This window comes from Bubalus kerabau, chromosome 2 (assembly GCF_029407905.1).
Source record: "Bubalus kerabau isolate K-KA32 ecotype Philippines breed swamp buffalo chromosome 2, PCC_UOA_SB_1v2, whole genome shotgun sequence".
In the NCBI taxonomy this organism is placed as follows: Eukaryota; Metazoa; Chordata; class Mammalia; order Artiodactyla; family Bovidae; genus Bubalus; species Bubalus kerabau.
In genome coordinates this window covers 84,267,421-84,555,778 of record NC_073625.1, presented here as the reverse complement: position 1 = coordinate 84,555,778, position 288,358 = coordinate 84,267,421, and the positions used below count along the sequence as shown (strand labels likewise).

At 37.8% G+C, this 288,358-nt stretch overlaps 2 long non-coding RNA genes across 4 annotated transcripts; both read left to right on the top strand.

Moving 5' to 3' along the window:
* Positions 1 to 61,889: 61,889 nt before the first annotated feature.
* LOC129643419 (uncharacterized) lies at positions 61,890 to 214,100 on the top strand. 2 transcript variants are annotated; one of them, XR_008710300.1, is made up of 6 exons: positions 61,890 to 62,443; positions 63,024 to 63,195; positions 68,257 to 68,359; positions 174,632 to 174,723; positions 194,356 to 194,421; positions 211,569 to 214,100. It is a non-coding gene; the product is annotated as an uncharacterized LOC129643419 (long non-coding RNA). The 2 variants fall into 2 exon arrangements; XR_008710301.1 differs by lacking the exon at positions 174,632 to 174,723 and adding an exon at positions 92,767 to 92,862.
* Positions 214,101 to 214,319: 219 nt separating this feature from the next.
* LOC129643418 (uncharacterized) lies at positions 214,320 to 269,219 on the top strand. 2 transcript variants are annotated; one of them, XR_008710299.1, is made up of 3 exons: positions 214,320 to 215,771; positions 216,581 to 216,700; positions 268,612 to 269,219. It is a non-coding gene; the product is annotated as an uncharacterized LOC129643418 (long non-coding RNA). The 2 variants fall into 2 exon arrangements; XR_008710298.1 differs by lacking the exon at positions 268,612 to 269,219 and adding an exon at positions 231,497 to 232,512.
* The last annotated feature ends 19,139 nt before the right edge of the window (positions 269,220 to 288,358 follow it).

The following is a 288,358-nucleotide window of genomic DNA, read 5'->3' as shown; positions in this document are numbered from 1 at the left end:
GTTTACATGGCCTCTTGGCAAGATCCCCTGGAGGAGGGAAAGACTACCCACTTCAGTATTCTGGCCTAGAGAATTCCATGGACTATACAGTCCATGGGGTCACAAAGAGTCAGACACGACTGAGCGACTTTCACTTTCCATATTTTTGTTATTGATGGTGGTGAGTGCAGTTACCTGAAAACAAGTTAAAATACCTAGTAAGAGTGGTATAATTTTTAAGTTATAAAAAAATCCTGCCTAGTTTTCCTGGGATAACATGTACTAATTGAATCATAACTTGAAGTGAAAGTGTTAGTCGCTCAGTTGTGTCTGACTCTTTGTGACCCCATGGACTGTAACCCACCAGGCTCCTCTGTCCATGGAATTCCCCAGGCAAGAATAGTGGAGTAAGGTAGCCATTTATTTACTCCAGGGGATCTTTCTGGCCCCGGGATTGAACCTGGATCTCCTGCATTGGAGACAGATTCTTTACTGTCAGAGCCACCAGGGAATCATAACTTACTTTGTATCAAATGTCAGTTGATATTAGCATGGCAAGACCATATACCTTTGAAAATTTAACAGTCATAATTGTGAGACTATTTTTAAAGGCTGATCAACAGATCCAACTGTATTCCTGGATTTTCCATCTTATTGATATTTTATAGTAGTTTCAGAAGTGTGGAGGCTAGTGTAAGTAAACTATAACTTATGGTACATGAACCGTGAACTTCCAGATGCTCAAGCTGGATTTAGAAAAGGCAAGAGGAACCAGAGATCAAATTGCCAACATCTGCTGGATCATCGAAAAACCAAGACAGTTCCAGAAAAATATCTACTTCTGCTTTATTGACTACGCCAAAGCTTTTGACTGTGTGTATCACAACATCTGTGGAAAATTCTGAAAGAGATGGGAATACCAGACCACCTGACCTGCCTCTTGAGAAACCTGTATGCAGGTCAGGAAGCAACAGTTAGAACTGGACATGGAACAACAGACTGATTCCAAATGGGGAAAGGAGTACGTCAAGGCTGTATATTGTCACCCTGCTTATTTAATTTATATGCAGAGTACATCATATGAAACGCTGGGCTGGAAGAAGCACAAGCTGGAATCAAGACTGCTGGGAGAAATATCAATAACCTCAGATATGCAGATAACACCACCCTTCTGGCAGAAAGGGAAGAAAAACTAAAGAGCCTGTTGATGAAAGTGAAAGAGTAGAGTGAAAAAACTGGCCTAAAACTCAACTTTCAGAAAACTAAGATGATACAGTGCAGAAATACAAAGGATTATAAGAGACTATTATGAACAACTATATGGGAATAAAATGGATAACCTGGAAGAAATGGACAGATTCTTAGAGAAGTTCAATCTTCCAGGACTGAACCAGGAAGAAATAGAAATTATGAACAACCCAATTACAAGCACTGAAATTGAAGTTGTGATCAAAGATTTCCCACAAAACAAAAGCCCAGGACCAGATGGCTTCACAGGAGAATTCTATCAAACATTTAGAGAAGAGCTAATGCCTATCCTTCTAAAACACTTTCAAAAAAGTGCAGAGGGAAGAACATGTCCAAACTCATTCTACAAGGCCACCATCACTCTGATACCAAAACCAGACAAAGACAACACAAAAAAAGAAAACTACAGGCCAATATCACTGTTGAACACAGGTGCAAAAATCCTCAACAAAATTTTAGCAAACAGAATTCAGCAACACATCAAAAAGCTCATACACCATGATCAAGTTGGGTTATCCCAGGAATTCAAGGATTCCTCAATACATGCAACTCAATAAATGTGATACATCACATTAACAAACTGAAAGATAAAACCCATATGATCATCTCAATAGGTCCAGAAAAAGCCTTTGACAAAATTCAGCACCCATTTATGATTAAGACTTCAAAAAATGGGCATAGAAGGAACCTACCTCAACATGGTAAAGGGCATATATGATAAGCCTACAGCAAACATTATTCTAAATGGTGAAAAACTGAAAGCATTCCCCCTAAGATCAGGAACAAGACAAAGGTGTCCACTTTCACCACTATTATTCAACATAGTTTTGGAAGTCCTAGCTACAGCAATTGGAGAAGAAAGAGAAATAGAAGGCATCCAGATTGGAAAAGAAGTAAAGCTCTCATTGTTTGCAGATGACATGATACTGTACATAGAAAACCCTAAAGATAGTATCAGAAAATTACTATAGCTAATCAGTGAATTTAGCAAAGTTGCAGGATACAAAATCAGTACCCCCCAAAATCACTTGCATTTCTATATACTAACAATGAAAAATCAAAAAGGGAAATTAAGGAATTGATCCCACTCACCATGGCAACAAAAAGAATTAAATATTTAGGAATAAACTTACCTAAGGAGACAAAAGAACTGTACACAGAAAATTATGACACTAATGAAAGAAATCAAAGATGACATAGACAGATGTCATAAAATGATGGAGAGATATTCCATGTTCCTGGGCAGGAAGAATCAATATTGTGAAAATGACTATACTACCAAATGCAATCTACAGATACAATGTGATCCCTATCAAATTACCAATGGCATTTTTCACAGAACTAGAACAAAAAATTTCAAAATTCATATGGAAACACAAAAGACCTCGAATAGCCAAAGCAGTCTTGAGAAAGAAGAATGGAGCTAGAGGAATCAACCTTCTTGACTTCAGATTACACTATAAAACTACAGTCATCAAGACAGTATGGTACTGGCACAAAAACAGAAATATAGAACAATGGAACAAGATAGAAAGCCCAGAAATAAACCCATGCACCCATGGGTACCTTATTTTTGACAACAGAGGCAAGAATATACAATGGGGAAAAGACAGCCTCTTCAATAAATGGTGCTGGGAAAACTGGACAGCCACATGTAAAAGAATGAAATTAGAACACTTCCTAACACCATACACAAAGATAAACTCAAAATGGATTAAAAACCTAAATTTAAGACAGAAACTACAAAACTCTTAGAGGAAAACATAGGCAGAACACTTGATGACATAAATCAAAGCAAGATTCTCTATGGCCCACCTCCTAGAGTAACAGAAATAAAAACAAAAGTAAACAAGTGGGACCTAATTGAACTTACAAGCTTTTGCACAGCAAAGTAAAGTATAAGTAAGGTGAAAAGATAACTCTCAGAATGGGAGAAAATGATAGCAAATAAAACAACTGACAAAAGATTAATTTCCGAAATATATAAGCAGCTCATACAACTCAATGCCAGAAAAGCAAACAACCCAATCAAAAAGTGGGAAAAGACCTAAACAGACATTTCTCCAAAGAAGACCTACAGATGGCTAACAAACACATGAAAAGATGCTCAACATAGCTCATTATTAGAGAAATGCAAATCAAAACTATAATGAGATATCACCTCACACCAGTCAGAATGGCCATCATCAAAAAATCTACAAACAATAAATGCTGGAGAAGGTGTGGAGAAAAGGGAACACTCTTGCACTGTTGGTGGGTATGTAAATTGATACAGCCACTATGGAAGACAGTATGGAGATTCCCTTACAAACTAGGAATAAAACCACCAGCAATCCCAGTCTTAGGTATATAACCTGAGAAAACCAAAATTGAAAAAGGCACATGTATCCCATTGTTCAATGCAACACTATTTACAATAGCTAGAACATGGAAGCAACCTAGATGTCCACTGACAGATGCATGGATAAAGAAGTTGTGATACATATACACAATGGAATATTAGTCAGCCATAAAAAGGAATGCATTTGAGTCAGTTCTAATGAGGTGGATGAACCTAGAACCTATACACAGAGTGAAGTGAATCAGAAAGAGAAAGATAAATATCATATTCTAACACATATATACAGAATCTAGAAAAATGGTACTGAAGAATTTATTTACAGGGCAGCAATGGAGAAATAGACATAGAGAATAGACTTATGGACATGGGGTGTGGGGAAGACAGGGTGAGATGTATGGAAAGAGTAACATGGAAACATATTACCATATGTAAAATAGATAGCCAACAGGAATTTGCTGTTGGGCTCAGGAAACTCAAACAGAGGCTCTGTATCAATCTAGAGGGGTAGGATGGAGCAGGAGATGGGAGGGAGGTTCAAAAGGGGATATATGTATACCTATGGCTGATTCATGTTGAGGTTTGACAGAAAACAACAAAATTCTGTAAAGCAATCATCCTTCAATAAAAAAATAAAAAGAGCAACAACAACAACAAAACACTAAGATCATGGCATCTGATCCCATCACTTCATGGCAAAGAGATGGGGAAATAATGAAAACAATGAGACACTTTACTTTTTTGGGCTCCAAAATCACTGCAGATGGTGACTGCAGCCATGAAAAGATGCTTGCTCCTTGGAAGAAAAGCTATGACCAACCTAGACAGCATATTAAAAAGCAGAGACATTACTTTGTCAACAAAGGTCCATCTAGTAAAAGCTATGGTTTTTCCAGTGGTCGTGTATGGATGTGAGAGTTGGACTATAAAGAAAGCTGAGTGCCGAAGAATTGATGCTTTTGAACTGTGGTGTTGGAGAAGACTCTTGAGAGTCTCTTGAACTGCAAGAAGATCAAATGAGTCAATGCTAAAGGATATCAGTCCTGAATATTCATTGGAAGGGTTGATGCTGAAGCTGAAACTTCAATATTTTGGCCCCCTGATGCAAAGAACTGATTCATTGGAGAAAACCCTGATGCTAGAAAAGATTGAAGGCAGGAGGAGAAGGGGACGACAGACCATGAGATATTTGGATGGCATCACCAACTCGATGGACATTAATTTGAGCAAGCTTCAGGAGTTGGTGATGGACAGGAAAGCTTGGTGTGCTGCAGTCCATGGGGTTGCCAAGAGCTGGACATGACTGAGTGGCTGAACTGAACTGAACTTATTGTTCAAGGTATTGGGATGATTTGAAGAAAAGATTGGCAGCAATCAGAAATCCTGGAGTTCTGAGCCTAGGACTGTGGATTTAATTCTCCTGTTCATCTTCCTTTCTCCCATCTTTGAGCTCTAGGAAGAAGCTCTGGGACCTTGAGATCCAGTTGAAACACTGGTAGCGCATTGCTGGTAGTGCTGGTAGATAGATGAGAAGCCTGCTATGTGATGATGGGGAGCAGAAGGGTTCTTACCTTCAAGCATAGGGCAGGAGCTACATGAACAGAATGGATGGTCTCCAGATTTTGTTTGCCATTTTGTTTGAGTGAACTGATAAATTCTCATTAGGCTTGGCTCACAGTAAATCTTAAACTTATTTTGGTTGAATAGCTTAGGTAAATATTAATCCTGATAAGTGCTGATCTGGAACAAAAATGTAATATTTGAGGTAATGGTGTTAAGGTATCTTCTGCATATTGAATGACTCTATTATCCATGTAAAATGAAAGGGTTAGACTTATAGAAGTCAATTTGCACCCTATTTTAATCCTATTTTTATCTTCCTAGGCAGGGGGAGAGAAAATTCCCAACTGGTTTCTGTATGTGTGTGTGTGTGTGTGTGTGTATACTGGTTTCTGTATGTGTGTGTGTGTGTATATATAAAATATTGAGAGGTCAGCATTATTATTCACAAATCAAAATTATTGTATCTCTACTGATAGACATTAATTTATTGAGATACAAAACAATCAGGAATGGGAGCAAATTTCATAATGGCTACAAAATAGAGAAATTGCTAAACAATTCCCCCCCAAAATCAAGGAAAAACACATTTTTCTTTTTACTGGTGAATAAATACAGTAGATTAAGAAGTTATCTATGTTTCACATAGTCTAGTTAAATATATTAAATTTGTACTTGAAGTTATAAAAATGAGCCTGAAAGTCTTTGGTTTCCTTTTGGTTCTAAATTTCAATGTGGCTTTTGAAGGGATATCTATCTTCCCCATTAAGTTGTAATGCCATTTCCTCTCTGAGAATCTAACATCATCTTCTTCACGTTGCCTAACTGATGTCAGTTGAATTTGATCTAACAAACAGTGACCCACTCTGTAACAGTGTTTCAGCCCTAAAACTTTTACTTCATGAAAAGTTCTCATGCCTCAGTTTGAGCATTTTTTGTCTTAAATTTGTAAGGCAATTAGATCATCTTATAGACCTGTCAGTGTTCTGCTGTTAATGATTTTCCCTTACAGTGACTTCAAGGAGTTTCTGAAGGAATCTTCTTCACTAAGCATTATAGATTCCTTAGGCATGGGGTATAACCTAGTCTTTTTTTTGAGGAGAGCTCCTTACCCATTGCCTTATGGCCCATACTTTATTTTGTATGGATTTTGTTGACCTCTCACATATTTTAAATTTAAGGTAAATTATGAAATGACTAATCCTGTGATTTAGCATGTGAAAGTGAAAGTCGCTCAGTCATGTCTGACTCTTTGCAATCCCATGGACTGTCCATGGAATTCTCCAGGCCAGAATACTGAAGTGGGTAGCCTTTCCCTTCTCCAGGGGATCTTCCCAACCTAGGGATTGAACCCAGCTCTCCTGCATTGTAGGTGGATTCTTTACCAACTGAGCTATCAGGATTTAGCAAAGAGGTAAGAAAAAAAAGATTCAATGGTCACATTTTCTCCAATATATTTTTTAGCCTTAGATTAAATCAAGGATGATGTCTACAGAGGACCCATTGTAGATAATATGCATACAAATAAAGATCTTTGGTGTGACTAGCCAAAAAACTAATTCCTTCTTTGAAATGTTATATTTACGGTATCTTAATCTGAGATACAGCTCTTCCCTGGTGTCTCAGACGGTAAAGCGTCTGCCTACAATGTGGGAGACCCGGGTTCAATCCCTGGGTCAGAAACATCTCCTGGAGAAGGAAATGGCAATCCACTCCAATATTCTTGCCTGGAAAATCCCATGGATGGAGAAACCTGGTAGGCTACAGTCCATGGGGTTGCAAAGAGTCGGACACGACTTCCAACTATGTTCTAGACAATTTTTATACCTGACTCAAAGAATAGACAAAGGGCCTTTTCTGCCTAAGCTACCATTTCTTCTCTGTCATTTTCTTCTGCTTCTCATCCCTTTATTCTCTCCATGCCCACCCATCCTCCTGCTTGTTCTTCCTCAGTCAAGCATACTCCTTATTCAAGGACTTGATGCTTGCTGCTCCATCTCCCTGAGATGCTGCTCCTTCAGATTTTGGTAGAGTTAAGCTCTTTTGTGCTTTCAGGTTTCTTTGGTCAAAATTTACATTCCAGCGAGCCACTTAAGTCAATGTTTAAAAATTCAAACTCCTATCTGTACTTTTCATTTTTTCTCTTCCTACTTTATCTCCTCAGCACTGATTACAATCTGGCACATCACATATACTATTTATTTCCTGTCTTCTATTCCACAATTTAAGCCCCATGAGGGCAAGACATTTTTTTCACTGTCATATCCTCAGTGCATAGCAGAGCTTGGCACCTCTAAGTATTCCAACTATTTGTTGATTTAATGATTGAAAGAAAGAATAACTCTATGATGTCTGGTCATATGGCTAAATTTTTCCTTCTTCAAATGTAATCTGTGCTTAATATAAATCTCTCCTTCTGTGTGTAAATCCAAATTAAGGACTGTGGAATTAGTGTTAGTTTAAAGCTGCTGTGATATTTAAAATCATCACTGTAAATAAAGGGTCAGTGTACATACCTTTTGTAAGACTGCTGGATAAGTAAATTATATTTTTTTGTCATATGACTGTCTTTATTTTTATTTCAAAGGACAAATAAATAAATCAGCAGAAAAAATATTTAGATAGGTGGTATACAGTGACACCATAGGGAAATAGATTTGATGACTTAAACTTATTTCAAGCAAATTATAATTGCTGCCCAGGAGAGAAAAGCAAAAACCAAGAGATTGTTTCTGCTTCTATTTGCTGGAAATAGTGTACACATAATGTACTTGACGTGAAATAATGACAAAAGAGAACTAGAACTATTCACAGCTAAATGACAGGGAGGCCTGGCATGCTGCAGTCCATGGAGTCACAAAGAGTCAGACACAACGGAGCAACTGAACTGAACTGAACAGCTAAATATTTATAATTTCACAACTGGGTACAAATCAAATGAGTCTGCCTAAAATGGAAGAAAGTCATAAAATTCTTCAAAAGCAGTTCCTGGAGAAAAAAACAAGAGCTAACTTGTCTAAAAAGAGCCTGATCTTTGTGCCTGGCACAATGCTTAGGACTTTGCTCACATTGAAATGCTAAGTCCTCCAGCAACATTATAAGTGGGTCCTATTTATTTTCTCCACTTTGTGGATGAGGAAATGGAAGAGAGCTTATGCAGCTTGCCTGGTTGTACAGAGCTGCTAAACGGTAACACAGAGATTCTGCATTGTATGGTCTTAGTTACACAATATAGTGTTGAACATGGAGACCACAACTTGGATGCAAGCCTAACAGCCATTTTTGGCTGTTTAAGTTCAACTCTAAGGGGGCAGACATCTTAAAAGGGTATCCCATAGGATTAAATTACCTACCGATAGCAATAGTGAATGTATTTATAGCAACTTTTTAACATCCATTTTTCCCTAGCTATTCAAAAATAAAAAATGAAAATCAAGTTAAATACAGAGACTGACTTGAGTTTAGTATCAGTTCTTTTGTTTAACTTCTGAAGTCAAAGTTGACTAGATGCAATATTTGAAAGAGTCAGCCTTACAGAGTTGACATCTGAAAAAGAAAGAAGCCAGGAGAGAGAACTAATTAACCTTGTTGATTCGTAGATGGAGAATTCCCTTACCCCCTGGTGATAAGCCTGTTTGTCTCCTTGACAGTGAAATGTTGCATCCTACAGATATAAAGAAAGGGAGACATAAAGCAGTATAGCAAATGCTAAGTTAAAAAAAAGATATGGCGTCTGGTCTAGGTATAGTAAACATTTGAAAGTGGGGCAGAGATGATGGAGATTTGTAAATGTACAGACAGAAGGAAAAGTCAAGAAAAGCTATCCTTTGGCTGTTGTCATTCTTTCTATCATGACTAGCCATTCCTTTTGTTGGAGGAAAAGTCTTCAGGCTGTTTTTCCAGATTCTTCTTTACTTTCATCCTCATTAGCAGTTCCCTGACCCAGGACTGCCTAAGAGATGTTTTCAAACAGATTTGATCATGCTGCCCAGTTCTGCTGACTCAAATGCTATTAAACCACCTATGCTTTCTTTTTTAAACTCTGGAAAACAGAAGATATATATATTATAAACCAATAATATTTTCCTTCTTTTCTCTCTTTTTTTAAGCTTCCCTGGCTACTCTTAAAACTATACCCATTTTTCCCTAGCTGTAAAAGTTTTCCTATATTATTGTGTTGTTAGTCATAGCCTTTGTGGATTTTATATTTTGTGATAGTAATTTAATCTGTTATAGCACAAGCAGGTTCAACTTGTTTACTTCAGTGACCTACTATGCTGGAGTGGTTAAAAAAAAAAACCACCTAAGTTCCCTTATGAGAATTTTAAGCCAAATTCTCTCTGTCCAGATGGTTCCTGCTACTAGGCCAGGAAAATGTAGAGCCTCTCTATTTCCTGCTGATTTGTTTATAGTGGCCCTTGATTGCTATTAACGATCCCCAGCTGTACCAGTCACCTAGCCCTGTCTCCCTTCCATCTCTTCCATCCTCATTAACCCCTTGGGATTGGTTCCTGCTTTTCTGAAGTCTGATTCTTCCTCACTTCTTCACAAAAGAAACAAAACTTTAATTTCAAGAACTTTCTAGGAAACAACTGGAAAAATAAAGAATTAATTCTGTCCATAAAGGCAAACATGGCAATGTTGACATGTGAACAATTCTAGGAAAGAATACTTTGACTTTATCTTTTAACTTTGCACTCTTGCAACTATATACATGCTCATTTTCACTTAGTTTTTAAATAAATAATGAATCCTGAAGCATCTAAAAATACAAAAATTCATGCAGACATCTCTATCTGTGTCAGATTGTTTCTTGGAGATATTTTAGATATAGCTTTGTCAAATCTTTAGAGTTTTTCATTACTCAAAGCTTACTCTTGATATCATTTCCCATTACTTCTTTTTAAAAAAAATTATTTATTTTTTTATTGAAGGAAAATTGCTTCACAGAATTTTGTTCTTTTCTGTCAAACCTCAACATGAATTAACCATAGGTATACATATATTCCCTCCCTTTTGAACCTCCCTCCCATCTTTGTCCCCACTCCACCCCTCTAGGTTGATACAGAGCCCCTGTTTGAGTTTCCTGAGCCATTCAGCAAATTCCCATTGGCTATGTATGGTAATGTAAGTCTATGCCCCGACCAGTTATGCTGAAGAAGCTGAAGTTGAATGGTTCTATGAAGATCTACAAGACCTTTTAGAACTAACACCCCAAAAAGAAGTCCTTTTCATTATAGAGGACTGGAATACAAAAGAGAGAAGTCAAGAAACACCTGGAGTAACAGGCAAATTTGGCCTTGGAGTACAGAATGAAGCAGAGCAAAGGCTAATAGAGTTGTGCCAAGAGAATGCACTGGTCATAGCAAACACCCTCTTCCAACAACACAAGAGAAGATTCTACACATGGACATCACCAGATGGTCAACATCGAAATCAGATTGATTATGTTCTTTGCAGCCATACATAGAGAAGTTCTATACAATTAGCAAAAACAAGACTGGGAGCTGACTGTGGCTCAGATCATGAACTCCTTATTGCCAAATTCAGACTTAAATTGAATAAAGTCAGGAAAACCACTTGACCATTCAGGTATGACCTAAATCAAATCCTTTATGATTATATAGTGGAAGTGAGAAATAGATTTAAGGGACTAGATGTGATAGAGTGCCTGATGAATTATGATGGAGGTTAACGACATTGTACAGGAAACAGGGATCAAGACCATCCCAAAGAAAAACAAATGCAAAAAAGCAAAATGGCTACCTGAGGAGGCCTTACAAATAGCTGTGAAAAGAAGAGAAGCAAAAAGCAAAGGAGAAAAGGAAAAATACACCCATTTGAATGCAGAGTTCCAAAGAATAGCAAGGAGAGATAAGAAAGCCTTCCTCAGCAATCAGTGCAAAGTAATAGAGGAAAGCAGTAGAATGGGAAAGACTAGAGATCTCTTCAAGAAAATGAGAGATACTAAGGGAACATTTCATGCAAAGATGGGTGCAATAAAGGACAGAAATGTATGGACTTAACAGAAGCAGAAGATATTAAGAAGAGATGACAAGAATACACTGAAGAACTGTACAAAAAAGATCTTTCTGACCCAGGTAATCACAATGGTGTGATCATTCACTTAGAGCCAGACATCCTGGAATGTGAAGTCAAGTGGGCCTTAGAAAGCATCACAATGAACAAAGCTAGTGGAGGTGATGGAATTCCAGTTGAGCTATTTCAAATCCTGGAAGATGATGCTGTGAAAGTGCTGCACTCAATATGCCAGCAAATTTGGAAAACTCAGCAGTGGCCACAGGACTGGAAAAGGTCAGTTTTTATTCCAATCCTAAAGAAAGGCAATGCCAAAGAATGCTCAATCTACTGCACAATTGCACTCATCTCACACACTAGTAAAGTAATGCTCAAAATTCTGCAAGCCAGGCTTCATCAATACGTGAACCGTGAACTTCTAGATGTTCAAGCTGGTTTTACAAAAGGCAAAGGAACCAGAGATCAAATTGCCAACATCAGCTGGATCATTGAAAAAGCAAGAGAATTCCAGGAAAAAATGTATTTCTTCTTTATTGACTATGCCAAAGCCTTTGACTGTGTGGATCACAAGAAACTGTGGAAAATTCTGAAAGAGATGGGAATACCAGACCACCTGACCTGCCTCTTGAGAAACCTGTATGCAGGTCAGGAAGCAACTTAGAACTGGACATGGAACAACAGACTGATTCCAAATAGGAAAAGGAGTACGTCAAGGCTGTATATTGTCACCCTGCTTATTTAACTTATATGCAGAGTACATTGTGAGAAACACTGGGCTGGAGGAAGCACAAGTTGGAATCAAGATTGCTGGGAGAAATATCAATAACCTCAGATATGCAGATGACACCACCCTTATGGCAGAAAGAGAAGAAGAACTAAAGAGCCTCTTGATGAAAGTAAAGAGGAGAGTGAAAAAGTTGGCTTAAAGCTCAACGTTCAGAAAACTAAGATCATGGGTCTGGTCCCATCACTTCATGGCAAACAGATGGGAAAACAGTGGCTGACTTTACTTTTTTGGGCTCCAAAATTACTGCAGATAGTGATTGTAGCCATGAAATTAAAAGACGCTTACTCCTTGGAAGGAAAGTTATAACCAACCTAGACAGCATATTAAAAAGCAGAGACATTACTTTGTCAACAAAGGTCCATCTAGTCAAGGCTGTGGTTTTTCCAGTAGTCATGTATGGATGTGACAGTTGGACTGTAAAGAAAGCTGAGTGCTGAAGAATTGGTGCTTTTGAATTGTGGTGTTGGAGAAGACTGTTGAGAGTCTCTGGGACTACAAGGACATCCAACCATTTTATCCTAAGGGAGATCAGTCCTGGGTGTTCATTGGAAGGACTGGTGTTGAAGCTGAAACTCCAATACTTTGGCCACCTAATGCGAAGAGCTGACTCATTTGAAAACACCCTGATGCTGGGAAAGATTGAAGGCAGAAGCAGAAGGGGACGACAGAGCATGAGATGGTTGGATGGTATCACCGACACAATGGACATGGGTTTGGGTGGACTCTGGGAGTTGGCGATGGACAGGGAGGCCTGGTGTGCTGCAGTTATGTGGTTGTAAAGAGTTGGACATGACTGACTGGACTGAACTGAACTGAATGTAAGTTTCCATGCTACTCTGTCCATACATCTCACCCTCTCCTCGCCTCTCCACATGGAGTTACTTCTTTATAGATGATATTTTAGGTTGCACAAGATATAAACAAATAAAAATATCATCACTGTCAGAGTGTTAACTTATCTCCACTATGTTCATGAATGTAATATTTCTGTAGCCCCTCTTTGAAATAGGTAGAATGTTCTGTAAAGGAAAAAAAAAAAAATGGAATGGAGATCAACTCAAGTATCATTCTTTGAGTTTCTAATTAGAGCTTGAAGCAGATATGACTTCATGAATTAAAGTGATTTAAAATGTCTTTTGCCTTTGGTATTACTCTAGCACCACCAACTTAATGGACATGAATTTGTCCAAATTCCAGGAAGTAGTGAAGGACAGGGAATCCTGGTGTGCTGCAGTCCATGGGGTTGAAAAGAATTGGACACGACTTAGCAACTGAACATCATTACTCTATTTCCTCTTTTACTGTCCTTTGCTCTCTTTGTCTTAAATATTAAACTACAAGTTCATTTTAAGAAGTCTTTGTCTCTTTGTCTTCTAGCAGAGCAGTTGATCATAAAAGCTAACATTCATGGTATATAGTCTAACTGCTAGGTGCTCACCATATACTTCACATGAACTGTTCTTTTATTTCTCACAAAACTTTTTGGGATAAATTTTGAAGTCATTCCCATTCACAGAGGGAGAGACGGAGAGTTACAGAGGTTGTGTATAAACGTCATATAGGCAGTTCTTCCTTAAGAAGCAGGTGAACAAACTTAACATCCAAGTATGTTTCTCCTGAAGTGAAAATGACGGTGAAAGAAGAATTTGCTTTAGGGCAAAGAATTTGAGGATTGGGACCAAGGGGCTCACTGTTAAATCACAGAAGCAGAAATGCTCTGAACCTCCCTGTCAGGAGCAGCTATGGGGGGCTGCTAGGATTAAAGTGAAAGTTTCTCAGTCATGTCCGACTCTTGCCACCCCTCCTGGAATTCTCCAGGCCAGAATACTGAAGTGGGTAGCCTTTCCCTTCTCCAGAGGATCTTTCCAACCTAAGAATCGAACCCGGGTCTCCCACCATTGCAGGTGGATTCTGTAGCAGCTGAGGCACAAGGGAAGCTAGGATTAAGTTGATCCAATAATCTTAACCTCCATTGCTTTCTGAGGAAGGAAATGCATTGCTTTTGTTTTCCTCACTGGATGGTAGAAAGAAAGCACCATAAAACAGGAAAAAATAATATACATTTCTTTTAAAAAATAAAAAGATTAAGAGCTCTCTGATATGCATGAAAAGTGAAAGTGAAAGTTGATCAGTGTCCGACTCTTTGCAACCCCATGGACTATATATAAGATGACATAAATTAACATTTATTTGTAACAATTTTCATAATTTATCCTACTCTATTATTTTAGAATCTGTGGGCAATTTTTCTGGTATTTTATAATCAGATTTTTAGTTAGTTTTTAACTACATATAGGAAAATTCAGACAACATTTGATAAATTGCATGTTGGATCATAAATCATCTGGGGACTCATTTTGCCAGCTGAACCTTTCTTTTTTTTTTAGGCTTTTGATTCTTTTGCTAATCTCAATAATGTCTCTATTTAAAAATAACCATCATCAGATAGTGTGTATTTAGGGCTGTGACCAATGAAGCTGGAATGCCTTTCACCATCTGTCTAGGAGGGAGGTTTTGCTTGTGGGAACACAGGTTTGCTGAATGAATTCCCCTGGTACAAATACACTGTTCAAGGCAGCACATTACACTGTGCTTTAAGTGAACAGATACATTCCAAAATCAGATGAGGACTTGGGGAATTGCCCACATTTAACCAAACAACCAGCTGTGCAAATGTTAAAATGCTATTGATCTATTATAGTATTTGAGAATCATGGAGGGTCATTTAGTTCAATACTCTGATGGTTACCCAGCAGGGCTGGAAGCTTTGCTGGTTCAGACATAACTGATAATAGTCATTACTGAAGATGATCAAAAAGGTTGACTAGACCTTTTTTACCCTATTACCACTCCATTTATGCGTCCCTCCCCTCAATTTCCAGATCCTGGAAATTTCTCCCCTAAAATTTGGCTAAAGAGAAGGGTTGTGTTGGTTTTTTTTTCTGATACATTTTCCCTTCTTCGTTTGATTTCTAACTGCTATATGGAAATGACAAAATCAAACAGACATACAGTGGAAAATCAGAATTTGTATCACAAACAAAAAGTAAGAATATTAGTAAAAAAATATTTGTTTTCTGTTGTCTCTTGCTTGTTTCCTGTTAGTCTCTCCCTCCTGCTCTAGTCAAATTTTCTTTGTGTTATGATTTTCAGCTCATGAAGTCTATATTCACTTTTTTTCTGTATGGAAATGAAGCTTTTACATGAATCTTAGATTTCATTTTGTTCTATTTCCTTTGGTTTTCTCATGTGTTGGCTCTATTTTTTCACTCAGCTGTATTTTAATGAATTATTCCTGGTGACTGAAATATTCTTCTGAGATACACACATATATATATATATTATTTTTTGCCATTATATAAATAATCAATTAATTTGTTAAGGAGAGTTATGCATTCCATAAAACTATAACAGCCTATTTTCAGAACAATTAGAATAAGATTATTATAAAATGTGGTTGAATTGAGAGTTGAATCCTTTGCTTTTTAGATAAGGGCTCTTATAACAACAAAAATAGTATTTCCTTTTGGCTACACATAGCATTTTAGTGTTTTGGAACATGCTTAAAAAATGTAATTTTGGTTCAAATAAAAATAAAGTATTTATTATTTGAAAGAATAGCTTAGGGCTGAATTTTCACATTTTCTGCTGAGATGCAAGTCAAAAGGAGTCAATTAAAATTATCCTTTTGCTTAGATAAATAGCAATTACAACAAAAAGCATTGAAAAATAACACTTCAGCAGAGCCCAGAGATATGGAAAGCAGTGTTAGTGTGTAAAAAAGCTCTAGGAACCGAAAGACACTGTCAAGTGGACAGAAATTGTTTTTTTTTTGTATTTGCTTTAGTGGAGTAAGACACTTCTCCAAGAGGCAGAGAAAATGGTTTTCATGCTCTCTCTCTCTCCTAACTACTAAATCATGAGATTCCATTTCCATCATTAAGTCATTTCTTTGCAGGTGATGTCTCTATTCCTTTTCCACTCTAAGGTTCTATGAATTTTAGAAATATTGACTTAGAGATTGTTTCATAAATCATGAATGCAAACCAACTGATCCAATCACAGATATTAATGTTATCAGACCCAGGAGTGACCCTCCAATTTTCATCACCATAACCTGAATTCCTGAACCAAACAAATAATCTCATTTGATGTTATTGAAAAAAGGTTGCGCTTGAGTAATGAAATTCCAATGCAATTTGAACTCTGAATTTCACAGGCAAAACTTTAAGTTTAACCTTATTTTGTTTCATGGATTAGACTTTCAAAAGAGAGCCTCTCTTAGATGATTTGTGTGGAGTACAAGGACTGGTAGCTCAGCTGGTAAAGAATCCACTTGCAATGCAGGAGACCCCAGTTCGAATCCTGGGTTGAGATGATCCACTGGAGAAGGGATAGGCTACCCACTTCAGTATTCTTGGGCTTCCCTGGTGGCTCGGCTGGTAAAAAAATCTGCCTGCAATGCGGGAGACCCAGGTTCAATCCCTGGGTTGGGACAATCCCCTGAAGAAGAGAACAGCTCTGCACTCCAGTATTCGGCCTGGAGAATTCCATGGACTATATAGTCCATGTGGTCACAAAGAGTTGGACACAACTGAGTGACTTTCAAAAGGACTAATAGGTCCATTGCATTTTAAAGACTTTGAAGTATTCTATGTATCTCTCATTACTAAGAAGTATAGGACCTTTCAGGATGCATATTTACAGTAACTTTCATCTCTTAGAAAATTAGATAATCATAAAATACTGAAAACAGAAATATTTCAAAGTAATTGCATTGTCTATAAGATTCTGTTCTGTAATTAAGGGACTTGGAGGGGAGTGGTAGTTACTCTTTTCTCATCCTTTCTGTGTTCCATTTTTATACTACATGGCATAAATTCATTTTTTAAAATGTAATAAAATATAAATAGAGCAGAAAAAAATCCAACCTCTACTCCTTCATAAAGGGATAGTTTAATTTAAAATTGCAGTCCCTAGAATGTTTAGTATCAAAGGTCAAGTTTCAGGCCTTCCTTTGCCTCCTTTTTTGTGTAGGAAGAAATGCTTTTTATATTGAAATTATTGTTCTGTTTTTCACAATATCTGATAGATGACCGTCACTTACACAAAACCAGTAAATGTTTGTATGAGGCTGATTGAATTAAATTGCCCTTGGGTTAGTGCTGGGTAGATGAAGAATAATTATGCTCACAAGCCAAGCTACTTTTGTTCTGCCGTTTTGAGAAAAGATGGGTCAACTTTCCTGAAGTTGTGATCTAATAATGGGCCAGATTCTAAGTAGGGACCTTTGAGTAGTTTAATTTATGTTGTTAACCTCAAGTAAAGCTGATTGTTATTTAAATATGATATTCTTTTTTGGAAATCAAGATTTTTTGTGCTTGCTTTCTAATACCTACCTTGCTTCTAATAACTTCTAATACCTAACTTACTTCTAATAGCTTTGGCTCAATCCTCCAACTAAAAAGTTAACAGACATATATACAAGTTTCTGTATTTTAGAAAGTTATTTAGAGTTAGAACAAGATCAAACAGAAAGGAAGACAAAGCTGGGCAGTGATTGGAGTAGAAAGGAAGTTGGAAAAAAAAAAAAAAAAGAAAGGAAGTTGGCATAAAGAGGGAGAATGAGTCTGGTTTGGAGTCACCATGCAAAAAAAGTGGGAGAAAGAAGTATCAGAAAACATTTCAAGGCCAGGTGTGTATAACGTGGAATATAATGGATGGAGCAGCAAAACACATCCATGTCTTCAAATCACTGGAAAAAAATTAAGGCTGAAATCGGGAAGACAAGACTAAAACATTGGAAAATAGTTTCATTGGAATATATGAAGCCACATGCCTTTAACAGAGAGTAAATGATAAGACTTATTGCTAAAACCAATTATAAGCAGCAAAATATTACTCTTTTCATGACTTAATGTAATTAGATTTGCATTTTAAATAGGATAGCATTTATTACAGAAAAGTACAAGACATCTGTGCAATCTGCATTCAGGGCCTGCTTTATTGAGAAAGCAAAATTATGGGAGAAATAATAATTAGCTATGCTAGAATAAAAAGCCCTCTTTATCTAGTTACTACCCACTTTAGATATTAATATTATCCAAACTCATCTACACTGTGTTCTAAGAGTTTATTTAAGAAGTATGGTGTGCTGCAATTCATGGGGTCGCAAAGAGTCGGACATGACTGAGCGACTGAACTGAACTGAACTGATGGCTGCAACTTAGTGTTTTTCTTTATTTTTGGCTGGGTAGCATTTGTGTTTAGAAGACAATGGCAACCCACTCCAGTACTCTTGCCTGGAATATCCCACAGACGGAGGAGCCTGGTAGGCTGCAGTCCATGGGGTGGCGAAGAGTCGGACACAACTGAGTGACTTCCGTTTCACTTTCATGCACTGGAGAAGACAATGGCAACCCACTCCAGAGTTCTTGCTTGGAGAATCCCAGGGACGGGGGAGCCTAATGGGCTGCCGTCTATGGGGTCGCACAGAGTCGGACACGACTGAAGCGACTTAGCAGCAGCAGCATTTGTGTTTACCTTATTTCCAGTTACCTGCTTTTGTTGATGAAAAGTCAGTAATGACTGGAATTGGTACCCATTCTAAACTGGGGAGAATTTTCATTTTACTCTTGGTATTTGCCAACCTTTTATTTTAAAGCAACCTCTACTTTTTACCCGGAGCCACCCTGAGGAAAATGGGAATTTAGTATAATGAAGTATGCTATTTATTTATTTGCAATTACTATTCTCTCAGTTATACATTTTTCACAGTCAACTGCTTCGCTAAATTAATTCCTTTTGTTCCTAAAAATTGTATTCCCTTTAAACATGTTCCCCGTGGTAAGGAAAGCTGCACGTAAGAAATCTGGTCCATGATGTCAATATGAAGGCTTTATTTTATTTTATTATTCTGTTTTGCATATTAAAACAAATACATTATTCCCAGCACTGGTATTGTTTTGTCAGTCAGATTCTTTAATACCACAAGAAAGAGGCACACAGGAATTGTCTTGGCAAAGGGAGCTTATTAAGTTTATATAGAAATAGTAGGTTGAAAGTTTTTCTGAGATTAACATGTACTACTCCTCTTGGAGAACTGAAACCGTAACTCAGTATTATCTAGGATCTAATAGGAATGTGCAGAGAAGGCAATGGCACCCCACTCCAGTACTCTTGCCTGGAAAATCCCATGGGCGGAGGATCCTGGTGGGCTGCAGTCCATGGGGTCGCTAAGAGTCAGAAACGACTGAGCGACTTCACTTTCACTTTTCACTTTCATGCATTGGAGAAGGAAATGGCAACCCGCTCCAGTGTTCTTGCCTGGAGAATCCCAGGGACGGGGGAGCCTGGTGGGCTGCCGTCTATGGGGTCGCACAGAGTCGGACACGACTGAAACGACTTAGCAGCAGCAATAGGAATGTGAGATACTTTTTCACTTATCATTTATGTTCCTAAATATATAGGGATTTGATTGGCTTAGGTTATCATCTTTCAATTAGGGTATAGTTTCACAATGGAGCCCTTCAGAGGTGGTTGGCCTCACTTTTGACCTGCTCCAGGTGTAGTTTCAGAATGAAACTATAGGGTTTAGTTTCCGAATGAAGTCTATTTGATATCATTTTGGAACGGAGCCTTTCAGAGGTGGTTGGTCTTACTTCTAACCTGCTCCAGCTTGGTTGTCTTGAACTAGCACACTGATTACTGCTGCAGTCAGTGTTGCCAAAGGACTAGATTGGTTTCACCCCATATACCTTTGAAAGCATCATATATAGGAAAAGACTGGTTCTGGCCAATTTTCTTAGGAGGACATTGTGGGCTTGGCAGTCATCTGAGGTTATACAAATCTCCCTCCATCATGTCTGGTAAAAGTACCACTTTGTTAGATAAAGGTCATTTTTCTCATTTAAATTAGTTGATTTTATTAAAGTAGTTATTTCCCTATTTTAATTAGAAAATGTGGTAGGAATGAGAGGATTCAGGAAAAATTATTCCATGTTAAAGTACTAAAATCTAAATATCCTCATATCAAGAAACTAGTTGCCAGCTTCATAGTTTTCTTCCTTGAAATCACACACATTAAATTTGAAAGTATTGCATATATAGAGGAGTTGGTAGATATTGTTTCATGAAAGTCAGAGCCTATTATCTCTGCAATCTGTAGGTTTGATGTGATATGACTGTAGTATGGAAACGAGGGTTTGTTAGACAGAGACTTGTGAATTTCTAGTGACGGCTCATGGGTTGCGAGTCTAGAGTCTAATCCTTTTCTAAGATTAGAGTTCAGATTTATTGCTACAAATAAAACACTGCCTATTTTTTTTAAAGTAAGTTATTCATAGAAAGCAGAATAAATATACACTGCTGGCTCTCCTCCCACCAGTTTTTACTTTTTAAAACGGGATGTCTTACGAGGCAGTTAGCAGGAAACAACTGACACCACATTTTGGGGTGAGGTGGGCAGTAAAGCAGTAAGTGGAAGGGGAGAAGCTCCTTGAATAATTTAGTGGTCTCATAAAACTGAATTCTACCAGGAACTGTTAGATTCAGTTGTCACACCCTGAAAGAGTTTTGGTTTGCTCTGGAGGAAGAGTCCAGTGGGTTTAAAAAGAGGGTTTCTGACACTCAAGTCACAGAAGGTGTGGAGTGTAACACTTCCACTTACCCAGTCACACCAAATTAAAAACAGAGAACTGGGGGAGAAGTAGGTTAGCAACTCTAAATTACTCAGGAACTAGAGGTAAATTAGTGAACCTCTCTGGCCATCTGCACACATTTAAAGGTTGAGAGAAACAACTATTATTTTGATGACTGCACGAGAAATGCGGTCACATAGCTTATAGAATGTGGGAATAAAGCAAACATTTATGGCATGTTTATTACATGTGTCATACAGGGTTTTAGTGCTTTTCTATATCACTTACAATCCTTGACGCCTTTTGTGTTAGGCCTTGTTATCATCATTTACATCAATGAGAAATTGGGCTCAAGGTAAGGTCCCAAGATAGTAAAATGCCCTTTGGGGCCCAAAGCTGGCTGATTTAAAGTCCAAAATGCCTGAGGGACTTGGAGAAATTTATTTACTATTGTTATAGCAGCAATGAGAAGCTTCCTCCTGGAGTTATTGTGGGGGAACTGCTCGCTAATTAAAATGACATTAAACAACTTGTAAATAAAATTTACTGCCTTTTCATTTATTTGTTTCAACAACACCTGCCTTGAGCCAGTGCCAAGGGATGTTCTGTGTGTGGTAGAATAAATTAGGAATAAATGAGTCATAGTATCCACCCCCAATAAAGAGGAGAGGTGGACATATGAATGAAAATTACATTATCATATAAAAAGAGCTAGAACATAGGTGCCTTAGTTAAAAGTGTGAGTTCCACCTGGTGTTATTCTTTTAAATGTGTGTCTTTAGAATTTTTTTGAGACAAACTTTATACACAGTGAAACAGTCAGATATTATATGTAGCATTTAATGAATTTTAATGCAGCATATGCACCTGTGTAACCAACAACTAAAACCAGACATAGGGCACTTTCATCATCGTAGGAAGTCCTCCCATGTCCTTTTTTACTCTTTTCTCATCCCTTAGCAACTGTTCTAATCTCTATCACCATAGAATTTCAACTTGAACATCATACAAATGAAATCACTTGGTATGTTCTTTTTTCTTGTGATATAGCTTCATATTATCAGCAAAATATTTCAGAAATTTGGCTCCAAATGTTGATTGTATCCATAATTCTTTTTTATTGTGGAGTAGTATTCCATTGTGTAAATATACCAAAATTTACTTATCCATTTTTCTGCTGATGGACATTTGGATTGTCTCCAGTTATTGGCCAATTGTTATTTGACATCTGGCTCCTTAACTCAAGCAGTTTTTGGCTATACAAGCTATGTATTTATTCACTCATTTATTATATTTATACCTACCATTATCCACTAACCAATATGTCTATGCAAAATATACATTTAGGGTGAGATTATTTGTTAGTGAATGTGGACATATGTTCATAATTTTTATCATTTTTTGATAACGTTAATGTTTTAATGTTGATATATTAACTTATCTGATCAGCTTTTCATTGATTTTATTTTGCAGTGTGGTCAGTGAGGTTCTTATACTAGGATTAACAATAATGTAATCCTCACCACTTGTCCACTTTGTGTAGGTTTAATTTAGCTGAAACTGAATAGTACAATTTGTAAGTTCACTTATTGGTTAAAATTGAGTATCATAATCCAAAAGTCCAGTATCTGATGCAAATGTAGACTACTACATACATCAATAAAATGAAAACAAAGCATAAATGAAAGAACCTTTGTCCCATTTCTCCTACTTGTAGATGTTGCACTCATTCCTCATCCCCTGAATACTGTAGACGACGTGAGCATCTGACATATATATTGCTTTACTGAGGGGACTAATGTCAAACTTAATATTACTTATTTATTTAATTTTTTTAAGTTTAGAAAGTAATTATAAATGCTAACATGTTCTGCACTCTACAGTGGTTTGGTTTATTCACATCCTGGGGGGCCTGCACTCTACTTTAGAGACACCTGATGTAGAGTGTGGCTTAGCAGAAAAACTGGACCAGTTAGCAGTCAGATTGCTCATTTTGAAATTATATCACACTCACGGACTCACTGTAGAACCCCATACTAGTCACTCCATATCTTTTGTACCTCATTTGAAGACAAGCCATTAAGACTAAATAACTTCTAAGGTCTCCCTGTACCTAACACCACACATGTTTAATTCATTCTGTCTTTGTGTCTTTTTCATCTTCTCAGGAGACCCGTCTCCTAATAATGATCTCCCTCTTATTACAGTGATGCCCTTTAGTAGTATTTGAGACAACACTGTGAGCTCAGTCTCTTGCATATCTTTCCCCCTGCCTATAGTTTAGCTAAATGTCCTGTTCCAAAAAGACTCCCAAGAGATGTTCTGCCAAGAGCAGTATGTAAAAGTCTAAGATAAGCAAACCTGTGCCCTACCACCCAAAGTTGGTAAAATCCTGAGGCAAATGTCCAAAAAATCAAGGACGAGAAGTAGTAGTAGAAGTAGTGAAAGTCACTCAATCATGTCTGACTCTTGCGACCCCATGGACTGTAGCCCACCAGGCTCTTCTGTCCATGGGATTCTCCAGGCAAGAATACTGGAGTGGGTTGCCATTTCCTTCTCCAGGGGATCTTCCTGATGCAGGAGTCGAACCCAAGTCTTCTGCATTGCAGGCAGATTCTTTACTGACTGAGCTATGAGGGAAGCCCTCTGAAGACCAATTGCTACAGTCTATACTCACTCTCCTAGAAAGAGTTGGCAGTATTCAAAATGTGCTTAGAAGCAGGTAAGGTCATAGCAGGAAGGTTTATCTTATTGTTTCCTTGACCACAACTTAGATCTCTTTCTCGTGCTAACTACTAATTACTTTTCTGAATACTCAATGAGAAAGTTGAGCATAGTTTGGAAGATCATTACAATAGCTGGCAAATTAGAGTACTTTGAATTTTGATCATCATCTACCATTGAATGTCTGAATTACTAACTTTAGGAAAAGAAGGATTGCACATAATCCTTGCAAGAACTATAAAAATCAGGATTAGAAGAGTGAAGTAAGATTTGAGAAGAAAGCTAGATTGGACTTTGATCACACTGAATGTCTTGCTGCTGTGTGGGGTTTTATCTTGTAAGCAATGGCAAACCACTGAAACTTTTTGAGTTGGTTGAGACCTAGTTGTAAACCATGTTTTAGGGGAAAAACAAGATTGCTGATGATGTGTAAGGTAGAATGTAGGGCTTAAAAACAAAGTAAGATACCTACAGGATATCATGTAGTGATTGGGAGCGAGTGGAATGGAAAAACTGAAATAGGTCTAGAACGGAAAAAATTAACAAACTGATAAGTGACCAAATATTAGGAGAAGGAAAAGAGAAAGTGTTACTGAGATAGTTTAAAAATTACTTCCTCTGAGAACTTACTTACAAAACAGAAAGAGACCCACAGATCTAGAGAATTAACTTATGATTGCCAGGGGAAGGTTGGAGGGAAGGGATAGTTAGGGAGTTTGGGATGGACATGTACACATTGCTATATTTAAAATGGATAACCAATAAGACCTACTGTATAGCACATGGAACTCTGCTCAAAGTTATGTAGCAGTTTGGATGGGATGGGAGTTAGGGGGAGAATGGATACATGTATATGTATGGCTGAGTCCCTTCAATATTCCCCTGAAACTATCACATTTTTAATTGGCAATACCCTGATTTATAAAAATAAAAAGGTTTGAAAACAGAATAGTACAGAATTACTTCCTCTGAAATTAATACATTTAAATACAGTAATTGTAAATACAGATAAATATATGTAGCATATATATAATATAAATATGTGCACATATGCTTTATCATTTAAATTCTACCAAAACTAAATTTTCGGAAGGAGAGAATTATTATGTTTCAGCAAAAGTAATGCACAGAGTATACTAATGAAAACCAAGAAGCCTGCTCTCGCCATATTCTTTCCATCCCCTCTGGCTATGCTGTAAGGAGGACCTATGAGTATTTTAGTTGTCACCAGCTACTCATGCAAACTACATTAATTTTGTTGAAAATGGTCATTAGCAAAGTTAATTATTTTTAAAGTGTTAACTGATTATTGTGTAAGTATTATGTATTCACTAATTATTATTCCTTTCCATTAATTATATATAATTACCTAATTCCTAAAAGCAGATGATTCCTGTTTTGCCATGCTGTTCACTTCTGTTAATTTGGCTTACCAGATAATCCCTTGTATTAATGCAGAGCCATACGCATGAATGTTCAGAGTCATTTGATAAACATTAACTTGTTAATCCTAATGACTTCTTGATATCAAAATGAAAAGCTCTTATTTTGCAAGCTTGTGTCTTATAGTCACTGTCAAGTTCACAATTGAATAATATCTGAATAAACAAAGATAATGAAATCATATATAATGCTGGGTAATCTATGGGAATTAGTCCATTTTCCCAATCAAGAAGAAAAATAAATTAAACCTGAGATACAGAATTAAATTATTCTTATCTTATAAATACAGAAGATTCAAGGATCATAGTTTCAATGTGAAGATTAAGTAAATAAATATAGACAAACATAAATATAAGTCAAGTAGAAGGAGATTTTATATCTAATGCATAAATTCAAATTTATTTTAGTTATAATTTGAGGTTGTAATAATATTATATAATTTGTTGCACCTTGTAGACATAAATAAATGTTGTATGAAATGATTTAATATTGTACTATTTAGTAGTGTGCCTTTTTTTTTTTCTATTTTCAGCATATCTGTCTTTGGTAGTTCACCCCAAATGTTAAAATGATGGGTTTGAGTGTCAACAAATTCCATCTGTTACTCAAAACAGCATGTTTCCTTCCTTTACTTATGTTCTAATCCCCACTAGAGACACTTATAATTTCAATCCTATTTGCGGTATTTCTTTTTCTCAAGATACAGGCATCCACATTTTATAAAGTAGAAGCTTAGAAGAAAACGTTTAAAAAAGCAGAATAGTGAACAGTTCACCATGGGATGGAATAAAATGGTTTAGCCTGATGTTTTCTGCCACTGCAGTATGTTAGAACACATTTCAAAGGTCATTTCATAGCCTTCTGACAAGCACTTTAGGGAAGTGGGAGGAAGGGTATTTTAACACTCAGCTTCTTGCTGTGTCCTCATGTAGCCTCTCTCTGTGCTCATGCTCTTCTTATAAGAACGCTTTGTAAGGATACTGGATTAGGGGCTCTCATTTTTTTTTTTTTTTGCCTTTTTTTCTTGAGGTATAGTTGATTTACAATGTTATACCAATTTTAGGTATACAACATAATGAATTCTCATTTTGAAGGTTATAGTCCATTTATAGTTCTTATAAAATATTGGCTGTGTTTCCTGTGCTATATAACATATCCTTGTAGCTCGTTTATTTTATGCCCAGTAAATAATTTGTACCTCTCACTCCATTACCCCTGTCTTTTCCCTTCCCCTTCCCACATCCCCACTGGTAACCACTAGTTTGTTCTCTATAATTGTGAGTCTTTTTCTTTTTTGTTGTTGTTATTTCACTAGTTTGTTTTTTTAGATTCCACATATAAGTGATATCATATAATATTTGTCTTTCTCTAACTTATTTCACTGAATACCGTACCTTTCAAGTTCATCCATGTTGATGCAAATGGCAAAATTTCATTCTTTCTAGGATCACATTTGATCTTAATTGTCTCCTTAAAGGCCCTATCTCCAAATGAGGGGTTGGGGCCTCAACATGTGAATTTTGGAGGAACACGATTCAGTTCATGACATTCTGCTTTCTCTTTCCCCAAATTCATGTCTGTCTCGTATGCCATATACTTGACCTATCCCAACAGCCCCCACAAATCTTACCCATTCCAGCATCAATTTCAAGTTGAAAGCCTTGTCTAAATTTCATGTAAGTCAAGTGCAGGTAAGACCTGAGGTACAGTATTTCCTGATTCACTATTCCTCTCCAGCTGTGAACCTGTGAAATTAGACAACTTATATGCTTCCAAAATACGAGCAAGGTGGGACAGGCACAGGACACACAGAGGAAAGACTATGTGAAAACACAGGGAGAAGGTGGTCTTCTGCAAGCCAGGAAAAGAGAGAACTCACCAGAAACCAATCCTGTGGGCACCTTAATCTTGGACTTCTAGCCTTCGGAACTGTGAGAAAATAAATTTCTCCCAGTTTGTAATGGATGGTCCCATTCCAAAAGGGAGGAGTTGGAAATAAAAATGGATGACAGTCTCCAATCAAGTAAAATTCCATCAGGTTGTAAAGCTTCAAAAGAATCCTCTTTGGCTCAGTGCTCTGTGTCTGGACTCAAGAGTCACATTTTTGGGTGGCAATCTCACCTCTGCAGCTCTGCGGGGTGGTCTTGCCCCTGGGCATTAGGAAGCAGCATCCTGACCTACAGACGTTGAGCCAGCCTTAACTTCAGAAATCACTGGGGAAAGAGTCTGGCCCCCAGGGGCTGTGGTAGGAGTGAGATTCCTGATTGTCCCTGAATTGCCCTCTTGATCATCCTTCCCTTTCTTTGAAGAACACTACTTGTTCAAAGATGGATAGTTCTGTTGTCCCATCCTTTAGAATCCCTGAAATCCAACAGTGTTCCTTTATTCTGTCCCACTTTTTCTGTCTTCTTTAATCCCAGCTGGCAATGTTTCTGTCACATTTTTCATTTTTTTTTTAACAGTAATGCCCTACTCAGAATACCAAAATCTGTATTGGTCTGCTCAGGTTGCCATAACACAAAACCCCAGACTAAGTGGTTAAAACCACAGAAATTTATTTTCTCACAGTTCCGAAGGCTAGAAGTCCAAGATTAAGGTGCCCACAGGGTTGGTTTCTGGTGAGTTCTCTCTTTTCCTGGCTTGCAGAAGACCACCTTCTCCCTGTGTTTTCACATAGTCTTTCCTCTGTGTGTTCATGGAGGGCGGTGGGGCAGGGGGAGAGAGAGAGACAGCCAGAGGGAGTGCATGAGTGCACCTCTAGTGTCTCTCTTCTTATAAGGATGCTAGTCCCATTGGATTAAAGCATCATCCATACCACTTCAGTGTTAACAGGGGCAGCTAGAAGGCTAAGGGCTGGAATCTTTTACTCACACATCCAACAACTGATGCTGGATCTGCGATTTTAGAAGGAACTGTTGGATGAACACCTACAAGTTCCATCTGATGGGTAGGTTCCAAGTATGAGTATCCCAAGGGCTCAAGAAAGTCCAGAGGAAGCCATGTAATCACTTACAACTAACTTAACCTCAGAGTCACACAGCATCACTTGTGGGAGAAGTGAGAAAGCATTAGTCTCTCAGTCATGTCCAACTCCTTGCAACCCCATGGACTGCAACCACAAGGTTCCTCTGTCCAAGCACTTTTCCAGGCAAGAATACTGAAGTGGGTAGCCACTCCCTTCTCCAGGGGATTTTCCCGACTCAGGGACTGAACCCAGGTCTCCTGCATTGGAGGTGGATTCTTTACATTTTATTTAAAGTACCACTCTCTTTCAAGTAGGGAAAATAGACTCTACTTCTTGATGGGGGAATGGCAAGGATATGAAAATATTGCTGTGTAACCAGAAATTTTGCTGTGGCCATTAAAAAAAAACAACATTCTGCCACACTGTATATGGTTAACAGACTTTGAGGGGTATAAATTGGAATCTTCTCTCTGGTTTACCACTAATCACATCTTCTCTAGCAGTACTCTATCATAGCAAGTAATCAATCATAGATACTTTTTTTTTTTTTTACTTTAGAATCACCAAAAGGACAAGGACAGAAGCCAGAAGAAATTTATACATAGCTCAGCAATTTACAGATTTATTGGATATCATTTATATTAAATCTAATGTACCTACTTATAAAGGGGCTTCCCTCATAGCTCAGTTGGTAAAGACTCTGCCTGCAATGCAGGAGACCCTGATTTGATTCTTGGGTCGGGAAGATCTGCTGGAGAAGAGATAAGCTACCGACTCCAGTATTCTTGGGCTTCCCTTGTGGCTTAGCTGGTAAAGAATCTGCCTGCAGTGAGAGACCTGGGTTTGATCCCTGGGTTGGGAAGATGCTCTGGAGAAGGGAAAGGCTACCCACTCCAGTATTCTGGCCTGGAGAATTACATGGACTGTATAGTCCATGGGGTCACAAAGAGTTGGACACAACTGAGGGACTTTTACTTTCACTTTACCTACTTATAAAGAAAAGAGCTTTAGCACAAACTTTTAAAAAATGTATTTTTAAGCTGGAAGATGGCTGGATACAAGAAACAGAAGTATAATAAACTGCTTTAGTAAAGATTCTGAAAGCAAATTAAAGCCCCTAAATTATTATAGAGCTAAATGTTGCAAGTCAAGGCAAACATGGAACACACCTTTTCAAGTGAGTGTGTTATAATCACTCAACTTCTGGAAATTACTCTCTCAAATGTGTGTTAAAATTTAATAAAATAATCAATTTAATAGAAAGTGTTATTTTGATTTGATTTGGAGCATTCATTAATTTAATTAATGGTCTCTGTAGAACTACCTATTTTTATCATAGTGTGCTAATTGACACCATATTACAATGATCCTTCATTCCAAAACTTTGTTAGAGAACATTGCAAAGGAAATCTGAAATCCACTGTAAAGCCTTTGTAACGACTGTCTTTTTTTCTCTCAATCACTCTCTTTCCTTACTGCTTCCCCTGATCTCACTGTCTTCCTCACTTTTCTTCTGATTAAGGTGACATAATGTAGGGAAGGCATTCATAAATAGTGAAGTGTTCTAGAGGACTTCCCAGGTTAGACACCAATTAGCCTGTGGTGGTCATAGAGAAACACAAATTGATATTTTGTGCACCAACAGGAACTGGCTGTGGGTTTTTCTTCACTTTGACTGGCGCCAGACAAAAATGAAAAGTGAAGTTGTGTTGAACCACATAATAATTCTGATGGGCATTAATTTTAAGTTTGTCCAGAAAGAAGATGAATTTGTGAGTTTCAGAACACTGGATCTTTTGAGTAATAAGTAAAAACATAAATGCTGAAGTTGACCAGCATTATCTTTCAAAGATATTATTTTCCTATGTGACATGCAATTATTTAGCTTAAACAATTTTAGTCGGCTCTGGCTGCTCTTACAAATGATCATGGATTGAGTGACTTAAGTAAGATACATTTATTTTTCACAGTTCTAGATGCTGGGAAATCTAAAATCAAGGTGCGTGCTGATCCAGTGTCTGGCAAGAATCCATTTCCTAGTGTAGGTGGCTGTCATTTTGTGGTTATCCTCACATGGCAGAATGGAAAAGGAAATGGCAACCATGCCAGTATTCTTGCCTGGAGAATAAAATGGACAGAGGAGGCTGGCAGGCTACAATCCACGGGGTTGCAAAGAGTCGGGCATGACTGAGCAACTATCACTCACATGGCAGAAAATAGAGAAGCAATAACACTTAAAAAAGCACTTATCCTGTTCTGGAGGAGTCTGCCTGTATGACCTCCTCTAATGCTAATTCCTCCAAAGGTCCCACCTCTTAATACCATCACATTTAGGGGTTAGGGTTTTCTTATGATGAATTTTAGAAGAACACATTCAGTCCATAATAGACCAGTAAGTTCTTGGATGAAGATGGGAAAAAGAAAATCTGAAATATCATACAATGAAAAAAATGAGATCTACATTTAAAGAAAGCAAAGTGTTATTTAAAAATTAGATGAAATGAATAAACTTCATTATTGAAACAGAACAATTTGATGTCAGTGTCTGAGATACTTATTTATAATCTACAGAAACCTATCATTTGTCAGTAGGTGCTCATTCTTATTTTATTTCGCATGATAGAATGACATGCAGGCTAAAGTGCTAGAGTACTTTAAGGAGCAGACTGTTGCATGCCATCTGGATTTCAGAGAATAACTTATTCAACACTAAATTTTCCTTGGACTAAAAAGATAAATAAATAGATAACAACCAAGCTTATGAGGACAGATTCTTATTTTAATTTGGAACAGTTCTACCCTTAAAAAATTTGTCAACCAAAGCATACAAATTGAATCCAATTTATTTTATTGCAATTAAGTCATGAGTGGACGTTTTCCACACTATCCCTTAAGAAATAAACAATAAGGTAAGTTACTTGTTACACTATTTATTTTCCCAATATGAAACTAATTAGTGAGTTCATTCTTTTAACAGCTGTCTCTGTTGTTCAGGATTTTCCTAGGAAGATCAGGGCCACTGAATAGAAAATAGACCTTAAAAATCTAATAATAATAGTAGAAAAAGCCCATGAAGTATGTCTGAGGAATTAAGTAAAACAATAAATAAGTCATTTTACAAGAGTTCAGTGATCTTGAACTTCCTATTCCATTTATCCATATTGAGGTGGTGTTGGTTAGTGTCAATAGGAAATCTTACTCTAAAATGGAAAAATATTAGCAACAAGTCAACCTCAAAGGGTTCAATGAGTTTGAATAAGTATTCCGAGTTCAAAAGTCTATTGGGATCTTAATTAAACCTCTACAATCTACCAGAGCAGACCAAAAACTTAAACAGAGCTGGCTTTTTTCCAGTATTGTCTCAGAATCATCTTGCTCCTATCAAAATGTTAATTTCTAAATCCCCATAAACTTTAATATCTTTTCCATTCATTCTTAGTGGGTGTTCCTTCATGACAGGCTTAGTAAAGTTGAAGGTAAGTTTATATATGCAGAAGATATGCAGTGGTAGGTAAAAGGTAAAAATCTAATGTCAAAGAGGTAAAACTCAGAGTTTCAAAACCTTTGACTCAGAGTGAATATGAGAAACAAATGGGAATAAAAAAGTTAAATGTTCTCCAGATCATACAAAAATACATGGCAACAGGTAAAACTGTGTTAATAGGTTATATACAGTAAACATTATTTAATTAGGTCTTTATAAAAATAATTCAATTCTTTGTCAATTACATCTCAATAAAGCTGGGAAAAAGTTACCTGTTAGCTCTTTAGTTTGCACTGCCAAGCATAATTTATCTATTATTGATTCTTGGTTCTATCAGAAAATTTCATGTAATAAGTACAAAATAATTTTCTTACAGTGACATGGAAGTTGGGAATTCTGAACATCAATATTTCTTGCTAATCCTTCAAACTTACCTCATCTTATAAAAACCAGATCTTAAAGAAGATCTTCCATCCAGAGTAATTCTCTTTTTCTTGATTTTATTGATTTCAGCCATGACAATCTGAGTATCCATTCTAGTATGTTCAGAGTTAAACAAATTAGGAAGAGATGGAGAATAGAACTGGCTCTCTAGTTCAGTTCAGTTCAGACGCTCAGTAGTGTCTGACTCTTTGCAACCCCATGGACTGCAGCACGCCAGGCTTTCTGTCCATCATCAACTCCCAAACCTTGCTCAAACTCATGTGCATTGAGCCAATGATGCCATTCAACCATCTCATCCTCTGTCATCCCCTTCTCCTTGTGCCTTCAATCTTTCCCAGCATCAGGGTCTTTTCTAATAAGTCAGTTCTTCCCATCAGATGGCCAGAGTATTGGAGCTTCAGCTTTAGCATCAGTCCTTCCAATGAATATTCAGGACTGATTTCCTTTAGGATGGATTGGGTTGATCTTCTTGCAGTCCAAGGGACTCTCAAGAGTCTTCTCTAACACCACAGTTCAAAAGTGTCAATTCTTTGGCACTCAGCTTTTTTTACGGTCCAACTCTCACATCCATACATGACTACTGGAAAAGCCATAGTTTTGACTTGATGGACCTTTGTCAGCAAAGTAATGTCTCTGCTTTTTAATATGCTGTCTAGGTTGGTCATAGCTTTTCTTCCAAGGAGTAAGCATCTTGTAATTTCATGGCTGCAGTCACCATCTGCAGTGATTTTGGAGCCCAGGAAAATAAAGTCTCTCACTGTTTCCATTGTTTCCCCATTTTTTTTTGCCATGAAGTGATGTGAGTGTATATCATGATCTTAGTTTTTTGAATGTTGAGTTTTAAGCCAGCTTTTTCACTTTCTCTTTCACCTTCATCAAGAGGCTCTTTAGTTCCTCTTTGCATTCTTCCATATAAGGGTGGTGTCATCTGCATATCTGAAGTTATTGATATTCCTCCTGACAATCTTGATTCCAGCTTGTGCTTCATCCAGCCTGGCATTTCACATGATGTACTCTGCATATGGACTTCCCTTGTAGCTCAGCTGGTAAAGAATCCACCTGCAATGCGGAAGACCTGGGTTCAATCTCTGGGCTGGGATGATCCCCTGAAGAAGGGAAAGGCTTCCCACTCCAGTATTCTGGCCTGGAGAATTCCATGGACTGTATAGTCCATGGGGTCACAGAAAGTCAGACACGACTGAGTGACTTTCAGAACTCTGCATATAAGCATATAAGCTTAAAAAGGCAGGTGACAATATACAGCTTTGACATACTCCTTTCCCAGTTTGGAATAAGTCTGTTGTTCCATGTCCAGTTCTAACTGATGCTTCTTGACCTGCATACAGATTTCTCAGGAGGCAGATAAGGTGGCCTGGTATTCCCATATCTTTATGAATTTTCCACAGTCTGTTGTGATTTACAGAGTCAAAGATTTTAGTGTAGTCACTGAAGCAGAAGTAGATGTTTTTCTGGAATTCTCTTGCTCTTTTACTCCTACATAATTTATCATTGGATATTCTGCTAACTTTTTTGGGGGGACTTCTAATAAAATATTTGACTCAGGAAAGGATCATACATGAATGATGAAATTGCTAGATGAGAGAGTGCTACAGATATTTATAGGATGCCAAACTGTCATCACAAAGATTATCTGTTACAAAGGGAAAAAGATGCTACTTTACAGAGGAGGGGCAAGGCCATCAACCCTTAAACAGGGACTTCGATGTTAGCTCACAGATGGTGCAGACATTGTGTGCTTTTCATTGTGATGCATTATGAGGAAAACAACATCAGCTGAGGTATTATGTGTCATCACACTGCAACATAATGGTTGGTTCTTAATTGGCTTCTTATTTGAACAAGACATTTTTGGATCATTGGGAGAATTCTAAGATGAAGTGAGTATTAAATGATATGTAGAATAATCATTTGTTAAGTATAATAATAGTATTTTCTTATGTGGGGAAATATTACTTTCAGGATTATACATAGTAATGTAATGACCTACTTAGGGGTGAAATGTCATGTACCTGTATTTACTTTAAATTATTACACACAAAAATAGATTAAGTAAATATAACAATTGTCAACTGTTAATGGAGATGATATGTGTATTATTCAGGGTTCTTTAGAGAAATAGAACCAATAGGATATATGTGTGTGCATGTGTATTTATTTATTTATTATAAGGAGTTGGCTTACACAATTATAGAGGCTGGCAAGGCCAAAATCTGTAGGATGGGTCAGCAAGTTGAAGATATGATACAATCTGAATGCTGTCCTCTGGCAGAATTTTCTGCTGCTTGAAAGAGGCCAATCTTTTGTGCTGTTCAGGACTTCAGTTGCTTAGACAAAGCCCATCCACTGTAGGGGCTTCCCTCATAGTTCAGTAGGTAAAGAATCTGCTTCCTATGCAGGAGACCTGGGTTCAATCCCTGGGTTGGGAAAATCCCCTGGAGAAGGAAATAGCAACCCACACCAGTATTCTTGCCTGGAGAATCCCAGGGACAGAGGAGCCCGGCGGGCTACAGTCCATGGGGTTGCAAGAGTTGGACATGACTTACTGACTAAACCACCACCACCATTCACACTATACAAGGCAATCTGCTTTACTCAAAGTTTATTGATTCAAATGTTAATCTCATCCCAGACACCTTCATAGAGACATCTAGAATATGGTTGGCCAAATATCTGGGCACTGTGGCCCAAACAAGTTGGTGTATAAAATTAACCATCATAATGAATATATGGGAATTAGTTATATTATTCTTCCTACTTTTATAGAAGATTAAACATCTTCAAAGTAAGAACTTTAAAAGATTAAAAAAATTAACTTGTGAGTATTCATTTCCTATGAAAGGGTAGCAAACTGAAAATATTTTGTTTCACAAGCCTTTTATAGCATTACACAGAGGGGAAAAAAAGAGGAAAAAAATTGAAGACTTTGATGTATAAAGTAGGAAAAACAGATGTGAGTACAGTGGTTTAGTTTTCTGGTGTATTTTATGTTGCATCTGTGAGGAAAATGAAAAAAAAAAAGTTTCTAATCCCATAGAAGCTCTCAAGAGAATGTTTAAAATTAAAAGGCCCAATTAATTACTTCATTCAGTAATATTTTATATGGACACATTTAAACAAGGTTTGAAATAAAATCTTATAGCCTCATGGCTTACAGTATTGAGACAAATTTCATTTTACTTATTTGAATACTCTCTTCAGTAATCACAAAAGGAGATTACCCCTCCCATCTGGAATTTTTGGAGTAGAGATGAGAGATAGGATGACTGCTCTTGAGATTTCTGACAGAGATCAAGTTGGAAAAAAAAGAAAAAACACAAGCTAAATATCTGTCAGTCGTGTTTGTGATAATAATCAAGGCAGTTAGGAAATGATTTTGAAAGAAATAGTGCCTAAAGCAATGATTTAAAGCAAGACAATGGGATGGCTGGAAAAACTGCAAATGGGAGTTAACTGTGCTTACTGAAGAATTGTCACCGGTAGGGAGAAGGTGTATGCTCGGGACCCTGGGACAGGACAGGAAACAATAAGTCTTTTCTTCTTGGTTTTCCAGGTTCCCTCTAGCACCATCTGTTGGCACAGTTCAACAAAGATCCCACCAGGTAAAGCAGAACTGTTTCCAGTCTTCCAGCCCCAGCATCACAAAGAGCAGTAAAAAGTTTGAGTTTAAAGTTTACTATCGAGATGTCTGTCAAATGTGATATAAGAGCGTTTAATATAGTTAAGAATTTTATCTCAAGTAAAATCATGTCTTTTAGAATACAGAATACGTTTCAGAAAGTGTCAAGCTTGTCTTCCTCTGCAGATTGCCTTTCTCATTCTATATTTAATAATCCTTCCTTTAAAATGGAAGAGAAGGAGAAATGGGAAAGAGATGATATAAGAATATATAGAAATTATAGTATGAAGAGAGGATTAGAAACCATGCCAATCTCTAGTCTGTATTCTGGGAAATGTAGATTTCTGGGGGACAGAAACATCTTTGTGATCTTTAACATGGTATTTCATTGCTCATCAAATCTTCCTTCCAAAAGTACCAAGCACAGAAGAAAATATGATCTAAAACAAACTTCTACAAGCAATTTTTTGGCTTTTTATTAAAAAATAAAAGTCTACCTCATTATATATGGTTTATATATAGTTGCTTATTTTAGTACAAAATATTGCTCTGCCCCCATTTTTAAGGTGCTTGAAGTTTTAATCTGTGATTTTGAAAAACAGTAGCACACAGCACACACCCCATGCATACATCGATTAAGAAGCATAACAGTGACGCACATACCACTCAATGTAAATAGAAATATATCTAGAGACCCTCACAATCAATATGATCATAGGTGAAATACTTGTAGTTGTGTAGAAAAATCACAGAATAGTAGCTTTGAAGACTACTATTAAGTCTGTCTCATCAGTCTATGAAGTCTTTGGCAAGTTACTTGATTTTTTTGTGGATTATGTTATCTTATAAATGGTGGTAATGCGCAGTCAACTTAGTGGACTCATGCTCAAGTTCCAACTCTCTTCCAAGCACTACATGTTTAAAATATTTACAACTCTATTTGATAAGCATTGTTATTTTCATATAACAGAAGAGAAAACTAAACTCTAAAAGGAATGGAAAAAGGAAAGATCAAAGGCATTCAGCTAGGAAGTAATGACACTTGAATCAGCTATTCTGTCTCCAGTTGGGATAAAATGAGTAATGTAAGTGATTATACTTGTAAACTATAAAGTGCTACATAAGTCTAATAAATTCAAGAAAATTCCTCACTTAGCTTTCATCATTTTAAATCAAGAAAGAGATTTTTTAAAAATCTCCTGACAAGCTTGTGGGCAGCAAATCTTAACTCCAAAATTCAGTCCTTTAAGAGGAGAAATAGTGCTTTGTCTTTTTTCACTCTCCAACTTAATTTGCTATGATTTGTGTTTTTGGTTTTTTTTTTGAGGTGTATTGAAATTATCCTAATAATCACTCAGTTTTTCACTCCCTAAAAGTTTCATGTGAAGAAAGAAGCAATATTCATTAAGATCACTTCAATGTATATTTCATCCCCCATAGAAATGAGAAAGCTCCACTGTCCCAATATAATTCATGCTTATAATTCATGTGTTTGATGGCATTTTTCAACTGGCAGTGTCCTCCCCCAACCCTACTTTTAAAAACTACTTTTTTTCCCCCCAAATCCTAGTTCACAATTCAAATAACCCATACTTAATTAAATTTATTTTTTGTTTGAATTATTCCATCAATATTTGGAGTCCATGCCACATTATGTAACACTTAATGATGTAATAAAAATGTTCACTCTAAAAGACACTGATTTTTATAAGAACATACAATATTTGATGGTAATACTTAAATTTTGTTTCACATTGTTACCTTTTCTCAGTGTATTATTATTGTTTTTCTGAGGGGACTATAAACACCTTAAAGCAAATTATGTTTTCACTATTAAACCAAAAGCTTCTAGCAACAGCTGTTACATTGTGGTTGCTCCACAAATTTAACTAGCATCATTACTTCAGCAAAATTTTATTATCATAATGTTTCTGCCCTTTCGACCTCTATTCATATAGACCCAGCTTCAATCTCTACTAATAACATTCTATTAAAAAGTACATACAATATTTAAAAAGTTGAAGGAAAGAATGCTTAAGAAATAATAAAATAATATCTTCTATCCTTTTATTGAGTTTCTATAATTATTTCAATAAAAATATTTAAATGCTGTAAGTTAGTTACTTATAGGAATAAATATGTAAAAAACAAATTGCCTCAGAGAAAATCTCATTTAAATAAGTCATTATTATTATCTGGGTAGTAATGACCAGATGAACAGGTATTTTTCTTTCTTTGTCCAAGGATGTCCCTCAGTAACAAAAGAATATCCATTCCTATATGCCACTTCTATATTAACCAAAAAGCAGGGTAAAGTGTTTGTTAAAGTTGAAAGGTAGACTGTGTAAGTGTCAGCTTTCCATGAGGCTTTCCTTTCAGTCTGGCAAAATTCAGGTCAGTAAATCTGAGGCTCATCTGAGATTGGTCTCATAGATCAGTGATAGCTGGGGTCAGGTCCAGATCAAGCTCAGCCTTCAATCAGTGTGCTGACCTGAATAAATTCAATCAGAAGGCTTCATTCAGTTCCAACTGAAAAAAAAAAATCTTTTAAAAAGTAAAAATCTCTTTTAATACATCCACCCTCATCCTCGCAAGGGATATCAAAAGAAAAGGAATTGTCAGAGTAGATCATGATCGTGATACCACATTCTTAGAATCAGCTTATCCAGGTAGGAGTTAGAGCACTTCACTGTGTAAACTGAAGAAGAAATGACAGTCATTGCCAGGCTAAACCTTGGAAGAAATGAAGAATTTCAGTCTTTGATGCTGTCAAACTGACACTATTCATCATCCTTGAATTGGCTTTTGGCTTTAAAATAAATAAAACAAGTCAGAGCACCCCTTCAGATCCCCATAATAAAGGCAACTCTCTACCCTAGCTCATCTTGGTTTTGGAGCTGAGAGCTAAAAAAAGATTCCAAGTTGTTAATACTCCCAAGACTGCAACCAACACTGAAGTCAAACAATCTCGAGGAGTTACTGAACTGGGTATTGATTGTAAACACTGGGTTTGTTTGTTATTTGATTTTTCAGTTTTCTAGGAACAAGGTGAAATTCACATCTCTCCAAAAGAAAGCATGCTATGGTTCCTGGAAGCCAGAGTTTACATGACTTGAGTTCATTTGGAGAGAATAATTTATATTGGCATGAATAAATAATAGCAGGGAGTTCTGTCTAAACAAGATATATTATATTCTTGGAAAATGTTTGGTCCCCATTGTAACATCTCATTTTATACTATGAGTGACTACAAGAACAAAATAATTTCAAAATCATTCAGGTTTTTAAAGGTTGGATTTCTTAAATAGTGTCCTAGCATCACTAAGAGACACAGGGGGAGCTTATGTTATGATCAACTGTCTCCTTGCTAAGCTTACGTGGTAAACTTGAAAGCAGGTGATTTACAAAGGATATCAGAGTGACATTTTGCCCTTTTATCAGATATCTTTTCAAGAGAAAAAAAAATAGATCTATGGCCAGTGAGCTTTTTTAGTACACCACAAACTGACTTGTTTGGTGTGGGAGAGAAAATTTCTGCATCTTCAGTTTGTAGGTGGGACCCTCCCCAGATATTGCAAATTCGGCCCTGCTCACTGCTGCTTCTCGATATATCTGTACTGAGGACACTTGCAGGTTCTGTTTCCTTTTGTGCACATTAAATCTTTAACTGAACTAACTCCTTTAAATTAATCTTATAGCATTTAAGCAATAAGCACTGTCCTCTTGAATTCTCTCTTTTGCAGATTAGACCTTTGCTGTTAAGGGGTTAGTAAGAACATTAATGTTACTAACTCCAGAAATAAAGGCTTAAACACTAATTGTGTGTTGTTGAGTCACTAAATAGTGTCCGACTCTTCTGTGACCTCATGGACTGTAGCCCGCCAGGCTCCTCTGTCCATGGGATTTTCCAGGCAAGAATACTGGAGTGGGTTGCCCATTTTCTTCTCCAAGGGATCTTCTAGATGCAGGGATCGAACCCACGTCCTCTACACATGTCTTCTGTACTGCAGGTGGATTCTTTACCTCTGAACCACCAGGGAAGCCTAAAGACCAATTAATGTGTTTTAATTCTAAGGGTTTAAAAACCTAAACAAGAAGGTGATTAGAACTAGTTTTTATTTCAGTAAATGACCAAACAAAAAAGAGAGTTGCATAGCTCAAAATGAAGAGCATGGAAGAGGAGTGAAGAACTATTAATTTGGATCTCATTTTCTGCCTTGTACTAGCTATGGGATCTGTGAGCAGGTCTCCTGAATCTCACTTTTCTTATCTGAAAAGTTAGGATAAAGGGTTGAGATCCTATCCAGCAATAAAATTCTATGGTGAGCTAAGGTCCCACACTGAGCTATTTCAGATTTTATTATCCTAAAGGGAAAGCAATAAATTTCCTTCCCGTATGCAGTGCTCTTAGTAGAGGTATTTGTGAGTAATAGAATTTTATAATAATCTGGTCCCATGCTTACTTATATAGACCATTCCACCAACATCTTTGGCTTCTAGAAATCTATTTCATTCTGACTACTGAGAATTAAAAATTGTATCTGTAGCTATAATGTAAGAATACATTACATTAAAGAAGATGTTACTGAAATCCAGCAAATTTCTGGATTTCGAGTGCTAGTTTATTACCTAAGGGAATACAGATGGATTAAAAGTCTTATTCTGCATGTTATGTAATGTATCTCTTGCTGTTCATGTGTTGTGGTAGGCTGAAAAGTGATCCCCCAAAAGATAGCCACTGAAACCTGTGAATGTTATGCTATGTTGGTGTTAATCTCAAAAATAAAACAGCCATTGATTTTACAAGCTAAATAGTTTTACTTAGAAATAGCAGAGAACTGTAATTTGGTTTAGGCAAGCGATGGTGAATCATAGGCAAGTCCAGGAAACAAAGGAGAGAGGCTTACTATTATTAGATTTTAGGAGGAAATTGGTGAGGGTTATTTTGAACAAAAGTTCAATGGAGAAGAACAAAAGTTCAAGATTGTGGCTTCTTATTGGCTGCAAGCAATGGCTAGTGTGTTGTTGTTGGGGCAGGGAGGACTCTTCTTTCTTTTTCTTAAAAGCAGGAGATGAAATTCCCGTGTGAAAAATGTTCCTCCCTGTAGCAGAAGAAAGGTAACATTCTTTTCATCATGGGTAAGAAATTGATGAAAACGCTAGCAAAGTAATGCTCAAAATTCTCGAAGCCAGGCTTTAACAGTCCGTGAACCGAGAACTTCCAGATGTTTAAGCTGGATATAGAAAAGGCAGAGGAGCTGGAGATCAAATTGCCAACATCTGTTGGATCATAGAAAAAACAAGAGTTCCAGAAAAACATCTACTTCTGCTTCAGTGACTATTCCAAAGCCTTTGACTGTGTGGATCACAACAAACTGGAAAAGTCTTGAACACCTGAGCTGCCTCCTGAGAAATCTGTATGCAGGTCAAGAAGCAACAGTTAGAAATGGACATGGAACAACAGACTGGTTCCAAATAGGGAAAGGAGTACATTAAGGCTGTATATTGTCACCGTGCTTATTTAACTTATATGCAGAGTACATAATGTGAAATGTCCAGCTGGATGAAGCACAAGCTGGAATCAAGATTGCCAGAACTATCAATAGCCTCAGATACACAGATGACACCATCCTCATAGCAGAAAATGAAGAGGAGCTAAAGAGCCTCTTGAAAGTGAAAGAGGAGTGAAAAAGTTGACTTAAAACTCAACATTCAAAAAACTAAGATCATGGCATCTGCTCCCATCACTTCATGGCCATTAGGTGGGGAAACAATGGAAACAGTGAGAGACTTTATTTTTTGGGCTCACAAATCACTGCAGATGGTGACTGCAGCCATGAAATTAAAAGACACTTGCTCTTTGGAAGAAAAATTATAACCAACCTAGACAGCATATTAAAAAGCAGAGGCATTACTTTGCCAACAAAGGTATGTCTAGTCAGAGCTATGGTTTTTCCAGTAGTCATGTATGGATGTGAAATTTGGACTATAAAGAAAGTGGAGCGCCAAAGAATTGATGCTTTTAAATTGTGGTGTTGGAGAAGACTCTTGAGAATCCCTGGGACTGCAAGGAGATCCAACCAGTCCATCCTAAAGGAAATGGGTCCTGAATATTCATTGGAAGGACTGATGCTGAAGCTGAAACTCCAATACTTTGGTCACCTGATGTGAAGAGCTGACTCATTGGAAAAGACCCCGATGCTAGGAAAGATTGAAGGCGGGAGGAGAAGGGGATGACAGAGGATGAGATGTTTGGATGACATCACTGACTCAATGGACATGAGTTTGAGTAAGCTCTGGGAATTGGTGATGGACAGGGAGGCCTGGCATGCTGCAGTCCATGGGGTTGTGATAGCTTAGGGTGAACGGTGTCAGATTTGTGATCTCCAAAGAAGAAAGTTTAGCTTCGGGACCAGAGACCAGGCTTGACCACTCAGGGATCCTGTGTGGCACAAGTTTTATTACAGTGAAAAGGGACAGAGAAAGCTTCTGACAAAGACAACAGAAGGGGGTGGAGAGTGCCCCACTTGCTAGTCTTTAGCAAGGGAATTATATACTTTTAAATTAGTTATTACAATAAATCAAAAGAATGTCTCAAGTTTGTGAAAATTTTACCAGACCCACTCCCACAATTTACATTTTAGGATAACAGGATTAGAATATAACAATTGAAAAATCCTACTAGACCCACTCCCATAATTTAGATTTTAAGATATCAGGATTAATTAGAAGTTTCTCAGGAAGGAGAAACTGTCCTCAAGCAGGGTACATTGTTGTTATATAATCCCTAGTACAGAGTTTAAACTGAGTTGTTTGTTGTGTAATCAACAGTTCTGGGCTTAAAGAAAAAAAAACGAGTTTTATGTGACTAAGACTAAGGAAAGTAGAGGGGGAAAAAAAAGTTTGTCTTTTTCTCCTCTTTGAGAACAATCCATGGGGTCACAAAGAGTCAGACATGACTGAGCAACTGAACTGACTGATTGACCAAAGACTGTGTACAATGTAAGTTTGGATGCCAGAGAGTTGGTAAGCAGCTGGGCTTTAGACATCTTTGCTTCTATTTCATTTCTGTTTCGCATCTCTTACAGTATACCCACATTTAATGATTATTTTTAGATACTAGTTTTAGAAAAACTTTGTGATGAGGGTATGGTGTGACACTTACTTTTGATAATGAAGATTATACGTTTGAGATTTTCCTTTTTTGGTTTCTAGGAAGCTGAATATGAAAATAAACATTTTGTCTTAATGAATAGAAAATAAAAATGCTACATAATTGGTCTTAAGTCCAGACATCAATCTTTTAAATAAAGTCATCCCGAATACTTTGCCATCTACATCCCAAGAATTTCATGGTACTTTATTCCCCTGTAATCAACTCACTGTCAAGTTAATATATATAACTTAAAAACTTAGTATATCACATGACATAGTTAAGAAGCAACTTTATTTTTGTCTCCTACTGCCCATTCAAATGGAGAAGGCAATGGCACCCCACTCCAGTACTCTTGCCTGGAAAATCCCATGGATGGAGGAGCCTAGTAGGCTGCAGTCCGTGGGGTTGCTAAGAGTCGGACACGGCTGAGCGACTTCACCTTGACTTTTCACTTTATGCATTGGAGAAGGAAATGGCAACCCGCTCCAGTGTTCTTGCCTGGAGAATCCCAGCGACGGGGGAGCCTGGTGGGCTGCCATCTATGGGGTCGCACAGAGTCGGATATGACTGAAGCGACTTAGCAGGAGCAGCAGCCCATTCAAAATGTTTTCAGTGATGCTATTCGTTTGTGTGTGCCTGCTAAGTTGCTTCAATTGTGTCTGACTCTGTGCAACCCAATGGACTGCAGTCTGCAGGCTCCTTTGTCCATGGAATTCTCCAGGTGAGAACACTGGAGTGATTGCCATGCCCTCCCCCAGAGGATCTTTTCGACCCAGGGATTGAACCCATGTCTCTTACATCTACCTGCGTTGGCAGGTGTTAGATGCAGGCACTATTATTTTTCTATCATTCTGTTATAACAGGTCTTCCATTAACTTTGTGTTTAGAACATAGTCTCTGATTAGTAAATAGAATGTCTGGGCTGACATTAGTGAAGACTACAAGCTTGATTTACTGTCAAAGTCTTTTCTCCATCTGCAGATTGCAGCCTCAGTATGGAAGTCTGTATCAGGGAAGGAGACAATGCTCGGTTTCTCCTCCTTTCTTCCACCTGAACCACCACATTAACCACTCTCACCACTTGTTAGCTCCCTCCGTTGTTACCTACTGTTTCTTATCCTGTAGGTTCTGAGGGAGTAGGAGAAAGAAAGTAAAGTGAGGGATTTGGAGAGATCTGACTTGAAGTTGTACCATTATTAGCTGACTCTGTGCCCTTTGGGTCCAGTGTTTTCTTTCATGAGCCTTGAGGGACCCCTGTGTTCCCTTCACACCAGCAGATGAACCACTAATCTCTTTTCTGGGAGATCATGAAGACTTGGATTCCTTCTTCAGGTCTGGGCATCCAGCCTTTTTCGGCTGGGTTCTGTTTGTCCCAGAAAACCTTGGTATAGCACCTCAGATAACCCCCAGGCTGAATCTGTTGTCTTGACTACCTCTGAGACAGCATCTCAGTAGTCATAGCAGAAGTCCCCTGATTCTGACTGAGGGTAGTTATCAGACCTACATTCTATTACTACATTCTCTATATGTAGTAGGAGTTATGCCTAGGCCACTATCTGTTTAACTGATTCAGGTATGATTTGTTGCTCAACTCAGAGAACACATTTCAAAGCTCTCAGAGTGGTCCCCTTGAAACATGTCACCCCTTAAAATGTTTGAAGTAAGGGGAAAGATATTCTTCCTTTAGGGTGAGTGGGATTTTCCCCAGCGATATTTTCCCCATGACATCTTTACTCTTTTTCCACCCTCTGACCCCTTTAACTGGTCCATGATTTGTTGACAAGATTCAAAAGCCATGGAATTGGTCCATAGGGAAGCTGCTTGAGTATCTGCATATGTGTATTTCTCTCATACTTCCTGTGGTGTTTGCTGTCTCTAGTACTGACTCCTCAGTTACTGAAGTAGAATTGCACTAAAAAATCCTAATAACCTGTGGTCTTTCAACCTTGACAGTCATATAAATCATATAAAAAGTATTCTAGAACACATGCCTAGATCCCTTTCACAGCCTCTGTGGTCCAGCGACTAGGAATCTAGTTGTTTTTTTTTTGAAGCTGTTATATTTTTGCTTCATTGACAGGTATATTCCAAGAGGCATAAATGATGTAATACTTATGAGTGTCTGGGTCTCTTTTGGTGGAAAAATCATGGATACTGTGAATGATGCTTTTATTAACTCTTCTAAATACTTTGCAACCTAAAATTGCTTTCTTATTTATAGAGAAATAAAATTGTTTTCTTATTTCTTATATATGACAAATTCTTGAGTATCTTGGTATAGAAATTATTAATCCATGAAGTTTTACACTTTTAGAAAATTTGGATTTTTCTTTTAGTTTCCTTACACAACAGAGTCATTTAGTAGATAAACAAATATGTATTATATGCATCCATAAGTTCTTGTGTGTGTTGTTGCTAAAGAGTTTAGCATCAGTGGAAAAGTCAGTTTCACTCACGTTTTCAATTCAGGTCCCTTTCTGGGGCTTATATTCTCCCAAATAGAGTAAAAGTCTTGCAATATGTTTTGATTTACTTCCAAATAGAAAAATATCCAGCAAAGTCTGCCCTCCAAATGCATAATATAAAAATATATACTTACATTTTAACTAAGAATTATAATTAAACACCTCAGGCAGCCAAATAAAATTTACCAGAAAGAAAAGGATTTACTGATCATTTATGCTATTGTGCCTTGGAATAACATGCAGAAGCCAGTTGATATTACTATAAAGATTTGTGTAATGTCAACATCCCGCAACCAAGTCATTCTGGAAAATGAGAGATACTTTACACAAAAGTTTTACTCATGGTTTCGATTTGATATGAACTTAAACTTTGCTTACCCTTGAGAATCTTAAACCATAATCTTAAACCTGGAATCAAACAGAAGTGTATTTAAATATTTCTATGGGCATATAAAAGTGCATGTTTAAAGTCAGTCCCTGTAGAGTGACATAGGGGCTGTTGTAGATGGGGTAAAATTCTTACCCATAAATATCAGTGTCATATAGCAGCATTAGAGAATTTCTCCTTGTCTTCTCTCCTCAAATACAAATATTTCCTCTGCTTAAATACCACATTATAGAAAAATAACACTTTATTAGGAATAAATTTGCCTAATTTGTTTCCTTTTTTGACAAGGAGACCTAGTGACCAATTAAAGAACTGAAAATCTGCGAACTCAGAAATGGTAATTAAAGAGAAGATAGGAACCCAAGAATGTTCCTTATTTCCTTGAAAGATTGACCTGGGGATAGCTTCATTTAATTTAAATCTCCTTTGCTTCTATAATTTTAACTACCATTGTATTAGTCATATATTAACTGTGAAACAAGTTATCCCAAAACTCAGTGGCTTAAAACAACACATGTATTATTTCATAATTTTTGTAGGTCAGAAATCTGGGTGTAGTTTAACTCGGTCCTCTGCTTCATTGTCTCCTTTAAGACTATAATTAAGGTATTATCTAGGGTTGGGGGGGGTCTCACCTGAAGGCTTGAATGGGTAAGGATCTCTTTTGAAGCTCATATAGATGGTTGCTGGCAGGATTCAGGGATGTTGAATGAAGGCCTCAGTACCTCACTGGCTGTTGGCTGGAGGCTGCCCTCAGTCTGCTCTGTGTGGATTTTCCAACATGGTAACTTGTTTTGTCAAAGCCAGCAAGACAGGGAATCTGCTAGCCAAGAGGAAGTCATAATTTTCTAACAATGGAAATAACATCCTATCACTTTTGTCATATTGGATAGACAGAAATCACTAGCTCCAACTCACTCTTTAGGGGAAGGAATTAAATAAGGATGAGAATTCTACCACATAGCAATCATGGGGGCCATCTTAGAAGTCTGCCTATCATAGCCTTCAACACGCTAAATCTAACCTTCAGCTCTCCCAGGAAAACACATGTGGATTCCATCAAGAACCACAGCCCCGATATGGCTAAACCTGCTTCTCTCCTTGTGTTTTTAAATTCCAGTTAAAGTCATCACCAGCCACTCAGTTTCTTATACTAGGAACTTGATGTCATACTCAGTGTATGTGCTGTGTGCCAAGTTATTTCAGTCGTGTTGGACTCTTTGTGACCCTGTGGGTTCAACCCACCAGGCTCCTCTGTCCATAGGATTCCCCAGGCAAGAAAACTGGGGTGGGTTGCCATGCCCTTCTCCAGGGGATCTTCCCGACCCAGGGCATGAACCCAGGTCTCCTGCGTTGCAGGCAGATTCTTTATTGTCTGAGCCAAGTCCCAGTCTACCCAAATAAATATTTCTCCATGAGCAAAGTAGTTGGAAGGGAATTTGATCCTAAGAATTGTTGTTATTTTAAGTATATTCATAATTTTTGACTGCTACAAAATTGTTAGTCTCAGAACAACTTAGATTTTTTAAACAATTATTATAACTTCAAAACTTAAAAATAGCTACCCCTTTGTTTTTATGTAATACTTTTATTTATCTTTTTTAGCAGCTTTCTGCACTATAAATCAATTTTCTGAAAATGTAATGTTAAAAAATGAAATCATCTTATAGTAATTGCTTCAGTGAAAAGTCTGAGACTAAACTTGGCAAACCATGCTTGTTATTGTACTGCACATAGAATTGGCATATACATTGGTTTATGTTGGGCTAATCACCTAATCTTCCCCTGTGGCTCAGTTGGTAAAGAATCCGCCTGCAATGCGGGAGACCTGGGTTTGATCCCTGGGTTTGGAAAATCCCCTGGAGAAGGGAAAGGGTACCCATTCCAGTATTCTGGCCTGGAGAATTCCATGGACTGTATAGTCCATGGGGTCGCAAAGAGTCGGACAGGAATGAGCGACTTTCACTTCACTTCACCTAATCATCAGAAGATCAGGAATTTTCCTTAACTTGTCACTTACTCATTAGAGTTAGAAAAATATTTTTGTTGTTAGATATGCTATGATTTAGCATTAATATGTTTAGGGGCTTTTGTTTTCTTGTAGTTGTCTACTCTATTCATTGGTAGCGATGGAGGGAAATACAGGGTTGAGGTGTAAAAAAGAAAACACGAAGGTATTATTGAAGAAATAGTTTTGCAGACCTACTTATTTCTTACAGTCGGTTTTACTTTTTCTTTCTTCCTGTCAATATAATATCTTACTTAGTCATTTGGTGATCTAATAAGAAGTTGAAAGAATGAGAAGCTTGGATAATTCTCTATTGAGAGCTTTGCATAAACAACTGAATATGGCACAGGAATTGGAAATTGAATGACTTCTGTGTCTAAAATAACTATGTTGATACATGGAAGCTATATAAGAGATTTTATTTTGCATGTTATAAATGAGATAGAGAACCCCCCATAGAGATGCTATGCTTTTGGCAATCAGGAAAAACTTTTATTTCCATATTAAAATCACATGTTGGTCTGATTTATCACAGGTTTGGGTATTTAATTGCTTTGTGTAATAATTGAAAACCTACTTCTCACATGTACCTTGATTCCTTGATGATAAATATAAGTTTTACAAGAAGAATCAATATTAATTTAACAAGAAAAATCAATAGTCTGGTGAAGTCACTGTAATAGTAATTTGAAACTTCAGGATTACTTTACATTCATTCAAAATATGTTTATTGAAATCTATTCAGTGATAGGTACTAGCAACAAATATGAATGCTGCATAATTGTATTGCTATTTTGAGTGCATCTCATCACGTACGGGGAGAGACACTAAGTGAGAAATGAGCAGCTATTTTATTAGAATTCTCTCCTACCAAGTGACCTCAGACTTTGTAGATAGGCTATGACCAGTAGCTGTGGGGAGAACTCAGGGAAGGCCTCTTTATTCCAGCTTCCTGCTGACATTGTTCTTTGTTAAAGAGCTTTTACTTACTGCCAGAGCTGGAGTTTCAGGCCCTCAAAGAGGTTACAGGCAAAAACAGAAAATGCAACTTGATCTGTGTAAGACATGTGAAAGCATCTATAGTAACACCGCGAAGGAAATAAACTTTTGAATGAGGAAGAACTAAGAAGCACTGGGTTGGGGAACTGCATTAATGCTGTAGACCAGGCCCAGGGAAAAAGTTTCTCAATAGAAACTAACTATTCATCGAATTTGGACTGGCGATTCGTTTCATATAAGGTATTATACATGTTTCAATGCCATTCTCCCAAATCATCCCACCCTCTCCCTCTCCCACAGAGTCCATAAGACTGTTCTATACTTCAGTGTCTCTTTTGCTGTCTCGCATACAGGGTTATGTTGATGTATGGCAAAAGCAATACAATATTGTAAAGTAATTAACCTCCAATTAAAATAAATAAATTTATATTAAAAAAAAAGAAACTATTCACAAAAGTGCTACAAAGTGCTTCGAGGCCTATCTCCTACTTGGCGACAATGATCAGAGCTGTCTGTGATTTATTTGTGGCTCAGAGATTGCGAGTTGCTATCCGATCTACATTTACTCAACTGAATTAAATGAATTGCTCGGCAGAAGCACCAAAGTAAGAATACAATGACTTTGGGGTCGAATTTAACTAGTTTTCAATCCTGGCTCTGATAACAGGCAAATTATTTAAGGACTCTGGGTCTCAGTTTTCTGTTTTTCAAGTGGGATCGTACCTATTCAAAGGAGTAGTTGCTATAATTATATAGCATACAATACTTTTAGTGGCTACAGACTGAGTCAAACGAATAAAATTCCAGGTCTAACCCAAGAACGTGGTCTGTAAATGTGTTTTCTTTTCCTTTACGTCTCCCTACTTGTGCTACAATTTCTACTGATGCCAAGCTTTTTCAGGAAATGATTTTCCAAGGAGTCTCTACTCCTAATCAGGTAACCATGATCTCAGATGAAAGGTTTTGGTACAATAGGGAGTAGTGGTTAAAATCACAGACTCTGAAACTTTGCTGAGGGTGAAAGCTGAGGCCTGATGTTAGCAAGTGGAGTGGTTGTGGGGCCTCAGTCTGTAAAATACAATCTTCCTCATAGAATGGATACAAGAATTATGTAAATTAATATATTTAGAGCACATGCCACACAGCAAGCCCTTTTTAATCTTTAAATTTTAATTAAAAACTTTTTATTGAGATATATTTGACATACAACATTGTATAAATAGCTGTGAAAAGAAGAGAAAGGAAAAGCAAAGGAGAAAAGGAAAGATACAAGCATCTGAATGCAGAGTTCCAAAGAATAGCAAGAAGAGATAAGAAAGCCTTCCTCAGCGATCGATGCAAAGAAATAGAGGAAAACAACAGAATGGGAAAGACTAGAGATCTCTTCAAGAAAATTAGAGATACCAAGGGAACATCTCATGCAAAGATGGGCTCGATAAAGGACACAAATGGTATGGACCTAACAGAAGCAGAAGATATTAAGAAGAGGTGGCAAGAATACACAGAAGAACTATACACAAAAGATCTTCACAACCAAGATAATCACAATGGTATGATCACTCACCTAGAGCCAGACATCCTGGAATGTGAATTCCAAGTGGGCCTTAGAAAGTATCACTATGAACAAAGCTAGTAGAGGTGATGGAATTCCAGTTGAGCTCTTTCAAATCCTGAAAGATGATGCTGTGAAAGTGCTGCACTCAATATGCCAGCAAATTTGGAAAACTCAGCAGTGGCCACAGGACTGGAAAAGGTCAGTTTTCATTCTAAGCCCAAAGAAAGGCAATGCCAAAGAATGCTCAAAGTGAAGTGAAGTCGCTCAGTTGTGTCCAACTCTTTGCGACCCCATGGACTGTAGCCTACCAGACTTCTCCATTCCTGGGATTCTCCAGACAAGAATACTGGAATGGGTTGCCCTTTCCTTCTCCAGGAGATCTTCCCAACCCAGGGATCAACCCTGTGTCTCCCGTATTGCAGGCAGACGCTTTACCATCTGAGCCACCAGGGAAGTCAAGAATGCTCAAACTACCGTGCAATTGCACTCATCTCACACGCTAGTGAAGTAATGCTCAAAATTCTGCAAGCCTCGCTTCAGCAATATGTGAACTGTGAACTTACTGATGTTCAAGCTGGTTTTAGAAAAGGCAGAGGAACCAGAGATCAAATTGCCAACATCTGCTGCATCATGGAAAAAGCAAGAGAGTTCCAGAAAAACATCTATTTCTGCTTTATTGACTATGCCAAAGCCTTTGACTGTGTGGATCACAATAAACCGGGGAAAATTCTGAAAGAGATGGGAATACCAGACCACCTGACTTGCCTCTTGAGAAACCTATATGCAGGTCAGGAAGCAACAGTTATAAATGGACATGGAACAATAGACTGGTTCCAAATAGGAAAAGGAGTACTTCAAGGCTGTATATTGTCACCCTGCTTATTTAACTTATATGCAGAGTACATCATGAGAAATGCTGGGCTGGAAGAAGCACAAGCTGGAATCAAGATTGCCGGGAGAAATATCAATAACCTCAGATATGCAGATGACACCACCCTTATGGCAGAAATTGAAGAGGAACTCAAAAGCCTCTTGATGAAAGTGAAAGAGGAGAGTGAAAAAGTTGGCTTAAAGCTCAACATTCAGAAAACGAAGATCATGGCATCTGGTCCCATCACTTCATGGGAAATGGATGGGCAAACAGTGGAAACAGTGTCAGACTTTATTTTTGGGGGCTCCAAAATCACTGCAGATGGTGACTGCAGCCATGAAATTAGAAAATGCTTACTCCTTGGGAGAAAAGTTATGACCAACCTAGATAGCATATTCAAAAGCAGAGACATTACTTTTCCAACAAAGGTCCGTCTAGTCAAGGCTATGGTTTTTCCTGTGGTCATGTATGGATGTGAGAGTTGGACTGTGAAGAAAGCTGAGCGCCAAAGAATTGATGCTTTTGAACTGTGGTGTTGGAGAAGACTCTTGAGAGGCCCTTGGACTGCAAGGAGATCCAACCAGTCCATCCTAAAGGAGATCAGTCCTGGGTGTTCATTGGAAGGACTGATGCTGAAGCTGAAACTCCAGTACTTTGGCCACCTCATGCGAAGAGTTGACTCATTGGAAAAGACTGATGCTGGGAGGGATTGGGGGCAGGAGGAGAAGGGGACGACAGAGGATGAGATGGCTGGATGACATCACCGACTCGATGGACGTGAGTTTGAGTGAACTCCTGGAGATGATGATGGACAGGGAGGCCTGGCGTGCTGTGATTCATGGGGTTGCAAAGAGTCAGACATGACTGAGTGACTGAACTGAACTGAACTGAAAGTGTGCAACTTAATGATTTGATAGATTTATTTTGCAATATGATGGCATTGTGTAATAGCCAACGTCTCTATCATGTAACATTATTACCATTTCTTCTGGTGATAGGAACAGTTAAGATCTGGTCTCTTAGCAAGTTTAAAGTTTAATATCCAATTTTGTTGTCTATAGGGCTTCCCTGATTGCTCAGTTGGTAAAGAATCTGCCTGTAATACAGGAAACTCTGGTTCGATACCTGGGTTGGGAAGATCCCCTGGAGAAATGATAGGCTACCCACTCTAGTATCTTGGGCTTCCTTTGTGGCTCAGCTCGTAAAGAATCCACCTGCAATGCAGGAGTCCTAGCTTTGATCCTTGGGTTGGGAAGAGCCCCTGGAGAAGGGAAAGGCCACCCACTCCAGTATTCTGGCCTGGAGAATTCCATGGACTGAGGGTCTCAAAGAGTTGAACCCAGCTGAGCGATTTTCACTTTTGTTGTCTATAATCCTTGTACTGTGTATCAGATCTTCAGGGCATATTTGTCTATTAGTTACAAATATGTACCTTTACACATCTCTCTCATTCCTCCACCTTCTAATTTCTGGTAATCCCCTGCTTTTATGATTTGCTTTTTTTAGATTCCACATATACGAGGTATCATATTGAGCATAATGTCTTCAATAATATTAGCTTGATATAAACCAAACCAAAGGCATGTAAAGTACTGCAAGGAAAAATACTCGAGTCAGAAGTTGGAGTCTTAGTCTCACCTTTATACCTGCTAGAATTCTTATCAAGGTTCCCTATTTATAAAATTAGATTAATATTATCTACCTGTCAAGCTTATTTTATAGGGACAAATTAAATGAGACGATGTACATTAGATGATGAACCTATGTTGAGCAATGTTGTTATCTAGGACAGTATTATCTTGATTATTTACAATCTACCAATATCACAAGAAAACCATTTATTAAACAGTTATAAATGCATTATTTTCACCTCTGCAGGGCTGAATTAAGTGTGTGCTCAATACTATAACTACCAGATCAGGAAGACAAACTACAGAGGTCTTCAGCAATGTTTCAACTTAGGCCTGATACCTTATTTTTCTCTTCTGGCTGCAATTTTTCTTTGGATAATTACTAGTTTATAAGGAACTTTTTTTTTTGGTAAACTTTAGATTCTGGCTTTTAAATTTGAAGGGTAAGCTTAAGGCACATTATTATTATTTTTTTTTAGTAAACTTTAATTATATGAACCCCGTAGAAAAGCCACTTCCACAAGAAAAATATTTAAATTATTCCAGAAAAGCTTAAAATTTCAAGTACTTTCTCCCACTTAAAAGAAAAAGTGCTTGCTGGGATTAAGCCAACCCAATTAATTTGTGAAAAATATACTAAAGATGTTTTTCTATATGTGAGAATAAAAGATGATAAAGCTGTGGACAGAATGTGGCTGATCTGTGATGAATTAATCTGAACCTTCCCACCTTTTCACCTTCCAATGCTCCCAGCATGATTTCTTTGCAGCACTAACTTGAAAGTGAATGTCATGTATAAAGGAGATAAACAGGATTAGAGGAAGAACAATGACCAGGGGGAAGAGATTTGCAAGGTAAAAAGACTTGTGTTGCTGTCTTCTATACAAAGAGTTTGTGTCCATTTTGGGAAGTTCTCTGAATTTACATGCTATGTTTAAATTCCTTATTTTTCTACATGTAAGATTTTTAAAATTGTTCCATGCCCTGCAATTAAAAAAAAAAAGAAGTCTATTTCTATTATTGCCTATGAAGTTGAAGTGAAGAGTCAGTCACTCAGTCGTGTCTGACTCTTTGCGACCACATGGACTGTAAGCTGCCAGGCTCCTCTGTCCATAGGATTTTTCAGTCAAGAATACTGGAGTGGTTTGCCATTGCCTTCTCCAGGGGATCTTCCCAACCTAGGGATCGAACCCAGATCTTACCATGTTGCAGGCAGACTCTTCACCATCTGAGCCACCAGGGAAGCCTATGAGGTTAGTATTTCTTTTTAAATAGTGTGAGTCTGGATACACCTCAACTGTCCATGATATTGTATGTCAAATTAACTCTCCTTAGTAATGCTATCCTGGCCCATATTCTCAAATAAAACTGGAGTCATTGTTCATATAGATTTTAATTAAAATCTTCTCATTTCTTTACGTCTGTTTTATCTTTTCTTCCTGTCACCTCTCTTGCCATCTTTTTAGTAATCCTCACCTTCTTCTAGGCTTTCTTTCCTTCTTTCTTAAAATTCCTTCCTCCTTTTTGGTCTTCTATGGTTAGGGGTTAGGGTAGTTAAACCCCAGTCATTATATATGTATTTTAATAGATCCTATCAACAATGAATAAACTTCTGGAATAATTTTGGATATGTTTTACAGTCCTGTATGAATGCATATTTCTATGGTTTTGAAGTAAAACCATTGAAGAATAACTTTCTAAATGGCTATCTTCAAATTTTTATGTACTCTTCTTGAAAATAATTTGTTGAGAATTTAAGTTTTTTTTTTTTTACAAAATACTGAATGTGACAGTTAATTTGGTGTGATGACTAGACTATAGTGGCCAATTGTTTGGTCAAACACTGGTCTATATGTTACTGTGAAGGTATTTTGCAGATATGATTAACATTTATAATCAGCTGATTTTAAGAAAGGAGATTGTCATCAGTAATATGAATGGAGTGAAGTGTAAAGTGCCCAGTTGTGTTAGACTCTTTTGTGACCCCATGGACTGCAGCCCTCCAGGTTCCTCTGTCCATGGCATTCTCCAGGCAAGGATACTGAAGTGGGTTGCCATTTCCTTCTCCAGGGAATCTTCCTAACCTAGGGATCAAGCCATTATCTCTGGGGTCCTGCACTGACAGGCAGGTTCTTTACCACTAGTGCCACCTGGGAAGACCAATGGGACTGGGTCTCATCCAATCAGGTCTTCAGAGCAGAAAATTAGGTTTTCTAGAACAGAATAAATTCTGCCTCAAGACTGAGACATAGAACTCTTGCTTGATTTTCCAGCCTGCTAGCTTACTTAACAGGTTTCATACGAAAAACTACCATGTCAGTTCTTAACTCTTACCTGAGTTTCCAGGATACTTGTCTCCTTATGACTTTTCGCATTAACAGTCCCCACAATTATGAGAGTACATTTCTTAAAACCAGTCTGTCTTTCTCTATATCTCTGTCTCTCTTTGCTTCTCCATCTGTCTCTCTCTCTTTACATATATGTAACATGTATATGTGATATATGTATATTATCTGTATATATATATTTATTTATTTATCTATCTGAATATAAAAAAGGTTGTATTTCTGGAGGACACTGACTAACTGATGCACTGAGGCATGTATAATATTCTACAACTTTTATTAGGATTGGCTATTCGATTGAATTGATTATTTCCAGGCTCTCTTGCTTTTTCAGGCAGGAAGCTCTAGCTGGACTTGTGATTCACAAAAAACCTGTTCTTGAAATGAAACATTCCTTCCCAGGAAGCTGTCAGGAAACCTGGCTCACTGCTGTGATGCATGTTCAGCACCCACAGCTCAGCTCTGGGCCAATATTTTGAAACTGGATTTCAGTACATCTGCTTTTAAAATTGAGGAGGATGCTATTCTAGATGCTTTACCAAGGTACCCGAATACACCAGACTCCTGCTCCTTATGGGCTCCACACAGTTCATTGTACTTAAATTACTGACTTTCTCTTCAATAAACATTTCACTTATGGCTTTGATTTGTATAATGAATAAGTCAGAGGTTTATTATTTTTCTAATCTTGGAAAATCTTGAAATAAGAAAATACACTGTTTTGATAAAATTATGACAAATGAAACATTTCATTTATTCAACATGACACTTATCTTTGTTTTAGTTGCTATAATAAAGTACCATAGACTGAGTGGCTTGTAAATATCAGACATTTATTCCTTACAGTTCTGGAGGCTTGAAGAATGAGATCAGGGTGCCAGCATGTCAAGTTCTGATGAGAACCCTCTTCTGGGGGTGCAGACTGAGACTTACTGTATCCTCACAGGGAAGAAGTAGAGATAGAGGATACATGTTCTCTGGTACATGTATTTTTTTAAAACAAGGGCACTGATCCTGCTTATGAGGGCCCCATCCTTATTGCCTCTCAAAGGCCCCACCTCCTAACATCATTACACCGAGGGCTAGAATTTCAACAGATAGATTTAAGGAGACACAAGCATCCAGTCCATAATAATATTATATTCAAATCTTCAGGGAAACAGTCATATAAATGATACATAACTAATTCTGGTGACTCAATGGTAATGAACCTACCTGCCAATGCATGAGATGCAAGCTTGATCCTTGGATCAGGAAGATCCCCTGGAGAAGAAAATGGCAATCTACACCAGTATTCTTGCCTGGGAAATCCCATGGACAGAGGAACCTGATAGGCTACAGTCCATAGGTCTCAATAGAGTCGGACATGACTTGGTGACTAAACAACAACAAAAAGTCTTGTAAAAGTATTAGATGATTGAAATTCAACTTGCTAGGTTTACATAGTTAGAAGAATGTTAGAATTTGAGCCAGGATCTGGTCAGATTCCAAAACTCATGAACTTTCTGTAAGTTACCAACAAAGCCAGGAGATTGATTTCTGGGGAAAATGCTAGGTTAGGCCAATGGTTCTCAAAGTGAGTTTCCAGAATGAACATCACCTGTTATACTCCATTCCAGCATATTAACTAACCTAACATTCTCCATTTACCTCCTGCACTCTCCTGCTTCATGCAGGCAGATATCAATACTTGACTGTGTGTTTTTATTATGGATGAAAAATAACTCAGGGTTGAAAACAGAAGAGAAAATGTCTCTTCAAAAGTTTGACCCCACTAGAGTTTACTGCAGCTACTTCTGAGAAAAACTTAACATGTAGAATTAGAGTCCATTTTCCATTTTCATCATTCTGTTTTCATTTGTTTTCATTTTACTGTAAGGAAGAGTTGTTTTTTTTTTATTTGTTCATTTGTTTTATTTGTGACCCCATGGATTGTAGGGCATCAAGCTCCTCTGTCTATGGAACTCTCCAGGCAAGAATACTGGAGTGGGTTGTCATTTCCTTTTCCAAGGGATCTTCCCAACCCAGGGATCAAATCAGGGTCTCCTGCATTGCAGGTGGATTCTTTACCATCTAAGCCACCAGAGAAGCCCATATTATATTAACTTTATTATTTTTTAGTTTACTTTATGCTCAGATGTTCAGCCATGTCCGACTGTTTGCAACCCCATGGGCTGTAGCACACCAGCCTCCTCTGTCCATGAGATTTTCCAGGCAAGAACACTGGAGTGGGTTGCCATTTCCTACTCTAGAGGATCTTCCCAATCCAGGGACTGAACCCATATCTCTTACATTTCCTGCTTTGGCAGGTAGGTTCTTTACCACTAGCGCCACCATATGAACTTACAAAGTCATATTTTGTTCAATGAGTTAGTAATCAATCACTCTTACTTACTTTGATACAGATTGTTTTAGATTTGGATTCCTAAGCTGACTCCTATGTTCTTTACATTTTTCTGCTACTTGGCATAAGAAGATGTTCCTGGTTCATTCTGTGTTTGCTTCACCCCAGCCGTGGAATCAACCATTTCCCTAAGAGGCTCTAGTTTCTTCTGATGGTGGATGGTATGCTGAAACCAAGATCTGGGTATTAGACATGTTCATTGCTATTGGGATGGCACCACTTCAAGGACCTATCAGAAAACAGAACCAGGAAATACATGTACAAATATTCATACATCTCTGTATGTTGCTATATGTATTTTAGGATTGGAGAGAGGTCCAAGAGGGAGAGAATATATATGTACATATAGCTGACTCACATTTTTGTACAGCAGAAACTAACACAACATTGTAAAGCAATTATACTTCAGTAAAAAAATAATTCATAATGATATGTCTTACTTGAACTCTCCCAAAGATTTTTTCTATCCTTCTCTCTGTCCGTGTCTACAAATCTCTTCTTTGGCAGTGAGACCCCACACACACACAAATTTGCTCAATCTCCCAACCACATGGGCTACCTCTGCACCTGCCAGCTCTGTGTGTCCCACAACTCACACAGCTTCCTTGACTTCCAGCTACCCTACTGATGAATCTGTGGTGTAGCCTCACCTCTTTGCTGGCCTGTAGCAGTTGACCCTTGTGTCCAAAATGTATTTCTCACACACTTGATTTTTATGGACACTTACATGTTCTTTTCAAGATTACTACTTATCTGAAACTTTAAATTAAGTTGCAGTTAAGATAATACCTTTTCTTGAAGCCCTCTCAGATCCTCCAAATGGCAAGAGCTCCTTCCTACTCTTTATTTTTCCCATTCTCACCTCTGTCCTCAGAGCATTAGGTCTTTGGGAGACTTACACACCACTGGTTGACTGGATACATCTTGTCTACTTGGTTCTGGCAAGATGCGAAACAATGGGAATTGAATGAGTTCTTTTTCTTTCCTCCATGTAATCTCTGACCAGGTATTGTTGATGACCTGGCTTGCAACAAACACGACGTTGTATCTGCCCTTCCATTTTAATATTGCCCTCACTTGCGTCTAGTGTGTTCTCTGTGTGTTTATGTCTAGTCTCTTAAAGCTGGCCCTGTTCTGGAAATGCAGGTTTTGCCTGTTTGCCCCACATTTGGACTAATTTTCTCCTGATTTCCATAACTATTCATGTCAAGATCTCCAAACCTTCTAAAGGGTCAGCCTCTTTGGAGACTGCTGTTTCGTGCCTCTGCCACAGAGTGTATGGTTCTCCTAATAGTTGTTTGCCTCCGTCACATTAAACTGTGAGTTCCTCAGGGTCATACATTTTTCTTTGATTTTTATGTACTCTATAGAATTTAAACTAAAGACTTGCATGTGAAAGGGACTCAAAAGACATTTCCTAAATTTGAGTATGTGATAAACTACTTTTCTCTGACATCTTACACTAAGACAACTCCATGTCTAGTTTATTAATCTGTGACTAGGATTTGATTCAACGATTATTTCCAATGTTATAACCCATCCCAATCTAACCTGATCAGGTGTACTGTAGTCTGAGACAGTGCAATTCAAGAAAATTTCTTCAAAACAATTAAAAATGATGTATTTTTGTTACATTCAATGCATATATTTGCTGTTTATTTGGAACTTCCAAAAGCCTTGGATTAATGTTAATTTTCTAGAGAAAACTATAGTTAAGGAAACAAATTATTGATTCTTTTCAGGATTTTCAGTTTCCATAATTCCAGAGTTTTTCATCCACTTGAAAAATGAGAACATCATATTCTGAATTTTATTGGCCATTCACATGTTTTCCAGGCTCTGGCTTGTTATTCAGAGGATAAATTCATAGTTCAGAGACTTTCATTCTCACTGTAAACACTTTAAAATATAATATGTAAAATGCCAATTATTTAAAAAAATTGCCATGTGTTAAACAACCTTACTGGACAATAAAGAAAATCTTCAAATAAATACAAAACTAAAATACTGTTCTATGTACTTCATCTCTGGAATCTACAGGTCAAACGATGTTCTATTTTGTTTCTTGTGGGCTTTTTCTGACAGCCTAGTAAGAACCTTAGAGGTAAATTTATAATTTGAGCTCAGTGTTCAACTGTTCTAACTCCTGTATTTAAGCCATTCTCCTTAATAAATGGATATGCTATCTGAGCTGCTTGCACAGAGAGAGTTTCAATTAATATTTGGTCATTCAATACATTTCTACATAAAAAAATTTCTCATGTCCAAATTACCACTGAAGCAAGCTCTTTATTAATCCAACGGTCTATCCATTTAAAAACTGGATATACACTGAAAATTTGGCCACCATGCTGCCGTGAATTGTTCTCTGAACATGAGAGACCTTGACTTGAGATGAATAGGTTTTCTTAGGTTTCACTTTCATTCCTCTCTTCTTGTTCATCTCTTTGCATTTGTGAAACTGATTCTTATTTAAAAATCCTTGAGTACACAAGGGAAGCTGCTCAGTAAATCTGCATGCCTTTTCAATGGAAATGGCAAGATTTTCGCTGGCAGCACTAGTTTCAGTGGAGCTTGTCTTAAAAATATAGATGATGACAGAATCTAAGAAAAAAGGAGAACCTTCAGTTTTTACACAGGCACTGTCACCATGGGTGATTTCATATTTCACACATCAGGCCAAATGTCTAGAAGAACACATAAAACTGAAAATTGGAAATAAAAATCTTTTATTTTTGCCAATTAGTGTAACAAATCCTGCATTTAGACAGTCATCCAAATTTGTTCTGTAGGACCCTTGCAAGGCAGAAGAACCTACATTGTTTTTTCTTATTTTGGGGTGAAAACTCATGTTAAGTTACCATGATGGTTTCCTCCTCTGTCTAGGTAGACCAAACATCTTCACATCTGGGCTATTTAAGAGCCTATCAGAACATAAGAACAAGAATTAATAATAACTCAGAATAGAGTTTGCCTTATCATGAAATAAGTTTTCAATAAATACGGGTTGAGTTGAAATTGTTTTGTGAGGCACCGATGAGAAATTATCAGATATTGATGCTGTCTGCTGATCTTTTATCAGAGTCACTTTCAAGTCAGACATCAAGCCTGCTTTCCATTCTCAGTCTGGAGAACCTATTATGCTTAAAGGCTTTGTTTGCAAAATACCTTATCAGGAAAAGGAAACTATGCCACTAGAACAGCCCTGTGTTTACACAGAGCTCAGTAAACTATTTTACACAGCAGTAAAAAATAAAACCAGTCATGTCTCTTCTTCCCCTATAATGTGAGATACTGAAAATTTCTAGGCGTCAAAAACCATAATAAGTGTGCCCCAGGGAAACCATAGTTATCTCTAAAAATTCACATATGTACTCTCACCAGAAAAATTTGCCTTTGCTTCATTGTTTTGGAATAATCGTCCAAATTTTCTTGCAAAATAAACTTTACATGTACCTAGAAGGCTCAATTACTGAATGTAATTTTAAGTTCAATAACAAACCGCAAGGGGAAACACTCACAGCTGGAATTAGAAATTCTATTTTACTTCAAGTTTGTAATACAAGTTGAACTGAAGACATAAATTATGGTATGCTGCTGCTACTGCTGCTAAGTCGCCTCAGTCGTGTCCGACTCTGTGCGACCCCATAGACGGCAGCCCACCAGGCTCTGCCATCCCTGGGATTCTCCAGGCAAGAACACTGGAGTGGGTTGCCATTTCCTTCTCCAATGCATGGAAGTGAAAAGTGAAAGTGAAGTCGCTCAGTCGTGTTGGACTCTTCACGACCCCATGGACTGCAGCCTACCAGGCTCCTCTATCCAGACAAGAGTACTGGAGTGGGTTGCCATTGCCTTTTCCGAAATTATGGTATAAGTCTTATCAAAATTGGGTTCAGTCATAATGCCACAAAAAATTATTGTGCTAAAGTCTTCCGACAATCCAATAAAGAAATAACTGTAAAAGAGAGGCCTTGCTTAGAACCCAACATAGTTTTCCATGGCTAACTGCACTTACTAGTTAAGACCCGTCCATAGTCCTTTTACAGGGACTTCCTGGGTGGCTCAGATGGTAAAGCGTCCGCCTACAATGCGGGTGACCCGGGTTCAATCCCTGGGTCGGGGAGATCTGGAGAAGGAAATGGCAGCCCACTCCAGTATTCTTGCCTGGAAAATCCCATGGATGCAAAAGCCTGGTAGGCTACAGTCCATGGGGTTGCAAATAATCCGGACACGCCTAAGCGACTTTACTTTCTTTTACTTTATAGTCCTTTTATAAGTCATAGTTAATTTCCAATTAAAAACTGAAGAATGAAACGACGCGTTACTTTTAGGACATTATCTCAGCATAATGTGGTGGTTTAGTCGCTAAGTCGTGTCTGACTCTTGCTACCCCATGGGCTGTCGCCCACCACGTTCCTCTGTCCATGGAATTTTCCAGTCAAGAATGCCGGAGTGGGCTGACATTTCCTTCTCTAGGGGATCTTCCCCGCCACGGTTCCGACCAGGGTCTCCTTCACTGCAGGCAGATTCTTTATCGACGGAGCTACCTGGGAAGTCCAGATCCCAACGTAATTGCCATTTAAAACACTTGGCAGCGGGAATGGAGAGCGGATCCCAGGGCCCCAGGCAGCCCTGCGGCTGGCCGAGTCACCATCAGGTCCGGAGGAGCGCAGCTGTCCCGTCACTCACGCCGCCCCGCGAGCGCCCAGGGCAAGAGCCGCGTTCCACGCCCCGCGTCTGCGCCAGGACGCCAAGCCCGGCACCACCCACTTCCGCACGCCGCCGGCCGGAACAGGAAGAGCGCCGCCATGAAGGTTTGGAGAACAAACATTCACTGTAAGAAAGAGAAATGCTTTCCTCCACGGGAGTGGCTCCAAGGAAGACTTATTTGTACTGCCGACTGCTGTGACGAATCTCCCAGTGTGGTGTAGGGGATGGAGAGACTGCAGTGTTTGATGGAGAAAGGGTTGTAGATGCAGTCGGCTTGCGGGGCAGCGGAACCATTCTAGATATTTCCATGACGCAGGTGATGCTGCGCATGGACCAGAATGGCCACAATGGAGAGAGTTGGGGGAAAATGAAGAATGGAAGGTGCTCCCCAAGGCCAGGCTGTATACCGCGCCAGCCCTGCTGCGGCCCACGGCATCTACCCGCGTGCGGACATGCCGTGGGCCTTATGGTGCTCCAGCCCTCATGTGCAGGGAGAAGGAGTGGAGGGTGCTGCCACCAGGGTGCCCTGAACAAGGGAGACCAGTGAGACGGAATGTGTTCCGGGGTTAGAGACGGAGATTCCACAGATGCCACAGAGATGAAGGAAGGAACGTGATACCAGGAGTAAGTAGAGCTGAGTTCTAGTTCCAGTTCTGTCCCGTTTTCCTTGTGTAATCTGGAACAGTTCGTGTCACCAACAAGGTTTCCGTTTCTTTTTTACAATGGGAATGATTGGGCAAAGTGAGCTCTAGTATATCCTTTCTGGCTTTAAAATTGGATACGTTGTGTTCGTCACTAATATTTTTGTGCCCAAGAGTTATCAATGAATGTCCCATTAAATTAAAATGTAAATGTTACATTCTATATTAAATTAAATGTCTATTTAAAAAATCATTTTTGAGTATTAGTGGAGAGGAAATGAAGGATGGAATTAAATTTGTCTTCCTTCATGACCCAGAGCTTCAGATACATTAGAGGTCATCTGAGCAACACACCTACACACTGAGAATGCAGTTTCTCCATTTTCCAGTGGAAAAGGAGGTGCATAATAGCCCATTTCACTTGTCAGGCGTGCTGGCCCTTCTCCTGTTCTCTTTTCCTGTCTACTTAGTATATTATGTTGGTGTATTGTGTTCACCTCAGCATGTTAGGTGGTACTGAATGCACTCCTGCCTCACTCTTCTTTGTTGCTACTTGATTTCAGAGTGCTTTTGCCTAAATTGTTGGGCTTCCCTCGTGGCTTAGAGGGTAAAGAGTCAGCCTGCAATGCGGAAGACTCGGGTTCGATCCCTGGGTCGGGAAGATCCCCTGGAAGAAGGCAATGGCACCCCACTCCAGCACTCTTGCCTGGAAAATCTCATGGATGGAGGAACCTGGTAGGCTACAGTCCACGGGGTCGCTAAGAGTCGGACACGACTGAGCGACTTCACTTTCACTTTCAGTTGCCTAAATTTATAGACTCTTAACTTTGTCCACATCTTACCTGTGACGTGAGTGGTAGAGGGTGAATAAAACATTGAAATCCTTGGAGACAGGTTTTCAATAACTGTGAGGTATTATTATCGCTAGGTCATTAAGCTTAAAAAAGTTGATTGTTCCAGATTTTTGCATATCTTAGCAACCTGTTTGGAATGATTGCAATGACACATTTAACTGAGAATCTGGCCTTAGGGACTGTTTGGAAAAGAATATAGTTTGTTTAATTGAAATTTGTTATGATTTTCCATGTCAAAGCAACTAAGTTTACTCTCAGTGGTAGTTGTTGAACTTAGAAGAAACAAAATGCTTGAGTTCTTATACTATGCGTGTGGCTGTGACCATCAGACTGCCAAAAGAAGGTATAAGTAGCATTATACACAGGGCCTGACTTATGCAGGAAAAACTGCCAGACTGAATTATTTTAAATATCAGGGTTTTCCGCACTAGTTCTTCTTTGCATTAAGGGAAAGAAACGGATGTAAAGACATCTGGAAAGCTTTCATGAAGTGAGATTTTACTTATCTACCTCTGGGTAGATAACTTTAATTTCCAAACTCTGTAACTATGAAGGGAATATGTTTGCTCATCGCTCTGTGGAGTATTGTAGCAGAGAGGGAGGGCAAGACCTATTACAAGTAACAGGCCAATGTGGCTAAATCTTCCACATGTTGAAATTAAAGGTTTTCAAACTGGAAAATGCAAGGATACCTGAGAGACTTATTTATATAGTAGTGGATATTAAACCTAAGCCCTTTTGTCCATTCTGTAGCGTGAATTGCAGCATTTTTCTGTTTTTCCATCTGGATCTGTTTTCTGTAATAGTTCACTGACATGATTTTAATACAAGGGAAAAATACATTAAAAATACAACAGCAGAAAAAGAAAAAAAAAGATTGAAGCAGGACCTGTGATTAGGATATGTAGAGTAATGGTTCTTCTTTTTTAGCTCTTCACTCTTGAACTGAACTTTTGTCACAACTGAAGATTCTACCTTTGTGTTGATTTTGAACTTTGTGCATGCTTTTGTGCATCTCTTCTTTGATTGATGGTCTTAAGCTTCAGAGTTTTTGTATCTGAATTACAGCTTTATTTGTGAACATGTGTGTGCTGAGAGCTATTGGACTAGTCCAGAGATTCTCAAAACACTGGTGTGAGAGGTAAAGAGCAGAAAGTGTGAGAAAAATTTCTTTGAAAAACGGGCATGACTGTCACTAGTAATTTCAAATATAAGGAAGAAGCTTTAGTTGTTGAGTTTTACACCTTGTGTGTTGGCGCCTATTATTCATGGGAGGAGCTGATGACAATACTTTGGGAAAACTTAGAAATTGTATGTATGGAGTTTTAGCAACGTAGATTTTGAAGTGCTTTTGAAGTTAAGAGTTATTTAAGAGCACAGGCTGCATAAAAAATACCTAAGGTGAACTTTGGTGGTCGTGGTTTAGCTGCTAAGTTGTGTCTGACTCTTTGTGATCCCATGGACTGTAGCACACCAGGCTCCTCTGTCCATGGAGTTTTCCAGGTGAGAATACTGGAATGGGTTGCCCTTCCTTCTCCAAGGGATCTTCTCTACTCAGGGATTGAACCTTGTATTCTGCATTACAGGTGGTTTCTTTACCATCTGAGCCACCAGGGAAGCCCAGGAATACTGGAGTGGGTAGCTTATCCCTTCTCCCGGGGACCTTCCTGACTCAGGAATTGAACCAGGGTCTCCTGCACTGCAGGCAGATTCTTTACCAGCTGAAATACTAGGGAAGCCTATTGGTTCTCTATTACATGCAAAAAATAAAATGAAGTGAAAGTTTTATTAGAACCGCTAAACCTTAGAGCTTGAGTTTCTAAAATATTCTGAGCTGTTTTAGTGGAATGCCAGGATATATAGTGCCATGAGATGAGCGTTGGTCTTTCTACTGTTGACCACATTCCTGTTTTTTTCAGCAGAACTTTGTCTCCTCCTTGTTTGTTAGTTTTCTTTAAGTTATTGTGATTTTGGTTGTGGAGGAGGAGGAAAGATAGGTACTCTCCTAGGACACCAATAGCTTAGAAGAAGCCATATAATTTAGGAGCTTCTTAAGTTGACCTCAAGAATTCTTGAATTTGCAGTCATTTCAGGTTAACTCCACTATTCGAGAAATGGGTTGCATATGTATTTATCTCGTTTCTTTTGATTTTCATTTTCAGTGGTATGCATTTTATGTAGTTAACAAGTTATGGTTTCTTTCTTTCTTTGAGCTGTAGTGCATTATAGAATATGTTACTCATGGTGGAACAATTTCTAGATGGCCTGTGTATTGTGTATATATGTATATATATTTTTTCTAAGATGAGGCAAACAGTAACCATTTTTAAAAGATGGTGGGGATATACAAGTTTATCTTCAGGCACTCATTATTTGAGTGACTATCCTATCTTGCCCACTCACCAGTGACTCATGGACTTATCTAGTAGGGATGGGAAAAAAGCAAAAAATAGAAATATTTCTGTCTGAGAAGCAAAAAGAAAAAGAATGCCTCACATTTAGAGCATCTTGCAGTTTCCCTTTGAGAGGTCAGTAGAAAATATCTTGAGGAAAGAGAACATGATCAAGAGACCTCTTACTTGACCCATGTGGGTGACTATTGTTTCTAAACTCCTTAATTATACCAAGAATTGCCTTAGTGACTCTGTGGTGAAGATTGATGGGGGAAGAAAAGGCTGTTAATTTCTAGTTTTGTATGTATAAAATCATTTACTTACTCATTTCTCACTTTCCTTAAACCTAACCATTATTTGACTTTGATATGTAATTTTTGATTATAAAAAGGAGCACATAATATATGAAATAAGTTGCTCTTCCTTTTTACTAACATTGTCAGTTTTATTTGTAATTATTATGTAGTTAACATTAATGACATATGTTTTAGTTTTTTATTACTTAGAAACATACAAATTGATTTTTTAAGATTGTGTTTCATAATTACTAGGCTAGGTTATCTTGTGGTATGTCAAAATTCCCTGAAATAAAATCAGAAAATTGAAAATAATCTTTGTTATAAGTGATTTGCAACCGATCATGAAGACCTTCAAAATGTGGTCTCGTAGAGACACAGATGTGGTGACGGTAGCAGAGGCCACATAGATTAACCTGTGACTTGTGTTTAAGGGAGATAGTCCCATCTAATAGGTCTGTTATGTGTTACATTGCTTGCTCCTTGATTATAAATTTTGTGGGTTGTTTATTCGGTTTTTAGAGAGGACAGTATGGCTACGTATGTCACTTAGAATTTACATGCTTATGAAGCTGTATAGTGCTATATTTTGAAGAGAGTAAACTTGGTCTCTTTTTTAAAGGCAGTTTTCCAAGACTTGTCCCTGCAGCAGTCAGTTCATATCACTAGGGGTCAGCCTACATGAACAGATGTCCATGTCTGTTACTTAGGTGTCCAGTTTTAGGACAGTGTTATCCTTTGATTTCATGTAGTGTCTTTTCATTTGGGGATAGAAGAATCTCCCCGGACATTTACACGGTAATATACAGCTTCTCGCATCCTACGTTTTCTAGCTATACTTTTGACAGGGCATTTCTCAAAGGATTTCAATACGTAGGTTAACGTTCTTTTCCCTCAGCTGTCTCCTTTCACTTCTCTCTGATGTCAGTTCAGAGCCTTCGTCTAATTTAATATACAGGAACAAGAGAATGGCTGACAACATTGGAATCCTAGGTCAGGGTCTTCCCTGAGCATTGTGACTGGAACTGAAGATGGCAGTTGCTCACAAAATGATTGAATTTGGAGAGTGACTAACATGTGGGAGTTATGTATCAGGGTGACTTTGTAACTGTGATGCTCTAATTGCTGGCTTCTGTTATTTATTCCTGTTCTCTGGTATCTGGAGAACAGAGAGGTCTCTCATCCTTACTCCACTGTAAGTTCTTCCTAGGCAGTGGCTGTATCTTGCCCATCCTTGTTCTTCCTGTACCATAATGTTTGACACATATTTGGTACAGATTGTGTTGTTTGAACTGAACTGAACTCCATAAATACCAATATGCCAGAATGACCTACTTTTAATACATAGTCATTTTTATTGATAGAGAAATGTTAAACATCAATGGAAATACTGATGGTATGATGGCCAAAAATATAAAGACCCATTCTTCTTTTTTCTAAAGAAGGAGAAGGTACATAATTTAAAGTAATTGGGACAATTTGGAACTCTTACAAAGCTAATGATTGTTCTGAGGAAAGAAAAATGCCTCTAATTTCTAGGTTCAATTCAGTTCAGTCACTCTGTCATGTCCGACTCTGTGACCCCATGAATAAAGACCCCCATCAGGGTCTTTTCAAATGAGTCAGCTCTTTGCATGGGGTGTCCAAAGTATTGGAGTTTCAGCTTCAACATCAGTCCTTCCAATGAACACCCAGGACTGATCTCCTTTAGGATGGACTGGTTGGATCTCCTTGCAGTCCAAGGAAGTCTCAAGAGTCAGAGCTCAGAAATAGTCCCGTATCTTTCTGCAAGAGCTTTTTCCACTTGTTAGTTGGGAGACAAGGCTTATTTCTCAGAATAAGCTTCATGTGCGGTCTAACATTACACTGGGCATGTTAGAAAATTAGGTATTTTTTGACCATACTGTGCGGTATGTGTGATCTTTGTTCCTGACCATGGATGGAACTCATGCCCCCCGCCCCACCCCCGAATTGGAAGTACAGAGTCTTTACCACTGAACTGCCAAGGAAATCCCAGAAATTTAGTTTGAAATCATAGAATCCAGCTTTCGAGATTGGAAAGGAGCTTTTTGTTTGTTTAGCTCACTGTATTGTGCTTGACAGAAGTATTACTCAATTTTAAGCAGAATGAGCACCAAAATTTGTTAAAAGGGTGATGACTTTAGTAGTTATACTAAATAATATAATACGTATGTGTGTGTGTGTATATATATATATATATAAAATAATATATTTACTTTGTTATGATTACAGATGAGGTTCAACTTGTGACCACTGGGAGTCACTGTGTAGCTGTCAGAGCTAAGGAGGCTCCCACGCCATCCACACCAGCTTGTTGGGCTGCTGGCGAGATAAGGTACTCATCTCTTTTTCCCCAACCACTGGCACTTATCGATTTGCCAACCGGTAGTTATTAAGTGTCCACAGAAAGCTGGGTGCTGTGTTAAATTAGGCAACACAGTGAGAATAAACTGCCTGTGTGGCTAGCCATGTTTCCCTGCCCCCAGCCCCGTCCCCAGCAAAGCTCTTTAAATCTCCCTTATAATTTATGTTTCATTTATTTATTATTGTTTATACATTTATTAGATTATATCTTTCTTACTAGAGATCTTTGAGAGAGAGGTCTACATTTTTAATTTGTAATTGTTAATCCCATTGGCTGATGTGTAGTAGATACTTACTGTATGTTTGTTGAGTGGCTGGATGCTATGCCAGTCATTTCCTCTTGTTCTTTAGATTTTGATGTTATTAATATTTCTTCTTGACTGCACTACGTGTTATTACCTAGTTACTGCCACTCACCTGCATCACTCCCTGCTCACTGTCCTTTAATGCTACTGTGATAATTGAATATTTTCCTTTCATATCAGTTATTCTTCATTCTGCTGTAACAGTTTAGAAGTCTTGTTTATAGCACATCGGAAGTGAATGACATCATCATTATCAATTGCAACATGAATAGTTTCACCTTTGTTAATAGGAATGAGAATTGAATGATGTATATGAAAAGCTGTGTTGTGTTGGAAAACAGCTCTGGAAGAGGACTAAGTTCTCAAGAGGAAAATGTATATTGTAGTATTGAATTTTTCAACAATAGAAAATGTATTAATTCTCACCACCTCCTTTTTTTCATTTATAAAATCCACTCAACTCTTATTAAATATTAAGTGAGGACCAGGCAATGTACTAGGTATTAAGGAGAGTACAGTGATAGGAATTAAGCAGAGTCTAACGTGTTAAACAGCTCACTGTACAGTTGTGGGTGAAAGCTAGAAATAATATAAAAAACAATTAGACTGTAAATGCAGAACTTAACTGCCAAATAAGTGGAATAGACCATAGGAATTTAGAAGTGTGAGTGATTTCATTTAGATTAGATCTGTCATGACTGGCTCCAGAAAGTTGAATTTTTCTTGTGGTTTTGAAGTATTGAGACATTCCATTCCCTGGAATGGAGAGCAGAGAATGTTTGGGGAGAGATGTTCAGGTATGTCCGGGCAATAAAGAGAAAAAATTATGTCTAAAGATGAGAACATGTGTAAGGGAAAACTATCATGGAGGTAGTGAGTCCATCTTGTGAAGTACCTAGGATATATTTGTAATCATGAGTTTTGGGGCCACAGTAGATCATGCTTAAAATTGGGTTGAAGGTCATTTCTCATTTTGTATCCTACTCTTCTTGCTAGAACAACTGAGTGTCTTCTGTACGTACTACATTTAGAATTACCATATCCAATAATTTTTTCTGACACCGGCTATTACTAACAGTGCCAGTCTGAATATTGCCAGAGGGGCTTATGTTTCTTGCAGGAAAGTTGGCATTTCATCCAAGGAAGCTTTGCCTTTGCAGATGACAACTACTCGAACATATGTGGCCTGAAGGTTATCCAGTGTTTGGGCACCTGATTTGTTAGACAGTATAGAGCTCCAAGTCATATCACTAAGTTTTTGTTTCTCCTTTGGCTACCATTATTGAAAAGTATTCTCCCGGAAAACTTTTCTGCCAGGCTAAGAGCCACAGATGCTGAGCTTGTGTGATAAAACATTGAAGCCCTTGAGGATATATTGGTGGCTGGAAATGTTGCTAGTGAAATTAATTAAATTTGCATCTTTAAGTATTGTGGTTATTAGATTAGTAGAAATGTGTGCTTAGGGAAAAATTAGTAGTATAATCCTGTTTGTATTCTTTTCTTAACTTCTCTCCTTCATGTTATATTTAAGGATTGCCAGTCAGGGGAACAACCCTTTTTTTCCCCATAATTGAGAACCAACCTTTATTCCCATAATTGCATAGAGACTTCTGTTCCTGTCAATGCCAATAGATTGTCTAGTCCCATTAAGGAAAATGGATCTTTGTTTTTGTGAAAGTTGTAGAAAGAGGTGACTGGAACCTCACAAGTAATGAAGACCAGATAAACGGATTAAACGAAGAAAACCATAAAGAAAAGAATTGATTTATGGTAGTGATTTTTTTGTTTGTCCAAAAAAGTCTCTAATTAAATTTTCTTTTGTGGGAGTAATAGTGAAGGAACCTCTGGAAATTATTTGTGTGTATGTCTGATTTCAGGATATGAATTTTATTATTTTATGTAATTAGCTCATGTACCCTTAGCTCTCACTCACCTGTAGGGCATGTTGTTCAAACTACAAGAGGAAGTAAACCACAATTTTAAATCAACAACTGAAAGAGATGGTGTACCTGGTATAAAAACATTGTACTTCTCATTCTAAGAACTGTTTAATCGTATATCTGTCTAAGACTTGCGGTATGACTGGGGGTAAAAAATCTCAACAGGCATTTACCATATAACTCTGTAGGTAGGTCTGTAGATTTTAGCTATTTTAAAAAATAGATTAATAATAGATTAACTAATTATTGTAATAAGTGAAGTCACTCAGTCATGTCCGAGTCTGTGCGACCCCATTTACTGTAGCCTGCCAGGCTCCTCCATCCATGGGATTTTCCAGGCAAAAATACTGGAGTGGGTTGCCATTTCCTTCTCCACTTTATTGTAATAAAAGTGTCCATAAATAATTGTGTTCAAAGTGATTTACAAAATGTAATTATATGTGTACAAAAAATAGTTTCCTATTAACAAAATTGCAGAGATTTCTTGGTAATTAACCTTATATTGCACATAACCTTTACATATACAAAATGTAAATTATATTTAGCAAGATAGAATTTTTCATATATACTGAGATCTTTTAAAATTGGTCAAGTATGAAACTTCCTTCTATTTGGAATTAATTAAAAATGTTTCTTCTAAATGACACTAGGAGCATACTCACTATTCAGGTTGACCTAAATACTAAGCTAAGAGGACAGAATGGGTTGGCAGGCCATCGAAGCAATCAAATGAAAATTAAACAGTTTTGTCAGCTATAAGGACAGATATTTTATATTAAGCACATTGAATTATTTACAGAAATTTTTACTTTAAATAAAAATTTGAACAGTGTGAGGTTGAGGCTCTATAAATACAACTATTAAATATAATACAAAAATATCAAATGAATACATTTGATAAATCCATGAAGTTACTAGACCAAATTTTAAAAAATAATGGGAAAAATTCCCAAGATATTTTAATTCCTGTTTCTATAAAATCACTTTTTGAACATGAATTGTGATTTATATTTGTGATTTTAATCTACCTTTTCCATTTCTCACCAGGGCCAAATGGTTAATATTGTGTGAAAGGAAAAACTGAATGAACAAAACAGTGGTAAATGTAAACTGAGCTTATTTATATATGACCATTTGGTTTTGAAGCAGTAGAAAAATTATTTTATATATAAATGGTCATTTGTCTGAAAATATTTCTTAGATAAATTAAGAATGGTAATTCTCAAGGTCATAATTTTTTGACAGCATAAAGGAATTCCTTTTTTTTTTTTTTAATGTCCATGTTTCTATAGAGTAGTGAAAAATCAGAAAGAATACTTTAGGAAGAAAATCTTGGAAACAGAATTAGAAGACACTTTAGAAATGATCTAATGACTAGTACAGTTCCCTCAACATGTAAATGGGAAAACTGAGCTATGGTGAGAGACAGGTGCCAAGTTTGTTGACTTTTTTTTAAAACTTGGCAAAACTAATACAATTATGTAAAGTTTAAAAAAAATAAAATTAATTAAAAAAAAAGAAAACAAAACAAAACTTTTTATTATGAAAACATTCTTTACATGCATAAAAGTGAAGTGAATAACAGAGAACTTGGCTTTTCTTTCTAATAATCGCTGGCAAGGTGGCAATACAGCACTTCAAACATGGCTAGTGACACATGTTGAAATGATAATGTTTTGGATATATTGAGTTAAAATGTGATTTAAAATGAATTTCATCTGTTTCTTTTTACTTTCCCAAACATGGCTTCTAGAAAATTTGAAACTACATAAATGACTTACATTATATTTTTATTGGACAGTGCTGGCATAGAGTCCTCATTTACTTATACCTACTTCAGTGGTCATCAATTCATGACACATCTTGTTTCATTTATACCCCGTGAAACTACATGTGGTCAAACTGGTAACCAGTCTCAGCTCTGGCATGGGATGCCTGCTTGTTGTCTAGTGCCCTTTCCTCCTCTACACTTTTCAATTGAAGTCTTGTGTGTGTGTGCTAGTTTCACTATCTCCTAATTAAGATTACATTTCTGAGATTTACTGATTTTGACAGGTTAATAATGCATTCATTCATTTCCTTTACAGACTATTATTTTAATTTAATTGATAGATTCTTAGATCAAATTTCCTATTTACTAAGTTGGACAGGCTTTTTCATAAATCATTGCTTATTCTTCCAAAATCCAGGTCATGTAAGGATAGCAGTAGAGTTAGTGCTTTCTCCACTATGCTTCTCATTTATATTTTTCATGCAAAGTTTCATTATTCACTGAAAGTAGATGTTAAAAATCATAATTGTTCAATAATCAGTAAATATATCCATTGAATGTATACCATGTAAAAAAGCTCAGGGTGTGTGTATGTACCACCCTGTCCCCTATGATCCATCATTCAGAGAGTAGTCATGGGTGGGAAGAAAGAGAAGGAAACATAAATGTGTCTTTGAGGATGCTGGACCTGAAGTGTCAGGGAAAGATCAAAGCAGACATGTCTAAAGATTAGTAAGAGCTGAACTACTGGGAAGAGTTTTTCTATCTAGACGTTCTCTTTAGTGATGACTTTCTGAATCAAAGAGGAAAACATTTGGATAAAACTATTACAGAAATATGCTCTTTCAGGGCATATTTACAATTTTAGTTTCTTCATATGTTTTTATCCTTGTTACAGTTATTTCGGCAAAGTATACTATCTGTATTTTAAAAAACATATTTGTGTTGTTTGGGTGTATGTAAATCATTAATGGAATCTATGTAATATTATGTTTTTAAGCTTAATTACAAACCTGACTTCCACATTTCCACCTTGGAAAATTGAATGAGCTTTATCAAAGAAAATCTGAGAGTTTTGAATTTTTCCTTTTTATTGACGTCAGCACTTAGAGCAGGTGTCTGCTGTTTACCTTCAGGGTGATTTAGGTGGCAATGGTGATGTCAGTTGGTAGGCTGTCTTCTGCAGGCTCCATAGAGCCACATCCCCCTGGAAAAATGACCTGGAAGGACCATGTCGCCTGACTCCCTGGCCCTCTGTCCCCTGGTTATGTGAGGACATTGGGGAAAATCAGTGGGAAATAAAAAGTAGGGAGGTGAGTCTGGGGACCTCTTCACTTTGTTCTGTTCCTGAGGGGTTGCTGAAGGTGGCTGCTGTCCACCTAGCTCCTCTGTCTATGGGTTTTGGTCATCACCACTCAGTCCTTGGTCATCACCACTCAGTCCTCAGAGAAGGTACTGGCACCCCACTCCAGTATACTCTTGCCTGGAAAATCTCATGGACACAGGAGCCTGGTAGGCTGTAGTCCATGGGTTCGCAAAAAGTCGGACACGACTGAGTGACTTCACTTTCACTTTTCACTTTCATGCATTGGAGAAGGAAATGGCAACCCACTCCAGTGTCCTTGCCTGGAGAATCCCAGGGACGGAGGAGCCTGGTAGGCTGCCATCTATGGGGTTGCACAAAGTTGGACATGACTGAAGTGGCTTAGCAGCACTCAGTCCTCTGCAGACTTAGGGTTGCTAACACCTACCTGATAAAAGGCCAGTGAAAGTGAAAGTGTTAGTTGCTGAGTTGTGTCTGATTCTTTGCAGCCCTGTGGACTGTAGCCCACCAGGCCCCTCTGTCCATGGAATTCTTCAGGCAAGAATACTGGAGTGGGTTGCCATGTCCTTCTCCAGGTGATCTTCATAACCTAGGGATTGAAGTTGGGTCTTCTGCATTGCTGGTGGATTCTTTACCGTCTGAGCCACCAGGGAAACCCATTAAAAGGCCAGAGGTACTGTTTATCCCTTCTAGGCTTTCCACCCTTGCACATACATTTATAAATCCTTTTATTAAATTTCCCTTAAACTATCCTAATTTGAATGTGCCATTTGTCTTCCATGGGATTCAAAGTGTATGAGGATTTCTAGCCCTGGCCCTTCATGTTGGAATTCTGGTTTGACCCAGGATGCTCAGCATTCTCACCTCAGAAGCTGAGTTTCTACTTTGAAAAGAAATTAGTGTGTTACTGGAGGTTCTGGTACTTTGAGCACAGGCTATAGAACAAGGATTTCCTCACATTCCTTTCTGTCTATAAATAATAAAATGCTTGCTTTACCAGAATGAAATACAGGACTGACATTCCAGAATGCACTTGAAAACTAAACAGTTCTTCAAGGTATCCTTCAATGAAACTAAGGATTGTAGCGGCAGCTGCGGTCCTGAAGTCAGTACGCTTGGACTTGACTTTAAATCAACGCCACAGACACATTTGGCCTCAAGTTGCTGGCAGTGGCATTAAGTCCTAGTGCACTTAAGAGCTTCAGGTTTCTAATAAGCATTTTCTTCAAAGCAGTGGCTTGATTTGCTCTGTGATTTTTGTCAAGTGTGTATCATATCAAAGGATAAGTGTTTGCCAAAGCCTTTCTTCAGCCACAAAAAGGGGAGTTTTGTTTGAAGAAAGTCAAGTTGTGCTGGCTGGCCCCCGCTGGGAAGATGAAAGAAATGACTGGATTTCCTGTTACCCTGTTGTTGTTGTTTGTATCCCTCAAGTATTTTAATCAACATGAAAGGACTTGTCGCACTGTGAGAGCCATGCAATCTGAGAAAGCCATTCAAAGGCCGCCAAATAGACTTGCAGCTAATAAAGTTGTATTTGTCTGTGGTGTCAAAGACCAGATTTATGGGAGCTGATTAATAAGGACCAGAATACCAGGCATGGAAAGATGGTCAGGAGATTATTTTCCAACTTCATTTCTCCACTGTAGATTCTTGATATGCATTATATACATCGAAAGAAACAACAAGATAAGTTTTAAAAGGCTGGTTTCGGTCTGGCTATAATGTAGCATTGAGACATGATTATGATATAAACTGTATAGGGCATAAGCCCTCTTGGAGGAGGTAGCCATTAACCCCACCATAGAGCCCCCAGAACTTACCCAGGACTGGGAAACAGACTCTTGGAAGGCACAAACAAAACCTTGTGTGCACCAGGACCCAGGAGAAAGGAGCAGTGACCCCAAAAGTGACTGACCTAGACTTTCCTGTGAGTGTCCAGGAGTTTCTGGCAGAGGCATGGGTTGGTGGTGGGTGCTGCAGGATTGGGGGCACTCAGTGCAGGAGTGCATGCATGGGACCTATTGAAGAACCGTTATCTTCATTAACTCTGCCATATCTTGGCCTCAGGTCAAACAATAGGGAGGGACACAGCCCTGCCCATCAATAGAAAATTGGATTAAAGATTTACTGAGCATGACCCCCCCATCAGAGCAAGACCCAGTTCCCTGTCAGTCTCTCCCATCAGGAAGCTTCCATAAGCTCCTTATCCATCAGAACGCCAACAGAATAAAAACCACAATCACAAAAAACTAAACAGACTGATCACATGGACACAGCCTTGTCTAACTCAGTGATACTAGGAGCCATGCGATATAGGGCCACCCAAGATGAATAGGTCATGCTGGAGAGTTCTGACAAAATGTGGTCTACTGGAGAAGGGAATGGCAAACCACTTCAGTATTCTTGGCTTGAGAACCCCATAAAGCGTATGAAAAGGCAAAAAGATAGGACACTGAAAGATGAACTCCCCAGGTTGGTAGGTGCCCAGTATGCTACTGGAGATCAGTTGAGAAATAACTCCAGAAAGAATCAAGAGATGGAGCCAAAGCAAAAACAGAACCCAGTTGTGGATGTGACTGGTGATGGAAGCAAGGTCCAGTGCTATAAAGAGCAGTACTGCATGGGAACCTGGAATGTTAGGTCCATGAATCAAGGCAAATTGGAAGTGGTCAAACAGGAGATGGCAAGAGGGAACATCGACATTTTAGGAATCTGTGAACTAAAATGGACTGCAATGGGTGAATTTAAATCAGATGACCATTGTATCTACTACTGTGGGCAAGAATCCCTTATAAGAAATGGAGTAGTCATCATAGTCAACAAGAGAGTCCAAAATGAAGTACTTGGATGCAATCTCAAAAACGACAGAATGATCTCTGTTCGTTTCCAAGGCAAACCGTTCAGTATCACAATAATCCAAGTCTGTGTCCTGACCAGTAAAGCAGAAGAAGCTGAAGTTGAATGATTCAGTGAAGACCTACAAGACCTTCAAGAACTAACACCCCCAAAAGATACCCTTTTCTTTATAGGGGACTGAAATGCAAAAGTAGGAAGTCAAGAAATAGCTGCAGTAACAGGCAAATTTGGCCTTGGAGTACAGAATGAAGTAGGGCAAAGGCTAGCAGAGTTTTGCCAAGAGAATGCACTGGTCATAGCAAGCACCCTCTTCAACAGCACAAGAGAAGACTCTACACATGGACATCACCAGATGGTCAATACCAAAATCAGATTGATTACATTCTTTGCAGGCAAAGATGGAGAAGTTGTCTATAGTCAGAAAAAAACAAGAACTGGAGCTGACTGTGGCTGAGATCATGAACTCTGTATTGCCAAATTCAGACTTAAGTCATGAATTCCTTATTGCTAAATTCAGACTTAAAATGAAGAAAGTAGAGAAAACCACTAGACCATTCAGGTATGACCTAAATCAAATCCCTTAAGATTATACAGTGGAAGTGAGAAATACATTCAAGGAATTAGATCTGATAGACAGAGTGCCTGAAGAACTATGGACGGAGGTTCGTGACATTGTACAGGAGACAAGGATCAAGACCATCTCCAAGAAAAAATTGCAAAAAGGCAAAATAGTTGTCTGAGGAGGCCTTTCAAATAGCTGAGAAAAGAAGAGAAGCTAAAGGCAAAGGAGAAAAAGAAAGATGTACCCATTTGAATGCAGAGTTCCAGAGAATAGCAGGGAGAGATAAGAAAGCCTTCCTCAGTGATCAGTGCAAAGAAATAGAGGAAAACAATAGAATGGGAAAGACTAGAGACCTCTTCAAGAAAATTAGAGATATCAAGGGAACATTTCATGCAAAGATGGGCCCAGTAAAGGACAGAAATGGTATGGACCTAACAGAAGCAGAAGATATTAAGAAGAAGTGGCAAGAATACACAGAAGAACTGTACAAAAATCTTTATGACCCAGATAACTGCAATGGTGGGATGACTCACCTAGAGCTAGGCACCCTGGAATGCTAAATAAAGTGAGCCTTAGGAAGCAGCACTAGAAACAAAGCTAGTGGAGGTGATAGAATACCTGTTGAACAATTTCAGATCCTAAAAGATGATGATATGAAAGTGCTGCACTCAATATGCCAGCAAATTTGGAAAACTCAGCAGTGGCCACAGGACTGGAAAAGGTCAGTTTTCATTCCAATCCCAAAGAAAGGCAGTGCCAAAGAATGTTCAGACTATTGCACAATTGCACTCATCTCACATTCTAGCAAAGTAATGCTTAAAATTCTCCAAGCCAGGCTTCAACAGTATATGAACTGTGAACTTCAAGATGTTCAAGCTGGTTTTAGAAAAGGCAGAGGAACTGGAGATCAAATTGCCAACATCCTTTGGATCATCAAAAAAGCATGAGAGTTCCAGAAAAACATCTTAATTCTGCTTTATTGACTATGCCAAAGCCTTTGACTGTGTGGATCACAGCAAATGATGGAAGATTCTTAAAGAGATGCGAATACCAGACCCCCTGACCTGCCTCCTGAGAAATCTGTATGCAGGTCAAGAAGCAACAGTTAGAAATGGACATGGAACAACAGACTGGTTCCAAATCAGGAAAGGAGTACGTCAAGGCTATATATTGTCACCCTGCTTATTTAACTTATATGCAGAGTACATCATGCAAAATGCCAGGATGGATGAAGCACAAGCTGGAATCAAGATTGTGGGGAGAAATATCAATAACCTCAGATACACAGATGATACCACTCTTATGGCAGAATGTGAAGAAGAACTAAAGAGCCTCTGGAAAAAAGTGAAAGAGGAGAGTTAAAGGCTGACTTAAAATTCAGTATTCAGAAAACAAAGATCATGGCAACTGGTCCCATCACTTCATGGCAAATAGATGGAGAAATAATGGAAACAGTTACAGACTTTATTTTCTTAGGCTCCAAAATCACTGCAGATGGTGACTGCTCCATGAAATTAAAAGACTTGCTCCTTGGAAGAGAAGCTATGACCAGCCTAGACAGCATATTAAAAAGCAGAGACATTTCTTTGCCAACAAAAGTCTGTTTAGTCAAAGTTAACAGCTTTTCCAGTAGTCATATACGGATGTGAGAGCTGGACTGTAGGGAGAGCTGAGCAGCGAAGAATTGATGCTTTTGAAGTATGGTGTTAGAGAATACTCTTCAGAGTCTCTTGGACTGCAAAGAGATCCAACCAGTCCATCCTAAAGGAAATTGGTCCTGAATATTCATTGGAAGGACAGATGCTGAAGCTGAAACTCCAATACTTTGGCCACCTGTTGTGAAAAACTGACTCATTTGAAAAGACCCTGATGCTTGTAAAGATTGAAGGTGGGAGGAGAAGGGGATGACTGAGGATGAGATGGTTGGATGGCATCACTGATTCGATAGACATGAGTCTGAGGAAGCTCTGGGAGTTGGTGATGGACAAGGAAGCCTGGCATGTTGTAGTCCATGGAGTCTTAAAGAGTTGGACACAACTGAGCAACTGAACTGAACTGAAATTTTATGCATGTACATGACCTAATGAATTTAGAATAATGATTTCCAATTGAAATTACTTTATTAATGATAATGATATATGCAGTGTCTAAATTTATTTATTTTAATTTATTCTATATTCTTGTTGTCATTCTATATATGTCTGAGAAGTGAAAGTGGAAGTCAGTCAGTTGTGTGATTCTTTGCGACCCCCATGGACTCTACAGTCCATGGAATACTCCAGGCCAAAATACTGGGGTTTGTAGCCTTTCCATTCTCCAGGTGATCTTCCCAATCCAGGAATTGAACCCAGGTCTCCTGCATTGCAGGCAGATTCTTTACTATCAGAGCCACAAGGGAAGCCCATATACATATGTATGTATATACATATATATTGATATATTTTTGTTATTTTTGAGCCTTTAAATATTCTATTACAGTGATCATGTGACAGTGCTTGTGCCCTTAAAAAAAAGAGAGAGAGAGGTAAAGAAAAAAGGAAGAAGTACCACCTTATTTTTTTTAATATAATTTATAATTGCCAGTTAGGAAATTAACTGTATGGTATATTCTTATTCAAATGAAGCAAAACTCAAATTTTTCTCATTGTCAGTTCTTGAGACAAGAGTGAAGTATGGCATTATTATAATTGCTCTCAGAAAGTTGAATCGTGTCACTTGATGAGGGCAAAAATGTAAGAATACCACCCCTACTCTGTATTTCGTTTTGAGTCTCATCTTTTCTTGTTCTTATTTTTTATGTCTTGTCTTATTTTCTTTTCTTCCTATTTAAAAAAAAATTATGCAAGAAGTTAATCATATTCCTTGTCATCGTTTAGTTGCTAAGTCACATCCAGCACTTGTGACCCCATGGGCTGTAGCAGGTTTCCCTGTCCTTCATGGTCTCCCAGAGTTTGCTAAAAACTCGTGTCCCTTGAGTTGGAAATGCCATCCAGTTAACTATCTCATCCTCTGTTACCTCCTTCTCCTCTTGCCCTCATGCTTTCCCAGCATCAGAATATTTTCCAGTGAATCAGCTCTTTGCATTGGGTGGCCTCAGTATTGGAGTTTCAGCTGCAGTGTCAGTCCTTCCAATGAATATTCAAGACTGATTTCTTTTAGAATTGACTCGTTTGACTTCGTTGCTGTTCATGAGACTCTCAAGAGTCTTCTCCAGTACCACATTTCAAAAGCATCAATTCTTTGGCACTCAGCCTTCTTCATGGTCCAACTTTCACACCTGTACATGACTACTGCAGAAACCATAGCTTTGACTATTTGGACCTTTGTTGGCAAAGTGCTGTTTCTGCTTTTTAATAAACCTCCTATGTTTTTCATAGCTTTTCTTCCAAGGAGCAAGTGTTTTTTAATTTCGTGGCTGCAGTCACTGTTCTAAGTGATTTTAGAGCCCAAGAAAGTAAAGTCTGTCACTGCTTCCACTTTTTCCCGATCTGTTTAGCGTGAAGTGATGGGAACGGATGCTATGATTTTAGTTTTTTGAATGTAGTTTTAAGCCAGGTTTTTCACTCTTTTCTTTCAGTTTCATCAAGAGACTCTTTAGTTCCTCTTCACTTTCTGCTATATGGTGGTGTCATTGGCATATCTGAGGTTATTGATGTTTCTTCCGGCAATCTTGATTCCAACTTGTGGTTCATCTAGCCTGGCATTTTGCATGATGTACTCTACATAGAAGTTAAATAAGCAGGGTGACAATATATAGCCTTGACATACTCCTTTCCCAGTTTTGATCCAATCCATTGTTCCATGTCTGGTTCTAGCTGTTGCTTCCTGACCTGCATACCATGACCACTTGTTTCTCATGAGGTAGGTAGTTCAGTTCAGTTCAGTCGCTCAGTCATGTCCGACTCTTTGTGACCCCGTGGACTGTAGCACCCCAGGCCTCCCTGTCCATCACCAACTCCCTGAGTTTACTCAAAACTCATGTCCATCTCACCCTCTGTCGTCCCCTTCTCCTCCTGCCTTCAGTCTTTACCAGCATCAGGGTCTTTCCAGCATCAGGGTCTTTTCAAATGAGTCAGTTCTTCGCATCAGGTGGCCAAAGTATTGGAGTTTCAGCTTCAGCATCAGGCCTTCCAATGAGTATTCAGTACTGATTTCCTTTAGGATGGACTGGTTGGATCTCCTTGCAGTCCAAGGGACTCTCAAGAGTCTTCTCCAACACCACAGTTCAAAAGCATCAGTTCTTTGGTACTCAGCTTTATATTGGATGTCTGGTATCCCCATCTCTTAAAGAATTTTCCACAGTTTGTTGTAATCCACACAGTCAAAGGCTTTAGCATAGTCACTGAAGCAGAAGTAGATGTTTTTCTGTAATTCCTTTGCTTATTCTGTGATCCACTGGATGTTGGCAATTTGATCTCTGGTTCTTCTGCCTTTTCTAAATCCAGCTTGTACAGCTGGAGGTTTTCAGTTTATGTACTGCTGAAGCCTATCTTGAAGGATTTTGAGCATTATTTTGCTAGCATGTGAAATAGGCACAATTGTGCAGTAGTTTGAACTTCCTTTGGCATTGCCTTTCTTTGAGATTGGAATGAAAACTAACATTAGTCATATATTCCTTAGTATTTGGATATTCTCAACACTGTTCTGAAAAAAAGTTCCTCTCCTTTTTTATATATTGATTCATTTCTTTTATTCCCATTGTTCAACCCTCTCCTCCACAAAACACAATTCTATTCATATAGTCTTGTAAAATATATATTACTGTTTACATGCATCTATTTTTAATTTATGTAAATGATATTTACATAATATCATTTCATTTTTTTTTTTGTTCTTACATCTTCACTTATTAGCATGTTTTAAGATTTTTCTTGTGGCTGTGTTTAATATAATGTTTGTGGAGAGCAATTACTAATAGCTCCAGAAAAAATAAAGTGGCTGGGCCAAAGCAAAAATGATGCTCAGTTGTGAATGTGTCTGGTGTTGAAAGTAAAATCTGATACTGTAAAGAACAATATTGCATAGGAACCTGGAATGTTAGATCCATGAATCAAGGTAAATTGGACAGGGTCAATCAGAAATGGCAAGAGTGAACATCGACATTTTAGAAATCAGTGAACAAAAATGGATAGGAATTGGCAAATTTAATTCCGATGACTGTTGTATCTATTACTGTGGGCAAGAATAACTTAGAAGAAATGGAATAGCCCTCATAGCCAACAAAAGAGTCCAAAATGCAGTACCTGGGTGCAGCCTCAAAAATGACAGAATGGTCTCAATTTGTTTCCAAGGCAAATCATTCAACACCACAGTAATCCAAGTCTGTGCCCCAACCACTGATTCCGAAGAAGCTGAAGTTGAACAGTTCTGTGAAGACCTAGAAGACCTCCTAGAACTAAACAAACAAAAAAAAGAGATGTCCTTTTCATCATAGGGGACTGGAATGCAAAAGTAGGAAGTCAAGAGATACCCGGAATAATGAAAAGTTTGGCCTTGAAGTACAAAATGAAGCAGGCAAAGGCTGTCAGAGTTTTATCAAGGGAACATGTTCATAATAGCAAACAGCCTTTCCAACAACCCAAGAGACAACTTTACACATGGACAGTGTCAGTTGGTCAATACTGAAATCAGATTGATGATATTCTTTGCACTTGAAGATGGAGAAGCTCTATATAGTAAGCAAAAGGAAGACCTGGAGCTGACTGTGGCTGAGATTGTGAACTCTTTATTGCAAAATTCAGACTTAAATTGAAGAAAATAGGGAAAAACCATCAGGCCATGCAGGTATGATGTAAATAAAATACCTCATGATTATACAGTGGAGGTGATGGATAGATTCAAGGGATTAGATCTTGTAGACAGAGTATGGGTGGAGGTTTATAACATTGAACCTAAATCTAAAGAAAGAGAAATGCAAGAAGGCAAAATGGTTGCCTGAGGGGGCTTTATGTGAAGTGAAATATAAGGGATAAAGGGAAAGATACTTGCAAATGAATGCAGAGTTCCATGGAATAGCAACTATAGATAAGAAAGCCTTCTTAAATCAACAGTGCAAAGAAATAGAGGAAAACAGTAGAATGGGAAACACTGGAGATCTCTTCTAGAAAATTGGAGTATCAAGGGAATATTTCATGCAAGGATGGACATGATAAAGGACAGAAACATTAAGGAAGGACTTAGTAAAAACAGAAGAGATTAAGAAAAGGTGGCAAGAATACACGATGAACTATAAAAATGAACTGTACAAAAAAGGTCTTAATGACCTGGATAACCATGATGGTGTAATGTGATCACTCACCTAGAGCCAGACATCCTGCAGTGTGAAGTCAAGTGGGCCTTAAGAAGCATTACTATGAACAAAGCTAGTGGAGGTGATGGAATTCCAGCTGAACTATTTAAAATCCTAAAAGATGATGCTGTTAAAGTACCACACTCAATATGTCAGCAAATTTGGAAAATAAGGCAATGAAAAGCAGGAGTGTAAAAGGTCAGTTTTCATTCTAGTCTCAAAGAAGGGCCATGTCAGAGAATGTTCAAACTACATCTGTGCTCATTTTAAATGCTGGCAAGGTGATGCTCAAAATCCTTTAAGCTAGGCTTTAGCAGTATGTGAACCTGTATGGCTCACAGATTTGAAAACAAGCTTACAGTATCCAATGGGGAAACAGACAGGGGGGAGGGAGTGGATAAATTAGGAGGTGGAAATCTTGATTTCAGCTTGTGGTTCATCCAGCCTGGCCTATATCATGGTGTACTCTGCATGTAAGTTAAATCAGGAGGGTGACAATGTACAGCTGTGTTGTACTTCTTTCCCAGTTTTGATCCAGTCGGTTGTTCCATGTCCAGCTGTAACTCTTGCTTCTTGACCTGTGTACAGATTTCTCAGGAGGCAAATAAGGTGGTCTGGTATTCCCATCTCTTCAAGAATTTTCCACAGTTTGTTACGATCCACACAGTCAAAAAAGGCATCAGTATAATCAGTGAAGCAGAAGTAGATGTTTTTCTGGAACTCTCTTGCTTCCTTCATGATCCAACTAATGTTGGAGGTTTGATTTCTGGTTCCTCTGCCTCTTTGAAGCCCAGCTAGAACATTTGGAAGTTCGCGGTTCACATACTGCTGAAGCTTAGCTTGAAGGATTTTGAGCATTACCTTGCCAGCATGTGAAATGAGCACAGCTGTAAGGTAGTTTGAACTTTCTAAATTAGTTCATTTGTAAAATTTTTTTTAGATTCCTCATATAAGTGATATCATATGATACTTATCTTTCTCTGTCTGACTTACTTCATCTAGTGTGATAATATAGGTCCATCCATGTTATTGCAAATGGCTTTATTTCACTCTTTTTTATGACTGAGTAATATTCCATTGTGCTTCCAATGTGGCTCAGTCATAAAGAGAGTCTGCTTGTGGGAGATGCAGGTTTGATCCCTGGATTTGAAAGATTCCCTTGAGAAGGAAATGGTAACCCATTGCAGTATTCTTGCCTGGGACATACCATGGATGGCGGAGCCTGGCAGACTATAGTCCATGGGGTTTCAAAAGAGTTGAACATGACTTAATGAATAAATGATGACAATAGCAATATTTTGTTGTATATATGTACCACATCCTCTTTATTCATTCCTCTGTCAGTGGACATTTAGATTGTTTCCATATCTTGGCTATTGTAAATAGTGCTTCACTGAACATTGGGGTGCGTATATCTTTTCGAATTATGGTTTTCTCTGGACACATGCCCAGGGTTGGGATTGCTTGATCATACGGTAGTTTTATTTTTGTTTTTGTAAGCAGCCTCCATACTATTCGCCATAGGGCTGTTAGAGTTTACATTCCTCAATGTAGGAGGGTTCAGTTCAGTTCAGTCACTCAGTTTGATCTTTGCAACCCTACGGACTGTATCACTCCAGGCTTCCCTGTGCATCACCCATTCCAGGAGCTTGATCAGATTCATATCCATTGAGTCAGTGATGCCATCCAACCATCTCATCCTCTGTCGTCCCCTTCTCCTCCTGCTTTCAGTCTTTCCCAGCATCAGGGTCTTTTCCAGTGAATCAGTTCTTTGCATCAGGTGGCCAGACTATTGGAGTTTCAGCTTCAGTATCCATCCTTCCAATGAATATTCAGGACTGATTTCCTCTAGGATGGACTGGGTGGATCTCCTTGCAGTCCAGGGGACTCGGAAGAGTTTTCTCCAGCACCACAGTTCAAAAGCATCAATTCTTCGGCATTCAGCTTTCTTTATAGTACCAACTCTCACATCCATACATGACTGCTGGAAAAACCGTAGCTTTGACTAGATGGACCTTTGTTGGCAAAGTAATATCTCTGATTTTTAATATACTGTCTAAGTTGGTCATAACTTTTCTTCCAAGGAGCAGGGGTCTTTTAATTTCATGGCTGCAGTCACCATCAGCAGTGATTTTGGAGCCCCCCAAAACAAAGTCTCTCACTGTTTCCATTGTTCACCATCTATTTGCCATGAAGTGATGGGACCAGATGCAATGATCTTCGTTTTTTGAATGTGGAGTTTTAAGCCAGCTTTTTCACTCTCCTCTTTTCACTTTTATCCAGAAGCTCTTTAGTTCTTCTTCACTTTCTGCCATAAGGGTGGTATCATCTGCATATCTGAGGTTATTGACATTTCTCCTGCTAATGTTGATTCCAGCTTGTGCTTCATCCAGCCCAGCATTTCTCATGATGCACTCTGCATATAAGTTAAATAAGCAGGGTGACAGTATGCAGCCTTGACGTACTCCTTTTCCAATTTGGAACCAGTCTTTTGTTCCATGTCCGGTTCTAACTGTTGCTCTTGTAGGAGGGTAGAGACTCACTTTAAAACTCTTGGAAAGAAAGGGAGAAGGTAGTATTTTTAGAGTGTAATCTGCTAGCCCCAGGGATACTAAGGCATTGAAGAATGAGTGATGGGAAGTGGAAGGTCAGTTGGATTTTTTTTGAATCTCACCCATCCAGGGTTTTTGGTAGCTCCTTGAAGTTATTTTGTGGATGTTGATGGTGTAGGCCATTATTAACATATGGCTTCTGCAGCCAAGTGGCAAGTAATGATTTTCCCAAACCATCATAAGAGAAAGGAAAAGGCGAAATATAAATATTTTTGTGACCACAGTGTCCAGTTCAGGACAATCTGTAGTCTCATTCATGTTTTCTTACAGTTTTTGTTGTGGTTATTTTTGTTTTGTTATGATACAGTTATCATATATTGTATTGTCTCCTTTAATTTCTGTAATTTTTCAGGGGGAGTCCAGTGGGAACCTTCTGACAGTTTTTCTGCCTACTGTCCATTTATTCTCAATTTCTCCCTGTTTCTCCCCTTACCTCTCCTTCCTTTGTTTCCCCCCTTCCTCCCTTTTTCCCCCCAAACTCTGGATAAGGGAAGCAGTAAGATGAGACAAAATAAGGATTGGATTTAGCAGCTTTTTTGTTGTCTGCCCATATCCAGTTTTCTAGCCCTGCTAGTTTTCCTAAAATGCTCAGAACCTCAGATCAGGGTTTGAAATGTCCCCAAGAAATTGCTCAGTTTTCTTCTACTGAAGGTGTTAGCCTAGGGAGAAAAGTTGTCATTAACATTGGTGATGTTTAAAAAATTTACTTATTCACTGGTTCTTACCTAAAAGTCTTTGTGAGCTTTTTCTATTCTGCAGTTATTCTGTTGTTATTTTCCTTACCATTTCCTGGGTTTAATTACTTCCATATTCCATATAACTCATATGATCCCAGAATTTTAAGACCCTGGAGTTTTTCATTTGCAGTTGCTTAAAGTACACTTATTTTAAGAGACACCCAAGAATTCCTCAAATGTTCTTGGGAGAAGTTCAGTCTTGTCTTTTTTCTTCATAAAATCCAGAATTCTTAAGAACTGGTTGGCAATTATCATATTTTTAGTGACAGTTTCCTTCCTTCTTAGAAAATTTCAGTTGTCTATGGTTTTCTCTGGATGGGATTAAAGATGAACTTCTTCCCGGTCCTTTTAGATTTTTTGTATTTTTAAATATTCCCTAGTGAGCTAGTTTAATAATAAAACATATAAGAAAAGGCATTCAAAATGAGGAAGGATTAAAAAGTAATAAAATAGTAAGAAATGCCTAAAACTTATGAAACTGTTAGTAAACTCTGTCACTGTTCTACATTTCTCCAAATTCAGAGACTTGATCATGTAGACATCTGGAAGCAAAATTACTTTTCAAGTCATTCTACAAGTAAAATCTATATGAGTTTTTCTATTTATACTTTACATAAACTGTGTTAAAGATGAAAAACAGATAATGTTTTAATATATGATTCCTGAAAAAGATTTAATTGTAGTAAATAATACCAAAGGTTTTCACCTCTTCACTTGAATCAATATATAGAATTGTTTGTTAAATATCAGCTAGTGTAGTGATGTGCCTGGACATCAGGCTTTTTTTTTTTTCTTGCAGGAACAATTGAAAGCAATAAAAATAAAACATCTGTGTACTTTACATAGAGGAAAGGGGAGATAAGATTTTCCCTTGGACCTTCAGAGTAGAAATTGCCATGCAAAGACCTGAGATTTAAAGCATCAAAAATTGTTCTTTTCAGCTATTAAAATTTTGTCTCTTGGGCTTCCAGACTAAATACAGTTGGACCTCTCCATAAAACTGAAATGGTTCTGTAATGAGGATAAGTGGCAACTATTTAACGTATATGTCTCCTTTGGTACAGATATATACAACACTTTCATTTGGACATATATTGCTAATGTTTTACTCTGAAACCTTGTATTTCTTCATACATTTGATTCACCATATGCCTTTGATGACAGTCCAGTCTTAGAGCATTGCTTCTTATAGGGTTTGAGAAGTCTAATTAAGCTAAAATTTTAGATTAAGTCTGTAATGCATTTAGATTTCTCATGAGATTCTAATCCAGTTTACAAAATGTTTCCAGATGTACGGTCCAGTTCCAGATCAGTTTTTATGTATGTGAAGAAATCTTAATGCTTAAATTATAAAAATATATTATTTATATTCTTCATTGTGAAAGTTACATTAAGGACGTCATCTTGAAATTATTAAGAACATCGTTAATTGTACAGAGTAATTTTAAACATTTTGCATTTGTGTTCAAAACTAGGAAGCATAATCTTTGAAAATGTATGCCCCATACATTAACCTTAGAAATTTATGATATTTAAACTTATTCTAGTTTTTTATCGTATCTTCAGAGATGAATTGCACTGTGTTGCACAGAACTGGGGGACAGAGCTTGTACAGCAAATTTGTAATTTTAGGCAATGTATCTTTGCATCTAATTCTTTGATTCTGAATGCTTCCTAAATTCATTGTTCATTTATTTAAGAATGGGTCAGATATGCTGCTGGAAATCAGGAACATAAATATGAATGGGACAAAGAAAATTCTAAGGATTTAACACAAAAACTGTTAGAACTGATAAGCGAATTCAGCAAGGTAGCAGGATACGAGATTAACATACAGAGATGGGTTGTGTTTCTTTACAGTAGCAATGAAATATCAGAAAGGGAATGTAAATAATAACTTTTAAAATCACATACAAAATAAAAAATAAATACTTAGGAATAAACTTCACCAAGGAGGTGAAACACATGCTGAGAACTGCAAAACATTAATAAAGGAAGTTGAAGATGATTCAAAGACGAAGAATGACACCCCATACTCTTAGATTGGAAGAATTAATATTGTTAAAAAGGTCATGCTGCCCAAAGCAATATAGCGATTTAATGCAATACCTATCAAAATATCCATGACATTTTTCACAGAACTAGAACAAATAATCCTAAAATTTATATGGAACCATAAAAACAATCCTGAGGAAAAAGAACAAAGCTGGAGGCATAACTGTCCCAAACAATATTACAGTGTTACAAAGCTACAGTAATAAAAACACTGTGGTATTGGTGCGGAAACAGACATATGGATCATGGGATCCATGGGATCCATGGGAACATAATAGCCCAGAAATAAACCCACACACCTATGACAATTAATCTTCAACAAAGGAGGCAAGAATACACAATGGGGAAAAGACAAAGTCTTCAGCGGGTGGTGTTGGGAAAGTTGGACAGATGCATATAAATCAGTGAAACTAGAATACGCTCTCACACCACCATACACAGAAATAAACTCAAAAGTTATTTAAAGACTTAACAAATATAAGACAAGACACCATGAAACTCTAAGAAGAGAACACAGGAGAAACATTCTCTGACATAAATTGTACCAATGTTTTCTTAGGTCAGTCTCCCAAGGCAGTAGAAATAAAAGCAAAAGTAAACAAATGGGACCTAATCAAACTTACAGGCTTTTGTACAACAAAGGAAATCATAAACCAAACAAAAACACATTCTACAGATTAGGAGAAGATATTTGCAAATGACCAGTGCTTAATATGGAGAAGGCAATGGCACCCCACTCCAGTACTTTCGCCTGGAAAACCCCATGGATGGAGGAGCCTGTTAGGCTACGGTCCATTGGGTCGCTAAGAGTCAGACACGACTGAGCAACTTCACTTTCACTTTTCACTTTCATGCATTGAAGAAGGAAATGGCAACCCACTCCAGTGTTCTTGCCTGGAGAATCCCAGGGACAGGGGAGCCTGGCGGGCTGCCGTGTATGGGGTTGCACAGAGTCAGACACGACTGAAATGACTTAGCAGCAGCAGCAGAGCAGCAGCAGCAGTGCCTAATATAAAAACAGCCCCTACAGTTCAATAACAAAAATCAAAGCAATCGAAAAATGAGCAGAAGACCTAAATAGACATTTCTTCAAGGAAGACATATAGATGGCTAGTAGACATGTGAAAAGATGCTCTTCATCACTGATTATTAGAAAAATGAAAACCAAAATCAAATGAGTTAGTTGTAGTTCTGATACCAGTCAGAATGGGCATCATTTAAAAATTGACAATTAATGCTGGAAGGAGTGTAGAGAAAGAGAACCCTTTACAGCTGTTGGTAGGAATGTAAATTGGTGCAGCCACTGTGGAAAACAGTATGGAGCTCAGTATAATCCAGCAATCCCTCTCCTGGGTGTATAGCATGACAAAACTATAATTTGAAAAGATACATGCCCCCCAATGTGCATAGCAGCGCTATTTACAATAGCCAAGACTTGGAAACAACATATAGTCCAATGATAGATAAATGGATAAAGAAGATGTGGTGTGGATATATGCATATATGTGTATGTATATGAAATATATATATAATATTACCCAGTCATTAAAAAGAATGAAATAATGCCTTTTGCAGCAACATGGATGGAACTAGAGATTATCATACTAAGTGAAGTAAGTCAGAAAGAAAAAGACAAATACTATATAATATCACTTAAATGTGAAATCTAAAATACGACACACACACACAAAAAAAATACGACACAAAACTTATCTATGAAACAAAAATGGACTTACACATATTGAGAGCAGGCTTGTGGTTGCCAAGGTGGAGGTGTTGGGGAAAAGAAGGATGGGGAGTTTGGGCCTAGCAGATGCAAACTATTATATATAGGATGGATAAATAACAATAGCCTACCTTATAGCACAGGGAAGTATATTCCATATGTTTTGATAAACCATAATGGAAAAGAATATAAAAAAGAATATATATATATATATATATGTATGTATGTATAACTGAGTCACTTTGCTGTACAGCAGAAATTAAACACAACATTGTAAGTTAACTACACTTCAATAAAATAAAAATGAATGGAAGAATGATCTGAAAGAGCTCACAGTCTGGTAGAGGATTCAGAAACATAAACACATCTTAAGAGATGAATATGTGTGTGTTTAGTTGCTCAGTTGTGTCTGACTCTACAGTCTACTCCATAGACTGTAGCCCACCAGGCTCCTCCATCCATGGGATTTTCCAGGCAAGAATACTGGAGTGGGTTGCCATTCCCTTCTCCAGGGGATCTTCCCAACCCAGAGATCGAACCCAGGTCTCCCACATTGCAGGCAGACTCTTTGCCATCTGAGCCATCAGGGAAACTTCAGAGATGAATAGGATGTAACAAAGTGAATATTGAGGGGGAAAAAAAAGCTTTGAGAAAAAAAGGAAACCTCTCTAAGCAGAAGGTTCAGTGTTAGCCAGAGTGTGAGTGTGGTAACAGCATGGGCAATTTCAAGAAGTTCTGTGTCTCCAGTGAATAAAATGTAATGTCACTAGTGACAGTAGATCAAGCTGGAAAATCAGGCAGCAAAAAGTGCAGCAAGACCTTTCTTACTTGACTTGAAGTTTTCCTGCAGTGGGAAGCAAGGCACATGCTTTTAAGAGAGTGTAGTAATTTGGGCTGAACAGAGAATTGCTTTTAGGTTATAAAGACATGAGTCTCACATACAGCTAAGCACATCCCTGTATGGGAACATCCCCGTGAAAAATGAGTGCTTATGGTCATCATAATAAATCCAAAAGAATGTTTATTAAATCCCTGTCCATAACAGCTTCAAACTGAAATGACTAGAATCTCTATCATAGATAAATATATTGAGGGCATATTCATGCATAGAGTACATCCATGGAACAAACAAACTAGAATAACTATGTGGATACATTTCTACAGATGCAGCTATATGGATGAATCTCAGGGGTATAAGGTGGAACCAAATGAACCAGACACAAAGGAGAACATATTATATAATCCCATATTTATGAAATTCATGAATAGTGAAAGCATAGCTTTTTTCATAGAAGTTAGGTTAGTTTGGGGAAGGGTATTGACTGTGAGGGAGAATGAGGGAGCATTTTGGATACTAAAGATGTTCAGTATTATATCAGCAACTACATGGATGTAGATGCAAAATTCATAAATTCAGTGTGCTATATATACTGTGAGCTTTTCCCCATGTATTTTGCATCTTAATACAAGTTTTCAAAAACATGTTAGTCAGTGGAAATTGTTGGACTTACTTGAAAAGTAGTCTATTTTTCCTTTGTATTTCGTTAGTGCTTGTGTGCATATGTGTCATAATAGAAGGAACATTGGACTTTGTGTCAAATAATTGCAATTAAACAGTAGCTCAGCTTAGTATTGGTGAGATTTTGTGCAAATAATTTAGCCTCTTGGAGCTTCATTTTTCTCTCTGTAACATGGAGATAGTAATAATATTTCATAGGATTGCTACAATAACTGAATAAGACACAGTTTTAGTTTTTTTTAAAAAACAGAGAAAGCCCAGGGTGAGGAAGGAAAATAAACTTCAAAATTTACCAAGGACAATTTATACTAGTTTGCTTAAAATTTGTTCTTTGTTTACATCTTCCTAGGATGAACACTTTTTCTTTACTTTCTTCTTCTTTCCTTTTTATAATAGAATTCTAATTATAAAAATTTAATGACTAAAGGGTGCAATGGTAGGCTATTAAAGTTACCAGAGAGGCTGACATAAAATAGGAAGTGAAAGTACAGAAAATAGAAAAACAGTGGATGCTTAACAGTAGAGACATTCTTTGAGGGGGTAGGATGCAATGCTAGCTAGCAGCATTGAATCAAATGACATTGTCCAGAAAAGTAAAATTTGTTAAAACAGTTGGACGTAGGGGAAAAGCCGACATCCATCCTGCTACAGCTCACAAACCATGTCATTTTATTTGTTTCAGATTTTTTGTAACATGAGATGTAACCCCATCAAGGAGCTGTGCTACCACTGAAGATTATGTATATTTTCTTAAAGATCTTTTCCTCAGACTTTAAAGGTACAAGTAGGCATGAGTGAGTAGACATCACTATACAGATTGATGTGTATATCGAGGCTGTTTGATTAGACAGGAAAGAAATATATTTTTAACATTTTTCAAAGCAATTTTGTCTTTCAGACAAGTGTTCAGATCTGTGACATTTGGAGAAATGTGTGTGCAGTATGAAAAATAATGATGTGTTGACAGGAAATAATCATTACATCAAAATTACCCTTAAAATTCCCAAACAATAACAATTCCACTTTCATTAGATACAGTTAATGCTTAAAATGACATTAATCTGGAGAATGATTTATAGGGAAAAAATTTACAGTTTCAGATATAAGCAATTAAAAGAAGTTACAATTTCTTTTCTGTATAATTGCTTGGCTTCCCAGGTTGCACTAGTGGTGAAGAGCCTGCCTACCAGTGCAGGAGATGTAAGAGATGTGGGTTCCATCCCTGGGCCCAGAAGATCCCTGGAGAAGGGCATGGCAACCCACTCCAGTATTCTTGTCTGGAGGATCCTATGGACAGAGGAGCCTGGTGGGCTACGGTCCATAGGGTTGCAAAGAGTCAGACACAACTGAAACGACTCCACTTGGATGCACATAACTGCTTTCCAGAACTGAAACTACCTTAAAAATCCAACATGAAGAGTCCCCATTTTAGAATAAATTCTAGGATTTATTGTTTTAAATAATGAGCCAGAGAGAAGTACAGACTTTTCATTCATCAAGTATTTGCAAGATGCTGGGGATATGGTATGGAAGAACGAAACTCCCTGACCTCAAGGAAATTGCATCAAAGAGGTGGTAACAGGCTGTCTTGCTGTCCAATGATGGGCGAGAGATTGTCCACCCTTTCTTATACAGTGACTTACTGCCCCTCCTAGGATGCACAAATAAAGGAAATAAAGTAGCAACAGGAAGGAGCTTATGTTACTAGCTTATTAAATACCATAACACTTTGAGCACTGTATAAATAATATTTGCATGTAAATTATATATGTAATGGACTATTTTCCAGCTTTCCAACACTCTTTTAATATTCAGTATTATTTTTCAATATTGGCAACAAAACAAAACTTAAACTTCCATTGCAGCTAACTATGGAAATTGCAGTGCATTAATGTGATTTCCAAGAGTTTCCATTGTGGAAAGAAGAGACCGTGTTGACTTCCTCTGCCTTCTGTGTTCCTGCCCTTGTCTTTCTGCTTTATCATGTTGAGCAGTCTCTGTATCCTTTCTGTATGTCTTCATTCTTCGGTGCACACCTAACTTTTTTTTTTTTTTTGTATGTAGGAGATTTTAAATAGATACGAATGCTGGGGGTTAATTGCAAATCTGAAAAGAAAATGATGTAAAAGTTGAACATCAGACATTACTTACATAACCATTCATTGCCAGTGCATTGTGACAGAATTTTTTACTTGCAGCTTCACATCTGAGACTCTTTCCATTGCAGGTTGATCTGGTTTCTTTTTCTTTCTCTCTAGAGAACTTGAAACCATCTCTTGTGTCTTGTCTCTTGGGCTATCGGGGAGATAAATGAAAAGTTCTTCTTATTTAAAGTGATTCTGTAATTGTTCTGTACGCAGGGAGAGCAACCTTCCTATGTACATCTATCATGAATAAACAGGAATTTGTCTTTCATAATATAAAGGCTAATTACTGAAATATCTTCAGTCTCTACTAGTGTTTCCAGTTCTTACCAACTGCCATTTTTAAGTAGAAAAGGGAGTTGTAGTGGTTTGCGTTTTGTCCTGTCTGTAACCAGAGTCAACCCTCTTATTTCTGTCCTATAATCTGGCTTACAAAAAGAGTTTACCTCTCATTTCCTAATGTCATTAGGAAATCTCATTTCCTAATGTCAGTTTGATAAAGCTAAAATAACTGTATTGCTGCTGCTGCTGCTAAGTCGCTCAGTTGTGTCCAACTCTTAGCGACCCCATGGACTGCAGCCTACCAGGCACCTCCTTCCATGGCATTTTCCATGCAAGAGTACTGGAGTGGATTGCCATTGCCTTCTCCAACAACTGTATTATGCAAGCTTAATTTTAAGGAACTTGAAGTACTTTCATGTTTATTACTATGAACTTTTGATATGAGTAATCAGTTTTGTTTCTGTAACTGATACATTTATTATTATAATATGTTTTAAATAAAACAATAAAATAAGTATGCTATATCAAGAAAATATAAAATTCTTGGGCTTCCAAATCACTGCAGTTGGTGACCGCAGCCATGAAATTAAAAGATGCTTGCTCCTTGGAAGAAAAGCTATGACCAACCTAGACGGCATATTAAAAAGTAGAGACATTACCTATATTCGAAGCTATGGTTTTTCCAGTAGTCATGTATAGATGTGAGAGTTGGACCCTAAAGAAGGCTGAGCGCAGAAGAATTGGTGCTTTTGAACTGTGGTGTTGGAGAAGACACTTGAGAATCCCCTGGACTGCAAGCAGGAGATCAAACCAGTCCATCCTGAAGGAAATCAGTCCTGAATATTCATTGGAAGGACTGATGCTGAAGCTGCAACTCCAATATTTTGGCCACCTGATGCGAAGGGGTGACTCATTAGAAAAACCCTGATGCTGGGAAAGATTGAAGACAGGAGAAGGGGATGACAGAGCATGAGATGGTTGGATGGCATCACTGACTCAATGGACATGAGTTTGAGCAAGTTCCAGGAGATGATGAAAAACAGGGAAGCCTGGCATGGTGTAGTCCCTGGGGTTGCAAAAAGTCGGAGACAACTGATCAACTGAACAACAACAGATATCAAGGAAATAGTTTTTGATTAGCTAAAACTATAATTTAGCCATGCTATCTTTATTTTATTTTTAAATTTACCTTTATTTTTTGTTTAGCTTTGATTTACTATATTTTTAAAAATTTATTTATTTTTAATTGGAGGATAATTGCTTTACATTATTATGTTCATTTCTGCCATATATCAACATGAATTGCTATAGGTGTATATGTGTCCCCTCCCTCTAGAACCTCCTTCCCACCTCCCACCCTATCCCACCCCTCTAGGTTGTCACAGAGCACCAGATTTGAGCTCCCTGTGTTCAGCAGATTTCCACTTAGCCATGCTATATTTCTGCATTCACCTTTCCATTTTTTATTATTTTATTCTGGTACTGTTTCCTTCATTGTTTCCTAAAGTAGAAGTATGATATAGTTCATGTGAACAATGGTCAGGGTTTCAGAAAAAGAACAGAGATTTTTGGTCCCCACTGATCCATTCAGACTTTGCTTGAGCTAGCAAGTCAAAGTTTTTTTAAAAAAGCATACACTGCATTATTTTTCCCACATTCCCGTTCCCTGCCCCCCCAGATTTCATAGTGTGGTACAAATTTTCTTGGGTCTTATCTATGCAAATTGACCACCTGGTTTCTGTTGAAAATTAGTCATATTTTTAAAAGGGGAAAATAGGAGTGAATGTAACGTTCCTTAGCTTCAATTGACTTTTCCTAGAACATATAAAAATGACTAATTCAGTTCCAGTGATTATTCTTAAATGTTGCCATGATAAAATTCCCAATTCATAAGATAACATTGTTAAACAGCAATAGCAATCCATAGCATGTCAGGCCTAAACTCTAGATAAATATCTTTCTTTACCAAAGGATTTTATGAAGACTGACTGAGACAGGATATTTGAAAGAGCTTTGTTAATGAAAACATTTATAGAACCATGAGCTATTATTATCACTCATTACATGTATGAAATTTAACTTCCATTTAAAATCTGTTTCTTGTTCTACTTGGCATTTGCTTGGATGCATATGGGGTTACTTTCACTTAATAGAATCCCTTCTCCTAATATGAGACTCATTATGGATTCTTATTAAAATGGTATAAATGTCAATATAAGATTCAGAGGGGGGAAATTAGTTCTAACAACTGAAATACAGTTCGGCACTCAATCGATTTACATATCTTGAGCTAATTTCTCTTAAATGTACTGCCATTACAGGTTCAGTGTAAGTCTGGGGTGAGGTATATTAGAATTCTGTAATGTGGTAGCTTTATTTATTTCTTGACTACATCGTGTATCAGTTCTTTTCTTCCTCAAGACTGAACTTTTTCTGGTTTTCCGGTAGATCATGTCAAAAGTGATAATCTGGTCAATTTGCAAGGTGTAGTGTTAGCATGGAGAAGGCAATGGCACCCCACTCCAGTACTCTTGCCTGGAAAATCCCATGGACAGAGGAGCCTGGTAGGCTGCAGTCCATGGGGTCGCTAAGAGTCAGACAGGACTGAGCGACTTCACTTTTACTTTTCACTTGCATGCATTGGAGAAGGAAATAGCAACCCACTCCAGTGTTCTTGCCTGGAGAATCCCAGCGACGGGAGCCTGGTGGGCTGCCATCTATGGGGTCACACAGAGTTGGACGCGACTGAAGTGACTTAGTAAGCAGCAGCAGCATGCATATCTTGGCCATTAGACAATGGTTTTTCTTTCTTTCTTTTTTTTTTTGAGAGGGTGGTATGTTAAAGGTCAAAATATGAGGTTAAGGATAAATATATGTCTGTATTAAGTGGCTTCAGTCGTGTCCAAACTCTCTGCAACCCTGTGGACTGTAGCCCACCAGGCTCCTCTGTCCATGGGATTCTCCAGACGTGAATACTGGAGTGAGTTGTCATTTCCTTTTCCATAAGGCTAAATATCCACATATAAATATCTATCATAATGCTGCTGCCAGGATTGTATTTATCAAGAGGATTTAATTAATCAGATGTCATGAATCATTCTTTTCCAGCTTGCTTCTGGAAAGCATATGTTTGAATTCATGCTGGGAAATGAATGATGAAAGCTATTTTCAAACCTGAAAGTTGCTCTAGTCAGCTTCGTAGCGCTAGATATGTTACAGAAACTTGTGAGAAATCTACTCTTCTCATTAAATGGAGTTACTAATTGAGAAGTCGGAGAAGGCAATGGCACCCCACTCCAGTAGTCTTGCCTGGAAAATCCCATGGACGGAGGAGCCTGGTAGGCTGCAGCCCATGGGGTCATAAGAGTCAGACAGGACTGAGCGACTTCACTTTCACTTTTCACTTTCATGCATTGGAGAAGGAAATGGCAACCCACTCCAGTGTTCTTGCCTGGAGAATCCCAGGGACGGCAGAGCCTGGTGGGCTGCCGTCTATGGGGTCCCACAGAGTTGGACATGACTGAAGCAACTTAGTAGCAGCAGCAGCAGCAATTGAGAAGTATCTGAGAGGCCAGGCTGGAGGAAAAGAATATGAAAAGATTACTGAGGCTGATTTTGGAACTAATATCTGACTGGTCAATTTTAGGAGGCTTAGGCAAAGACATTTCTCTGTTTGAGAAAAGTGAAATAAAACCTCCCTTTTTCTGGGTCCTTCTAGCGCACATGAAGTTGAGTCTGAAGGATCTAGTATAAAGCATAGTAAGTATAGTTGATAACATTGTATTATATAATTGACATTTACTGAGAGAATAAAACTTAAATGCTTTCACACACACAGAAAGATAATATATGAACTGATATGTAAATTAACTAGATGGAATGGATTCTTTCACAGTGTATAAGTACATCAAGTCACCACCATACACTTTAAGTATACTTTAAATATCTTACACAGACACTTTAAATATCTTACAGTTTTGTCAGTTGTACTTCAAAAAAGCTGAAATTAAAAAAAGAAAAAAAGAAATTGAGTTTTTCCTAAGTTCTAGAAAAAGTCTATATACTTTTATGAATAGAGAAAAAGCCTATGGGTACTTTTCAGCTTTGTGTACTTAATAGACCTCTGTTTGGTATAGAAATTACAAAATAATAATAATGATGATGGCTAACATATGTTATATGTTTTTTATATATGTATATATATATGCTCATATATTATCTTTCTGTGTGTGTGAAAGCATTTAAGTTTTATTCTCTCAGTAAATGTCAATTATATAATACAATGTTATCAACTATACTTATGGTTTATACTAGATCTCTCAGACTCAACGTCATGTGAGCTAGAGAGACCCAGAAAAAGGGAGGTTTTATTTCACTTTTCTCAAACAGAGAAATGTCAGGCTTCAACAATACGTGAACTGTGAACTTCGAGATGTTCAAGCTGGTTTTAGGAAAGGCAGAGGAACCAGAGATCAAATTGCCAACATCTGCTGGAACATTGAAAAAGCAAGAGAGTTCCAGAAAAACATCTATTTCTGCTTTATTGACTATGCCAAAGTCTTTGACTGTGTGGATCACAAGAAACTGTGGAAAATTCTGAAAGAGATGGGAATACTAGACCACCTGACCTGCCTCTTGAGAAATCTGTATGCAGGTCAGGAAGCAACAGTTAGAACTGGACATGGAACAACAGACTGGTTCCCAATAGGAAAAGGAGTACGTCAAGGCTGTATATTATCACTGTGCTTATTTAATTTATATGCAGAGTACATCATGAGAAATGCTGGACTGGAAGAAGCACAAGTTGGAATCAAGATTCTCAGGAGAAATACCAATAACCTCAGATTTGCAGATGACACCACCCTTATGGCAGAAAGTGAAGAAGAACTAAAGAGCCTCTCGATGAAAGTGAAAGAGGAGAGTGAAAAAGTTGGCTTAAAGCTCATCCAGTCCCATCACTTCATGGCAGATAGATGGGGAAATAGTGGAAACACCGGCTGACTTTATTTTCTGGGGCTCCAAAATCACTGCAGATGGTGATTTCGTCCATGAAATTAAAAGACGCTTATTCCATGGAAGGAAACTTATGACCAACCTAGACAGCTTTTTAAAAAGCAGAGACATTACTTTGCCAGCAAAGGTCCGTCTAGTCAAGGCTATGGTTTTTCCACTGTGAAGAAGGCTGAGCACCGAAGAATTGATGCTTTTGAACTGTGGTGTTGGAGAAGACTCTTGAGAGTCCCTTGGACTGCAAGGAGATCCAACCAGTCCATCCTAAAGGAGATCACTCCTGGGTGTTCATTGGAAGGACGGATGTTGAAGCTGAAACTCTAGTACTTTGGCCACCTGATGCAAAGTAGTGACTCCCTGGAAAAAATCCTCATGCTGGGAAAGATTGAAGGCGTGAGGAGAAGGGAATGACCGAGGATAAGATGGTTGGATGGCATCACCGACTCAATGGACATGGATTTGGGTGGACTCTGGGAGTGGGTGATGGACAGGGAGGCCTGGCGTGCTGTGGTTCATGGGGTCCCAAAGAATCAGTTATGACTGAGTGACTGAACTGAGCGGAACTGAACATATATGTCAGTACTTTCCATGTTTCAGGCAGTGTTCTAAGTACCTTATTGGATTAGTTTATTTAAAGTTCACAAAAATCAGGTAGTGTGGATACTAAGAGGATTTCAGTAACTTGTAGAAGTTTCCACAGATAGAAAGAGGTTGCAGGGTTCATTCTCTTAACTACCATTCTAAAGCTTCAGTTCCCAGTGGTGACTGATCATGACATTCAGAATTATGACCAGACTTCAGGGAAAATTACATTCTGTATTAGCTGTCCAGATTTGAGAATCCTAGCCCCACCTACAAAGTGTCAGATGTATAAAGAGTCATTCTTTTTTTTTTTTTTTTTTTTTTTTACAATTTTCATATCACAAACATTTCTGTGCAAAGCCTGTGCTAGGCAGTATGGTGATCCACAGGTGAATCAGATGCCTGAGGAGGGTACAGATAGAGGGGAGGTATTTTAGATAACTATAATAACAACAGGAAATGATAAAAACCACAAAAGGGGTGCAGCATTCCTCTGACATTAAAGGTGAGAGGAGAAATGTTTTATTTTGAGGAGTGGGCAGACTCTTTTCTTTCCTACATGTCTGAATGTAAAAATGAGCATCATAGATACTGTAATTTAGTTTTTAATATTAGCAGGGTGTTTGAGTCAAACTCTCAAGTTCCATGGGCAATAATTCTTTGGAGCATATTCAAGTCTTCTCTGTGTTCTCATGTGGGAAATCTTTTTCCCTTTATTATCCACACACCTGAACTTTCATGCCATTTAGAAATGTAGACATGAGTATTTAAACAAAGTTAAACATTTCTGCTTAAATGTATATTGCTTTCTAATAGAAGGTAGGTTATTCTCACAGTCTGAGTCTAATATCATTAAGTGAACTGAAAGGGTAAATGTTAAATAATATGCCCTAATTGGTGAGTGAATGCATATAGCATTTTTGTATTTCTTTTATTTTCTCTGTCTCCCTCTCTCTCCCCAGTCCCTTCCTTCTTCCCTCCATTGCTTCCCTTTTTCCTTCCTTTGTTTTTATCTCCCTCCTTCCCTTGCTTCTGCCTTTCTTTCCCCTCTCCTCTCTCCTCTCTACCTTCCTTCCCTTCCCTTCCTTTTATCCTCTTTTTCCTTTTCTCTTATAGGAAGTTCAGCAGCCCATTAGGCTTAAATATAATCAGGTTAAAAATGATGGAGTCACTGAACCTTTGACTTCGTAAACAGATACCCATTATTCAAATGAATTTGAATTTTGCCTTACAAATCTCTTGCAAACATACATTTCATGACAATAATTTATACTTTAAAGTTCATGAATTTTATTGACAGAACCCTCAATTATGTCATGACAAAATAATCCTTCAGAACTTTATGGCTAATTCCAAGATCAAAAATTCTGACTTTAAATATTACCATTTTTGTGTATGTAAATTTAATAGTTGTATCAGTAGTGAGATAATTTTATAATACTGATTTAATTGAAATAACGAAACATTTTCATAAGAATATATAGTGATATTTCTATGTTTTAAAATGTTCTTTATACATTATTTGTGGAGTATTTCTGGTTCTATTGTGTAACAGTAAGAATCAATTGTAAAACTCATCTGAGACACAAGCAGAAACCAACTGAATTATCTTACTTGGATGTTTGCCAGCTCATAGACATTAAAAGTTTGAATCCTTGTCCTTATGCTGTTCTGACTATAAACTTTAAATGAACCCAAATATATTAACTATATTGATGTTTTTAAATGAGATGCCCCTACTAGTATTACATCCATATGTGCTGTCTGTAATTGGGATAAATTAGATTTAATATTTACAAGAAGTCAGGCCCCCAAAACAGCTGTTCCCAAGGCCTGTGTCCCCTTTGGGCCTTCATACTCAGATGTCCCAGAGTATATATTCCTGCTATCCATTGCAGAAAGGATGAAGTATATTTTTAACTGGCAACAATTAGAGAAAAGATCCAATTTATAAAAGTTTTATAAATAATTTCATGGATGATCTTAAAGCATATCAGTATAATTACTCTTATTATATATTGGTGTATTCATACCCTCAAAGCAGGCATATATATAGAGAGAACAATTTAAATGATCACATGTTTGCATATAATGCAAAAATCTACAGCACTCATGAGGTTCAGTACTGCCATGGGACTGGATACTGCTTATATTATTTCCTTTTCTAGTATTTCTGGAATTGTATGAATGGTTCATTGTAGATACTCAGCTGGCAAAGCAGTAGGCCAAGAATTATAACCCACTTTAATGATAAATTCTAGAAAGTATGTTTCTAAACAGTTTCTATTCTGTTATTTAGTATCTTAATATTTTGATTGAAAAATGCTTAATTTCTCAAGTTGTGTCTATGGAATAAGGCCTCCCTGTCAAAAATTAAGTAAAGAAAATATGTGTATGTATATTTTTTCAGTTGGAGGCTGAATAGTGGTAACTATGTTCTTGTATATGTCTCTCCTTAATTGAGAGGGGAAATTTACCAGTGAGGAAAAAATGCACAAATTAACAATGAACAGCAGTGGAAATGACATGCAATTTTTTTTCATTCTTGACTCAGCCTCTCACCTCATCTCTCATGCTGCCTACACAAATTTGCTTTGAAAATGCTGACTACTATCAAGAATTGTAGAGTCTGAGAGCGGTTTTACTCTACTTGAAAGCTAAAGAGTTAGCCTGTTACAGTTTTATGAATTCTGGCAGAAAGCATGAGACTTCTGTATCAGAGACGGACTTGTTATTGCCATCAGAGCAAGCTGCATGAACTTTATGGGTGATCAGTGCCCTTGTCCCCCAGGTCTCATGGTAGGGAGATACAGAAGGGTGTGAGTGGATGCCGTGTTTGTAGTAGGTTTGCATCATAGCTGAGGAACCCCATGCTTAATGAACCCCAGTATTTTATAACAAGCCGCAGGCAAATCTGTCCAACCATTGCCCTGTAGGAGACGTTATCTTTATTATTCTAGAGGGTTTACTCTAACATGGAGGAAGATACATTATCTCTGACAAGGCTATTTGCAATGCAGACATCCATAAAAAGAATTCAGAAGAAAATGTAGTCACTGGTAGTTAGTGTCCTTGCTCACAAAATGTGCAGACATGAGATATCCATGGGGGATAGTCTCCAAATTATTGCAGTCCTTTGTTTCTGTATCAACTTCGCTATGACATGTATTTCCAAGAGGACACCACTCTGGTTAATATAACTGAGAGAAACTGGGGCCATATCTATCTGATTTGCCTCTCACAGCATTTAATTAAGAATAGTCCCAAGATTCCAGTCAGAAAGATGGGGCTAACATGCACTATTTACCTCAACATGCCATGCCTCCATGAACCATTAGGGTGTCCCTTAGAAAGCCAGATGGTTTCTCCTTAAGTTTCTGTATTGACCTTTCCACTTGGCTTGGGGAATTAATTAAGCCAGGTGCAGAAAGATATATTAGAAATTGCCCAGTCTCTGTTCTGCAAGGGAGAAATCTAGGCCAAGTCTCACATTCATATCAACCCTGGTCAGTGAGTTCAGGTTGACCTGAATAGCTTCCAGGCCTGAGGTAGTGTTTCTTTAAACACTGAAGTCCTTTATGATCTTCACTGAGGTGTCAGTAACCTGTTTTTCAAAGTGAGCCATGTTAATGACTGGCTTCCTCATAAAAATAGCATCCTGAAGGTGCCTCTGGAAAGAAAGTGTTGATCATAGTTAATGGTGCCCCTCAAATAGAACTTACATCAGCCAGGAGGCATATATTGAGACTACTTCTAGGGTAGCTACTTGGCTGATTTTCTAGTCTTGGGGGCACTGAACCTACAGTTGGTGTCAAGTGATGGTAGTCTTGTGGATTGTGCTCCCTAACTTTGCCATTGGTGGTAGAAGTGAAAGCAAGATGTTGACTTCCTTTTTGGTCATGGGGATTACAGAGAAACTATAGTGTTCCTTTGATTTTGACGGCACTATTTTGAGTCTACCTAAGTAGTCCGAAGAAGCTACTTTTCATGCAGCTCCATGTTTTTCTCAGAATTTATTAGCCACTCCTATTGAAAAGGCATGATAATACTACATTAAAGGTCATTGAGACTGGGACTTCTGACTTGTCAACCAATAGGACATCATCAATACAGTAAAAGCTTTGGACATTAGAGAGTAGAGCCATGTATGCTAATTTCTGGCCCATCCACTGGTAAGAAAATTTCAGAGAGGTTTGTCCCACTAACATTTCTTTACATTTGGCTCTTCCCTCATTGAGGGAAGCTCTGTATGGCACATACAGAATGGTGAAGTACAAGCCTTAACACATCAATCCTACTGAGTAGTCACATGTTGAGGTTCAACAGTACATTGAATTGGTCCCCAAAGATCCACCTACAAAGTCACGTTAGATTTCCCCTCTGACTCTGAGTCACATCATGTCATCTAGTCACTCAGTTGTGTCTGACTCTGCAGCCCCATGGTCCTCCAGGCTCCTCTGTCCATGGGATTCTCCAGGCAAGAATACTGGAGTGGGTTGCCAGTTCCTTTCTCCAGGGGATTTTCCTGATCCAGGAATCGAACCTGGGTCTCTCACATTATAGGCAGATTCTTTAACATCTGACCCACCAGGGAAGCCTCTCACTGTAAACCCTGTACAGGTAGGAACAGTTGAATTTGGTGATCTTCTTGTTCTGCAGGACTGAATAGGATGGTAAGTTGGGTGCCTGTATCCAGTAGTCATAACAGTTTGAATCGCTCCTGTCCCTGAAGGTTCCCAGTGTATTTGTATAGGTGCTTATGGTTTTACATGATGAAGAAGGGACAGCCTCAGCCCACCACTAATCATCTTTGCTGAAAACCAACTGAGATTAAGGCAGAAGGAGGAAAAGATAGAAGGATAGAGTGCATGGAGGGAGAGAATGACTCCACACCAGTAAGCATGGCACATCTACTCTTAGTTTCAAGTGGTCCTGGAAATGCACATGGCTTATCTGAAAAGATTTTTACTATTTTTTACCTCCCCAATACTTGTTTCAGGTAGTAAGCTCATCATTACTGACACTATCTGTTTCAGGTTGAGGGACTCCTTGACTCAGAGCTACAGCCATGTTGACTTTTGGCCAGAATTGTGATGCTTTCTGCCCTCTCGTTATGATAAAATCTTTACCTCCTCTTGCCTGGAGGAGAGTGACTGACAGTCATATCACTATTGAAACAGCTTGAATCAATCCTACCTTTCTTCATTTATTTTAAATATTAATTATTAAGTGTGACATTAAGAGACACTTCCTCCCTCTCTCTACCCCTCTTGGCTCTCTGCATTGCAGGGAGTCTTTTCATATCTCTAAACAGGCCTATGAGACTTAGTTCTTTTCTTTGTTTTTTTTAAATGGAGGATAATTGCTTTACAGTGTTTGTTACTAGTTTATGCTGTATAACAATCTGAATCAGATATAAAGTATACATAGGCCCCTCCTTTTTGAGTCTCCCTCCCATTCCCTACACCATCCCACCATCTTGGTTGTCACAGAGCACCAGGTTGAGCTCCCTGTGTTACACAGCAACTTCCCACTAGATACCTGTTTTACATATCGTAATATGTATGTTTAATGCTATTCTCTCAATTTGTCCCACCCTCTCCTTCCCCTGCTGTATCTGTAAGTCTGTTCTCTATGCCTGTGTCTCTGTTCCTGCCCTGCAAATAGGTTCATCAGCACCATTTTTCTAGATTTCATATATATGTGTTAATATGTGATACTTGTTTTTCCCTTTCTGACTTATTAATACTTCTTCTGTGATTAAAAATCATGGCAGATGGTGACTTGCTCCTTGGAAGAAAAGCCATGATACACCTAGACAAAGTATTAAAAAGCAGACATATTACTTCGCTGACAAAGGTCCTTATAGTCAAAGCTATGGTTTTTCCAATAGTCATGTATGGATGTGAGAGTTGGACCTTAAAGAAGGCTGAGCTCCAAAGAATTGATGCTTTTGAACTGTGGTGTTGAAGAAGACTCTTGAGAGTCCCTTGGACAACAAGGAGATCAAACCAGTCAATCCTAAAGGAAATCAATCCTGAATATTCATTGGAGGGACTGGTGCTGAGGCTGAAGCTCCTGTACTTTGGCCACCTGATATGAAGGGCCAACTCCTTAGAAAAGATCCTGACGCTGGGAAAGATTGAAGACAGGAGGAGAAGGGGACGACAGAGGACAAGATGGTTGGATATCATTGCCAATTCAATGGATGTGAGTTTGAGCAAGCTCCAGGAGAGGTGAAGGACAGGGAAGCCTGGTTGCTGCTGCAGTCCCACTTCACTGTGTATAACAGGCTCTAGGTTAATCCACCTTAGTTCAACCAACCTACATTTGTTCCTTTTCATGGCTGAGTAATATTTCATCATATCTATGTACCATAGTTTTTTTATCCATTCATCTGTCAAGGGACATCTGGGTTGCTTCCATGACCTGGCTATTGTAAACAGTGTTGCAGTGAACAGTGGGGCACATGTGTCTTTTTGAGTTACAGTTTTTTCAGGGTATGTGCCCAGTAGTGGGATTGCTGGGACGTATGGCAGTTTTAGTCCTAGTTTTTTTTTTCTTTTTCTTAAAAGAATCTCCATACTGTAGATTCCATATTGGCTATATCAATTTACATTCCCACCGACAGTGTAAGAGCATTCCCTTTTTTCCATATCCTCTCCAGCATTTATTGTCTGTAGATTTTTTGATGATGGCCATTCAGACCTGTGTGAGGTGATACCTCATTTTAGTTTTGATTTGCATTTCACTAATAATGGGTAACATTGTGCATCTTGTCATGCGTTTATTGGCCTTCTGTATGTCTTCTTTGGAGAAGTGTCTGTTTAGGTCTTCTGCCCATTTTTTGGTTGTGTTGTTTTTCTGATACTGAGCTGCTTGACCTGCTTGTATATTTTGGAGATTAATCCATTTCAGTTGCTTCGTTTGAAATTATTTTCTCCCATTCTGAGGGTTATCTTTTCATTGTGTGTATAGTTTCCTTTGCTGTACAGAAGCTTTTAAGTTTAATTAGGCCCCATGTGTTTATTTTTGTTTTTATTTCCATTAGGAAGTGGGTCAAAGAAGATCATGCTGCAGTTTATGTCAAAGAGTGTTCTGCCTATGTTTTCCTCTAAGAGTTTTATAGTTTCTGGCCTTACATTTAGGTCTTTGATCTGTTTGAATTTATTTTTGTTTGTATTGTTATTAAGTGTTCTAATTTCATTATTGTATACGTAGCTGTCCAGTTTTCCCAGTACCACTTATTGAAGAGGCTGTCTCTTCTCCATTATATATTCTTGCCTCCTTTGTCAAGGATAAGGTGCCCATAGGTGCATAGGTTTATCTCTGGGCTTTCTGTCTTGTTCCATTGGTCTATATTTCTGTTTTTGTGCCAGTACCATAATGTCTTGATTAATGTAGCTTTGTAGTATAGTCTGAAGTTAGGAAGGTTGATGTTCCAACTCTGTTTTACTTTTTCTAGATGGCTTTGACTATCCAGGGTCTTTTGTGTTTCCGTACAAATGGTAAAAATTTTTGTTCTGTTTCTGTGAAAAATGCCATTGGTAATTTGACAAGGATTGCACTGAATCTGTAGATTGCTTTGTGTAGTATAGTTATTTTCACAGTATTGATTCTTTCAATCCAAGAACATGATACATCTCTCCATCTGTGTCACCTTCTTTTTCTTCCAGGAAGTCATGGCTCTGTTAGCTTCTCATCCTCCGTGGTGAAATGTACTTGCAAATTAATGCTAAGCTTGCATACTTTCATGGAAGCTGGAGGAGGACATAAGACCCCAAGTCATAAAATAAGGACTTTATCACTTATAGCACAGCAGAAAGCACAAACTTCATGTTTGCAATGATGTCTTTTGCTCCCCACCCCCCAAGGCCCACAGGTTCGATTTATGCCACAGCTGAGGAATGCTGAGCTTAGGAAACCTAAACCGGTTTATATTGAGCTTCAGGCACATCTAAACAATCTTTTCCTTGGAGGAAGTCATTAACTTTTTGTATGGGACAGTTAACAAACCTGCATTCTTCTTTGAAAGGAGGTAGTGTGTCTTCCAAGGCTGTTTTCTATGAAAACATACTTTAAAAGGTGGTTTGGAACAAAAGGGCATTAAGTACCTTTGTTTGCAGGTTGTGCAGAAATACTAATATTCCTAGAGAATTGTTTTCTAATAACTGTTTCTTAGAAGTAACAGTCTTCTCCTTTATATTCTGACCAAAATACTATTCCATTTACTTTTATTCAGTTAAAATATGGGTTGGGCTTCTCCAGTAGCTTAGATGATAAAGAATCTGCCTGCAATGCAGGACATCCAGGTTCGATCCCTGGATTGGGAAGATCTCCTGGAGAAGAAAATGGTACCCATTTCACTATTCTTGCCTGGAATATTCCATGGACAGAGGAGCCTGGCAGGCTGCAGTCCATGGGGTTGCAAAGAGTTGGACACAAAGAGCAACTAACATACATATGGACACAAAATATGGATTAGTACAGAGTTTGTTATGGGAAGAAGAATAAGAAAATGGTGAAGCCTGCTAGAGGTGGGCAGGTGTTTACAAAAGTGAAGGGTCATTGACAGCTTAGCTTACCAGTGATTGGGGCATGCTGATCTACTGATAAGGTAGAATTCATTAATTCATGTTTCATGTGTTCATTGAGTCCCTCAGTTCAGTTCAGTACAGTTCAGTTGCTCAGTCGTGTCCGACTCTTTGCGACTCCATGAATCACAGCACGGCAGGCCTCCCTGTCCATCACCAACACCCGAAGTTCACTCAAACTCATGTCCATTGAGTCGGTGATGCCATCCAGCCATCTCATCCTCTGTCATCCCCTTCTCCTTCGGACCCCAATCCCTCCCAGCATCAGAGTCTTTTCCAATGAGTCAGCACTTCACATGAGGTGGCCAGAGTGTTGGAGTTACAGCTTTAGATCAGTCCTTCCAATGAACACCCAGGACTGATCTTCTTCAGAATGGACTGGTTGGATCTCCTTGCAGTCCAAGGGACTCTCAAGAGTCTTCTCCAACACCACAGTTCAAAAGCATCAATTCTTTGGTGCTCAGCTTTCGTCACAGTCTAACTCTCACATCCATACATGACTACTGGAAAAACCATAGTCTTAACTAGACGGACCTTTGTTGGCAAAGTAATATCTCTGCTTTTTAATATGCTATCTAGATTTCTTTATTTCTTTATTATATTTCTTTATTTTATTTCTTTATTTTTTTCTCTATCTAACTTTCCTTCCAAGGAGTAAGTGTCTTTTAGTTTCATGGCTGCAATCACCATCTGCAGTGATTTTGGAGCCCAGAAAAACAAAGTCGGACAATGTTTGCACTGTTTCCCCATCTATTTCCCATGAAGTGATGGGACCAGATTCTATGATCTTAGTTTTCTGAATGTTGAGCTTTAAGCCAACTTTTTCACTCTCCACTTTCACTTTAGTCAAGAGGCTTTTTAGTTCCTCTTCACTTTCTGCCATAAGGGTGGTGTCATCTGCATATCTGAAGTTATTGGTATTTCTCCCGGCAGTCTTGATTCCAGCTTGTGCTTCTTCCAGCCCAGCGTTTCTCATGATGTACTCTGCATATAAGTTAAATAAGCAGGGTGACAATATACAGCCTTGACATACTCCTTTTCCTATTTGGAACCAGTCTGTTGTTCCATGTCCAGTTCTAACTGTTGCTTCCTGACCTGCATACAGGTTTCTCAAGAGGCAGGTCAGGTGGTCTGGTATTTCCATCTCTTTCAGAATTTCCCACAGTTTATTGTGATCCACACAGTCAAAGGCTTTGGCATAGTCAATAAAGCAGAAATAGATGTTTTTCTGGAACTCTTTTGCTTTTTCGATGATCCAGCGAATATTGGCAATTTGATCTCTGGTTCCTCTGCCGTTTCTAAATCCAGCCTGAACATCAGGAAGTTCACAGTTCACATATTGCTGAAGCCTGGCTTGGAGATTTTTGAGCATTACTTTACTAGTGTGTGAGATGAGTGCAATTGTGCGGTAGTTTGAGCATTCTTTGGCATTTTCATTCTTGGATTGAAATGAAAACTGACCCATTCCAGTCCTGTGGCCACTGCTGAGTTTTCCAAATTTGCTGGCATACTGACTGCAGCACAAAGCATCATCTTTCAGGATTTGGAATAGCTCAACTGGAATTCTATCACCTCCACTAGCTTTGTTCGTAGCGATGCTTCCTCAGGCCCACGTGACTTCCCATTCCAGGATGTCTGGCTCTAGGTGAGTGATCACACCATCGTGATTATCTGGGTCGTGATGATCTTTTTTGTAAAGTTCTTCTGTGTATTCTTGTCATCTCTTCTTAATATCTTCTGCTTCTGTTAGGTCCATACCATTTCTGTCCTTTATCGAGCCCATCTTTGCAAGAAATGTTCCCTTGGTATCTCTAATTTTCTTGAAGAGATCTTTAGTCTTTCCCATTCTGTTGTTTGCCTCTATTTCTTTGCATTGATCGCTGAGGAAGTCTTTCTTATCTCTTCTTGCTATTCTTTGGAACTCTGCATTAAGATGCATATATCTTTCCTTTTCTCCTTTGCTTTTCACTTCTCTTCTTTTCACAGCTATTTGTAAGGCCTCCCCAGACAGGCATTTTTCTTTTTTGCATTTCTTTTAAGGATGGTCTTGATCCCTGTCTCCTGTACAGTGTCAGGAACCTCTGTCCATAGTTCATCAGGCACTCTATCTATCAGATCTAGTCCCTTAAATCTATTTCTCACTTCTACTGTATAATATAAGGGATTTGATTTAGGTCATACCTGAATGGTCTAGTGGTTTTCTCCACTTTCTTCAATTTAAGTCTGAATTTGGCAATAAGGAGTTCATGATCTGAGCCGCAGTCAGCTCCCAGTCTTGTTGTTGCTGACTGTATAGAGCTTTTCCATCTTTGGGTGCAAAGAATATAATCAATCTGATTTTGGTGTTGAGCATCTGGTGATGTCCATGTGTAGAATCTTCTCATGTATTGTTGGAAGAGGGTGTTTGCTATGACTAGTGCATTCTCTTGGCAAAACTCTATTAGCGTTTGCCCTGCTTCATTCCATACTCCAAGGCCAAATTTGCCTGTTACTCCAGGTACCTACAACGTGCTAAACACAGTTTTTGTTTTTGGGTGTATGAAAGTAAGGGAGAAGTCATGTAAAGTGACTGTAATGTAATATCTGTGTTAATAAAGTGGCACTCAGATAAGGGGCTGACTCTGGGTAGGCAGTAGGAATTAGATAAAGAGCAGGTCTTGAAAGACAGTGCAAATTTTCCAAGAGTAATTTCTAAGAGTAATTCAGGTAGCTGGTGGGGAGGAAGGGATTCTGTTAAGAAAGAAGAGTAAAGGGAAATACATGCAGAGTATTTCAAAAAACATTTGGTAGCTTGACTGAAATAAATCAGAGTTGAGAGAATGACATTAGGAGATACAACTGGATTTGTAAGTGGGGCCTGCCCACTGCAAGTTGTGACTGCTATGCTAGGGGGTTTGTGGTTTATCTCTAGGGCAAAATTAAAACGTTGAAGATTTATAGACAAAGAGTATAGCGTGATCAATCTACCTGTGATAAGAAGCTTTTGACTATTCTAAAATAAATATGAGAAGGAGTTGGAGTTAAGAAAACAGTTAAAGGGCAAATGTAATCATACTTGTGAAGTGTACTGGGGACAGAGTCAAGGTAATAGAATGGGGTAGAAGATTTTAGAGACCTTGAACAGTAGATTTTAAGAAAGCAAAGCTTACGTACAGTAATCAGTGGCTTCATGAGGAGAGTAAAAAATACAAAGAATACTTGTAAATAATTAAACATCCTAATTCTGGATAGTCTTTGATTAATACGTTAAAAGGCACAGCACCTCCAGTCTTGGAATGTGGCACTATGATAATACTGCAGCTGAGCTTTCATTGTTCTAGCTGAAGATTAATTATCTCCCTTCCTCCTATAATACCCGTTTAGTGCCTTATAAATTGGATCCAGCTATTAGCACTATTCATTTATTTCCTGTGAAGATGCTTGAAGCTTTGTCTACTTGAGTGTTAGATTTAGTATCACTTCTTATTTCCTTCTTAGCTAAATACATGTTCATGTATATAGCTTTATTCTGATTTTGATGTCTTTCCTCATTTCACCCTGACCCACCGAGACACAAACACAGTGCACACACTCACACCCTAATACAGAAGATCTTTTCTTCCATTTCTTGGTAGCTCTCTAATAAATTTGTTGTAAAGGTTGAAAAAAGTATCGCAAAATGTGGGAAAGCTACATTATCACTTTTTGTGAGCCTGTTTATGACTCTGGACTATGAACTTTACAAGTGTTTCTCAGTTTTTTCTTTTCCATCTTAGGTGAAACAGGATGACTAGATTGGCTTAGAGTTGAGTATTTCCTGAACTCCAGTTCAGTTCAGTTCAGTTCCTTAATTGTGCCCATCTTTGCATGAAGTGTTCCCTTGGTATCTCTAATTTTCTTTAAGAGATCTCTAGTCTTTCCCATTCTGTAGTTTTCCTCTTTTTGATGGCACTGATCACTGAGGAAGTCTTTCTTATCTCTCCTTGCTATTCTTTGAAACTCTGCATTCAAATGTGTATATCTTTCCTTTTCTCCTTTGCCTTTGGCTTCTCTTCTATTGACAGTTATTTGTAAGGCTCCCTCAGACAACCATTTTGCCTACTGCATTTCTTTTCCATGGGGATGGTCTTGATCCCCGCCTCCTATACAGTATCATAAACCTCCATCCATAGTTCTTCAGGTACTCTATCAAATCTAGTCCCTTAAATCTTTTTCTCACTTCCACTGTACAATCGTAAGGGATTTGATTTAGGTAATACCTGAAAGGTCTAGTGGTTTTCCTACTTTCTTCAATTTAAGTCTGAATTTGACAATAAAGAGTTCATGATCTGAGCCACAGTCAGCTCTCGGTCTTGTTTTTGCTGACTGTATAGAGCTTCTCCATCTTTGGCTGCAAAGAACGTAATTGATCTGATTTTGGTTTTGACCATCTGTTGGAAGAGGGTGTTTGCTATGACCAGTGTGTTCTCTTGGCAAAACTCTATCAGCCTTTGCCATGCTTCATTCTGTACCAAGGCCAAATTTTCCTGTTACTACAGTTATCTTTTGACTTGCTACTTTTGCATTCCAGTCCCATACATTGAAAAGGACATCTTTTCTGGGTGTTAGTTCTAGAAGGTCTTGTTAGTTTTCATGGAAGTGTTCAACTTCAACTTCTTCAGCATTACTGGTTGGGGCATAGACCTGGATTACCATGATATTGAATGGTTTGCCTTGGAAACGAACAGGGATCATTCTGTCATTTTTGAGATTGCATCCAAGTACTACATTTCAGACTCTTTTGTTAACTATGATGGCTACGCCATTTCTTCTAAGGGATTCTTGCCCACAGTGGTAGATATAATGGTCATTTGAGTTAAATTCACCCATTCCAGTCCATTTTAGTTCACTGATTCCTAAAATGTTGATGTTCACTCTTGCCATCTCCTATTTGACTGCTTCCAATTTGCCTTGATTCATGGACCTATCATTCATGATTTCTATGCAGTACTCCTCTTTACAGCACTGGACTTTACTTCCATCACCAGTCACATCCACAACTGGGTGTTGTTTTTGCTTTGGTTCTGTGTCTTCATTCTTTCTGGAGTTATTTCTCCATTGATCTCCAGTAGCATATTGGGCACCTACTGACCTGGGGAGTTCATCTTTCAGTGTCTTATCTTTTTGCCTTTTCATACTGTTCATAGGGTTCTCAAGGCAAGGATAGTCACTCAGTCATCTTCAGCTCTTTGCGACCCTATAAACCGCAGCACGCCAGGCTTCCCTGTCCATTACCAACTCCCTGAGCCTACTCAAACTCATGTCCATTGAGTCGGTGATGCCATCCAACCATCTCATCTTCTGTCATCCCCTTTTCTTCCCACATTCTATTCCCAGCATGAGGCTCTTTTCCAGTGAGTCAGCTCTTCGCATCAGGTGGCCAAAGTATTGGAGTTTCAGTTTCAGCATCAGTCCTTCCAATGAATATTCAGGACTGATTTCCTTTAGGATTGACTGGTTGGATCTCCTTGCAGTCCCAGGGACTCTTCAGGAGTCTTCTCCAACACCACAGTTTAAAAGCATCAATTCTTTGGCATCAGGTTTCTTCATAGTCCAACTCTCATATCCATACATTACTACTGGAAAAACAATAGCTTTGGCTAGATGGACCTTTGTTGGTATCTCAGTTAGGCTTTGATAAAACCCCATGAGATTAGGTTCTGGTTAAAATTTTTTCCTGAAGCCAGAGCTTATTGAGAACACAGAGGTCTTGTATATTTCAAAGTGGTGTCTTTTTCCTGAAACATGGGGGATGTTTTTCTCTGTTATTTACTGTGAGAACTTGGTTGAGGTCTTGGAGGCAAAACCCTGAAAAGCGTGGTGGCTACCTGTAAGTGGGTCCCACTGGAGTTTTTAACCCTCAGACTGTCTGCACCGAACCTCCAGCAATTTGTCAATTATGGTTCAAGTTTTCCCACTCTAGCAGTGGTTCCTGAGGTGGCTTTGAATGTACCAGTAAGGTGAGGCTCCCAGTATTTGTCTGTCTCTCCTACTTTGGTGGCAGTAGTTCCTCTGTGTCCTTATCTGTCTTATGAATCCAAGAATCCAGAAGAGTTGTTGATTTTTCAGTCTGTTCATTGTTTTACTTGTTAAATTAGGACAACGTGGCAACTTCTTAGCTACTTAACATGTGGAGCTGGACACCCTTTCATGATTTTCATAATTTGTGTTAATTCTTGTGAAGGGAATGGCAACCCACTCCAGTATTCTTGCCTGGAGAATGCCATGGACAGAAGGGCCTGGTGGGCAACAGTCTATGTGGTTGCAACGAATCAGACACGACTGAAGCAACTTATCAAGCACACGTGCAATTTCTCAGCAGCACATATTGATATAGAAAGAGAAATAAGCTGACCTTCAGTAGCTGCCCATCTTTTGAATTTAGGCAGGTATTGGGCAGTTAGGCAAGGTTTAGTGTTTTATAGAGTTTTACATTTTTTTTTAAAAGTCCTACTTCTGTGTTGAGAAATCAGAAAATTAGATTGGTATGATGAGGTAATGGGAAGTGCAGTCAGTGTAAAAAATTAATAAACACAAATCTAAATGAAATAGAGTGAGGAACCTGGAAGAGGGAATCCTTATGCCCTGCAGTGGTAGTAGAGCCCAATGGGAAGAAGAAAGTCTCCTCTTTTCTGGTAAGTACTCAGCCAGTGAAAAGTTATGGACTCCTTGTGTATTGACTGTAGCCCTCTGAACTTCATTTTCTTCTCTATGCCAAGGGAAGTGTTCTCCTTCCCTTGCTACACAGGGACTTTCATGTGGCTCACCATGGTTTTGGACTCAAAATTGCAATTCCTTGTTGTCCTGAATAAACCCATCTTTTCTGTATTTGGCAGTCTATTTATTTCAAGTTTACATCCGCCAAGTGATTCATATTTCTGAGACATCTTAGCTAATTGGTGTGCACCCCACAAAGAACTGGAGGAATGTGGAGACTGGTATAGTTCTAGACTGGCAAGAATAAGCCAGGGTCTCAGGCTACTGGCCAAATAATTTTAGCAGTCTTCAAGGTAAATCTATACCCAGATGTACCACAGAAAGTACAGACAGAAAATATGATCTGACTAAAAGAAGATGTTGGATTATTTGGTAGTGTCCTTTATGGCCTTGAGTGAAATGAATATTTTCCAGTCTTTGAAAGTGCACCTGTTTTCTGACCCTGAAATATAATAGAATAAAAAGTAGTATACAAGATCATAAAAGAAAAAAGTAGAATTGACAATAAAAGTTTCAGTCAGTCTTATGCTTCTGTTGTTACTATCCAAACTCCTTTGACTTTGTTAAGCTTCCTAAGACATACCGAACTTTAAGTAGTTGGATCTGGGTATCAGACTAAGTGAGTTAGTTATTGGTTTCATTACTGGCTATGTGATTTGTATAAATCATTTACATTCACTGTACCTTTATTAGGGCTTCCAAGATGGCGCTAGAGTAAAGAACCTGCTTGCCAATGCAGGAGACATAAAAGATGCACGTTTGATCCTTGGATTGGGAAGATCCCCTGGAGAGGAGGGCATGGCAACCCAGTCCAGTATTCTTGCTTTGAGAATCCCATGGACAAAGGAGCCTGGTAGGCTACAGTCCATAGGGTTGCAAAGAACTGAACACAACTGAAGTGACTTAGCATGTAGCATGCATATGCCTTTATTATCTGATTTATAAAATAAGTTATTTTATGAGGATTTCTATGAGCTAAAATCTTACTGTTTAGAACAGTATCCACCTAGCCTTTTGTAAGTGTTCAGTGAATGTTAGCTATTGCTGTTATCTAAAGATGAAGCCTTGGTTGACCATTATTGCGAGTATCATCAAGCTCAGTGAAACGGAAAACAGTGTATAACTCAGTGATTGTTTTTTCCCCCTGTGTTGTAGGCCATAAAACTTCCTTTTTAATTTAAAAAATAAATGTGGAGATCTTTAAATATTTGTTATTCTCCTTGTTTTCTTAAAGATCCTGAGCACAGGTCTCCTTCCTTATGAAGATGATGGACTCATTGTCCTGAAAATTACTGCTTATCGTATAACTTGATAGTTCCTCATTGAACCAGTTTTTTGAATTTCTTTTCTCTCTTTTCTTGCTACTCATATGTGGAGAAATACATACTTTAAAATTTATTTCCCACCCTAGTTTTAAGTTTATGTTCTCTTTTTGGGTACTTTCTCTTATTTGGTGGCAAGAAATATTGAGGTCCTACAGGGCAGGGGTATTGTTTATTTTTATAGTGTTATTCTCTTGTGAGATGTTATTCAATTTAAAGAATAAATTGCATTCTGTGTGAATGCTGCAAGGCAAAGTTGACCAGATGACCTAGGTTTTAGACTTCTATTTTTCAAATATATACTTTTGGTACTGTCCTTTTGGAATGGAAATAGGTATTATGTTTTTAGTCTGTAATGGGCCATCTTAATATTTTTAGTTCCAGACTATAGAAATAGAGATATATAGAAAACATATAGTCAGAATTTGTACTATTTTTTCATACCGCTAAAGCCTCTTTTAAATTTTAGAGACAAAACTGAAAGCTGATTTGGTTATGCTGACATATTTTTATTATTTTTGCTTTTTCAGAATAATTTACTCTCTTAAAGAGAAGATTTCCATCCCCCCCAGCCCCTTGCTTTTTAAGGACTAAGAATGTAAATAATTTGGAAGCCCAGTACATGAATTTAGGAGAATTTTATATTAAATGTAGACCTTTTTGCTGCTGATGCTAGGAGAAACTGTGGCTGGGCGAACTTTCAAGCTTTTAAAGCTTTTAGAAAATTCTAGCATCGTTATATGCCTAATTCATATATGATTCAAAGAGATATTTTTCTTTCTTGAGGAGTCATATATTCTTCTGCAGTGTTTTTGCATCTACTCTCTTTTTAGAATGTTACTGTTTATCTATTGAGGCTCCTGGCATAAAGAAGAGACTTGCCAAAAAGGCTGAGAATAAAACCATGTTCAGATTTTTGGCAGTTTGGTGAGTCATCGCATCACTTTCCTTTCATTATTTTAATTTATATTGTGTGAAATATATTTAAATTAAAGTAGTTCCAGGAAGGTCATGAACTAAATAAAAATCTCCAGTTAATAAATTGCTTATCAGTTTTTAAAAAATTAAACTACTTGCATCTCCAATTGAGAATTGTATGTTGAAAGAAAGTATTTCAGAATACTATTTGCATTTAAATAAGGTTTGAAGTACCTGGAGTGGCAGTCAAGTTTTTCAAATAAAAAATGCGTACTGCTGGGAAAATAAGATGCTAGCTTTTAAAATTTAGAAAATAACTGTCATCTTTTTACTTCCAAAGAGATAGCTTAACATGTTCATACAATAACAGGGATAAAGAATAATTCCATTTTAGTTAACCAAACTACATTGAATACATGAGGCAATATATTTTTTTTTGAAAATGAGAATAGTCTGCTACTAGAGTTTGAAAGATTCTTCATGTCTTCGTACTATAACATTTCAAGTTTTAATAAATCAATTTAAAACTAATGTGATTAACTTTCAGTGTGAGAGAGCTTGCACATGATACTCAAATTCTAATTTTATTTTATAGACTTACAGTGGTTTCTGAGTATAAAAATATTTCGTTGTTGTAAAGCAGAGAATTAAAGTGGCTGTCTAGATTCTATTTTTTAAAAACTGTATGAACATTGACCTTAAATGATAAGTTTTATGAACTTTTGTTTCCAATTCATGTAGAAAACCTAATAACTAATTCATTACCAGTGAAATGGGAATTAAATATATGGACATTACTAGCTATAAATGTGTAAAATTTTCACCAGGGATGATTCATTCCCCCTTCATTAGATAGAAATATATCTCAATTAGCCATAACATTAAAGTAGGGGAAAGAATCACAAGACCAAAAGAGCAAAATGCCTGGGAAAGAAAATTATAAACTTTACTACAAAATTATAACTTCTTGGTCTTCAGTTTCAGCAAAATGGGAGTATCACATTACTTTGTTAGGAAAAGCCAGTCATATAAAACACTGACCCAGTTTCTCATTCTATAAAACTCTGTGGGAGAGTTATACTCTACTGGCAAAATTTAGTTTGTAGAAGCATAACCGCAATTCATAAATGCATTTCTCCTAGCTAAATTAATTCCCTGGTTGTTTAAATAGAAAAAAAAGATTCTTTGAAACTATTGACTAGCAAAGTAGACTAAAATACTCCCTTAGAGTGACAACTACTTCCTTCATGTCATTAGTTGATGTCATCTTTCCCTCTGTCAGTAATAGCTTTCACTAAGCTCACGTCAGTTCTGAAAATGAAATTCTCATGGATGGGCAGAGGCCAATAGCCTAGCTCCATAAGATTGTAAATTTAGATTCACTAAGGTATCTCTCTCCTCTCAGTATGTTGGAAATTTCTTCTTTTACCCTTTTATTTGATTGTTACAAATTCTGTTTGAGCAGTGAATCTGTTTAAGCCAGTTTGAGAAAGTACAAAGAATGTAGTGTTGGTAATTAGAAGATTTGATTCTAATCTTAGTTTTTGCCCTTAGGTGACTTTTCAACATTCTTCAATATACCTAACTTCCTTGGGCTTAATTGTCTTCCTTAGAAGAGTAAGGAGGTTGGATAAAATGACCTTTTGTAGCTTCCTCCTCCTCACCTTGCAACCCCCTATGATCGGCTCCGATAATGAGGCTACCTGTTTTGAGAGATTTTGGAGTTTCCAAACAGAACTCATATTTATTATAGTGCATTGCATATGAATTTCCTAGTTGTGTACTTTGTGATGTGTACAAAGCTCATATTTCTTATATTTAAGTTACTGAAGTAGAAATCTGATTACATAATTTATTTAACTAGTATCTTAGGATACATTATTACATAAAATAGGCAAAGATCACAGCTTATATTGGCTTCCCAGGTGGCGCTAGTGGTAAAGAATCTGCCTGCCAAAGCAGGAGATAGAAGAGACGTGGGTTCAGTCCTTAGTTTGGGAAGATCCCCAGGAGGAGAGCATGGCAATCCATTCCAGTACTCTTGGCTGGAGAATCCCATGGCCAGAGGATCCTGGAGGGGCTGCAGTCCAGAGGGTGGCACAGAGTTGGACACGACTTAAGTGACTTAGTGTGCACAGACAGTTTATATTCTACTGAAGAGACAGATAAGGAACAAAAGCAACAGAATGAAATAATACGTAAGAAACAAAATATGTAACATTATGTTAGAAATCCATACACGTTATAGAAAAAGAAAAATAGAATAAGTAGGGAGATTCGGTGGATTCCCTTATTAAATGGGATGGGCAGATTCATCAAGGAGAAGTTAGAACAAGAACTTGGGAGAAGTAAAGGAGTTAGCCAAACCAGTATCTGATAAATGGTTTCATCATAAAACAGCTGGGATGTTAATGGAGGGACATGTCTGTCGTGTTCATAGAACAACAAGAAAGTCAGTATATTTGATGTTTTGTGAATGAAAGGAACAGTTGTAAAAAGGATTCTGAATTGATTCTGGGATTTCTAGAATTGGTTCTCTGATCTTATTAAAATAAAGGTGCTATGATACTGGATGCTTGGGGCTAGTGCACTGGGATGACCCAGAGGGATGGTATGGGGAGGGAGTAGGGAGGAGGGTTCAGGATGGGGAACACATGTATACCTGTGGCGGATTCATTTTGATATTTGGCAAAACTAATACAATTTGTAAAGTTTAAAAATAAAATAAAAAAAATTGAAACCTTAAAAAAATAAAATAAAATAAAGGTGCTAATGACTCTATTTCCAGAAGTAAAGAGAATACTGATAGTTCATAGGGTTCAGTTCAGTTCAGTCGCTCAGTCATGTCCGACTCTTTGCGACCCCATGAATCGCAGCACCCCAGGCCTCCCTGTCCATCACCAACTCCCAGAGTTTACCCAAACTCATGTCCATCAAGTCAGTGATGCCATCCAGCCATCTCATCCTCTGTCGTCCCCTTCTCCTCCTGCCCCCAATCCCTCCCAGCATCAGGGTCTTTTCAAATGAGTCAGCTCTTTGCATCAGGTGGCCAAACTATTGGAGTTTCAGTTTCAGCATCAGTGCTTCCAGTGAATACCCAGGACTGATCTCCTTTAGGATGGACTGGTTGGATCTCCTTGCAGTCCCAAGGACTCTCAAGAATCTTCTCCAGCACCACAGTTCAAAAGCATCAATTCTTTGGCACTCAGCTTTATTTATAGTCCAACTCTCACATCCATACATGACCACAGGAAAAACCATAGCCTTGACTAGATGGAACTTTGTTGGCAAAGTAGTGTCTCTGCTTTTTAATATGCTGTCTAGGTTGGTCATAACTTTCCTTCCAAGGAGTAAGCATCTTCTAATTTCATGGCTGCATTCACCATCTGCAGTGATTTTGGAGCCCCAAAAATCAAAGTCTGACACTGTTTCCACTGTTTCCCCATCCATTTCCCATGAAGTGATGGGACAAGATGCCATGATTTTAGTTTTCTGAATGTTGAGCTTTAAGCCAACTTTTTGACTCTCCACTTTCACTTTCATCAAGAGGCTCTTTAGTTCTTCACTTTCTGCCATAAGGGTGGTGTCATCTGCAAATCTGAGGTTATTGATATTTCTCCCGGCAATCTTGATTCCAGTTTGTGCTTCTCCCAGTCCAGTGTTTCTCATGATGTATTCTGCATATAAGTTAAATAAACAGGGTGACAATATATAGCCTTGACGAACTCCTTTTCCTATTTGGAACCAGTCTGTTGTTCCATGTCCAGTTCTAACTGTTGCTTCCTGACCTGCATACAGATTTCTCAAGAGGCAGATCAGGTGGTCTGCTATTCCCATCTCGTTCAGAATTTGCTACAGTTTGTTGTGATCCACACAGTCAAAGGCTTTGGCATAGTCAATAAAGCAGAAATAGATGTTTTTCTGGAACTCTCTTGCTTTTTCTATGATCCAGTGGATGTTGGCAATTTGATCTCTGATTCCTCTGCCTTTTCTAAAACCAGCTTAAACGTCAGGAAGTTCACGGTTCACATATTGCTGAAGCCTGGCTTGGAGAATTTTGAGCATTACTTTACTAGCGTGTGAGATGAGTGCAATTGTGCGGTAGTTTGAGTATTCTTTGGCATTTTTAGAGGCAACATATTGCTCATTTGGCTGTGTCACTCCAGCCCATTTACCAAGTGGCCAAAAACCTACTACTTTTAACTGAGATCTAGAGCAAAATAAGGCTCTCCAACAAATCAAGTCTGTTAGGCCTAGCTGCTCTGCCACATGGACCATATGATCTAGTAGGTCCAGTGGTGCTTAATGTGGCCTGGTTAGAGAACGATTTTAATTGGCTCCTATCAATGGCACCCCACTCCAGTACTCTTGCCTGGAGAATCCTGTGGACAGAGGAGCCTGGTAGGCTGCAGTCTATGGGGTCGCTAGGAGTCGGACAGGACTGAGCGACTTCACTTTCACTTTTCACTTTCATGCATCGGAGAAGGAAATGGCAACCCACTCCAGTGTTCTTGCCTGGTGGGCTGCCGTCTATGGTGTTGCACAGAGTCGGACACGACTGAAGCGACTTAGCAGTAGCAGTAGCAGCATTGATGAGTAACAGCTTAGAATCTTCAGAGTTTGGGGCAAACCCTGTTGTGTACTGTGGAAACTACTCTCTTTTTGAGAAACAACTTTTGGTTTATTATTGGGCCTTAGTAGAAGCTGAATGTTAGCCATGGGCTACTAAGATACCAGGCAGCTGCAATGTCCATCTTTATAGGGCAGATAAAGTCATAAAGTTGGGGGTACAGAGTCACAGTCCATCATCAAATCCAAGTAGTGCCTATCGGATTAGGCTTGAGCAGGCTCTGAAGCCACAAGTAAGTTGCATGAAGAAGTGGCCCTTTACTTCATTTCTCTCAGCCTGTACCTATGACCTCTTCTCGAGGTAGATATGGTCATAGAGATATGACCAGTTGATAAGGGAAGAGAAAATCTGGGTCTCAGTTACAGTGAGTGGGTCTGTAATAGGATGTACCACCTTCAAGAAAGAGCTCCAGCACTTATAGCCCCTTTCTGGGACATCCCTGAAGGAGAGTGTGACTGGGCAGAACTTTGAGCAGTCTATGTGGTTATTCATTTTTCTTAGGAGGGAAAATGCCAGATGATCAATTGTATATAAATTCATGGGCTGTGACCAGTGGGTTGGCTAGATGATTAGGGACTTGGAAGGAACAGGGTTGGAAAATTAACGGCAAGGAGATTTAGGGAAGGGGTATATTGATGGGCCTTTCTGAATGGGTAAAAATATGAAAGTATCTGTATTCCTTTTGAATTCTCCCTAGAAAGTAATATCAGGAGAGGGGAATTTTAATGATCAAGTGGATAGGATGACTTTTTCTGTGTACATCAATCAGCCTCTTTCCCTAGCCACTCCCATCTGTTCCCAATGGGCTCATGACCAAAGTGGCCATGGTGGCAAGGAAGTAGGGTATGTCTGAGCTCAGCAACATGGCCTTCCACTCACCAGAGCTAACCTGCCTACAGTCACTGTTGAATGTCCAATGTTCCAGCAGCAGAGACCAATACTGAGTTTTTAACATTCCCTGAAGTGATCAGCCAACTATCAGGAGGTAGGTTGATTATATTGAACCACTTTGAAAGCCATTTGCTCTCTTAAAAGAGTTTTGAAATGATTAAGTTTAATTGAGAAATCTTTTAAAATAAAAATCTGTAATTACTATTGTAAAATCTAGTTATGTAATCTTTCCTGTTAGGGCAAGATATTGTCAGGGCATCCTGGATTTAGGATGGATCTGTAGAAAGAATCAGTGAAGAATGATTCCAGGTATGAATTCATGATTCAAAAGACCTAAGAATACCTTCAGATTTTTCTTTAAACATTTCAGAGTTAATGTTTAAAAAGCACTTAGGAAGCATTTCATCTGTAACTTCCCCAAAGACCTCTTTGGAATATGATTGATTGGCATTTGGCAGATTTCTTTTATTGTGTTACAGTTTTGTTATAGTCTTTTTAGCTTCAATAATTGAAAAAAATCAAAAGTATGTGCTTGTGTACTATTCCCAAAGGTAATAGCAAGAGGATTAAATATAGTCAGTTTTCTAGAGTCAGTCACAATCATAAATATGGTATTGAACATATGTTAAAACAGTCTATAAGGTTTTAGAGAATGAGGAACGAGCTAAAGAATTTTTTACTCCAAAATTCCTTCTATTCAAGAGCAAAATGTGTTTGGAGGATGCTAAAACTTGTAGATTCATATTCAGCAGGCACCAATATTATGAATATTTTGGTTGCTGAAATCCAGTTCAGATATCTCACGTGTATGGAATGATATCTTTACTAAACTCAGAATTTCAGTTTTTAAAAATCTTATTTCCAGGACACTATACTTGATTGACTTTCTCCCTAACTTACTGGATGTTTATCTTCAGTTTTCTTTGCCTGTTCCTTCTCTTTTAACTGACCCTTGGACATTGCCATGGCCCAGAGCTTTGATTTTAGACTTCTCTTTTTTAGTTACAGACCCATGGTTAAGCATCCACCCTTTTGACTCTGAAGACTATCTGTATGCTGATGACTCCCAAATTTTTAAACTCTCTTGGCTGACCTGTAGTGTAACTACAAATTCATATGTCCTGTTGCCTACTCAGCATATATACTTCGTCAGCAGCCATCACAAATGCAACATGTATAAAACTTTTGAAATTCCAAATATTCTGTCCCAAGTTTGCTCCCTCACTTCCCACTGTCCCTTGTACATCTGATTCACTTCCTTTCTTCCTTTTTTTGTCCACACCAAAATCCTTGGGGGCGATCCTTTCTTTCACTTTCTATATCAAACCTCATAGGAAAGGATGGTGGCTCTATCTTTAAACCATATCCTCCACTACCACCTTCTTTGCTTGCATGACCATCACCTCTTACCTGGTACTGAATTATCCTTTTAAAATATGTCAGATTTTGTTCCATTTCTGTTTCACTCAAATTAGAAGCTCAAATCCAGAAAACAGCCTATATTGTTCTCATGTTCTGCTGCCCTCCTCTCCTCTCTGACTTCTGTCATTTGCACACATTTCTTTGTTATCATGTGAACATCTCAGACATGTTCTTATTTAAGCTTTTTGTTCTATCTGTTCTAGAATGTCTTCTACCAGATATCCATTTGGCCAAACTCATCATCTTACCTAAATCTGATGTTTCTGTGATTTACCCAATGATCATAATTAATACTGAATTCTGACCTCCCTCCCCCAACATACCTCGCCTACTCCTCTGCACTCCCATTCTGGACTTTCTGTCTTCCTTTATCATGCTTGATTATTTTAATTTTTTCCATAGAATTACTCGCTTTTTGTATCTTTCCACAACTAGAATATAAGCCTTAGGAGTTTTTGATGTTGATCATCAGTGTTTCCAAAACACCTAGAACAGTGTTTGGCATTTAGTAGACATTTGAAGCACTTTTAAATGAATGAATAAATTAATTAATATGAGAAAAATTATACATTCTGGTGAAAATCTAATCTGCGAGCAAGAAAAACTAAGTAGACACCGTGAGTTTGAAGGGTACAGTGGTTTGAAAGGAAAAAGTTTCTCTTTTCAATCTACTAAGTCCAGTTTATGTCATTATCTTATACAAATGTAACCTATTATGCAAAAAGGTTTCACATATTCAGATGACATATTATAGACGAAAAAATATATGCTTCTGTATTAAAGAGAAGAAGAAACAATGACTGATGGTAGGGAAACAATAGGACAACATAGAACTGTTGCGTGCAGCACTTGATCTGAGGAGTGACCAAGAGTCCAAAGCTGAGAGGACTTCAAAGAGGACTTGTAGATTCAAAGCACCTGAATTTTAAAACTGGGTGTAGTGTCTGGCGTGATCTGGCATGTTTTGAAAGGATAACGTTCTGAGTTATGATAAAACTTCATAAAGATTTATATGTTTGTTGAAGCTTATGATTTGTGTATTTCCTTCATCTTTCCCTTTGTTTGTTATTATAAATCCCAGCTGTTATTATATGCATTTTTAAAGGATTGGTGTGCCATATATTTTCCTGCTAGAGACTGTTTGGATGCCTTCAATCCATGAAATGTGTTCAGATTTTGAAAACTTCACAACAGAAAGGGATTTTTTAGAAAATAGAAATCATTAGGTCATAGCATGTATTGGTAGTATCATTAAACATTAGAAAAGCATAGTTTAATGTTAAAAATAGCTGAGTTTTATCCTTCATATAGTATGTTTATCTGAGTGAAGTGGAACTGGGAATTAAAAAGAGATGAGGCAGTTGAATAGACAATGACAGAAACCTCTTGGGACCAGAGGGGGAAAAGCAAAGCAAATGAACCTTGATGAAAACATATTTTACAAAATATTGAAATTGTTTTTATTATTCCTTTGAGAATTAGAGATAATATGTATGTTAAGAGTAAAGTTTTCAAGTAAACCTTTTGAAATAACCTAAAGCAAATTGCTTATTAAATTTCTGTAATGATTAAACATTTTTAGCTTATGTTAAGTATCTATTTTGATGGAAATAAATGGGTCTAATTTATTCTCATTACTTAATGTACTGAAAATCAGTAATAAGTTGTTTTGAGCTGTTTTGAAGCAGTAAGCATTAGGTGTGACTCTTAAGTTTTGAAAGTTGACTTGGAGTGAAACTGTCATTCTAAGAGTGATGCCTAGAGTAGGGAAAGGAGACAGTATTCCATGTGCCATTATTCTGATCTGATTTATTTTATACTCGTGTCACTGTGAGATTATGGGGATAAATAAAGATGTTATGACTGTTTCTTTGAAAAAAATTGGAGTCCTTGGTAAGGTGCTATTGTAAAATATGAAATTATTAGCATTTACATGAAATTGTCCTTTCTTACAAAAACAAAATTAGATGAAAGTTTCTATTTTAACTGGCATTTTAATTTCTTTGTAATTTTAATTATACATCAATTAAATCAACTATAAAATGTGGATATGTATGAAGTTCACTTGAAATCATCATTCTAATATGACCAGGTTTTAATAAAACATTGAAAATATGCCAAGCAGGAAGAATATTTAATTGTTTTACAAACAGTGTGGAATTATATACAATTTTATAAGGAAAGAAAGTTAAGCTTTCATCTTACTATTGTTTAAACTTTGTAATATTTATTAGGAAATAAAATAATGCAAAATTTTCTCATATAAAAAATATTTTCTTCATATTAACAAAATTCAGGGTTTTCATGTTAAAAATACTAAAGTTTTCTCATATTAAAAAGTATTACAACATACTTCCAGTGTGCAAAAACTATGACTGCAGTATACTGTCTAAAGTGATTTATGATCTTGCAATGCTTATAGTAATGTCAAGTTTCAGTTTTGGATCACACTATTATAATGTGTCAAACAGTTTAAAAAATACTCCAACAGTTGACTACACCTGTTTCCACTTTACAGATCCTTTCAAGTTCATGGGACTTTGATCGAAAGGGAAATATTTAACTTGTGTCTTTCTTTTTCAGTCTAAAAATTGAAATTTTTTTCTTACTGTATACTTTTTTGCATGATATTTTAACATTAGTGGATAAAGATTGTTAAGATTAATTATTCTCTTTTATTTGATCATTTTTAAAGGAATTTTTCACAGAATTTCATTTGGGTTTTTTCCAAGGAAGTCTGTACATCAAAACATGATAAAATTCTACTAAATGATATTATTATATCCAAATGAAGAAAACCTTTTAACACTTGATCAAAATATTTTGTGTGTGCATCTCTAAATACAGCATCTCTCTCTCTCTCTCTCTCTCTCTCTCTCTACATGTATACTGTTCTCTATTTAAATATTTAGTAACATCATGTGGTTAGGCCAAAAGTATTAGTAAGACACATTTATTATGTAGTTACTATTTAGCATTTTGGGCAGCCTACTTATTTTTGATGAAGTCCTGATTATCATGTTATGTTTACACTTTTATATAGCTTAATTGCCATTGAAAGTCACCATTTTTCTGTTCAGTCACCGGAAATCATGGAGATAAAATCTAGTCATCTTACTGTTATTTCCCTTATTCTTAGTAGATGCATTTGATTACTAGATCACATTATTGAGGATTCTGGGAAACATATTTAAACTGTAAAAATAAAAAAGCACAAATTTTCATAGGAAGGGATTTCAAAGCATTCTTCAGATTAAAAAAAATTGTAGAGGGCTACAGATAAACTTGATAGTCTTTACTTAGTAGCGTATCAGTTTTTTTTTCTTTTGAATTAGATTTTATGGATTTTGATTCTCTTAGATTTTATACATTCTCTAATTTTGTGAGGAATTTTCTTTTTCAGTTCATTGTAGAATTTCAGTAAAAATAGTGTTTTAATCCTAATAAGTTATAAAATTTATATGAAAGGATTAAGTATAGCCAAGAAATCCCCCTTGACAGAATTTGATAGAAATATTATTATAGAGGGAAAGGTTAGATGAGAAATTTCAAAAAATATTAAAATCTTCAAGGAAGATTTCTAAGGATGTCATTTAGTGTGCTACTTAGGCAAGTTCTTAAAGTTATAAAAAATTTTTTTTTAAATGAAGACACGTTTTCAATAAGCACCATTATAAAATATGATGCTTAAGTGTAAGAATCATAATTTTTACTGAAAAGAGCATAATTTTAAGGGAAACTTTAGTTTTTCCATGATCGATCCCCTCAGATACTTACCATAAATGACTTTTGGCTTTGAGAAGTTTGTGTATTATTCTTGAGAACTGAACTTAAGGCTCTGAATGAATCTGCAGGTACAAGCTGTAGTTATTCATGCTTTATAGAGTCACATACTTAACAAAATGAGGGGTCATAAAATGATATTTTCTTATTTATGAAAAATGAGACAATCTTGAAAAGTCTGGAGTATATTCCAAAGAGAGCCAGACTTGCAGCTTTATAAGGTGGGACCTATAAGAAGTCAACTTTGGTTTCTAGAAAGAAAGATATATACAGTATTTCCAATATTGACAGTCTTTTCTTTAAGCACTAGTTAGTTAGGAAAGGCTACCACTCCAGTATTCTGGCCTGGAGAATTCCATGGACTGTATAGTTCATGGGATCGCACAGAGTCAGACAGGAGTGAGTGACTTTCACTTTCACTAGTTAGTTAACAAAGAGAATAACATTTATATTATGGTGTTGATCTGGGCGTTGAAGATCACATTTGGGAGATAGCTAATATACTGGCAGGCATGTCATAGGTTTCTGAACAGTAGTACTGTTAAAAGAAAAAAGACTGTATCAAGGATCTCAAGATGTTTGTTTGAATTAATAATCATATTATTACAACTATATTAGTTGAATCACCTTCATTTTCCTGGGAAGCATCAGCATCATACTCAGTCATTTTTTTCTGTTTAAGTTCTTAGTCTGAGTCCACTACCTTCCTAAGACATGCGGATGATCTGGAATAAGGCTTATTTAAAGCATTTAGTACTAGTGCTTTTTGTTTTTCTTTCTAATTGTCTTGGATTGGACTCGGCAGCTTGACTTTCAAAAATGACATATTCCTAAAGCATTCCATTGTAATCACCCTCTTTATGGTATAGAAAATATCCATATATACACTCTTAATTGTACAATATTCAACCTGGGATGTATTGAAGATTTAAAGTTGAAAATTATAAAAGTAATCTCAGTATTGAAGTTATAGGCAAGATAGGGAAGATAGAGAAGACCAATTTCTTACTCTGTCAGGATTGGATGGTTACATTTGTAACTCTCTTGGCCAAGAGAACACACTGGTCATAGCAAGCACCCTCTTCCAACAACACAAGAGAAGACTCTACACATGGATATCACTGGCTGGTCAATACTGAAATCAGATTGTTTATATTATCTATAGCCAAAGATGGAGAAGTTCTATACAGTTAGCAAAAACAAGACCAGGAGCTGACTGTGGCACAGAACATGAACTCCTTTTTACCAAATTCAGACTTAAAAGTGAAGAAAGTAGGGAAAACCACTAGACCATTCAGGTATGACCTAAATCAAATCCCTTACAATTGTACAGTGGAAGTGAGAAATAGATTCAAGGCATTAGATCTGATAGAGGGCCTGAAGAACTGTAGATGGAGGTTTGTGACGTTGTACAGGAGGCAGGGATCAAGACCATCCCCCCCAAAAAGAAATGCAAAAAGGCAAAATGGTTGTCTGAGGAGGCCTTACAAGTAGCTGTGAATACAAGAGAAGCGAAAGGCAAAGGAGAAAAGGAAAGATACACCCATTTGAATGCAGAGTTCCAAAGACTAGCAAGGAAAGATAAGAAAGACTTCCTCAGTGATCAATGCAAAGAAATAGAGGAAAACTGTAGAATGGGAAAGACTAGAGATCTCTTAAAGAAAATTAGAAATACCAAGGGAACATTTCTTGCAAAGATGGGCACAATTAAGGACAGAAATGGTATGGACCTAACAGAAGCAGAAGATATTAAGAAGAGGTGGCAAGAATACACAGAAGAACTTAACAAAAATGATCTTCATAACCCAGGTAATCACGATGATGTGATCACTCACCTAGAACCAGACATCCTGGAATGTGAAGTCAAGTGGGCCTTAGAAAGCATCATTACTAACAAAGCTAGTGGAGGTGATGTAATTCCAGCTGAGCTATTTCAAGTCCTGAAAGATGATGCTTTGAAAGTGCTGCAGTCAGTTTGCCAGCAAATTTGGAAAACTTAGCAGTGGCCATAGGACTGGAAAAGGTTAGTTTTCATTCCAATCCCAAAGAAAGGCAATGCCAAAGAATGCTCAAACTACCATACAGTTGCACTTATCTCACATTCTAGTAAAATAATGCTCAAAAAACCCCACAAAAAACTAGAACTGGACATAGAACAACAGACTGGTTCCAAATCGGGAAAGGAGTATGTCAAGGCTGTATATTGTCACCCTGCTTATTTAACTTATATGCAGAGTACATCATGAAAAACGCTGGACTGGAAGAAGCACAAGCTGGAATCATGTTTGGCGGGAGAAATATCAATAACCTCAGATTTGCAGATGACACCACCCTTCTGGCAGAAAGCAAAGAACTAAAGAGTCTGTTGATGAAAGTGAAAGAGAAGAGTGAAAAAGTTGGCTTAAAACTGAACATTCAGAAAACTAAAATCATGGCATCTGGTCCCATCACTTTATGGCAAATAGATGGGGAAACAGTGTCAGACTTTATTTTTTGGGGCTCCAAAATCACTGCAGATCGTGACTTCAGCCATGAAATTAAAAGACGCTTACTTCTTGGAAGAAAAGCTATGACCAACCTAGACAGCATATTAAAAAGCAGAGACGTTACTTTGCCAACAAAGGTCCATCTAGGTAAAGCTATGGCTTTTCCCTTTGTCATGTATGGATGTGAGAGTTGGACTATAAAGAAAGCTGAGTGCTAAAGAATTGATGCTTTTGAACTGTAGTGTTGGAGAAGACTCGAGAGTCCCTTGGACTGCAAGGAGATCCAACCAGTCCATCCTAAAGGAAATCAGTCCGGAATATTCATTGGAAGGACTGATACTGAAGCTGAAGCTCCAATACTTTGGCAACCTGATGCGAAGAACTGACTGATTTGAAAAGACCCTGATGCTGGGAAAGATTGAAGGTGGGAGGAGAAGGGAAAGACAGAGGATGAGGTGGTTGGATGGCATCACTGACTCATTGGACCTGAGTTTGGGCAAACTCCGGGAGTTGGTGATGGACAGGGAGGCCTGGCATGCTGCAGTCCATGGGGTTGCAAAGAGTCAGACACGACTGAGTGAGTGAACTGAACTGGACTAGTCAGGAATACCTAAGAAGAGACTTTTTAAGAAAACTACTTTAGCTCTATTTGTTATCTATCCAGTCTTGTTTCATTTTAAATGAACCCAGAATACTGTATTTACCCCCTCCTCTATATTTTTATTCTGGCTCTCATACTGATTTTCATGTTGTATTTTTATGTCTTATGGAATTATCAGTTCAATACTGGTTTGGTCTTAAGTACCGCAACTTGTGCTTGTGCATGCTAAGTCGCTTCGGTCATATCTGACTCTCTGCAGCCCTATGGACTGTAGCCTGCCGCGACCTCTGTCCATGGGATTCTCCAGGGAAGAATACTGGAGTGGATTGCCATGCCCTCCTTCAGGGGCTCTTCTCAAACTAGGAATCAAATTCACATCTCATATGGCTCCTACATCATAGGCAGATTCTTTACCACTGAGCCACCAGGAAAGCCTCGATAACAGAAAAATTAAGAAAAAAAGCTGTTTTCCGTAAATCATTTAGTAGCATGGCATCTAGCATACAATATAAGGATGTTAGAGGCTTTGCTTACTTTTATATTTAAATTATTTTCTGAGTGGCCCTTTTGTCAGCCTAATTTCATGAACTGTACAGAACAAGTACATAATACAGTTGTATGTTTTTTTAAATATGTTACAATTCAGTTTATTCATTGAAAGGCCAAATGGCCTCTAATAAAGATTTAACTTGACTTAAAATTCTGTTTTAAAAAAGTAAAATAGAGTGCTCACAGCTTTAATTTGGACGCTTTTGTCATGTGTGTCCAAACAGGAAATCAAAGCATCGTATCTTACTTCATTTGGTATTCTTTACTCCATTGGCAATCACAGCTCAATATTACCACTGTAGACTACTTTCTGTTTGTTTCTTAAAATGTTTTTTCCTTTGTCTCATCTTTTTTCTGGTTTTAAACCATGCCATTCACAATTTTTTTACTTGGTCTTTTAGAATCTTTCTTCTTATTTTGTCATTTCTTTCTTTCCTTTGACTTCAGTCTGTGATGCCTTTTGAATATTACTTCTTTGAGCTTGTTGAGCTGCATTGAATAATGTTTGTAATATTTAATTATGTAATTATCTTTAAATAATCTTTAATTATATAATATACCATTATGTAATATACCATTAGGCCTGAGGGTGACTTTCTATCTTGGCCAACATGCTACAAAGAAATGGCTGTCTTAGTTTGTTAGGGCTGCCAAAACAAAGACTGGGTGGCATGAACAACAGACATTTATTTTCTCACAGTTTTGAAGGCTAGAAATATGAGATCAAGATGTCAGCAAGATTTTTTCTGAAGCCTCTCTTTTTGGCTTGTAGATGGCTGTCTTCCTCTGCTGTCTTCACATGATTTTCCCTCTGTGTGTCTATGTTTTACTGGTGAGAGAAATGGCAACCCACTCCAGTATTCTTGCTTGGAAAATCCCATGGACAGAGGAGCCTGGCGGGCTACAGTCCATGGGTCACAAAGAGTCAGACACAGCTGAAGTGACGTAGCACACAGGTCTATGTTTTAACCTCTCCTTTTTGTAAGGACATTCATTTTAGATTGGGACCCACCCGTATAATCTCATTTTATTTTTGTACATCTTTAAGGACTCTATCTCCAAATCCAGTCACCTTCTGAGTTAAGAGGGATTAAGAGTTCAGCATATAAATTTGGAGAAGACACAGTTCAGCCCAATAACAGGGAAAAGCTTGTTTTCGTTCCTTTTCCTTCAGTTACCTTTAATGGAAATACAGTGTCCTCATGAGCTCATCCCTCATGCCCAAGGGACCAGCCTCTGCCCCCCTGAATATGAGTCCCATTTTAGAATACCTGTTGTGTTTAGGATGTTATCAAAACTGTACACCCTCTCTTTAAGGGCTATTGTTATCCTGTTACAGTTCCTAATGTATGGTGGAAAGCTAAAAAAAAAATCTGATTTTGCTAAATGAAATCATGAAGGCTAAAGTGATAAATTCCTACACATTATAGATATTGTATTTCTTTTATACAGACACTCTGAAAATGCATGCCTTTAATAATAGAAACAGGAATAATGACAGATATTTCTGGTGTACAGTAAAACCGATGAAACTTTTTTTGGGGGATAACATGAATCTTAGAAGGGCTTCTCTGATAGCTCAGTTAGTAAAGAATCTGCCTGCAATCTAGGAGACCCTGGTTTGAGTCCTGGGTCAGGCACATCTGCTGGAGAAGGGATAGGCTACCCACTCCAGTATTCTTGGGTTTCCACTGTGGCTCAGCTGCTAAAAAATCTGCCTGCAGTGCGGGAAACCTGGGTTCAATCCTTGGGTTGGAAAGATCCCCAGGAGAAGGGAAAGGCTACCCATTCCAGTATTCTAGCCTGAAGGATTCCATGGACTATGCAGTCCATGGAGTCGCAGAGAGTCGGACATGACTGAGTGACTTTCACTTTCACTTTTCATGAGTCTTAGGAACCTGAAAGTTATGTGGTATGGATGATCTTTTTACTTTTTACTTGTCCTTGTATATAGGATCAGTTAAGGTGAAGTTCATTAGTTGGGGTAAAATGTCCTGTTTGCTTGTTTTGCAGTTTTTTCCTGTGGAAACATGGCTCTTTAAAGTTTGAAAGTGTTAGTTGCTCAGTTGTGTCTGACTCTTTGCCACCCCATGGGCTGTAGCCAACCAGGCTCCTCTGTCCATGGGATTCTTCAGGCAAGAATACTGTTTTTCTGGCAAGAATACTGGAGTGGCATGCTATTTCCTTCTCTAGGTGATGTTCCTGACCCAGGGATAGAAACCTGGGTCTCCTGCGTTGCAGGCAGATTACCTTCTGAGACACCAGGGAAGCCTAAAGTTTAGTGAGTCTATATTCTTGAGGGATGCAGAATGACAATGACTGGGTATCATTATCCATATGACGTTTATCATAGAGCTAAATTAAATAAACTTAGCATTGGTAAGCACACACTGAGTAATATGTTGGTACCATGGAACCATGTGAGTCTAAATGACTGTGCTAATTTGATGAGAAGAGACTTTTTACAGTATGCCCACAGGCTTTCCACTGAACTCCTCTGGACTCTATTTCCAAACAAATGAAGACATGCAATGGAAAACACATGGCTTTCCAGATATGAGGCTCAGTATAAAATAAGCATTTTCAAGGCAAAATGTTGAAATTTCTGGAATATTTTAATGCTTGATGAAAAATACTTGAAATCTGGTACATATGGTAAGCATCATACCTCCCCAAGTATTTTTCCTTTCCACCCTTGCCTTTCATAATTTTCAAAATGTGCGGGGTTAAGGTGAGAATTACATAAGCATTTGGACCATGCTTTTCCTTAAGATGGAACAAAAGGTGTGAAATAGGGAACACTTCTGTATGCTGGTGTGTTTACAGATCACTTTAGGTTTTCCCCATGATTCAGGCACAAAGAGATTGAAGGGTGATGATGTTAACAAATTAATATTTCCTTTTCTGTAAAGTTTTAGGATTGAGGCTGAAGTATCTTCAAGAAGGCAGTCCAACAGCTGCTGCCCTGCTGATGAGCTGTAGGAATCAGAGACAGGCAGATATAAAAGAAAGTAAGGACAGGAGCAGATGGTCAGGGTAGAAGGATGAATGCTGACTCACCCTTCAGGGCAAGTTACCTGGGCTCAGTCAGTGGCAAGTTCATTTAACTCCTTGTTTGCCGCAAAGACATCACATTAGATTTCTTTTTCCAAGAGAAGTTTTTCTAAATAGGATGCTCTGACTTTATCTAATCTGCTGAAAGCTCTGATTGCAGTTTCAAAGTTGGAAAGTAGAGTATGTATTAAAACTAATTTCTTGATGTTCTTTACAGTGAAGTTACTAATAGGTCACCTAGGCAAATTGTTCAAATTCTACTTAGACAAATTAATTATGTCACAGTAAAACAACAAAACAGCTTAGAGCAATGAACATTTCAAAAAAGTCCATCTTTTGGTATCACATACTTTTCTGTTTATCAGTGGTTAATTTCTAAAAAATTCCCAATGTTGACTTTTTAAAAATTTGAAAATCAGTAAATGTTACTGTCATTGGACATTATTTTACTGCTTATATTAATAATTCCCATTTAATTGTATATTACAAGCAGCTGATGAGTTACATTATTGATCTAGTTTTTATTTCAATTTCTAATGCTGCTGACTTCACTTTACAAAAGCAACAATTGCTTAAAATATAATGATGCTGGTGTTTTTATATTGTGGGAACATTTTAAAAAATCTTGTATAATATCTGCTTACACCACTGTCTACACTGCACAAAGCATTATAATAGTTGAATACAGTAATCTGGATATTTTATACAGCATGCTTCTTTAAGATATAACATTAGTAGCTTGTGCATTACACTGATTTATATAATTCCATTTAGATGGGCATATTAATTGTAATGTCAGTCTTTTAATTTGTCCGGAATGTGAGATATATATTATTTTTAAAACCCCCAAATAAAGTTCTCATTGAGAAGCATTGATGTTATCTACTCTCGAAAAAGTTGACAAGAATCTAGCTATCTTTTTTTTTTTTTAATCCCTTCTCCTTTGGGAATGTAAACTAATACACAGTTGTCTCAGCTGCTACTTGGCATTCAAACCAGATCCTCGAGCTGCCAGACATTTCTAAGTCTCTCTCTCCTCTTCTCCCAAGCAGTTTACAGTTAGAGTGCAGCACCCATAAGCTGCGTCTCTCGAGGGAGCATCCGGCTGACAGCCGCAGGAGCAGGCAGTCCTGCTGTTCAGAGTTCTCCATGAAGACCGTGGCACACTCAACAGTTGACATGCATTCAGCCATCTAACTCAGTGGACTTCTCAAAGGCCAATTTATATTCCAAATTTGTTCCTCTGAGGCATTCCTCAAGGACAGAGATACTCGAAATTCACAAACCAGAAATTTCAAAGCTTCATCAAGTTTGTAGCAATATGTGTGGCAGTATATTTATTTTTCTCCCAACATAAATGATGGCATTCCCATTTCAGCAGTTTAAATGCTTTGCGGAGGTTTCAAATGACCAATGTTAACTTTTTGGTATAGTGGCTTCCACATTTAAATAATGGTGACTTGTTCTTTTCCTTCATTTATTTATTTTTTTAAATTTTATTTTATTTTTAAACTTTACAATATTGTATTAGTTTTGCCAGACATCGAAATGAATCCGCCACAGGTATACCCGTGCTCCCCATCCTGAACCCTCCTCCCTCCTCCCTCCCCATACCCTCCCTCTGGGTCCTCCCAGTGCACCAGCCCCAAGCATCCAGTATCGTGCCTCGAACCTGGACTGGCGACTCGTTTCATACATGATATTATACATGTTTCAATGCCATTCTCCCAAATCTCCCCACCCTCTCCCTCTCCCACAGAGTCCATATAGATCAGTCTTATGGACTCCTTCATTTATTGAAACGTGTGTGTATGTGTGTAAACACAAGTGTCTGAGACAGAAAACCAAATTTAAAAACCTGTTATGTTGTGTTGATTGTTAAAGTGACAAGGAACTTGTCTTTGAGATCTATATTAACAGACGTTTTGTAAGACAGAAAGTTAATGTGCCCCTGGAGCTACTATTTAAATGACTTGCGCTTTATGGTCTTTTAATGTGAGACCCTTCGGCCTGGAAATGAGGTAGATTTTCCATCCTCTGACTCAAAATTGCTCAGCAGGGTGGCTTCCCCACTATCCTCTGAGCAGCTGTTAGTAGCAGGAGAAACAGTGTCCTGCCATAAAATTGATTGCTTTAACCTACACTACACTACAACTCTCACAGCTCCACATTTTGTTGGGTCTCTTAGCACCTGCTCCCCAAAGCACCCCATCTTTCCTCCAGTTGGCCTAAATGCAAACTCCAAAAGGAGAATAACTGCCCAGAAAAACCATAAGGTGGTTCTGTGAGAACTGTGAGGATTGAGTGCCTGTTAATGCCGAGGTCTTCATGAAGATAACAGGAAAGGTCTGCCAAGGCAGGGGTTTTATTGTGATTAAGATCTTAGTTCTAAATCAAGACATGGCAGCTGGTATCCCTAAATCATTCCTGCATAGACACTGGGGAGAAGGACAGAATGCATTAAGTGAATTTCCAGCAATATTGAGCCTTACAAATTCCCCTGGTCTTCCTGGAAGCCTCACATGTGGATAAGTAACACCTACTTGATATTTCCTTTCAGATTCCTGAGGATCAGTTGTCAGCTCTTTGAAATGTCCCTTTCAGTATAAGACAGGAGCTGGTATTGTCATGAGTTGGTAACATAAGGGAAGCAGTTCAGCCTTAAGTGTCAAGAGTGATTGGTGTGATGGCAAAATTATTAATCTTAACTATAAAATGCCACAGTACTTCATTTTAGCAATTAATATCTGTCGCAGAATCTTTATTCATGGGATTCTGGTTGTACCTTACTCCAGTTTAATGTCTAAATGATATTCAAATCAACCTTCAGGCAACTTGCCCTGATGAAATGCTCTGAATTATTAATTTTCATCGTAATGTAGTCTATGTGTTCCTGTGTTGAGCTTGAGGATTTGTAAGGTGATTTGCACATACATTTAATGTTTTGTTTGTTTGTTTGGATCACAACTTTAAAATATTGTAAAATTTAGGAAACTAATTAAATATAGTTATCAGATGCAACTTTTAAAGTAGCCTGTGATAACTTGGATTTTTGGAACAACTCATCTTTTCCTAGGCCGTTTCAGTGAAATGTTTTCAATTTTATTTTTTTTAAGAAAAATATTCTCCAAGTTCAGAGTTAAAAAAAACTTAAGTGAGAAAAAGATCATCAGGAAATTTACACTGTAATTAGCCAAGCCAAATTATAGCAATAAAATAATTAGTTGGAGAACTATGTATCCAGTTTAGAATGGAAACATGGAGTTTATTTCTTCTTCAAGGAGAATCACCTACTTGAAATACTACAATAATTTTACCACTTTTGGCCACAATTTTGCCAATCAGAGTCAAGATATTTTCTGGGGCTACTGTCATCTGAAAATGTGACTGGGGCTGTAGCATCCACTTCTTTCTTGGCTCAATTACATGATTGTTAGCAGGTCTCTATTCCTTAATGGTTTTTGACAAGAGGCCTTAGTTCCTGGCCATATAGACCTCTCTGTACAGCTATTTGAATGTCCTCAAGTATGATATATATGTGATGTATGATGTAGAATCTAGCTTCCACTTTAGCAACTGATCAAAAAAGCATAGGAGGGGTTTGATGGAAAAAGTATAGAAACTGGGTTTGACCAGAGTTGCAAGTATTCTTCTTAGGGCATTCTCTTTGGGAGTTCCTTGCACATATCAGTGGGATTTCTGAGAAGATAGTTTGACCACTGACAGAATTATGTCACTCCCAAGACTGTCTCTTTTAGGAAACCATTATTTGCTTTAGAGTTCTTGCTTAACACTAAACCCAGCAGGTTTGTTTGCTGCAAGTAATTTCACATTAACTTTGACTGAAATATTTGTGCTGTGTGCTGTCTTAGTCTCTCAGTCGTGTCTGACTCTTTGTGACCCCATGGACTGCAGCCCACTAGGCTTCTCTGTCCATGGGGATTCTCCAGGCAAGAATACTGAAGTGGGTTGCCATGCCCAACCCAGGGAGCAAACCCAGGTCTCCTGCATTGTGTGTGGGTTCTTTACTGAGTGAGCCACAAGGGAATCCCATTTGTATTAAAAGGTGAAATATGCTGATGTATTCGAACTTAGAATTAAAAACAACAAATCATTCCCTATGTGTTTTTTATAAGATAATAAAATAGTTTAAGTAAAACTACAGGTACATATAAATTTCATGTTAAGGTCAGAATAAGAATATTCACAGGTATGGGCATAAAAAATACCTGTTTGTGAATAAAAAACTAATGATCCAATTTCTACAGAGCAGACATTACCACTGTAGAATTCCCTCATTGAAAACCTTAAAATGCAATATAAGTTGACTGGCTTAAGTTCACCTAAACAAACATGTACTAGATATGTTATTCTAATTTGCTAATTTCAGTGAAAAGAAATCAAAGAGTGAAGTAGGTTAGAGTAAAATATTGATACACTAAAATGGGTAGGGGGAATTGAATTTATTAAAGGTCTTGAAGTGAAATTCGCTCAGTCATGTCCAGCTCTTTGCGACCCCATGGACTATACAGTTCATGGAATTCTCCAGGCCAGAATACTGGAGTGGGTAGCCTTTTACTTCTCCAGGGGATCTTCCCAATCCAGCGATTGAATTCAGGTCTCCCGCATTATAGATGGATTCCTTACCAGCTGAGCCACATAGGAAGCCCAACTAAAGGTCTGTAAGAAAATTTATTTCTATAGTTATTTGTTGCCACATAGCAAATTATCTTGAGATTTTGAGACAGGAAAACAGAAGTATTTATTCACTGATAGTTTCTATGGGTCAAAAATTTGAAGATGGCTTAGCTGGATTGTTCTGAATCAGAGTCAAGATATTTTTTGGGGCTACTGTCATCTGAAAATGTGACTGGGGCTGTAGGATCCACTTCCTTCTTGGCTCAGTTACATGATTGTTAGCAGGTCTCTATTCCTTAATGGTTTTTGACAAGAGGCCTTAGTTTCTGGCCATATAGACCTCTCTATACAGCTACTTGAGTGTCTTCAAGTATGATATATGTGTGATGCATGATATGGCATCTAGCTTCCACCTTAGCAATTGATCAAAGAGAAAATAAAGAGAAATTTGCAAAGTCTTTAATTAGCCTATCTTGAAAATCAAATCCCATCATTTCTACCTTGGTCTATTTGATGAAATTAAGTCATCAAATCCAGCCCACATGCAATGGGAGGGAAATTAAATTTTACTTCTTGAAGTGTTTTAACAATTTGTGAATGTATTTTAAAACTGCCTCTTTTGCTTTTATTTTATTTAAAATTAAAAATATATATACTCTTTTTTATCCCAATGTGTTTTTAAAACTTTTTTTAGTCATTATTCCCAAAGCTATCTTGAAATGAGCCAAAAAAGCATGAATTCATGAGAGCTTTCTTATCTAAAGAAATAAAGTTCCTAATTAAAATATTTAAATGTAAAAAAGTTTAAATTTGAAAACATATCAGGTAGCATGTCTGATTCACTGGATGTATAGAGTGTACAAACCATAGAATATTGAATCTGAGCCCTCAGAAAATTATGACAGTCTCTTGTTAAAAAATCAGTGTGGAACATGTATTTTCTACAGATTATAGAAACAAAATAATATGTTAAACCAAGTACTGTTATTAGATAAACCATATTTTAAGGTTGGAATTGAGTACAACTGCTTCAGAAAGGCATATATGTCTTGTTTTGCTTAGGACTCAGTTCTGTGTAAGATCACTGAATGTAATAATGTCCAAAGGCATTAAAGATGAATAATTCTAGAAGACATTTCCCATCATTTTAAATGCTAGAAATTAATCCTTTCCATCTATGCCCTGTTTATTCCTGTTCTCCTTTAAAGATAGTATATCTTCACATCATTTTTTTTTTCTGCCAGTCAATAGTGAATAAAATTTCTGTGTCCTCCAAAATTTTAGAATCATGCAATGCTATTCAAATGACGCTGTACATTTAAAGATATGATTAATAAGCTTTTTTGCAAGATTATAATTTTGAGTTAATACTAAACCTTTTAAAATAATGTTTTCATAGATAAATGGTTTCTGTATGTGTATGAATAATTTTACCAATCTTTTACAGGCCAGAATTGTATATTTTTAAGTAGCATTTCTAGTTTTTCATATCGACACAAGAATCAAAGTAAGAATCAAAGTTATATTAAAAATTATTGAAAAGAAAATTTTAGCAGTCATGAAGACCATAGACTGTTTTTGATTAAGTTGTTTTGAGAGACAAATTGGAAAGTAAAAAAGGACAAAAAAAATAGAGATAATATGAAAATTAAATGTACCCTAAAAAAATATTCTATTGGATGTTTAGTCCCAGCAAGATAGCATGAACTTGTTTCTCTCTGCTCCTCCACACTAAGTTTAACCTTTGTACATAGTTCAACAGTTATTTCAAGGCGCATTCTAAAATATGATAAGCAAAAGGCCAACTGGTTTGATACTTCAAAACTAGAGGAAACACATAGTGGCAGGGTACTGTCAGCCTCTGTAATAGAACAAGGTCACTCAGACCGGGTGCTTTCTGACCCTAATTTAGCAGTGGGACCCAGTCCTGGTAGGCTTGTTCTTCCTCAGTATCTAACTGGGGTCCCTCTGTCAGCATCAAGTGAGCTATGTACTACCAAAAAAGATGGTTCATGGGAGATTTCCAGTGATGAGTGGTCTGGGTCTCCTGTCTTCCACCAAGAGATACTGGAGTTGTGAGAGGAATTGGCAACATGAGCATATATACAGCCAGTGGTCTAGCCCAGAAAGGCATTTGCACCCCTCTTCTACTACTCAGAAACACTGGGGCATGTGGGCAGAATGGGCAGGAAAGACTCGGTCAAAACAAGTGGCTGGGTCTTGGATCCTCTTTGTCTCTTAGGGCATGAAACTCTCCTTCCCCCACAACAGATATGGCAAGGTGGACCCATTCACAGAAAACATCCTAGCAGCAGAAACCTCTTTGACTCCATTGGCCTGACACTCTCTTCGCTGTCCAGAGATATCAAGGTAGCCAGAGGCAACAGTAAGGAGGAACATTACCATATCTCTCATCCATTAATCAACTTGCTGGAGAGATCCCTTCTGTAGAACCCGAAAAACCAAGCAGACTGAAATAGCATGACAAAGGCTTTAACAATACATTGACATTGGAACTAGAGCCCACAAGAGCAGGCCAAGACCTGTGTACTAAATCTAAACAAGATGACTACCTGCTAAAATAGAATATTTAAATAGAATCTGTAATTTCCTGTCATAATAGGAAAAAAATGTCCCTGATATAATTAGAAATCACACATCATGCTCAGAATTGAGAAAATCACAATTTGAATTGGAAAAAACATTAACTAAAGCCAATATAAAAATGAATCAGATGTCATCAGTATCTGATAAGAATTATAAAGCAGCATTTCTAAAAATGCTTAATCAAATACACATTATCCTTAAACAAAGAAAAAAATAGAATATCTCAGCAAAGAAATAGAAACCATAAAAAAGAACCAAATGGAAAATACAGAGCAGAAAAAAATACTATAATACTTAAAAAAATAAAGTGCTGGATGGATTCAACAGTACATTGGAAGGGCATAGTCTATCTTTTTGCTCTCAACCACCTTTTTTCACTGAATTTGAATTGAATTTTATGTAAATAGAATAGAGTTGAGTAACTTTTTAAATCTACTCAGTCAGTCTCTGTTTTTTGCTTGATGCATTTACATTAATACAAGCATTAATAAAATTAATACAGCAGGAGTGGTTATATTATTAAATAAAATAGTCATCTGAGCAAGGAAATTACTGGAGACAAAGAAGGACAGTACATAATGATAAAAAAGATTAATCACCAGGAAGACATAGTGATCCTAAATGTGAACCAAATAACAGAGCTTCAAAATACATGAAGCAAAAGCTAATAGACTGAAAACTATACAGATTTATTGCTGGGAACTTCAACATCATCTTCTCAACTACTGAGAAATATGAGACAGAAAAATCAGCAAAGATAAAGAAGAACTGAGCACGAGTCAACCGACAGGATTGAACTGAAACGTGGGTCCACCCAAAGCTTGATGAATATTTGTATATTTTTCAAGCACATGGCACATTCATTAAAATAACTTGGGCCACATGATAAGACTCAACAAAATTAAAAGCATTGAAATAGTATAGCATGTTCTCTGACAAGAATGTAATCAAACTGGAAACCAGTAACAGAAAGCAGGAAAATCTATAGACACACAAAAATTTAAAAAAATACTTCAAAAATAATCCATGAGTCAAAAGAAAATTTAGGAAACAGAACTTAATGAAAACAAAAACATAATTTATCAAAATATGTATAGAAGAGATAATAAAAAAAAGATAATAGTCATTTAGTCATGTTCAGCTCTTTGCAGCCCCATGGACTGTAGCCTGCCAGGCACCTCTGTCCATGGGATTCTCCAGGCAAGAGTACTGCAGTGTGTTACTGTTCACTTCTCCTGGGGATCTTCCTGATCCAGGGATTGAACCTGGGTCTCTTGCATTGCAGGTGGATTCTTTACAATCTGAGCCACCAAGGAAGCCCCAAAATACATAAGGTGAGGCTAAAGTAGTGCTGAGAGAATACTGTTAAGTTCCTACTGAAAGGTTGCTGAACCACAGAAAGATGATGGGATTCTTGGCCTCCGGAGGAGAAGAATTCAATCTGGGGCCAGAGACAAGGCTTGATCGCTCAGAACTTTTGTGTAATAAAGTTCTGTTAAAGTATAAAGGAGATAGAGAAAGCTTCTGACATAGGTATCAGAAGGGGACAGAAAGACTACCCGCTTGCTAGTGTTAGCAGTGGAGTTATATACTCTCCAATGAATCAAAAGAATGTCTGGAGGTTGTAAAGACCTCACCAGACCTACTCCCATAATTTACATTTTAAGATAACAGGATTAGCCAGAAGGTTTAATCCAGAGACTGTCCTCAGGCAAGATACATTATTGTTATATAATCTAAGGAATGTAGAGGAAAAAAAGTTTGTCCTTTCTTCCTTCTTGAGAATTCCAGACCCCTCTCTCCTTGGGGAGCCCTAGACTTCTTATCAACCTGTCTAGGAAATGACTCTCTCACTACCTAAAGAAACTAGGCAAAAAAGAGTAAAATAAACCCATAGCAAGCAGAAAGCAAACCACTAAGAACAGAAATCAGTCAAATTGAAAATAGTAAAACAGTAGAGAAAATTAATAAAGCAGAAAGCTGGTTATTAAATCAGTAACATGATAAACCAGCAAAACTAACAAAAAGTAGGAAGGCACAGATCATCATTATCAGGAATAAAATATGGGATATAGATCTTGCAGTCTTTCAGAAATTAACAAGAGAATGCTATGAGAAACTTCATATTAATAAATTAGACAACCAAGAAAATAAAATACTCAGAAATAAAAAGGAACAAAGTATTGTATGTGCAGCAACTTGGATGACTCTCCAGAGAATTATGCTGAGGTGAGAAAAGCTAATCTGAAAAGATTACATACTATATGTAATAGCATTTGTGTAACGTTTTTGAGGACTTCCCCGTTAGCTCAGCATTAAAGAATCAGCCTGCAATGCAAGAGACCCAGGTTCAATCCTTGGGTCAGAAAGGTTCCCTGGAGGAGGGCATGGCAACCCACTCCAGTATCCTTGCCTGGAGAATCCCTGTGGACAAAGGAGCCTGGCCGGCTACAGTCCATAGGGTCTTAAAGAGTCGGACACAACTGAAGTGATTGGGCACTCATTTACACAACATTTTTGAAATTACAAAATTTAGAAATGAAGGACTCATTTCATTTAACAGTGAATAGAATGGCGGGGGATTGGTAGGTGGATGTGAATTCCAGTGGAGTAACAGGAGGAATCCTTTTGGTAGGAACTGTTTCCTGACTGGTGGTAGATACTATACATATGAAATTATACAGAGAGCTAAATATAAACATAGGGCTATAAGTGAGTAAAAGTAAAATCTGAATTTTTTCAGATTTCTGAAAAAAATTTTCTGGGAGAATCTGAATGCATGGATGATATCAATATCAGTAACACAATTGTAATATAAAATTTCAAAATATTACTACTGGGGAAAACAGTATAAAGTGTACATGCATGTGTGCTAAGTCGCTTCAGTTGTGTCCAGTTCTTTGTGACCCCATGGACTGTAGCCCAACAAGCTTTTCTCTCCATGGGATTCTCCAGGCAAGAATACTGGAGTGGGTTGCCATGCCCTTCTCCAGGGGATCTTCCTGACCCTGTGTCTCCTGTAGCTCCTGCCTTGCAGGCATATTCTTTACCACTGAGCCACCAGGGAACCCCCAAAGTGTACATAGGATCTCTCAATATTATTTTTTACAATAGCATTTCAGTGTACAATTTTCTTTAATTTTCAGTTAAAAGTGCATTGTTGCTGGAATTTTAAAACAGCCATTATTTTCTGAGATGCCATTTACCCATTTTTTTATCCTGATGCCATGATTTTCTGCTACTTATTAAACCCGGTTAAATGTTTTCTTCTTCCCAAGCATCCTACTTTGAGTTTTATGTTATTGTTTTCCCTGTATTTCCATACATAGAACTATGTATGAAAATTTTTAAACTGAAAAAATGTACTAGACAAAACTCTTGAATATATTTGCTGCAAAAAATGTAACATTTATATGTGGTCATTATTTCAGCATCAAGTATTCTTATTACTTTTTGATCTGGCATTCCTTTATATTGCCAGGAAAACATTGTATAATAGTCCTGGAAAGTTTATAACAGTGAGTTTCAGTTCTTATTAACCTATATGATTACTTTCTTTGGAAAAAATTATCTTTAATGTCAGTTCACAGCTAAGTTACTATTACTTACTGTTTATTTTAACAGAAAAAAAAGCATTCTTATGCAAGTTAAAACAACCAGTATGGAAACCGCAGCTTGGTAAAATTCCAGTTGTGAGCATTTTATGACCATGTGATCCATAGTAAAACATTTGTGCTTCTACTTAATAGTTTAGTCAGTGAGTGGCTACTGATGGCTTTGGGATAGTATGTAGTATAATTCATATTGTGGGCTCAGCATGAATAGAGACATGGAGAGAATCCATCTAGGAGGCTGTTGCTAAAGTGTAGATGAGGTAGGTTGCTGACATAAGAATAGATTATTCCATATACATATAAACCTTAACATTTTTTTTGGTTAAGTTAAATTCATTTCCAAATTCCTGTTTCAAACATTGTGTTGTTCTTTGTTAAGGTTTTAGGTAGTAGTTTGAGTAGTTGAAAATTAACACAATACTAATATTGATGTATAGGATAAATGATAATAAAGATGCTAACATGCATATTTCTTTGAGATTATGAGTATGGTTTAATCCTGGCTGAATATCAGATGTAGATTTATATTTAAAAGATTTCTGGATATTTCTCAAAAGATCTAGAATTTTGTATCTTGTAACTCTTCTCTTGTAATATTTGCAGTTGCTGTTGTTTATTGTTCAGTCACTAAGTCCTCTTTTAACTCTTTGTGACCTCATGGATAGTAGTACACCAGGCTCCTCTGTCCTCTGCTGTCTCCTGGAGTTTGCTCAAATTCGTGTTCCTTGAGTCAGTGATGCTGTCTAACCATCTCATCCTCTGGCTGCCTGCATCTTCTTTTGCCTTCAATCTTTCCCAGCATCGGTCTTTTCCAGTGAGTTGGCCCTTCACATCAGGTGGCCAAATACTGGAGCTTAAACTTCGGCATCAGTCCTTCCAGTGCGTATTCAGGGTGGATTTCCTTTAATATTGACTGGTTTGATCTCCTTGGAGTCCAAGGGAGTCTTGTCTAGTGCCACAGTTCAAAAGAATCAATTCTTTGGTTCTCTGCCTTATTTATGGACCAACTTTCATGTCCGTATATGACTATTGGAAAAATCATAGCTTTGATTATATGGCCCTTTGTTGGCAAAGTGATGTCTCTGGTTTTTAATACACTGACTACGTTTGTCATAGCTTTACCTCCAAGGAGCAAGCATCTTAATTTCATGGCAGCAGTCGCCGTCCACACTAAGCCCAATAAAATAAAATCTGTGTCTACTTCCACTTTTCCCCTTTCTTTTTGCCATGAGTTGATGAGATTGGATGTCATGATCTTAGTTTTTTGAATGCTGAATTTTAAGCCAGCTTTTTCACTCTCCTTTTTCATCCTCATCAACAGGCTTTTTAGTTCCTCTTCATTTTCTGCCATTAGAGTGGCATCTGCATATCTGAGATTGTTGGTATTTCTCCTGGCAATCTTGATTCCAACTTGTGATTCATCCAACCTGAATTTCACATGATGTACTCTGCATATAAATTAAATAAGCAGGGTGACAATATACAGCGTTGCTGTACTCCTTTCCCAGTTTGAAACCAGTCAGTTGTTCCATGTCCAGCCCTAACTTGCTTCTTGATCTCCATACAGTTTTCTCAGGAGGCAGGTAAAGTGGTATTCTCATCTCTTTAAGAATTTTCCACAGTTTGTTGTGATCCACACAGTCGAAGGCTTTGGTTTAGTCAGTGAGGCAGAAATAGGTGTTTTTCTGGAATTTTGTTGCTTTCCCCATGAGCCAACGGATGTTGGCAATTTGATGTCTTGTTCTCTTGCTTCTTTGAAACCCAGCTTGTACATCTGGAAGTTCTCAGTTCACGTACTGCTGAAGCCTTGCTTGAAGAATTTTAAGCATAGCCTTGCTAGCATGTGAAATGAGTGCTATTGTACAGTAGTTGGATCATTCTTTGGCATTGCCCCTTTTGGGATTGGAATGAAAACTGACCTTTTCCAGGCCTGTGGCCACTGCTGAGATTTTCTGACATATTGAATGTAGCACTTTAACTGCATCATATTTTAGGATTTTTATATAGCTCAACTGGAAGTCACCTCTGCTAGCTTTGTTTATATTGATGCTTCATAAGGCCCACTTGACTTCACACTCCAGGGTGTCTGGCTGTAGGTGAGTGACCACACCACTGTGGTTATTCGAGTCATTAAGAACTCTTTTGTATGGTTCTTCTGTGTATTTTTGCCACCTCTTCTGCTTCCATTAGGTCCTTACTGTTTCTGTCCTTTATTGTTTTATCCTTGCATAAAATATTCCCTTGATAGCTCCAATTTCCTTGAAGAGATATGTAGTCTTTCTCATTCTACTATTTTTCTCTTATCTTTGTTCACTTAAGAATCTTTGTTATCTCTCCTTGCTGTTCTCTGGAACTCTGCATTCACTTAGGTGTATCTTTCCCTTTCTATTGCCTTTCACTTCTCTTCTTTTCTCAGCTATTGTAAAGCCTCCTCAGACAACCACTTGGCCTTCCTCCATTTCTTTTTCTTGGGGATAGTTTTGGTCACTGTGTCCGGTATGGTGTTACGAACTTCAATCCATACATAGGTGTTCAGACAGTCTCTCTACCAGATCTAATACTTTGAATCTATCCATCTCCACCACTGTTTAACGATAAGGGATTTGATTTCCTTATGGCAGAAAGTGAAGAAGAAATAAAGAGCCTCTTGATGAAAGTGAAAGAGGAGAGTGAAAAAGTTGGCTTAAAACTGAACATTTATAAAACTAAGATCATGGCATCTGGTCCCGTCACTTCATGGCAAATAGATGGGGAAACAGTGGAAAAAGTGGCTGACTTTATTTTTTTGGACTCCAAAATCACTGTAGATGGTGTGTGAAGCCATGAAATTAAAAGAAAGCTACTCCTTGGAAGAAAAGCTATGGCCAACTTAGACAGCATATTAAAAAGCAGAGACGTTACTTTGCCAACAAAGGTCCATCCAATCAAGGCTATGGTTTTTCCAATAGTCATATATAGATGTGAGAGTTGGACTATAAAGAAAGCTGAGCGCCAAAGAATTGATGCTTTTGAAGTGTGGTGTTGGAGGAGACTCTTGAGAGTCCCCTGGGCTGCAAGAAGATCCAACTGGTCCATCCTAAAGGAAATCAGTCCTGAATATTCATTGGAAGGACTGATGCTGAAGCTGAAACGCCAATACTTTGGCCACCTGATGCGAAGTACTGACTCATTTGAAAAGACCCTAGTGCTGGGAAAGTTTGAAGGCGAGAGAAGGGGACGACAGAAGATGAGATGGTTGGATGGCATCAGTGACTCAATGGACATGAGTTTGAATAAACTCTGGGAGTTGGTGATGGACTGGGAGGCCTGGTTTGCTGTGGTCCATTGGGTTGCAAAGAGTCAGACGTGACTGAGCGACTGAACTGAACTGAACTGAACTGAACTGATACCTGAATGGCCTGGTGGTTTTCCCTACTTTCTTTAATTTATGACTAAATTTCACAATAAGGAGTTCATGATCCAAGCCACAGTCACCTCCAGGTCTTGTTATTGCTGAATATATAGAGCTTCTCTGTCTTTGGCTGCAAAGGATACTCAGTCTGGTTTTGGTATTAAGAATCTAGTGATGTACATTTATAGAGTCATCTCTTGGGTTGTTGGAAAAGGTTGTAATGTTTAAGGAGTGCAGAAGTGGAAATTTTCACCACTTGTTTATAATGCTTGTTTTTAAGAGGACCATCAAAACTTCAGGGAGGCTGACAAACCTTTGATTTTCATGAGAGAGAAAGCATCAAGGGAGAAAAGAGAAATGTACTTGTATCCTCTTCTAATCCAGATGTCTCCTGTGGCTTCTATTCTCTGAAATCTAGACAAGCTAGATTTAAAGTCTGCCCCCCTAGATGTGGTGGCTTAAAGCCATTTCCAAATTTCCACACCTCATTTCCTTGTGGATCTCCATCTTTTAATTTAATGACCATGGTCATGTTCATGGCAAGGCCTTTTCTGATACATGATTCTTCCTGCTCTGGTCCCCCCTGCAAGTGCAGTCCAGCCATATATTTTGACTTTTTTCATGGGTTGAACCCTCCTTGAAAAGTCCACGTTTTTACACCTTTATCGCATAGAGGTGAAAGCAGGGCTTCTTGGTTATACTCTTGATCTCACGAGGTATAGAAGGCATCCGACATAACAGCCTTGCACACAGTGTTTACTATTTTCCTGATCCTGCTTGTTGTGGAGGCCAAGGATATTTGGGTTTTTCTGTTTTTTTGCAAGTATAATTACTCATATACTTTATCAAGTTTCCAAAGGATGTTCTAAGTGGTATAGATAGCAGTTATTGACTCTAAGTTGATCTAAAACACATATCTCAGACATAAAGACACATATTATGTGGTCTGTTTTTCTGAAAGTTTAAGGCTCTTGGTGTGGCCAGAAGCCTAATGTGGCAGAAACTGGCTTTTGTTACTATGTTACAGTTAGCAATTATTTGCTTAACCTTGGGCCCTCATGGGAGAAGGCAGTGGCACCCCACTCCAGTACTCTTACCTGGAAAATCCCATGCACGGAGGAGCCTGGTAGGCTGCAGTCCATGGGGTTGCTAGGAGTTGGACACGACTGAGCGACTTCACTTTCACTTTTCACTTTCATGCATTGGAGAAGGAAATGGCAACCCACTCCGGTGTTCTTGCCTGGAGAATCCCAGGGACGGGGGAGCCTGGTGGGCTGCCATCTCTGGGTTCGCACAAAGTTGGACATGACTGAAGTGACTTAGCAGTAGCAGCAGGGGCCTCATTGGCTGACCTGCCTAACATTCTTGTTCCCTCAGCCTAAGAAAGGTATTAGCCATCAAGGTTCTAGAGTCTTCTAACATGGCAGATAGTGGAGATCTCCAGCCTTCAGGCTTGTCCTTGCGTCGAACATACCTCCACTGCCTGGTGACAGGTGACTAGAGGGAGAATAACCTTACAGAGATCAAGTCTTGGAATGTGACCAACTTGGTAGTCTGATCAAGAATACAGGATAAAGGATAGAGAAAATAGTATGGCTTAAGAATGGACTTGACCATTTGCTCAAATGCTGGTTCTGCCAGTGTCTGTATCACTTTGCATAAATTATTTACTTTATGCATTATTTTTGTTATTAAATATATAATAGTGCATATTCCACATGATTTATTGTAAGGATTAAATGAGTTCCCATATATAAATCACTCAGGACATTTGCCGGCATGTTTTAAGCCCTATGGAAGTGTTTCCTAGTGTTACTTAATACATGTCCAACATATCTTTTTCACGTCTTCCTCTCTTCTGTTGCAGGACACATCTTTCAAACTTACTGTTTCACAGTAATTAAAGCTATCCATGTATAGATTTATAACAGATTTTTTAAAAGTTAAGGAATGATTTTCTTTTCTTTTCTTTTTTTTTTTTAGGAATGATTTTCTTTACCTCTCAAAGTATTCTTTCATTAAGGAATCATAGTCTGTTGTGAAGTATGTTAACCAAGATGGCACTTCCTATTAGGCACAAATAACTTTTGCAGGTGATAGTGAAGCTGAGAGAAAATGATATGCAGATTGTCTCAATATTGTACATTTTAAATTTAGTCAGTTACCAAATGTCTCTTTCCTCTCTTTTCCCTAGACCCTGGAATCTGTACTGACTGAGCCCATCTGGGAAAGTACACCAGCCAGATGGCCATTGTGAATTGCTAGGGAGGGCCTGCGGCAGTAAGAGTGGATTTCAGAAAAGAAAGCTCTTTGGGACACAATGAATGCAGCCCTAATTTATATTTTAGGGTTTTAGAAGGAGATTAAGGCCAACAGTGGCATGATTTTAAACTGCAGTTGGGAAGGTTTTTTGTCTGTATGCCAGCAAAACTGAATTATAAGTTTGGGAAGCTTTGGGAGTGTGAAAAGATGCCATGAAAAGAAAGGGAGGCTCAATAATTGTATAGCTGTGCAGATTACAAACAGTATGTAAAAGAATTGAGGTTAAAGAGCCTCATCAAAGCCAAGCCCTCTTCAGTCAGTTATTGTTACAGGGATTATGACTTTAGGAGAGGTATAACCAGCAGGGGATAAAGGAATGACATTCTCCATCCTTTTTATGCCAAAGCACTTAAACAATTGATAACAAGGGATTAGAAAAACAAAAATATATTGTGAGATTTGTTATGTTCAGACTAGTGTCAAGGTTGAAGAGACATGGTTCATGAACTTGAGAAGCATTAGTGCACTTGTTGTGTGGCATACGCAGACCTCGTGTGTCTAGATTCCTAGCAAATACCATGATGACAAAAATTAGTTCTGGTCTAAGTTAATCAGTAAATCAGATACAGATACTCATCTGGCATTTCAGAAATGGATCTTAATCCTCCCCTCATCTTTTCTATATTAGCTGGCATATATTAGATTTACTTATTTCACTGAAGATCCTTTTTCCTATGGGAGATGTCTCATAAACATATGAAGAGTTCTGGAACAGTGAACTGAAGCTCAGTCAATGCCAGTGTACATGAAATATGCAATGAATATTTATCATATTTTTCCATGCTTGGTGACTCTAATTACCATTCAGCCACATTTTGCAATTCACAGTTACCTCAGACAGTTAGTTTGTGGCTGACTATATGATGACTGTTAATTAATTATCCAGTTATTAATTAATAACCTGTATGTGTTGAGGGTTTCCCCTGTTGCTCAGTCGGTAGAGAATCTGCCTATAGTGTAGGAGACCTGGGTTTGATTCCTGGGTCAGGAAGATCACCTGGAGAAGGAAATGGCAACCCACTACATTATTCTTGGCTGGAGAATCCCATGGACAGAGAAATCTGGCAGGCTACAGTCCATGGAGTTGTAAGAGTCACACACGACTTAGTGACTAAACCACCGTGTGTTGAGGATCCATATATGCAAGGATGGACACCCTTCCTCCCTTCAGGCATCTTGTTCTCTAGTAGGTTGGAAATATAAAACTTACACAAAGTGCTAAGTGCAGTTACAAAGATAACTTTAGAACTTTAAGATAACTCCCTTCAAGCATAAATTAGGTTATAGAGAAACTGAAAATAGAAGTGGGTGGATGGGACAAATGAAAAATAATATAATATGTGAAAACTGGTCTGATTTCTGAATTAGCGATATAAATTTAGGAACCATACAAGTGGGTGGGTAAAATTCCCTGATGAATGGCTTCCAGTTGGAATGTAGAAGTCTTTGAAGGATTTTCAGTCCTGTTGCATTAATTATCTCTTGCCGTATAACAAATTATTTCCAACCTTAACAGCTTAAAAGACTTATTATCTCACACCCTTTGTGAGGGTGAGAAGTCTAAGTTGTTTTAGCTCAGTTCTGACTAAGAGTATCTCATGAACTTGCAGACAGACCCTTGTCACTAGAGTTTGCAGTCATCTTAGGCTTTACTGGTAGAAAGTCTACTTCCAGGTAGGCTCATTCACATGGCTATTGACTGGACTCCACAGTTTCTCTACGTGTGGGTCTTTCCATAGTCTGCCTGAATGCTCTTAGAATATGGAATCTTGTTACCACAAAATGAGTGATCTGATTAACAGAGTGAGTCTCCTCTCCAATATGGAAACTGTAGTCTTTGGGAACAAACCATGACTTTGGCTATATTTAGTCATCAGAAGTGTGTCCCTAAGTCTTGCCTACACTTAAGTAGATGGGAATGGAGAAGGCAATGGCAACCAACTCCAGTACTCTTGCCTGGAAAATCCCATGGACTGCAGAGCCTGGTAGGCTGCAGTCCATGGGGTCGCTAGGAGTCGGACATGACTGAGTGACTTCACTTTCCCTTGCCACTTTCATGCATTGGAGAAGGAAATGGCAACCCACTCCAGTGTTCTTGCCTGGAGAATCCCAGGGACGGTGGAGCCTGGTGGGCTGCCGTCTATGGGGTCGCACAGAGTCTGACACAGCTGAAGTGACTTAGCAGCTGCAGCAAGTAGATGGGAATAAAGTTTTATTTCTTGAAGGCAAAATAATTTTGAAGGATTTGTGGACGTATTTTAAAAACTCTCAAATTGCTGTAACAACAAGAAATTCTGAAAAATCTAAAAATTATTATTTCCTTTAAAGTCATCTGGAAAGCTGTGGATACATCGAATTATGAAGAAACTTAAGTTCTAGAGGGGGCTTTCCTGGTGACTCAGTGGTAAAGAATCCACCTGCCAATGCATGAGATTCAGGTTTGTTACCTGGGTCAGAAAGATCACTCTACTATTCTTGTCTGGGAAGTCCCATGGACAGAGGAGCCTGGTAGGCAACAGTCCATGGGGTCGCAAAGTGTATGGACACAACTTAGCGTCTAAACAACAAAATCTAGAGGGATAATGTTTTCTAACACAACAAAGTTAAGGGAGTCTTCTGTGCCTGGAGTCAGTTGATGAAGTTTGGATAGGGATGATGCAGATGCTTTTTCGTAAGTACTTTTCTCATTTTTCCTTGATTCGTGACTAATCATAGAGAACCTGTCATTATTTCTCTTCAGTTAATCAAGGTAGTTCAGGAATATTCACCTAATACCCAGTCCTTTATAAAATCATTTCCCTGGTTTCTTTCTGTGTGCTAAGTTGCTTCAGTTGTGTGTGACTCTTTGCGACCCCATGAACTGTAGTCCGCCAGGCTCCTCTATCCATGGGATTCTCCAGGCAAGAATACTGGAGTAGGTTGCCATGCTCTCCTCCAGGGAATCTTCCCAACCCGGGGATTGAACCCACGTCCCTTATGTTTCCTGCATTGACAGGTGGGTTCTTTACTACTAGCACCACTTGATTTCTTTCTAGTATTAGATATATTGTAGCTGCCATTTGGGCCCATTTCTAGCAGTAATGACATCCAAGTTTATCACCAGTGAAAATATTAGCCATTATATTATGCTATCATAGGATATCAGGAACTATCCATGTTCTACAAACTGCTGGTGTTACGATTCTCATTGCTAGAAGAGCCATCATTTGAAAAGCAAGGATGAGACACCCCACCAGAAATGCTACCCAACCAATGCTTCTCAGGTGGTGCTAGTGGTAAAGAATCCATCTGCCAGTGCAGGAGACCTAAGAGACGTGGGTTTGATCCCTTGGTCGGGAAGATCTTCTGGAGGAGGAAATAGCAACCCACTACAGTATTCTTGCCTGGAGAATCCTATGGACAGAGGAACCTGGTTAGCTACAAGTCCATAGGGTCTCAAAGAGTTGGACACGACTGAAGCGACTACACACACATACACAAAACAGAAATTATCTGAAGGAAGGTGACTCTAGAATGGGTGACAGAGAAGAGGGATGATCAAGTATCAGATTTTCCAGCCAGGGACCAATCCTGAGGACTATGCATATGAATGACCAAGGTCGGCTTCCAGGGGTCATGGGAACAGACTTGTGTGCCAAGAATGCTGACATCAGCCAAAGGCTGAGCCAGTCTGTTGATAAGCTAATGACAAGGAGCACAGAAGGAATCTCTAGGTCCATCCAGAGTTCCCTCTCATCATTAACACTGTCAAAATGCTTATTCTTCCAATATTAATCTAAAAAAATCAATATGAATGCCTGAAACGCCAGCAGATTATTTATAAAAATTCAGCTTCTTATAAAGTTTATATGGCACAACTGTGTTTTTTTTTTTTTTTAACTTAAAGAGAGGGAAGTGAATCCTAAAGTACATGAAAGTATACTATACAAATATGTAGTAATAAGAATAATTTGGCACTAGGATAGGCATAGCCTACACATCTACAGAACATACTAGAATAGGGCTCCTCACCCTCAGTATTATTCATATTTTGAGCCTCATAATTTGTTGTGGGGAGTGGGGTTGGTGATGTTCTGGGCAATGAAATATGTTTAGGCATCAACCCAGCTGATTGCAGTAGGATTTGCACCCCAGCCCCCCTCCCAAGCAAACTGTTCTCTGGGTGTCTCCAGATGTCCTTTTGGGGATAAATTGCCCCTAGTTGAGAACCACTGGATTAGAGTGCTCAAAAATAAAGCTGTATGCTGTGAAAGACTCTGAGGAAATTGTCAGTATAAACCAGTGGGGGAAATGGTTAATGGATGACATTAAGAAAACTGGCTCGTGTAGAATGAAATATGGCTGGATACTTTGGTGTCCTGAATAATGACTCACTCACAGAGTTCTGAATTCTAATCCACAGAACCTGTGACTTACTTTACAAAAGGGTTGTAAAAGGGAGACTTTTCACATCTTAAGGATTTTTGAGATAAGATTATCTCAGATTATCCAATAGGTCTCATGAAATCAATAAGGTGCTTATAAGAGAAAAGACGATGTGAAGATGAAAGCAGAGAAATTTGAAGATGCTATGCTACTGGCTTTGAAGGTGGGGAAAGAGGCCATGAGCCAAGGAACATAGGGAATGCAGCTCTAGGAACCAGAAGGGCAAGGAAGTGAATCATTGTCTAAAGCCTGGAGAGGGAGCACGGCTCCTCTGACATCTTGATTTCAGCTCAGTGAAGGCCATTTCAGTTTTCTGTCCTTCAGAACTCTAAGGAAATAAACTCACATTATTTTAAGTCATTAGTTAGAAATGGAGAAGGCAATGGCACCCCACTCCAGTACTCTTGCCTGGCAAATCCCATGGACAGAGGAGCCTGGTAGGCTGCAGTCCATGGGGTTGCTAGGAGTCGGACACGACTGAGCGACTTCACTTTCACTTTTCACTTCCATGCATTGGAGAAGGAAATGGCAACCCACTCCAGTGTTCTTGCCTGGAGAATCCCAGGGACGGGGGAGCCTGGTGGGCTGCTGTCTGTGGGGTCGCACAGAGTCGAACACGACTAAAGCGAGTTAGCAGCAGCAGTTAGAAATTGTTTGTTTTAGCAGTAACAGGAAGAGAGATATCTACCTCTAATCTCTACCTTCATATAATAATGAATGTAAGAGGATTAAGACATGTACATGAATAAATAAATAGAATAAAGCTAGTAGCAGAAAATTTTAGAAAATAACTTTTTGCACTTGGGATGGGAGAGGAGTTTTTAACTAAGATATCTAAAGCATAAATCCTTAGGCGAAAACAATACATTTAATCACATCTAAAATTTTACTCATTGGACAGTGAGTAGAAGAACTATTTTACAGAATCTGGGCAGAGTTAAGGGACAAAGTTTGATGAAGCTCCTGGTATTCGTAACAGTGGGCAGCCTGTGGCACTCATAGGTCCAGAGAGACCAGAGGAAGGCATGGTTATCAGAAAGCATCAAAACTGCACCTGTGGTGGAGGCACGTGGTGAAGGACTGCAGCCATTGCCAGATCATGGTCTAGAAGGGAAGAAGTTGGGGGAGTAAATTTTTCCTGTATCTCTCCTGCTCACCAGTCTCATGCTGGTATCTCCCACTGTCTGAGCATACCTGGAAAGCAGGCAAAATAGTCTGATTGAAGCAGTCCATCAAGGTCTGTTCCTTGGGTCACAAAGCAAGGTGGAGAAAATTCGCAGTTGATCTATAGGAGCGTAAACATAGCACATTTCATAAAAGTATACCTTAGAAAAATGATGATTGGAAGATTAAATATATGTGTATATTCCAAACTGAAAATTTAACAAGTAGTGACATCAGCGAGGATTGTAGAATAAGGAGCTCTGAAAAGCCTTTTGTCTGTTAATGCAGTGAGAGCATTGTTAAAAGTGATCAAAGTCAACTTTCAAGAACTTTGGAAATTAACCAAAGGCTTGCAAACATCTAAGGAGCATTTATTGGGGAAAAAAGGCTACATTGCAGAAGAAACAGTGATCTGGTATTTTGCCTTGCTGTAGTACCATCTCCTCCTATCCAGTTCTGTGGTAGTCCTGAAAACCAACCGTTTCACAGGGATAGTCATTGTGAAAGCCTCCTGTAGCCAAGCATTCATTGCAGGGAGAGGAAATCTGAGACTCTGCAGGAGCTTCATTCTCAGAGAGTTGTCATTGTCACATTGGTCTGGCAGTTCCTTGGAAATCCCCACTTGCAGGCCTCTTTTTACTTAACCTGATTTAGAGCTCAATCATTGTGAATGGCTTTTTCCTTGAAGTATTGATTGAAAACAGTCAGTGGTAATTGTTAAATTTTGAAGCTCCCTGAACAGTGAAAAATGTTGGGATCAACAAGAAGCTGACCAAAAAACTTAAAAGGACACATTGGGTAATGAGATGGCCAGAAAAGGCTTTTGAAAGCCTTGAAGTAATCTTGGGAATCTAGAAGGCTGCACACATGTGCAAGATTGTGTGTATGTCCAAGAAAGACCTGAGAAGTCTCTGACTCTCATCTTTGATGGATCTTGTAGCCCTGCATCACTAGTTACATTGCTGAAAATGTGCCACAACACACAAGCATAGTCCTTTGGTGAAATGCTGTAAGGTATTTAAGGACATCTCTGTTTAATCATTAGACAATTAAACTAATCAAACAGAGACTTAAGTACTAACTGGCTACAAGAAATATGTACTTTACAAAATGAGTTCAAGAAAGTCACTGAACAAACAGCAGCAGCAGTAACAACAAACAACAAATGCACACACTGAGGTTAGAGGGAATCTAAATGGTCACATAATGTGATTTAAAGTGTCTAGATTTCAATTAAAAAAATGAAAAGACTTAAAAGAAGCAAGAAGGTATGGTCCATATGCTGGAGGAAAAAAGAAAAAGCAAGGAATAGAATGAAAGGGTCCCCAAGGAAGTCGAGACATCGGATTTACCAGAAAAAGCTTATCAGCTATTTTTAGTATGTTCAAAGAACTAAAGGGAACCATCTGTAAAGAACTAAAAAAGCATATGAGAATGATGTCTCACTAAAGAGAGAACATCAGTAAAGAAATAGAAATCATTAAAAATGAAAACAAGTAAAAACACTGAGTTGAAATCTGTAATCAGTGAAATGAAAATTTCACCAGAGGGTTCAACAGCAGATTTGAGCTGGCTGAAGAAATACCCAGAAATCCTCAATGTAAGTCAGTGGAGATTATCTAGTCTAAGGAACAGAGAGAAAAAAAGAGTGAAGAAAAATGAATAGAACCTCAGAGACCCAAAAAAGCAGCTTGAACTGCTCTGTTCCTCCACCCTAGATCCCCATTCCTCCTCTCTGGTTGTAGATTCAGCATAGCTCTTCCCTTTTTCAGGTTCAGCAATAACTCCCTGAACTTATTCTTTCAATCTAGGAGTTGTAGAGCTTTCCTGCTTCTACTTGGGCTACTGTAACACCTCTTGTGGTTCCCCTTAATCCCATGTACATCTTTTAAAAATAGTCCATTTATAAATGTCCTCCCTAGAAATGTCTTATTAGAGTAATAATTTTACATGTTTATTACAGTAGACAGATGGAGAATACTAGTTGTTTTTCACTAGCAGAATAAAAAAGTAAAGCATAATTATATATATACCATGGAATACTATTCCACTGTTAGAAGCATTGAATGAGATATATTTATAGCAACATACTTTACAAGTGTAGGATGAAAAAGAAAACAAAACATAAAAGTGTTAGTATTATAAACCTGTAGTTTTGTGCACATTTAAATCCCATAGAATTCTATTATTTTTTCAAACATGCGAAGATATTCAACGACATGTACTGTAGTGGGTATCCAATGGGAATGAAAGGAATGGGAATGATACCAGGAATGGAGGGAAGAATAAAACTATGTACATGAGGGACCTTTCATGGACAAATACACTATGTCACAAGCTAAGGATTTTGACTAATTGAACTCATGCATAGATGTCCATAAAAAGGCAAATACAAAAAAATAAGATTAGTAGTTTTAAGTGATTGCCACAATCTTTTTGATTCTGAAGTTCTTTTGTGCTATAATTATGAGTTTACAATATCTTAAGATGTAACTGGGGCACCCCATTGTAAAAGATGGCATATTAATGATTATTCTGCCTATGATGTGCCCATTCAGCATAAAAGTAGAGATATCAGCCTAATGGAAGTTGCCGTTTTGATCAATTAGGAGAGGATAAGTGATAGAATCACAGGTAGAATAGGGCTGTGAATGTGTTGAGGGTTAGAACTGTGGACGGGTGGAGTAGAAACTTTGGGATTTGACAATAGAAGACTTAGAGTGGCAGAATGAGAATATAGACAGGGCCATGGGAAAGGTGATACTCAAGAAAGGGACATCATACTTTGTTTATTAATTGACTATAAATTTTTAGAAAACTACATCATATTGTTCTTAATGCTGCATGTCAGTATATTGTTATAATGTTATACCAAATTATCCATGAATTAAAATGACATTAAAATAACATTTTTGTCTTTGAATAGTTCAGGTCATCATAAATGATGATTATTAATCATCAATGAGGATCATTGATGGGAAGTTTAAAAAAAAAGGTAGATTTGATAGGTGAAGGAGAGACCTTTGAGAAAGCGGCAAGGGAGGAGAAAGGCTAGATGTCACTTTATTCATAAAAAAAGGATGGTTATTTATTATTTGATTAGCATTTCATGTGCCTGTCAGGCAAACCCATATTATTTAGATGTGGACGAATATGGGTTGTGTAAGCTTTACGTGACTTGATAAGTGTGGGATGATTTGGCAGGAAGATTCTAAAGATAGAGAACAGATACTTTTAAAAAGAAGACTGTTTTGCTTATGACAGTGATTTAACTAATAAAAGCAGAAGTTGTTTAATGCCAGTTGTTTCTTCATTTGGGAATGTTACTGAATTTTTATGTGAATGATGATGATTTAACTTTATTGCACCACTAACTTAGAAATGATTATGTATTCTTAGTGGATTGGTTTGTGTAGCTATATCTCAAGAAAGTGTCAACCCACATATAACATATGAATGTCCTTCTTACTGAATGTCTTTGGAAAGGGAATGTACGTATATCATTGCTTATAGTATATGATCTGAGGTGAAATGAAGTAAGCTGTGTTTATTCTTTGAAACGAAAGGGAGCAGCTGGATTCCTGTGCCAGTCTCTACCCAGAGAGAATCTCCACTGGTTCAGTTAATTTCTCTCCCCACTGAGGAGGGGCTTCCCAGGTGGTGCTAGTAGTAAAGAACCCGCCTTCCATTGCAGGAGATATGAGACTTTGATTTGACCCCTGGGTTGGGAAGATCCCCTGGAGGAGGGCATGGCAACCCACTCCAGTATTCTTGCCTGGAGAATCCCATGGACAGAGGAGCCGGGAGGGCTATGGTCCATAGGATCACAGAGAGTCAGACAACTTAGCATAGCCCTGTTGAGGAGATCATCTCAGAGTTAACTATAATCGTTGAATTACAATTTGGGATTGTGGAAAAGGAAAATCTTCATTCACAGAGAAGGTAAAGGGGAAAAATAAATGTGTTCTCTAATACTGAGAAAACAGTTTGGAGTTCGGTCCTGCCAGACAATTACACAATTGGCAGTCAAAAAACACTCTTAAGATTTTCAAGACCCAGCAGTCACAAGTCTTTGGTATTACATCTGTTTCACAGGCATGTTCCCGCCCTTCTGAGTCACAATAAAGAAGATTTCTGTTCTGTTTTCCCAGCCAGTTGTTATTTGTGCTCAACTGTTCAAGAAGCGTGCCTCCCAAATGACTCAAGTTTCTGGGTGAAACAGAAAAGCAGGTGGGAGCAGTGCAGTGATGCTGTAAGCTCTCAGAGCCTTTGCAGCTTCCCTCCTTATCTCTGAGCAGGCAAGTGCTTTCTGAAGTGATGTGAACATTGACCAGACCTCTGTGTTACTTTGAAGTGCTGGCCTTTCCCAGCAGTTCTGATTAGTCTTTAGGGGGAAGTGGAATTCGCTAAGCTGGGTGCCTCATCAAGGATGGAGAGTGGCTGGCGTACAGCTGGTTTTAAGAGGATAGGAACTGGAGCCAGAGACAATTCTCTCTCCTCGGAAAGTTTAAATGCTCTGCAGCCTTGAAAGCACCACAAGCTGTTGGTTGATTGACTTCTCTGCTTCCCTGATGATTTAGCTCGTGTGAGAAACAAGAGGGACGCTGGCCTGCTGTGGTGCGCCCTGCCGTCAGGCGTCCCACGCTGGAGGATGCCCTCACTGTTCTCTTGAATATTTATAACCTGTCAGCTGGAGGAACAGGGTCATTGAGTTATCACTGAGCTGTAGATGTTACTAATAAAAAAGCCACAAAGGCTGTCCTAGTGTTCTCTACAAGACTTAGAGAATATTTTCTCTGAGTCCTTTCACATTCTCGTTTGGATACTACAGTGTGTACACTTCTCATAATCTAACATTCTGTAAATTGTGTTTCCAGATGGTGATGGATGTAGTACAAGTAGAAATTAGGGTGTCCAAAATGTGTGTGAATGGGAAGTTCTTTTCTAAAGTGTGGATGGTTACAACAATTTAGAACTCTTTAAAATTAGCCCTGAAAGGTTCAGAAGAGAATTAAGTGAAGCAGTTCTTTAACTGGTTTAGAGAGTTGAGCTGGGAATGGTGACTGGAGGACACTGTCGTTTATTATTAGCTACAGGAATCTTGGTAAACTGTAGGTCAGATTGTGCCACATTTCTGCTTAAACTACACCCCCCACACCCCATAGCTTCCCATTTCTAAGTATAAGCTGTTGAATATTACCCTCAATGCCCTATTCCCTGTACTGCCTACTGCTCCCCACTTCTGATCTTACCTGTCTGACTACTTGTGCTACACACCACTTTGCTCAGTCCGTTCTCCACATAGCCTTCACACTTGCAGTTTCCTCTGCTTAGAAGACTCTCTTCCTGGAGAAAACTTTTCATACTTTGCTGTCTCGTTTCCTGTAAGTTCTTTCTCACATATGCCACATTTTCAGCCATATTTCCCTAGCATCCTATCTAAAATTGCTTCTGCCACTCAGGTTTCTTCTCTCTCCTCTATATGATACTTTTCATAAACAGAATATGTATTTTGTACACTATTTATTGTTCATCTTCCCATTAGTATGTAATCGTCTTGAAGGAAGCCATTTTATTTTTTAAATTGGTTTGCCTCTGGAGTATCTTATTTAAACTAATTTTTATTAGAATATAGATGGTTTACAATGTTGCATTAGTTTCTGCTGTACTACAAAGTGAATCAATTATACATATAAGGGAAGTAATTTTAATCTCATGTTCACTACTATGTCTCAGGCAACCAGAACAAGGCCCAGAGCATAGTAACCATTCCATAAAAATTTGTTCAGAAATAAATAGCTGACATTCATTAATGTTTCTGCAATATGGTGTACTCTTCTGGGCTTCCCAGGTAGCTCAGTGGTAAAGAATCCGGTTGCCAATGCAGGAGACATGAGTTCAGTCCCTGAGTCGGGAAGATTCTCTGGAGAAGGAAACGACAACCCACTGCAATATTCTTGCCTGGGAAACGCCATGGACAGAAGAGCCTGGTGGCCTACAGTCCATGGGGTTGCAAAAGAGTCGGACGCGACTTGACAACTAAGCAACAACAACAGCAGTGTATTCTTCCACCTACTTTATACATATATCATTTCCTACTTACAAGAATGCAATTAATAGCTGTGGTTCTGTTTCCTTTCATTTAACTGAAGGGAAAACAGAGTTTGAATAAATTCAAGATTATATTACTAAGAAGAAGCAGTAGAGTAGGCTTTAAACTCTGATAGCCCTGATCTTACACATCAAGCGCTCAGCAATATTTTACTCTATCAATCGTGATAGTATTCTACCTACCTGAAACTATATTTAGGATGATTTTGTGAGGGAGAATTTAAATTTATTTTCCTAAGGTTAATTTTCAAAAGATTCCCATAATCCTGTCTCAAGAAAAATGTATCTTGGATGTGAATAATTGAAAATAGCAGTTACTATTTGCTCCAACAGTAGAATGCATAAACATTTTGAAACCCTTAGGAACACTGCAGAATAAAACCAATGAAATCAATGCCTTCATGGGGACAGGAAACAACATGTCTGAACCACATCACTACATATGTATTTGTTTTATTTTCAGATGTTGATTTCAGAGCTTTATGATTTACGTAGATTATTTATAAATTTATTTATACATTTATTGTTTTCTATTTTTAAAGGAAAAACACTTAATTTTTAGATGTTATAAAAATCAGGATCATTTTAGAATACAGCAAAGAAAATTAAGGCTCACTGACAGTGACCCTCAAGTCCAAATAATTTATTGGCAGTAAAACTCTTGATAATTGCATTTATTGTTTGATAACTGAGGAAGTGTCTGTTATATCTTATAAAGTTAGTTGTTTATATCCATTTATCATTTAAATAGTAAATGCATGAATTACTTGAATTGTAATTTTAAATATATGTTTCATAGGGAAGAGGAAATATATACATTTCTCATTTATATATTTAGCCATCATTTTTTTTTAATTTAAATTTATTTATTTTAATTGGGGGCTAATTACTTTACAATATTGTATTGGTTTTGCCATACGTCAGCATGCATCCGCCACGGGTGTACACGTGTTCCCCATCCTGACCCCCCCTCCCACCTCCCTCCCCGTACCATCCCTCTGGGTCATCCCAGTGCACCAGCCCCAAGCGTCCTGTATCCTGCATCAAACCTGGACTGGAGATGTGTTTCTTATATGATATTATACATGTTTCCATGCCATTCTTCCAAATCATTCCCCGGCCCCCCCGCCCTCCCCCCCCCCCCACACACAGAGTCCAAAACACTGTTCTATACATCTGTGTCTCTTTTGCTGTCTCGCATACAGGGTTATCGTTACCATCTTTCTAAATTCCATATATGCGTTAGTATACTGTATTGGTGTTTTTCTTTCTGGCTTACTTCACTCTGTATAATAGGCTCCAGTTTCATCCACCTCATTAGAACTGATTCAAATGTATTCTTTTTAATGGCTGAGTAGCCATCATTTTAATTCTTCTTCTATACCTTTTATTAATTTTCATTTGTCATTCCACAGCAAATTGAATATTCACCTTCTAACGTTGTACAGAATAAAGTCACAAATATTTCTCATTTTAAAAATCATGAATATAAATTGAATAGGGTAAATTAAAAAAAACAACAATAACACCTTTTCACCTATAACTTCCAGAAACCATACTATGGAACACCAATAATTGCTTTAAACTTTTATATTCAAGATTAAAACCAATAGATTGGTTAGATCCCTCTACCCCACCTCTACCAAGTGATATGACATGGAGTAATGTACATTGTATCCATTATGTTCTTTGTTCAGAATGGATTACTTTAGAGGATATTGAGATGGACATATATTTTCAAATGAGTCCCTCATTATATTGTCATCTATTGATATGACAACATGGGAATTATTCCTATCTGCTCTGTGTGTCTATGCTGCTGCTGCTGCTAAGTCGCTTCAGTCGTGTCCGACTCTGTGCGACCCCATAGATGGCAGCCCACCAGGCTCCCCTGTCCCTGGAATTTTCCAGGCAATACTGGAGTGGGTTGCCATTTCCTTCTCCAATGCATGAAAGTGAAAAGTGCAAGTGAAGTCGCTCAGTCGTGTCTGACTCTCAGTGACCCCATGGACTGCAGCCCACCAGGCTCCTCTGGCCATGGGATTGTCCAGGCAAGAGTACTGGAGTGGGGTGCCATTGCCTTCTCCCTGTGTGTCTATGGTGAGCCCAAAACCAGGAGATGGAATTTAGTGGAAAATAGAGAAAGGAAGGAGTGAGTAAGAGAAAAGAGAAGAAAAAGTGGCTTTCATTTTTTCATCTTCCCAACAGAATTTACCCTTTCAAGAGCTTTTAGTTCACGTATTCGGCAGGTGACTTTGGAGTATGCTGGCCCTCAGAGTAGCCACTAGCCACAGGAAAGCATTTCTGCTCCAGGAACCAAAGGAATGTGGACTGAGGGATACAATTTTCAAAACAGAAAAAAGGAGACTCCAGAAAAAACAAGGTGCTTTTCTTAGCAAAACAGTAAGAATTGTCATCTTAATATTTAAGGCAATAAATACTGTTGACATAATTCATTTCGTCCATTACCCTCGAGCATCTGTCTAATGAGATGCAGTACATTGAGTTTGTTGCTTGGCATATGAACAGTGTTAATAATGCTTTATTATTTTACTCTTCAGTCTCTCCCTTTCTCTTCTTAAATGAGAGAGGCAAAGAACTAATCACGGTCTTACTACTGCACTTCTACTTCTCAAACACCTGCTCCCCTTCCCCGTCTGCTTGTGCATATCGACCTTGTGCTGATTCCTCAGCAGAATGTGCTGCTTGTCCTTCAGACAGACAGCTCCTTGTTGTCTGCTCCTTAATTTGTGATCATACTTCCTTGCTACTTTCTCCTTCTTCCCAGATCCCATCTTGACATAGTTCCTGTCTTATGTAAACTCCATGGGTAAGCGTTGGTGAGTTGTTAATTTGGTAAACAAGGCCTGCAATCTGTGGAGCAACAAGAACAGCTGGTGCTGCTGCTGTTCAGTTTTTCTTGGCAGATGGATGTAGAGGGAATTACGAATGGGGAAATTTGCCTCAGCCTTGGCTGCTATTTTGTATAGCAATATAACATTGCCAGCTCTCTCTCTGTCCTATGCCACCACTCCTGCACCACAGCCTGATACTTTAATGTGTTCCCCTAACTTCATGGTCCAGGTCTTCCTGGGTAGCCTTTGTTATATGCTTCATGCCCAATATACCTTTTTGACCACAACAAGAGGCATTTTCAGTTTTACTTAAGCAGTTTTAAGTGTACATTAAGGAAATGTTATTCCACATCCCCAGTAATTTGAGGTCAAGACCTAACTTTTGTTTGTCCACTTATTTATTAATTTTAAAATAAACTTCAATGAATGTCTTAATTTTCTAGGACTGCTATAACAGAATATCATAGACTGGGTGGCTTAAGCAACAGTTATTTATTTCTTACAGTTTTAGAGACTGAGAAGTCTACAATCAAGGTGCTAGCCTTTTTAGTTCCTGGTGAACAAGTCTTCTTTCTGGCTTGCATATGGCCACATCCTTGGTTTATCCTCACCTGACAGTTCTTCTTATAAGGGGACTAATCCCAACATGGGGCTCCACCGTCATGACCTCATCTAAACCTAATTACTTCCCAAAGGCACCACCTCCTAATACCACCACACAGGAGGTTAGTGCTTCAGCCTAACAGATTTTGGGGGTAGGACACATTCAGTCCGTAACAGTGAGTTATAACCTATGAAATTACGGATTTTAAGTATACAAACAACATGGATTGAATCAGCCGCACAATCAGAACATTTTTTATCACCTCCAGAGTTTTTTTTTTTTTTTGCGTAAGTTAATTCCCCTTCCCTATTCCCAGCTGGCCTCTGGCAACCACTTTCTTTAGCTCTACTTTGCCTTTTTAAAACTGTCATTTAAGTAGAATCATGTAAGTGTGTAGGTGGGCTTCCCAGATGGCAAAGAACCCACCTGCCAGTGCAGGAGATGCAAAAGATGTGGGTTTGATCCCTGGCTTGGGAAGATCCCTTGGAGTATCCACTGCAGTATTCTTGCTTGGAAATGGGCAGAGGAGGCTGGCAGGCTATATCCATGGGGCTGCAAAGAGTCAGACACAACTGAGTGGCAGAGCAGTGTGTAGGTTTATAGTCTTAAAGTTCAGCTCTTTCATCTAACTTGATGATTTAAAACTCACCCATTCTCTTGTATATATCATTAGTTTGTTCCTTGGCACCCACAGAACTTAATAGTTTATGGGACAGAAGTATCACACAGAAGTATATAGATACTATGATTTAAACGGAATTGGTCAGTTACATTTTATGTATTTTTATACAATGGGCTTTGAATCAATGGAGTAGTATTTTGTCATATTACTAGTTCATTCATTTTTATTTTGGAGTTTAATTCATCCTGCAGGTGATGGACACCTAGGTTGTTTTAAGTTTTTACCTATGATAAATAAAGCTGCTATAGCTCTTAATGAATAAAGCTCCTCCTGTAACAAGACTTTGTGGGGATGTAAGTTCTCCTTTTCTGAGATAAATGTCTATGAGTAGAATTAGTGGGTTGTATGAGAGTGGGTTTAATTTGATAAGAAACTGTTACTCTGTTTTTCAGGCAGGTTGCATACAATTTGAATTTCCTCTGCAGTATCTGAATTCCAGTTGCTCTATATTCTCACCAGTACTTATCAGTTAAAAAAAAATATTTTAAACCATTGTAGTGGTTGTGTTGTGGTATGATATTTTGTTATGCATTTTTCTTACTAACTTTTAAAGATTTTTTTCATGTACTTTTTATTTGTATAACATATGTAGTGAATTTTCCATTCAAGTATTTTATCCATGTTTAATTGGGTCACTTGTCTTACTAGTCTGCTGAGTTCTTTGTATTTTCTGTATACCAGTCCTTTATTAGACATGCTTTCAAATATTTTTTCCCAGTGCATGGCTTGCCTTTTCATTATTTTAGCTGTCTTTGAAAAGAAAAAAATACTTTTAATATGTTATCAATATTTTATTTTATAGCTAGTGTCTGTATCCTATCTAATATATCTTTGCTAACCTAAGATCCGGAGAAGGCAATGGCACCCCACTCCAGTACTCTTGCCTGGAAAATCCCATGGATGGAGGAGCCTGGTAGGCTGCAGTCCATGGGGTCGCCAAGAGTCGGACACGACTGAGCGACTTCACTTTCCCTTTTCACTTTCCTGCATTGGAGAAGGAAATGGCAACCCACTCCAGTGTTCTTGCCTGGAGAATCCCAGAGATGGGGGAGCCTGGTGACTGCCATCTATGGGGTCACACGGAGTAGGACACGACTGAAGTGACTTAGCAGCAGCAACCTAAGATCATAGAAATTTTACAGTTTTAGGTATTCATTTAGGTTTGATTAATATTTTATATGATATATATGGTATATATATGATATATATATATATGATATATGGTAAAATGTGTGGTTCATTGTTTGGATTTGGATATTTAATTTTTCCAGCATCATTTGGTGAATGTTAGTCTAAGATGCCTAGAAGCAGAAATCTAAGTATTGATTTGATAGAAAAAGGCATAGAAGAAAATGGTAATAATAGCCAACATTTTATAAATGAAACTGCTTTTGGGGAGGGGTCCTTATATAGTTTTAGTTTAATATGATTACATATCTAAAAAAAGATGAGTTGATGCATTTTACTTGCACAACTTTCCATTTAGGAAAATCACAGATGAGAAGTAAAAGTCCTTTGTTATTGTATATCTCTAAATTATTAGTTCAGAACACATAATCAACATAGTCACTCATTGAGTTTTTCTTATTGATTTCTCCAAATTTTTGAGATAAGAATAATTGTGAATTTAAATGTAGCTTCTATAAACTGTAACTGCATTTTCATTATAGGATTTCACCTAATAATTTTTCACAAGTACTTATCAGAACAAAATTCCTGTTTATTCAAGCAGTGATATAATTGTCAATTCATCTGGAATAGAAATACTTAAAAGTTTTTGTTCAAATAGATCCAATTCTATTATGAAAATTACTTTGGTTGCTCAATTAGGTTGATAGAGAAAATAACGATGAGAGGGTCTGTATTTTCCATAACCATGAATTGGATCCATCTATTTTCATGCTTTGAATTTGTAGCTTGTCATTGGAACAAAAGTCTTTTCACTTTGTTTCAGTTGTAGATTGTTTATATGTTAAGTGGCTCTATTAAGCCTTCTGCCTTTCTGTTGCATGATTTTAACTTGATTTGTCAACATTTTAGAATGGGTAAGCTCTGTGTACACACAACAATAATCAGAAGACCTATTCTTGAACACTGTAGGATGACCTGACCAGATATCATAGCTGAATAGATAAATTTAGTCCTGTTCTTTAAATAAACAAAGGGTGTGACAGACTTGGGGAGTTCATTTAGGTCTTCCTTTATGTGATAGAGATGTAATGCACACTAAATCTATTTTTAATTTTGCCTTATGCAGCCTTAGAGCAAGATTTCACACATGCAAATGAGAGTTTGTAAAAAAGAAAACCTCATGAAAAAATCTGTTTAATTTAAGCAGCATTGGACGTGAGAGCAAATTTTGCATTTTAATGTCATATTAACTAAATAATTACTCTAAACTTATACCAAATTCTTATTTGCATTAAGATCTGTGCTGTAAATGGTTCAAATTTATGCAATACTTAAAACAGTGCCTAGAACACAGTAAATGTTCCACTCATGTTTTCATTGCCATCTTCTGTGAGGGGAGGAGACACACAAATTTATGATTTTGAGTTCCTCAGTGAAAAGATTCCTCAGTGAAAAAAATGCTACATCATACCTGGAATAGTTTGGAGAGTGTCAACATTAATTATTATGGAAATATTAGTCAGTTGCAACTAGTAAAATAAAAATCAAGAGGGCAAACCAAAAATATTTAAATGAAGATACAGAATCTGATCACCGTATAATTTGTACTTAGTAAATGTTTATGCCTAATTCCACAAAGCTCCTCTGTCCATGGGATTTTCAAGGCAAGAGTACTGAAGTGGGTTGCCATTTCCTTCTCCAGGGAACCTTCCCAACCCAGGCATCGAGCCCAGGTCTCTCACATTGTAGACAGATGCTTTACTGTCTGAGCTGCCAGGGAAGTCCATTTAAAAATTAACTGTTTGAAAAAAAATTAACTGCTTGGTTGCTAAAGCAAATTTGTAGACAATACTTATCTCATATCAAATTCTCATTTATGTTTCTTTATTACTTTTTAAGAGACTAGTTGGTATGGTACCCAGAACTGTTTCTATTCTTTTTCCTCCTTTTATGGCATGAGAATTCCTCTTTCCTTCGAGAAACCCATTTTCTGAGGGTTGGGTGGACTGCCTCCATTTGCCCTGTCCTTGTTGGGTACATTAATAAGGAATGGCAAATGGCTCATCAGGGTATCCTATTTTCTCTGGCAACAGTCATATATCCAATATTTGGCATATATATTAAACTTCCTCCACCATACATGCAATTTGAGCCTTTCTCATACTTCATTAGGTGTGCAATGATCACTTGCTATTTCTAGCGAGGTAGAACTTCTGGAATATGATAAGTGGACAGTGTCTTAGATAATAGGGACAGAAATTACTAAAAAAAAATGAAAATGACTGATTACTATGCTTTTCAAGCACAGATAGGGTGAGAATTTTAGACACAGTGGAACATTCTTCCTTGATACATTAACTCTAAGCTTTAATGCTAGGTTTCAGGTCAGTTCAGTCACTCAGTCGTGTCGGACACTTTGCGACCCCATGAACCACAGCATGCCAGGCCTCCCTGTCCACCACTAACTGCTGGAGTTTACCCAAACTCATGTACATTGAGTTGGTGATGCTGTCTATCCATCTTATCTTCTGTTGTCCCCTTCTCCTCCTGCCCTCAATCTTTCCCAGCAACAGGGTGTTTTCCAGTGAGTCAGTTCTTCGCATCAGGTGGCCAAAGTATTGGAGTTTTAGCTTCAACATCAATCCTTCCAATGAATACCCAGGACTGATTGCCTTTAGGGTGGACTGGTTGGATCTCCTTGCAGTCCAAGGGACTCTCAAGAGTCTTCTCCAACACCACAGTTCAAAAGCATCAATTCTTGGGTGCTCAGCTTTCTTCACAGTCCAACTCTCACATCCATACATGACTACTGGAAAAACCATAGCCTTGACTAGACGGACCTTTGTTGGCAAAGTAATGTCTCTGCTTTTTAATATGCTACCTAGGTTGGTCATAACTTTCCTTCCAAGGAATAAGCGTCTTTTAATTTCATGGCTGCAGTCACCATCTGCAGTGATTTTGGAGCCTACAAAAATAAAGTCAGCCGCTATTTCCACTGTTTCCCCATCTATTTGCGATGAAGTGATGGAACCAGATGCCATGATCTTTGTTTTCTGAATGTTGAGCTTTAAGCCAACTTTTTCACTCTCCTCTTTCACTTTCATCAAAGGCTCTTTAGTTCTTCTTCACTTTCTGCCATAAGGGTGGTGTCATCTGCATATCTGAGGTTACTGATATTTCTCCTGGCAATCTTGATTCCGGCTTGTGCTTCCTCCAGCCCCACATTTCTCATGATGTACTCTGCAAAAAAAAAAAAAAAAAAAAAGTTAAAAAAGTTAAATAAGCAGGGTGACAAAAACAGCCTTGATGTACTCCTTTTCCTATTTGGAACCAGTCTATTGTTCCATGTCCAGTTCTCACTGTTGCTTCCTGACCTGCATACAGATTTTTCAAGAGGCAGGTCAGGTGGCCTGGTATTCCCATCTCTTTCAGAATTTTCCACAGTTTCTTGTGATCCACACAGTCGAAGGCTTTGGTATAGTCAAGAAAGCAGAAATAGATGTTTTTCTGGAACTGTCTTTCTTTTTCCATGATCCAGCGGATGTTGGCAATTTGATCTCTGGTTCCTCTGCCTTTTCTAAAACCAGCTTGAACATCTGGAAGTTCATGGTTCATGTATTACTGAAGCCTGACTTGGAGAATTTTGAACATTACTTTACTAGCGTGTGAGATGAGTGCAATTGTGTGGTAGTTTGAGTATTCTTTGGCATTGCCTTTGTTTGGGATTGGAATGAAAACTGACCTTTTCCAGTCCTGTGGCCACTGCTGAGTTTTCCAAATGTGTTGGCATATTGAGTGCAGCGTTTTCACAGCATCATCTTTTAAGGTTTGAAATAGCTCAACTGGAATTCCATCACCTCCACTAGGTTTGTTCATAGTGATGCTTCCTAAGGCCCACTTGACTTCACATTCCAGGATGTCTGGCTCTAGGTGAGTGATCACACCATCGTGATTATCTGGGTCACAAATATCTTTTTTTGTATAGTAGTTCTGTTTATTCTTGCCATCTCCTCTTAATATCTTCTGCTTCTGTTAGGTCCATACCATTTCTGACCTTTATTGAGCCTACCTTTGCATGAAATGTTTCCTTGGTATCTCTAATTTTCTTGAAGAGATCTCTAGTGTTTCCCATTCTATTGTTTTCCTCTATTTCTCTGCATTGATTGCTGAGGAAGGCTTTCTTATCTTTCCTTGCTATTCTTTGGAACTCCGCATTCAGATGCTTATATGTTTCCTTTTCTCCTTTGTTTTTTGCTTGTCTTCTTTTCACAGCTATTGGTAAGGCCTCCTCAGACTGCCATTTTGCTTTTTTGCATTTCTTTTTCTTGGGGGTGGTTTTGATCCCTGTCTCCTGTACAGTGCCCCAAACCTCTGTCCATAGTTCATCCGGCACTCTGTTTGTCAGATCTAGTCCCTTAAATCTATTTCTCACTTCCACTGTATAGGGAAGTGATTTAGGGATTTGATTTAGGTCATACCTGAATGGTCTAGTGGTTTTCCCTACTTTCTTAATTTCAGTCTGAATTTGGCAATAAGGAGTTCATGATCTGAGCCACAGTCAGCTCCCTGTTTTGTTTTTGCTGACTGTATAGAGGTTCTCCATCTTTGGCTGCAAAGAATATAATCGATCTGATTTTGGTATTGGCCTTCTGGTGATGTCCATGTGTAGAGTCTTCTCTTGTTCTGTTGGAAAAGGATGTTTGCTATAACCAATGCGTTCTCTTGACAGAACTCTGTTAGCCTTTGCCCTGCTTCATTCTGTACTCCAAGGCCAGATTTGTCTGTTACTCCAGGTGTTTCTTGACTTCCTAGTTTATGCATTTCCATCCCCTATAATGAAAATGACATCTTTTTTGAGTGTTAGTTCTAAAAGATCTTGTAGTTCTTCATAGTGCCATTCAACTTCTGCTTCTTCAGCATTACTGGTTGGGGCATAGACTTGGATTACTGTGATATTCTGGTCGGGGCATAGACTTGGATTACTGTGATATTGAATGGTTTGCCTTGGAAACGAACAGAGATCTTTCTGTCATTTTTGAGATTGCATCCAGGTACTGCATTTCAAACTCTTTGTTGACTCTGATGGCTACTCTATTTCTTGTAAGGGATTCCTGCCCACAGTAGTAGATATAATGGTCATCTACATTTAATGGTCATTTAAATTCACCCATTCCAGTCCATTTTAGTTTGCTGATTCCTAGAATGTCAGCGTTCACTCTTGTCATCTCCTGTTTGACCATTTCCAGTTTGCCTTGATTCATGGACCTGACATTCCAGGTTCCTGTGCAATATTGTTTTTATAGCATCGGACTTTGCTTCCATCACCAGTCACATCCACAACCGGGTGTTGCTTTTGCTTTGGCTCCATCCCTTCATTCTTTCTGGAGTTGTTTCTCCACTGATCTCTAGTAGCATATTCGGCACCTACCGACCTGGGGAGTTCCTCTTTCAGTATCCTATCTTTTTGCCTTTTCATACTGTTCATGGGATTCTCAAGGCAGGAATACTGAAGTGGTTTGACACTCCCTTCTCCAGTGGACCACATTCTATCAGACCTCTCCACCATGACCCGTCCATCTTAGACAAGGCTGTGGTCCGTGTGATCAGATTGGCTCGTCGTCTGTGATTGTAGTTTCAGTCTGTCTGCCCTTGATCCCTTCTGTCAGTGCCTACCGTCTTACTTGGATTTCTCTTACCTTGGACATGGGGTCTCTCTTCACGGCTGCTCCAGCAAAGCGCAGCCACTGCTCCTTACCTCTGATGTGGGGTAGCTCCTCTCAGCCGCTGCCCCTGCCCTCGGGCCCGGGGTAGCTCCTCTAGGCCGAGCTTGGGCGCTGTCGCAGCCGCCGCGCTTATGCTTTTGGAGGATCGTAAATCTATATGAGACACTGTGCTTATTTATATACTTATTTATATGCCTTTCTTTGAAGGGAGATCCTGGTGATTCTGCAAAGCCTTAGTAATTCAAAAAGAAATCTTTTTCTCTTGTTGTTTCTCTAGAGATTTTGCAGTTGCATCTTCCAACTTGCATATCAGACAACAAGTGATGTTCCTGACAGCAAGTAGAAAACCAAGCTATTAAAAATTTCCTGGTGAGTTTTGTAAATTTTGCTTTACTATACCCCTTATCCTGGTGGCTCAAAAGGTAAAGCGTCTGTCTACAATGTGAGAGACCTGGGTTTGATCCCTGGGTTGGGAAGGTTCCCTGGAGAAGGAAATGGCAACCGACTACAGTACTCTTGCCTTGAAAATCTCATGGACAGAGGAGCTTGGTGCAGGCTACTATCCATGGGTTGCATTGAGTTGGGCATGACTGAGTGACTTCACTTTCACTTTCACCCCTTATCCTGGCTGATCTGCAGTCAGAACGTTTTTCCTTTATTTCATTTGTTGCTGCACTGATTGGTGTGATGTGTTAGTCTTATGATTATAAATCATATTTTTTAATTTTTCAAATTTATAAAAAACAAATTTTCAAATGCTAATGTGGTATTATTGATTTCAGAATTAATAATTGTTAGCATTATATCATCGGAGAAGGCAATGGGACCCCACTCCAGTATTCTTGCCTGGAAAATCCCATGGATGGAGGAGCCTGGTAGGCTGTAGTCCATGGGGTCGCTGAGTCAGACATGACTGAGCGACTTCACTTTCACTTTTCACTTTCATGTATTGGAAAAGGAAATAGCAACCCACTCCAGTATTCTTGCCTGGAGAATCCCAGGGACAGGGGAGCCTGGTGGGCTGCTGTCTATGGGGTCGCACAGAGTCGGACACGACTGAAGCGGCTTAGCAGCAGCAGCAGCAGCATTATATCATAGTTGTTTCATATTCTTTCTATTCTCTTCAAAGAAATTGAGCATTAAATAGTATTTTTCATTTGAATGCTATTATTTTTTTCTCTTTCTAGTGGTTATCACCTTAGCATATTTAAACATGGATAACTATAAGATTGAATGCATTCCCACAAGCCACACAGGTAATTAGTGGCAATGGAGATTCCAGAGCATGGGTCTCTAGAGTATTGATATACTGTTCTATTTATAAGACCATTGATCTAGTTACTGATTGAATTAAAAATGAAATTGTGTTAATAAGTATCATGATTTTATAATCTTTCAGTTAAAATCACATGATACTTTTGTTTTTAGTTCAGATTTAGAAAGTGGCAAGAGATTTTAAAAACCAAAATAAAGTAGATAACCTATAGAATCTGGCTTTAAAACCCATCAGAGATCTGAATACACAAAAAACAGAAAAATAACTAAACTCCAAGAGCAATCTATACTTAGTATGGAGGGAGACTAACATAGCTGCTCTCATCTCTGATGTAATGGCAAGATTAAGAGGAATCTGCAGTATAAAAAAATGTAAATACTAGAATGAAGACAGCATGATAAGAAACTGTTAATTCACCAAACAGATTTAGGAGCTTAGAAACAGCAGGGAAAAGGATAAATGAACTTAAAGACAGGTCAATTGAAAATATTATAAGAATGTTTGTGTCTCTGCCCATCCTCCCTGCAAATTCACATGTTAAAATTCTAATCTCCAGTGTGGTGATAAGGAGATGGGGCTTGTAGTGGGTGATTAAATCATGAAGACAGAGCCTTCATGAATGGGATTAGTGGCCTTGTAAAGGAGCTCTGGAGAGCTCTCTTATCCTTTCTGCCTTTTAAGGCCATAGTGAGATGATGTTTTTCTATGAATTAGGAAGCAGGCTCTCACCAGATACCAAATCTGACTGGTTATTGAGCTTGGACTTTTCAGACTCTAAAACTGTGAAAAATAAATTTCTGTTGTTGATAAGTCATGCTGTATGTGCTGTTCTGTCTTAGCAGCCAGAATATACAGTTGACCCTTGAACAGCATGGGAATTAGGAGTGTTGACCCTCTGTCCAGTCAAAAATCCTAGTATAATTTATAGTTAGCTCCTTGTATGCCCTGTTCCTTCTTATCTGTAGTTCTGCATCACTGGATTCAACCTACCACAGGTCATGTAATACTCTAGTATTTACTGTGGGAAAAAGAAACCCCATGCGTAAGTGCAATCACATATTTCAAATCCATGTTGTTCAGGGGTCAACTGTGCTAAGACATATGTATGTGTTTATGTGTGCATGCTGCTGCTGCTGCTGCTAAGTTGCTTCAGTCATGTCCGACTCTGTGTGACCCCATAGATGGCAGCCCACCAGGCTCTGCCATCCCTGGGATTCTCCAGGCAAGAATACTGGAGTGGGTTGCCATTTCCTTCTCCAATGCACGAAAGTGAAAGTGAAGTCGCCCAGTCGTGTCCAACTCTTAGCGACCCCATGGACTGCAGCCTACCAGGCTCCTCCATCCATGGGATTTTCCAGGCAAGAGTACTGGGTGGGTTGCCATTTCCTTCTCCAATGCATGAAAGTGAAAAGGGAAAGTGAAGTTGCTCAGTCATGTCCGACTCTTCACGACCCCATGGACTGCAGCCTACCAGGCTCCTCCGTCCATGGGATTTTCCAGGCAAGCGTACTGGAGTGGGTTGCCATTGCCTTCTCCTTATGTGTGTATAAACATGTTAATTTATACACACACATGCACACATATATCCCCCTCACCCCAATACGATAGCAAGTATGTTAAGTGCCTAGAAACAACTGGGATGTAGAAAAACTAAGAGGGGCATAACATTCTTTATGTATTAAAAAGACTACATTATAATTAAATGATAGTCCATCAGGGTTCATTTAGACTGTCTTCTGGAAATGGAGGGGCACATTCATAAAAATAGTTCAATGAAATTTTTAAATCCTTGCACATTTTCTAAATCTTTACCAACTCTGTAGTCTTTTGCTTTATTATAATTTTGCATTACTGTTCATTTTGAAAGAAAACAGACTTATTTTAATGACAGAGGATTATTATTACCATTCAGCAGTCAAAAGAAAATAATTGCTGAAAAGATTAAGACTTTGATATGCTCATGTAATAAGTTCAAGGATAGGCAATCCAATGATGATATTTTGTACAGGCTTGTGCTCTTTCTGACTTTGTTCAGCCATCTTTCTTGTGTGTGGATATTTATGGATATCAGTATTTTAGGCAGAAAAAAGAAGAGTCAGGAAAAAGGCAGGTACCCGTTGAAATAATGTCTTTCACTGATGTCCCAACGAAAGGATTTCTATTTCTCTTTAATCAGCACTGTGTCTCATGACCATCTCCATAAAGGACATAGGAAAATGTGAAATATTTGCTTGCAGGGCTTGTTGCCAAATGTAATAAAGTGGAAGATCTTTCAGCAAGGAAAAAAGTTAGGTATCTTGTTAGGCAATTGTTAGTAACTTGAAACTAACAGTCTGTGTCACAGCCAGTTATAGAAATTTTGACTTTTCAGCACAAAAATGGCATTATGAAAATCATAATTCCTTTAATTTTTTTAAATCATAATTTACTACATTAGAAAAATGTAGTGGCACAGTGTGGATTGGTTAAAAAGAAAATAGAAGTGATATCTCTGAATAGATAGCATCACTTCTCAGCATTTTGGCTAAAATCAAGTATGAATAAAGACCGCAGGTATTTTAAATGCAACTAGCAATGGATGGTTTACCTGAAGAGACATAAAAGCAACAAATTATTATCTAGAGAGAAATGGAAAGGATACCATTGAAGTATACAGGATTTGCAGTAAGCTAGTAGTCAGCACTGTAATTTGAATAAAAATGAAGTTCATCTATAAATTTTGAATAATTGTGAAAGAAGCTATCTTGGGAGATGAGTTTTTTGTCACTGAAAGTGATCAAGAGTTGGGTAATGACCAGTTGGGTGGAATTTAAGCCTGGAATATATTGTTAAACTAGATAATTACTGTGATCATTGGGCTCTGTTCCTTGATTACAGAGAAAGAGGACAAATGATGCTAATCAGCCTAGTATGTGATTTGCTTTTTGACCTTTTAAGCAAATTAGTAAAAATATATTTTCTCTTTAAATTACTCAGCAGATAATCTAAGATAATGTAATTAAAATTTAAAAATCATGAGGCAGAATACTTCTAACAACAGAAATATTTGTTAGAACTATCCTTATGAGTTAAGGAGATATACAGTTCTGACTATTTAACTTAGATAAAAATCTATCTCAAGTGACAAGTTAGGGAATTTTTCATATAGTTTAGGAGTTTCAGACAAATAACTTGTTTAGATATGGTTTCATCAGGTCTCTGGTCTACTCTGTGTTTCAGTTGTATCTTCAAATTGGTGTTTCTCAAGGTGGCAGCCTGATGAAACATCCAAAGATCACATCATTAAGAGGGGATTGTTATGTGTCTCCAGAATTCTTTTCATAAATACCTATTTGTGTAATGATTGGTCTAATCTTCCAACTAATCTCAGTGGCCAGAAAATTCATAGAATTTGTCCAAGATGTCCAAAATCATTTGCTGTGTGGATTACTGTGACAAAAGGGGCAGTGAAGAACTTGAGATTATCTCAGTGATTATAGAACACTCAAGATATACTCAGTTCAAACCAACTCTCATAGCTACTTCATGGTGGAGAATTTTGGAATGATTGTTGAGATAACCGCAATGTCCATTCATGCAGTGAAAAACACTCCAAATAGTTTAAAATATATGCAAAAACACATGGTCTCAATTTCAGAGGTTATAAAAGATATTAAAAGTTCATAAATGTACATTGTCAGTTCTAGAAAAGTATAATTTCTAGAACTTATAATTATTGCATTCAAATTTTTAAAATTTTCAGTGATAGAGATCACTAACACATTTATTGTGCATTTGTGAACAAAGGTAGCCAATTTCATTGTATTTTCAAAATAAGTTATGAAACTACCAAAGACTCAGTCTGATTTTTATGCACCTTGGAAAACAGATTCAAATGTCCACTGCTGTCTATGGCCATAGTGGCTTCCAAAGCTACTAGAAAAAAAATGAACTTTTTTTTTTTGACCAAGAATAATCTTTCGATAAGACACTGTTAATCCTTAAAGATTAATTCTTAATCCCTTATTTGGGATTTCTGTCACTGTAGAACATGAGTTTAATTTCAAATGAATGAGTTTAACTGACACACACTTTCAGTACCCTTGGTCTTTTCTGTGTGTCTTGAAGAAATTACCATTGGTTCTTACTCTGTCTTTCTTGAGTCACACACAAATTGCTGCCAAGTGACAAGAAGAGAAATACAGGAACTCAAACATCTTTGTATAGAATATGTTTTGTATATAAATTAGTTTTGGAGAATGAATTATTATACCCTATTCCAGTAACAGCACAGAAAATTTAACTTTCATTATCAGATGGCAGAAAGCCATAAATTGTGTCCTGTGATGATACAGTTATTAGAAGAAATATCAATATTTCATTTCAGTATACATCTGTGTTCGTCTAGTGGTTTGAAGTTTAGAAACATATATAGTTGTATCATTCCATAGTATTATTTTCTCTTTTACCAATAGTTTTAAAAGTTATTCAAATGACTATGTATATATATAATATATATTTCAGATATTACATGTAAAAGTTATGATGGTAGTAGAAAAGACTAGGAAGCTCTAGATTAGATTTTAGCTCTAGCATTTAAGGTGAGGTAAACTTAAATAATCACTTAAGTCATTGTGGAACCTCAGGCTTCTTATGTGGAAAATAGGGCAGTTCTCTGTATGCATAGTGTTGCGGTGGAGAATCAATGAGATTAAATAATAAATCACAGGGTTTATTAGTTTTCAACATCTCAGTTCTACTCTTGACATAACTTAGAGGGTTATTGTAAGAACATAGGAGGAAACTGGGCTTCCCAGGTGACGCTAGAACCTGGTAAAGAGCCTGCCTGCCACTGCAGGAGACATAAGGGATGCATGTTCGATCCCTGGGTCGGGAGGATCCCCTGGACAAGGGCCTGGCAATTCACTCTATTTTTATTAGTAATAATTATTTTTATTAGTAATAATTCTTTACCACTGTTATCTAAATCAGTAGTCTCTATTACAATGAAAGGCGATTTGTTTCTAAAAAGGTAGTTATTTGAACTTCTGTATGGTTTTTGATTTCAGTAGCCTGAAACTGATGAGAAGAAAGTATCCATATTGACTTTTTTTATTTTTAAAATTCCCTCAATTTGGTTTTGAGTACAGATAGCAACATTTGACAAACTCAGAGCAAATATTTATATCATAAACAAAAGAATGAAGAAAAATTAATGAAAAAGATGTACACATCATACACAGAAAGTTAATTTTATTTCTACATAAAAAGGGATAACTATTTCTGAGCTAATGGGGGTGTATTAGGGATGAGTGAGGGAGGAAATGGAATTTAACCACCAGCGTGGTCCTCTATTCCTATCAGCCTTGACCACCACTACCCGGAAGTTACCCAATAGGAAGGATGGAAACTCCTAGATATGAGAATCTGTGGACAGATGTAATATTTACCCTTGACCCTGTCTGGAAGCTCAGGAAAATTCATCATTGTGGAATGTTCTAGCATGGAATCATTGCAGTGGAGAAAAGAAATGTTAGCAGTGTATGGGTAAATAGAAAAAGTCCAGAGATAAGTCCCCCTCACTATTTAAATTTTCCTACTGAATATAGAAGAGATTTGAAAATGTCCACAATAGAGTCAAGTATGAGATAAAAAGCAGTAAAGAGCTGAAGATGCTATGCTTGCCAAGGAGTTGGCATAGAAAGGGATGAAGAACTTTATGGTCAAGTTTGTGGTTCAGGAAGCCTAGCTGGCTTCTGAAGGGAGAATGTGGGACCTGAGGAGAGAGATGAGCTGATAGGGTGAGACTGCTAGGATTCTCTGGGTGTCATACTGCCATCCCTGCTGGGGAGAATGGAAAAATTAATCAGTAATGGATTCCTGAACGTTACAATGGGATTCAGAACATGCTACCCCCAAATGTGGCATCTTGGCATATGAAATACCATAAACTGAAGGAGTTCTTAAAAGGTGGCAGAAGCAGGAACGTCACTCTGACTCCTCACCCTCTCATCCTTCTTCTCTGAAACAAATTACAAAACTCTCATGTGAACGATACCTCACTATACCAGAAGGGGGAAGATATTCTTGTCACAAGGATTGGGAATTTGGGGTCAAGAAGTCTGTACAAACAATGATTGTTAAACCAACTCTTACCTTCCTAGTTACTTCTTCATTTGCTATCCTTGGCCCAAACCCCTTTGTCTTGTCAGTTCTTCACAAATATATTGTTTTTGTTGTAAAGGTATAAAAGCTTCCTGTCCTTGTCATTTCTTCAGATCTTTATTCTTTTGTGAGCACCCGTGTATATGTAAAAATTCAATATTATATGCCTTTCTCCTTCTTCTCTTTCTTTTTCAGTTTAATTTTCAGACTCATCTGGGGACCCTAGGTTGGGAAGATCCCCTGGAGAAGGGCATGGCAACCCACTCCAGTATTCTTGCCTGGAGAACCCCATGGACAGAGAAGCCTGGTGGGCTACAGTCCATTGGGTTGCAAAGAGTTGGACATGACAGAGTGACTAGCACAGGGACCCTAAGAGGGTTGAGAAACTTCTTCCTCCCCTATAATAAGTATATGCACAGTGAACCCTCCTTCCTTAATGTCACAACAGTAAGACTTTTAAAAATGTTTTTACTTATTTGTATCATTTATTTCCAGGTCATAATTTTTTGTTTCTTCAGTTTCTTCTGGTGTATCTTTTTCTTCTGTGCAGCCTCCTCTTACTAAATTGTTCTTTTTCAGTAAGGATCATCTCACTGTGCAGGTAGGGCTCATGTATGGGTTGATTGGACCATGAGTTCTGTAATTCCTGTGCCACATCTTTGGGGGCTTTTTATTCACCTGGATGTGTTCAATGACTAGAGAATCTGCCTGTAAGCCTTTAAGTTCAGTGTTACTCTCTGCACTTTCGAGCATGTGCAGTAAAAATTCAGCACTCTTTTTGAGCCACTGACCCTGTGTCCAGCCCGACTGTTTGGCCTGTGCACATTTACCAGTACTTCACCGTTTTAATGATGGAATGGCACACATTGCTTCTATAAAGGGCCACCCTTCAGATACTTTGGTGGCTTTTCAAATACATACACCCTTAATGACCTGGGCGGTTTCATGAGTGTTCCTAAAATGAAAACGAAGGTTTCAGCTTTGTGGTTTGCATGATTTTGTGGAGTTTTCTGGGTCAGGTGAATAGTGAACCACTAAGAGGTCACGTCAGGCTACTTATCAGAGAAGCAACGGTGAGACTCTTGAAGTTTTGATTACTAAAAGGAGAGTGGAGAGAGAGAGGACTCTGAATTTGATTGGCTATCTCATCAAATTTTATACAAACAGGAAGTGAATATGTTTATTATCTAAATTACTTCCTTCTGCTGTAAGAAATGAGCTTTTGAGAAGTATGTTGAATTTACTAAGAGAAAGATAATTCTATTTTTCAATGTTTAAATTGTTTGAACTACTGATACGGCAAATTTAAAGCTGCTATTATCAAATCGTATTTGTTAAATAATTATCAGTTTTATTAAATAAAAGTATATTTAATTAGCATTTATAACTTTTGGTCACCATGGAATAATCAGTAATTTTTGTGAGCTTATAATGTGTCAACCTTTAAAATCTAAAAAAATAAAGATAACTGATTTGTTTAATTACATTTATTAACCACTCCTATCCACTACTCTAGGCTGAGTAATACGAAATTGCTGATGTTGGATAATTTTGAGCTACTAAAAGAGCAATTTCATTTAGTGGAATTTAATACCTTCCAGGATATATAGAGTGCTTTTTGGTCATTCCAGATTGGAAGCACCCAGAATAAATGATAAACAATGGTTGATAAGGTTTACAGGAGGATGTATTTAGCAAGAAACTTATTTTTATGATAAGCATAAAATTGAAAATAATTTTTTAAAAGTCATTGGATCTGGAAGACATATGTTTATGCTTCTTACAATTTAATCCAGTTTTTTTCCACTGTGGTCCAGAGAACCACAAAGAACTTTTTTCTGGTATTGACATTTGATTAAAGAAGACTATGAAATTATTTTGGAATGTTTTTTCAGATTTTTAATCATGTACTACTTATTATTGATCAAGATTTTCTGTTTATTTTTCTAACTTTTATTTATTATAAATGTTGAAAACATTGTTCAAGTCAACCTTAAACTTGATATGTGCATATATTCTTCAGTTCAGTTCAGTTCAGTTTAATAGCTCAGTCGTGTCCGACTCTTTGCGACCCCATGAATAGCAGCATGCCAGGCCTCCCTGTCCATCACCAACTCCTGGAGTTCACTCAGACTCATGTCCATCGAGTCACTGATGCCATCCAGCCATCTCATCCTCTGTTGTCCCCTTCTCCTCCTGCCCCTAATCCCTCCCAGCATCAGAGTCTTTTCCAATGAGTCAACACTTGGCATGAGGTGGCCAAAGTACTGGAGTTTCAGCTTTAGCATCATTCCTTCCAAAGAAATCCCAGGGCTGATCTCCTTCAGAATGGACTGGTTGGATCTCCTTGCAGTCCAAGGGACTCTCAAGAGTCTTCTCCAACACTGCAGTTCAAAAGCACCAATTCTTCGGCACTCAGCTTTCTTCACAGTCCAACTCTCACATCCATACATGAGCACTGGAAAAACCATAGCCTTGACTAGACGGACCTTTGTTGGCAAAGTAATGTCTCTGCTTTTGAATATGCTATCTAGGTTGGTCATAAGTTTCCTTCCAAGGAGTAAGCATCTTTTCTTAACAGTAACTATTAAAGACTCATATATTGGAAGTTAGTGTTTATTAATATAGACAAGGTGGAGTTTTGGCTTTCCTGGTGGCTCAACTGGTAAAGAATCCTCCTGCAGTGCTGGAGACCTGGGTTCAATCCCTGGGTTGGGAAGATCCCCTGGAGAAAGGAATAGCTACCCACTCCAGTATTCTGGCCTGGATAGGGTCTGCAGAGTTGGACAGGACTGAGTGACTTTTACTTTCAGTGCAAATAAGGTGGAGTTTTAGGATGTACATGAATGGAAGTGACAGTTTAGGTGAAAGGAGAATGTTTTGGGCAGGTGCGCTTAGCCCTGTCTTCTTATGCACTTCTGCTTTTTTGTGTTAACTCCAATTTCAGATGATTACACTTTATATATGGTAAAGTTTGCATTTCTGAGGTATATAGAGAAGTAAATCAGAAATAATTGGGATAATTCATTTCTTACCCTGTGTTTACTCAAAAAGCTTCCATAGTGCACAAGATAAGAAAAGTTAAAATCACAAATGTAAACCTGCTCTTACAGAAAGCAAGTTGGAAAAGCAGTATGTTTTCTAATGGAAATTATTGAAATATATAGACTATTAGCAGCTGAAAACAACTTTTTTCGTTCTCTTTTTCCTGAACACCCTTCTGCAAAGGCCTCTCCTGACCCCCACAGTGCTCTAGGCCAAGACCCCTTTTGGAGCAATCACAGCATTGAATTTAGGGTGACTCTTCTTTGTGAAGAAACTTCAGAAATCCTGAGGACTGGTTGCCTCCCAAATCTGGAAAAGGGAATCAGATTCCATATATTCTTTCCATCTGTGATGTGCAAAGAACATAAATGTGTATGATCAATCTTGAAAACATTCCAAGAAAGTCATTTGGTGATGCAGTATTCATGATCTGTTGACATTCAAGATGAATCTGAGATGCCACAGTGATTCTCAAAGCCAAATTTATTAATATCTGTCAACTGGGATAATTTAGTATTTAAATCTATATCATTCTTGTCTATGTTTCTATACAAGAGATCTTCCATTTCCTTTCCTTACAAAACATTCCTAAACACAGTATCATGCTTCTGTTAACAATCCAAAGAAACAACTGTTTCACGTTTACTCAGAAACAGAATACCTCAGCATTTAATTATTTAGAAATAATGAACAATGACATCAGCATTTCTCAGTCTTCAGGTACATGTTGAGCTTTGAAAATCTGGTTCGTTGAAATTGTGACCAAGACATCCGGTTGTTTAAAACCTTGTGTTATTTTGGTCTTTCTATGAGTTTTTATGGAAATTATGTTTGCCATGGGAAATGAGATTATGTTAAGGTCTTTTCACAGCAAAAGGATCTTCCTTAAATTATTGTGGATTCTAAATTATTAGACTTTCTTCACTATGAATTTTGTCACAGATAAGATTATCACTTCTAAAGGAGTGAATGTTTTAAAGGCTAATGGCAGAAGTGGTGAACTGGAGAAAAACAAAATTAGCTAAGGTAATTTCCTTCCAATTTGTGATAAAGGCCCGAGTCTGAGATGGGAAGAAAGGAAGAAGCATTTGGAAAAATGAAAGGATTTGGAAATGAAATGTAGGGGAAAATGGGTGGTTAGAGAAAGAGTACCAGTTGTTAGAGTTTGCAGGGTTTCAGAGTCTTATCCTGAGGAATGCTGGTCAAGTAAAAATAGAAAAGGTAGTACTCATACGGATAATTGTACGATTCTGCTCTTAAAGGTGTGATCTAATTGAGAAGAAAGTCAGAGAGACATTTGTTGGCATCAAAAAGGTATATTCAGTTTTCTACTTTAAATTTTAAAAAATTTGAAAAACAGAATATAATAAAAAATGCCATTGATGATCTGAGGTAACTGAGAGGAAATTGCTTCTCTTTGGACTGAGAAGAGATTCAGGGAGGAGAAATGAAGAGTGGAAGGAAAATTCCTTGAGTACTGAGCATATGTTGGATACATAAGTGAACTATTTCATTCACGCTTATCTTCTAATGCTCACAACAGTGGTTCTGTTAGTAGGTAATTTTTTTCTCTAAAAAAGTTAAGTGCTCAAAAGGGTGGGGATATATGTACATATATAGCTTCTTCACTTTGTTGTACAACAGAAACTTAACATTGTAAATCAAATATACTCCAATAAAAAATAAAAGAAGTTGACTTCCCTGGTGGCTCAGACAGTAAAGAATCTGCCTACAATATCAGAGACCCAGGTTTGATCCCTGGGTTGGGGAGGATCCCCTGGAGGAGGAAATGGCAACCCACTCCAGTATTCTTGCCTGGAGAATGGACAGATGAGCATGGTGGACTATAGTGCATACAGTCCATGGGGTCTCAAAGAGTCAGACACAACTGAGCGACTTAACACTTTAACTTTCACTTGGACAATATCAGACAGTTAGTAATAGTGCTTGGCTTTCTTGAATAAGATAACAAACAATCTATGAAACAAACAAAACGAGGAAATGAAAAGAAAGAGAAACTGAGTAGAATATTTGTAACTGGATAAATAAAGAAGATAGACATTTCTGCTTAGAGACAGCATGTGAGCAAGAGAAGAAATGATATAAAATAGGGTATAGTGAGTATTAACTTCCCTGGTGGCTCAGACGGTAAAGCATCTGCCTACAATGTGGGAGACCCAGGTTTGATCCCTGGGTTGGGAAGATCCCCTGGAGAAGGAAATGGCAACCCACTCCAGTACCCTTGCCTGGAAAATCCCATGGATGGAGGAGCCTGGTAGGCTATAGTCCATGGGGTCGCAAAGAGTCGGACATGACTTCACTTTCACTTTCTCAACCTAGGAATCCAGCTTTTAGGATAAGTTCCTGGCTCTTCTAACTCACTGGCCACTTCTCAGTATCCTTTGCTGACTCCCCCTTCACATCCCCAAACTCAGTTCTCTGGACATCCCAGGACCAATAATAGGGATTTGTGGCAGAAGACCCTTAAAAAAAGCAATGTTCACTATTTTTTTAGATTCCTTTTCTGTGTTGGGTATACTGAGTTCCCCTTGTTTAATCTTAAGTATTAAGTGTCTATACATGCAATGGCCTTGTATTTGAAAACAGCCTTGAGTGAGAGGAATAGTGACCAATGGGAGGATAACTGTCAGCAGTTGTATTTCAGAGTAAGAGGTGACCAAGAGAATGACCATAATTCCCTAGAGGAATCATAAGAAATCTTGGAATTCTGAATGTCCCTCAATATGGGGGACATGAACCTGATTTATATATATATGTGTGTGTGTGTGTGTGTGTGTGTGTGTGTGTATGTGTATGAAAATTGACCCAGAAGAACAGGATTTAGAGGAGAACAAATTAAATATATTTGACCCTTATAATTCTATTTTAAATGGATTTTATTTTTGAAGGTTAGAAATAGAAGATTATAAAAAGTTATAACTAGGAGGGTAAGATCGCATGAGAGGTCTTGAAACTTGTTAGCCCTTATGTTGTTTATTATTTGGGTTGCTAAGTCATGTCCAACTCTTTTGCAGCCCAATGGACTATAGTGCGCCAGACTCCTCTGTCCATGGAATTCTCCAAGCAAGAGAACTGGAGTGGGTTGCCGTTTCCTTCTCCAGGGGATCTTCCTGATCCAGGGATTAAACGCATGGCTTCTGTCATGTCTCCTGCATTGTAGGCAGATTTTTTACTGCTGAGCCACCAGAGAATCCCCTGTTAGCCATATGTGGATGCATATAATTCAAGTAATAATTAAAATAGATGGTCTCTATTTGTGAGATTCACCTAACCTGTATATAGCTCATGGTAACAGTGAATAGCTCTTTGCCCACTGAAACAGTGTTCCATTCACTAGATGTAATCTGTAACATTATATCTGCTCTGAACAGTGTTTTAAAACTTTAAAAAATAGTTTCCAATATTTAAATGCTGGGAGATTTCATAGAATCATCTGAAATTTTGACCTTTCCTGCAACATGGTGAAACACTGGCAGAAGCAGTTTAAGTTCACAGAAGGCAGTAAGCTGGGGCTTAGGAGCTGGTTGCTGTCTGTTCTAGGTGGAGCCAGTGTGCTCTGGTTCTGAGTGGTCCACACATCTGTGTCCCTCTTTGTCTCCTTTTGGGCTTCCCTGGTGGCTCAGATGGTAAAGAATTTGCCTGCAGTGTGGGAGACCTGGGTTTGATCCCTGGGTTTGTATGATCCCCTGGAGAAGGGAACAACTACAAACTCCAGTATTCTGGCCTGGAGAATTCCATGGACTGTATATATACAGTGCATGGGGTCGCAAAAAGTCGGACATGACTGAGCAGCTTTCCCTTTCACTTTGTCTCCTGTGTAACCCTTGTAGGCATTTGAATTGTTCTTAGGAAAAGAGGTTGCTTTTAGTCTCAATGATGGCAGTGACAGCACATCAGGATTGCAGGGCTCCTGCTGTTCGAGAGCATTAGGATCACTGTTTGCCCCCATCCCCACCCCAGAGTCCTACTGACATCTCTGACTGCTAGGTATCCATTTGGAATCTTGGAACAGTCATCTACTAAACAGCTTAAGAGGATAAATATCCCTCTGTCTACTTCCAGGGAGTCAGTTGGTTTTCAAGATACCTGGGATAGAGGCCAAGGGACAGCAGGCAGACCAGGAAATTACTGGAGGCTAAAGGTGGAAGTGTGGAGAAGGCAATGGCAACCCACTCCAGTACTCTTGCCTGGAAAATCCCATGGACGGAGGAGCCTGGTAGGCTGCAGTCCATGGGGTTGCTAGGAGTCGGACACCACTGAGCAACTTCACTTTCACTTTCACTCAGGAAAAGAGACCTCTCTATATTCAGCCCAATATCTTGAAACAGACTCTGTTGGTTATGGAAATACTGTGCTACCTTCCCTCCTTTCTCAGGCTTCAGTTCAGTTCAGTCCATTCGCTCAGTCGTGTCTGACTCTTTGCAACCCCATGAACCACAGCACGCCAGGCCTCCCTGTCCATCACCAACTGCCAGAGTCTACCCAAACCCATGTCCATTGAGTCAGTGATACCGACATCTCATCCTCTGTCATCCCCTTCTCTTCCTGCCCTCAATCTTTCCCAGCATCAGGGTCTTTTCCAATGAGTCAGCTCTTCGCATCAGGTGGCCAAAGTATTGGAGTTTCAGCTTAAACATCAGTCCTTCCAATGAACACCCAGGACTGATCTCCTTTAGGATGGACTGGTTGGATCTCCTTGCAGTCCAAGGGACTCTCAAGAGTCTTCTCCAACACCACAGTTCAAAAGCATCAATTCTTCAGCACTCAGCTTTCTTCACAGTCCAACTCTCACATCCATACATGACCACTGGAAAAACCATAGCCTTGACTGGACAGACCTTTGTTGGCAAAGCAGTGTTTCTGCTTTTTAATATGCTGTCTAGGTTGGTCATAACTTTCCTTCCAAGGAGTAAGCGTCTTTTAATTTCATGGCTGCAATCACCACCTGCAATGATTTTGGAGCCCCCAAAAATAAAGTTAGCCACTGTTTCCCCATCAATTTGCCATGAAGTGATGAGACTGGATGCCATGATTTTAGTTTTCTGAATGTTGAGCTTTAAGCCAACCTTTTCAGTCTCCTCTTTCACTTTCATCAAGAGGCTCTTTAGTTCTTCTTCACTTTCTGCCATATGGGTGGTGTCATCTGCATATCTGAGATTATTGATATTTCTCCCAGCAATCTTGATTCCAGCTTGTGCTTACTCCAGCCCAGCATTTCTCATGATGTACTCTGCATACAAGTTAAATAAACAGGGTGACAATATATACCCTTGACATACTCCTTTTCCTATTTGGAACCAGTCTGTTGTTCCATGTCTAGTTCTAACTGTTGCTTCCTGACCTGCATGTAGGTTTCTCAAGAGGCAGGTCAGGTGGTCTGGTATTCCCATCTCTTTCAGAATTTTCTACACTTTATTATGATCCATACAATCAAAGGCTTTGGCATAGTCAATGAAGCAGAAATAGATATTTTTCTGAAACTCTCTTGCTTTTTCAGTGATTCAGCGGATGTTGTCAATTTGATCTCTGGTTCTTCTGCCTTTTCTAAAACCAGCTTGAACATCTGGAAGTTCACGGTTCACATATTGCTGAAGCCTGCCTTGTGAGATGAGTGCAATTGTGTGGTAGTTTGAGCATTCTTTGGCATTGCCTTTCTTTGGGATTGGAATGAAACTGACCTTTTCCAGTCCTGTGGTCACTGCTGAGTTTTCCAAATTTCCTGACATATCTTTCACAGCAGCATCTTTTAGGATTTGAAATAACTCAACTGGAATTCCATCACCTCCACTAGCTTTGTTCTTGGGCTTTGTAGGCCCCAAGAAATAGCTGAGTAGCTGTGACACACAGAGACAGAAGGCATTCCTTGTAGAAGAATCAGGAGACATATTTAAAGTTGGAGGAGCAGCTGGAGAGCAGGGGAGAGGAAAATGGGTTTCTAGAGATGAGGTAGATGAAATCACTAGTGAAAGTCCTTTCAGAGGGAACTCATATTCAGGAGTCTGACGAATTAACAATAGTTAAAACAGTCTGTTGAGGAACTTCTTTAACTTGAGACTGTTTAAAGAGTTGTTTTCCAAATTTTAACAGCAAGCGATTTGTCAGAAATAATATCTGAAGAGAAAAAAGAAACACTTTCAGTCAGTTAAGATGGTAAATGTAAGCACCAGAAATTCTATTTGAATACTTTTAGGTAAATACATACTATGGTAGAATCACATCTAATGAGAAAGTTCTGTTCTAAAGTAAGAACATGAGACAAATATCACATATTAGAATTATCCTTGAAAAATTCCAATACTGCCCTTGTATCACTAGAGTGGGGCTTTTGCATTAAGCTGGAGAAATGGGTGACAAGATTGTGACCCCATCGACTGTAGACCGGCAGACTCCTCTCTCTCTGGGATTTTCCAGGCAATAATATTGGGTTGCCATTTCATTCTCCATGGGATCTTCCTGACCCAGGGATCAAATGCGTGTCTCCTGCATTGGCAGGCAGATTGTTTATCACCGAGCCACCTGGGAAAACTGTTGCACACCCTGGGGAAATGTGTAACAAGATAAATTAGGGGATATCTTCCCATTCCCCCCATCCATTCCCACCCCTCAAAGTGAAAGCCCACTGAATAAGAAATTGAATTTGTATAAATGCCACTCCGTGTGTGTGCTCAGGCCCACTCCATTATGTATTAAATAGGTTGACTTTGAGGTTTTATGGTGGGGTGATTTTTGGTACTCTTTTTAAAAGTGCTCTCAAGTTTGATCTGTTTTTCTTTTCATCATGCTGTTTCTAACATAAGTGAAAGAATGTTTTTATAAGACATTTAGTAATTATGGCTTACTTACAATCTCGTTATTTTGGGTAACCATGAACGTTTTTTTTTTGAAGGGACAGGCTGTGTTGCATCTAAATATGGTAAAGCTAATGTTGTGTTTTTTAAAGCATTGGTTACGCCGTGTACGTGGGATGTGTTAATGTGTAAATAACAGCCTGATAAAGCATACTGTATGGCCTCAATTTTCTTTCTGAGCTTGCATGTAAGGGAGTCGCAATCAACCAAAGGAGGATTAATCAACCCAAATGCTGCCTACACATTAGGACACATCACACTTCTCTTCACAGTTTGTTAGACACTAGTAACTCTCCTGCTTTTAAAACCACAACAGACAGCTGTTTTCCCACACTTTTTAACAGTGTTGAACAAAAGAAAGGGGAAAGGCATGGAGCTGGAAAAGTTTTATGACTTAAAAAAATTAACACTGACCTTATTCTAAGACCTGTAACTTCCTTTACATTCTCATCTCACATATATTTACATTTCTCTTCTTATAATTCACATGTACTTCTTATCTATGGCCTTGTTAACATTAAGTGAATCAGAAAAATACTGAGGATTTAACTAAAACATCATTGCTTTCTTTAGGATCCCCAAACAAAACCTTGTAAAGAATTTATAAATGTTTTGAATAAAGCTAAAATCAACACATCTGTTTTTTGATTAGTGACAACTTTTAAGGTGTGGTTGGGGACAGAATTCATCCATCTTTGGCTTTGTTCAAGTTTGCCAAACTGGAAGCTGCATACCAGCATGTCTGTGTCTCTATAAAATTGTTGTATTCTTAGCATGACCCTGGGAAAAGATTTTTTGTTTTTCTTTTCTTCTTCCTAGATTGGTCCAACAAGGATTGAAACAAATTGTGATGTATATATCTGGAGTGCATTTCTCTTGCAAGAAAAGGCTGCTAGGGAGAATGGCATTGAAACATGTATAATATCATATATGAAACGAAAAAAAAAATAAAGTTTGTAAAACCAAAAAAAAAAAAACAAAAACAGAAAAGGCTGCAGTAGAATCAACCCAAATAAAATTAGTTAAAATATTTTCTTCTCAAGGGCATGTCACGTTTAGAATTAGCTTATAGTGTAGCTGAATAGTACTGAATTGAAAAGTACTCTGAATTTGATTCGTATTTGTTGCACTAATATTTGCCAGTATTTTTAAAAGCTATGAAACTTGCACTGTTGAAAATTGCATGTGTGTGATTTGCATGTGTGTCATCCCAAGGAGTATCTCAGTGATTCAACTAGGTTGTTCCTGTTCATTTGGTAGACTCATATACCATGTACAAACTCAGTGAGCTTATCTGCCACCTGTTTGCTGAGGACTAGCGATTCTTTATGCCTGGAAAACTAGCTTTTAAATGATTCTATTTGCATTTTAGACAAGAAACCATCAAATATAGATGTACATTGTAGATTATTTTGGCCGTGTCAGAATAAAGAATATAGAAAAAGTACAGCTTAAACACCATGGTGCAGATGGAGGTACTCGAGCTAAAAAGAAATGGCATTGAAATATATTTACATCTATGTAATTACTGCATCATAAATAGAAGAACTACAGTCTATGCTCTTTATATTTAATCCCTAATGGGCAATTTACCAGGCTCCCTCGAAAGTATAAAATGACAACAATCAGTGTTCTCAGACCCTTAGCCATCTTTACTGCATATATAATTAAAGGAACGAGTTCCTGCTTTGAGCGTTATATTCATGAGGACTTCTTGGACTGTAATTAGATACATTATCTTTATCACAGCTCAGGGTACATATTTTATGCAGCTCTTTTACCATTAATTTTGCTACTATTTCTCTTTAGTCACAGGGAAGAGATGGTGAAATAAAGTCACTAGTGAGTCATTGAGTCAGACAAACCAAAATGCATGGCCCTCCTAGATGATGGGGTTATGTAAGTCAGCACGTGCATTGATTGGGACAGGATTTATGAGCCAGATATTCTAAATGTCTTTTCTAAATATCTTGACTAGTGATATGAGTAATAGAGTGTTACTGGCAGTATGGTATTGTTATTGTTGTTGTTCAGTCACTCAGTTGTGCCCGACTTTTTGCGACCCCATAACCCAGAAGGATGGTATAGAGTTAACAGATCAGCCTGTGAAGGCTCAAAGTTGCCTACTGAGGTGTTCATTTGAAATTTATTTATGGCTAATCTCAGTTGGGTTGCTGGGAAATACTTCTATTCTGCTAAACAGTTTCATTTTGTAGGAAGTTTCCCTTCCCTTTCTTTCCACTGTCTCTTCTCTCTCTCCCCCACCCTTCATACGCACACATACACACACACACACATAATACACGATCCCATAAAATGATGAGCTTCCTCTTATAAAGATATCCTTTGAAATTATTTAACCATTGTTAAAGAGTTTATCTTTCAAATCTGAACTGGTGAATTTATGATGGTGAGGAAATTGTTTATGTTAAAACCATTAAAATGAAAGTTATGAACAGACAGTTCCTTGGGCAACAGGAAATGAACCAGATTGTGATTGGGTTTGAAGTTTATATCATTTCCAGGGATAAAGAGACTCTTTGATGAGTAGAGAAGCTGATTTGACTCTAAGGTTTCCTTGTCAATTCCTCACATCTGTGAGTTATGAAGCTTTATTGTGACAGCACAAAATTAACTCACTCTGTTGTCTTGATTGCTTTCCCACAGTGTTTCCTCCATGGCTCTGTCCCAACAATTGTTGCAGCAGGAGAATGAGAGTGGCTTTGCTTCATGGTAGGTTGGCCCCATCCCCCGTGAGGGTAAGGAATCTGATATGGGGAAAGCTAGCCAGGAGGGAAATAGTTCTCATTACTTCAGTAGTCAATGGCAAAATTTTAGGTAGAGAGTTTTATCCATTTAGAGATGTGATGGTTGCTTTACCCAGCATGGGAGGAAAAGGCTAACCAGTTTTATCACCCTTTTCTTCCTAATTAAAGTTTAGGGTAAAATCATTTCTCCCTTACAGAGGCCAATGGGAACATCTACAGTGGGAAGTTTTTGGCCCAAAGCCCAGTACAAGATGCAGTGCAGAAATACTTTCCAGTATTGGGGCATTTGATGGTCACTGAACAAACACTGGAACACTATCTTGATTTCAAATTGAAATGCTTGGGAAGGTGGAATGTTTTAGCTCTGAATAATGAGCTGTTATTCACATACTCAGGAGGATTAGAAAAGTCTCAGAGCTAGGTATGTCTGTGAAGAAAAAAGGCATTGTTTGTGAGTAATGATTTTCACACCCTTTATGATTTCTGGGAGATTTGATTATTTTGATAAATTTTACATCAGTTAATAGAGGATATGCACAGATGAGTAAATAAGCAAGAATTTAAATTTCCTTTGAAAGCTTTATAATGTAGATTGTCATTTCTTGGGCCCCTTCGATTCATTTCACAGTTGAATAACATAAAGAGTCTTGGTTTGGAGACTAGCAAAAAGGGACTTGACTATTAATAGAAAACTGTGTTGAGTCAGATCATTACTTCATATATATTTATATATATATACTTCATATATATATCATTACTTCATTCATATATATACATTTTTTTTCTATTCAAGTCACTCTAATGAGGGATGAGTGGCTGAAGGAATGGCCATTTGTAGGAACCTGGGTACATAATCTGAAGAAATTAATTCAAAACACAAAAGCTCTTAGAAGTATCATATTATCTTAACATTTTATGACACCTTTTTATTCTTCTTTTTTGTATTTATCAGATAGCTTTTAATTAAACATAGTAACTTATAAGAAATAAAAACAATTTTATTTGTTTTTATTAAAAGTCAACAGTTTTAACTTGTTGACTTATTTAAGTTATTCAGTATCTTACTATGTGTATGTATACATGTCCATATAAACATATATAGTTTATATATCCATAATCTCTGTTCTTTAACAGAAATGCAATTTTTTTTCATGTGAGAAAGTTGAATTTTGTTTAGTGTGCACAGATTTTACTTTAAAGGCAATGTCAAGGCATTAGAGGGTCTCAAGAAGAGTTATGCCATCAGACACAGACTGAATGGAGGATGAGTTGACTGTGGATAAAGGTAGAAGCAAGGGCACCAGTAGGGAGGCTATTGCTAAAATCAAGTTAGAAAAAGAGTGGCCTGCACTGAAGTGATATAGTTTATATGGAGAGAAATGAGCAAGATTATAATCTCAGTACAAAGCCAAATTGACTTAGCTGTTGAACTAGATGTGGGATGTGAAGGAAAGAGAACAGTCATAGATCACTTGCTTGGATTTTGGTCTGAATAACCTCATAGGAAGGGGTGTCATTTACTTGGATGGAGAAGACTAGGGAAAAACGGCTTAGACGTTGATAAAAATAAACCTTGTTTTTGTTGTGTTAAATTTGAGGTGCCTAGTATACATTTTTCATGATATTCATTAAGTAGCAACTGGCTTTACAAGTGTGGACCTCAGGGAAAAGATAGAGACCTACTATATGAATTTACAATTCATCTACATTTACATTTTCTTTAAAGCCATAATAGTAGGTGAAGTATGTGTACATGGAAAAGAAAATGGATATAAGATACAATCTAGGGAGTCTGTGTAAACAGAGAAGAGAAAGAATATGAGGTCAACCTCTTGGCTAGTCTAACATTTAGGTTGGGGAAAAAGTTCAACAAACAAGACTGAGAAAGTGCAGTTAATATATCAGAAAGTAAATCAGAAGAGTATGGTTTCCCAGAAACTTAAGAGACAAGAGGTTTTGAAGAAGAAGTAACCATCAACTATGAAAATACTGTTTGACTAAGAGTGAATCATTTGAGAAATGTGAGGACATAGAAAGCACTTATCTGATCTTGCAAGATAGAAGTCATTGTTAGTCAGCACAGAATATTTGGTGTGGTAGGAATTTCAGCCAGTCTAGGGTAGGTTCAAGAGAGTGTATAAGAGGAAATACATTAAGCACTGGCAGCAGTTTAGAAAAGAAGCAGAAGAGACAAATGGGGCAGAAAAGGAAAAGGAGTAGTGGTCAAAAAAGGGATTCAAATGTGGAAGAGAATTCAGCCTGTTTGCTTGCTGGTGGGCACAATTCAGAAGGGAAGAGGAAATGGTGATGTAGGCGGGCATGGGGATTGATTTCAGGACAGAAGTCACTGGATGTGTCAGTAATTGGTTTTGGGAAATGGGATTATTTTCATTTTCTCAGTTAATTAAAAAGTGAGATTATCAGCTAAAAGGGAGAAAGCAGAGATGTTGGAGTTTTGAAGAGAGAGGTGTGATTAAAAGCAGGGAAATTGAATTAATAAGGAAATGCGTTCATGGTGAGCTGTTAGATATGATAGTAGACTGTGGCACTGAGGATCCAATGGTTAGGACTTTGGAGATTTTAGGATGTGTTAGATAAAAGACGCTTACTTCTTGGAAGAAAAGTTATGACCAACCTAGATAGCATATTGAAAAGCAGAGACATTACTTTGCCAACAAAGGTCCGTCTAGTCAAGGCTATGGTTTTTCCAGTGGTCATGTATGGATGTGAGAGTTGGACTGTGAAGAAAGCTGAGCGCCGAAGAATTGATGCTTTTGAACTGTGGTGTTGGAGAAGACTCTTGAGAGTCCCTTGGACTGCAAGGAGATCCAACCAGTCCATTCTGAAGGAGATCAGTCCTGAATATTCATTGGAAGGACTGATGTTGAAGCTGAAATTCCAATAGTTCAGCCACCTGATGCGAAGAACTGACTTGTTTGAAAAGACCCTGATGCTGAGAATGATTGAAGGCAGGAGGAGAAGGGGCAACAGAGGATGAGATGGTTGGATGGCATCACTTACTGGATGGACATGAGTTTGAGTAAACTCTGGGAGTTGGTGATGGACAAAGATGCCTGGCATGCTGCAGTCCATGGGGTCGCAAAGAGTTGGACATGACTGAATGACTGAACTGAACTACTACTAATAATAGTAATGAAATTTAAAGAGATTTGGTGATACATCTTTGCTTATGCAGCTGGGGAAGAGGCAAAAGAAGAACCAGAAACCAAGTTTTCAGATTCCAAAGATACCCACTGTGTAGCCTTCCAAAATATTAATGATCTTAAATACTTCATCCTTTGTTAAGATTTTTCTGGCCATGAAGTTTCTCAGATAAATTTTGTGCTTAGTTGTGATATTTTTCCTGTTTTAAAATCTTATTTTGTTAGTGACAAAGTAAGAACTTATAATAGAGGGACTCTTCAGAAACAGTAAATAATCCCTGAGTGAGATTCTTACAAGTCATCCAGTACCCACTCCCCCATTGTATGTTAGAAAACTAAGTCCCAGAAAAATTAGAAGACTTTTAAAATGTCATTCAAATAGTTGCTTGGATTACAGCAGGGATTATATTTCTTGACAGCCATCTCAATGTGTTTTCCATCACGTTACACTGTCGATCGAACCTTAACTTCAAAAACCCTAAGTCTGAGAGCTGGAAAGGACTCTAGAGATTGAACTTCACCTTTCTCATTTTATGAAGGAGAAAATACAGATCCAGAAGATTAAATTGTTACTGCAAAGTTATCTAGTGAGTGTAATAAGTTAGTATGGGACCGTGCCTGCTTCAGGTTTCCACTGAGGTACCATAAGGAAAAGTATCAAATAACAGTGTGGACAGCTTATGTCCCTGTCCTCATATCCTGATTTTTAAAAGGAAACAGAACCCAAAAAACCATGACTCTTGCACCCCTCTGCCAAATCAAGGACATAAAAAAGATATCAGAGACCTTGGAAAGAGACTGGTAAGGAGATCTTTTTGGAGAAAGTTTGTGCTTTGGTTTGAGCACTCAAAATTAAATTTTGGAGCATGCTAATTTCTGAGCCCAGGCCTTTGGTGATCTTTGAGAGAACCACTTGATGTGATACCAGTAGATTTGGTGATAAGAGTCGGAAGAACACTGCCTTGGCTTTGCTTAAACTTTCAGAGTTCTCACAGAATATACCACCACTTCTTGTGAATCAGATATGGGTCATTTAAAACAAAAGAGCCAACATGAGACTTTTGGCTCCTGTCCCACAGTGCCATGCAAGGGGCAGGAAGACCTCTGCAGCAGAAGAAAGAAGATGCATTGTGGGATGTCCCACTGCCAGCCAGCATAGAGGTTCATTTCCCCAGGGATTTGGGCTCTTTGGGACTCAGGAGCCCAGGAGGGAAACTCCACAAGGCCCAATAGAAGAAGCTAACTTCTGTCTTCCTTCAAGGCCAGAAAAGACTGTCAACCTGAGATGGCACTAGTCCAAATAAAAACCATCTGATCTCTTCATTCACTGCAGCTAGTGAGTGAAGGAAAATCTCAACTAGGACAGGTGGAGGGCAGAACACCAACTCCGTGAAGCAAATCTGGATTGTGGAAGAGAAGATTTAGTGATCAGAATATTTCAGTAGATATTCAACATGCTGAAATGAAACTGTTTTTTGACTTACCAATATTTTAAGACATTGTGTTATCTAGGAGTGAGTGGGAACAAAAGCCCTGTGACTGTCAGAATTTTCATCAGGGGTAAGAAATTCTTGGACAGAGGAATCTGGCGGGCTACAGTTTCAGATCAGATCAGATCAGATCAGTCGCTCAGTCGTCTACAGTTTACGGGGTTGCAAAGAGTCGGGCACAGCTGAGTGACTAAACCTTACTTACTTGGGGAAGGATACACCCAGGAGAGGACAGAACTGAAGTTGCATTTTGGTCACAGTCTGTGGGTCAGCATGCTGGGACTGCAAGAATCATCACACAGTCTTCATTGCGCTCAGCTGTCTCCAAATGAAAGATGTGAGAACTGAAAGAAGAACAAATTTGTTTGGCTTTTATGATCACTTGTCACAGAAAATTAAGAAAATATTCTTACCTTAGTTTTGTGTGTTTTTTTAAAATTTCACTGCAGAGCAGATTTTCAGGAATGTTTGGTGAAGAATGAATGGATGACATAAAGTGGTGCTATCACCGAGAGGCCTGAGATGGGGAGACGAGCAGAAACAGCTGCAGACGCTAATGCCAATCAGAAATGAAGCTAACGTCTGGGGCACCCAGGGAAGAAAGACACAAACATTGTGCTGTGTGCCAAGACCAGCCCCCGGGCCCATCCTACTTGTGTTTAGGACACCAGCAGTGAAATGTAAATATGGGTCAGCCGAGTTATTTTACTTAGGCCAAGGCTTTCAGTCAGAAAAAGAACACATGGAGCTTGCTGGCCTGTTTTGAAGGCTGTGGAACCTGCCATAAATCTTCTTTCCATCTCAGAAGGATCAACAGGGGCAGCAGGCGCCCTGCCTTTTTCCCACCACTACTGGCTCTGGCATATGCTCAAAATCATCACCCCTGCCTTGCACTCTCAGAACTGGACTGCAGCCACCAGCGAGGCTTCTTTTGGACTTCGTGTCCAATTACAGCACTTCTGCCAGCCTGAATGGCTGGAGGCCTGCAATGAGTGACTCTTAGCGAAGGTCCAAGTGTCTCCAGACTGATCCATCTCACAGACTGGCTGAAGAACTTGGTTTTGGATGCAGGCTTTTATTCTTAGGCAAAACACAGTATCCTTATGACACAGGCAATGTTAATGCCACATCCCCTGTGCTATATCATGGTGTCTCTCAGTAATAAAACTGGAGAGAAATATATAGAAAAGATGTGGCAAGAAATCATAAAGCAACCAACCGGACTTCTTGGTGGTCCAGTGGTTCAGAACCTGCTAATGCAAGGGGACATGCGTTCGATCCCTGGTCTGGGGAGATCTGACATGCCACAGAGAAACTAAGCCCGTACACCACAACTGCTGAAGATTGCACCCTACAACAAGAGAGTAGCCCCCACTAACTGCACAAGGCAAGGAAGACCCAACCCAGCCACAAATAATAAATAAGTAAATAAATAAAATTATTAAAAAAAAAAAAAGCAACCAACCATGTTTTGGAATTGGATTGAAGGATATTATAAAGAGAAACTATTCTTTATACATTTATAAATCAGCCATCAGATCAGATCAGATCAGTTGCTCAGTCGTGTCCGACTCTTTGCGACCCCATGAACACAGCAGAGCCTAAAGAATAGTTAGGTTTCAAATGATTACTTGTAGACTTTCATGGAAGCTCTTCAATCATATGGATTGTTGTGAAAGTTGTATTTCTTTCCTTGATTGACTTAGTCACCCTTTAACTGTATTTCAGGTATATTTTTAGTTAATCTACCCTCAGCCAATGCCTTTCCTTGTCACACTGCCAGCCATTTCAGGTTTTGTTCTATTGAAATATGAGCACTGAACAATCGATGCTTTTGAATTGTGATGTTGGAGAAGACTCTTGAGAGGCCCTTGGACTGCAGGGAGGTCAAACCAGTCAATCCTAGCAGAAATCAACCCTGAATATTCACTGGAAGGATTGTTGCTGAAGCTGAAACTCCAATACTTTGACTATGATGAGGAGACCCAACTCATTAGAAAAGACCCTGATGCTGGGAAAGATTGAGGGCAAGAGGAGCAGGGGCGACAGAGGATGAGGTGGTTGGATGGCACCACCAACTCAATGTACATGAGTTTGAGCAAACTCTTGGAGATAGTGAAGGACATGCTGCAGTCCATGGAGTCGCAAACAGTCAGACACGACTGAATAACAAACAATATATTACCATAAAACATATATGGTGTAAAAAATGTAGAAATGTGCAGTGCTATTTAAAACAATTTTCTCAATCCTCTTATTTGGTAGTCTGCAAATATGGCCACAGTTCACCTCTAATTCCTGTATCCAGAGTCTTCACAATGTGACTTTACAGCATCTGTTTCCCCACTTTTGAAATCTCAGCTGACCGTGTAGCTTGCTTTGGCCAGTAGAATGCATAGTGTGCCTGTTCTAAGTCTAAGGGCCTCAGAGGCTGTTTCTGTCACCCTGGCCAATAATATGTCAGTTGGCACACATGTGAATAAGGCCATCCAAATTTGGTGAGTGGCCGACCCACCCGCCAACTGTAGCAGCATAAGTGAGCCAAATGGAGATTAGCTAACTTGCCACCTTACACAGAACTGGGAGCCAAAAAAAGTGATTGCTCTGAACCACTAAGTGTTGTGTGGTTTATTATGTAGTAATAATTGGTATATCTTGTTATGTCATTTGTGGAGTTCTTTTTTCCCTCATTTTTATAAGCCCACATTCCTGACAGAAAGCTTTGATAGTGTCTAGAGGCTTACTGTTGGAAGAGACCACAGCTAATGGTGGAGATTGTCTCTTTGTACCATTGCTCTGCTTCACTATAACTTTGAGAAACTTCTGCCTCTTAAATATGATTATTTCTGTAATTGCAACAGAGAAAGGAAAGAGTAGAAAAGAATCCCTTGTTCCTCTAGTTTCCAGCTATAATATCACTGGCCATTGGGGGTTAAGCATACGAGTGTACCATCTAACCTAATTTGGGGTCATGACCTTTGAGGGTAGTGACCTGTCCGTTTTCACCCTGGTATTCTACCTAGCCCTTAGCCTCTGTGTTAATACACCGTAGTGGCTCAAACACAGTTACATGAAATTAAACTGAAATCATATGAATCCCTAACTATAATAAGGGAGGACATAGTACCTTATTCATCCAGCAGTTGCGTTCCAGTTTCACACACATTATCCAGCTTTCTGAACAGTCTGAAATATTTAGGATTGTGACGGATTTGGTCAGGACTGAGCAAGATACATCAACTCTTGTGGAGTGTTCAATCTAAATTTAGGAAAAATTCTAAAATCCCAGAGAATGGTATCTGCAGATACTCTCAGTAGACCCAGATAAACCCAGGGGGGGTCCTAGAAAGGTCTGGACTGAAGAAGCTGTCAGCCACTGTGTCATTTCTTAAGCCCTAAATGTGTGAATTAAAATTTTGGGGGGTCCAGGATCTATGATCTGAGAACGTATTATTTCCCAGGCCTTATGAACTCAGTATCCTAGAGAGCAGACAGCTTTTCCAGGCTAGCACAGGAGAGCTCCTCCATAGTATGATAATCAATATCTTTATTCAGGAAGTAGCCTATAAGATTCCCCACTGATGAGAGCCCTCTCCCCTCATTATTCATCACTGCCTCCTCCATATGTTTCAGCTGTCCTGAGCACTTCCTTCTGTTTCCTACTTCTGTGCTTTGTGCTTTATTCCTGCCTAGACTATAAAATTCTCATATAAAGTTCTCATGGTGGTCACCTTTTCAACTTTTAAAACTCAACTCAAGTGCATCCTCTTTTGTAAAACCCTTTCCAACTGCATCCCTTCACATTCTTGTCTTAAATAAGACTTCTCTCTCTCATGATGATTTTTTCTGTGAGTGTGTGTGCAATATTTTGTCATTGCTTATGGACATTTTTGCAGGAGTTTGTTACCAGATTTTCACCTTTTTAAAGGCAGAAACCATTACTTACCTATATTTATATGAAACTTTCACATCAGTGACTGCTTCATACTGATACTCAATGAATATCTATTGAAAAATGTGTAAAGAAATATTATATTGTCTAGCATTCTGCTTTTTTGAAGTGGTTAGTAAATCATTCTAAACATACACCCTTTCAGGTTTGATGGGTTTAAATAAGTATTACTTGATTATTTTTTGTTTGATTATTTTCTTTGTTACTTAACATCTCAAAGTCTTAGGAGCAGCAGTGTTTTATATCTAAGGGAATATATTTTTTTCTTTAGTCAGAGGTTTGTGCTTTAGGCCAATAATGAAACAGAAGATCAGTTACATTGCTGATTCATGCTTTATTCACTTGGAAATTTTATTAATGGAGTGCAATTCTATATGTTAGAAATTGTGAGCAATATGTAAGCAGTGCATATAATTATGCATATATATGAAACTAAGAGTAGGAATAAATAATACTTTAAAAAAATCATATAGTAAAAATAACTTATTTAAAAAGCATACTGAAACAGGAAAAAATATACCATATGGCTTATATCAGTAAATTACTAAATCACTGTGATCAAGTTTAAATTTTCTTCATTTTAGTTTTTTTAATATAAAAAATAAGGGCAATAATAAATAGTTACACTCCTCCAGAGACTGCAAACTGGAGTGAGAAAATACAGAGTGATCATTTTGATCACTTTAGGAAAATAGCAAGCAGCAATCACAGTATAAATAATATATTTTAGCTTAAAAATCAATGTGTGATGAATTGAGCTGACACTATGACATGAATACTTTAGGATATCTCAAAGCCTCTCATGCATACGATCCATGTAATAAAAGCTGATTCATTCTCACTCTTGGCAAATCTGAGAAATGTGTCAGTATCTTAAACAGAGAGTAAAGGAAATGACCAAAATATTTTAGGAATAAAAACCTTCTCAAGAGGAAAAAGAAAAATTCTTGTGTCTGAATTATTTAGTTTGGCTTTTTAACATTGGTCAGATTTCCTGAATAACTTTTCAGCTCCTACTACATTTATATTAATACATGTATCAAGGGATATAGGAGTGGCCAAAAACACTGGGGGTAGAACAGAGAGCAGAAAGAAGGGAGAAGCCATGTTATTCTTTGCTCGCTTTTCCTATCTTCCAGAGGCTTTTCTGCAGTATCTACACTATCTTGTGGCTCCCTTAGGACCAACTCAGCTGCACCCTTGAAAGTTTCACTACCCACCAGATGGGTCGTGGATGTGCAGTCACCAGTGAGAGCTTAAATTAAAAAAAAATCACCGGAATCAGATTAAAAAATGATTTCTCCTTTTGCCAGCCAAACACGTTGCACTGTTGTCTTAACTAGCAATACTTCTACCCACATGTGACTTGCCTGTCACAACTTTCAAGATATAAAACCAGTTTACTGTTTATTTCTTACAAGATAAGGGAAGAAATCTCTCAGACTTTCAATGTCTAGGAAATATTAGTATATCTTTTTATCTCTTCCTAAACTGAGGTGAAGGAGACAAGCACTCTGTCTTTACTGTCACATTGTACACCCTTGTACATGGCAGTACAAAAAGCAGATTATTACCACCCATGGAGAGTTAATATACTTCAAATGTCCTTTTTGGTTATATGCGCCCTGTAAAGAAAGATTGCGATATTAAAAAGCAGAGACATTACTTTGCCAACAAAGGTCCATCTGGTCAAGGCTATGGTTTTTCCAGTAGTCATGTATGGATGTAAGAGTTGGACTATAAAGAAAGCTGAGCACCGAAGAATTGATGCTTTTGAACTGTGGTGTTGGAGAAGACTCTTGAGAGTCCCTTGGACTGCAAGGAGATCCAACCAGTCTATCCTAAAGGAGATCAGTCCTGGGTGTTCATTGGAAGGACTGATGTTGAAACTGAAACTCCAATACTTTGGCCACCTGATGCGAAGAGCTGACTCATTTGAAAACACCCTGATGCTGGGAAAGGTTGAGGGCAGGAGGAAAAGGGGTTGATAGAGGATGAGATGGTTGGATGGCATCACCGGACTCAATGGACATGAGTTTGGGTAGACTCCAGGAGTTGATGATGGACAGGGAGGCCTGGTGTGCTGCAGTTCATGGGGTCGCAAAGAGTCGGACACGACTGAGTGACTGAACTGAACTGATAGAGAAAGATGAAAGATACCATCCTCAAGATTCTGTAGCGCTTCCATAACCATGGCTCCATGAAATAAAGAGATCAGATAAGTATTGAAAAGGGTTAACTTCTGATAGGGTTGATTGTAACAGTATGACAAACTCAGAAAAAAAATTAGATTATTTATCACTTTTATCATGTATATAGTTTTTGCATATTTATCAATATAGTTGCATTTAAGCAAAATTTAATTGTAGTATCTGCTATTTCAAGAGCATTTCTTAATTGCTAAGATTCCACAAGCTCTTGCATGTTATTTTTTAATAATGTATTTTATTGAAGTATAGTTGGTTTACAATACTGTGTTAATTTCTGATATACAGCAAAATGATTTGGTTATATCTATATTTAGTCTTTCTCATATTGTTTTCTATTATGGTTTATTGCAGGATATTAAATAGAGTTCTGTGTGCTATACAGAAGGATCATGTTGTTTATTGATTCTCTGTATAATAGTTTACATCTGCTAATCACAAAATTCCAATCCATTCTCTCTCCCTTTCTCCCTCCCCCTTGGCAGCCACAGTCTCTTCCCTTTATATCTGTGAGTCTGTTTCTATTTCATAGATAAATTAATTTGTGTCATATTTTAGATTCCATATATAAGTGATAACATATGGTATTGGTCTTTCTCTTTCTGACTTCACTTAGTATGATAATCTATAGGTTCATTTGTGTTGCTGCAAATGGCATTATTTTATTCTTTTTTATGGCTGAATAGTATTCTGTTGTATATATATGTACTACATCTTTTTATCCATTCATCTGTTAATGGACATTTTAGGTTGCTTAACTGTTGTAAATAATGCTGCTGTAAACCTTGGAGTGCATGTACCCTTCCAAATTATAGTTTTCTCTGGGTATATGTCCAGGAGTGGGGTTGCTGGATTATGTTGCAACTGCATTTTTAGTTTTATAAGGAACCTCCATAATGTTTTCCATAGAGGCCGCACCAGTTTACTGAGTGTTACCTTTTACAGATACACAAAAGATACTCAACTCCACTTACACATTTTTTCATGTGATGATTTTTCTGTGAAATTAAGAACCATTTCAACAGTGCAGATTTTCATAATTTCTGCCTATTTCCTTTTCTCTGTTTGTGGGAGATCCAGTAGTCCATTTCGGCATCTTTCCCTCTCAGAATGGCACTTTTCAGAGGGTGATAATTTCCAGATCTGTTGACCATTAAATAGTTCCTATAGGCCCTTAGTTTGAAGCACAGAAATAGTAGTAATTATCAAAGAGGATCATTTAAAATTGAGTGGCACTAAATATTTATCAGTTGATCAACAGAAAGAAATAGTATTCATGATGTATTTCCTGATGCCTCTTGTAGGTCTTATCTCTAGATCTTCACTGCCCTTATGGGAACCACTAGCCACATATGGCTATCAAGCACTTGCAGTGTGGCAAGTCAAAATTGAAATGCACTGTAGGTATTACATACTAGGTTTCAAAAATTTAGGATCAAAAAACGTAAAACTGCTCACCAATCATTTTTATGTTGATTACAGTTTGAACTAACAATATTTTGTATATGTTGTGCTAAGTAGACTATATTAAAATTGCTTTCACCTAATTTTTAATGTGGATACTATAAAATTAAAATTGTTAGTCACATTTGTGACTCATTGTATTTATGTTGCTGTCATAATTCTAAAAAAGATTCGTTTTATGTTTCAGACAGCTTCTAAAATCAACAGTATAATACACCTACACAGTGAGTGCACATTCCTGTTAATCCTGTCCATGGTTTACAGGTTAAGAATTTATGGTACAAATAATATTCAATCAAACAAAAACCAAATGCCATTTGGTTCTCTAAACTTAGCATTTTGCTTTGCTAACTCAGCAACTTGCTTCTCTGAATTGCATTTGGATTACAATAGACATGGGTTTTGGAATGATATCAGAAATATTCTAAGTTCTTTATTGTATATACTGAGGCTGTTAGGATGTTGATCACTGCCTTATGAGGTTCCAGAGACATACCTCATTTCATATTACAAATGCATTCCTAAGAGGTTATGGACAAATAATCTTGTAACTTTTAAGTATATTCTCACTTGACAAACTAATATTTAAAGGTAACCTCTAATAAATCATTTGGTCAATTAAATGAGAAAATTAATTACTTTGTTGCCCATTATTTGACCAAAACTTTCATTTAATCTCCAGAAAAAAATTAAGATAATTCCCAAATATCTCAAATACAACATGCCTTTTGAAAAAAGTAAACTTGATTCATGCCTCTTCTAAATTCCTTTCTGATGACTAATAGCTTCTACAACTTGGTTGAATCAAGAATGCTGAAACAAACAAAGTGTTCAGGTTTCATTGATTTCCATTTCTTTGTCATAGTAGTAGCAGCTTGTAGTCAATGATCTTTGAAGTTCCTCTTACCTCTAATTTTCTTTGACATTTTTTTCTGAATCCAGATGTTTAATATGTTGAGTATTCTTAAAGCAGAATACATAATAGTATTGTTTGCGATTCAAGAGTAGACTGTACTCCTAAGTATTGTTTCTCTGCTGCATTGAAATAATTATGTAATCCTCTTCATATTAAGGAGTGTTTGGTTTCATATTTTATTTTGAACACTGACACTTGGCAAAATGAGTACTCAAGTCTTAAAAGTAAAGAATCCGAAGCATATGGTGATAAAAGCTATTAATTTATTCCACTTCTATTTTTTAATATTTATTCCTATCTTTTATCTTTCTCCTCCCATTATCAATTCTGAACCTCTCCAAGGAATCTATTTAAATTTTTAGAACTACAAAACATCTTTTCTAACCTCTGTTGTATTCACTGCTTTCAAAGGAAGAGTGATTAAAAATTTTTTAATAGAGTAATCATTATAAAACATTGTATTTTAAAGCTTTTAAAAATTGTCTTTTAGGAAAAAAAATATAGCCAGCACTGAGTTCTCCACAAAAGAGTGAAGGGAACACACCAATAAGTGCTAGTACATTGTCTCGAATAGTTTGCTCAAATCCTGAAGCCTCATTTGACTTGATTTGTGTAGTGACTTCTTGATTTGCTGGCACAGTGGTCGCAGTGATGGTGCTGACGACAGTGGTAGGGACAGCTCCTCTAGGTTCGCAAGGACCTCAGAGCTTACCTCGCTGTAGAGAGACTGCCCCGAAAGCCTTACAGACTGTGGGTTTCATCATAAATTTGTATGCAGGCTACAGGATTGCTTTTTGATGGGAAGGGTACCTGTGAGGACTTCCCAGAGCCAATGATGAAACATGATAAAACATTCTTTTACATTTGACTTTTTAAGAGATAAATGATTCTTAAAGTCTGACAGATGTTTAATTTTTTTCAGATTTTTTCTTTTTTTGTTAGTTGAGGAGAGTAAAGAGCTTTCAAGAATATTTTAGAGTTTATAGTTGTGGGTGAAAAGAATCTGATTGTTAATACTAAGAGGAGAAGATTTTACAAGTTCGGAATCAAGGAAGCATTGGCCATCATTTGTGATGTGCCACAAGGAGCAATCACTGAACTATACCTGCTTCCTGCCGCGAGAAGTCCCAACCTGTCCTCTAACCTGAAAGGAACTTCTAATTACAGATGAGAATCAGGCAAAATGTTTGGTACTTGTCCATAGTCAACAGATCAGTAAAACTGGATTGTTCCAGTGATTAAAGAGAAACAGTACCATTTCCCTGCTTTGCAACCTGAACAGGCAACACAGAAACATCAGTCTGTGGTCTCACTTGGTGTTCCAGCACACTGAAAGTCGCCTTACTTGCATGTTTGAGAAACCAAGTCATGCTGCGTTTACTGATATTAATTGTCAGAAGATACGGTGAATGGCCAGGGGATTCAATATAGTTTTGCATCAGTTATTGCATAAATCATACAGCTGTTACATATTGCTGTTACATATTTCTACCAGTGAAGAAAGTAAAAATTAGCTGGGGAAAGAAAAAAGAAGAAAACAGTGTTGTGTAACGATGTGTTCCCATCATAACTTCTGAAATGTGTTTGTTTCAAAGAGCTTTTGAAACCACAGCAACATGATTTTTTTCTTAGAAATACCAAAGATAGTGATCTAAACACAGTTTCAAAATGTGGTTCCCTAATTTCTCCCCCCACCCCTGCCCCGCCGCCACAAACATCATAATATCTTTCTTAGGTATAGCCTTCTGGTTTGGGGAAGAGGGACACTGGAATATGTCAGCCATAAAGAACAATTCTTGACTTAACTAATAGGTCGAATTAAGGCAGGATGGAATTATTCCCTTCTGAGTCTGCTCATCCTGAAACTAATCCCTGTGATTCAAGTGGTAAGAAGTACAGTATATGAAAATGGCAAACAGTCCATATATTATGCCTTTAAGGAATGCTCAGGTATTCTTTATTCCAATGCATTCTATCCCAGTACTAAGATTTCAGAATTTATAAGGGGATCTTCTTTTTTTCCCATTTGGGAGAGTTAGAAATATCTTGAGTTCAGAAGATTTTATTGGCGTTGATTCATTGCTGTCTATATTATACCAAAAAATAAATGATGCTTTAAAAAATACTTCTCATTTACAATCAGATTGATAATTGTCAGCCTCAACAGTTGAGTGTTAAAATATTTTAAAATAATGTAGGGAATGTGCAGTGTCACCATAAGGGGTAGTGTCTTCATTGAGGTCAAAGATTTTTGTCTGTCACTTCAGTCATAAGAGAGACTTTGCTGGTAAATATAAGGTGGCATCAATTAGATTTTAAGCATCCATTTCACAATCTTAGGTTTTCAAAGTAAATATACATTGTAAATATATGTTCACTTATTTGGAGTATTTTGTTTAGCATGTGGTCCAAATATTCTGTTACAGAATTTTCTATAATAACTAACTTATAACAATGGTTATGCATGTAAATAATGAAGGAGAACAGATAGTACCATTATGTGATACTATATCAAAGTCTGTGCTAAAATGCTTTAAGGGAAAAAAATGAGACACACATGTATGAAAAATAACTTGTTCTTAGTCTAAAGCCAGTTATCTAGACTACAATAGAAACATATGTTTCACATTTAAAACATTATTGATACAGCTTTTTTAAAAAATTTTATTTTATTTTTAAACTTTACATAATTGTATTAGTTTTGCCAAACATCAAAGTAAGCCAGAAAGAAAAACACCAATACAGTATACTAACGCATATATATGGAATTTAGAAAGATGATACAGCTTTTATAATATTTCTCATTATCTTTTAAACTAGGAGGGGCCCTTGAACTTAAGATGTGTTCATCAAAATCAAAGTAATGCAATCAAATTGAATTTTAAAAATCTAAGAGAACCAAAAAATCATACCAATTAATAATCAAGCTCAAAATTATATTTAGAAGCAAAATATCATTAGACCAGAAATATAATTAGTTTCCCAATTAAAAAAAAAGTTTTTTTTGGAAAGCAAAGACTAAAATTAGTATGAAAATTTTTTCAAAAATTTATTTATTTTTTGTGAGAGAATCATTATTTTGATATACTTCATAGCCACAATTATGTATAAACTCAGTATTTTATTATGAAAATAATGATTCTCTGTATCATTCAGACATTATACTCACCATCTACCTCTGTCACTTTGCTCCATGTTCCCAACTGGTTCTACATTCCCATTTTCTTGTTATATTCTTTTCATTTTGGGGTTTATAGTCATTCCAGAACTTAAACTCACAGTGATAGGCTGGTTGGAAGAAATGTTTCAGACTTTGCCTTATGATAATATTGTATTGTAAAAATAAAATAGATTTGCCTTATTTTAATCATCTAAAATTCCTCTGTCCAATTTGGCAGCCTTTAGCTGTGGTTATTTACATTTAAATTAATGAAAATAAAATCAAGAGTTTGGCTTCCTTGACTACATTTGAAGTGTTCAGTAGCCTCATGTTGTTAGTAGTAACATATTAGAAAGTGTAGAACAGTTTCATCTTGCAAAAAATTTCTGTTGGAGAGGACTGATAGATCTATTGGCAAACTTTTGGACATGCCAAATAGAATGTTACAGCATTTTCATAAGTACAGAAAAGAATAATGACTCTATCTCATCATATAAACTCTAATAACAAACCAGGAAGGCCTAAACGTGAAAGTGCAGCACTAAACTGGAATTCCATTAAACTTGGGACTAATAAATTTCTCATATATTTTGTTGTCTTGACTTTCCAGTATCTTCCTTTCTTCCTCTACCACTATTTTAAACATACCCAAGTTTATGTGGCCATTTACTTTTTTTCTGTACTTTTAAATAAATAAAATGATTACAAGTTCATCTCTACTAAGGATTCTCTGACTTCCTTTTCTGACTCACCATTTAGGCTGACCATGGACAACACTGGTATTGTCAGAGATGGCAGAGTAGAAGGACAAGCACTCATCTTCTCCTCCGAGAACTTCAAAATTGCAACGCACTGCTAAACAACCATCACAAGGAGAAGGTTGAATCCCACCAAAAAAAGATACCCCGCATCCAAGGGCAAAGGAGAAGCCCAGACAAGACTGTAGGAGGTGCGAAATCATGTTTAGAATCAAACCTCATATCCGCCAGAGATGCTTGGAGTGCTCAAACAAAACCTTCTGCACACCAGGACCCAGAGACCCCATAGAGACTGAGCCAGACCTACCTCTGAATAAGTGTCTCCTGTAGAGGCATGGGTCAACAGTGGCCTGCCATGGGGACGGGATGAGGGCTCTGGATGCAGCAGACCTGGGAAGCATGCTGTGTGGCCTAAGTCCTCTTGGAGAAGATCGCCATTAGGCCCACCATTGAGCCACTGAGCAGACAACCCACAAACTGGAGAACTATTATACCAAAGAAGTTCTTGCACTGTTACAGAAGTTCTAGGACCCAATCTGGGATCCAGCAAAAGGACTGAGAACCCCCAGGGAATTTGACTTTGGAGGCCAGTGGGATTTGATTACAAAACTTCCACAAGACTGGGGAAACAGGCTCTTGGAGGGCACAAAAAAACCCTTCTGTGCACGAGGACACAGGAGAAAGGAGCAGTGACCCTACAAGAGACTGACCTAGACTTCCTGTGAGTGTCCAGGAGTCTCCAGCGGAGCTGTGGGTTGACAGTGGCCTGTTGCGGAGTCAGGGGCACTGAATACAAAGGTGGCTGGCATAAGTCCTTTGGAGGGAAGTCACAATTACTGCCATTACCCCTACCATAGTTTAGCCTCAGGCCAAACAACAGGGAGGGAAAACAGCCCCGCCCATTAACAAAAAAATGGGTTAAAGATTTGCTGAGCATGCCCCGCCCACCAGAACAAAACCCCGATTCCTCCACAGCCAGTTCCTTCCATCAGGAAACTTCCAAGCCTCTTACCCTTATCCATCAGAAGGCAGAAAGAAAGAAAACCACAGTAACAGAAAACTAACCAATCTGATCACATGAATCACAGCCTTGTCTAACTCAGTGAAACTGTGAGCCAGCTGTATAGGGCCACCCAAGATGGACAGGTCATGGTGGAGAGTTATGACAAAACGTGGTCCACTGGAGAAGGGAATGGCAAACCACTTCAGTTCTCTTGCCTGGAGAATCCCATGAACAGTATGAAAAGGCAGAAAGATATAATACTGAAAGATAAACTTCTCAGGTCAATAGGTGCCCAGTATGCTACTGGAGAAGAGTAGAGAAATAGCTCCAGAAAGAATGAAGAGATGGAGCCAGGGCAAAAACAATAACCATGGATATGACTGGTGATCAAAGTAAAGTCTGATGCTGTAAAGAACAGTGTTGCATAGGAACTTGGAATATTAGGTTCATGAATCAAGGTAAATTGAAAGTGGTCAACCAGGAGATGGCAAGAGTGAGCATTGACATTTTAGGAATCAGTTAACTAAAATGGATGGCAATGGGTAAATTTAATTCAGATGACTATCTACTACCATGGGCAAGAATCCCTTAGAGGAAATGGAGTAGCCCTCATAGTCAAAAAAAGAGTCCGAATTGCAGTACTTGGGTGCAAATCTCAGAAATAACAGGATGATCTCTGTTCATTTCCAAGGCACACCATTCAGCCCCAACCACTAATGCTGAAAAAGCTGAATGGTTCACTGATGACCTACAAGACTTTCTAAAATTTAACACCAAAAAAAAAAGATGTCCTTTCATCATAGGGGACTAGAATGCAAAAGTAGGAAGTCAAGAAATACCTAGAGTAACAGACAAGGTTGGCCTTGGAGTAGAAAGTGAAACAGGGCAAAGGCTAACAGAATTTTGCCAAGAGAATGCACTAGTCATAGCAGACACCCTTTTCCAACAACACAAGAGATGACTCTACACATGGACATCAAGAGATGGTCAATACTGAAATCAGATTGATTATATTCTTTGCAGCCAAGATAGAGGGGCTCTCTACAGTCAGCAAAAATAAGATCAAGAGATGACTGTGGCTCAGATCATGAACTACTTATTGCCAAATTCAGACTTAAATTGAAGAAAGTGGGGAAAACCACTAGACCATTCAGGTATGATCTAAATCAAATCCCTTATGATTATAGTGGAAGTAACAAATAAATTCAAGGGAATAGATCTGATAGAGTGCCTGAAGAACTATGTACACAGGTTCCTGACATTGTAAAGGAGGTGGTGATTAAAACCATCCCCAAGAAAAAGAAATGCAAAAGGCAGAATGGTTGTCTGAGGAGGCTTTACAAATAGCTGAGAAAAGAAGAGAAGCTAAAGGCAAAGGACAGAAGGAAAGATATACCCATCTGAATGCACAGTTCCAAAGAATAGTAGGGAGAGATAAGAAAGCCTTCCTAAGTGGTCAATACAAAGAAATAGAGGAAGACAATACAATGGGAAAAACTAGAGATCTCATCAAAAAATTAGAGATACCAAAGGAGCATTTCGTGCAAAGGCAGGCACAACAAATTACAGAAACAGTATGGACATAACAGAAGCAGAAGACATTAAGAAGAGGTGGCAAGAATGACCCAGATAACAACCATGGTGTGATCACTCACCTAGACTCAGACATCCTGGAGTGCAAAGTCAAGTGGGCCTTAGGAAGCATCACTACAGACAAAGCTAGTGGAGGTGATGGAATTCCAGCTCAGCTATTTCAGATCCTAAGCAATGATGCTATTAAAGTACTGTGCTCAATATACCAGAAAATTTGGAAAACTCCACAGTGGCCACGGACTGGAAAAGGTCACTTTTCATTCCAGTCCCAAAGAAAGACAATGCCAAAGAATGCTCAAACTACCACACGATTGCACTTTTCTCATATGCTAGCAACGTAATGGTAAAAATTCTCCAAGCTAGGCTTCAGTAGCTTGTGAACTGAGAACTTCCAGATGTTCAAGCTGGTTTTAGAAAAGGCAGAGGGACCAGAGATCAAATTGCCAACATCTGCCGAGTCATGGAAAAAGCATGAGAGTTCCAGAAAAGCATCTGCTTCTGCTTTATTGACTACACCAGAGCCTTAGACTATGTTGATCACAACAAACTGTGGAAAATTCTTAAAGAGATGGGTAAACCAGACCACCTGACCTGCCTCCTGAGAAATCTGTATGCAGGTCAAGAAGCAACAGTTAGAACTAGACATGGAACAACAGACTGGTTCAAAATTGAGAAAGGAATACATAAAGGCTGTATATTGTCACCTTGCTTATTTAACTTTTATGCAGAGTATATCATGCGAAATGCTGGGCTGGATGAAGCACAAGCTGGAATCAAGATTGCTGGGAGAAATATCAATAATCTCGGATATGCAGATGACACCACCCTTATGGCAGAAAGCACAGAGGAACTAAAGAGACTGTTGATGAAAGTGATAGAGGAGAGTGAAAAAACTGGCTTAAAACTCGACATTCAAAAAACGAAGAATACCAGTCCCATCACTTCATGGTAAATAGATGGGGAAACAATGGAAACAATGATGGACTTCATTTTCTTGGGTTTCAAAAATGCTGCATATGGTGACTTCAGCATGAAATTAAAAGGTGCTTACTACTTTGAAGAAAAGTTACGACCAACCTAGACAGCATATTATAAAGCAGAGACATTACTTTGCCAACAAAGGTCCGTCTAGTCAAATCTATGGTTTAGCAGTAGTCATGTATGGATGTGAGAGTTGGACCATAAAGAAAGGTGAGTGCCAAAGAAATGATGCTTTTGAACTGTGGTGTTGGAGAAGACTCTTCAGAGTCTCTTGGACTGCAAGGAGATCCAACCAGTCAATCCTAAATGAAATCTGTTTTGAATATTGATTGGAATGACTGTTGCTGAAACTGAAGCTCCAGTACTTTGACCACCTGATGTGAAGAACTGACTCTTTTGAAAAGACCCTGATGCTGGGAAATAATGAAGGCAGTAGGAGAAAGGGATGACCGAAAATGAGATGGTTGGATGGCATCACCACCTTGCCGGTCATGAGTTTGAGCAAGCCCCAGGAGGTGGTGATGGACCTGGAAACCTGGCGTGCTGCAGTCCATGGGGTCGCAAAGATTCAGACATGACTGAGCAACTGAACTGATGTATAACACTGACTCCCCATCAGAAAACAAGGTTTGTATGCTATCAGATGGTTGGACATCTGATGACATATTATGGTCTATGCTTATTTTTCAGTCTTTTCATATTTTTAAGTTTATTAGTATATCAGCTTCTTATCTACCATTGTGTTTTAAAAATTATTCTGAGTGCTATGGATACTAGATCAAAGAAGAGAAATTCCTTTGTCCATAGAAGTTACATTTTACTGTGTGTATGGAAGGTGGAGCTTACATTGGAGTGGAGAGGACATCAAGTCACAATTGCCTTCTAGACTAGAGCTTTCAACTGTATAACAAATTCTGATGTGTTCATATTTATATTACTCCTGCATTTTACAGAAAAAGGCAATGAAATAATCCATTAAAATGGTAAAAAGGAATATAGGTTCATGCTAAACATTTTTAAAATAAAAATGTACATTTATTTTCATTCATAAGTAATAGTAAATTTAAATTCAAGGCCAATAAGGCATGGGAAAGAAAGCATGTATATATTTATTTATACATAGGAACACTTTAACTTGTCTTTTTCCAAGGATATAAAGCTGTTTCATGTATTTTTAAAAGCTATGGTTCCAATTTCTAAAATCACATTTCAGAGCTTACCACAAAAACATTCTAATAAGCCTTATTAATTTGTCCATCCATTCTCAAGTATATTGGTCATCTTTTATATGCAAATATTGAGGAATAATTTTCTCATTTTATGTTCAATGATAGCATGTACACAGATCTATAATATTATTTAAAATTAAGTAATTTAATTAATTGTCTAATTGTGCTAAGTTGTGCCTGATTCTTTTGCGACCACATGAATTCTAGCCCATCAGACTCCTCTGTCCACGGGATTCTCCAGGCAAGAATACTGAAGTGGGTACCTATTTCCTGCTCCAGGGGATCTTCCTGACCCAGGGATAGAACCTGTGTCTCCTGCATTGGCAGGTAAATTCTTTACCACTGAGCAAATTTCTTAGCTGTTTAGCTCAGCCCACAGTCCTGATTTTATATCTAACTGTGGAAAGCTATCAGGCCCTTTGTATGTGTGAAGGGAAGAAATGAGCTCTCAGTGCTGTTCCCTGATAGCCCATTTTTTTCTCTCAACCAACCCCACCGGGTGAGCAGTACAGAGTAAAAGCTTTTACAATAAGGCCTTTTCATTGCACAAGTCAGATTAGTGTGATGCAGGCAATTCCCAGGTTGGGTGATTTGGAACCTGAAGAAATCCGTTTTGGCTAGCTCATGTAGAGGCAATGTTGTCCATGGCAAATGGAAACCTTTGGAAAATTGCAGCAGATGCTAGCTGAGATTTTTCCAACAGGAGCTATGTCATGTCCACACTGAAACTACCAGGGGTTAGGAAATGAGGATCCCCAGTGGGTTCATATCACTCATGATTCCCTCTAAGAAATAGGAGATAGAGTGTCACTCTGCCTCGCCTGAGTACACTGGGGTAAGAAACACATGGTAAGTGGTCCAGCTGCTGGTAGCAGGGCAACAGTTTCTGCAACAGACATTGGCAATAATACACGTCAGCCAAGAGAAGGTCCTGCAAAGGTTTGAAAATATAAAGTAGCTCCTGAAAGCTTCCCACATATCTGGTACTTGAAGTTATCTCCCCCGTGTGTATACTGGATGTATGAAGTTCAACATCTGTTTGTTGGTTCCATTGCAAAGGCTACTTTCAGAGTTTTTCCTCATGATTTTATGAGTCATACTACCTTAAGCAAGGAGAAAGCACATTCCCTTCTCTTAGGGTTTCTCTCTAGTGTGAAGGTTCTGGTGCTAAATGAACTTAATAAATGCAGGCAGAGGAGCACCAAAACTTCTACCCTATAAGGCCTTTCTTCATGTGAACTCTCATGGGCCAAGGAAGGTGGGAGAGTCTTCTGTCGGCTTTCCTGTATTTTCTGAACACACAAGACCTTGTTCCAGTGTGAAGTCTCTCATGTCAAAGAGCCTGGCATTATCAGTGAATTTCCTGCCTGCACTTCATCCACTGGCTTTCCTGTGGTGTGAACTTCCTTGTGTTGACTAAGGTGGGGGCTACTGATGTACACTTTCCCATATTCACTGCACACATAAGGCTTTGTTCTACTATGAATTCTTTTGTGTATTTTAACATAGGAACTTTGGCTAAAGAATTCCCCACATTCATCACACTCATAAGACTTCTCTCTAGTGTGGCATTTTCTGGTGCTCAACAAGTCTTATCTTTATGGATAAAGGTTCTCTCACAACTGCCTCGCATAGAAACCTTTTCTCCACTGTGAACTCTGATGCTGAGTGCATCTGTCTTTGTAGCTGAAAGCTCTCCCGCAGGCATTGCACTCGTAAGGTTTTGCTCCAGTGTGAACTCTATGGTGCTGAAAAAAGTGTGATTTTCTCCCAAAGGATTTCCCACATTCAGCACCCTTAAAAGGCTTTGAACCTGTGTGAATTCTCTGGTGTATTTTGAGGCTGGAGTTGCTGCTAAAAACTTTTCCCATGATCATTGCACTTGTAAGGCATTGCAAATTGTGAATTTCCTTGTGTGATACAAAGTAGGACCTGTGGCTAAAGAATATCCCACATTGCTGCACTCATAAGGCTTTCCTACCTTGTGGATTTCCTGGTGCTGAACACATTACTTCTGGTGGCTACAAGCTTCCTCACTTTCACCACACTGGTGATCACTTTATCCAGTGCGAAAGGCCTCTTCACAGCACTCCTGCATGGCATCTCCCCATTGTGAGTGGCACAGTGCCGGACAAGTCCAGAGCTGACTAAGAAGTCTTCCTCACCCTTTATGCAGGTACAGGTCTTGCAGGTACACGTGGCATCATCAGCCATTCATAGAGGAGTCCTGGCCCTTTATCCTTATAGTGATCATCCCTCCACTCTGCTACCTCTGCATTTGGTCAAGGTTTACACTGAACCAGAGGGCTCTTCCACATGATCTCCCTGGATATGGTTGCTACCCAAGAGATGTTTCCTACCATGTCGGGGTTCAGCCCTGGTTGGATCCAGGGATTCCCTTGGGAGGACGGTGTTGGCGACTGAGATAAATAGAGAAAGAGATAAGGAAAGAATTTTGCAGTTAAGAAAACAGAAGAGAGGAAAGAGTCTGATATTCCTTGGTTTATGCAGAAAGCCAATAAAGCCCCAGCACGGGATATGCTCTGTTCACATAGGCTGCAGGCACCTTCTCAAATAGCTGAAGGTGCCCCACCTTAGGCACCTTCTTGAGTGGGTCTTAGAAGCCCAGGCAGGAAAGTGAAAGCAGAGGCCCCCTGTGCTCCAGAGAATCAGCCTGAAAAGGAAAAGGAAAGAGAAAGAACAACATGGGGAGACCAAAGCTTCCGTGAACAAGGCCCACACTTTATTTTCCAAAGTAGTTTTTATACCTTAAGTTGTGCGTAGTGGATAATGGAGGGGGCGGGTAGAGTCATGCAAGGTCAGCAGTCCTTGATCCTTATCAAAGCCAGGCTTTCTTTCTGCAAACTTATCATACACAAAAGCTTTAGGTGATTTACATCATCTTCTGGCCAGGAGGCCTGTTAACATTTTATGACCCTTTCTTCAGAAAACTTATTTTCTCTAAAGGTGATTATTTTAAAGTCAGGCGCCACCCTCCGAAAACATTAGATAAAGTTATATTCCTATAGGGCAAAAGTGTGGTGGGCTATAACAAGAAAAGAACTAACTCAAGGGTCCGAGGTTACAAACATTAAAGCTACTACTCACATTTCTATATACCAACTATATTAATCAATACGCTCCCAGGGACACAGTAGGTAAGGGATATGGAAACTTGGCAGCAAGCATTAGCTCAACAAAGAAATCCTCTACTAGTTCTAACAATTTTAACTCTCTGAGACACTCTGCATTGTTAAAATATCTTAAGTTTCCCGTGCCTCTCATGGTTGGGAGGCTGTGAACAATCACATGCGTAGCTGCAGGAATCTGAACAAACCTGTCAGGCAAGCTAAAAAGTCATCAGAGGGGTTTGAATTGAAACACTCCTATTATGCCCAGGAGACTTATTAACTAGAGCTCTAAGTTAATTTTTCTTCAGAAAAAGGTGGTCGGGGATAGCCCCCCGTTCATGTCAGAGGAGTTGGTAAAAGTCATAAAATAGTAAAATAGATTCTGGTTTTGGGGTAGATGCTCAGGCAGATCCAGGGGGGCCCTCAAGCCCTGACTTGCCTTGCCTGTCAGGGCTCTCCCGCATGACCTTGTCATGGGTGGGAACTCCCGTGCTGGCTCCCGGCACAGGCAGCTGCAAAATGTCTTTCAAGATTGGGTCACACATGTCACATGAGATAGATGGATCCTTCTGCAGAGTTTAGACATCTGCTATTATAGAAACATCCTGCTCAGAATATGCATCTCTATCCTACACACCATGGCTATAACAAGGGCCAGGGCATTCTTGGCTTACCTCAGCCTTAGCTGCACTTAGGGCTATCCCTTCAAAAACCCTGGGCTCTCTTTCTGACTGAAATTGAGAAATCAAATGGTATCTGGAAAATTAAATTCAAAATAAGACATTAGAAGAAAAAAATTCCTGTTTTGCTTTCTTCTTTACATTTTTGTTTTTGAAATAACAAAATGTAAAGTTATCTTTCTTTTGAGGAAATAAGTCCAGATGTTCAGTCACTCAGTCGTGTCTGACTCTTTGCGACCCCATGAATCGCAGCATGCCAGGCCCCCCTGTCCATCACCATCTCCCGGAGTTCACTCAAACATGTCCATCGAGTCAGGGATGCCATCCAGCCATCTCATCCTCTGTCATCCCCTTCTCCTCCTGCCCCCAATCTCTCCCAGCATCAGGGCCTTTTCCAGTGAGTCAGCTCTTCGCATCAGGTGGCCAAAGTATTGGAGTTTCAGCTTTAGCATCAGTCCCTCCAGTGAACACCCAGGACTGATCTCCTTTAGGATGGACTGGTTGGATCTCCTTGAAGTCCAAGGGACTCTCAAGAGTCTTCTCCAACACCACAGTTCAAAAGCATCAATTCTTTCGGCGCTCAGCTTTCTTCACAGTCCAACTCTCACATCCATACATGACCACAGGAAAAACCATAGCCTTGACTAGATGGACCTTTGTTGGCAAAGTAATGTCTCTGCTTTTCAATATGCTATCTAGGTTGGTCATAACTTTCCTTCCAAGGAGTAAGCATCTTTTAATTTCATGGCTGCAGTCACCATCTGCAGTGATTTTGGAGCCCAGAAAAATAAAGTCTGACACTGTTTCCACTGTTTCCCCATCTATTTCCCATGAAGTGATGGGACCAGATTAGCTTTCTGTTATCCTGCATACTTAACTTTAACACTTCAAGTTTTTGGAACCCTTACAGCAGTTGAGGCTTATTGTATTAATTGCCATCTCCATCATTACTAGATTTTCTTACTACATTCTATTTGAATCACAAAACACTTCTTGCTTTACCCCTCTCCATTATCACTCCCCCCATAATTTGCCATCATCTTTTAAGTTCAAGTCAGTTTCTGTATTACAGTAGGATTATCTTCCTTGTATACCTACTCCATACATAGTTTCCCAACTTAAAAAACTATTTTGGACTTCCTTGGAGACCTACTGGTAAGACTCCACACTGCCAATGCAGGGGTTATGGGTTTGATACCTTGTCCCATAACTAAGATCCCACATGCCAAGCGGTGTGACCAAAAGATAAACAAAAATCTACTTATTTCATTTAGTGTTTGATACTTCACTGTTGTTCAGTCACTCACTTCTCTCTGACTCTTTGCAACACCATGGACTGCAGCATACCAGGCTTCCCTGTCTGTCTTTCACCTTCTCCTGGAGTTTGGTCAAACTCATGTCCCTTGAGTTAGTGATGCTATCTAACCATCTAATCCTCTTCTGCCCTCTTCTCCTTTTGCCTTCAATCCTTCCCAGCATCATTGTTTTTTCCAGTGAGTTGGTTCTTCTCATCAAGAGGCCAAAGTATTGGAGCTTCAGCATCAGTCTTTCCAGTGAATAATCAGGGTTAATTTCCTTTAGGATTGACTGGTTGGATCTCCTTGCAGTTCAAGGGACTCTCAAGAGTCTTCTCCAGCACTACAATTCAAAAGCTTAAATTCTTCAGTACTCAGCCTTCTTTATGGTCCTACTCTCACATCCGTACATGACTGGAAAAACCATAGCTTTGACTATACTGACTTTTGTTGGCAGAATGATATCTTTGTTTTTTAATATGCTGTCTAGGTTTATCATAGCTTTCCTTCCAAGGAGAAACCATCTTTTAGTTTTATGGCTACAGTCACCATCTGCAGTCATTTTGGAGCCCAAGAAAATAAAGTCTGTCACTGTTTTTGTTTCTTCCCCCATCTATTTGCCATGAAGGACTTCCCTGGTGGCTCAGATGTTAAAGCGTCTTGCTTACAATGCAGGAGACCTGGGTTTGGTCACTGGGTCTGGAAAATCCTCTGGAGAAGGAAAAGGCAACCCACTCCAGTACTCTTGCCTGGAAAATCCCATGGACAGAGGAGCATGGTGGACTACAGTCCACGGGGTCGCAAAGAGTCAGACATGACTGAGCGACGTCATTTTCAAACATTTGCCATGAAGTGATGGGACCAGGTGCTTTGATCTTAGTTTTTTGAATGTTGAGTTTTAAGCCATCTTTTTCACTCTTCTCTTTTACCCTCATCAAGAGACTCTTTAGTTTGTCTTCAATTTCTGCCATTAGATTGGTATCATCTATGTATATGAGGTTACGGATATTTCTCCCAGCAGTCTTGATTCCAGGTTGTGATTTATCCAGCCCAGCATTTCGCATGATATAGTCTCCATTTAAGTTAAATAAACTATAACAATATATAGCTGTTTATGTCCTTTCACACTTTTAAGTCACTCAGTTATTCCATGTAAGGGTTTAGCTGTTGCTTCTTGACCCAAATACAGGTTTCTCAGGAGCCAGATAAGGTTGTCTGGTATTCCCATCTCTTTAAGAATTTTCCACAGTTTGTTGTGATCCACACAGTCAAAAGCTTTAGCATAGTCAATGAAGCAAAAGTAGATATTTCTGGAATTCTCTTGGTTTCTCCATGAGCCAGTGAATGTTGGCAATTGGATCTCTGGTTCCTCTACCTTTTCTAAACCCAGCTTGTACGTCTGGAAGTTTTTGGTTCAGTACTGCTGAAGCCTAGCTTGAAGGAGTTTGACCATAAAGTTACTAGCGTACAAAATGAGCACACTTGTACAGTAGGTTGAACGTTCTTTGGCATTGCCTTCTTTGAAATTGGAATGAAAACTGACCTTTCCCAGTCCTGTGTCTGTTGCTGAGTTTTCCAAATTTGCTGATATATTTAGTGTAGCATTATAACTGCATCTTCTTTTAGTAATTTACGTAGCTCAGCTGAATTCCATCACCTCCACTATCTTTGTTCATAGTAATACTTCATAAGGCCCACTTGACTTCACCTTCCAGGTTATCTGGCTTTAGGTGAGTGACCACACCATCGTGGTTATCTGGGTCATTAAGACAGTTTCTATAGTTGTTCTGTCTATTCTTGCCACTTCTTAATCTTTTCTGCTTCTGCTAGGTCCTTACCATGTCTGTCCTTTATTGTGCCCACCCTTACATGAAATGTTCGCTTGTTATCTCCTGTTTTCTTGAAGAGATCTCTGTTCTATTGTTTTCCTCTATTTTTTTTGCATTGTTCACTTAAGAAGTCTCTTATCTCTCCTTGCTATTCTCTAAAACTCTGCACTCAGTTGGGTATATCTTTCCCAATCTCCCTTGCCTTTTGCTTCTCTTCTAAGCGATTTGTAAAGCCTCCCCAGACAACTACTTAGTCTTCTTGTAATTCCTTTTCTTCTGAGATGGTTTTGGTCACTGTGTCCTGTAGTGTTATGAGCCTTTGTCCATAGATCTTCAGGCACTCTGTCTGCCAGATCTAATCCCTTGAATCTGTTCATCATCTCCACTGTATAATCATAAAGGATTTGACTTAGGTCATACATTAATGGCCTAGTGGTTTTCCCTACTTTCTTCAATTTAAGCCTCATTTTTGTAGTTAGGAGCTCATTATCTGAGCCAATCATTTCCAGGTCTTGCTTTTGCTGACTGTACAGAGCTTCTCCATCTTTGGCTGCATGGAATATAATCAGTCTGATTTTTATATTGACCATTTGGTGGTATCTATCTCTTGTGTTGTTGGAAAAGGTTGTTTGCTATAACCAGGGTGTTTTCTTGACTAACTTTGTTAGCCTTTGCTGTGCTTCATTTTGTCCTCCAAGGCCAAACTTACCTGTTACTCCACTTATCGCTTGACTTCCTACTTTTTTATTCCAGTACTCTGTGATGAAAACAATATCTTTTTTTTAGTGTTAGTTATAGAAGTTTTAATATTAGGATTATCATAAAAGTTTTCTCCTTTAGCTATTAATGTGATTGATTACATTGATCAGTTTTTAAAAATTGAATACATTTTGCTCTCATAATGAACTTCACTTGATTTGGAAGTATTAGCTTTCTCATGAATTGTTGAATTTGTTTTGCTAGTATTTTCTGAAGGATATTTGCCTTTATGTTCCTAATTGGTATCATTAATTGACTTTCTTTAAATGTTTGTCAAGTTTTGTTTGCCTTTTAAAACAAGCTAGTAAATATTACCACTTCTTGGATTTTCAAAAATAATTATCTGAAAGTTTGTGTAAGATTAATATTTCTTCCTTAAATGTTGGCTAGAATACATTAGTGAAGCCATCTTGTGCTAAAGGTTTCTTTCAACAAAGACTTTTTGTTAGTTATGGTAAATTGCTTTCTGAAGGAGTTTTCCTATTTTATCTACATTGTTGAATTTATTGCCATAAATTTTATTTATCATATTCACTTCTCTTTTAATGTCCATAGTATTTTTAATGATGTCACTTCTATCATTTTTGATAGGGACAATTTGTTTATTTCTCTTTTTGATTAGGCTATCTAGATATTTATCAATTAATTAATATCTTCAAAGAACCAATATTTGATTTGTTGATTTTCTCTTGTCTCTTTTAAATTTTATTGTTTTTCTCTTATTACTTTTGTTTTTCTACCTTCTACTTATTTTGAGTTTAGCTTACTCTTTTTTTTAAAAGCTTTCTAAGATAGAAACTTGGTCATGTTTTTAAAATATTTTCTTTCCAAATATGGAATTTTTAAGTTGTAATTTTTCCTACTTTAGTAGACTTTCATCATTTTTGATGTGTTGTCTCTTTATTATCATTCAGTTCAAAATCTTTTGTAATTTCTCTTGTGGTTTTGTCTTTGTTCTTTGGATTACTTAGAATTATGCTGCTTGCTTCCAAACATTTGAAGGTTTTATTCTTGTTAAAAAATACCTATTTAATTGTATATTTCTTAAGTTTATATTCTGAATATATTCCAGACATTGTAAGTGATAGACTGAAGAATTTTTTTTCTATTTTACTTATGGTGTGAAATCCATCTCGGTAATTGTTTGCTAAATCTTGGTGGAGGCAGCCAGCTAGGGGTGCATCCTCCTGTTCACTACAGACACATCACTTTCTAATACTTTTCCTTAAGTTTATTTAACTCTTTTATGCCCTCAGCTTTGTTCCTTATAGGCTTTTTATTCTGGCACCCCTCATTGAACACTTCACATATGGTCATTCTAAAGTCGTACAATTTATTTAGTATTTTGTTAAGTCCTAAGTCTGCAATCTATTCTCAGTAGATCAGACACAGATGCCTCTGAAAATTAGTAATATGATTTTTCCCTTAATATTTCTGTGTATTTCAGACAGAATTTTTATTACCCTAAAACCAAATACAATTTCTCATCCACCAAAGAATCAATCACAGACTTCTCAAGAATCTTGCTAAAAGTTGATCAGAAAGGCAGCTTGGTTCATGTTCAGCACTAAATAGTAGCCAGTCCTAAAGTACTTCTTTCACTTTCCTACTAAATCCAGGACCCTTGACAAGAATTTCATGAGGAAAGGATTGGATGAATTCCTGTGGTTAATGAAACATTCCCAAAAGTTTGGAAAATAATTTTCTTGAGAGCATTAGAGTCACAAAAAAGGAAGCATCACATTTTCTTATCATTAAGTATCATAGACATGTGATCAACTCAGCCATTTTTAGATTGAATGAGGAATGTAGTTTTATATATTCCTTGTTCTACATTACTTTGCTTTCTTTCTAGTGTTTGTCTCCTTGCTTTAAAGTAATTATTATTTTTGTTATAATCTGGGTTTCTTCAGTCATTGTTTTGCCCTTGAAATATTTTCTGGAATAACATAGCTATATAAATAAAATATATATAAATAAATAAATACATTTGCTTGCCTTAAGTCACCTTCCCTATGTAATAGGGAGAATAATTCCTATTTCGTAAGACTTCTATGAAGGTTAAGTGAGAAAACATATGTAAAATGTCTCACAAAGCATTCAGGCCATAATAGCTATTTAATATATATCAACTTTCTCCCCTGTCCCATTTGATTTTTTCCTTTGGTCATATGAGTTCTATGAACATATCTGTCTTCCATATTGGCAGACTAAACGATGCCAGGAAAACTTCTAATACATAATGTCTATGATTTTAAACTAGCTTCATCTGTTTAATTATTTTTCCCTAGACTCTTAAAAATGAAGTGATACTTTTCTTCCTAAGAAGTCCTTTTACTTTACCCAGAAGTTCCTGAAGAAAAACCTTTAGGGAAAGCTGATTTTTAAAAATAAATTTATAAATTCAATGTTTCATTCTTTTGCTTCCATTTTCCAACCTGTCAAACACATCTGTTTTGCTTTTGCCTCAGTGGGTTCTCGGCAGGAGCCCACTTCTTGACATGATTATCCCAGCAATCTCATTTTTAGCTCCTAACCTGGCAGCTACCTCCTGAAATGCTTTAAGATATTTTACAGATTTTTCTGTTAGTGACCCTGGAGAGACTACTTTTTTGTGGGGGTAAGATTCCTGAATTAAATCATCTGCTTGATTGTCTTTCTAATTTCTATGTTCAGTCTTGTTCTTCAATGAATAATTTATGTTCTGTGGCTCAGAAGGAAGGTGCAAACTTGCATCTCCTTTCAAGAGAGAACTCTGCCCGATCCTCTTGGCAGTTTAGCTGATGGTGGTACCCCCAAGCTCTAAAGCATTTTCCAATGTGTTGTGTCCATAGGGTGCCTTTAAGAAAGTGATGAGATGTCAGAGTTCCTTTGGGTCTGAGAATTTCACAAGAGACTACATTCTTTCTCCATGGAGATCTTTTTCTCCAGAAATCAAGAATTTCAGCTTCACAGTTGTTTTACCACCTGCAAACTTCACCTTCTCCATCAATCCATTATCCTAGTGACACCTGACATCTCCCACTTCAGAACAGCTTCATCGCATTCTCTCCTGTACCTCTCTAATATTATCCAGAGTGGCAGTCATTCTCTTTGATAATTCCACTGAATTATAAATTTTCCTGGAGTCGCTGACTTCCCTTTTGAACCCATCCTTTCCCCAGCAACAGAATCAGTGAGCCTGTCTTCTGCATTCTTTATGTATATCACACATACCTGTGGGTTCCCCCCCCCCCCCTCCAGGCTTTTTGATCTACTTCCTGTGTTTGGATTCTGCTACAGTTAAGATTCTCATCATGACATAATTGGATGTATGCAATTGTTGCCTAACACCATTTTCCTGCCTTCTGTCTTTTCCTCTCTCCAATCCATCCTCTCTACACTGTCACCAACATACCTTTTTAAACACATATAGTTGATAACATTTTTTTTCTTTTAAAAATCTTTGACTAGGTCCCTGCTACCCATAGATAAATGATCTAGCTTTACCTACCAGTTCCAAAGATGTACTTATCCATCAAAAATCACAATACTATTTTGTATTTTGTGACTTTGTATAGTGGGAAACTTCTCTCTGGAATACCAGTGTTTATAATCTCCGATTCTACCTTTAAGTTCAGTTCAAATACTAGACCTCCCAACACCCCATTCATGTTCACCTTACCTTTTCTGTGTTTCTTATTTTGCATTGTTTGTCAGTAACTTACGCAACAATTTGTATTTATATTTCTCTTCAAATTAGAGAAAGGTACCTTAGGAAAAAAATCTTCAAAAGATGTCTAAGATTTTTGTTCCCAGTGCACGGCATAGCTTCTGCTCTTAATAACATAGTAAATATTTGCTGACTCAGTGATCAGAGGAAAAAGCATAACAGGAAGCAGATAAAGAATACAATATATTAGTATATGAAGTTACAGTATATTTTAGAAACATTAAAAACAGATCTCTGTGAGAAAACCAGGATCAGAATTGTAAGGAAGGTGGAAAGAAGATCTGGAGGGACTAGTGGGAACCTAGGGAGAATAAGAAGAAGGAAGAAACTTGGGGGAGATTTATAATTTTTCATAGATACGTCTAAGCAAGACAAAGGCCTTTAGAATTTAAGATTGCTCCCTCTCACTGGTGCCTATTTTCTTAGGGAAAATGTAATTTGTGTAATCAGGTAGCTGCTTGCCTGGCATTCTATGGCATTCTTAGTTACTTAACATAAAATGTATTAGGGGCTTTATAAACAACAGTACAGGCTTCAACAATACTTGAACTGTGGACCTAGAACTGTGAACTTCCAGATGTTCAAGCTGGATTTAGAAAAGGCAGAGGAACCAGAAATCAAATTGCCAGCATCCATTGGATCATTGAAAAAGCACGAGAGTTCCAAAAACACATCTACTTCTACTTTATTGACTACACCAAAGCCTTTGACTGTGTAGATCACAGCAAACTGTGGAAAATTCTTAAAGAAATGGGAATACCAGACCACCTGACCTGCCTCCTGAGAAATCTGTATGCAGGTCAAGAAGCAACAGTTAGAACTTGACATGGAACGACAGACAGGTTCCAAATCAGAAAAGGAATATGTCAAGGCTGTAAATTGTCACCCTGCTTATTTAACTTATATGCAGAGTACATCATGTGAAATGCCAGGCTGGATGAAGCACAAGCTGGAATCAAGATTGCTGAGAGAAATATTAATAACCTCAGATATGCAGATGACACCACCCTTATGGCAGAAAGTGAAGAAGAACTAAAGACCCTCTTGATGAAAGTGAAAGAGGAGAGTGAAAAAGCTGGTTTAAAACTCAGCATTCAGAAAACTAAGATCATGGCATCTGGTCCTATCATTTCATGGCAAATAGATAGTGAAACAATGGAAACAGTGAGAGACTTCATTTTCTTGGGCTCCAAAATCACTGCAAATGGTGACTGCAGCCATGAAATTAAAAGACGCTTGCTCCTTGGAAGAAAAGCTATGACTAACCTAGACAGCATATTAAAAAGCAGAGACATTGCTTTGCCAACAAAAGTCCCATCTAGTCAAAGCTATAGTTTTTCCAGTAGTCATGTATGGATGTAAGAGGTGGACTCTAAAGAAAGCTGAGCACCGAAAAATTGATGCTTTTGAACTGTGGTGTTGGAGAAACTTTTGAGAGACCCTTGGAATGCAAGGAGATCCAACCAGTCAATCCTAAAGGAAATCAACCCAGAATATTCATTGGAAGGACTGATGCTGAAGCTGAAACTCCAATACTTTGGCCACCTGATGCAAAGAACTGACTTATTGGAAAAGACCCTGATGCTGGGAACGATTGAAGGCAGGAGGAGAAGGCGACAACATAGGATGAGATGGTGGGATGGCATCACCAACTCAATAGACGTGAGTTTGAGCAAGCTTTTGGAGTTGGTAATGGACAGGGAAGCCTGGCATGCTGCAGTCCATGGAGTCACAAAGAGTCAGACATGACTGAGCAACTGAACTGAACTGAAAGGTACAGGTTTCCTCTAATAGTTTTGTATTTGAATTGGCCACGGGTCAAGATGTTCTAAGTAACAACCTGTTACTTAGATAACTGCAAAGATTGTGGAAAAAACGGAGTTAACAAAATCACTGCTTGCTTTAAAGGGGGTAGGGAAAAGAAGTAAAAAAGAGGACAAGGGTACATATTTGTGGTGGAAGAGGAGTACTGAACATAGAATCATGAGGCCTGAATTGTATCAGAAATTTGCTACTCTCTAATTACCCAAATGGGCAAATCATTTAATCTCGTCTGTTCTCATCAGTAAAAATTAGACATTGATACCAACTTACACAGTGATTATAATGATTAGAACTATATTATGCATATAAAAAGTCAGCAAATTTTAACATACTCTATTGATATAATTATTTTTTCACAATTTTTCCCACAGTAAGTCTATGCTTTATTTTTTTTAAAATAGAAAAGAACCCACATTAAATATATAATGGCAAAAAACCCCACCTCAGATCCCTCTTGCTTTGGATAATTTTGTATTTGTCAATACAGTGAGGCAGTTTTATTCAGAATACTAAGATAAAATGAGTGAAGGCTTAGGCTTTCCCCTAGTTCAGGAATTACTGTAATTTCTCTTTGGTTTTTGCTTCCCCACAGGCAGTTTAGAATGTCACATACACTTAGAGTAGACACGTTCAGTGCAATTGTGCAAAACGTTTATGACAATCCTCATCTGAGACATAAACACTTCTTGTTTCCTGCTCATGTTTTCAATAAAGCCATATTATTTCAAGCAAAATTACTCAGAATATGACTAAACACATGCTCTGCAGAACAACATTTAATAGAGGCATTTCCTTTTCTTGCATGAGAGAGAAAAAATATGTACCAAGTTTCTCTATTTAACTGATGGTCTCTGGGATTGAGATAAGTTACCATTGACTTCATATCTACCAGCTCTTAAGATCTGTTCCAAGCATTCTTTGCTACCAGATTTCCTGCCTTTTTTTCCATTTAAAATGTCTGAGGTGCCTACTCTCTTTCCAATAATGATTTCCTTTCTCACTCTTCTCATTTTTCTTGTCTCCTCCATTGAGGGAGAAGAAGGCTCAAAGCAGGAAGTTATTTTGGCAAGTCATGCTCAGGCCAGGAAAAACAATTGTTTTCAAATCAATTGAAAAATATCCTAACCTTGACTATTTTCCCCACTCTTGGACCCTAGTGTACAAAGATGTCTGAAAAGATTCATTGTTTCTTTGGACAGACTTGTACCTTCTTACAGGGAATCAATTTCCTAATGTATCAACAAGAAAGACACATTCTCTCATATCTGTTTTAATATATAGCATTCAGAAGGCTAATTTTTTAAAGGCTTATTATCATGAAATTCATGAGCAAAATAAGCATTCTTTAAAGGTCAATGGCTTCAGATGTCTTGATTGGTAGATCACACTTATTACCTAATAACATTTTAAGTTCCTTTTGGACAGAGACCAGTTTTGTACTTTTGAGTATCTCAGAGTTCCAAGCATTCATAATGGATGTTTGATAAATACACACTGAATTAAATTTAACATGTCTCTTCAACATATCTTTTTTGTTGAGAGAATGAAATGATCTGAAGGGAAGAAAAATCAAAGTTTTAGCCTGTTTCTGTCCTGTTTGAAGCATAATAGATAGGTGATTCCCTAAATCAGAGGGAAATAAAGTAATATAAGTATAGCAAATAGGTCAATATACATCCTTATTTTCCACCCTGGGGTTTTGACAGAATCAAAGGTAGAGACATGCAATAGCTGCAGCTTTTGATTTGCTAAATTTTGTGACATGTTTCTGTATACCAGAGGTATGGCAAGACAATGAAGTTGCTGTCATCTCTGTTTTCAGTATGATTGAAAGTAATACTTAATTGTAGAATAACTCCTTAACCTGTTATTATTGTTTTCTCTTTATTATAGCTTTAGTTTCGTTGACTGAATTAACATGTACTGTTATCCATGAAGTGATAATCTTTGGGGAAGAGAATATCATTGATCCTTGCATTGATGGCATTGGGGGTTATGCCATCGCTATACATTTCAGCATTATGTAGTTAACATTGTGTCGGTACATAGCCCATACAAATGAGCTAGAGTTATGTAATATTGCTTGAAAGTTTTAAACAGATGGCAAGATACTGTGACAAAACACTTTTTAATTGAATACTAAAAAACCCTCTTTGGGTAAATAATATGTGTTGCACAGTTAGGTTTCAGTGTGATTTTCCCGGAGTCCAGCCAGCAGAAGGGTGTACGATTATGTGAATTATACTCACTGATCATTCCAACCCTTTGTGCATATTTACAAATTCCCACTCCCTTCACACCACAGCTGGTGCTTGTTTCCACCACTGAGTTTTAAATAATTCAGTGAAATTCTTGAGAAACAGGGAATGTTTTGCATAATTTTGAAGCTTGATTACTATTTGCACCAAATGCTGCTGATCAGCAAGATTGCCTCAATGGGAATAGAGAAGATTCCCTTTGAATTGAAATTCAAAACAAATTCATTATACTAAAAACTTGAAAAGGAAGACTCATTGTAATAGCATTTTGAATTTAATACAGGAAAATTACGAAGGTAGATCACAATACAATATGGGAAAGAGATCTATTTGGTGGACTTTGCTTCAGAACCATTAATAGGCAATAACACTCCCTGTGGCAGTTTATTAAAACTTAGCATTTATATATGATGAGGATGTGTCATGAAACAAAGATTGATATTAATAAAAATTCTGTGAAATTATGATCTTGTATATATACAAATCCACAATGAAAATATATGAGACTGTGTTGAATATCCCAGACTGAGCAAATAATTTTATCTGCTGAATTAAAAAAAAATAGGTAGTACAAAAAACACCTTAGCATTTATTTTTCTTATGGCCTTCCTGACTTGTGAGATTTTTCTCTGTCTCCCTATCCCACCCCAAGAATTGTTATTAATTTTAAGTGTTTATTATTATGCAAAAAATAATAAGCACCCCATTTGAATGGCTTTTGTATAAATTTTTATTTATGCAGAGCTCAGTTCTTTAAAGAAATGAAACACAAATAAAGCACAAGACTCATAAGTGGTATAGAGGAGTACTTGGTTTAGAAACAGATGATTTCTTCCTTTTTTTTTCAGTTGAAGTACAATTGATTTACAGTGTTATGTTAATGCTGTACAGAAAAGTGATTCAATTATACATACATACATATATATATTCTTTTTTAATATATTCTGTTCCATGATGGTTTATCATAGGATAGTGAATATGGTTCTCTGTGCCATAAAATGGGACCTTGTTGTTTATTCATTCTGTGTATAGAGGCTGACATATGCTAACCCCAACCTCCCACTCCATTCCTCCTCCAGTCCCTTCCTCCTGGCAACCACAAGGCTCTTCTCTATGTCTGTCAGTCTGTTTCTGGTTTGCAAATAGATTCATTTTTCATATTTTAGGTCCAATATATAAGTAATATCATATGGTATTTGTCTTTCTCTGACTTACTTCACTTAATAGCATAGTGTCTAGTGGATCCCTGCTGTTGCAAATGACATTATCTCATTATTTTTTATGGCTAAGTAGTGCTCCGTTGTATACGTGGACTACATCTTTTTATCATTTATCTGAGGATGGACGTTGAGGTTGTTTCTATGTCTTGGCTATTGTGAATAGTGATGCTGTGAACATACAGGGGAATATATCATTTTTATTTACGGTTTTGTCTGGATAAATGCCCAGGAGTGGGACTGCTCAATCATATAGTAATTCTGGCTTTAGGTTTCTGAGGAGCCCCAACACAGTTTTCTGCAGTGGCTGCAATAACGTACGTTGCAAACAGTGGTTAGGAGGGTTTCTTTTTCTCCACACCTTCTTCAGCATTTGTTATTTGTAGACTTTTTAATGATGGCCATGCTGACTGGTGTGAGGTGGTACCTCGTTGTAGTTTTGAGTTGCATTTCTCTAGTAATTGGTGATGTTGAGCATCTTTTCATGTGCCTGTTCATCTTTATGTCTTCTTTGGAGAAAGATATCTTTAGATATTTTGCCTCTTTTTGGATTGGGTTGTTTGTTTTTTTTGTTGTTGAGTTGTATGAGCTGTTTGTATATATTGGAAATTAAGCTCTTGTCAGTCACATTGTTTGCAAATATTTTCTCCTATTCTGAGGGTTGTCTTTTCATTTTGTCTATTATTTCTTTTGCTGTACAAAAGCCTGTAAGTTTGATTTGGTCCCATTTGTTTATTTTTGTTTTTATTTCTGTTGCCTTATGAGACTCACCTAAGAAAACATCAGTGCAATTTATGTCAGATAGTGTTTTTCCTATGTTCTCTTCTAGGAGTTTTATTGTATCGTGTCTCGTATTTAAGTCTTTAAGCTGTTCTGAGTTTATTTTTGGGTATGGTGAGTGGGTATGTTCTAACTTCCTTGAGTTACATGTGGCATTTCAACTTTCCCAGCACCACTTGCTGAAGAGAGTGTCTTTTCTCCATTGTCATTTTTGCCTCCTTTGTCAAAAAAGAATAAATGACCCAAGGTGTGTGAGTTTATATCTGGACTCTCTATTCTGTTCTTTTAATCCATATGTTTGTTTTTGTGCCAGTACTATGCTGTCTTGATTACTGTAGATTTGTAGAATTGTTTGAAGTCTGGGAGGGTTACGTTTCCTGTTTTGTCCTTCTTCCTAGTATTGTTTTGGCAATTCTAGGTCTTTCATGGTTCCATATGAATTTAAGATTATTTTTTCTAGTTCTCTGAAAAATATAACAAGTAATTGGATAAGGGTCAAATTAAATTTGTAGACTGCTTTGGGTAGCATGGCCATTTTAACAGTATTAATTCTTCCAATCCAAGAGCATGGGATATCTTTCCATTTCTTTGAATCACGTTCAAAGAAATAGATGATTTCTAATATAAAACAAAATGAGAAATTATTTGAAGCATACTGACTAAGAGGCTACTTCAGTTCATTTCAGTTCAGTCGCTCAGTTGTGTCTGACTCTTTGCGACCTCATGAACCACAGCACGCCAGGCCTCCCTGTCCATCACCAACTCCTGGAGTCCACCCAAACTCATGTCCATTGAGTCGGTGATGCCATCCAGCCATCTCATCCTCCGTTGTCCCCTTTTCCTCCTATCCCCAATCCATCCCGGCATCAGGGTCTTTTATTTTATTTTATTTTATTTTTAAACTTTACATAATTGTATTAGTTTTGCCAAATATCAAAATGAATCTGCCACAGGTATACATGTGTTCCCCATCCTGAACCCTCCTCCCTCCTCTCTCCCCATACCATCCCTCTGGGTCTTTTAAAATGAGTCAGTTCTTCACACAAGATGGCCAAAGTATTGGAGTTTCAGCCTCAGCATCAGTCCTTCCAATGAATACCCAGGACTGATCTCCTTTAGGATGGACTGGTTGGATCTCCTTTCAGTCCAAGGGACTCGCAAGAGTCTTCTCCAACACCACAGTTCAAAAGCATCAATTCTTCAGCGCTCAGCTTTCTTTATAGTCCAACTCTCACATCCATACATGACCACTGGAAAAATCATAGCCTTGACTAGACGGGCCTTTGTTGACAAATAATGTCTCTGCTTTTTAATATGCTGTCGAGTTACTTCAGGCTCAGAAATTAAAGGCAATTAGAGCAAAGAAGCAATGGCACCCCACTCCAGTACTCTTGCCTGGAAAATCCCATGGATGGAAGAGTCTGGTAGGCTACAGTCCGTGGGGTCGCTAAGAGTCAGACACAACTGAGCGACTTCATTTTCACTTTTCACTTTCATGCATTGGAGAAGGAAATTGCAACCCACTCTAGTGTTCTTGCCTGGAGAATCCCAGGGATGGGGAAGCCTGATGGGCTGCCGTCTGTGGGGTCACACAGAGTCGGACACGACTGAAGCAACTTAGCAGCAGCAGCAGAGCAAAGAAATAGGAAATTTAAGGAAAGAAATAAGCTAAACATCCTCTTTAAAGTATTATAATTGGAGGATGAACTAATTCTGTGTCTTATGTACATGGTCAAAAAAGACTGGGACTGGATTTGAGGATGGTCGGAAAAAAATTCCAGACTCAGTTCTACTTACAGACTTGTCAGGCATCAAAAAGAATATAGCATTCATGAGGGGGAACAGATTTCTTGGGTCTGCCTTCTGTCTTGCAAATAAGTGTGCCAGTTGTCAGCAAGTCATGCAAAGTAAGTAGACTAACAAGTCTGAGGAACTCGGAACATGTGGCTACCTTCACATCAACTGGAATGGTAAGGTCACCACACATGAAAAAAAAAAATCTAGGCTGTATAAAGTGATAATTCTTCTATTTAGGAAATCTTGTCAAAAAACAAAAACAAAATACCTAGATATCTGAGGAATTTGAGTCATGAAATTCTTGAAGCTCTATGCATAGACAGTCCTTCTTCTGATGCATCTGAAAGGCAGTTTACACCACTTCCTGTTATCTAAGCTTCTCCTTCAATAACTATAAATACCTGATTTAAATCTATGTAGGGCTTTCACCCAATGGCTCAAGTGGTAAGGAATCTACCCGCAATGCAGGAAACACAGGAGATGCGTGTTTGATCGCTGGGTCTGGAAGATCCCCTGGAGGAGGAAATAGCAACCCACTCCAGCATTCTAGCTTGGAAAATCCCGTGGACAGAGGAGCCTAGCGGGCTACAGTCCATGGGGTTGCAAAGAGTTGGAGATGACTAAGCACACATGCACGAAGGGCTTTTATAGCAAAGACAAGGTGATAGTCTGCGTACCACCTTTCTGTCAGCGTATAATTTGTTAGATTTATTCCATATGAATGTGCAAGTCTTCATGAATATCACATGAAGGGAGGAATGATTAATAACATTCAGTGATTAATTCCAAGCAATACCTGAAAGAGGATGTACTCACTAATACTTGTTGAATAAGAAAATAAAGGGATAGAAGTATTACTTGATCTCTGACACATTTAAGTAGATGTAATAAACCATATTATAGCATGATTTTCAAATGGTAATATTATTTTTGCTTTTATAAGAAAATAAAGAAGGTAGTATTCTATTTGAGGTAGCAGTATTTCAGTCATTGCATTGTCATTCAGACAGAAAAACATCTGGGCCTTCCAAAGTCTTACTGAAGCTTGTGCATAAGGAATTAAAGAAGCAGTAACTGGTGAAATTTTAATGCAGATAATATAAGGGTGATGCATTAAGTAGAAGGAATCAGAAGATGGCTCATATTTTTTCCTTCTTTTAAAAAATTTGTTGGTGTACAGTTCTGTTTTCTTGTTTTCAAATATTTATTTGGCTGTACCAGGTCTTTGTTGTGGCATGTGGATCTAGTTCCCTGACCAAGGATTGAACCCCAAGCCCTCTGCATTGGAAGCATGGAGTCTTAGCCAGTGGACCACCAAGAAAGTTCTCTTTTTTTTTCCAAATGAGAAAATCTATGTTTTTTCCTCTTAGCATTTAGACTTTTAAAAATTTTATATTTATTTATTTGACTACGTCAGATCTTAGTTGTGTCATGCGAGAGCTTTCATTTCTGTTCACAGACAGAAGTTATGGCATGAAGGCTTAGTTGCACTGAGACATGTGGGATCTTAGTTCCCAGACCAGGGATCAAACTCATGTCCCCTTCATTGCAAGGCAGACTCTTAACCACTTGACCACCAAGGAAGTCCCTAGAGTTTTAAAGAGGAAAAATACTGTCTATATTTGCAACTTTAATTTGTGGAGTTTACAGAGTCAGAATGATCTCATTCCTCTTCTTCCGTATCCCTGGAAAACACATATTGACAGTCACTAGAGAGAATGCCTAATCTGAGTAATTTCTTTCTGAATTTGGGGCTAAATTGTGCTTATATTTTATTTGAAGCAAACTTCTCATCCCACTTAGAGTATCTGACTACAATACTGAAGTTGGATACTTGAAGTTGGATACTGAAGTTGAATTCAGAGATTTTCTGCTTCTGATTTTTAGGAACATTCTTAGCCTATTTGTTTGCTTCTGGAGAGAACTCAGTGTAGTGGGTGGATGAGTGATCCCCATCATGAGCACCACAAAATGATTTATGTGACTCAGTGGGCCTGTGTTTTAATAAGCTTAGTTCAAGATAGATCAAGTAAAAAGAAAGCAATTAGAACAATACTGGATTTCCCTAGCTCCTTTTGCTTCCTAAGAAGCACATAGAAAATAAGTCATGAACTAATTTTCTGTCTGCCCTGTGCTGTGGGAACATGTGCTGGACCCTAGGATAACAGAGTATATACCAAATCCTCATTTGTTTCTCTACCAGATACTTCAGGTATGGTTGTACTGGGGGAGAAAAGGACAATAAGTGGGGAAATTTATCTTTTAGAGAAGACCTTTCATTTAGGACTCTGTAATGGTAGCGCCTTTCAAAAGAAGTGATGTAAAAACCTTATTACTATCTACTAGTTTCAAATCACAGCTTAAAGGAAATGTTGGGTATGAGAAGTCTGGGCAAATGAATGCACATTAAATGGGTTGGAAAAAACAACTGGGAATAGTAATAAAATGTTTATTTTTAAATGTATCCTATAAATACATTACTTACATTATACAGACCAGCACATTAATAATTTTCTAATCAAGTTGTAGTGCAGTGAAAAGAGCTTGGATCAGACCATGAAGCAATCTTGGGAAGAAAAGAGCTGTAGATTCCAGATCTGCCATCAACTAACTCTTTGACTTAAAGCAGATCCAAATTACCTGAGATACAATACCTTTATTTATAAGATTTGGGACATGATATTTATCTCATATTGGCATATCAAATGACATGAATGCTTCTGAAACTATGCAGTCAGAAGTGTTACATATTTCAAAATACAAAAAAGAGAAACAGAAGACAAAGAATGAAATTCTAAAAAGCTCACTGTCTTGTATACTTGAATATATCTTTTTTTCCAAGTCATCAAGACCTTGGAGTTAACCAATCACAATTTTTAGGAAATTTAGAAATTACTCTTTTTAGGGAAAGGCTAAAACTTTGGCCACATGACTGGAAAAGGTCAGTTTAGAAGAACAGTGCCAAAGAATGTTCAAACTACTGCACAGTTGCACTCATTTCACTTGCTACTAAGGTAATGTTCAAAATCCTTCAAGCTATGCTTCAACAATATGTGAATTGACAAATTCCAGATGTACAAACTGAATTTAGAAAAGGCAGAGGAACCAGAGATTAAATTGCCAACATCCACTGGATCATCAGAAGAGCAAGAGAATTCCAAAAAGACATTTACTTCTGCTTCGTTGACAATGCTAAAGCCTTTGACTGTGTGGATCACAACAAACAGTGGAAAATTGATGAAGAGATGGAAATAGCAGACCACCTTACCTGCCTCCTGCAAAACCTGTATGAAGGTCAAGAAGCAACAGTTAGAACTGGACATGGAACAATGGACTGGTTCAAAACTGGAAAAAAGAGTATGTCAAGGCTGTATATTGTCACCTTGATTATTTAACTTTTATGCCCAGTACATCATGTGAAATCCCAGGCTGGATGAAGCACAAGCTGTAATCAGGATTGCTGGGAGAAATGTCAATAACCTCACATATGCAGATGACACCACCTTTATGGCAGAAAGCGAAGAGGAACTAAGAGGAACTCAAAAAAGAGCCTGTTGATGAAGGGAGAAGAGGAGAGTGAAAAACTGACTTAAAACTTTAACATTAAAAAAACTGATCATGGTGCCTGGTCCCATCACTTCATGGCAAATAGATGGATAAACAATGGAAACAGTGACAGGCTTTATCTTCTTGGGCTCCAAAATCACTGCAGATGGTGAAATTAAAAGAGGTTTGCTCCTTGGAGGAAAAGCTATGACCAACCTAGACAGCATATTAAAAAGCAGATAACGTTACTTTGCCTACAAAAGTGTAAATAGTCAAAGCTATGGTTTTTCCAGTAGTCATGTATGGATGTGAGAGCTAGACAGTAAAAAAGGCTGAGCACTGAAGAATTGATGCTTTTGAATTGTGGTGTTGAAGAAGACTCTTGAGAGTCTTTTGGACAGCACAGAGATCAGACTAGTCAATCCTAAAGGAAATCAACCCTGAATATTCATTGGAAGGATTGATGCTGAAGGTAAAGCTCAGTACTTGCAGAGTTGACTCATTGGAAAAGACACTGTTGTTGGGAAAGATTGAAGGCAAGAAGAAAAGGGGACGACAGAGGATGAGATGGTTGGATGGCATTACTGACCTAATGGACGTGAGTTTGAAGAAACTCTGGGAAATAGTGAAGGACAGGGAACCCAGCATGCTGCAGTCCCTGGGGTTGCAAAGAGTTGGACATGACTGAGCGACTGAACAGCAACAACAAAGCTTTGAATTCAGTGTCATCTAGAGTTTAACTATCTTGACTTTAAAAATAAACCCAAAGCAGTTCAGACCACGCTCTGTAGAAAGTAAAATTTTCAGTATTTAGAAAGAAAGTTTCTTAAGTAAAAGAGTGCAGTAAATTACACAAGCAAATCCCAAGCCATTAAAATGAGTTTCAATAATTCAATTTCATTTTATTATCAAGGAAAGTCAATATTGTATAATCATAATATTTCAATCAGTAGAAGAAGCAAAATTACCCTAAATGATAATTTCATTAGTGCCCATGAGGAAGTCAATAAAAGAGAAGCTCTTCTCATGGAAATATATCCAGCTTCCTGATCCTGATTGTCCAATTAAGAAACTTGCATCGTTAATTCAAGTCAAGTGATCAATACACTTTTCAAATGTGAAGCAGATAATCAACTGTAGCAGATCCTTGCATTTATTAAAACTACAATGTCAAAATATGCCAATATTTGTAGAAGTGATTAGAAGAGCTTGCTAGATCATATTTCTTTGTAAACATTGTCTTTAAAGTATTTCATTCCTATTTGGCTTCTTGATCTGTACAGGGATAAACAGAGCTGGCTTAAGTGCATTTGTTGAAAGAAAAAAAAATGCTATAATGAATAGGTTTTGGTGAACCTTCGCTAAAGAGATTGCTTAGAATGTTCAGATGCTATGACTTTATATAGGGGAACACACATGCCTATAGTAGCAAAGCACTAAAAATTAAATTCTGTAGGCTGCTTCCTGATGTTGTGAACAACAACAAAAGAATACCCAGACTCTGAGTACACATAATTTGAAGTCCAGAGGCAGGCAGGTTCCTGTTGTGGCAGTTTGGTGGCCATTCTGCCACCACGTAGCCTGGGTTTCATGCTGATGCTCATGGTTGACTATTATCTGCTGGTGGTAATTGGGAATATGTGTATTTTTTTGTTCTTGGAAGAAGAGAGGGAGAAACTAAACCCTAATTAAGTACTATTACTCTTTGCTTCCAGTCTCAGACGGTAAAGCATCTGCCAGCAGTGCAGGAGACCCAGGTTCGATCCTTGTTGGGAAGATCCCCTGGAGAAGGAAATGGCAACCCACTCCAGTACTCTTGCCTGGAAAATTCCATGGACTGAGGAGTCTGGTAGGAGTTCATGGGGTCTCAAAGAGTTGGACACAACTGAGCGACTTCACTTTCCAGTCTGATGGCCAGTTGAAAACACACATATACTCCTGCACCGATAGGAGTCACAGAGGAATTTCATACCTTAGCGTAAGCTCTATCCTTAGAGTAGGGTTTGGGTGACTTTGTGAGATATGCAACTTAGATTTCCTTCAGGAGAACTTGCTGCAGGTAGCATGATAGGCTGAAGGCCCAGTTGCCACCTCCCTGAGTCTACTACTGTGTTTGTTCTTAAGTCACATTACCCCGGGCCACTCCAAGACCACCATCAGGGTGCGGGATCATTTCTGCAGCATTCGAATGGCAGGTGTTCTCTTATGGGCAGCATCTAAGACTCCTTGTTTCATAAGATTTAGAGTCTTTTGATGGTGAGATATAGCACATTGGTACTTGGATAGATCAAAGACAGAATTCTCTTTTACTTACAGATCTGATACAGAGTTGGCTGTCAGGCAGGATATACAGGAGCTTGCCCCTTTAGGACAGGATAACAACAAGTTGGAACTGTATGTGGTGGGTTATGTATGGTAGGTGGAGTAGAGTTAGCCAGGTTTCCCAGGATCCCTGTGGAGTGGCTAATTTGAATAATTTTGTGGACTCTGATGTACAGGGGTATCCCCAGCTGTCTAAGTTCCTGGCCCTGAATTGATTAAGGAAGGTGTATAGCCCAGCCTGTGAAAGACCAACATGGGGTATATTCAGCTACTGAAGAAGGGGCACTGGCTGGCTACTAGTCAGAATTATCAAAATAGGGGCAAGACAGCATTTAAAAAAAAAAAAAAAGACTTCTCTCTTTTCACATGCCTTCGAGGAAGTCTGAAGTCTTTCACAACGTTCTACTGTTGTTTCTGTTTTATTTCTTTTAGATTTTTCTATTCCACTATTAAGAATGAGGTGTGTTTCCTATGTATGAAAAAACGAACATAAGCAGTGACCACCTGGTCAGCTAGAAATTTTCCTAGGAAATATGAGCTTTCTTCAGTTTTCAGTTCAGTCACTCAGTTGTGTACAACTCTTTGTAACCCCATGGACTGCAGCATGCCAGGTTTCCCTGTCTGTCACAAACTCCTGGAGCTTACTCAAACTCATGTCCGTTGAGTCAGTGATGCCAACCAATCATCTCATCCTCTGTCATCCCCTTCTCTGCCTGCCTGCAATCTTTCCCAGCATTAGGGTCTTTTCACATGAGTCAGTTCTTTGCATCAGGTGGCCAGAGTATTGGAGTTTCAGCATCAGTCCTTCCAATGAATAGTCAGGACTGATTTCCTTTAGGATGGACTGGTTGGATCTCTTTGCAGTCCAAGGGACTCTCAAGAGTCTTCTCCAACATAACAGTTCAAAAGCATCAATTCTTCGGCACTCAGCTTTCTTCACAGTGCAACTCTCACATCCATACATTCTTTGACATTGCCTTTCTTTGCGATTGGAATGAAAACATCTTTTCCAGTCCTGTGGCCACTGCTGAGTTTTCCAAATTTTCTGTCATATTGAGTGCAGCACTTTCACAGCAGCATCTTTTAGGATTTGAAATAGCTCAATGGGAATTCCATCACCTCCACTAGCTTTGTTCGTAGTGATGCTTCCTAAAGCTTACTTGGCTTGCATTCCAGGATGTCTGGCTCTAGGTGAGTGATCACATCATCATGATTATCAGGGTTGTGATGATCTTTTTGTATCGTTCTTCTGAGTATTCTTGCCATCTCTTCTTAATATCTTCTACTTCTGTTAGGTCCATACCATTTGTGTCCTTTATTGTGTCCATCGTTGCATGAAATGTTCCCTTGGTATCTCTGATTTTCTTGAAGAGATCTCTAGTCTTTCCCATTCTGTTGTTTTCCTCTATTTCTTTGCATTGATGACTGAGGAAGGCTTTCTTATCTCTCCTTGCTATTCTTTGGAACTCTGCATTCAAATGGGTATATCTTTCCTTTTCTCCTTTGCCTTTCACTTCTCTTCTTTGCACACCTATTTGTAAGGCATCCTCAGACAACTATTTTGCCTTTTTGCATTTCTTTTTCTTGGGGATGGTCTTGATACCTGTACAGTGTCATGAACATCCATCCATAGTTCTTCAGGCACTCTGTGTATCAAATCTAATCCCTTAAATCTATTTGTCACTTCTACTGTATAATCATAAGGGATTTGATTTAGGTCATACCTGAATGGTCTAGTGGTTTTCCCTGCTTTCTTCAGTTTAAGTCTGAATTTGGCAATAAGGAGTTCATTGTCTGAGCGACAGTCAGCTCCCAGTCTTGTTTTTCGCTGACTGTATAGAGCTTCTCCATCTTTGGCTGCAAAGAATATAACCAATCTGATTTCAGTATTAACCATCATTAATCATCAATAATCATTATAATTTTGGCCAAAACTATTACTTAAAGTTTCTTTTACTCATACAATATGCTGAATGACAAATTTTATTTTTTGAAAGAATAAAGTTGTTCATATATTAATTATTGATATATTGGTTGTTCATTTGCATTCATAAGGCATGCCATGTTTTTAAAATTTATATGAATTTTTTTTTACAATTCGAATAAATTTAATGAAATATCGCAGCCACAAGAGTTGGGTTAATTAATTGTTCAACTTTCCATTTAATGTTCTCTTCATGTTTAAATTACATTCAATAATTTTTAAAAATGTTTTAAACGTTATTTTTTTTCTTTTTTTTAATTTTTTTTTTTATAAATTTTATTTTATTTTTAAACTTTACATAATTGTATTAGTTTTGCCAAATATCAAAATGAACCTGCCACAGGTATACATGTGTTCCCCATCCTGAATTTTAAAATTCTTTTGGAATTGACTTCCATAGGCATGCCATGTTTTTTTTAATATATATATATATTTAAATTGAAGTATAGTTTATTTACAATTGTGTGTTAGTTTCTGGCGGACAGCAAAGTGATTCAGTTTTATACACACACATACACACACACATATACTTTTTCATATCTTTTCTATTACGGTTTATTGTAGGATTTTAAATATAGTTCCCTGTGCTATGCAGTAGCATCCTGTTGTTTATTTTATGTATAATAGTGTGTTTTTGCTAATTCCAACCTCCTGATTTATCCGCTCCTCCTCCTCTTTTCCCCTTGGGGAACCATAAGTTTGTTTTCTACATCTGTGAGTCTCTATTTTCATAAATAAGTTCATTTGTGTCATATTTTAGATTCCACATATAAGTGATATCATATGCTATGTGATTTGTCTTTCTAACTTCATTTAGTATGATAATATCTAGTACTACCCATGTTCCTGCAAATGGCATTATTTCATTGTTTCATATCCATGGTATATATGTACCACATCCTCTTAATTCAGTCATCTGTGGATGGGTACTTAGGTTGCTTCCATGTCTTGGCTATTGTAAGTGGTGTTGCTGTGAACACTGGGTTGCATGTATCTTTGTGAATTAGTGTTTTCATTTTTTCTCGATACATGCTCAGGAGTGGGCTTGCTGGACATATGGTAATTCTATTTTTAGTTTTTTAAGGAACCTCCATAATATTTTCCACTCTGGCTGCGTCAGTTACATTCCCACCCAGAAAGTAGGAGGGTTTCCTTTTCTGCCCACCGTCTCTGGCAGTTATTGTTTGTAGACTTTTTAATGATGGACATTCTGACTGATGGGAGGTCATATCTCACTGTAGTTTTGATTTGCATTTCTCTAATAATTGGTGATGTTGAGCATCTTTTCATGTGCCTATTGGCCATCTGTGTCTTCTTTGAAGAAAGGTCTGTTTAGTCCTTTTGCTTATTTTTCAATTGAGTTGTTTTATTGTTGTTGTTGTTGAATTGTATGAACTGTTTGTGTGTTTTGGAAATTGAGACCTTGTTGGTCTCATTGTTTGCAAATATTTTTTCCATAGGTTATCTTTTCATTTTGTTTTTCATTTCCTTTGCTGTGTGAAAACCTTAAAGTTTGATTAGATCCCATTTGTTTATTTTTGCTTTTATTTCTGTTGCCTTGGGAGATTGACCTAAGAAAATATTGGTATGATTTATGTCAGACAGTGTTTCTCCTATGTTCTCTTCTGGGAGTTTTATGAAGTACTGTCTTATAGTTAGGTCCTTAAGTCATTTGGAGATTATTTTTGTGTATAGTGAGAGGGTATGTTCTAATTAATTGACTTTCCATCTTTCCCAGCACTACTTACTGAAGAGACTGCCTTTTCTCTTTTGTATATTCTTATCTCCTTTGTCAAAGATTAACTGATTATAGATGTATGGGTTTGTTTGTGGGCTTTCTGCTACGTTCCATTGATCTGTATGTCTGTTTTTGTGCCAACACTACCCTGTTTTGATTACTTTGTAGTGTTTTTTGAAGTTTGGGAAAGTTATGCCTCCAGCTTTGTTCTTTTTACTTGGGATTGCTTTGGCAGTTCTGCATCTTTTACAGTTATATATGAATTTTAGGATTATTTATTCTAGTTCTGTGAAAAATGTCATTACTAATTTGATAGGGATCACATCAAATCTGTAGACTGCTCTGGGTAGTATGGTCATTTAACAATATTCATTCTTCCCCTCCAAGAGCATGGGATATCTTTCCATTTCTTTATCTTCAGTTTTCTTTATCAGTGTTGTATACTTCTCAGTGATTAAGTCTTTTACCTCCTAGGTCAGGTTTATTTCTAAGTATTATTTTATTTTATTTTCATTCATGTAATTTAAAAAATTTTCTTCATGTAATTTTTTTTTAATTTCCTTTTCTGATACTTCATTGTTAATGTGAACTGCAATAAATTTCTGCATGTTAAATCTCGTATCCTTAGGGTTTTTTAGATGTGTTTCTTGATATCTGCATAGAATGACAGTTTCATCTCTTCTTGTCCAGTTTGAATATATTTCATTTCCTTTTCTTGTCTATTTGCTATGGCTAAGATTTCCAATACTTTGTTGAATAGAAATGGTGAGAGTGGACATCCTTGTCTTATTCCAGTTTTAGTGGGAAGGCTTTCAGCTTTTTATCGTTGAGAGAAGGGGACGACAGAGGATGAGATGGCTGGATGGCATCACTGACTCAATGGACATGAGTCTCAGTGAACTCCGGGAGTTGGTGATGGACAGGGAGGCCTGGCGTGCTGCGATTCATGGGGTCGCAAAGAGTTGGACACGACTGAGCGACTGATCTGATCTGATAATGTTTACTGTGGGTTTGTCATAAATAGCCTTTTTATGTTGAGATATTTTACTTAGATACCTAGTTTGATAAGAATTTTTTTTATCATGAATGGATGTTTAATTTTATCATATGCTTTTTCTGCATCTATTGGGATGATCATGTGGTTCTTACCTTTTCTTTTGTTGATGTGGTGTATCACATTGACAGATTTGTGTATGTTGAGCCCTGGAATAAATCCAACTTGATCATGGTATATGATCTTTTTTATGTGTTGTTGAATTTGCTTTGCTAATATTTTGTTGAAAATTTTTGCATCTGTATTACTCAAAGATATTGGCCTGTAATTTTCTTTTTTAGTAGTGTCTTTGTCTGATTTTGGTATCAAGTTGATGGGGACATCATAAAATGACCTTGGTACTGTTTCCTTTTCTTTAAATTTTGGAAGAGTTTTAGAAGGATTGATATAAGTTCTTTATATGTTTGATGGAATTCCCCAGGGAAGCCATCTGGTCCAGAGCTTTTGTTTGCAGAAAGTTTTATTTTTTTTATTACAGATCTATTTCACTTCTAGTGATTGTTCATTTCAAATTATCTGTTTCTCCTTGATTCAGTTTTGATGCACTGAGTTTCTAGAAACTATCCATTTCTTCTAGGTTGTCAAGTTTTTTGGCAAATAATTGTTCATATATTCTCTTTTTTTGTGTGTCTTTCTGCAATATCAGTTGTTATTTCTATCATCTTTAATTTCTTATTTTATGTGGGTCCTTTCTATTTTCTTCTTACTGAGCCTGCCCAGAAGTTTATCAATTTTGTTTATACCTTCAAAGAGCCAGTTTTTGGTTTTAATTATTTTTTCTATTGTTTTTTAAACCTCTTTTATTCTTCCTTTTTGATCATTTTACTTCCTTCCTTCTGCTGACTTTAAGTTTTGTTTGTTTTTTCCCCAATTCTTTTAGATGGTAGGTTACATTGTTTATTTGAACTTTTTTTTTTTTGGTGGAAGGCCTATATCACTATGAATGGCTTTTGCTGCATTTCATAGACTTTTTATGATTGTATTTTCGTTGTCATTTGTCTCAAGATTTTTTTTAATTTTCTCTTTCATTTTATTTCCTTTTTTTTTAAATAACATGTTGTTTAGTATATGTGATCATTTTTGTTGTTGCTTCCCTTTCTGTAGTTTATTTTGTGTTTCATGCTGTTACGGTCAGAAAAGATGCTTGAAATATATTCCACTTTCGTAAATTTGTTGAGGCTTGTTTTATGTACAGCTATGTAGTTAATCCTGGAGAATGTTCTATGTGCACTTGAAAAGAATGTGTATTCTGGTGGGTTTTGGTTTTTTTTTTTTTAATTTTATTTTATTTTTAAACTTTACATAACTGTATTAGATTTGCCAAATATCAAAATGAATCCGCCACAGGTATACATGTGTTCCCCATCCTGAACCCTCCTCCCTCCTCCCTCCCCATTCCATCCCTCTGGGTCGTCCCAGTGCACCAGCCCCAAGCATCCAGTATCGTGCATCGAACCTGGACTGGCAACTCATTTCATACATGATATTTACATGTTTCAATGCCATTCTCCCAAATCTTCCCACCCTCTCCCTCTCCCACAGAGTCCATAAGACTGTTCTATACATCGGTGTCTCTTTTGCTGTCTCGTACACAGGGTTATTGTTACCATCTTTCTAAATTCCATATATATGTGTTAGTATACTGTATTGGTGTTTTTCTTTCTGGCTTACTTCACTCTGTATAATAGGCTCCAGTTTCATCCACCTCATTAGAACTGATTCAAATGTATTCTTTTTAATGGCTGAATAATACTCCATTGTGTATATGTACCACAGCTTTCTTATCCATTCATCTGCTGATGGACATCTAGGTTGCTTCCATGTCCTGGCTATTATAAACAGTGCTGCGATGAACATTGGGGTACTCGTGTCTCTTTCCCTTCTGGTTTTCTCAGTGTGTATGCCCAGCAGTGGGATTGCTGGATCATAAGGCATGTCTATTTCCAGCTTTTTAAGGAATCTCCACACTGTTCTCCATAGTGGCTGCACTAGTTTGCATTCCCACCAACAGTGTAAGAGGGTTCCCTTTTCTCCACACCCTCTCCAGCATTTATTACTTGTAGACTTTTGGATTGCAGCCATTCTGACTGGCGTGAAATGGTACCTCATAGTGGTTTTGATTTGCATTTCTCTGATAATGAGTGATGTTGAGCATCTTTTCATGTGTTTGTTAGCCATCTTTATGTCTTCTTTGGAGAAATGTCTATTTAGTTCTTTGGCCCATTTTTTGATTGGGTCATTTATTTTTCTGGAGTTGAGCTGTAGGAGTTGCTTGTATATTCTCGAGATTAGTTGTTTGTCAGTTGCTTCATTTGCTATTATCTTCTCCCATTCTGAAGGCTGTCTTTTCACCTTGCTAATAGTTTCCTTTGATGTGCAGAAGCTTTTAAGGTTAATTAGGTCCCATTTGTTTATTTTTGCTTTTATTTCCAATATTCTGGGAGGTGGGTCATAGAGGATCCTGCTGTGATGTATGTCAGAGAGTGTTTTGCCTATGTTCTCCTCTAGGAGTTTTATAGTTTCTGGTCTTACGTTTAGATCTTTAATCCATTTTGAGTTTATTTTTGTGTATGGTGTTAGAAAGTGTTCTAGTTTCATTCTTTTACAAGTGGTTGACCAGAGTTCCCAGCACCACTTGTTAAAGAGATTGTCTTTAATCCATTGTATATTCTTGCCTCCTTTGTCGAAGATAAGGTGTCCATATGTGCGTGGATTTATCTCTGGGCTTTCTATTTTGTTCCATTGATCTATATTTCTGTCTTTGTGCCAGTACCATACTGTCTTGATAACTGTGGCTTTGTAGTAGAGCCTGAAGTCAGGTAGGTTGATTCCTCCAGTTCCATTCTTCTTTCTCAAGATCGCTTTGGCTATTCGAGGTTTTTTGTTTTTCCATACAAATTGTGAAATTATTTGTTCTAGCTCTGTGAAGAATGCTGTTGGTAGCTTGATAGGGATTGCATTGAATCTATAGATTGCTTTGGGTAGTATACTCATTTTCACTACATTGATTCTTCCAATCCATGAACATGGTATATTTCTCCATCTGTTAGTGTCCTCTTTGATTTCTTTCACCAGTGTTTTATAGTTTTCTATATATAGGTCTTTAGATTCTTTAGGTAGATATATTCCTAAGTATTTTATTCTTTCCGTTGCAATGGTGAATGGAATTGTTTCCTTAATTTCTCTTTCTGTTTTCTCATTATTAGTGTATAGGAATGCAAGGGATTTCTGTGTGTTGATTTTATATCCTGCAACTTTACTATAGTCATTGATTAGTTCTAGTAATTTTCTGGTGGAGTCTTTAGGGTTTTGGTTTTTTTTTTTTAATACAGTGTCCTGATATAACCATTAAGTCTAGCTATTCTGTTGTATTATTTAGAATCTCTATTGTTTTACTGACTTTATGTCTGACAGTTCTGACCTTTGATGTGTTAGTACTCCTGTAATATACAATATACTATCATTGTATATTCATTAATTTCTCCCTTTGTTTCTGTTAGTATTTGTTTTATGTGTTTAGGCGTTCTTATATTGGGTGTATAAATGTTAGAATGGGATACCTTCTTCTTGTTTTGATCCTTTCATCATTTTATAATGTCCTTCATTATCTTTATGGCCTTTATTTTAGAATGTGTTTTGTCTGATATGAATATTGCTACCCTTTCTCTCTTGTCATTTCCATTTATATGAAATACTGCTTTCCATCCCCTCACTTCCAATCTGTGTGTATCTTTCACCCTAAAGTGGGTCTCTTGTAGACAGCATATTGTAGGGTTTTGTTTCATTATCCAGTCTGCTATTCTATGTTTTTTGATTGGAGCATATAGTCCATTGAGATTTAAAGTAAGTACTGATAGATATGTGCTAAGTGGTATTTTAATCCTGGTTTTCCAGTTGATTTTGTATTTCTTTTTTATTCCTTTCTTTTTCTTTTTGTTTTTCCTGTTGTGATTTGATGGTTTTCTTTATTATGGGTGTGTTCTTTCTTTTTGCTTTCTGTGAATCTTTTGTGAATTTGTGGTTACGTATTTTAATCCATTACTGTATCTACTTGCTTTAAGTCATATAGGCTCAGAAACATTCTAAATACAATTGACATTTTTTTTACTTGCCTGCAATTTATGATTTTGATGTTCTCTTTTACATCTTCATGTTTATCCTTTTGCTGTTCATTGTAGTTCCCACCATTTTTCACAAAAGGAAAAAAAATTTTTTTAATTGTCTATTGGTTTAAGTGATTGCCATTTGTGGCTTTCTCTTTGCTGTAGATCCTTGCTTTTTTCCTATCTAGAGAAGACCTTTCAGTATTTCTTTTAAGATAAGTTTAATATTTCTTTATTCTTTCAGTTTTTGCTTATCTGAGAAGTCCTTAATCACTCCATATTTGCTAAATCATTAATATTTCTGGGTAGAGTATCCTAGGTTGCAGGTTTTTCCCTTTTAGGACTTTGATCTTGCCATGCTCCTCTGACCTGCAAATTTTTGTAGAGAAATCAGCTGATAGCATTATGAAGGTTCCCTTGTAATTAAATCTGTGTTTTTCTCTTGTTGCCTTTAACATCCTCTCTTTAACTTTTACCATTTTAATTGTAATGTGTCTTGGTGTATGCCTATTTGGGTTCACCATGCTTCAGTTCCGTTCAGTTGCTCAGTCGTGTCCAACTCTTTGGGACCACCATGGACTGCAGCGCGCCAGGCCTCCTTGTCCATCACTAACTCCTGGAGTTTACTCGGACTCATGTCTATTGAGTCAGTGATGCCATCCAGCTATCTCTTCCTCTGTCATCCCCTTCTCTTCCCACATTCAGTCTTTCCCAGTGTTAGGGTCTTTTCAGATGAGTCAGTTCTTCTCATCAGGTGGCCAAAGTATGGGAGTTTCAGCTTCAGCATCCATCCTTCCAATGAATATTCAGGACTGATTTCCTTTAGGATAGACTGAGTGGAACTCCTGCAGTCCAAGGGATCTCAAGAGTCATCTCCAATACCACAGTTCAAGAGCATCAGTTCTTTGACACTCAGCTTTCTTTATAGTCCAACTCTCACATCCATACATGTCTACTGGAAAATCCATAGCCTTGACTAGACGGACATTTGTTGGCAAAGTGATGTCTCTGTTTTTCAATATGCTGTCTAGCTTGGTCATAACCTTTCTCCCAAGGAGCAAGCATCTTTTAATTTCATGGCTGCAGTCACCATCTGCAGTGATTTTGGAGCCCAAGAAAATGAAGTCTCTCACTGTTTCCATTGTTTCCCCATCTATTTGTCATGAAGTGATGGGACCAGATTCTATGAACTTAGTTTTCTGAATGTTGAGTTTTAAGCCAACTTTTTCACTCTCCACTTTCACTTTCATCAAGAGGCTCTTTAGTTCCTCTTCATTTTCTTCCATAAGGGTGGTGTCATCTGCATATCTAAGGTTATTGATATTTCTCCCGGCAATCTTGATTCCAGCTTGTGCTTCCTCCAGCCCAGCGTTTCTCATGATGTACTCTGCATAGAAGTTAAATAAGCAGGGTGACAATATACAGCCTTGATGTACTCCTTTTCCTATTTGGAACCAGTCTGTTGTTCGATGTCCAGTTCTAACTGTTGCTTCCTGACCTGCATACAGGTTTCTCAAGAGGCAGGTCAGGTGGTCTGGTATTTCCATCTCTTTCAGAATTTTCCACAGTTTATTGTGATCCACACAGTCAAAGGCCTTGGCATAGTCAATAAAGCAGAAATAGGTGTTTCTCTGGAACTCTCTTGCTTTTTCAATGATCCAGCGGATGTTTGTCAATTTGATCTCTGGTTCATCTGCCTTTTCTAAAACCAGCTTGAACATCTGGAAGTTCACGGTTCACATACTGTCATGCTTGGAATCCTGTGTTTCTTTATTTTCCTTATATTTCTTTGACTCTATTAATTTAGGAGAAACAGTTGTCTACTGTGGTCCTGAAAGGTTGGTTTCATGTGGAAGCATCCCTGTGTAGCAATGAGGCTTCATTGGTGGACTCAGGCTCCTCCTTGCTTATATTCCTGGTTGCACTTTGTATCACTCTCCAGCTCCTCCAGGCTCTCTCCACTCAGCCAACAGCAGCCCTCTCCACAGGCACATCTGCTGAATGCCTGGTTTCAGCACCCAGCCCCGACATGCACCAGCAGATGCATGCCCCAGACTTGGGAGTTCAGGGCGGTTACCAGGACCTCTGTGCTGGTCTTTCTTTCTTCTGCCTTCCACACATCACCTGTGGTGCTGTCCTACAAATCTCTGAAGCCCCACCTTTTGTCCCAGATTATGCCCTCTTAAGTGAAGAGGGTCACAGGGTGAGGGAACATTTCTTCTTTCACAGTTCTCTCCCAAGGGCACAGGTCCCATATCAGTTCTTCAGATACACTAATTCTATTCTGTGATCTTAATTTTATAACTGTCAACCTATAAAGTTCTTAAGTTCATATACATGTACATAGATACAGCATACACAAGAATTCAGCACTTGGGGCTTCCCTGGTGGCTCAGCGGCAGGAGACACCAGTTTGATGCCTGGATTGGGAAAATCCTCTGGAGAAGGAAATGGCAACTCACTCCAGTATTCTTGGATAGAAAATCCCATGGTCAGAGGAACCTGGCAGGCTATAGGCCATGGGACTGCAGGAGTTGGACATGATTTAGTGACAAAAGTACCACCACATTATAAACATACTATGCTCTGAAATGTGTGATTAAATTTCTGCTATTTTACATAAATTTTATATAAGGCTATGTACTCATGTTTGTTTTGTTTACTGATGTAAATGCACATTAGCATTTTTCTTAGCTATTAAATGGCTAGGTGGAGATTGACATATTTGAAATGGGCATAGATGAATTTAAATGATATAACAATGACAGTTTTGAGAATGCATACTACTTATTACTATTATAACTAATTTTCTTAAATACACATGTAGTATGAATCATATTATTTGTTTAAAAATACTTTAATTTTCTTTGTAAGAAATATATAGAAATTGAAGAAATGCTGTGCTTAGGATAATGATTACAAATGTGTTTTTCCTTTCCAAAGCATGTTATGACATTAAAGCCTTTAAATGTTTCTCACAAAAATGTACTGTAAAAAAATAGGCATTGAAATGCAATTTCAGATAGAGAATATTCGTAGCTTCATTTAATCACATAGTTAAAACTAGTTTCAATAAAATGAAAATTGAATAAAATTTCTACAGGAATTACTACAGTAAAAACCTTAAGGAATGTACTACAGGAAAATAAAGAACATTACTCACTAACTATTTGTGAAGTCAATTATTAGAAGTCAGTTATTATAGTCGTTGCAAATGGTGGCTCTTCAGGGGTGCTGAAGCTTTCTTGTTGACCTTTAAACAAGTTCTTTATCTTACACACTGTAGCTACATAAGATAGACAAAGTGAAGGAAGAAGGCACTGAAATAGGTGTTACCAAATAAAAATAGAAAAGACTGTATCCCTAAGTAATTGTTATGCCCCCTACACTTAAATATGCAAGCAAACTAAAAATAACCAACCAGAACCTACTCATACTGAATATCCTGTTGGTAGTCTCCAAACACAAAAATCACAAGCTTTTTGTTTTGTAAACAGTAGAAGTTATTTCCACTAGTGTTATTAAAACAAGATAAATTTTCACTAGGCGTAATGAAAATATACAAAAAGCTAAAATACATTCTCAAATCTATTATAGACTTAAAGAAAATTTATATAGGTAAAATTTAATGGGACGATTCCAAGGCTCACTTTAGAGGTACTTTCAAGTTTTTTCTCAAAAGTGAAAAATTTTAAGCATAGTCCTTTCATCAGTTGCCTGATCTTTTCTGTTAAAATCGTATACTCTCCAATTTATTTAAACTTGTTTCCCCTCTAAATGAAGTCATTTATACCAAGAGGTTAAAAAAATGCTCACAAATCAAGTTAGATCCGGTTTAATATGCTGCTGTGAAATGTTGGGCAATATAAGAACTAGTCGACAATAAATACTCCCTTTACAAACATTAGTCCAAGGCGCTGCTGATGAGTTCACCTCTATTATCTTTCAGACTGCAGCTCCATTAGCAGTGTTGTAATACCAAAGATAATTAGTGCAGGCTTGTCAGCTTGATTTTTGCTAACCTTATAGCCTTTATTTTGTACTATATTTTTAAAGAATCCCTCTGGGAGACTGCGGATCACTTTGTTGGCCAGGCAGAAGGTATTCATCCTGACCTAACAAAAGCACAGTTTAATTAAGAAGCGTTCTGCCGTTTATTGTGTTCTCTAGACTACAATTTTGATGTTGGTCTATAAATGTTACGATTTGTCAAGTTCAATTTCTCTTCTTTAATTTCCTGTCGGATAAAATGTGATACCAGGCATGGATCCAATTTTCCTTTTCTATTACCATTTATATTGACAGAATTAATGATTTTATTATCATCATTGGCTTGTTCCTAAATAGCAGGCATCATACACTTCTTGTGGATGGTTATACGTGTATATCATAAACTCATTGTCCCAGGAGGAATTACAACTCGTTCTATTAGATTTATTTGAAGGTGACCAAGTTAAGTGGTGGGAAAAGAAGTCAGAAGAGCAATGGAGAAGTGACAGTATTTTCAAATAAAAAGAAAGGTTAATATTTTTTCTGTATAAATAACATATCCAGTGGATAGACTGGCAAAGATTCTGTAATGCTCTCCCAGCAGGCTGACTTGTGATCCTTGTGATCTCTGATACTTCTCCAGAAAGGAAATATTTGAGAAAGTGTACATCTTACACATTTTCACAACCCAAGAGATATTCTGTTGGGACTATGAACCCCAACCTCCATTGATTTGGAATAAAATTAATAACATCAAGAGGTGGTTACTTTGCATATATTTCTCACCTTTGGAATTCATAACTAACTACACAGCTAATCTAATCATCCTTGTGATCTAGCTGTAGTTTGCCTATAATTTATTTGCCAGATATTCTGCTTGAAGTGAGTTTTAAGTCCCTTTTCATGAATAACTTACTCATTACTTGAGTGGAGATGAATTAAGTTGCACAGTTTTGTAGAGGAAAAAAAATGCCATGATGAGGCATTCCTGTTTAATGTAGTTGTCTTCTTTCCTGGTACTTTCCTTAACATTTAATAAGGGCATCAGTGGTCTCAAAGTTTACAGTGGTCATATATTAGAAATTTTTACATCAAGATAAAACCACTAAATTTTATCATACATTTTTATTTTACTTTTAATATGATGCTTGGATAAGTATTTTGAAAAATATTTTTCCAACGTTTGTAGTAATGCAAAATAAGAAAAAGAGACTGGTTAGTACTTTGTGTTCAATATGTGCAAGAATAATCATAATCTTGCCACAAGTAAAGTGGATGAATTAAATATAGTTAGTATCCAAACACTGTCTATATGCAAATTCCATGTCAACATTTTCTAAATTATATTCACCCTCTGAGACATGTATGACTAACATTACGATTTTAGTGTAGTGAACCATATCAGTCACTCCAGAGATTTTTAAGTGAATTTCTAGAGGCAATGAAAAACAGAGTTCATTTGTCTACTACTGTTTACATCTGTGCTTACAATTAAAAAATAAAGTAACAGAATGCAGTGAACCCTACCCTAGTCAGTACTTTTCCTGTTAGAAGAAGGCTGGTGAGGTCTGTGCCAATCCCAAATTTTTCTCCAAGAATCATGGCCTTGCCTCCACTCTGTGTCTTGAGACCATGAGACATAATATCCATGAGTCTCTGTCTTGATCACACAAGTGACCACAAGAAGCCCAGACTCCCAGGTCATCCCTTTCTTCTATGCTTGGTTATCACTGGAGACTATACACTTCCAATTGTCTCTTCATCTCTAAGACATCCCCACCTTCTGAGAGCCTTCCATGTGTCTTCTGGAACACACAGTACATAACTGAAAAAAAAAAAATCCCCATTAATTTTCAAGCTTTTTCAGAATGTTTCTTTTATTTCTTGCTCTAACAGAAATTTAAATGTCTCCTGAGAACACTACTTCCCCTACAGGCCTTTCTCATCCCTCTGAGCCTGGAACTGAAATGAGTGTCCTTGCTAATTTGAATTGCCATCTTTGTCTCTTGACCATTCATTCTCTCTTGCTTTTCTCTGCTGCTGCTGCTAAGTCACTTCATTTGTGTCCGACTCTGTGCAACCTCATAGACGGCAGCCCACCAGGCTCCCCCGTCCCTGGGATTCTCCAGGCAAGAACACTGGAGTGGGTTGCTATTTCCTTCTCCAATGCATGAAAGTGAAAAGGGAAAGTGAAGTAGCTCAGTCGTGTCCAACTCTTAGCAACCCCATGGACTGCAGCTTACCAAGCTCCTCCGTCCATGGGATTTTCTAGGCAAGAGTACTGGAGTGGGATGCCATTGCCTTCTCCGCTTTTCTCTAACACCTTTTAACTTTGAATTTTATGTACCAGACAGTGGTATGCATTACCTTCGTTGTTGCAATAATTAGCTACCACCGAGTTAATAATCCCCACTCCCATTGGATCCTTTGTCTTGAAAGCTTTTTTATCTGATTTGTGTCATCTTAACACCACATCTTGGTGGCCTCAGTGTCCATGTCACTGATACTTCTAAAACATTGGCTTCTCAGCTCCTTGAACTCCTTGTTCATCCCATCTAGCTTTTCACCCTGTTGATTATACACAGGATCAATATCTGTAACATCATCAAAAATCTCAATTTCAAGCACCCCTCTGACAACTACTTTTGTTTCTTCATCTCAATTTCTCTGGTTTGGTAAATCCAACAATTCTTTAGCCCCTTTGGCCTGATCTTATCATGCCCTTGTTTTCTTCTACTCTCCTCTTCTTGTTTTACCAGCTCACACTTCTAGCTGATCATTAAATTTACTTTCTTGCTTTCACCTTCAACTTTTTTGCCTCTCACTTCATTTTCCTCCATTTTTCTTCTTCTCTTTGCCAGCACCTGTGTAGGAGGACATGCCTCTTTCACTTTAAATTAATAACCTTAAGTGGACTCTTAGTGATGCCTGACAATCATTATATTTAGTCCATACTCTCTCCCAGTCCATACTATTTCCTAAAATGTAAAAACTCTCTTCTCTTTCTTCTTATTCTTCACTCTCAGGAGACCGACTGACCATCTTTCCTGTTTTTGTGAGAAAACTGAAGAAAAGACCTTTCAGAATCTCTTAACTACCATTTCTACCCATCTACAAACAACAGTGCCCATTTTTAGATTTTAGTCATTCTAACAGATTCGTAGCAGGTGTATTTTTTTTTAAACAGAATTTGAAAGTAGTATTAGGATTTCTTTTTTTTAGGCCTCACCTTACAGCATGAGGGATCTTAGTTCCCCAACCAGGGATTGAGCCTGTCCCCCTTGCATTGGGAGCATGGAGTATTAACTACTAGACTGTCAGGGAAGTCGCTGGGTATATATGTTTTTAACTGAGCGACTGTTTCTATTTCTATAGTCTATCGATTTATTACCTTTTATAGTTATAGACATAGAAATAGATAAGATTAAGAAATATTTTAAAAATTTCTTTTAGTAAAAAAAAATGGAAATATTATGTTGCTTTCAAGTTTGTCTGGACAACTGTTGCACAAACATTCTCATATTTAGCATTCATTTGTAAGTGCCAGGACAATACCATGAACAAGAACATCAGAACAGTTTGATTTTATACGATACAAAATAAGTTACTTTTCCAATATGTTTTACTCTGTCATGGGATTTTTCTTGTGGTTTGTGAAATTCAGGAAATTTTTGATGGCTTTCACTTTGTTATTCTCTTGTGACCTAGGTCTTCAAATAGTTCAGGCACCAAAGGGAAGAATGAAGTGTCCAGGAAGCCTTAGTCAGTCTTTGAACTGCTGAAGTCAAGGTTATTCTTAGATTTTCCTAATCTGAATATAAGTTAGGGTCTATTGTCCTTTAGTTACCTATGAAAAAGTATGCATTATTGCATGCGTTATACTACCTTTGAATACTTTTGGTCATATTCTATAACAGCATGATTTTTTAAAAAGTATTCAAGACTAAATTGAAGATGTCAATAATATTGGATATGACAATAATTTCTAGGAAGTGACCCAGAGCTTTATGGGATTTTGAAACTTCTTAGTCTAAAGGTTAGAATCCTTCTATTTATTGTAGAAAACATTTTCTATTGTGATACCAGTATGATAGTTTCATGTATTGGTAAGGATATATATTTTTTAGCCAAGTACACATCTGAGTTCAATTCCATGTTGAGTCTTCAGTGACTGAGTGACTTTGGATTTGTTACCTAAACTCTGTGATCCTTATTTTCCTTACGTGAAATACAGGTTGTTAATACTTAATTGCTATATAATTTTAAGTAATGGATTCAATGCAAATAAAGCCCTGCTGCTGCTGCTGCTAAGTCGCTTCAGTTGTGTCCGACTCTGTGCGACCCCATAGACGGCAGCCCACCAGGCTCCCCCGTCCCTGGGATTCTCCAGGCAAGAACACTGGAGTGGGTTGCCATTTCCTTCTCCAATGCATGAAAGTGAGAAGTGAAAGTGAAGTCGCTCAGTCCTGTCCAAGTTGTAGCAACCCCATGGACTGCAGCCTACCAGGCTCCTCCGTCCATGGGATTTTCCAGGCAAGAATACTGGAGTGGGGTGCCGTTGCCTTCTCCAAATAAAGCCCTGTAGTATACTTAATACTGTTAAGGATTCAACAAATGATGAGCATTTTTGTTAATTATAAAGCTAAAAGAATTAATATTAGATTGCTTGGGATTAGTAGCTAATGATTGAATAGTCGCATTGATAAAGTCATTGCCTTTTTTAGTGTGCCTTTTACTTGATAGACAAGTTATCTAAAATCATCAGGAATTATAATTCTAAAAAGTGAAACTAAATTGTCATTAAATATAAAAATAATTAAAATATAAAAGCAACAATAAAAGGCATCAGCTAAAACATTTACTAGGTCATAGTAATAATGGAACAATATAATTCTTTTATAGAAAGGAATAAAGAAAAATTCATACAATTAAAAATGAAAATATAATCCTTAAGATATTAAAAGCTTGCTGAAATATTAAAATGGTATTAGCTAGCAACTGGCAACTTAAGCATAAGAAAATGTAATTCTAATATGCTAGACTTGAGATGCAGGTTAAAAGTGGGGATGACTGTATAGTAAAATGATTAAAAGCTGAATTTGATTTGTTGAAAAGATCTGAGATAGTATCTAGATATTTTTACTTTTGAACAGTATATCCTTGATTAAAATATTAATATACTTGTCAAATCAGTTATGTCTGTTTCCTCCTATTTTAAATGAAAATAATACCCATTGCACAGATTCATTATAAAAAATAAATCTAAAGACCTTAGAATAGTATGTGACATATTTTAATCACACATAATCATTTAGTTGGTAGTCTTGTTGTTAATCCTGTTTCATATACTAATCTATACTAATTAATCTACCATGTCTAAGTGTCAAATGCTGCCAAAACAGCTGAAAATACTAATATTGTTGTTGCTCAGTCACACAGTTGTGTGCAGTGCTTTGCGACCCCATGGACTGTAGCAGCCAGGCTTCCCTTGTACTTCACTACCTCCCAGAGTTTGCTCAAATTCATGTCCATCGAGTCAGTGATGCCATCCAACCATCTCATCCTCTGTTGCTGTCTTCTGAGAATGTGAAAATTTTAGGAAAATGGAATTCCAGCCAAGTTTCATGAAAGGCTAAACCATAGGCTAAAGCATATAGCCACAATGTCCTTAGGCTAACTTGATTCTCTAGCATTTATTCCCAAGAGTAAATCAGGGCAAGCAAATTACCACAAATATAATATGCCTACCAGCTATAGGCCAAGCCTTAGTCAATAGCATTCAGTACCCACTCTTTCTCTCAAGTTGGATGGTAAGTAGAAGACAATGGGCATGTTGGGTGGTAATGAGAGATGAGCTTGGAAGAATACAGGAGCTAGTTGATAGAAGGTTGTGGTCTTGATAAATGTGCATAGAAAGATTCCATTTCCTAACCAGATACATGTTGCATATGGAAGTAGTTATGTCTCTCTAAGAGAGGTTCATGTTCACCACTCCATCATGTAACATTAGGGAAGTCTTTTTTCAATATAAATATAGAGATACAAATTGATTGCAGCATTTCTGCAGTCAATACAGAATATATAATCATTTTAGACATTCTTAATAAAGACCCTAAAGTATTAACTCTTTTGGTTCTGCATTTGTTTGCATCATCTCATAAGAAAACAGTAAAGGACTTAATAGCAGTATCAGCAAACCTTTTAGTATTTGTTTTCCTGGGAAATTCCAAAGAGTACCATCTTTCAGGCTACATTACTACTCTTATCAGAATGTTTAATTCTATTACCAAAAATGGATTTGCAAATGGAAAACTAGGAATATAACAATAAATTTAGGGTTTTAAGAACCAGTCAGTGATATTTAAATAACAGAAATTTCAAGAATTAAATCTTTCCAAGATCACATCTACAAATCAGAAATCTATCTTTTTTTTTACCTTATATCTAAGAGCTCTGTATGGTGATAATACATAGTTACATTTGAACAGTTGTCAGATGGCTATTGATTTCTCAAAATTTAGGAGACTTGAATAAATAATACTTGTATGATCATAATTTTAATTTCCAAGCAGATGCTGAGTGAGCCATTATTTTCACAGCATGGTGACTTCAACAGTTAAAGAATAGGTTTGTGGGGTGGAAGAGTTGGCAAACAGCACATCTGGTTGTTCATATTTCCCAGAGACTTTACACTTGTCCTTAGTCTTCATCTGTCAGATTCAGATTTATAGTAAGTAGGAGTCTAGCAGAAAGCAGGTGCTGTTTTTTGTATTCCTGTGTAATATTTTATGTCTTTAGGGAGGAAAATAATATAATATGGCATCTTGTTGAAATGCATGCAAGACATGTTCCTGAGAGCCTTACAGCTCCCTGTACCCGGTGCTTTGTTCATATGGCACCTTAAACTGCCTAATACTTGCTTTAATATTATTTTCCCTAGCTTTATTGGGATGGAATAGACAGAATTCTAATGTTTAAAGTGTACAGTATGATGATTTTATACACTTTCTTTTATTTTTTAAAAATGCCTTGGTTACCAGTTTGGTTTTGGTGAAATTTTAGGCTAATGCAAATCACTTTCTTACCGCTGTAACTCTGAGATTTTGAAGAGTACATTTTAAGTAGATCTTCAGTTTAAATGATTAACTGCTCAATATATTTATTATTTTGCAATGCTGCTGCTGCTGCTAAGTCGCTCCAGTCGTGTCTGACTCTGTGCCACCCCAGAGACGGCAGCCCACCAGGTTCCCCCGTCCCTGGGATTCTCCAGGCAAGAACACTGGAGTGGGTTGCCATTTCATTCTCCAATGCATGAAAGTGAAAAGTGAAAGTGAAGTCGTTCAGTTGTGTCCGACTCCTAGCGACCCCATGGACTGCAGCCTACCAGGCTCCTCCACCCATGGGATTTTCCAGGCAAGAGTACTGGAGTGGGGTGCCACTTTGCAATGCTACTGTTTGTAAATTCCCTAAGGGCATAGATTCAGACCAGCCTTTAGTGCCAATTACGACAAATACGCCTGAGTCAGGAAGATTGCCTGGAGACGAAAATGGCAGACCACTCCAGTGTTTTTGCCTGGAGAATCTCTTGGACAGAGTAGCCTGGTGGGCTATAGTCTATAGGGTCACAAAAAATTGGACATGACTGAAGCAACTTAGCATGCATGCATTTACAAATTGATTAAATAGCTTGATTAACCTGAACAATGAGATTGGCAAATTTTGTGTTAGTTGTTATTACATAATCCATATTCAGGATATATAAAAAATGTAATATATAACATGGATATATGCCTGGAGATGTAACTGTGACATATTTTCACATACTTTAGCTATTTTCCATTGAAAGCAATAATAAAGAAAATTTTTAAATCTCTATAAATTTTAAACAAATTGTTTTTTATATTTGTGATTTGTAATCTTGACTTCAGCAAAGACTGTAAAGAGTTTTATTATAATACTTCTTTTACATTTTATAAGAAAATGGAAAATGACTTCCTGATATTTCTTTTATTGAAAATACGGTATATCAACCTGTGATGTATGATTATCTTTTCTTGCTCACTATTCTAGCCCTCCTTCATCTTGCAGTGAGTAGGACTCTTTCTAGAATTGTGTCCTTTGTTCATTCACAATGATTAGTGATCACATGTTTTACAAAATGACATTTTGTTTAAATCCTGAACTGGTACAATTAAAAATTTTCCTTCACTATCATTAGTAAATACAAAGGTATTCTTAGACCAGGGAAATGCATTCCTTTCAATGCAACTTTATATTATTTTTCAGTTTTCCTTCAATTAATCTTAATTGCATCCATCACATGCTCAATGCAGTCTATAGTAAAATGTCAAAGGACATTTCAAATTCAGTGTAGCTGGTTGATCAGTTAAGTTTGTTAACATTGTCTAGGCTTACATTAAAAAGATCCTGGCTAACAACCCAGAAAGTTGAACTTTTTCTGTGCTGTTTACATGACAACAAATAAATATTTGGGAGGGAAATTAAATTTGATTTTGTCTTGGGTCTCTGTCACCTCTGAAATTTACACAGTTCTCTGTTTTTTGTCATTTTCAATATGCTAGCTATATACAAGTTTAGTAAAAATAATCTTGTAAGACATTTGGTTATGGGTGAAGAATTTTAACTATTAAAAACTGTTACGTTGTGCTAATAAAAAAGACAAGTGAAAACAACAACCTTTTGTTGTCTTCTCATAAATCATTGTAGCAAAAATTGGTATAAACTCCAGGTTACCACAATGAAATACTGGGCCAGTGCTTACCTTGCTGTACCTAACAAATAGTGCTCAAAGCACTGTTACAGTAAAAAAGAGTAAGGGAGTAATAGTTTTATATTTTGCTATAATATTTTTTTCTCTTTTTTCCTTCATATGAAAAAGACTTTCATCCTAGTACACTTGAGGTACTCATCTGCCAAGGTAGAAACAGGGACTTGGTAAAATAAATAGAGAAAAATAACAAGTAAAATGTGATTATCATATTCAAATTTGGATTATAAGGCTGAACATGATATTTTCAAGCTATCATCCAAAGAAATTTCTCCCTCATTTTTCATATCTCTCTATCTGAGTGTAAAGAGACGAGTTGAAAAATTTGTTTCAGGGGCAATAGGCTGACTTGTGGGACTGTGGAAAGGCAAGGCGGGGATGGGTAGAAAAAGGCCAGAAGACAATTTTGCTCCATATAAGACAGAAGAATAGGGTTATTAGACAAGCAGTAGTGATGCAAGAGATAGAGACTTGTGCCTAATTCAGTTTTAGGAACTTTGAAAGGAAATGATCCCAAGACAGATCCCTGTATTAATTTGTGATGTGAGATCACTCACTTAATGGTGCAGTGTTGGGCAGAGGGAGACCTGAGTGTTAGCAGTCCCCTGCCTCCTCTCATTTCTTAGGCCTCAGACAAGAAGAAGTAGACGTTTTGGCTAAGAGGATTCCAAGTGAGGATGTGATGGTGGGAGTATTGGTGGCTCTGTGCCCACAGCCACAGAACTAACCATGTGAGCTGGGACAAAGGAGAGTCACAGCCAGATTCCCAAGGTCTATAGCATTAGCAACAGCTGGGTTCTGAGGAAGGCCACCTGGCTTTGATTGGAAAAGCGCAAAATCAGATCAGAGTTAGAGCAGCTACAGATTCAGTGGCAAGAAGCAAGTCAGGTAGACCAGGGACAGCAGCTGGAGACAGGAGGTAGGAGTCCCCTTCTCTGCCATTGCAACGAGGATGAATCCGCCTCCTTCACAGCCTGCTTCCACCTCCCATTTAGGGGAGACAAGCAAGGTTCACGGAAGGCTGTATGAAAGAGGCAGCACCTGTGCATTTATATTCCCATTACTCACTGAACAATGCCTATCAGGATTTTTTTCAGTTAAACAATTGGGCTAAATTTAAAATATAGACTAAGAGTTATTCCTCCCCTCCAGTAAATTGTGAGCAGAATTTTTTTTTCTTTTTTTTTAAACATTAATTATTGTATTATTTGGTAAATACTGGAGTAAGCACCCAAGTGCTTACAGCCAGTGTCTTAAATGTTTGCAGCACACTGAGTAGTCCCATAGGTAACATTACAGGCATGTTGGGTATTTTTTCAAATTTTCATCTTTATGATAATACAGATTTCTAGGTCAGAGTTGTATGAGCAGAAACAGCCACATAGAAGAAAATTTTAAAATTTTTGTCTCTTAGATTGTTTGAGGTTTGTACCAGTGCTTTACTGCATGAGGTGAAAATGCAAGTATTTATTCAGAGATGTAATTTTGTTGTAGTTTAGACACATTTGGAATAAATATTATCTGTATATAGACTCAGATATGCTTTATTATTTTCAGGAAAATAAATTTCCTTGGCACGTCTAAGCTCTAGAGTCTTAAATAACTCTCGTTCTTTGCAAGGGCTGAATATATGTTTTGGATCTGTAAGTTTTCATAGAAGCCTTATGTCTTGTCTGTTTACATGCACACCACCTCTCTCACTGCTGTCTTTTTAAAATGTACCCGCTTACTTACAGTCATTGTGGTCTCAGAGGTTGACAGGAGATCTTTTTCTTGATGGATATGGCAAGCAAGTTCCCAACTTATATATTCCTCTTTTGAATAGTACTCAGGGGCACACCTTGTGTGACACATATATACACACATGCACACATAGTTTATTCTTAAATTTGTATAAATGTTCATAAAATTTAATTATATTTTAGAGATAAACTATGGGAACATCAGAGGAGAAAAGATGTAATTTTAAATATAAAGATTAATCCAGAAAAATATTTATCCTGAGAAGAAAATTATTTTATTAATGGAAAACAATCCAGGTTTCTGTGTAATAGATACTTTTTCAAAAAATTATGAGAAAAAAAATTCAAGCTTTGTCTCTTGAGTCCATTTGAAATCTAATATTGATAGTTGCCATGTTCTCCACTGTGAAAATATGTTGCAGACCCATTTTTGGCATTTTCTGACTCAGATCTGGCATCACATAATTTTCCAAGGGTCTCAATTCTTACTGTGGGAAATCATATCTAGCTATTCTTTTCAATAGCCTAAGCTGCAAAATAAATATATTTTAACAGAAAATATATCATGTGTGCTTACTATTACTTCCAATTCAAATTAAGGACTAAACATATATATTTAAACTCATCCATCTTACATTCATGTTCTTAATGACATGTTTTCTGTTCTTAATGACATTGCATGCTAAGTTGCTTCAATCATGTCCCACTCTGTGACTCTATGGACTGTAGCTCACCAGGTTCTTCTGTCCATGAATGGATTGATCTTGCTTTCCAAGGGTCTCTCAAGAGTCTTTTCCAGCACCACAATTTGAAAGTAACAATTCTTCAGCACTCAGAGTTCTCTATGGTCTAACTCTCACACTGTTTACAACCATTGCTAACTTGTAAAAAATTTATTTATGGGTCTTCATCGCTTTGCATGGACTTTCTCTAGTTGTGGAAGGCGGAGGCTACTCTTCATTGCAGTGTGGTGTGTGGGCTTCTCATTGTGGAGGCTCGTCTTTTTGCAGAGCATGGGCCTTAGAGTATGCAAGCTTCAGTAGTTGCGGCTTGCAGGCTTGGTAATTGTAGCTCATAGGCTCAATATCACAGGCTCAGTAGGCATATGGGCTTATAGCATATGGGCTTAGTTACTCTGCAGCATATGGGATCTTCCCAGACCAGAGATCAAACCCTTGTCCTCTGCATTGGCAGGTGAATTCTGATCCTTTGTGTCATCAGAGAAGTCTCCCTAGCTAACTTTTTATTTTTATGTTTTTCCATCCGTTTGTTTAAAAAGTCATTAAGAACAATTTCAGTCTATAAAATGTCTGCAGGTATAGCCCAAAGCACTGCATACCACTCACTGAGAGAGCCCCATTCAAGTTTTGTCAGTTGCCCTGTGCATCAGCCCTGGATCATGAAATACTCCCAGTTATGTGTTTCTAGTCTCCTAGTTCCTCATCTTTCGTTGACTGTCATGACCCTGACATTTTTGAAGATATGAGCCATTTAGTGAAATATCCCTCAATTTACTGTTACCTGATATTTCCTGATACCTAGCTTCTGGTTATGCATTTGGAGCAGGGATAATATAGACTTAAATGCTGTGTTCTTCTCATGGCATTCTATCTGGATGTAGAATTTGATTAGAAAGGAACTGCCAAGTTTCTGCAGGATAGAGTAAGTTTTTGTTATTTTTCTTCATTGTTATTAATAATTTGTGGGTGATAGCTTGAGATTATATAAATATTTCATTGAATTATTTTTTAAATTTTATTAAACTGATTAATTTTAATTGAAATATAGTGGATTTGCAGTACTTTGTTGGTTTCAGATGTACAGCATAGAGATTCAGTATTTTTTAATAATCCTCTGTATCAGTTATTACAAGATTTTGAACATAATACCCCCTATCCTCTCCCCTTTGGTAACTACAAGCTTGTTTTCTGTGAGTCTGTTTCTCAGTTGTATATGCCTTCATTTGTATTAAGAGTTTAGATCCCACATATAAGTGATATGATACAGAATTTGTCGTCTCTTTCTGATGTATTTCACTAAGCATAATATTCTCCATGTTGCTGCAAATGGCATGATTTAATTCTTTTTTATGGCTGAATAATATTCTATTAGATACACACACACCCCCACCCACCCACCCACACACCCACACACACACACATATATATATATCACATCTTAATTTAGTCATATGTGGATGGGTACTTGGGTTGCTTCCATGTCTTGGCTATTGTAAATAGTGGTGCTATGAATATAGGGGGTGCGTATATCTTTCTAAATTAGTGTTTTCATTTTTCCAAACATATACTTAGGTATTGCTGGATCATATGGTAATTCTATTTTTAGTTTTTTAAGGAACCTACATACTGTTCTCCATAGTGGCTGCAGTGAATGAGTGTTCCCTTTCTCCACATCCTCGACAACATTTGTTATTTGTAGACATTTTGATGATAGCTATTCTGACTGGTGTGAGGTGATACTACATTGTAGTTTTGATTTGTATTTCTCTAATAATTAGTAATGTTCAATATCTTTTTTTAAGTGCCTGTTAGTCATCTGTATGTCTTCTTTGGAGAAATGTCCATTCAATAGGTACATGTATATGTTTAATTGAATACCTTTGCTCTACACTTGAAACTAACAATATTGTTAATCAACTATACTTGGGTATAAAATAAAAACTAAAAAAAATTTCTGTTCAAGTCTTCTGCCCATTTTTTGATTGATTGTTTTATTTTTTTTCTTTGCAATTGTGTTGTATGAGCTGTTTGTATATGTTGAGTATTAACCTCTTGTCAGTTGCATCATTTGCAAATATTTCCTCCCATTACATAGGTTGTCTTTTCATTCTGTCTATGGCTTCCTTTGCTGTGAAAAGCTTTTAAGCTTAATTAGGTCCCTTTGTTTATTTTTGCTTTTATTTCTTTTGCCTTCAGAAACTGATCCAAGGATAAATTGTTATGATTTTATTGAGGACTCTGAACCAATTTTTACTAGAGTCATTGCCAAATGCTAATTATCTAATTTCACTAGTCTTTTTATTTTTGTTCCACTACACAGATGAGTTTTGTCTTCTCCCTTTCTTCTCTTTCTTACTTACTAGGTGTTTTATCTATATGAACATGTGAAATCATATTGTATTCATTAAGTTGTAATATATCACTATTTATATATCCATTTAAGTATATAATTAGATGAAGTTGTTATATATGTAGATAGTCAACTTTTTTCAGGCTTGCCTGGAGAACCTCTTCAAGCTAACTTCAGCAATTGTGTTAGCAAATGTTCCTTTATCCTTTGAGGGCTTTTAAAATTTTGAGATTTATTATAAGAAATTGGTTCACTGGAGGCTGTGAAGTCCCAAAGTCTACCATCTGTAAGTTGAAGACCCAGGAAAGCTTGTATTATAGTTAGAAGGCCCAGAATCCAGAAACCTAACTCATCAATTAGATTCTGATCTGAGAAGGAGCACCAAGGGCAAGAGAAGACTGATGTACAGATCAGTCAGGCAGAAATAGAATTCAACCTTTCCCCTCCTTTATGTTCTGTTCCTCAATGGATTGGGTGATGTCCATCTACATTGCAGTGGGGATTGGGGGGCGGGGCGGGGGGGGGCCGAGCGGTGGTGGGCATCTACTTTACTCAGTCACCAATTCAAGTGCAAATCTCTTTTGGCAATATCCTCCTAGGCATACCTCCAGGCAACATCCTCAAGGGCTTCCCTGGTGGCTCAGATGGTAATCAATCAGCCTGCAATGCAGGAGACCCATGTTCTATCCCTGGGTCAAGAAGATCTGGAGAAGGGAGTGACTATCCACTCCAGTATTCCTGCCTGGAAAATCCCATAAACAGAGGAGCTACAGTCCATGGGGTCACGAAGAGTCAGACATGACTGAGCGACTAGCACTTTCTTTTCTGGGCCTCAAGTGACACATAAAATTAACCCTCTAAGGCCACTTGTTTAGAATTGTCTCACAGGATGTGATAAAGTTACATTAGTTATTTGAAAAAATAAATGTCATATAAAGATGTGGGTCATTATTACAATGCTGGAAATTCTTATTTTACAGAGACTAGCTGCTGAATGCTCAGTCAGTATATTCTTACAGCATTTTTATCTTTTGTGTTTATTCTCATATAACATTTATACTAATACTTCTTTTTAGACAAGTGGAAAAGAAAGTAATTGATAGAAAGCCCTCAATTATCTTTATTATTTCATGTTTTAGAAAAGAATAAATACACTTCTATTTAAGAACCAGACAGAATGTTTGAATTTATAACAGTATTTTCTACTTTTAACTTAGCAAGTATAAAGTCCTCAGAATTCCTCTTAACATGGTGAAAAAGAAGTCAAAATATGTACACTGTGAGAAATGGATATTTCAGTTTGCAATTAGATATCATGGACTAAAGATCTCATCTTTGATAAGGAAATTTATGAGTAGTAGACTTGATTTTGCAAGCTTAAAGAATTTTTATGTTTTTGTGAAGACATGAATGATTATGTAGTCTTTAGTATGGGTGACGGACACAACGACATAGCCTTTTGAGGTGTGTATTGTTCATTTTCTCATATAAATATGAGGGAATGGAAACTGAGAAAAGTGGAATAATTTGCTCAGGATCACACTGCTGTTAAACAGGAGGGTCAGAATTTTACTTGGCAGTCTGGCCCACCAGGTGTTGTCTTACACTGCTGCAAGCCTCTACACTGTGAGTTAATAAATGATTGTCCACCAATTACCCTTGTATTTTATCATCTCATTATAGTATGACAGTATGACCTTTTTCCTTGAAAGAAATTCTCCCATATGATGACTGAGAAAATACATTTTAAAAGTAAGAACGCTTCAGTGAAATACAGAATTTTTTCTGGTTGATGATTGGATGTTATATTAAGATTTTTATCTTATATCTCTTGAAACTAATATGTATATGTGGCAAGACATTTTGATTCACATTTAAATTATCTTTGTAAAGAGCCTGTGACTTTTTGATGTCTTAATGAGAATATATATATCTGCTTCAACTCAAAGGGAAAGAGGCTATGGACTACTAAAAAGGTGAAGTGATTATTGTAGCCTAGCTCAGATTTATCTCTTCTGTTACAATGCTAGGCATTAATATTTTTTGTTAAAGATTTAGATGGCTAAACACTGACCAAATTATATTCTTTTTTAATTTAAAAATGTTAATCTGAATGAATGAATCTGCCTATACCGAGAAAGACTTTGAATCGCTGCTTAACTATTTTTTCAAATGTAAAACAAAGGAGGATGTGGCTATAATCCTCCAAAGTTACTTTTAAATTACCACCTCTGCTAGAGGTTATGGTATTTAAAAGTGAATTTTTTTTTCAAGCAAAAAATGTAATGTGGTGCAGTGCTTATGTATTATCTTTCTGAATGAGGGCATGTTTGGGGGCCATCAGAGTTTTAGTACAAGCACCAAACATCAAAACATCTTGTAGCTATTTGAATCTTTTTCGGTTCTTGGCAAGCTCAAAACTGAGGAAGAAAGGACAAGGACATTTATAAATATATGCCCTAAAGGTAGGATAGAAGTTAATTAAGTACTTCCAGTTAAAAACAACACTGTAACCTTTAAGGTTCTCAAACTCACTGCCACTACAATTTTTTTTGTGTGTGTGATGTTAAAAAGAAGATATAACCACATTTTAAAACAATCTAAACATTTATTTGGACAAGAAACAAAAGAAAACCTGTGGCAAGAATTGAAAAGTACCTGGCTCTAGGCATAGATGTGCACTGGTTGGTAAGATTCACTTCCCGTGCAGTAGCATGAATGAAGTTCCTCTTTAAACGGTGCCAGACAACAGCCAGACTCCGTACCTGAAACCAGGGTGTGAGAGCTCCGCTTCTCAAACTGGAAGGCTAAAATAAACTGCAACCTTTACTGACTGCTGAGACTGTCACTTATGTACTTCTAAGAACGCTAAGAACATGGCCATGTGATAGAATTTCAGGCATGGCCCCTCCTGAGTGTATCTGCTCTGTTTCTGTGGATGAACAACCTCAAGATACTGGTATTAAATCTGGGTCTGAACTCAACCATATTAGGCCAGATGAAACCACCAAACTGGAAAGTGGGTACAGAAAGAAAAAGAAAACACGGACATGCGCGTACACCTGCACAGATTGAAGTAAAAGCATAGTACCAGAGGAGGTAACCTTTCAAACTCAAGTGTCAGAGCAGGTTGAGGAAAAATGACTTCATAAAATATAGGCAATAAATGCAATAAATGAAAGGACATTCTTCCAGAGAAAGTTCAGATGTTATCATAATACTCCGTAAGGTATATAACAAAGTATATTTAAAATCCTAGAATAAAATAAATGAAGTGATTAGTAAAGAAAAATAGAAGGGACATAAAAGCAGTAGAAAATATAATACAATTAAAAACGTTTGTAGAATAATTGCTTTAGTGGACTTAGTTGAAGAGATAAGTAGTTAATAGGAAGATAATACTGAAGCATTGACATAGAAATCTGTGTTGAAAATGTGGAAATAAAAAAGACTCCTAAAAAATAGTACCGCAACATCAATATTTGATAGAATAGAATTTAAAGTGAAAATTATTTAGGCTAAAAGAAGGTACTGCTGCTAAGTCGCTTCAGGCATGTCCGAGTCTGTGCAACCCCATAAACGGCAGCCCACCGGGCTCCTCTGTCTCTGGGATTCTCCAGGCAAGAATACTGGAGTGGGTCGTCATTTCCTTCTCCAATGCATGCATGCATGCTAAGGCACTTCAGTCGTGTCTGACTCTGTGTGACCACATGGACAGTAGCCTTCCAGGCTCCTCCGTCCACGGGATTCTCTAGGCAAGAATTCTGGACTGGGTTGCCATTTCCTTCTCCAAAAGAAGGTACTATATGATGTAAAAACAATAAGTAATCCAAAATGTAATACTGATGGCTAAAAATCATATATTTGTTAAATACACAGAAAAACAGAAAAACTATTATGGGTAATATCTAGCCAAGTCTAGTATAATCTTGGGAGATGTAATATACTTCTTCACAAATTCATTAAGCAAAAAACTAAAAAAAGAGGTAATGCTCAATAACATAAAGTAGCACAATTGGTAAGTTTAATTTGATAAATATGTAGAGACTTGCCCTCTCCACAGGAATATAGGCTATATGTGTTGTGACTCTTTTGCAAGCTCATGGACTGTAGCCTCTTGGGCTTCTCTGTCTATGGGATTCTCTAGGCAAGAATACTGTAGTGGGTTGCCATTTCCTTCTCCAGGGCATCTTCCTGACCGCAAGATTGAACCCACACCTACTGCATTGGCGGATGGACTCTTTAACACTGAGTCACCTGGGAAGCCCAGGCTATATAAATGTGAACTTTTTTGCTGGAGAGGGTGTGGAGAAAAGGGAACCCTCTTACACTGTTGGTGGTGTACAGCCACTATGGAGAACAGTGTGGAGATTCCTTAAGAAACTGGAAATAGAGCTGCCTTATGATCCAGCAATCCCACTGCTGGGCATACACACTGAGGAAACCAGAAGGGAAAGAGACACGTGTACCCCAATGTTCATCGCAGCACTGTTTATAATAGCCAGGACATGGAAGCAACCTAGATGTCCATCAGCAGATGAATGGATAAGAAAGCTGTGGTACATATACACAATGGAGTATTACTCAGCCATTAAAAAGAATACATTTGAATCAGTTCTAATGAGGTGGATGAAACTGGAGCCTATTATACAGAGTGAAGTAAGCCAGAAAGAAAAACACCAATACAGTATACTAATGCATATATATGGAATTTAGAAAGATGGTAACAATAACCGTGTATATGAGACAGCAAAAGAGACACTGATGTGTAGAACAGTCTCATGGACTCTGTGGGAGAGGGAGAGGGTGGGAAGATTTGGGAGAAGGGCATTGGAATATGTATAATATCATATATGGAATGAGTCGCCAGTCCAGGTTCGATGCACGATACTGGATGCTTGGGGCTGGTGCACTGGGACGACCCAGAGGGATGGTGTGGGGAGGGAGGAGGGAGGAGGGTTCAGGATGGGGAACACATGTATACCTGTGGTGGATTCATTTCTATATTTGGCAAACCAATACAATAGTGTAAAGTTTAAAAATAAAATTAAATTAAAAAAAAGAAAAAGAAATTGACTACATACTAATCCATAGGGAAGCTTTACTGTTTGATAGAATTGAGGCAAAATAGGTTGTATTTTCTGATTAACGTGCAATCAGACAACAAATCAAGCTTATACCAAGTATATTCAGTTCAGTTTAATTCAGTCACTCAGTCGTGTCCGACTCTTCGTGACCCCATGAATCACAGCACGCCAGGCCTCCCTGTCCATCACCAACTCCCGGAGTTCACTCAGACTCACGTCCATTGAGTCAGTGATGCCATCCAGCCATCTCATCCTCTGTTGTCCCCTTCTCCTGCCCCCAATCCCTCCCAGCATCAGAGTCTTTTCTAATGAGTCAGCTCTTTGCATGAGGTGGCCAAAGTACTGGAGTTTCAGCTTTAGCATCAGTCCTTCCAAAGAGCACGCAGGGCTGATCTTCAAATGGACCGGTTGGATCTCCTTGCAGTCCAAGGGACTCTCAAGAGTCTTCTCCAACACCACAGTTCAAAAGCATCAATTCTTCGGCGCTCAGCCTTCTTCACAGTCCAACTCTCACATCCATACATGACCACTGGATATTAGGAAACTTAAAAATAAATTTTTATGTATTGATATAATTAAATAATAGAAAACAGTTTTTCTTAATTGGAGACACGGGTCTGGAGTCTTCAAAGATTTTCCAAACTCAAGGAAAGATTTAGGAAAAAAAAAATTCATGTTATTTTTCAATTCTTAAATTCTAAGTACAAATAGAATATATTAAACAATATAGTGCAGTAAAGAATTAGTTTATCATCAAAATTCTCTTCTATGACTCTGGAAACTGCATGGTGGTAAAATAATATCTGCATATTACTGCATGGAATTAAAACATACTTGCTCCTTGGAAGAAAAGTTATGACAAACCTAGATGGTGTATGAAAAAGCAGACATTAATTTGCCAACAAAGGTCCATCTAGTCAAAGCTATGTTTTTTCCAGTAGTCATGTGTGGATATGAGAGCTGAACTGTAAAGAAAGCTGAGTGCTAAAGAATTTATATGTTTGAACTGTGGTGTTGGAGAAGACTCTTGAGAATCCTTTGGACTGCAAGAAGATTAAACCTGTCAATCCTAAAGGAAATCAGTCTTGAATATTCATTGAAAGGACTGATGCTGAAGCTGAAGCTCCAATACTGTGGCCATCTGATGTGAAGAACTGACTCATTTGAAAAGACCTTGATGCTGGGAAAGATTGAAGGGGGGAGGAGAAGGGGGTGACAGAGGATGAGATGGTTGGATGGCATCACCAACTCCATGGACATGAATTTGAGTAAACTCCGGGAGTTGGTGTTGGACAGGGAGGCCTAGCGTGCTGCAGTTCATGGGGTCACAAAGAGTCGGACACACTGTGACTGAACAACAAAATTACTACTGGAAAATGTTTATCATCAACAATTCTTACCCAGTTAAGATAAACCAACACTTATAATGTTCTCCATATGCTAAGAATCATTTTATGTGTTTTATGTTTTATATATATATGTGTGTGTGTATATATATATTTATATCAATCTTTTGAGATATATTATTTTATTATCCTCAACTTATATATGAAGAAACAGGTACATTCCAAGTGTCTCAGACAGGAAGCTGCAGAATCTGATTCTAGATTCATTCTTAAACTTCTTTATTCGAAAATTGACTTCTTTATTCAAATCACTTTTAGAACAGCGCAAAAGGAATAAGAACACCAATTAATAGAAAACTATGAAAAATAAATTTCTGTTGTTTAAGCCACTCAGTATATGATATTTTGTTATGGAAGCCTGAGCAGACTACTGCATAATCATTTGCAGAAATAAAAATCATAGCAGAAATTTTCAAATTAACAAGGGAAAAAGCAATAAAAATACATTTAATAATAAATAATCTGAATAAAAATGGACAGAATGCACTCATCTCACACGCTAGTAAAGTAATGCTCAAAATTATCCAAGCCAGCCTTCAGCAATACGTGAACCCCGAACTTCCAGTTGTTCAAGCTGGTTTTAGAAAAGGCAGAGGAACCAGAGATCAAATTGCCAACATCCAATGGATCATCAAAGAAGCAAGAGAGTTCCAGAAAACATCTATTTCTGCTTTATTGACTATGCCAAAGCCTTTGACTGTGTGGATCATGAGAAATTGTGGAAAATTCTGAAAGACATGGGAATACCAGACCACCTGACCTGTCTCTTGAGAAACCTATAAGCAGGTCAGGAAGCAACAGATAGAACTGGACATGGAACAACAGACTGGTTCCAAATAGGAAAAGGAGTACATCAAGGCTGTATATTATCACCCTGCTTATTTAACTTATATGCAGAGTTCATCATGAGAAACGCTGGGCTGGAAGAAGCACAAGCTGGAATCAAGATTGCTGGGAGAAATATCAAGAACCTCAGATAAGCAGATGACACCACCCTTATGGCAGAAAGTGAAGAAGAACTAAAAAGCCTCTTGATCAAAGTGAAAGAGGAGAGTGAAAAAATTGGCTTAAATCTCAATATTCAGAAAACTAAGATCCTGGCATCTGGTCCCATCACTTCATGGGAAATAGATGGGGAAACAGTGGAAACAGCGTCAGACTTTTTTGGGCTCCAAAATCACTGCAGTTGGTGATTTCAGCCATGAAATTAAAAGACGCTTACTCCTTGGAAGGAAAGTTATGACCAACCTAAATAGCATATTCAAAAGCAGAGACATTACTTTGCCAACAAAGGTCCGTCTAGTCAAGGCTATGGTTTTTCCAGTGGTCATGTATGGATATGAGAGTTGGACTGTGAAGAAGGCTGAGCACCGAAGAATTGATGCTTTTGAACTGTGGTGTTGGAGAAGACTCTAGAGAGTCCCTTGGACTGTAAGGAGATCCAACTAGTCCATTCTTAAGGGGATCAGTCCTGGGTGTTCTTTGGAAGGACTGATGCTAAAGCTGAAACTCCAATACTTTGGCCACCTGATGAGAAGAGTTGACCCATTGGAAAAGACTCAGATGCTGGGAGGGATTGGGGGCAGGAGGAGAAGGGCACGACAGAGGATGAGATGGCTGGATGGCATCACAACTTGATGGACATGAGTTTGGGTGGACTCCAGGAGTTGGTGATGGACAGGGAGGCCTGGCATGCTGCATTCACGGGGTTGCATAGATACGACTGAGTGACTCAACTGAACTGAACTGAACTAAATCTGAATAAAAATGGACAGAATGTCTGAACAAATATTTTCCCAAAGAAGATACACACTGATGGACAACAGGTACATGAAAAGATGATTAACACAATCATGAGAAAAATGAAAGATCACAATGAGATATTGTTTCAGAACCAAAGTTCGGTCCACTCACGTGTTTTGCAAAAAAGCTAATATACTGACACTGGGTTGTGATGAAGGGAAGTACAGCTTTGACTACAGGGTGCCAAGCAAGGAAGATGGGCATCTTGTGCTGAAAAGACCCAAACCCTCAATCGCTTTCAGGGAAAGGTTTTTAAAGACAGTGTGAGGTAGAGGGTCACAGGAAGGGTGATGATCTACCGCACAATTCTGTAATGGTTAATGGATAGGTAAGAGAATATTGTTTGAGGAATCTCTGTAATCAGCCGTCTGCTTCCAATCAGTCTGGGGTCTAGGTGCTGGCGGTCAGCATGCAGTTATCTTCTTTTATTTTGTGGATGTTGTAGTATCTGCAGAACAACTTACAGATGTGGTTCAGAGTATCATCTACAGCCCTTGAGGAACTAAAGGTCCTTGACTTTGTTTTATAGCTAAACTATTATTTTGTCTTGATTTTCTGCATTTTTTTTCTTTCTGCATTTTCTTACACTTTATTTGGTCTTTGGAAGTTAGGCAAGGTCTAAGGAGCTAAAGCTTTTATACAAATAAGAGTTGGGGGCACCAAGGGTTGTCTATTCTTGGGAAGACCCCACAAAGTCCTCCTCAGTTTCAGTAGCACCTCACAACTATTACAATGGCTATTCTCAGATAAATAAGAAGTATTGGCAAGGAGGTGGAAAAAAGGGACTCCTGGTACACTATTAGTGGGAATGTAAGTTGGCCAGACATCCTGAAATGTGAAGTCAAGTGGGCCCTAGGAAGCATCACTAGGAACAAAGCTAGTGGAGGTGATAGAATTCCCATTGAGCTATTTCAAATCCTAAAAGATGATACTGTGAAAGTCCTGCACTCAGTATGCCAGCAAATTTGGAAAACTCACCAGTGGCCACAGGCCTGGAAAGGTCAGTTTTCATTCCAATCCCAAAGAAAGGCAATGCCAAAGAATGTTCAAACTACCGTGCAATTGCACTCATCTCACACGCTAGCAAAGTAATACTCAAATTCTCCAAGCTGGGATTCAACAGTACATGAACTGTGAACTTCGAGATGTTCAAGCTGGATTTAGAAAAGGCACAGGAACTAGAGATCAAATTGTTAACATCCATTGGATCATCAAAAAAAGCAAGAGAGTTCCAAAAAAAATATCTACTTCTGCTTTTAGATTATGCCAAAGCCTTTGATTGCGTAGATTACAACAAACTGGAAAATTCTTAAAAGAGATGGGAATAGCAACCACCTTACCTGTCTCCTGAGAAATCTGTATGCAGGTCAAGAAGCAATAGTTAGAACTGGACATGGAAGAACAGACTGGTTGCAAATCAGGAAAGAAGTACATCAAGGCTGTACATTGTCACTGTGCTTATTTAACTTATATGCATAGTACATCATGAGAAACACTGGGCTGGATGAAGCACAAGTTAGAATCAAGATTGCCAGGAGAAATATCAATAACCTCAGATAACACCAATGACACCACCCTATGGCAGAAAGTGAAGAAGAACTAAAGAGCCTCTTGATGAAGGTGAAAGGATAGTTAAAAAGCTGGCTTAAAACTCAGCATTCAAAAAATAAAGATCATGGCATCCAGTCCCATCACATTGTGGCAATAGATGGGAAATGATAGAAACAGTGAGAGACTATTTTTTTGGTCTCCAAAATCACTGCAGATGGTGATTACAGCTATGAAATTAAAAGACGCTTCCTCCTTGGAAGAAAAGCTATGACCAGCCTAGACAGCATATTAAAAAGCAGAGACATTACTTAGCCAACAAAGATCCATCTAGTCAAAGCTATGGTTTTTCCAGTAGTCATGTATGGATGTGAGAGTTGGACCATAAAGAGACACTGATGTATAGAACAGTCTTATGGACTCTGTGGGAGAGGGAGAGGGTGGGAAGATTTGGGAGAATGGCATTGAAACATGTAAAATATCATGTATGAAATGAGTTGCCAGTCCAGGTTCGATGCACGATACTGGATGCTTGGGGCTGGTGCACTGGGACGACCCAGAGGGATGGAATGGGGAGGGAGGAGGGAGGAGGGTTCAGGATGGGGAACACATGTATACCTGTGGCGGATTCATTTTGATATTTGGCAAAACTAATACAGTTATGTAAAGTTTAAAAATAAAATAAAATTAAAAAAAAAAAGAAAGAATAATAATAATAAATAAATAATTGAAATGCCAAAAAAAAAAAAAAAAAAAAGCTGAGCACCAAAGAATTGATGCTTTTGAACTGTGGTGGTTGGAGAAGACTCTTTAGAGTCCCTTGGACTGCAAGGAGATCCAACCAGTCCATCCTAAAGGAAATCAGTCCTGAGTATTAATTGGAAGGACTGATGCTGAAGCTGAAACTCCAATACTTTGGCCACCTGATGCGAAGAACTGACTCATTTGAAAAGACCCTGATGCTGGGAAAGATTGAAGGCGGGAATAGAAGGTGATGACAGAGGATGAGATGGTTGGCATCACTGACTCTATGGACATGAGTTTGAGTAGACTCTGGAAGTTGGTGATGGCAGGGAGGCCTGGTGTGCTGCGGTTCATGGGGTTGCAAAGAGTCGGACACAACTGAGTAACTGAACTGAACTGAAATTGGTACAGCTATTATGGATAAAACTATGGAGGTTCCTCAAAAAAATAAAAATAGACCTACTGTATTATCCACCATTTCCACTTTTGAGTAATTTTCCAAAGAAAATGAAGACACAAATTTGAAAAGATATCTGTACCCCATGTTTATGACAGCATTATTTTCAATAGACCAGCCATGGAAGCAGCCTAAGTAGCCATCAATGGATGAATGGGTAAAGAAATCGTGACATATTTATATACAGTAGAATATTCTTTAACCATAAAAAATAATGAAATCTTGCCATTTGTGACAACATAGATTGACCTCGAGGGCTCAATTCTGAGTGTAATGAGTCAGAGAAACACAAATACTATGCAATCTCTCTTTACCGATAGAGGTGGGAGAAATGCGTGAAGGGGGTCAAAAGGAAAAAACACAGTGTCAAAACTAGTAGTCCTCTAGATATCCTTAGGAGCTTCTAGAAGTCTTAAGCACTTCTAGAGAAGTATTCTGCCAGCATCTCAGCCTTTACTGTTGAAGTAGGTAGTTTCCAGGGACTGTCACCCATTCTGTCAGCTGCCTTCTACAGCTTGGAAACTGCTGTGGACCGACATTTATCTGCTTGTGGCTGTCCCCAGGGAATAATGGCTTCCTCCAGCTTCCAGTTCTCATATCAAAGGCTGCACACTGACAGCTCTAACTCAGAACCAGCTGAGGAAGGAGATCTGGAATGCTGTATCTGGCTTTCCTTTTCAAAGGAAAGCTATAGACGGAGGTGCCCTGTCTTCAAAAGTGTAGTATATCGTCTCAGAGATAAAAAGTTTCATATTTGGCAGCAAACTTCAAATGGTATTGGAAAAATCTTTAAAATATTTTATTAGTTTTTATTGGCAAGGTGGACCAGTGCATAATATATAATGGCATGTGTATATTGGAAGGAGAATGGTCTTTGGAGACAGCAATCTGGGATTTAAATCCTACGTCTACCACATGTTAGCTTTGTGATCTCAAGTCATTCCATCGTTTGGAGTCCTTGTTTTCTCTCCCATTAAAATGGGGATAATAATGCCCATTTTGGAGTATTGCTTTGAAAAATAGTCTATGTAAAAACTAAATTTAATTGAGCCATAACATATAAGGAAAGATTAAAAATAACAATGCTGCTGCTGCTGCTAAGTCGCTTCAGTCATGTCCGACTCTGTGCGACCTCACAGACGGCAGCACACCAGGCTCCCCCATCCCTGGGATTCTCCAGGCAAGAACACTGGAGTGGGTTGCCATTTCCTTCTCCAATGCAGGAAAGTGAAAAGTGAACGTGAAAGTTGCTCGGTCATGTCCGACTCTTAGCGACCCCATGGACTGCAGCCTACCAACGCTCCTCTGTCCATGGGATTTTCCAGGCAAGAGTACTGGAGTGGGTTGCCATTGCCTTCTACAATAGACACTGGTAAAAGTAGTAAGTAGATTAGGATAGAATGAATTAAAAATAAAACATAAATAATTTGTTCCCTATGATGGCAATTTGCTGACAAAGGTCTGTCTAGTCAAAGCTATGGTTTTTCCAGTAGTCATGTATGGATGTGAGAGTTGGACTATAAAGAAAGCTGAGTACTGAAGAACTGATGCTTTTGAACTGTGATGTTGAAGAAGACTCTTGAGAGTCTCTTGGACTGCAAGGAGATCAAACCAGTCCATTCTAAAGGAAATAGTCCTGAACATTCATTGGAAGGACTGGTGCTGAATCTGAAACTCCCAATACTTTGGCCACCCGATGCAAAGACCTGACTCATTGGAAAAAACCCTGATGCTGGGAAAGATTGAAGGCAGGAGGAGAAGGGGATGATAGAGAATGAAATGGTTGGATGGCATCACTGACTCGATGGACATGAGTTTGAGCAAGCTCCGGGAGTTGGTGATGGACAGGGAGGCCTTGTGTGCTGCAGTCCGTGGGATTGCAAAAAGGTAGACACAACTGAGCGACTGAACTGATGATGGCAATACATAGGGATTACCAGTTTTCATTTTAAAAATGACAGATGTAATTGTTATGAGACACACCTAGATCAGAGTGAAAACAATAGTTTGAAAATTAAGGAATGGGAAAATTTTAACAGAAAAAGTGCAAACCAAAAAGGAATCTGAAGCTGAGAGAGTAAGGACTAAAAGAAATTTGCCTTCAAGTTTATTAAGAAAATATATGTTATTTCATATTAAAACATGCATTCACAAAAGATGCTGAGTGGATGAAGCAATCCAGGCAACAAATATATATAAAGCAAAAATCAAAGAGAATTTAATTCAGCACAGTTATAAATTTACATTTTTATACTCTCAAAATTAGATCAAGTGATATAATCAAGAACATAACATCTTGAAAATATGCTCACTGAAACTGTATGGTTGTGTATGTGTGTATACATCTATCTAATCTTTACTATTAGGCATGAGATTTTATCCTAGTTACTCTTTTACTATTTAATAGATGCAGAGAGAAGACGTTAGACTCTCAAATGAGAGAAAAGGATTCAATTTTGATGTCACAGCAACGATACGAGCATGTTTGCATCATTTCCCTTTACCTTTCAAGTCTTATGCAGGTGAAGTAGACGGCTCGGGTGCATGCTGATTCCTGCAGTGGGTTCTGTTACAGAACAGAAAGACTTGGCGTTTGGGAAATCTACCACTTTTATAATGAGAGACAAGTAAACTTGTTTCTAAGAAAGAGAGGGCTTTATCCTCCAGGGTTTTGCTGCAAATGGAACCCTGAGGAATTGTCTGGATACAGAGCTGTGAGGGCCTTTCATTCTTGGCATACTCAGCAAGAATGCACAAGGATGCTTTGGGCCCATGGTGGACTGACCTCTTAATAGCTATCTTGCAAATTTTAGCAAACTCATTGAGAATATTAAGTAACTGTCTCCCTAGGAGGAAATAAAAACAGATTCTATTATACCGCATATAATAATAAATTATGTATACATTAAAATTATTAAAATATTTTAATAGATCTAGGAATATTACAGGAGAAAATTCTAAACCAAGACCAGAAACTTGGAAGTCAGAAGAACACAGAATTATTCAAACATAGAAAAAAATTAATGTCATAAATAAGGTCAACAGATAAATAAAAACTACATAGATATAGTTTTGAAGCACAGAGGATTAGTGTCTTTAATTCTGAACTGACAAATTACCAGAATTAAAGAACAAAGAAAATGGAGAAAAGTCACAAAATAACAAATCTAAATAATAAATAATAGTAGTCAGAATAACACACATCAAAACGAAGATGAGAAAAATTTTCTGTAAGACTGACAAGAGTTATAGAAAGCTATAGTGTATATTAAAAGGGTTGTACATGTAAAAAGACATAAATTTAACAGCCCCACTCATGGGAAATTATCCTATAAAATTTTAAAAATAAGTATATATATACCTTTTTTTCATGATATAATGTTAAAATGCAGTGTTTCTTATAGTAAATATTTTTGCAAAAATCTGGAAATGATGTGAATGTCCATCATTGGGTAGACATACACCCAAGACTGAGATTTTATCTGAAATAGAATGTCCTCTAAATGCTGGAAGGTGAGGTAAAGGAGGAGTATATGCTTTTGATGAGTAACCATGAAATACCAGAAGATACGAAAAAGTGAAGTAATATATGGAAGTCGCTGTGCCTAGCATATACTACCAAGGATCTCTGGGTATCCTGACTTGGGTTGATAACACAAGATGAAGCATAAAAAATATCTTCAGAAGAAAGGGGTCAGTAGGCCAGAGGGTTCTTTTTCTATTCACCTGAGATATGCCAATGAAATATAAGGAGAGAAAGCAAGTTGAAAAGTAGTGTCTACAGAAGTAATACATTTTCTTAAAGATACCTTAAAAATAAAACTCTACATGTGTGTAAATGTTTGTGTTTTTTTTAGAGTAGGGCAAAGATAATAGCGATTATCTATTGGAGACAAGGTTTTAAATGGAGAAGTCTTGGGGAGAACATATATTAGCTTTTGTCACACACCACTGTGTTACTTTACCAGTTCTTGTGTGTAAGTAATACTTTGATAATATTGAAAAGTTAATTGAATAAAAAAAATGGAAAGTCAGTTCATTTTATGCCTTTTCATACGCAGAAGGCACAGTCTTTTGACCACTGGCTGATACTATGTTTAAAGACTCCCTTTCCTTTATCAATTTTTATGTAGTGGAAAGAATATATAATAAAACAGATAAAAATATAATTAAAGCAAACCTGAGAATTATTTTAGACTTCACCATTAAGCTATCTGAATCTTATATCATTTATCTATCACAGAGGAAGCTTACTGAATGACCCTATTATCAGAAACAAAAGAGCTACTTTGTTGATGTGGAGGTATTTTGTAAGCTGGATATTTACTATTCCATTGTTTTCAGGATAGTAAGAATATTATCATTGTTCTGTTTTTAACGTGTGTATGGAAAAGGGTGGGAGTAGGTGAGGCAGAAGGGATTGCCTTGACGACTAGAACCCAATTACTTTATAATTTTAAGGAAGTGGATATATACCTTCTTAATAATCATATAGTAAATATTACCTAGTACACATATTTATCAAACAATGTAGACATGTAAATATAAAATTAAATCAAAATAATTTTCTTGCTGTATGGAAAAGCTTTTAGCAAGAAAAATATTGATTAGTCTAAGAATGAACAAGATAAGGAGGATGTGTAGGTTTATATAATATTATTTTTACAGTACACATGCATCTCTGGAGGAAGGTCTGCCTTTTCAGACCAGAGGAAATCAGAGGAAACCAAATGAAGTGAAAGGACTTAAAAGGCACAATATGTGTTCATGCCACCATTTCAGGCATTGCCTAACAATCTGTGGAGCACGCAACTTGAACTCAATGACATGCAGGCGTGTTTTACTTGCTTTCCAAGAGCGACAGGTGCAAAGAAGCTTGAGAAAAAAGCATTCATTATGGGCAAGGTTAAAATTAGGTACTTAAAAATTGTCATCTAATTTAGGTCATTTATCATTCTCTTCAAAGCCCCTTTTGTACAATTGAATACTGAAGTGCTTAGCCTACTATTAGATCATCACAGCTGCTACAGTATCACTCAAAGCAGATGTTTCTCAGACAGAGAGAGACTAGCTAATTTTAACAGAAACTTGGTAACTGCAAGTCACTCTTTGGCAGTTCCAGCAGTGAATGTGAATATACCATGCAGGTGTGACTGTACATGGTGAACTGTAGGATAAATGCTTTGAGAAAGAGGAAAGTGATATTGGTGAGAGATCTTGGAAAGGGTCTTATTCTTGATGGATTAGAAATCCAGAGCCTGAACACTGGTTCACTCTGATGAGATTCAAACTATTCCTTCCCTTTTGAAAGAAGAGAACAAAAAATAAAATGGTTGGGCTAATTATAGGGCATTCTCGCAATCATTTTCCAAATCAGTTTGCACTTGGAAATAAAAGACAAGGGAATTTCTTACACTTAAATCATGAACTCACATATTAATGCCTCCTCAGTTTATGCTTCAAGTGATAACTGTATAAATTTGTATTTCTATATATTTAGGTATATTTTTATGTGTATACAGAAATCATGCCATAAATGCCATGTCCAGTTTCTTATTATAATTCATGGCATGATGTTTCTGTGGAAGAGAAAAAAGTCCCTTCTAACAAAAATATAGTCGAGATATTTGGGACAAGTGGCTCATTTCATTCTTGGTGTTCCGTGGACTTAAATGTGCTTAACCTAAATGAGAGTCCTTTGCTTGACTAATTGTAAGAACTACATAAACTATGAATTGCAACCATTGAATTTTAATTTGTTGTTGAATCACTGTCCTTGACATGCATTTATGCATATGTATATATGTGTTTGCATATACTTATATATATCTATAATATAGTTATATTCACTAAAATATGTTCCTAAAGAATGTATGTGATGATTTTTTAGAAGTTAACGTAACAGAAAGTTACAGCATTATATAAACTTCCTAGGGCTACTATACATACAAACTGTGTGGCTTAAAACAACAGAAATTTATTCTCTCACAAATCTGAAGCCCACACTCCCTCCAAGGGCTGTGCTTCTTCCGGCTTCTGGTGGCTCCAGGTGTTCCTTGGTTTGTGGCTGCATAATTCTAATATCTGCTTCTGTCCTCACGTGGTGTTCTCCAAAATCTCTGTCTGTTCTCATATTGTGTCTCCTGTTAGGATACTTGACATTGAGTTTAGGGCCCACCTAGATAATTCAGCGTGATCTCCTCTCAAGACATCTAACTTAATGACATCTGCACATATCCTTTTTCCAAATCCAGTCATATTTATAGGTTCTGTGGGTTAGGGGAGGGTATAATTTTTAGGGGGCTACTATTAAACTCATATAGATAGATACTATATAGATACATATAGATAGATACTATAGATGTAAATAAATATTTTAAACAGTGCTACCCCAAATCTAGTCTGAATATGGCTGCCAAGTTTGTGAATCATTTTCTGCTGGTCTGCAACAAGATAAAGCATTGCACCGAGAAGTGAAGCCATTTCATTACAAAGTACACTGTGAAACTCAGCTGACAATTCTTTGGGAGAGACTTTCTTGATAAAAGCAATGATACATTGATTTATTTTCTAGAGTAAGCTCCTTCTCATGGACCAGTGCTTTTTAAGTTGTATAATTTTAAAATATAAGAGCCAATGTGACTCAGCTTGGTGTGTCACATGTAGTCTTATTGGACTGTGAATCTAATTTGGTCACTGTAGAAAGATTCTGCTGATTGGGAATGAGGCAGTCACATAAGATACCTGGTTGTTATAGAAGTCCCAGATGTATTAGTTCTAGGTAGGCAGGTACCTGGTGGCATAGAGCAACATGATGTAGCTGGAATGGAGAAGAAAGAACATCAGTGTTTGGAAACATATCACTGCCTAACTGTACATGGATCTGTTTTGCCTTTGTATACTGTACTGCAGTTTTCTTGTAGGATAGTAAGTAAAATCTGCAATACATCATATAAAGTTGTTTTTTTTTTTTAAACTGTCATTAAATGGAACACATGCTGTCAAAATCCCAGCCACTGGATTTTTACCTCTCCACTGATGTAATTATCTCCAAGGTATCATTTGTGAAGTCCATCTGCAAACCTTTTCAAATCCATGGATGTCTGTCTTGGCTAAGAAAATCTGATTTGTCCTGAGTTGTGTACAAGGTTTGTTTACCTGGATTATCTTGAAGTGGGACATGTTTCTTACAGCTTTTATGCTGAGATAACTATCAGGAACCGCAGTTGTCATTTCTTTATGCAATGCCGTATTTGCTGTTCTCGATTGATCATCAACTTTTGTCTCCACATATCTATTGCTTTTGCTAACCAGAGTAACTTAGGGATGTGTCTCTAGCCAGTTGGTTCTTAAGCCCCACTCATTTTTGATGTGAATTTCTATGTTCATATTATTACATATTGTTTTCATTTTCAAAGTTAAAAGCATAAAATCATACTTCCCAAGGATAAAAAGGGCCTAAATCAATTTCCCCAAAGTACATTCTAAAAGCAGCAATAAGTGTGGCATCCAGCTTCATTACACTATTGAACTTGAATTTGTTGAACTGGGAAGTTAGATGTTAATGTCAGACTAAATCACAAAGTTAAAGTATTGGGTCATCATGGTCCATTCAAAATTGACACTTGAGTATACAGTATATAGCATGTCCTTATAAAAATCTCAATGTATTTTAAATAATTTCCTCTTTTGTTTTTTCCTCTGTCCCTAGTGAACAGTTTTGAGCAAAGTATTTCCATATGGAAAGAGTGAGGAGATTTAACAGGCTGTATAGCATCACTCATGAATAGTATTTAAGTCTCAAGAGCATAACTAGGGCTTGAAGATTAGGGTGTATAAAAGCATTGCATTCTCTAGTATATTCATATACTGTCAGAGCAAGAAACTCCACAAGCACAGTTATAAACAACCCCAAATGCCATGTAGTCATGACCACTGTCACGTAATCTTGTTGGACCATGGATACTCCTGTTGTATTGGTAAAATGGAAATCAATACAGTAGCCTCCAGGGTATTTAGTCTTGTGACAGTAAGGATGGAACATGCATTTCAACATTTTCATAGGTTGAAAAGGATGGTTATTGTAGTAATTAATGACGTAGTAATCATTCCTAGATTATTGAAATGAGAAACGGTGTGCCCTTTGCATAGTTTTCTATGAACTTGAAGACAGGCAGTGGTTCTCAGGCTTAAGTGCACAGGTAACACGAGGCAGCTGGCAACTTTTTAACAATATCAGATGCTCAGGCCTCATACCATCCAAGATTATAATTAATTCAGTTTAATTTTTTTCAAAGCTCCCAATTTGAATTGAATGTGTCAGCAGGCTGGAGAACCAAGGCTTGTTCAAGAGTAATGATTATCAAATTCTAGTATATAAGGATCACATGGGAGCTTATTGTATATTCTGATTCCAAGCTTCCAGAGATTTCGATGGAGTAGATATAAGTAGTGCTCCCATAATCACATTTTTGCAGCACGTTCTCCAATGCATGAAAGTGGAAAGTGAAAGTGAAAGTGAAGTCGTGTCTGACTCTTAGCAACCCCATGGACTGCAGCCTACCAGCCTCCTCCATCCATGGGATTTTCCGGGTAACAGTACTGAAGTGGGGTGCCATCTGAGGGAATCCTATACCCACGGTCCATGTACTTTTATCAGTTGAGAAAAAAGTAAAGCAGTATCCTTAGGGAGATGTCCTACCAGTTTGAGGACTGCTGGATATGCACTGATTTTCAGGGAGTTTAACTGCCTTGATTTATATAATCATATCGTGTTCAGTTTCCTTTTGTAGTTGAGAAACAAATTATATGAAAATCCCACATTTATAAGTGAAGAGACCAAGCCACAGAACATTAAAATGAATTCAGTAATTCTAGAAAAGAGACATACCACACCTGGGATTAATTTTGATGTATTGTTTTGTGAGTCTAACTAAATGATCTCAAATAATCTAAGCACTGTCCAAATTAAGTTACAGTGACTGGTTCTGGCATCAAAATAAATGATGATAAAACTAAAAGCCTAATACCAGAAGATAAGTCAGCACAGAAACTTCACACCTCTCTCAGAGGCAAACTAGCCTAGTAAATGAGATCAGGGCTTGGGAACAGACTGCAGTGTATTGAATTCTGGCTCTGCCACCAGCCAGCTCTCTAACTCCAGGCAAGTGACTTAGTCTTTTGCTGTCTCAGTTTCTTAATTTGTTATGAAGGAATGATTCTTATCTCAATGGGTTTTTGAAAAGATAACAATATTATTATCTATAAAATGTCTAGAACAGTGACTGAAATAATATGCTAT